General features: G+C 42.5%; 4 protein-coding genes across 8 annotated transcripts; 1 reads left to right on the top strand and 3 right to left on the bottom strand.

The window, feature by feature from the left end:
- The first annotated feature begins 11,485 nt into the window (after positions 1-11,485).
- LOC106560819 (N-terminal EF-hand calcium-binding protein 2) lies at positions 11,486-162,957 on the top strand. 2 transcript variants are annotated; one of them, XM_014124147.3, is made up of 13 exons: positions 11,486-11,845; positions 18,120-18,144; positions 71,958-72,066; positions 74,106-74,131; positions 74,483-74,580; positions 119,445-119,584; positions 120,045-120,172; positions 122,802-122,881; positions 139,946-140,002; positions 156,009-156,121; positions 159,534-159,611; positions 160,197-160,288; positions 160,677-162,957. In XM_014124147.3, exons 1-13 carry the CDS (start codon positions 11,528-11,530, stop codon positions 160,703-160,705), a joined length of 1,293 nt encoding a protein of 430 aa, XP_013979622.1. In that variant the 5' UTR covers positions 11,486-11,527; the 3' UTR covers positions 160,706-162,957. The 2 variants fall into 2 exon arrangements, with proteins under 2 accessions (XP_013979622.1, XP_013979623.1); XM_014124148.3 differs by lacking the exon at positions 139,946-140,002.
- An 85-nt stretch (positions 162,958-163,042) lies between these two features.
- On the bottom strand, positions 163,043-170,792 carry slc38a8a (solute carrier family 38 member 8a). The gene is made up of 10 exons (XM_014124145.3): positions 170,301-170,792; positions 166,836-167,034; positions 166,419-166,575; positions 166,168-166,272; positions 165,539-165,596; positions 164,678-164,792; positions 164,214-164,361; positions 163,848-164,047; positions 163,691-163,742; positions 163,043-163,572 (listed from the first exon to the last, which is right to left on the bottom strand). Exons 1-10 carry the CDS (start codon positions 170,487-170,489, stop codon positions 163,470-163,472), a joined length of 1,326 nt encoding a protein of 441 aa, XP_013979620.1. The 5' UTR covers positions 170,490-170,792; the 3' UTR covers positions 163,043-163,469.
- Positions 170,793-185,141: 14,349 nt separating this feature from the next.
- Positions 185,142-205,672, bottom strand: LOC106560820 (membrane-bound transcription factor site-1 protease). Of its 4 annotated transcripts, none has more exons than XM_014124150.3 (23): positions 205,336-205,668; positions 203,474-203,600; positions 198,963-199,510; positions 196,501-196,761; positions 194,847-195,101; positions 194,606-194,716; positions 194,266-194,492; positions 194,110-194,177; positions 193,870-193,972; positions 191,437-191,588; positions 190,204-190,365; positions 189,901-190,045; positions 189,585-189,773; positions 189,172-189,344; positions 188,847-188,962; positions 188,495-188,651; positions 187,605-187,729; positions 187,385-187,462; positions 187,122-187,262; positions 186,855-186,986; positions 186,646-186,772; positions 186,332-186,462; positions 185,142-186,152 (listed from the first exon to the last, which is right to left on the bottom strand). In XM_014124150.3, exons 3-23 carry the CDS (start codon positions 199,150-199,152, stop codon positions 185,935-185,937), a joined length of 3,261 nt encoding a protein of 1,086 aa, XP_013979625.3. In that variant the 5' UTR covers positions 199,153-199,510; positions 203,474-203,600; positions 205,336-205,668; the 3' UTR covers positions 185,142-185,934. The 4 variants fall into 4 exon arrangements, 3 of the variants coding, with proteins under 3 accessions (XP_013979625.3, XP_045544159.2, XP_013979624.3); XM_045688203.2 differs by having other exon boundaries at positions 194,892-195,101; positions 205,336-205,667; XR_006757021.2 differs by having other exon boundaries at positions 186,017-186,152; positions 186,646-186,746; positions 205,336-205,672.
- A 1,555-nt stretch (positions 205,673-207,227) lies between these two features.
- LOC106560821 (serine/threonine-protein kinase H1 homolog) lies at positions 207,228-228,988 on the bottom strand. The gene is made up of 3 exons (XM_014124153.3): positions 228,686-228,988; positions 226,626-227,779; positions 207,228-213,498 (listed from the first exon to the last, which is right to left on the bottom strand). The coding sequence occupies exons 2-3, from the start codon at positions 227,574-227,576 to the stop codon at positions 213,181-213,183; spliced, it is 1,269 nt and encodes a 422-aa protein (XP_013979628.1). The 5' UTR covers positions 227,577-227,779; positions 228,686-228,988; the 3' UTR covers positions 207,228-213,180.
- Positions 228,989-249,828: the final 20,840 nt, after the last annotated feature.

Below are 249,828 nucleotides of genomic sequence, written 5' to 3'. Positions count from 1 at the left end.
GCTGCTGGGTTGTTGCCCTCCTACGGCCTCCTCCACGTCTCCTGATGTACTGGCCTGTCTCCTGGTAGCGCCTCCATGCTCTGGACACTACGCTGACAGACACAGCAAACCTTCTTGCCACAGCTCGCATTGATGTGCCATCCTGGATGAGCTGCACTACCTGAGCCACTTGTGTGGGTTGTAGACTCCGTCTCATGCTACCACTAGAGTGAAAGCACCGCCAGCATTCAAAAGTGACCAAAACATCAGCTAGGAAGCATAGGAACTGAGAAGTGGTCTGTGGTCCCCACCTGCAGAACCACTCCTTTATTGGGGGTGTCTTGCTAATTGCCTATAATTTCCACCTGTTGCCTATTCCATTTGCACAACAGCATGTGAAATTTATTGTCAATCAGTGTTGCTTCCTAAGTGGACAGTTTGATTTCACAGAAGTGTGATTGACTTGGAGTTACATTGTGTTGTTTAAGTGTTCCCTTTATTTTTTTGAGCAGTGTATAATGACCTGCTCTACATACACCGTAGAGGGAGCCATCAAATTCACCCTGGCAGGCTCCTGAATCATGCCCCCCATCATTGACCTTGTCCTACCTCACAAATCAGCGCTGGACTCTGAAGCCTGTGATCGAGGGGGAACACTGGAGTGGCCCTCCTCCTTCATCATTGATCCCTACCAGCAGCACAAGGCTTATGAGATCACATACAAACCCATGGTCTTGACCCCCGATGGCAAGAAGCACCTGGGGAGAGACACTTTTACTGGAGAGCTGTCTTAGTAGTCTCGAAAACCAGACCCTAGGCAAGCCGGGAAATTAGATAATTGTGGGAGCCAACGCGGATGTCCAGAGGGATTACTGTCTTAGCTCTAGAACAGACTGAGTGTGTCTGTAGTGTGAAGAGCCTTGAATATGAGGACACATTCTTATTGTTGCTGACAATGAACGTCAAAGCCCTTTTAGATTAGTTATTTTGGTTTTGTCAAATAATATGTTTATATGATACAGTATATTATACCATTACATACTGTAGATGCATCCTGTTATTCATCTCAGTTGCTTGACCACACTGTCTTACTCTCCTCTTCCTCTTCCAGGGCTCCGTGTTCTTCTTCCCAGATGGGACAGGCATACTCTACACTCTGCATGGCACTTCTGAGGCCCCCAAGGCTGTGGTCGTACATTGAGACAGGGCCTGTCCACAACTGACACTCCAACCCTCAGCAGTACCACACTACTACTTTAGCAGGATGTTTATCAGCTGCTTAACACATTGTAATGCCACTGCTTTTACCTCTGTCACACTACATCACCACAACTTTGTCAGCTGCCAGTACTAAGATGTTCTGTGTGCAGGTTCCTTGCTGTGTTGGAGATCATCAAGCACTGTGTCCCTGAAGGGCCTGGACTATCTGGATGTACCAGCTCTGGCCAAGAGGAACTACACGGTCTTCTTCTTCACCTACAAGAAGGGCCAATGCAATGCAGACGTCAGTGGAGAGAATCTGCTCATGTAGATGTATATTAAAAAATGCATACTGACCATCTTCAGGTACTTATAGATTCCAAAACCCAGATCATTACTCCACCTTGCTACCTACCGATAGTTGAAGGCTGTAAATGCAGCTGTTTTCCAAGTTGATTTGTATTCAATCATATGTGTCCTGTCCTCCTCTAATGAGTCTACAGGGGAGTACCTGTTCTCCTACCTGAACTACAAGGCCACAGAGCCGGGTGTCATCAGCACAATAGATATGGTGACTCCGGTACGCCAGACAGCCTCTGCCTCTGTGAGGATGGAGAACCTCATTAGCCTGTACTTCAGTGCTGAGTGCCGCAGTCCAGATGTCACTGTCTCCACAACTATTGTGCCTGCATTCTCCAAGGTGGGTCGGCATGCATCTAACGTAATGACAAGATTGTTCTTTATCTTGGCATACACAGTGTATCATTCAAATGCATGACTGTTCTATTTTTGTTTGGTTTATTTCAATTGCAGGCTGCCCTGTCATTTGAGTACCAGCCTTTGTGAGCGGGCGAGTCCACCGCTCGTCCCATTCTTCATAATGGAGAGTTGGGCTACTTCCACTATGAACGTTTGCTGAAGGCTCTGCCAGCACCACATGAGAAATCGCTCTACTTCCGTGCTCCGCTGGGCATCGGACACTCTGTCTGTCAAGTTCACTACTCCCGTGTCAAGGCAGAGTATGCCTGCAAGGTTCTGGAGCCACCTGAAATCATTTACCCACATAGCCAGGCACACATGCTTCATGGCCACTGTTACCTGGAAACCTATTGGAGTCTCACTGCATTTCTCTAAAAATGTAGAGAATATCTTGTAGACATTGGACAATACCACCTTTAGCATTTCCATGATAGATTTAACACATACTATCAGGGAATGCACTATCATAAAATGATGTCCATGATAATATGACATACAGTTGAAGTCGAAAGTTTACATACACTTAGGTTGGAGTCATTGAAATTAGTTTTTCAAGTACATTTGTTTTGGCAAGTCGGTTAGGACATCTACTTTGTGCATGACACAAGTCATTTTTACAACAATTGTTTACAGACAGATTATATCACTTATAATTCACTGTATCACAATTCCAGTGGGTCAGAAGTTTACATACACAAACTTGACTGTGACTTTAAACAGCTTGGAAAATTCCAGAAAATGATGTAATGGCTTCAGAAGCTTCTGATAGGCTAATTGACATAATTTGAGTCAATTGGAGGTGTACCTGTGAATGTATTTCAAGGCCTACTTTCAAACTCAGTGCCTATTTGCTTGACATCATGGGAAAATCAAAAGAAATCAGCCAAGACCTCAGAAAAAACATTGTAGACCTCCACAAGTCGGGTTCATCCTTGGGAGCAATTTCCAAATGCCTGAAGGTACCACGTTCATCTGTACAAACAATAGTACGCACGTATAAACACCATGGGACCACGCAGCCGTCATACCACTAAGGAAGGAGATGCATTCTGTCTCTTAGAGATTAACTTACTTTGGTGCGAAAAGTGCAAATCAATCCCAGAACATCAGCAAAGGACCTTATGAAGATGCTGGAGGAAACAGGTACAAAAGTATCTATATCCACAGTAAAACGGGTCTCATATCGACATAACCTGAAAGGCTGCTTAGCAAGGAAGAAGCCACTGCTCCAAAACCGCCATAAAAAAGCCAGACTACGGTTTGCAACTGCACATGGGGACAGAGATCGTACTTTTTGGAGAAATGTCCTCTGGTCTGATGAAACAAAAATAGAACTGTTATGTTTGGAGGAAAAAGGGAGAGGCTTGCAAGCCGAAGAACACCATCCCAACCGTGAAGCACGGGGGTGGCAGCATCATGTTGTGGGTGTGCTTTGCTGCAAGATGGACTGGTGCACTTCACAAAATAGACGGCATCATGAGGGAGGAAAATGATGTTGATATATTGAAGCAACATCTCAAGGCATCAGTCAGGAAGTTAAAGCTTGGTCGCAAATTGGTCTTCCAAATGGACAATGACCCCAAGCATACTTCCAACGTTGTGGCAAAATGGCTTAAAGACAACCGAGTCAAGGTACTGGAGTGGCCATCACCAAAGCCCTGACCTCAATCCTATAGAAAATTTGTGGGCAAAACTGAAAAAGCGTATACGAGCAAGGAGCCCTACAAACCTGACTCAGTTACATCAGCCCTGTCAGGAGGAATGGGCCAAAATTCACCCAACTTATTGTGGGAAGCTTGTGGAAGGCTACCTGAAATGTTTGACCCAAGTTAAAGAATTTAAAGGCAATGCTACCAAAATACTAATTGAGTGTATGTAAACTTCTCACCCACTGGGAATGTGATGAAAGAAATAAAAGCTTAAATAAATCATTCTCTCTACTATTATTCTGACATTTCACATTCTTAAAATAAAGTGGTGATCCTAACTGACCTAAAACAAGGAATTTTTACTAGGATTAAATGTCAGGAATTGTGAAAAACTGAGTTTAAATGTATTTGGCTAAGATGTATGTAAACTTCGGACTTCAACTGTAATGCAATATCACGACTTCCGCCGAAGTCAGTCCCTCTCCTTGTTCGGGTGGCGTTCGGCGGTCGACGTCACCGGCCTTCTAGCCATCGCCGATCCACTTTTCATTTCCCATTTGTTTTGGTTTTTGTCATACACACGTGGTTTCAATCCCCCAATTACCTGTTCATTATTTAACCCTCTGTTCCCCCATGTTTGTTTGTGAGTGATTGTTTCTATGTAGGAAGGTCCGTTATTGTGGGCTCTGTTTTAGTATTGCATTTATTATATGTTGAGTAAAATACGGTTATTTACTCATATCTGCTGTCCTGCACCTGACTCCTATACACCAACTACACACAGACTTCCTTACATGCAAATGCAATGTTCTATGTGTATTGCTGCACCCCTCCCAAGCTCTGGACCCCTTCACTATCTGCGCTGGATCCAACATGTCCATTCCCTTTAAGAACGTGTTTGTCCAGACCACCACTTTCTCCTTCCAGGTGGACAACCCATTCATCACTGTGAAGGGTTTGGAGACCATCAGGCCCAAGAAGACCCACAACATCCTGGTGATGCTCGAGGGGTCTCCCCCTGGCTACCGGGGGCCCTATAGTGGGACGCTGACCATTTCCAGCCCATGCTCTGAGGGCCACAGCCAGAGCATCTCCTGGGTCTTCTACGTGAAGGGTTACTGTCCTGAGCTGGCCCAGAGGGACAAGACCTCCTAGAGGAGGGACAAGACCTCCTAGAGGAGGGACAAGACCTCCTAGAGGAGGGACAAGACCTCCTAGAGGAGGGACAAGACCTCCTAGAGGAGGGACAAGACCTCCTAGAGGAGGGACAAGACCTCCTAGAGGAGGGACAAGACCTCCTAGAGGAGGGACAAGACCTCCTAGAGGAGGGACAACCTACACATTGTCTACAGAACAATGCACATTGTGGTTGATACTACGTTTACTCCTCAATTTTATAGTTTTAAACAAATGTCAAGCTAATAATTTTAGCACTGAAATAACTTGAAATGTTTTAATATGTTTAATATTTGCATATTTAGACTATATACAGCAGGCTCCAGGAATTACATTTATTTACTGTATTTATTTTACAAATATTCATTTATTTGTCTTTGTCTTATTTATAAAGCCTTAGGATATTTATCCATTGTGAGATTAAAGAATAAATATATTTATAGCAGACATTTATAGCAGACATCTTATCATCTCTGTTGTTGGGTGTTATCTCTTCTCGTTTCTCTCGTCTAGATCCATGTGTTCTTCTCAGAGCCACTAGGGAGAGCACTTTCTCCTCTCCAAATAGCACTCATTTGGCATCAGCACCAGATACTGTACCTCCTGGGCTCATTTGTGGGAACAGGATGGGTGTTCAGAATGCATGAAATATATGTTTCCAATTAGCATAAACAGCAATTCAATAGTGTGTTTGTTGAATAGTTGGTGGAAGTGTGTGTGTGTGCGTGTGTGCGTGCGTGCGAGAGACAGAGAGCGAGCAGTTAGCAAGCAGTGAGCGAGCAGGATGAGTGCCTGTGTTTTGGGAAAGGTAACTATTAAAATGTTCCTTCATTCTCTCACAGTCAATGAGTTGTTAAATTCTTTCATATTTAAATATTGTGCAGGGGTTTGAAGTCTCCTGACAGAGCTTTTAATTTGGTGAGTAGGAGAGCTTTATAGAAGCTGTACAGAATTTCCTGATTTCTATGAAGTATGACCTAAATTTAATTACAATATACTGTAAGTGAAATAGTTTTCCTTCCAAAGTTTTTGAATTAAGTATGTTAAAAGCAAGTTTTTTTTTAAGGTGTGGGCATACCCCAACAACAGAATGGTGTGGGCATATACCGGTCATTAAAAATATTCACGCAAGTAGAACACTGATTGGCCAGGTCAGCCAATGAGCCAACATGACATAATGTTCTATGAGGAAATAGTAAGGATCTTTGAAACGGTCTGTTTGAGACACAAGTTTGAGCAGTGGCGGTCGTGCCATTTAAGATGAGGGAGGATGATTTTTACTTTTCATGAGCATGGCCTTATTTCTGTTACAGCATATTGGATGACTGTCATTCATATTCCATTCACCCATTTCAATGTAACAGCGATTACATGATTCTCAAATTTTCCCTATACCCATCATGGTTGCTACAACATAGCCTATTGAAAGTTTACAATGTAGGTGCACACAAGTTGAGAGAAAATTTTGAGGTGACAGACAGTGACACATGGACATACAGTGACACATTCAATACCGCCTTACACACTCTTGCCTGCATCAAGCTGATCTAGGGTGTAATCATTAGTCCAACAGCTGCAAAGGAGTAGGTTCTATTGGCCAAATGTAGGTATATTTATCCTAGTTTTGTTCCATTTGCTTCCGTTTAAGAAATGTTTTCTGCTATGAAAGTGAAACACGGTTCACTTTCATAGCAGCCACGTTGTATTCCTTCTCGCATCTATCCTCTCACCCTTTCCCTTCACTTGTGGACTTCAATGCACAACACATCAGCTATATGTGACCAGGTGAAAAAACCTTTTCAAGCCAAACCATATCATAACTACTACACACAGCCTTCATCGTTGTCACCATATTAGCTAAAGTAACGTCATAGTCAACATAGCTAATACAACTAACGCATTAGTAAAACCACTACAATCATGCAGTAAAGTTACAGTGCACAGTCAGTAAGCAGTTTAGCACTTACAAAAACCAAAAGCACTTAGCAAAACCAAAAGCTTACCTTGACATGGAAGAGTTACAGTGTTGTGTTGGATAGTCATGGCCAGCTAGCTAGCATAGCATCCCTCTCTTTAAGCAGTGTGTTTGAGTAGGCTAAACTAGCTAGCTGCATTTGCTTGCTAAGTAAGTGAAACTGAAAGGGAAAAAAATTACAATCTCTCTATCTCTCTCTTGCTTCTCCTTCATTTTGGAAGAAATTAATTTCTTCAAAACTGTTCAACTATTGTCGTTCTCTCTCTTTGAGTCAACTACTCACCACATTTTATGCACTGCAGTGCTAGCTAGCTGTAGCGTATGCTTTCAGAACTAGATTCATTCTCTGATCCTTTGATTGGGTGGACAACATGTCAGTTCATGCTGCAAGAGCTCTTATAGATTGGAGGATGTCCTCTGGAAGTTGTCATAATTACTATGTAAGTCTATGGAAGGGGTGAGAACCATGAGCCTACTAGGTTTTGTATTGAAGTCAATGTACCCAGAGGAGGACGGACGCTAGCTGTCCTCCGGCTACACCATGGTGCTACCCTTCAGAGCCCTGTTGAGGCTACTGTAGACCTTCATTGCAAAACAGTGTGTTTTAATCAATTATTTGGTGACGTAAATATATGTAGTATAGTTTTATCTAAAAAGGATAACTTTTTAAATGTTTTAAACATTTTATTTTTTGAAATTCACTGAGGAGGATGGTCCTCCCCTTCCTCCTCTGAGGAGCCTCCACTGAGTTTCAGGATAAAAAGAAACGGGATGGCGCTAAGCACATGCAAAATCCTAGAGGAAAACCTGCTTCAGTCTGCTTCACACCAGACACTGAGAAAGGAATTCACCTTTCAGCAGAACAATAACCTAAAACACAAGGCCAAATCTACACTGGAGTTGCTTACCAAGAAGACAGTGAATGTTCCTGAGCGGCCAAGTTACAGTTTTGACTTAAATCTGCTTTAAAGTCTATGGCAAAACTTAGAAATGGCTGTCTAGCCATGATCCCCAACACCTTGACAGAGCTTGAAGAATAATTTTAATAATGGGCAAATATTGCATAATCCAGGTGTGCAAAGCTCTTAGAGATTTACCCAAGAAGACACAGCTATAATTGCTGCCAAAGGTGTTTCTAACATGTATTCACTCAGGGGGGAATACTTATTTTATCAAGGTATATCAGTGATCTTTAAAAAAATATATAATTATTCTTCCACTTTGACAGTACAGAAAAGGTTGTGTAGATCATTGACAATTAAATCAATTGTAATCCCACTTTGTAACACAATAAAATGTGAAGAAATCCAAGGGGGATGAATACTCATGATACTTACATTAGAACTTTTTCCTAATCACAGAATTCTAATTGTTCTTATATTTTTTCACAGGATCAGTTGAATCCATTGTTTCTTTGCTACAGTGTAACCAGGACTAGCCTATATACACAGAACAGCCCACAGTACTATCAACTCAATAGGGATGGATGGCATTGCCATTTCCCAATGTCTCCTTCCCTCCCAGCCATTGCATACGCTGTGGGTTTATTTGATGGGCTTGTCAGTGCTTCCCCTTTATATACAGTATATTATTATTTTCTGCCAAGACACCCTTTTCAGATCAAAGTGACCAGTTACATATCTTCCTCAGATTCTCACATGATTGTCTGAGAATCCAAGCTAACTAGATAGCTTTTAATCATGTTTAGCCAACCCTATTAATAGATGTATGTAATAATAGTCAGCTAAAATACAGTAACGTTACGCTACCTAAATCATTTTTGGGGTTAATATAGAATTGGCTGGGGATGTCACTGAGATCAAGAGATAAAATGAAACTGTCCTCGATTTTCAGATGAGTTTCAAAGGAAGAGAACATAATTAAATTTTCTTGCATTTTGGAGTAGAATGTCCTTTTAAAAATTCACCAGAAGTCCCCTTCCCACAGTCGTTCAACAACAAAAATCTCCTGGGTGGGGGGGGGGGGGGGGGGCTACCTCTGCCACCGCTGTTGTAAAAAAAAGTATCTTAAAGGGATCCCTTAAAACGCCAATCCCTTTAGCGGGATCGATTTGACAACACCCGGTGAAATTGCAGAGCGCCAAATTCAAACTACAGAAATGTCAATATTCAACATTCATGAAAATATAAGTGTAATACATCAAAATAAAGCTTAACTTCTTGTTAATCCAGCCGCTTTGTCAGATTTCAAAAAGGCTTTATGGTGAAAGCACATCATGTGATTATCTGAGGACAGTGCACCGCATACAAACACATGAAAATCATTTTTCAACCAGGCAGGTGCGACACAAAAGTCAGAAATAACGATATAATAAATTCCTTACCTTTGAAGATCTTCTTCTTTTTGCAATCCCAAATGTCTCAGTGACACAATGAATGGTCGTTTTGTTCAATAAATTCCTTCTTTATATCCCCAAAATGTCAATTTATTTGGCGCGTTTGATTCAGAAATACACCGGTTCCAACTCGCCCAACATGACTACAAAGTATCTAATAAGTTACCTGTAAACTTGGTCCAAACATTTCAAACAACGTTCCTAATCCAACCTCAGGTATCCTAAAATGTAAATAATTGATCAAATTTAAGACGGGATAATCTGTTTCCAATACCGAAGAAAAATAACACGGAGCATGCTCCTGTTCACGCGCAACAAAAGACTAGGGACCTTCAGAGTGACACGTACAAAGAACAGCACTACTTCTTCATTTCTCAAAAGAAAAATATCAACCAATTTCTAAAGACTGTTGACATCTAGTGGAAGCCATAGAAACTGCAACCAGGTTCCTAATAAATAGGGTTTCCCATAGAAACCCATTGGAAAATCCTATGACCTCAATTTATTTTTCCTTGGATGGTTTGTCCTCAGGATTTCACCTGCCAAATCAGTTCTGTTATACTCACAGACATTATTTTTAACAGTTTTAGAAACGTTAGAGTGTTTTCTATCCAAATCTACCAATTATATGCATATCCTAGCTTCTGGGCCTGAGTAACAGGCAGTTTACTTTGGGCACACTTTTCATCCGGATATCAAAATACTGCCCCCTAGCCTTAAGAAGATTTATTAATTTGATCACTCTTTTATTGCTGTTAGTTTTCCTGCAAAATGCAAAAGTAGTGTATTTGAGGTTTAAAAAGGCTTCTAATGTTTGTAATTTCCACATGAATTATAATCCACATAATAATTCACATTTCCTGTTGCTGCAGGGTTATTTTCCTGCTGTAGAAAACTGCCTCAAATTAAGATCCTACATCTGTAGGGGAAACACTGGGGCTTGTTATATGGTCAGATTGTTCCTAATACCCCTATCTGGTATGGTCTCAAGAGAAGACAGTGACCAGAAGAGGATGAACAGTTCTGAAAGAAATGGTATGTGTTGTGTTTGTGATTGTCAGTTTGAAACTGAGTAGCAGTTGTGATGTAGTTGAACTGTAATCAGAGCAGACAGATAGATTCTCTAGTGAAAGAGCTCTCATTTCTCCTCTATATGGAAAGCTCATAGCCCTGTGCTAAGGGGCATCACATCCATCTGGGATTTACCACACGAGAAGCCTGTCTATGCTGGGCTGTCTGTAATGGGCTTGCTTTCCTGATCCATGTGGTGAAGCATGGGGCTGATGAGGCTCAAGTAACCGAAGTCCTATTGAACCCAACCAGGTCTAACTGGCTGTGCTCTGCTCCAGGCCTTCCTCTGTCAAAGACTGGAGGTGGATGGAAGCACTTCTAGTCACCTAGGCAAGTTGTCCTCTCAGAATGGGTTCTTCCTCAATAACTGCTGTGGACGATTACCATATGCAGAGTTTTTCGCTAGATAAAAATTTCAATAATTATATTTTCATCTTTCTAATGGCAGATAATTCCTCCAAATGATGCTAATACTCTGGGTAGGTTGGGCTAATATAAGGGAGAGACATCTAAACTATACTCACCTCGCTGAAAAGGGCAGGACCAGGGAGCCATTCAATTCACAAAGGTTATCCTGCATGGGCCTTTATAGTAGCACACATCACACAGTAGTAATGAGGGACTTTCCTCAAAATTGTGAGAGGCTCAGATGAAACATGTAGATGGGGCGTTCTGCGCTCTATGATGAAGCCCAACGTCTCTGATCATCATCATAGAAGTGTTTCATCTAGCAGAGATTATGAATGCAACAGGGGGCACAGTCAGTGCCTTAATGAACCTACACAGGGTGACATCACCCCACTCAACCAAGCCACTCAATCCCTCTATTCTAATGGAAAAGTAGTAGTGACTTGATCTTTCAATGAAAGTGAACATTTGGCCCATCTCATCTGAAAGCAAAAGCGTGCTTACTTTATTTAAGTGGAATGCTGAAGTATGTTAGAGTTAGAGTGTTAAAACGACATCAAATCAAACGTCAAATCAATGTCTATTCCACGTTGATTGAACGTAATTTAATTGAAATTACATGGAAACAACGTTGATTCAATCAGTGTGCCTAGTGTGGGATACTACTCCAAGGTGCTTAAATCCACCTTGTACAATGTCTCTCAACACTTTGTTACTTTAATGTCTTTACAATAACTTTTACATATACAATAACTTATAATATATTTATGGAAGTATATCAGACAATGTGCTAATCGAAAAGTGCCAAGGCACCAATAGACAGTCCGTAACCCTCTGAAAGTCATGTTGAAGAGAGGTGTGTTTTCGGGGACGTTCGGAGGGTCGATGATGATGTAAGAGGAGAGGGAGGGATTGCCCCCATAACGCTCAACATGAACGCTCCGCGGCAAAAGGATGTGTGAGCAAGCAGCGCGCTACTGCAGGGACGGTGTCCACAAACTGCTCCAAAAAGAACAACCGAAACTCCGGGCTCAGGACAGCAAAGAGCAACCAAAACCCGTGGCCGAGGAAAGCGAGTCAGCGACGGCTGCACAGTCTGGAAACAGCGGCGCCCAGCCCGGTGGAATTGACGGGCTCGTCCGCTGGATAGTCACCAAGATGAGCGACAACAAAAGCATCTCTACGCGGGAATACGCGAAGGAGGAGGCAGCAGTTGCCCAAGAGCAGTTCTTCGCACCAGAGCCACGGAAAGGCATCTCTGTAATATTGGATGTAGGTATCGCTTACTTACCTGTAGGATTATCAGATATTTTACCTGCAAATTATTCATTGGTATTGTGACAGAGGTGGAAGAAAGTCTCATTTTAATTCAGTGCACAATTACGCGTAAAGATCCCCAATGTTGTGCCAATACTGTTCTCATCATCAATTCGTTACATAGCCTCTCTGAATATACACGTATTCACTTTATATTACTTGAAAATAAAGTTTTTCTGTAATCTGTAGGCTATCTGAATCGTGTTTTCCTTAAACGGTGGATGAATTCAAAGCACCATAACCAAATCAAATAGGCTACTGAGAGTTTTTATGGAGTTGGCCGTAAAGGTAGACTCAGCGAAATTACTTTTCCACGAGCATCACCGCACATATTGGCCATGTTCGAGAGCATCAAAACCGTTATGTATCATGGGTAACTAGTGACCGATTGATTGATCTACAAATAATATTGAGTTGTTATTTATGATACAAGGTGATTCGTAGATTAGTCCGCCTTGCCTTTAAAGGCGGCTGCAATTTCGAATGTGCACATTGAAATCCATGAAATGCAAGACTTTGACACACATTATCTGCGCACAGCGGGTTCACTTCATGCTGTTACAGCGTGGGTTCGGGACATAAACAGCGGAACATTTAGTTGTTGCGGAAATTGACCCATTATGCTATTTACTTTCTGCATCTACCCCATATCGCTGAGTCTACCTGTAATTAAGTGCACCCCATATTGGATGTGGGTGGTGCGTATAGGCTATACATCCTAGATATAATATTCTCCATGCTCCAAATTGGTATCAATTGGTGTAAATGCTCCTAGATGTGTGCAGTTTGTTACATTGTAGTCTTACTGGTGTCATTTTATGCCACAGCATGCATATACAGTACAGTCCTTTAAATGTTGACATAATAAATAATCTTATACAGAGCTATAGATTAATATATGACTGATAGCCAGACATCTTGTCTTTATACCGCTAGTGCATCTTTGACAGGCATACCTTACTTTGAATAATTTATATATTTTTTGCAGAGTATCCAGCAATTACACTAGGGGTAGGTGGCTGAAGCTGGTCTCAGCAGTATTCATTTAGTAGGTCAAAGTGTTGCCGTAGGATTATTCATCATTGCTTCATAATTATGTGTGTCTGATGCTCCTTCTTCTAGGGATCTACATATTGCGTTTAGGGGTAAAACTAATCTGAGAGTCAGAGAAACTAGTTCACTTTTAGACCCAGACCCAGATAAGCTAGGTGATGAAGAAGTGGTGCATGGAAACTCATTAGAATTCTGAAATGAAGACCAGAGGGGTAGAAGTATCCTAGTGGGGGGGGGGGGGGGGGGGGGGGGCTTGTATTACTATCCTTGTGGATACCGGAAATCCCCCAAAGCTCCCACAAGATTAGTAAAACAAGAAAAATACTCCCTTGTAGGCACATTTTCCAGGTCCCCACAAGGACAGACTATTTTAGGCTTAGAGGTTAGGGTTATAATTAGGGTTACAATTAGGGTTAGGTATAAAGTTAGGGGTTAATGTTAGGGGTAAAGGTTAGGATTAAAGTTAGGGTAAGGGTTTGGTTTAGGGTTACGGTTAGGGGTTAACAAAAATAGGATTTTGAATGGAAATAAATTGTAGGTCCCCACAAGTATAGTAAAACATATGCTGTGTGTGTGTGTGTGTGTGTGGCAGAGAGAGAGAGATTACAGTGGAAATATAGTATTCAATAATATTATCTATTGCTTGGTGTGTCCAATTATATATCTGATATTAAATAGGATTCCAAGACCATTGTCTAAAGGTGTGTGAGTATTGAAAACCCATAGAATTAGAAGACAAACTTCACAGTGGCTGTTCTTTGTACTGTATTTTTATAGCCTCGTTTTTTCTCCTCTCTTCTCTCCTCAACACCCCTCCTCCACACAGCAGAGGCATAGATCCATCCATTTGTAATGAGGCAAAAAGATGCAGGAAGAACACTGCCTCCTCTCTCTTTTTTCTCTCTTTCTTTTTTTCTCTCTTTTTCTCTCTCTTTTTTTCTCTCTCCGTGCCTCTTTCTTTCTCACACATTTTTTTCCTTCTTGTTTCTCAGCCTCTCATTATTACCTGCTTCTTAATTCTTCCTTCTGCCTTGCATGCTATTCAAGTCTCCATCCATCCCCATGACACCTCCGTTCCATCTTTCTGTGCCACAGTGAGTGGCGTTGGCAAGACACCGCTCTCGTTCTCATGTAGTGTTCTCACATGACTTGTTTAGGCTAATGCCCTGCTGAACTGTCTTCCATTTACTGTAAACCAAGTCCATCTGTATTGTTTTCTACTGTATGAGGCCCTCTGTAAACTCCCTCTCTCAGGATCATGTGGATATTGAGCAAGTTGAGATGACTAAACTGCTTGGAGTAATCCTGGATTGTAAACTGTCATGGTCAAAACATATTGATACAACAGTAGCTAAGATGGGGAGAAGTCTGTCCATATTAAAGCGCTGGTCTACCTTCTTAACACTATCAACAAGACAGGTCCGATCCTAGTTTTGTCGCACCTGGTCTACTGTTCATTCGTGTGGTCAGGTGCCACAAAGAGGGACTTATGAAAATTACAATTGGCTCAGAACAGGGCAGCACGACCGGCCCTTAAAAGTACATGGGGAGCTAACATTAATGACATGCATGTCAATCGCTCATGGCTCAAAGTGGAAGAGAGATTGACTTCATCACTACTTGTTTTTGTAAGTAGTGTGTACCGAGCTGTCTGTTTAAACTACTAGCACACAGCTCGGACACCAATGCATACTCTACAAGACATACCACCAGACACACCTACTTATTCAAAGGTTTTTCTTTATTTTTACTATTTTCTACATTGTAGAATAATAGTGAAGACATCAAAACTATTAAATATCTCATATGGAATCATGTAGTAACCAAAAAAGTGTTAAACAAATCAAAATATATTTTATATTTGAGATTCTTCAAAGTAGCCACCCTTTGTCTTGATGACAGCTTTACACACTCTTGACATTATCTCAACCAGCTTCACCTGGAATGCTTTTCCAACAGTCTTGAAGGAGTTCCCACATATGCTGAGCACTTGTTGGCTGCTTTTTTCCGTCACTCTGCGGTCCAACTCATCCCAAACCATCTAAAAAACAAAAACAAATGTGACGCAGAGGTGAAACAGACACTACTCAAAACTAATCTCCCACAAACCCAGGTGGAAAAAAACCCTACTTAAGTATGATCTCCAATTAGAGACAATGAGGACCAGCTGCCTCTAATTGGAGATCATCCCAAACAAAACCAACATAGAAATACAAAACTAGAACATGAACATAGAACTACAAAACATAGAAAAACACCCCCTGTCACGCCCTGACCTACTCTACCATAGAATATAACATCTTACTATGGTCAGGACGTGACACTTACACAGCCTGGAGGTGTGTTTTGGGTCATTGTCCTGTTGAAAAACAAAGGATATGTCCCACTAAGCGCAAACCAGATGGGATGGCGTATCGCTGCAGAATGCTGTGGTAGCCATGCTGGTTAACTACTTTAAATATACATATAAGTGAATTTGTCCCAATACTTTTGGTGCCCTAAAATGGGGGGACTATGTACAAAAGTGCTGTCATTTCTAAACGGTTCACCATATGGATGAACATACCCTCAAATTAAAGCTGACAGTCTGCAATTTAACCTCATAGTCATTGTATCATTTCAAATCCAATGGGCTGGAGTACAGACCTAAAACAACCAAAATATTGTCACTGACCTAGTACTTCTGGAGCTCACTGTATGTTTTTCATCTGAAAAGCAGTGAAATTGGTTCACCTACATTATGTGACACTATGCTGTAAGGCCTGACAAATGGATTATCAGACAGGTCCCTTAACACTAGAATGGCGAATGTTATACACACATACCTCTGCCACTTTTATCATTAGTCATGCCCCACTTCTGTTGTTTTAATTGTGGTTTACATTTAGTATGATATGTAATATTTTAATGGTCCCTTTGTTTTATAATGTAAGTGAGAATGGGTCTTTATGGAGGATATGTACCTGTATTTCTTTACCTGTCCCGTCAATCATCTACATAATAATGAAAGCCATTGTGATGTATGGCATGCTCTCTGAGTCAGTGTCCATTGTCTTTCCCTCAATGGTTTTATATCTCTTTTGATGAGCTTTTCCCAATGTCCAATGGACAATTTCTTACCCCCGATATGTTTTATTAAAACTCTCAAGTGCTCATCAGTCTGGTGAAGAAAATAGATATCAATAATGGCCCAAAATACAAACACCTATACACAGTTGTTTATACTGTTAAATGGAAACTCCACTCAAAAACTTTATAAAATTAGTCCACTGTTGATACAGTCCCAAAATGGTTTGCATATCAGCAGTCAAGTTTTCAAGATATTGGATTATCAAGAAGAAAAGTGAAGTTCCCCTTTAACCTCGTTCATGCATGAAATGCACTTACCACTTTCAAAAGCATAGAAAGAAAGACATTAATATATATCCCCCACCAGATATAACAAGGATTTACAGATCATTTATTGGTGTTCTAAACTGGTGTGATTACTGCTTTCCCAGTGACACACCAAGGATAGGTGTCTTAAAACCTGTTGGGGCTACAGGTTAGCAATGAACCCCGAGCCGGGATTGCTAACAAGGCTGGAAATTCAAAACATCAAAAATCTAATAATTTCAATTTCTCAAACAATCAACTATTTTACACAATTTAAATGATAAACATCTCCTTAATCGAACCACATTGTTCAATTTTCAAAGAGGCTTTACGGCAAAGGCATAAAGTTAGATTATGTTAGGACAGTACATAGCCACAAAAGTACAAACATCCATTTTCAATTCAAGGTCAGGCATCACCAAAAGCAGAAACCAGCTTGAATTATGCACTAACTTTTGTCAATCTCCATCAGATGACACTCCTAGGACATTATGTTATACAATACATGCATTTTTTGTTCCATCAAGTTCATATTTATATCCAAAAACAGCATTTTACAGTAGCGTGAAATTCAGATTTTTTTCTTCTCTGAAATGCTTCCGGTGAACATAACAAAATTACTATTCGAAAACATTGGTAAATTATAATATTGTCATTCAAAGAATAATATATTATCATCTCGTAATTGCTACCGAATGGCCAGATCTCAAAATAACTTTACTGGGAAATCACATTTTGCAATAAACGGGGTGCTATGCTAAGAACAACAGGCTATGCTATACAGTTAGCATCATCTAAAATCGATAATAACATTGTAAATACCCCCTTACCTTTGATTATCTCCATCAGAAGGCAGGATCCCAGGTCCGGAAGGCATTCCAGGTCCGGAACAAATGTGGTTTCTTTTGACAAAGTTCATAATTTATGTCCAAATAACACCAAGTACTTAGCGTTCATTATGCTCCCACAAAACGTGGTGTGGGGCTGGTAAAATCACGCCGAAAAGCAAAAAAAAACCTAGTAAATAATCTATTTATGTTCGTTCAAACATGTCAAATGTTGTTTAGCATTAATCTTTTGGTCCATTTTTAACGTTAAACATCAGTAATATTTTCACACAACCTATCCTATGTCTAGATAAAAAATGATGACAAACTCACGTCTCTCAGATTTATGCGCAGGCCCAAAAAAATGAAGTGATGACATGTCAACTTCCTTGGATTCTAATTTGCTCTCTGTTTATCATAGACGCTTCAAACAACTTTATAAAGATCGTTGACATCTAGTGGAAGCCGTAGGTGTTGCGAAATGAATCCTTTCTCACTATGGTATCTATAAAACAATGACACTAAATAGTACAGTCACAAAATCCACATTTTTTTTGATCTATTTTTCACAGGTTTTTGCCTGCAATATGAGTTTTGTTATACTTACAGACACCATTCAAACTGTTTTAGAAAATTCAGAGTGTTTTCTATCCGAATGTGTTAATAATATGCATATCCTAGCTTCTGAGTTGGTGTAGGAGGCAGTTAAAAATGGGCACATATTTTTTTCAAAATGTCTCAATACTGCCCCCGAGCCCCAACAGGTTTTAACCGTGCTATTACACACAAGCGCACAATGTGGTTAGGCTTTTTAAACAAGATTATGCTGGATTTTCACTTAGTCTTACCTAGCTATTCAGGCAGGCTTATTTACTGTCTCTCATTGACCTTTTGCGGCATGTTTTATCATGTTTTTACACTGTTCACGTGACTAGTCTCTTCACTAATGCAGAGCTCATGTTTTGTCTTGACAGATTTTCCGTAGAGCTGATAAGGATGGTAAGTGTGTTTTGGTTTGTTAAACGTATTTGTTGTCATGTTGTCTGTGTCCTCTCAGTGAGGTAGCCACTCTGGCCAGTCTTGTGTGGAATTGTTAGTACATTGTTTAATTTCCAGGCTAGCACGCACAGTGTGGTGCAGTTCCAAAGCTTCCCTCATTCCCTCATTCCCTCTGGCACTTGTTTGTTCTGCTGTCGTGTCTTGGAGCCTTTGACAGTATAGAAGAAAACTAACAGGGAGACAACTTAGAAGGATGCATTTTTATGCCAACCAGATGGCCATTTTATTTTCTGATCTGTGTGGTTGCACTGTGTCTCTAACTACCTTGTGGAGTAGCAATGGTAATTTCACTGCTATATTTTTTAGTTATCTATTCTGTGTGGATGTTTCTTGGAGATACCGTAGATACACTACAAATATGTTATTAGCTCCTAGTTAAAGAGAATCCTTGTCATTTGATGTTTGGAACATGCTCAGTTTGTGCTATTTTTACCCTCCTCTCCTGGGAAATGTTCTGTGGCTGTTTCAATGAAAGAGAGATGCTAAACACGCTGTGCGAGAGGGCTGGGGAGGCTGAGAGAGAGAGAAGAGAGAGAGTAGCAAGAGAGACAGAAAGAGATTGAGATAGATAGGGGATAAGGGAGAAAAAGATCAGGGGTCCAACATCGCTCCTAAATTTGCTCTGGTCTTCACAATGGGATCCATGTATGGATCGACTAGGGTCAAGGTTTATTGCTTCTCCCTCTCTGCCCGCTTCCAAAAGGGCACCTGCTAAATAAGCCTATATGTCTCCTAGCGTTGATAACACAATTAGCAGTGAGAAGGGTAATCATTAGTGTGTGTTTTATAGCTGAGCTAACATGCTCCTTTGGCCCAGGAGCTTTTATCATTGCTGCCTCCAGGCGAGCGCTGCCTAACAGGCCCTGATTAGAGGTTCTGATCCTGCGGTGTTATGCTGTTGGGCCCACAGTCATAGAGAGGACCGCATCACAGCCCTTTAAATACGGACGTCCTGTAATGAAACTCTTTCCTGAGAGAAAGAGAGGTATCAGTAATTATAGACAAGTGTGTGCTAATGGAAATGTAATTGTCTTCTTTCTCCCACTCCCAATGGCATGATATGCTCCACTCCCGAAACTGCTCAGGGAGGGGGTGGGGGGTAGGTGGGGGGATGTTTCCCATCCAGCATTAATGGAGGTAGCTGTAACATCACACATGAAAAAAATACTACAGTTTGCTATAGACTACTACAGTACTTACTGTAGAATTCTGTTGTAAACTGTAGTACCTACCTACCTACAGATTATGGAAAATTTGCTCTTTGAGTAGTTTTTCCAGTAGGTTTCCTCAAGGAGAAAGCCCCCACTGCTATGTCAAAGATAATAAAGCCAAAACGCTATAGTAAATACTACAGTAATATCTGCAAAAAAACACTACAGTAAATTCTACAGTATAATACAGTCCGCAAAAATACTACAGTAATTACTACATTTTTTAAAATTATATATATACTATAGTAAACTATAAATACTACTATATACTACAGTCATTTCTGCAACACTACAGTGAATATTACATTAAAGTCTGCAAAAACACAACAGTGAATACTATAGTATTTATACCATAGTATACTATAGTTTTTTTCATTTTGGAGCACCGCTAGTTTGTATGAGAGAGTAAGCCTGTGTACCTGATTAGTGATTACCTTGCCTTGGTCGTTGTGGATCTATGACTCCGTTTTTGGAACTGGCTTGCAGAGAGTAATCCACCACCTATTGTATGATATGCTATTTTCATGACTGCTGAGGGTACAAGTTTTCAGAAATGTTACTTTATTGAAGCACAATGAGGAAATATTTGCAGATTTCAGCCTTTGTGAGTATGACCTTTAAACAGGTAAACATTCACAACGCCGTAGGGCTAGACTGATTACCAGGACGCATTCTCAGAGCATGCACTGACCAGCTAGCAGGTTTCTTCACTGACATTTTCAACCTCTCCCTGACCCAGTCTGTAATATCCATATGTTTCAAGCAGACAACCATAGTCCCTGTGCCTAAGAAAGCCAAAAAAGCCTCTCCCTCAATGTCAGCAAGACAAAGGAGCTGATCGTGGACTACAGAAAATGGAGGGCATAGCATGCCCCCATTCACATCGACAGGGCTGTAGTGGAGACGGATGAGAGCTTCAAGTTCCTGTATCCATATCACTAAGGACCTATCATGGTCAAACACACCAACATGGTTGTAAAGAGGGCACGACAATGCCTCTTCCCCCTCAGGGCTTCTATACCAGGCAGTGTCAGAGGAAGGCCACCCAAGTCACAGTCTGTTCTCTCTGCTACAGCAAGGCAAGCTGTACCACAGCACCAGGTCTGGGACCAAAAGGCTCCTGAACAGCTTCTACCCCAAAAGCCATAAGACTTCTGAACAGTTAATTAAATGGCTACCTGGACTTTCTTTTCACCCCTTACTATACCTACATGTGCATAGTACAATACTTCAATCAATCACCTAACCAAGCCTACATGTACATATTACCTCAATCAATCACCCCAACTACCTCGTACCTCAGTACACTGACTCAGTACAAGTACTCATTGTATATAACCTGTATGTAGCCTTGTTATTGTTATTTATTGTGTTATTTTATTGTTTTAATATTTCATTTTTATCTATTTGTTCATTTACATACTTTTTAACTGCATTGATGGGAAAGGGCACATAAATAAGCATTTCATGGTAAAAATCACATTTTTATTGGTCACATACACATATTTAGCAGATGTTATTGCACGTGTAGCGAAATGCTTGTGTTCCTAGCTCCAACAGTGCAGTAGTATCTAACAATTCACAAGAATACACACAAATCTAAAAGTAAAATAATTTAATTAAGAAATATAGGACGAGCAATGTCGGAGTGGCAATGACTAAAATACAGTAGAATAAAATACAGTATATACTGTACATACAGTTGAAGTCGTAAGTTTACATACACCTTACATTTAAACTCAGTTTTTCACAATTCCTGACATTTAATCCTAGTAAAAATTCCCTGTCTTTGGTCAGTTAGGATCACCACTTTATTTTAAGAATGTGAAATGTCAGAATAATAGCAGAGAGAATGATTTATTTCAGCTTTTATTTCTTTCATCACATTCCCAGTGGGTCAGAAGGTTACATACAAATAGTATTTGGTAGTATTGCCTTTAAATTGCTTAATTTGGGTCAAACGTTTTGGGTAACCTTCCACAATATTCCCACAATAAGTTGGGTGAATTTTGGCCCATTCCTCCTGACAGAGCTGGTGTAACTGAGTCAGGTTTGTAGGTTTCCTTGCTCGCAAACCCTTTTTCAGTTCGCACACGCTTTTTCAAATTTTCTATAGGATTGAGGTCAGGCCTTTGTGATGGCCACTCCAATACCTTGACTTTGTTGTCCTTATTAAGCCATGTTGCCACAACTTTGGAAGTATGCTTGGCGCCATTGTCCATTTGGAAGACCCATTTGCGACCAAGCTTTAACTTAATGACTGATGTCTTGAGACGTTGCTTCAATATATCCACATAATTTTTCTTCTCATGATGCCATCTATTTTGTGAAGTGCACCAGTCCCTCCTGCAGCAAATCACCCTCACAACATGATGCTGCCACCCCCGTGCTTCAAGGTTGGGATGGTGTTTTTCGGCTTGCAAGCCTCCACCTTCTTCCTCCAAACATAACGATGGTCATTATGGCCAAACAGTTCTATTTTTGTTTCATCAGACCAGAGGACATTTCTCCAAAAAATACAATCTCTGTCCCCATGTGCAATTGCAAACCATTGTCTGGCTTTTTTATGCCAGTTTTGGAGCAGTTGCTTCTTCCTTGCTGTGCGGCCCTTCAGGTTATGTCGATATAGGACTCGTTTTACTGTGGATAAAGATACTTTTGTTCCTGTTTCCTCCAGCATCTTCACAAGGTCCTTTGCTGTTGTTCTGGGATTGATTTTCACTTTTCGCACCAATATATGTTCATCTCTAGGAGACAGAACGCGTCTCCTTCCTGAGCGATATGACGGCTGTGTGGTCCCATGGTGTTTATACTTGCGTACTATTGTTTGTACAGATGAACGTGGTACCTTCAGGCGTTTGGAAATTGTTCCCAAGGATGAACCAGACTTGTGGAGGTCTCCAATTTTTTTCTGAGGTCTGAGATGATTTCTTTTGATTTTACCATGATGTCAAGCAAAGAGGCACTGAGTTTGAAGGTAGGCCTTGAAATACATCCACAGGTACACCTCCAATTGACTCAAATTATGTCAATTAGCCTATCAGAAGTTTCTAAAGCCGTAACAATTTTCTGTAATTTTCCAAGCTGTTTAAAGTCACAGTCAAATTTGTGTATGTAAACTTCTGACCCACTGGAATTGTGATACAGTGAATTATAAGTGAAATGATCTGTCTGTAAACAATAGTTGGAAAAATGACTTGTGTCATGCACAAAGTAGATGTCCTAACTGACTTGCCAAAACTATAGTCTGTTAACAAGAAATTTGTGGAGTGGTTAAACAAATAGTTTTAATGACTCCAACCTAAGTGTATGTACATTTCTGACTTCAACTGTATGAGATGAGTGAAGCAGTATGTTAACATTATTTAAGTGACTAGCGTAAAGTCTACACTTGTTTTATTCGGGGCATGTTACAAATACAATTTGATTTGAGTCACTAGATTTATTGTTGAAGTAATTATCTTTCTGAGAGGTTTAATCCTGGTGTAGCCTTAGGTTTCAGTTTGAGTGGAATGTTTGCACCATACTATAACAGGGTGAAAATGAGCTAAGTCATTGGCTAGTATAACTGCGTGTTGTTGTGTTTTGCCTCTCAGCTGTCTCCTCTTGCCTGGACAGATCTAGTGAGGCAGATCACTTTGCTGACGGAGTGGAGGCAAGTGGTCTGCCTCAAAGTGACAGGCGACTGACATTGTAATGAGAGAGCGATGGTGAGAGAGAGGATAGAGATGGAGAGGGGAAAAAGAAGAGAATGGGTGAGAGAAGGGAAGAGAGAGAGTGAGAAGGAAAATACATTGGAGAGGGGAGAGAAGCCTTGCGGGGAGGATTCGCATAAAGGTTTCAGCTTGCCCTATTTTCTTCTCCTTCTCTCTGTGGGTACACTGCAGGGAAAGTCCCTTTCACAACCCAACAGAGGGAAACATGAGTCTGACCCCTAATCCAACATTTTCTTCTCTGCTATAATGCTCTTTTTGTTCCCCTCTTTTTCCAGTATTTTGTGTCTAATGCCTGTGGTGAGCTCTCAGGAGTGTTGACCGTGTTGCTTAGATAACGGCAGTTGTTCTATTTCCTGCCTACTGATAGAAATGGGCCCATAGACTAAGTCCTCTATCGTCTATCCCAGCTGTAATGGAACCTGCACAGCGTGCTAACAGAGGTGACTTTGAAGTCTGCTCCATACGTGTCACCTCACTGCAGGGTAGGCTGATCCCTCTTGCCCCATCACAGCGCTGGATTTCCCTGGTTTTCCCTGACTTTCCCTGGCCACAGATAGGACAGGAGTCAGGACAGAGGCTGGGGAGCTTCACAGGGCAGCTGGAAGCTGATGAGGCGTGAACAGATATAACTGCTGGTGCTACTCTCCTCTCCGCCCTGTCCTGTCCTCTGTTCAGCATCATCTATTATTCAGGGGCCTCTGCCTTGGCATTTCTGACATTCTACTCAAAGTTGGAACATCATTTGAACCAGGGCAGTCGCCAATGTCAGGAAAGGACAGTGTACGTACACACACACCCATGCATTTCCACCTCATCCATTTTCCTCTTTCTCTCTCTGTCTATCTGACTCTCTCTCGCTCCCTTACTCACTCTGTCTGTTTCTCTCACTTTTTTCTCTCTCTCAGAGTAACCATATTGTGTACTGTATACATGAAGATATATATACACACACTATCTCTCTCTCTCTCTGTCGCTCTCTCTCTCCAAGTGACTTTCCCTTGTGTTTTTTCATCATCCCTGTGTGAATACCTGTCAGACATGTGTCCTCCCGGCAGGATCGTGCCTGTCTGTCTGATGCCTGGTGCCCTTGTTCCTTTCTTTTTGGGTTTAATTATCGTTTTTGATGCTCCATAGATTTCTGACTCATTTAGCTTGAAGTAATTATTGTCACTCACGGTGATAAGGAGACAACAGGCATTTAGGGATGTTTCTTTATCCAAGATTCTCTACAAATGCGTACACAGTGATTTTAGTGTTGGGCTAGGGTAAAGGGTAATGGCGTGGTAATGGTGATTGGTGGACCTAAATGAGCAGCATTACTGCCACAAACATTTGTAAACATGTGTTCCTCTAACTGCCCCCCAGAGTTTGTCAGCCAGTCCCAACCTTGCTAATTTATTTTTTAACCTGCAGCCAGGCCAGGGAGAGGAGAGGGCTGGGGAGAGGAGAGGGCTGGGGAGAGGAGAGGGCTGGGGAGAGGAGCAAGAGGAGACTGGAAGAGAAAGGTGCTCATGGTTTATTCAGCATCAACACCAGCATGATAGAACCTGCTCACTAACTTTAAGCCTCAGATAGGCTATTCTATTCCCCAGACCAGACCAGGCCAACAAGAAACACAGCTTTAATATATATATATATAAAAATACAGTTTTGGGAAACTACAGTGCCCTCCTGCCAGCAGGAGCCTGTAACACATTACTTTGAAAATGTTTTTTAAAAAGTTAAGCTTTACTGAAGCGACACAAAAGTGCATTAGTCACTCCCTACAGGCTGGCATGCTAGCTAGTACAGTACATATTCTCTGCAGGAGAGTACAGAGAGGGTAGGATAGGAGGTCTAATTAACTCCGAGCTGGCTGCTCTCGTAACAATTTTCTTATTTTATTAAGTACAGATACATTTAGTTATACCACTAGTCCTTGCTGTGTATTTCAGCAGTCTCATAATTACTGATATCCTCACTCAAAACTGTGACATCTGTATTTAATAACCAAAAGTGCTCAATTACAGTACCTGAATCCAAATGATACAGAATAGACCATCTGTCCCAACAAGCTCTCACAGTCTCACTGCAAAATTAAACGTTCATCCACGTTTTCCAAATGTCAAATTTCGACGTTGCTCCAAAAGTGTTTTTGTTGCTCCTGCTACTCTACAAACATCAAATTTCGAATTTAATAGTTAATAGTTAAGTTTAAGCACTCATTCTGAATAGTTAAGGTAAGGGTTAAGGTTTTGGGATAGGGTTAAAATGCTAAGTTAAGGGATGGATTCGAAAGTTACTGAATGGTTACCTGGATAAAATGGGGGAGGGTCATGCTTTTTCAATTTCATTCAAGGGGAGGGTTTAGCATTTTTTTATCTAGCAAAATTATATTTCTAAGATAGCTGCTGGGATGGTGTAAATAAAACTAGGCTGCATTACACACTGCATTGGATTTTCAACCCTGAGCCCCGGCCTGCCATGCTCTTGCTGATCAAAAACCTTTTTGTGTGCTGCCTAACCAATGGCTGTGAAGTGTAGGCCTACGGTGGCAGTTCAGGAGGAGAGTCAAAGGCTTCTTCCGAAAATATTTTTGGATTAGGCCAAGTCCAAAAAATGCACGTGGACTAGCCTATAGCCTATGTTCTGTTCAGTTTGAGAAGGAGAGTGCAAAGATGAGAAGGTGGACCGGAGGTAAACTTTGATAGCTTGCTACTACTGTAATATATTTTTTTTTAAACAATATGTTTCTCGCCAATTATGTATTATTGACCTCACAATAAGACAGAATCGAGTAACTTACATTGTCGTGACATTGGATTGATTAATGTGACGACTGCTGCTCATCGAATGATTAACGGTTTATAATTACGTGATTAAATGAATCAGGTAATTATTAACTCATTAACCTGGGGCACCATGGGAAAGTTTTAGCTTTATTGAGTTTCTATTTCCCAAATTAACTAAAAAGAATATCAGAATATCAATTTTACAACAGTCGCTAATTAATCAATTTCCTCTACAGTCCTCTACAGTCTCATAGGCCTTTTCTGTAGTCAAATGACTAGTGGCCTCATGGGTGGAATGTTATTCATATTTTTCATAATTTCATAATTAATAAACATGATTTTTTTTATGTCAAACGGTGTTGTTACATTTCAGTCTTCTGTGATGTATATAAAGTGTAATATTGGGATGCAAACTCAAAATGTAATACATTTCAACTCTATATCTGAAATGGTACATTTCTTTCTGGTTTTTTTTGCTCATAACCATGTGTGTGAGGTGTATACTTTGGTTTCAAAGCAGCTTTGTTTAAGACTACCAAGAAACACTCTATGTGACCCTGATTTAGCCCACTGCAGTAAATGGTTAAGAAATAAGAGGTAGGCCTACCTGTTTGACAGAAAAAAATTAGGCTATGGGCTGCTATAGGTATATATAGATGTGTCAGTCAATTCCTCCACCCACCATGCACTCTTTAAATTGCCGACCTCCGTGTCATCGAAGGGCTGTTAAGTTAAAACCAAAACTCAAATGGCAAAAAGCACAGGCCTACCTCTTGTTATCTTAAGATTTTGAAGAAAATAAACAGATCTGATTATATAAAGTGATCAATAACAGAGCTTTGGTCCACGATGCTTTATGCTTAGAAACAAGCTTTAAAATACCCGGGAAAGACGTGACTTGTTTCTTTGAAATTCAAAGGCTGAGCTACAACCTTCTATAGCCGAGGAGACAAAAAAAAATGTGCTTGTGAAGTAATCTAATTCTGTCACTATCAATTGATTAAGCTATTCACTTTCTGTCCAATATAAGATGTTTAAACCCAGACAGCTTTTAGGGTTAAGCCATGGAAGAAGAGTAGACAGAAGTTAAGCTTACATTGTTCTGCATCGGTAGGCCTACAGTACTCTGTCTGGGGTGGAAAGTGTCACGAGAATTTTCAATCCCAATGATGATAACAATCACTATAGCTTTGACCAATTCCCCCTAGGTTGTAAACTTAGGGTTAATAAGACTTAGGCAAAGACTCAGATTCTGCAAAAGGTTTGTTGTAGTTTATTCATGAGAGCTCTAAAATCAACCAAAATTTGAACAGTCTTTATAACCCCCTCTACGCACGCACACACACACACACACACACACACACACACACACACACACACACACACACACACACACACACACACACACACACACACACACACACACACACACACACACACACACACACACACACACACACACACACTTATCACTTTTCTACCAGCCTTGGCCATTTCTCGCCATTCCTTTCCTCCCCAGATAAGAGAGGCCTTGGAAGGGCCCTCCTGTTGTCAGCTTTTTCAGAGTTATCATGTGTAGTCTACCAGCCTCTGTTTTCTCCACATATTTCTCCCTCTTAACTTGTCCCACACATGTATTATTGGAATATATTCTTATACATTTCAGGGTGGAATTCTTTAGTCATTACTTTAAACATATAAATTCCCTTATCAGAAAGGTAGGCCTAACTTTTGAAAGTGCCATGCTCAGATTCCTAATTATTTGCAAACAGGGACAGTTTTGTTCCAAACAAGAAACATTGATTTGGCATTGGAGAAATATGATGAAATGAACACATAACACCTATCTCTCTGTCCATTCTTAGCCTGTAATTTCAGTCATTTGTGTGGTACTAAAAAAGATTCTGCTAATATGTAAAATGACGTAGAATTGCATGAAATGTTTTTAAAAGGCAATATTTTTCTCCGACCTGCAAATACGATGATAGATTCATGCAATACTTCTACTTTAAAGGAGATCGTTCCACCCCTACTCTTGTCCACGGTGGTCTGCAAATGCACAACCTTCTGGCCCGCAGCCCTGTGTGCTATCAAAATTCCTGCGTTGTCATGAGGAATAGCAGTTTCTTAAACGGCATATCTAAGGCTCTGGTCTGCCCAAAAAGTGAGGGTAAACGGTAGACATGTTCTCTGCTATCCACTTAGTTTTAATTATTATTTGGGGTATAGGGGAGGGTCACTTGTTTTTATTTTCAAGCGTTCCAGGAGGGTTTATGCATACTATACATACACATGGATTTAGTACTGTAGATATGTGGAAGTGGTGAAGTAGGGGCCTGAGGGCACACAGTGTGTTGTGAAATATGTGAATGTATTTTAATGTTTTTTAAATTGTATAAACTGCCTTAATTTTGCTGGACCTCAGGAAGAGGAGCTGCTGCTTTGGCAGCAGCTAATGGGGATCATTAATACATACAAATACAAATACAAAAGTGTTTGAAAATGGTTTGGGCACCTGCAGATCTGTCGCACTTCCTAATCCCAGGAGTCATTGGCTAATTAAAACACATTTTTGGCCTCAAGCAAAGAGCTTTGGGTTTGTTCCCATTTTCAATTGTTATGTCCCCCCCCGCCCACCCCACCCTCTCTCTCCTCAGTACTCTATCCAGATTAATTAGGTTTGGCCAAAAGTTAATAAAGAATTATGCCAATAATGGTTTTTTATCACTTCTCCCAGAATTAACAACGGAGTGATGCTGTTTTTGAATGTAGAGGTATCAAATAATGTAATCAGAATTGTTTGGGTGACAATGGTACTGAGCAAATAGAGGGTGTGTTTCTGACTTTCCTCCAAAGGTGTCTGCCTCAATAGTGTGTGATTGTGTACTGCAGTTCGAGGCGTTACTGCATGTGGGCAGTCCTCGAGCATCTCTGCATGTGGCTTGTGTTTAAGTAATGCTTTTGATATTCTGGATTTCCCCTGATTGTCTATGCAATTAAAATGTGGTAAAATAAAAGTATTATCAGAGTTTATTGTTTAAGATATGCCATTATTCTAGTATAATTAATGTGCAATGTTTTATCTTAAAATGTACACTACCGTTCAAAAGTTTGGGGTCACTTAGAAATGTCCTTGTTTTCCATGAAAACATACATGAAATTAGTTGCAAAATGAATAGGAAATATAGTCAAGCCGTTGACAAGGTTATAAATAATGATTTTTAATAGAAATAATAATTGTGTCCTTCAAACTTTGCTTTCGTCAAAGAATCCTCCATTTGCAGAAATTGCAGACCTTGCAGACCTTTGGAATTGTAGTTGTCAATTTGTTGAGGTAATCTGAAGAGATTTCTCCCCATGCTTCCTGAAGCACCTTCCACAAGTTGGATTAGCTTGATGGGCACTTCTTATGTACCATACAGTCAAGCTGCTCCCACAACAGCTCAATAGGGTTGAGATCCGGTGACTGTGCTGGCAACTACATTATAGACAGAATACCAGCTGACTGCTTCTTCCCTAAATAGTTCTTGCATAGTTTAGTGCTTTGGGTCATTGTCCTGTTGTAGAAGGAAATTGTCTCCAATTAAGCGCCGTCCACAGGGTATGGCATGGCGTCAAATGGAGTCATAGCCTTCCTTCTTCAAGATCCCTTTTACCCTGTACAAATCTTACACTTTACCACCACCAAAGCACCCCCAGACCATCACATTGCCTCCACCATGCTTGACAGATGGCATCAATTCTGATGCTCCAGGTTCTCAACTAGTCTAAAGAAGACCAGTTTTATTGCTTCTTTAATCAGAACAATAGTTTTAAGCTGTGCTAACATAATTGCAAAATGGTTTTCTATTGATCAATTAACCTTTTAAAATGATAAACTTCAATTAGCTTGAATTAGCTAACACAACGTGCCATTGGAACACAGGAGTGATGGTTGCTGATAATGGGCCTCTGTAGGTACGCCTATATACGCTTGTATTCCAGGTATTCCATAAAAAAAATCTGCCATTTCCAGCTACAATAGTCATTTACAACATTAACAATGTTTACACTGTATTTCTGATCAATTTGATGTTATTTTAATGGACAAAAAATGTGCTTTTCTTTCAAAAACAAGGAAATGTCTAAGTGACCCCAAACTTTTGAACGGTAGTATACATTTTAAGATAAAATGTGTAATCTGTTGATGCGTTGGATAGCAGATGTAACACATACAGCGCCTTCAGAAAGTATTCAGACCCCTTCACTTTTTCCACATTTGGTTACATTTGCCTCATTATGACAATGCAAAAAAAATTATCACATTTACATAAGTATTTAGACCCTTTACTCCTTTGCACCTTTGGCAGTGATTACAGCCATGAGTCTCCTTGGGTATGACGCTACAAGCTTGGCACGCCTGTATTTGGGGAGGTTCTCCTATTCTTCTCTGCAGATACTCTCAAGCTCTGTCAGGTAGACATTTTTTTCAGGTCTTTCCAAAGATGTTCAATCAGGTTCAAGTCCGGGCTCTGGCTGGGCCACTCAAGGACATTCAGAGACTTGTTCCAAAGCCACTCCTGAGTTGTCTTAGCTGTGTGCTTAGGGTCATTGTTCTGTTGGAAGGTGAACTTTCGCCCCAGTCACAAGTCCTGAGCGCACTGGAGCAGGTTTTCATCAAGGATCTTTCTGTACTTTGCTCCATTCATCTTTCCCTCGATCTTGACTAGTCTCCCAGTCCCTGCCACTGAAAAACATTCCCGCAGCATGATGTTGCCACCGCCATGCTTCACCGTAGGGATGGTATTGGCCTGGTGATGAGCGGTGTGTAGCAAATGCAAAACATTATAGCCTACACTCTTGTAGAACCCTCTATGTAAAGGGTATTCCTTGGAACCAAAAATGGTTATTCAAAGGGTTCTCACATGGGGACAGCCGAAAAACCATTTTAGGTTCTAGATAGCTAGATAATTTTCAGAGTGTATTGTTTATCGGTTTTTACTTTCCTAAAACAATAATTGTCCACCGCACAGTTCAGCTGTCAGAGATTTGATCACTATGACAATAGTGCACTTGTCACAGTGAGTGCTTCTGGTAGAAAAGTCAGGTGCAGGAGAGCAGAGAGCTGTGAACAGGCACACACTTTATTTGGGTAGAGGCAACCAAACAGACAGACGACACTGCGTCAAAACCTCCAGCCAAAGGATAAAGTGCAAGGCGCGAAACAGTCCCAACAAAATGAGCAAATGTTACAATAAACAACCTTCGTGAAATACCACGGAAAATACGGTGCTATGCCAGTGCCTACCACGTTTTCAGAATGTAGAATATATCATTGGGTAATAATAATTCTTATACAGTGCCTTCAGAAATATTCACACCCCTTGACTTTTTCCACATTTTGTTGTGTTACAGCCTGAATTTAAAATTGATTAAATTGTAATTGTGTGTCACTGATCTACACACAATACCCCATAATGTCAATTTGGAATTATGTTTTTAGAAATGTTTACAAATTCATTTAAAATGAAAAGCTGAAATGTCTTGAGTCAATAAGTATTCAACCCTTTTGTTATGACAAGCCTAAACAAGTTCAGGAGTAAAAATGTCCTTAACAAGTCACATAATAAGTTTCATGGACTTACTCTGTGTGCAATAACAGTGATTAACATGATTTTTTAATGACTACCCCATCTCTGTACCCCACACATACATTAATAATTATCTGTAAGGTCCCTGAGTCAAGCAGTGAATATCAAGCACAGATTCAACCACAAAGACCAGGGAGGTTTTCTAATAGTTCACAAAGAAGGGCACCTATTGGTAGATGGGTATAAAAAGGAACAAGACATTGAATATCCCTTTGAACATCATGAAGTTATTAATTACACGTTGGATGGCGTAGCAATATACCCAGTCACTACAAATAGACAAGTGCCCTATCTAACTCAGTTGCCAGAGCAGAAGGAAACTGCTTAGGGATTTCTTTGTGAGCTTAATGGCTGTGATAGATATAACTGAGAATGGATCAATAACATTGTAGTTACTCCAAAATACTAACATAAATGACAGAGTGAAAAGAAGAAATAATAAAAATTCCTTAAAACATGCGTCCTGTTTGCAACAAGTCACTAAAGTAATACTGCAAAAAATGTAGCAAAGAAATTAACTTTTTGTCCTGAATACAAGACCAAATATACACTGAAGTTGCTTACCAAGATGAAATTGAATGTTCCTGAGTGGCCTAGTTACAGTGTTGACTTAAATCAGCTAGAAAATCTATGTCAGGACTTGAAAATTGCTGTCTAGCATTGATCAACAAATAAGAATTTATTTTTATTATTTTATTTCACCTTTATTTAACCAGGTAGGCTAGTTGAGAACAAATTCTCATTTGCAACTGCAACCTGGCCAAGATAAAGCATAGCAATTCGACACATACAACAACACAGAGTTACACATGGAATAAACAAAACATACAGTCAATCATACAGTACAACAAAAGAAAACAAAAAGTCTATATACAGTGAGTGCAAATGAGGTAAGTTAAGGCAATAAATAGGCCATGGTGGCGAAGTAATTACAATATAGCAATTAAACTCTGGAATGGTAGATGTGCAGAAGATGAATGTGCAAGTAGAGATACTGGGGTGCAAAGGAGCAAGATAAATAAATAAATACAGTATGGGGGATGAGGTAGGTAGGTAGGTAGATGGGCTGGTTACAGATGGGCTATGTACAGGTGCAGTGATCTATGAGCTGCTCTGACAGCTGGTACTTAAAGCTAGTGAGGGAGATATGAGTCTCCAGCTTAAGAGATTTTCGCAGTTCGTTCCAGTCATTGGCAGCAGAGAACTGGAAGGAGAGGCGACCAAAGGAGGAATTGGCTTTGGGGGTGACCAGTGTGATATACCTGCTGGAGAGCGTGCTACGAGTGGGTGCTGCTATGGTGACCAGTGAGCTGAGATAAGGCGGGGCTTTTAACTAGCAGAGACTTGTAGATAACCTGTAGCCAGTGGGTTTGGTGATGAGTATGAAGCGAGGGCCAACCAACGAGAGCGTACAGGTTGCAATGGTGGGTAGTGTATGGGGCTTTGGTGACAAAACGGATGGCACTGTGATAGACTGCATCCAGTTTGTTGAGTAGAGTGTTGGAGGCTATTTTATAGATGACATCACCGAAGTCGAGGATCGGTAGGATGGTCAGTTTTACGAGGGTATGTTTGGCAGCATGGGTGAAGGATGCTTTGTTGTGAAATAGGAAGCTGATTCTTGATTTAATTTTGGATTGGAGATGCTTAATGTGAGTCTGGAAGGACAGTTTACAGTCTAACCAGACACCCAGGTATTTATAGTTGTCCACGTATTCTAAGTCAGAGCCGTCCAGAGTAGTGATGCTGGACGGGCGAGCAGGTGCGGGCAGTGATCGATTGAATAGCATGCATTTAGTTTTACTTGCGTTTAAGAGCAGTTGGAGGCCACGGAAGGAGAGTTGTATGGCATTGAAGCTTGTCTGGAGGTCAGTTAACACAGTGTCCAAAGAGGGGCCAGAAGTATACAGAATGGTGTCGTCTGCATAGAGGTGGATCAGAGAATCACCAGCAGCAAGAGCAACATCATTGATGTATACAGAGAAGAGAGTCGGCCCGAGAATTGAACCCTGTGGCACACCCATAGAGACTGCCAGAGGTCCGGACAACAGGCCCTCCGATTTGACACACTGAACTCTATCAGAGAAGTAGTTGGTAAACCAGGCGAGGCAATCATTTGAGAAACCAAGGCTGTCGAGTCTGCCAATAAGAATGTGGTGATTGACAGAGTCGAAAGCCTTGGCCAGGTCGATGAATACGGCATATCCATGGCGGTTATGATGACGTTTAGGACCTTGAGCATGGGTGAGGTGCACCCATGACCAGCTCTGAAACCAGATTGCAAAATGGTCCGTAATCTGTTTGTTAACCTGTTAGGGCTAGGGGGCAGCATTGACACGGCTGGATAAAAAACATACCCGATTTAATCTGGTTACCACTCCTACTCAGTAACTAGAATATGCATATACTTATTACATATGGATAGAAAACACCCTAAATTTTCTAAAACTGTTTGAATGGTGTCTGTGAGTATAACAGAACTCAAATGGCAGGTCAAAACCTGAGAGATTCCTTTACAGGAAGTGGCCTGTCTGACCATTTGTTGAACTTCTTTTCCATCTCTATCATTTACTAAGGATCTCTGCTCTAACGTGACACTTCCCACGTCGTCCATAGGCGCTCAGAGCCCGGGAAAAAACAGAATGTCGTCATTCCAGCCCCAGGCTGAAACACATTATCGCCTTTCTCAAGTGGCCGATCAAGAGACACTAGCTTATGCGCGTGACCCCGACCGCCCCCGCCTTTGGGATTTTTTCCTCTGTTTGCCGAAAAGGAGATTCCCTGTCGGAATATTATCGCTTTTCTACGAGAAAAATGTCGTAAAAATTGATTTTAAACAGCGGTTGACATGCTTCGAAGTACGGTAATGGAATACTTAGAATTTTATTGTCACGAATTGCGCCATGCGCGTGACACTTCTTTACTATTTCTGATAGTGTCTGGAACGCACGAACAAAACGCCGCTATTCGGATATAACGATGGATTATTTTGGACCAAACCAACATTTGTTATTGAAGTAGCAGTCCTGGGTGTGTATTCTGACGAAGACAACAAAAGGTAATGAAATTTTTATAATAGTAAATATGATTATGGTGAGTGCTAAACTTGCCGGGTGTCTAAATAGCGAGCCCGTGATGCCTGGGCTATGTACTTAGAATATTGCAAAATGTGCTTTCACCAAAAAGCTATTTTAAAATCGGACATATCGAGTGCATAGAGGAGGTCTGTATCTATAATTCTTAAAATAATTGTTATGCTTTTTGTGAACGTTTATCGTGAGTAATTTAGTAAAATGTTAGCGAATTCCCCGGAAGTTTGCGGGGGGTATGCTAGTTCTGAACGTCACATGCTAATGTAAAAAGCTGGTTTTTGATATAAATATGAACTTGATTGAACAAAACATGCATGTATTGTATAACATAATGTCCTAGGGTTGTCATCTGATGAAGATCATCAAAGGTGAGTGCTGCATTTAGCTGTCTTCTGGGTTTTGGTGACATTATATGCTGGCTTGAAAAATGGGTGTCTGATTATTTCTGGCTTGGTACTCTGCTGACATAATCTAATGTTTTGCTTTCGTTGTAAAGCCTTTTTGAAATCGGACAGTGTGGTTAGATTAACGAGAGTCTTATCTTTAAATGGCTGTAAAATAGTCATATGTTTGAGAAATTGAAGTAATAGGATTTTTAAGGTTTTGAAAATCGCGCCACAGGATAGCAGTGGCTGTTACGTAGGTGGGACGAATTCGTCCCGCCTAGCCTAGAGAGGTTTTAACTTGCCTTTGAAGACCTTAGAAAGACAGGGTAGGATAGATATAGGTCTGTAGCAGTTTGGGTCTAGAGTGTCACCCCCTTTGAAGAGGGGGATGACCGCAGCAGCTGTCCAATCTTTGGGAATCTCAGACTATACGAAAGAGAGATTGAACAGGCTAGTAATAGGGGTTGCAATAATTTCGGCAGATAATTTTAAAAAGAGAGGGTCCAGATTGTCTAGCCCGGCTGATTTGTATGGGTCCAGATTTTGCAGCTCTTTCAAAACATCAGCTATCTGGATTTGGGTGAAGGAGAAATGGTGGGGGCTTTGGCGGGTTGCTGTGGAGGGTGCCGGACAGTAGACCGGGGTAGGGGTAGCCAGGTGGAAAGCATGGCCAGACGTAGAGAAATGCTTATTGAAATTCTCAATTATAGTGGATTTATCAGTGGTAACAGTGTTTCCTAGCCTCAGAGCAGTGGACCGCTGGGAGGAGGTGCTCTTATTCTCCATGGACTTTACAGTGTCCCAGAACTTTTTTCAGTTAGTACTACAGGATGCAAATTTCTGTTTGAAAAAGCTAGCCATAGCTTTCATAACTGCCTGTGTATATTTGTTCCTAACTTCCCTGAAAAGTTGCATATCACGGGGGCTATTCGATGCTAATGCAGAACGCCACAGGATGTTTTTGTGCTGGTCAAGGGCAGACAGGTCTGGAGTGAACCAAGGACTATATCTATTCCTAGTTTTACATTTTTTGAGTGGGGAATACTTATTTAAGATGGTGAGGAAGGCACTTTTAAAGAATAGCCAGGCATCATCTACTGATGTATCTAAGAATGCTCTTAGATACTTACCCAGAAAGACTCACATCTGTAATTGCTGCCAAAAGTGATTCTAACATGTATAAGATATATTAGTGTTTTATTTTCAATTATTATTTTCCAAATGTTTGAATTTTTCTTCCACTTTGACATTACAGAGTATTTTGTGTAGATCTTTCGCAAAAAATAACAATTAAATCCATTTTAATCCAACTTTGTAACACCACAAAATGTGGAGAAAGTCAAGGGGTGTGAATACTTTCTGAAGGCACTGTATGTAGTTTATTGCAATAGCACTATGTGACTTTAAAGAATATTTATATCACGGCTCAGGAGAAGACCCAGATGCAGACAGTTCGAAGTAACAAAAGTTTATTACAAAAACAGGGGGCAGGTAAACGACAGATCAAGGACAGACAGAGGTCCGTAATCCATAGCAGAGTCCGAAAGGTACAGAACGGCAGGCAGGCTCAGGGTCAGGGCGGGCAGAATGGTTAAAACCTGAAAACTAGAATATAGGGACTAGAGAAAAACAGGAGTACGGGAAAAACCCTGGTAGGCTTGACGAGACAAGACGAACTGGCAACAGACAAACAGAGAACACAGGTATAAATACACAGGGGATAATGGGGAATATGGGCGACACCTGGAGTGAGTTGGAGACAAACACAAAGACAGGTGAAGCAGATTAGGGTGTGACAATTTATCTGAAAACTGTGATTCTTAAAAGATGTTTCCAGAGATTGGTCAACTCTGTCAGATTTGTCTAAAATGCTAAATTAATCAGGAATGAGCAGGGTCAGCTATACCATCAGGACCCTTTATTCATGTCCTCATTACGTGAAGTGCAACAAGACCACTCATGGTCTTTAAAGTTCTCCACTTTTGATAGATTCAAACAGACAATATTGGAATCACCATAAACTATAAACTCCATCTGCTTTATAGATTACGATAGAATATGAATTTTGATTGAAATATGTTACATTGAATTACGTTTTAGAGTCATAAGGCAACTGAGAAAAAACCAAATTGCTACTGTGTATACCACTTGAATGAAGAAAAGAAAATGTTGTCAACACCGTAAAACATAATCTCCGTCAGATTTGTGTCTCATGTCAACTCCATCAGAGTGCTGACAGATCTGATAGAACGGTTGTCTTTATTGGGGATTTTCAAAAGAATCAATATTCAGAAAAAATATTTTCTGTGCTAGACCTAAGTGATAATGTTTGCTTTATAAATGTTCAGAAATTTGAAAAACATGCCAAAATGCTAAATAAATTAGCCCTGGAGCATTTAATAGTGCTATAAAACAAATCAAAAAGGCGTTTGGATATTTGAATAACCTAATGTTAGAATTAAACAATAAAGACCTTTAAACACTTGTTGGACAATTACTGTAAAAATGAAATGCCTTTTATTGTGTCCAGTTAGTTGCATTTTATGAAGAAAAAATACATTGCTTTAAATGGTGTGATAGCTTATACTTTGATCCAGAGGTGGGACCAAGTCATTGTTTTACAAGTCACAAGTAAGTATCAAGTCTTAGCACTCAAGAACCAAGTCAAGTACCAAGTCAAGTCTCAAGTCAAGACCGTCAAGTATCAAGTCAAGTCTCAAGTCCTAAACTTTGAGCATAATGTGCTCTTCACCAAATGTAATACCATTTCCTATTTTTAACAAGAGTAATAGTTAGTATATTACATTTACGCAAATCATGGATGCTTTTAAAAATATCTATATACACTGCTCAAAAAAATAAAGGGAACGCTAAAATAACATATCCTAGATCTGAATGAATGAAATAATCGTATTAAATTATTTTTTCTTTACATAGTTGAATGTGCTGACAACAAAATCACACAAAAATAATCAATGGAAATCCAATTTATCAACCCATGGAGGTCTGGATTTGGGGTCACACTCAAAATGAAAGTGGAAAACCACACTACAGGCTGATCCAACTTTGATGTAATGTCCTTAAAACAAGTCAAAATGAGGCTCAGTAGTGTGTGTGGCCTCCACGTGCCTGTATGACCTCCCTACAATGCCTGGGCATGCTCCAGATGAGGTGGCGGATGGTCTCCTGAGGGATCTCCTCCCAGACCTGGACTAAAGCATCCGCCAACTCCTGGACAGTCTGTGGTGCAACGTGGCGTTGGTGGATGGAGCGAGACATGATGTCCCAGATGTGCTCAATTGGATTCAGGTCTGGGGAACGGGCGGGCCAGTCCATAGCATCAATGCCTTCCTCTTGCAGGAACTGCTGACACACTCCAGCCACATGAGGTCTAGCATTGTCTTGCATTAGGAGGAACCCAGGGCCAACCGCACCAGCATATGGTCTCACAAGGGGTCTGAGGATCTCATCTCGGTACCTAATGGCAGTCAGGCTACCTCTGGCGAGCACATGGAGGGCTCTGCGGCCCCCCAAAGAAATGCCACCCCACACCATGACTGACCCACCGCCATGCGGTCATGCTGGAGGATGTTGCAGGCAGCAGAACGTTCTCCACAGCGTCTCCAGACTCTGTCACGTCTGTCACGTGCTCAGTGTGAACCTGCTTTCATCCTTGAAGAGCACAGGGCGCCAGTGGCGAATTTGCCAATCTTGGTGTTCTCTGGCAAATGCCAAACCTCCTGCACGGTGTTGGGCTGTAAGCACAACCCCCACCTGTGGACGTCGGGCCCTCATACCACCCTCATGGAGTCTGTTTCTGACCGTTTGAGCAGACACATGCACATTTGTGGCCTGCTGGAGGTCATTTTGCAGGGCTCTGGCAGTGCTCCTCCTGCTCCTCCTTGCACAAAGGCGGAGTTAGCGTTCCTGCTGCTGGGTTGTTGCCCTCCTACGGCCTCCTCCACGTCTCCTGATGTACTGGCCTGTCTCCTGGTAGCGCCTCCATGCTCTGGACACTACGCTGACAGACCTTCTTGCCACAGCTCGCATTGATGTGCCATCCAGGATGAGCTGCACTACCTGAGCCACTTGTGTGGGTTGTAGACTCCGTCTCAGCATTCAAAAGTGACCAAAACATCAGCCAGGAAGCATAGGAACTGAGAAGTGTTCTGTGGTCACCACCTGCCGAACCACTCCTTTATTGGGGGTGTCTTGCTAATTGCCTATAATTTCCACTTGTTGTCTATTCCATTTGTACAGCAGCATGTGAAATGTATTGTCAATCAGTGTTGCTTCCTAAGTGGACAGTTTGATTTCACAGAAGTGTGATTGACTTGGAGTTATATTGTGTTTTTTAAGTGTTCCCTTTATTTTTTTGAGCAGTATATTTATTACTTTCCAAATAAACGTTATATTTCCATGGAAATACATGGGTAGCCACGAGAAAGACCCCCCCCCCCCCCATAGGGATCGACTATCGAGGATCGCTATGGGGCGCAATCGGCAATGTAGGCTTGTACACAATCGCCCAACCTTAACACACACACACACTCTCTCTCTGTGTGGTTTTAGGAACAGCAGTAACATCAGGCAGGATTTAGGCTACCAACTACCTAGCCAGTTGTAGCTCAATCTTGGGTGCAATGATCACGTTCCCGCACTGACTGACTGTGTGAAGGCTCATTGATTTAACATTACATTAGCCAACATGCTACACTAGTAAAGTAATAAAATATATAGCTGTCGGCTATATTAGCCACGACTTACCGTTCTTTGTGTAGCTTCAAATGTCGAACAAAGTTGGAAATTGTTGCGCCTCCGTCTGTAATTTTCTTCCCGCATGTTTTGCAAGTTGCAATCCATTTTTTGTTGATAAAGCGTCGTCTTTATATCCGTAAATAATAATTTTGGGTATCATCTTTCCAAGGGCTACATCTGAATTCACCCTCCGACGTTCCTCTGCACTGCCACGCACAACTTTTTCTCAGCTGACACAATTTGATTGGCTGCTGTCTGATTCAAACTGTAATCTGTTAAATGAAGAGTTGATGCTGCACACTTTTTTAATAGTATCATTTTTAATATTTGGGCTTGGGGACGGTATCACGTCAGGTTGAGTCATAAGGCTCAAGTCCAAGTCAAGTCACGAGTCATTGGTGTTAAAGTCAAAGTCGAGTTGCAAGTCATCATATTTGTGACTCGAGTCCAAGTCATGTGACTCGAGTCCACACCTCTGCTTTGATCTATCAAAATGTATATAACATTTTTTGCTAAGACCAATTTTTCCTGATTTTTTTTTTAGATTGTTCTGTCTTTCAAGAATCTCCGAGATCTAAAACAGCAACATTTTTACTCAGCCTTATAGCAAAATGTGTAAAATAGCATGAGATTACTGTACATTTTCCTCTCTACACCATGGCAACCCCCCTCCCCCCCACCCCACCCCTCATTTTGGAGGTGAGGTTGAGGTCGGGGCTATGCTCGAACCTTGCAAGCGGGCCGCATGAAACTGTTTTACGCCACTGTAGGCATTGATTGGAGTTAGGAGACAGACTATAAGAGAGTATGATTTTTTTCAGTAAGTGTCTTGATCTTGTGGATTTTAGATCAAAGGCTCAAAGTTAAGATGCCCCTTGAAGATTTTTTCTTTACCTGAACCTTTAAGGGGCTGAAAAGCTTAGCACTGTGATAAAGCCCCCCTCCCCTTCACTCTCTCTTCTAAACCCAGGTTTTGTTATCTTAGGTCATAAATTCCTGGCAGAGACTCTCTCCCCCTGGTCATGCAGAAAGAGAGGGAGAGAGCACAAAGAGAGACAAAAGGACTTCACTTGGCCAAACTCCTAAATCCCCAACATAGGAGAATTAAACATTCTTTCCACTTTTGAGAATGTGGGAATGATCTGTGTACACATAAGGGACAGTGATGTTGAGTGTGACAGGAAACACACATAACGATATCTCTTAAAGTGTACATTTCCCAGCTGTCAGGTTTACATCTAAATATTGGGAAAAGTATGTGATTAAACATGAAACTATTTGTGAAAAGATGTAAAGTGATGTTAACCTTCTAAATGAGAGTATGGGTTTTTCATATAAAGATGAACTACTCAGTGACCACGTACACATGAGCATAGACATTACGTCCACGTCATGGAACCGCCCTTTTCTACTGAAACGTATAAAACCCACTCCTGATGAAATTCACACCAGACCACGCAAACCCCGTGGTAAGATAAGGTTGAAAATGGTTGAATTTCTGAGACCAAAACATGCCGGGTGACGCTGGTGTGTGAAGTGGTTTGAACTACAACTCTACCAAAGGACAAGACTATACCAGGTGGAGCACTGGCTACACGGCTGGAAATGGTTCAACTCTGAGACTATCGATCCTTACAGAATAAGAGCAAATCTTAGACACAAATTACTAGTCGGGCTAGAAATTATGTAAACCTAGGATGAGAATACAGACAACCACCAAAGTACCTATTATATGAGAACATTTCTGAATAGTACTCTGAAGTAACCATTCTAACCACCTACAACCACAAAATATACTGCTCAAAAAAATAAAGGGAACACTTAAACAACACATTGTAACTCCAAGTCAATCACACTTCTGTGAAATCAAACTGTCCACTTAGGAAGCAACACTGATTGACAATAAATTTCACATGCTGTTGTGCAAATGGAATAGACAACAGGTGGAAATTATAGGCAATTAGCAAGACACCCCCAATAAAGGAGTGGTTCTGCAGGTGTTAACCACAGACCACTTCTCAGTTCCTATGCTTCCTGGCTGATGTTTTGGTCACTTTTGAATGCTGGTGTTGCTTTCACTCTAGTGGTAGCATGAGACGGAGTCTACAACCCACACAAGTGGCTCAGGTAGTGCAGCTCATCCAGGATGGCACATCAATGCAAGCTGTGGCAAGAAGGTTTGCTGTGTCTGTCAGCGTAGTGTCCAGAGCATGGAGGCGCTACCAGGAGTCAGGCCAGTACATCAGGAGACATGGAGGAGGCAGTAGGAGGGCAACAACACAGCAGCAGGACCGCTACCTCCGCCTTTGTGCAAGGAGGAGCACTGCCAGAGCCCTGCAAAATGACCTCCAGCAGGCCACAAATGTGCATGTGTCTGCTCAAACGGTCAGAAACAGACTCCATGAGGGTTGTATGAGGGCCCGATGTCCACAGGTGGGGGTTGTGCTTACAGCCCAACACCATGCAGGACGTTTGGCATTTGCCAGAGAACACCAAGATTGGCAAATTCGCCACTGGCGCCCTGTGCTCTTCACAGATGAAAGAAGGTTCACACTGAGCACGTGACAGATGTGACAGAGTCTGGAGACGCCGTGGAGAACATTCTGCTGCCTGCAACATCCTCCAGCATGACCGGTTTGGCGGTGGGTCAGTCATGGTGTGGGGTGGCATTTCTTTGGGGGGCCGCACAGCCCTCCATGTGCTCGCCAGAGGTAGCCTGACTGCCATTAGGTACCGAGATGAGATTCTCAGACCCCTTGTGAGACCATATGCTGGTGCGGTTGGCCCTGGGTTCCTCCTAATGCAAGACAATGCTAGACCTCATGTGGCTGGAGTGTGTCAGCAGTTCCTGCAAGAGGAAGCATTGATGCTATGGACTGGCCCGCCCGTTCCCCAGACCTGAAACCAATTGAGCACATCTGGGACATCATGTCTCGCTCCATCCACCAACGCCATGTTGCACCACAGACTGTCTAGGAGTTGGCGGGTGCTTTAGTCCAGGTCTGGGAGGAGATCCCTCAGGAGACCATCCGCCACCTCATCAGGAGCATGCCCAGGCGTTGTAGGGAGGTCATACAGGCACGTGGAGGCCACACACACTACTGAGCCTCATTTTGACTTGTTTTAAGGACATTACATCAAAGTTGGATCAGCCTGTAGTGTGGTTTTCCACTTTAATTTTGAGTGTGACTCCAAATCCAGACCTCCATGGGTTGATAAATTGGATTTCCATTAATTATTTTTGTGTGATTTTGTTGTCAGCACATTCAACTATGTAAAGATAAAAGTATTTAATAAGATTATTTCATTCATTCAGATCTTGTATGTGTTATTTTAGTGTTCCCTTTATTTTTTTGAGCAGTGTACTTTGTGACTTCAATGAAAGTTAACCAGAGACTCTGATGAACCCTACAGTATGATCAAGGATTCCAACAGAGAAGACATACAGGCATAAATATATATATATACATTGCAATTATTCTTGAATGATTAGGATTAACATTTCAATTAATATAATTATAGACTGTGTGTAATGAATCCATTTGTCTTTCCTGCTCTTTCTCAGTCCCACCCCTTTCCTTTTGTCTACCAAGCTGTAATATCGGCTTAGCCCACTAGGGACTTTTCTATCTTTGTTACTAACCAATATCGTCTGTTTGTTTGTTATGTATTTCTGTGATTATTTTGTTAGTTAGTAAATAAATAATTAAGGCAATTTGTATATTGCTGATTCATAATTTATGCTAGGGTTCGTGCAGATAACCAACAATTTTACAACGTTCAGATCAGACTGATAGAAGGTAGCAATTAATAATCATTAATGGAAGACTGTAATTGATAAGATATGAAAATATCTGAAGAGTCGATTCGGGAAATAGAGACTCTATAAATCAAATCAAAATCAAATCAAATGTATTTATATAGCCCTTCTTACATCAGCTGATATATCAAAGTGCTGTACAGAAACCCAGCCTAAAACCCCAAACAGCAAGCAATGCAGGTGTAGAAGCACGGTAGCTAGGAAAAACCCCCTAGAAAGGCCAAAACCTAGGAAGAAACCTAGAAAGGAACCAGGCTATGAGGGGTGGCCAGTCCTCTTCTGGCTGTGCCGGGTGGAGATTATAACAGAACATGGCCAAGATGTTCAAATGTTCATAAATGACCAGCATGGTCAAATAATAGTAATCACAGTGAACAGGTCAGGGTTCCATAGCCGCAGGCAGAACAGTTGAAACTGGAGCAGCAGCACGGCCAGGTGGACTGGGGACAACAAGGAGTCATCATGCCAGGTAGTCCTGAGGCATGGTCCTAGGGCTCAGGTCCTCCGAGAGAGAGAGAGAGAGAGAGAAAGAAAGAAAGAAAGAAAGAAAGAAAGAAAGAAAGAAAGAAAGAAAGAAAGAAAGAAAGAAAGAAAGAAAGAAAGAAAGAAAGAAAGAAAGAAAGAAAGAAAGAAAGAAAGAAAGAAAGAAAGAAAGAGAGAATTAGAGAGAGCATACTTAAATTCACACAGGACACCGGATAAGACAGGAGAAATACTCCAGATATAACAGACTTACCCTAGCCCCCCGACACATAAACTACTGCAGCATAAATACTGGTGGTTGAGACAGGAGGGGTCAGGAGACACTGTGGCCCCCTCCGATGATACCCCCGGACAGGGCCAAACAGGCAGGATATAACCCCACCCACTTTGCCAAAGCACAGCCCCCACACCACTAGAGGGATATCTTCAACCACCAACTTAACATCCTGAGACAAGGCCGAGTATAGCCCACAAAGATCTCCGCCACGGCACAACCCAAGGGGGGGCGCCAACCCAGACAGGAAGACCACGTCAGTGACTCAACCCACTCAAGTGACGCACCCCTCCTAGGGACGGCATGGAAGAGCACCAGTAAGCCAGTGACTCAGCCCCTGTAATAGGGTTAGAGGCAGAGAATCCCAGTGGAGAGAGGGGAGCCGGCCAGGCAGAGACAGCAAGGGCGGTTCGTTGCTCCAGTGCCTTTCCGTTCACCTTCACACCTCTGTTCCAGACTACACTCAATCATAGGACCTACTGAAGAAACGAGTCTTCAATAAAGACTTAAAGGTTGAGACCGAGTCTGCATCTCTCACATGGGTAGGCAGACCATTCCATAAAAATTGAGCTCTATAGGAGAAAGCCCTGCCTCCAGCTGTTTGCTTAGAAATTCTAGGGACAATTAGGAGGCCTGCATCTTGTGACCGTAGCGTACGTGTAGGTATGGACGGCAGGACCAAATTTGGAAAGATAGGTAGGAGCAAGCCCATGTAACGCTTTGTTGGTTAGCAGTAAAACCTTGAAATCAGCCCTTGCCTTAACAGGAAGCCAGTGTAATATGATCACATTTTTTGGTTCTAGTCAGGATTCTAGCAGCCGTATTTAGCACTAACTGAAGTTTATTTAGTGCTTTATCCAGGTAGCCGGAAGGTAGAGCATTGCAGTAGTCTAACCTAGAAGTAACAAAAGCATGGATACATTTTTGGACAGAAAGTTTCTGATTTCTGCAATGTTACGTAGATGGAAAAAAGCTGTCCTTGAAACAGTCTTGATATGTTCGTCAAAAGAGAGATCAGGGTCCAGAGCAACGCCGAGGTCCTTCACAGTTTTATTTGAGACGACTGTACAACCATTAAGATTAATTGTCAGATTCAACAGAAGATCTCTTTGTTTCTTGGGACCTAGAACAAGCATCTCTGTTTTGTCCTAGTTTAAAAGTAGAACGTTTGCAGCCATCCACTTCCATAAGTCTGAAACACAGGCTTCTAGCGAGGGCAATTTTGGGGCTTCACCATGTTTCATTGAAATGTACAGCTATGTGTCATCCGCATAGCAGTGAAAGGTAACATTATGTTTTCGAATGACATCCCCAAGAGGTTAAATATATAGTGAAAACAATAGTGGTCCTAAAACGGAACCTTGAGGAACACCGAAATGTACAGTTGATTTGTCAGAGGACAAACCATTCACAGAGACAAACTGATATCTTTCCGACAGATAAGATCTAAACCAGGCCAGAACTTGTCCGTGTAGACCGATTTGGGTTTCCAATCTCTCCAAAAGAATGTGGTGATTGATGGTATCAATAGCAGCACTAAGGTCTAGGAGCACGAGGACAAATGCAGAGCCTCGGTCTGATGCCATTAAAAGGTCATTTACCACCTTCACAAGTGCAGTCTCAGTGCTATGATGGGGTCTAAAACCAGACTGAAGCATTTCGTACATTGTTTGTCTTCAGGAAGGAAGTGAGTTGCTGCGCAACAGCTTTTTCAATTTTTTTTGAGAGGAATGGAAGATTCGATATAGGCCGATAGTTTTTTTATATTTTCTGGGTCAGGTTTGGCTTTTTCAAGAGAGGCTTTATTATTGCCACTTTTTGTGAGTTTGGTACACATCCAGTGGATAGAGAGCCATTTATTATGTTCAACATAGGAGGGCCAAGCACAGGAAGCAGCTCTTTCAGTAGTTTAGTTGGAATAGGGTCCAGTATGCAGCTTGAAGGTTTAGAGGCCATGATTATTTTCATAATTGTGTCAAGAGATATAGTACTAAAACACTTGGGTGTCTCCCTTGATCCTAGGTTCTGGCAGAGTTGTGCAGACTCAGGACAACTGAGCTTTGGAGGAATACGCAGATTTAAAGAGGAGTCCGTAATTTGCTTTCTAATGATCATGATCTTTTCCACAAAGTTCCTGAATTTATTACTGCTGAAGTGAAAGCCATCCTCTCTTGGGAAATGTTGCTTTTTAGTTAGCTTTGCGACAGTATCAAAAATACATTTCGGATTGTTCTTATTTTCCCCAATTAAGTTGGAAAAATAGGATGATCGAGTGAGGGCTCTTCGATACTGCATGGTACTGTCTTTCCAAGCTAGTCGGAAGACTTCCAGTTTGGTGTGGCGCCATTTCCGTTCCAATTTTCTGGAAGCTTGCTTCAGAGCTCGGGTATTTTCTGTATACCAGGGAGCTAGTTTCTTTTGACAAATGTTTTTAGTTTTTAGGGGTGCAACTGCATCTAGGGTATTGCACAAGGTTAAATTGAGTTCCTCAGTTAGGTGGTTAACTGATTTTTGTCCTCTGACGTCCTTGGGTAGGCAGAGGGAGTCTGGAAGGGCATCAAGGAATCTTTGGGTTGTCTGAGAATTTACAGCACGACTTTTGATGGTCCTTGGTTGGGGTCTGAGCAGATTATTTGTTGCGATTGTAAACGTAATAAATGGTCCGATAGTCCAGGATTATGAGGAAAAACATTAAGATCCACAACATTTATTCCATGGGACAAATCTAGGTCCAGAGTATGACTGTGGCAGTGAGTAGGTCCGGAGACATGTTGGACAAAACCCACTGAGTCGATGATGGCTCCGAAGGCCTTTTGGAGTGGGTCTATGGACTTTTCCATGTGAATATTAGTCACCAAAAATTTGAATATTATCTGCTAAGACTACAAGGTCCGATGGGAATTCAGGGAACTCAGTGAGGAACGCTGTATATGGCCCAGGAGGCCTTTAAACAGTAGCTATAAAAAGTGATTGAGTAGGCTGCATAGATTTCATGACTAGAAGCTCAAAAGAAGAAAACGTTGTTTTTCAATTTTTTTATTGAAATTTGCTATCGTAAATGTTAGCAACACATACGCCTTTGCGGGATACGCGGGGGATATGGTCACTAGTGTAACCAGGAGGTGAGGCCTCATTAAACACAGTAAATTCATCAGGCTTAAGCCATGTTTCAGTCAGGCCAATCACATCAAGATTATGATCAGTGATTAGTTCATTGACTATAACTGCCTTTGAAGTGAGGGATCTAACATTAAGTAGCCCTATTTTGAGATGTGAGGTATCACGATCTCTTTCAATAATGGCAGGAATGGAGTTCTTTATTCTAGTGAGATTGCTAAGGCGAACACCGCCATGTTTAGTTTTGCCCAACCTAGGTCGAGGTACAGACACGGTCTCAATGGGGATAGCTGAGCTGACTACACTGACTGTGCTAGTGGCAGACTCCACTAAGCTGGCAGGCTGGCTAACAGCCTGCTGCCTGGCCTGCACCCTATTTCATTGTGGAGCTAGGTGAGTTAGAGCCCTGTCTATGTTCGTAGATAAGATGAGAGCACCCCTCCAGCTAGGATGGAGTCCATCACTCCTCAACAGGCCAGGCTTGGTCCTGTTTGTGGGTGAGTCCCAGAAAGAGGGCCAATTATCTACAAATTCTATCTTTGGGAGGGGCAGAAAACAATTTTCAACCAACGATTGAGTTGTGAGACTCTGCTGTAGAGCTCATCACTCCCCCTAACTGGGAGGGGGCCAGAGACAATTACTCGATGCCGACACATCTTTCTAGCTGATTTACACGCTGAAGCTATGTTGCGCTTGGTGACCTCTGACTGTTTCATCCTAACATCGTTGGTGCCAACGTGGATAACAATATCTCTATACTCTCTACACTTGCCAGTTTTAGCTTTAGCCAGCACCATCTTCAGATTAGCCTTAATGACGGTAGCCCTGCCCCCTGGTAAGCAGTGTATGATCACTGGATGATTCGTTTTAAGTCTAATACTGTCTAATAAACATTTTTCCTGTGGTGCCCCTAGTTAATTAAAGTTTACATGATTAGCTTAATCACGTAATAATAATTACACATAGAGAATTGATTTGATAAAATTACAGTCTTCACATTTAAGGATAGTAAATACTTGACAAAAGCTTTGCCATCCACCCCCCTGTGAGCTGTAACATCCATGCTCTGAGCACTCATGCTGCATGTAGACAAAACAATCCACAAATATGACTCAACATTGGCTAGTCTTCGTATGTTTGTAAGCTCTCTATGCTTATAATACAATTGAAGCCTTATTCTGATTGCAGTGTTACATTATGTTAATGTTAAAGGCCCAATGCAGACATTTTTATATCAATATCAAATCATTACTGGGTAACAAGTAAGTACCACTAAGTATAGTTTGCCATTCAAATCTTAAAATATTTTTGCTATGACTGTCTGGGAGTGGTCTGAGTGGGGAGGGGAACACTGAAAACTAGCTGTTATTGGCAGTGAGGTTTGGAACTCTCTTTGTTATTGGTCTATTAACTAATTTACCACCTGGTGATGTCACCAAGCAAGCTGAAGGTCTGGTGTATATTGTATTTTCAACCAGCAACTATCAGGAAATAACACTGATCAAATTTTTACAGTGTTAGTTTCATCAGCTGTTACAAAATATGATACAAAACACAATATGAAACAAATTATTTGGACTGCACTGGGCCTTTAAAGGTATCACTTCTTTCCAGCTGTGTTGTCTCCTGCATTCACTAAAAGTTACTGACACCTGTCTAGTCAGGCGATCTATAGTGTCAGCTGGAAACACTATGACACTAACACAGACACTATGGAGACACTAGAGACTGGGGTAGAGTGTATCACCTGGAATACCATGGTGAGCTGCTGTATGACTTCAATACAAACTGCCCTGTCATACATGCAGGTGGAATATTTTAATTTGACCAGTTTTTCTCAGCAGGAAAATAATACTGCAGTAACAGGAAATGTGAATTATTATATGGATAATGGACATGGACATTTTTGGACATTTTTGTAGGTGTTGATACATTTTTTTGTTAGGATAAATCAAGTCTGACATTTTAAAGTGGTTATTACATACTTTATAAGCCTTTTTAAACCTTGAATATACTACAATTTGCATTTCCTGCCGCACAGGAAAATCGTCTGTGACAACAGAGCGATCAAATTAAAGGGGCAATAATTGACCTATAAATGAATGATAGGTACCCATCTTGAAATATATAACTTATACATGCCTTATGAGCTTAGTTCATCTGTCGTACCCCATCAGAACCCAAAATATAAGCTTGTTTTACTCAAGATGTCCTCAAGCTGCTATAAAGGTTATTTTCCTATCACAGTAGAAGGCCTGTGTCTCACCAGGAATCTCAGAATTTCTTCCTCTGACTCCTGCAGTGAGAGGTGCAGGCAGGATATATTTACGTTGCCTGTCTGGCACCACTATCATATGCCAACCTACTGGCAGTACTGTCATTGGAACAGTGGCAGTAGTGGAGCCGTGTAAGCCTGGGGGAGGCTGTGGGCAGATACCACACTCTCCAAACTCCTCTCCAGCGATGGCCCACAGCAAGGATCACAATTATCCATTTAATTCTGTGCTTATGTAACTAGAGTAGAGTGAGGACTGCCAGCAGGGGAGAACTTATGAAATAAGGAGATTTAGCAAAACTTTTGTTAAAACCATTTGGTTGTTGCTGAAGGGGGACTGAGGAGCTGAACACCGGTTCATGCAGCATTCACAGTCTCAGATTCATACTGTAGATACCTGTGCAGTACACACATACAGGGAATGCACACTGTCTATTAATTAGAACAATGCATACCAACAAAAGAAGTGCTTGCCTGTGGTATTATTATCTTGTGAATGATTTTACCATCATACTCAAATTAGGTGATATATCCCAGTTGTCCACCCAGTATCCTGTGAGGTGTGGGAATGAATCATTTTTACCTTTCTGCTCAAAGCCTTTTATAAACAGACAGACAGCCTCTCTGACCTTCTTACTAACCAGAACAAACAAACAACTCAATACGACAGGATCACAGCACTGCACTGTGTGTCCTGGCATAGATTACACTACCCAAATCGACCAAGGTTGTGTCAGGTAGCAGGATGGCAGAGACAGGCGACATGGTGGCTGAGTTAGACTGAAAGTGGAGATTAGAATCAGCCTCTTGTTAATGTTGTAGTGGAAGAATGAGAGAAGGTGATAGTTGTGACTAGCAACTGGCTGGAGTGGGAGCACAGCGTGATAACTCAATCACGATTTATGACATTGTTTGGATGGCCGACCATTTGTGGGCTACCACAGGGATCAAACACACCTTATCTGTGGTTATCTCGATGAAGAGTGCGTTCTCACAGAAGTCCTAGGGTCACTGAAGCCAGGAGAGGTGATGACTGATGAAACTTGAATCAACTAAATTAATGTTACTAGGTTGATTTAATTGTCATGTTTGGATTGTTACAAGAGTTCATGAAGAGCTATGAATTTTGATATGTTTCATTGTACTCTAAGTGCTATGGATGTATTGTTACAGAGAAACTGTTATTCTGTTTGTCGGACGGCGCACAGTTCAAAGAGGAGCAACACAGGGGTGTGCTCTTATCATACAGTGTTAAGGTGTGGTGATTTGATTAGATTTTTTGATTTGATTAGATTAGGGAATGTGTGTTGTTTTCATGCCTTTGTTTTAGTGTTTTTGGGCCATGCAAAGTTATGTTAGTTAGACGATAGGAGATTCTGGGAGTTTGCGTTTAAACGTCAATCATGCAGTCATTGGTAAACCGATCTCCTGATGTACGTTTGTATGTCATAGACGTGAATTTTCTTTGCTGTTAAGACTTAGGATATTTTGTATTATTTTTATTGTGAAGATTTCTGGTATGTACCATTTGGTAATTGTATTCTTATTGAGAAACTGCAATAAATCGGATTACTTCAAGCTAGAATCCAACACACAAGCACGAACCATATTCCTCACATTTCTGAGTAATATTCCTTGAATTATTATTTGGTGAAATGTTTATTGGGAAATGTTATTCACAAAGTATTCAGACCCCTTGACTTTTTCCACATTTTGTTACATTACAGCCTTATTCCAAAATGTATTAAATAGTTTTCCCCCTCATCAATCTTAACAACAACCTATAATGACAAAGCAAAAACAGGTTTTTAGACATTTTTGCTAATTTATAAAAAATATAACTTAAATATAACATTTACATAAGTACCCTTTACTCAGTACTTTGAAGCACCTTTGGCAGCGATTACAGCATCGAGTCTTCTCAGGTATGACACTACAAGCTTGGCACACCTGTATTTGGGGAGTTTCTCCCATTCTTCTCTGCAGATCCTCTCAAGCTCTGTCAAGTTGGATGGGGAGCGTTGCTGCACAGCTATTTTCAGGTCTCTCCGGAGATGTTCGATCGGGTTCAAGTCCGGGCTCTAGCTGGGCCACTCAAGCACATTCAGAGACTTGTCCCAAAGCCACTCCTGTGTTGTCTCAGCTGTGTGCTTAGGGTTGTTGTCCTGTTGGAAGGTGAACCTTCGCCCCAGTCTGAGGTCCTGAATGCTCTGGAGCAGGTTTTCGTCAACGATCTCCCAGTACTTTGCTCCGTTCATCTTTCCCTCGATCCTGACTAGTTTCCCAATCCCTGCCGCTGAAAAACATCCCCACAGCATGATGCTGCCACCACCATGCTTCACTGTAGGGATGGTGCCAAGTTTCCACCAGGCGTGACGCTTAGCATTCAGATCAAAGAGTTCAATCTTGCTTTCATCAGACAAGAGAATCTTGTTTCTCACGGTCTGTGAGTCTTTAGGTGCCCTTTGTCAAACTCCAAGTGGGCTGTCATGTGCCTTTTACTGAGGAGTGGCTTCCGTCTGGCCACTACCATAAAGGCCTGATTGGTGGAGAGCTCCAGAGATGGTTGTCCTTCTGGAAGGTTCTCCCATCTCCATAGAGGAACTCTAGAACTCTAGAACTCTGTCAGAGTGACCATCGGGTTCTAGGTCACCTCCCCGACCCAGGCCCTTCTCCCCCGATTGCTCAGTTTGGCCGGGCGGCAAGCTCTAGGAAGAGTCTTGGTGGTTCCAAACTTCATCCATGATTTCATTTGGAAAGGTGATGGAGTCCACTGTGTTCTTGGGGACCTTCAATGCTGCAGACATTATTTGGTACCCTTCCCCAGATCTGTGCCTCGACTCAATCCTGTCTCGGAGCTCTACGGACAATTCCTTTGACCTCATGGCTTGGTTTTTGCTCTGACATGCACTGTCAACTGTGTGCCTTTCCAAATCATGTCCAATCAATTAAATTTACCACTGGTGGACTCCAATCAAGTTGTAGAAACATGTCAAGGTTGATCAATGGAAATAGGATGCACCTGAGCTCAATTTCGAGTCTCATAGCAAAGGGTTTGAATACTTACAGTATGCAAATAAGGTATTTCAATTATTATAATTTTTTTTTATAAATGTGCAAATATTTCTAAAAACCTTTTTCTATAAGGGCACAAGGCGAGACCCAAATGCAGACACAGGAGGCAGATGGTAGAGCTTCGACATTTATTATAACAAAGGGAGTAGGCAAAGGTAGGTCGGGGACAGGCAAGAGTTCATAAACCAGGTCAGAGTCCAAACAGTACAAGACGATAAGCAGTCTCGAGGTCAGGGCAGGCAGGGGTCAGAAACCAGATCTGAGTCCAAAAACAGTACAAGGGGATAGGCGGGCTAGAGTTCATATATCAGGTCAGGGTCCAAACAGTACAACAGTACAAGACGATAGGCAGTCTCGAGGTCAGGGCAGGCAGGGGTCAGAAACCAGAGGTCAGGGCAGGCAGGGTCAGAAACCAGATCTGAGTCCAAAAACAGTACAAGGGGATAGGCGGGCTTGTAGTCAGAACAGGCAGAGTGGTCAGGCAGGCGGGTTCGGAGTCAGGACAAGCAAGGGTCGAAACCAGGAGGACTAGAAACAAACAGAGACTGGGAAAAATAGGAGCAAGGAAAAACGCTGGTTGACTTGGCAAACAAGACGAACTGGCACAGAGAGACAGGAAACACAGGGACATACAGTTGAAGTCGGAAGTTTACATACACCTTAGCCAACTACATTTAAACTCAGTTTTTCACAATTTCTGACATTTAATCCTAGTAAAAATTCCATGTTTTAGGTCAGTTAGGATCACCACTTTATTTTAAGAATGTGAAATGTCAGAATAATAGCAGAGAGAATGATTTATTTCAGCTTTTATTTCGTTCATCACATTCCCAGTGGGTCAGAAGTTTACATACACTCAATTAGTATTTGGTAGCATTGCCTTTACATTGTTTAACTTGGGTCAAGCGTTTCGGATAGCCTTTCACAAGCTTCCCACAATAAGTTGGGTGAATTTTGGCCCATTCCTCCTGACAGAGCTGGTGTAACTGAGTCAGGTTTGTAGGCCTCTTTTTCAGTTCTGCCCACAAATTTTCCATAGGATTGAGGTCTGGGCTTTGTGATGGCCACTCCAATACCTTGACGTGGTTGTCCTTAAGCCATTTTGCAACAACGTTGGAAGTATGCTTGGGGTCATTGTCCATTTGGAAGACCCATTTGCGACCAATCTTTAACTTCCTGACTGATGTCTTGAGATGTTGCTTCTATAAATCCACATAATTTTCCTCTCTCATTAATGCCATCTATTTTGTGAAGTGCACCAGTCCCTCCTGCAGCAAAGCACCCCCACAACATGATGCTGCCACCCCCGTGCTTCAAGGTTGGGATGGTGTTCTTCAGCTTGCAAGCCTCCCCCTTTTTCCTCCAAACATGACGATGGTCATTATGGCCAAACAGTTCTATTTTTGTTTCATCAGATCAGAGGACATTTCTCCAAAAAGTACGATCTTTGTCCCCATGTGCAGTTGCAAACCGTAGTCTGGCCTTTTTTATGGCAGTTTTGGAGCAGTTGCTTCTTCCTTGCTGAACGGCCTTTCAAGTTATACAGGACTCGTTTCACTGTGGATATAGATACTTTTGTACCCGTTTCCTCCAGCATCTTCACAAGGTCCTTTGCTGTTGTTCTGGGATTTACTTGCACTTTTCGCACCAAAGTACGTTCATCTCTAGGAGACAGAACGCGTCTCCTTACTGAGCGGTATGACGGCTGCGTGGTCCCATGGTGTTTATACTTGCGTACTATTGTTTATACAGATGAACGTGGTACCTTCAGGTATTTGGAAATTGCTCCCAAGGATGAACCAGACTTGTGGAGGTCTACAATTTTTTTTCTGAGTTCTTGGCTTCTTTTGATTATCCCATGATGTCAAGCATAGAGGCACTGAGTTTTAAGGTAGGCCTTGAAATACATCCACAGGTACACCTCCAATTGACTCAAATTATGTCAATTAGCCTATCAGAAGCTTCTAAAGCCATGACATAATTTTCTGGAATTTTCCAAGCTGTTTAAAGGCAGAGTCAACTTAGTGTATGTAAACCTCTGACCCACTGGAATTGTGATACAGTGAATTATAAGTGAAATGATCTGTCTGTAAACAATTTTTGGAAAAACAACTTGTGTCATGCACAAAGTAGATGTCCTAACCGACTTGCCAAAACTATAGGTTGTTAACAAGAAATTTGTGGAGTGGTTGAAAAACAAGTTTTAATGACTCCAACCTAAGTGTATGTAAACTTCCTACTTCAACTGTATACACCGGGGATAATAAGCGATACCTGGAGGGGGTGGAAACAGTCACAAGGACAGGTGAACCAGATCAGGGTGTGATATTTTTGCTTTGTCATTATGGAGTATTGTGTGTAGATTGCAGAGGATTTTATTCTATTTAATCCATTTTAGAATAAGGATGTATTTTAAGAACATTTTGAAAATGTCAAGTGGTCTGAATACTTTCCAAAAGCACATAGCATATATGCTTGGTATCTAACTGTGCATCTCTGAGGTTAACTGAATAATTGAATGCTAGACATCGATTGCAAAATATTAGCTCCTTGTTCCTCAGCCTCTTAATAATTGCATAACGGTAAACCTAGACACGTGCATTTTATAGTATTCCGAGTGGTGACGCAAGGCTTGCAACCTTGGCTATATTCCCTCTGGATACCATTCTGGGCCTATAGCATTCACATGATAATGTAGTCAGATTGACTAATGTAGTTTATTATTATTATATTCAAATAATGTTTGGATAATTTCCATCCACCTACATAATAGTGACTCATCCAATTGATGGGGATTTTCTGTATTACACTACAATGTCATCATCATCAGCTCTTTCTCTCTATTCTTCACATTCATTTTAGAGCACCGGGGTTGGTGACACAAAGGGTTAACATAGGAGGATGACATTAAGGAGGATTGTTTTAGAAGTAATATGATTGACAGGTCTGGTAAGTGGCCAGGGTGACGATATTATCTCTGTTTATTCTTGGCGAGGTATCAAATCAAGTAAACGTTTATTGGCGGCATACAGTACACAGTTTAGTAGATGTTATAGCGGTACAGCGAAATGCTTGTGTTACTAGCTCCTAGTGAGGTAAAATGTCGAACAAGTAAACAAATAATAAATAATAAAGAATATCAGAAAGAATCCATTTAAAAACCCAAATAACACTGTATGAGTAATCCAAATGCAATCTATGCGTACAGTGCCTTCAGAAAGTATACACACAATACCCCATAATGACAAAGTGAAAACATGTTTTTAGAATGTTTTGCTATTTTATTTTTGATTGAACATTAAATACAGAAATACTGTATCTCATTTACATAAGTATTCACACCCCTGAGTCAATACTTTGTAGAAGCACCTTTGGCAGCGATTAAAGCTGTGAGTCTTTCTGGGTAAGTCTCAAAGAGGTTTCCACATTACTCTTTTCAACATTCTTCAAGCTCTGTGAAATTGGTTGTTAATCATTTATAGACAACCATTTTTAGGTCTTGCCATAGATTTTCCAGTAGATTTAAGTCAAAACTGTAACTCGCCACTCATGAACATTCACTGTCTTCTTGGTAAGGAACTCCAGTGTAGATTTGGCATTGGGTTTTAGGTTATTGTCCTGCTGAAAGGTGAATTCATCTTCCAGTGTCTGGTGGAAAGTGGACAACCAGGTCTTCCTGTAGGATTTTGCCTGTGCGTAGCTCCATTCCGCTCCTTTTTTTATTCTGAAAAACTCCCAGGCCTTAACGATTTCTAGCATACCCATAACATGATGCAGCCACCACTATGCTTGAAAGTATGGAGTGGGGTACTTAGTAATGTATTGTATTGGATTTGCCCTAAACATAACACTTTGTATTCAGGAAAAAAAAAGTTAATTGCTTTGTCACATTTTTTGCAGTATTACTTTAGTGTTGTTGATCCATCCCCAGTTTTCGCCTATCAAAACCATTCAACTCCGTAACTGTTTTTAAGTTACCATTGGCCTCATGGTGAAATTCCTGAGCAGTTTCCTTCCTCTTTGGCAACTGAGTTAGGAAGGGCACCTGTATATTTGTAGTGACTGGGTGTATTGAGGTAGTCGTTAAAAAAATTCATGTTAAACACTATTATTGCACACAGAGTGAGTCCATGCAACTTATTATGTGGCTTGTTAAGCTCATTTTTACTCCTGAACTTGTTTAGGCTTGCCATAACAAAGGGGTTGAATAGTTATTGACTCAAGACATTTTTATTTGTTAATAATTTGTAATACATAAAGAAAATCCACTTTTACATTATGGGGTATTGTGTGTAGGCCAGTAACCAACATAAAAAAATGTAATCCATTTTAAATTCAGGCTGTAATGCAACAAAATTATGAAAAAGTCAAAGGGTGTGAATACTTTCTGAAGGCACTGTATATACACCAACAGATATAGTAAGAAAGATATGTACAGCAGTATGTGGACACCTACCCGTCGAACATCTCATTCCAAAATCATGGCCATTAATATGGAGTTGGTCCCCCCTTTGCTGCTACAACAGCCTCCACTCTTCTGGGAAGGCTTTCCACTAGATGTTGTAACATTGCTACGGGGACTTGCTTCCATTCAGCCACAAAAGCATTAGTGAGGTCGGGCACAGATGTTGGGCAATTAGGCCTGGCTCGCAGTCAGTGTTCCAATTCATCCCACAGGTGTTCGATGGGGTTGAGGTCAGAGCTCTGTTCAGGCCAGTCAAGTTCTCCCACACCAATCTCGACAAACCATTTCTGTATGGACCTAGCTTTGTGCACTGGGGCATTGTCATGCTGAAACAGGAATGGGCCTTCCCCAAACTTGTCACAAAGTTGGAAGCACAGAATCGTCTAGAATGTCATTGTATGCTATAGCATTAAGATTTCCCTTCACTGGAACTAAGGGGCCTAGCCCGAACCATGAAAAACAGCCTCAGACCATTATACCTCCTCCACCAAACTTTACAGTTGGCTCAATCCATTGGGCATGTAGCGTTCTCCTGGCATCCACCAAACCCAGATTTGTCAACTGCCAGATGGTGAAGCGTGATTCATGACTCCAGAGAACGGCGAGCTTTAAACCACTCCAGACGACGCTTGGCATTGCGCATGGTGATCTTAGGCTTGTATTCGGCTGCTCGGCCATGGAAACCAATTTCATGAAGCTCCCGACGAACAGTTATTTTGCTGAAGTTGCTCCCAGGGGCAGTTTGGAACTCAGTAGTGAACTGAGGACAGATTATTTCTACGTGCTACACGCTTCAACACTCAGCGGTCCCGTTCTGTGAGCTTGTGTGGCCTACCACTTCACGGTTGAGCCGTTGTTAATGTACTTGTCCTCTTCCTCAGTTGTGCACCGGGGCCTCCCACTCCTCTTTCTGTTCTGGTTAGACACAGTTTGCACTGTTCTGTGAGGGGAGTAGTTCACAGCGTTGTACCAGATCTTCAGTTTCTTTGCAATTTCTCACATGAAATACCCTTTATTTCTCAGAACAAGAATAGACTGATTAGTTTCGGAAGAAAGTTCTTTCTGGCCATTTTGAGCCTGTAATCGAACCCACAAATGCTGATGCTCCAGATACTCAACTAGTCTAAAGAAGGCCAGTTTTATTGCTTCTTTAATTAGCACAGCAGTTTTCAGCTGTGCTAACATCATTGCAAAAGGGTTTTCTAATGATCAATTAGCCTTTTAAAATGATAAACTTGGATTAGCTATTATTAGCTAATATATTAGCTATTAGCCAGTGGAACACAGGAGTGATGGTTGCTGATAATGGGCCTCTGTATGCCTATGTAGATATTCTATTAAAAATCAGCCGTTTCAAGCTACAACAGTCATTTACAACATTAGCAATCTCTACACTGTATTTCGGATCAATTTGATGTTATTTTAATGGTCAAAAAATTTGCTTTTCTTTCAAAAACAAGGACATTTGTAAGCACATTTCTAAGCACATTTCTAAAACAAGGACATTTTTCATGACCCCAAACTTTTGAACAATAGTGTAGTACCAGTCAAAAATGTCGACACACCTAGTAATTCCAGGGTTTTTCTTTATTTTTACTATTTTCACATTGTAGAATAATAGTGAAGACATCAAAACTATGAAAAACACATATGAAATCATGTAGTAACCAAAGAATGTATAAACAAATTTAAATATATTTTATATTTGAGATTCTTCAAAGTAACACCCTTTGCCTTGATGACAGCTTTGCACACTCTTGGCATTCGCTCAACCAGCTTCATGAGAAATGCTTTTCCAACAGTCTTGAAGGAGTTCCCACACATGCTGAGCACTTGTTGGCTGCTTTTCCTTCACTCTGCGGTCCAGTTCATCCCAAAACATCTCACCTTGTGTGTGTGTGTATTTTATGTGAGTGAGTCTATCTTTGTCTCTTACTACAAGAGTTGGCGTATAGTAGGGAATCTATCCTGAGGGTAATCTATCTTTGTCTTTCTGTTAATGCCTGCCCTTTCTGTGCTCTCACTAATGAGCTGCGGTCATGAAGGTGTCAATCACATGACATGGCTGGATGCAATGTGCTTCTCTGAGCCAGGGCTCAGTAGGGTCCCTGTCCAAATGACATTTAGATGCCTGGTAATTAACCAGGCTGCCTTTCTGTGTGTTTGTCTGTGTGCATGTGTGTCTGTGTGTGTGTGTGTGTGTGTGTGTGTGTGTGTGTGTGTGTGTGTGTGTGTGTGTGTGTGTGTGTGTGTGTGTGTGTGTGTGTGTGTGTGTGTGTGTGTGTGTGTGTGTGTGTGTGTGTGTTTGAGTCTCAGAACTCTGTGTGAAATCACAGAATTGTGTGTGTTTGTGTGTGTGTGTGTGTGTTTGTGTGTGTGTGTGTGTGTTTGAGTCTCAGAACTCTGTGTGATATCACATAATTCTATGTGTGTGTGTGTGTGTGTGTGTGTGTGTGTGTGTGTGTGTGTGTGTGTGTGTGTGTGGTGTGTGTGTGTGTGTGCATTAGTGCCTGAGCAATGGAGCAAACAGAGCAGCTGCACCCTCACTTTCAAAACTTTTTTACCAGAAAATGATCATGATCCATTGGGTAATTTGTAATTTTCAATGATTAGTGATGTTTTGAGATAGGTCTGTATTAAAATAGATACAGTTGAAGTTGGAAGTTTATGTACACCTTAGCCAAATACATTTAAACTCAGTTTTTCACAATTCCTGACATTTAATCCCAGTAACCAATCCCTGTCTTAGGTCAGTTAGGATCACCACTTAATTTTAAGAATGTGAAATGTATGAATAATAGTATAGAGAATGATTTATTTCAGCTTTTATTTCGTTCATCACATTCCCAGTGGATCAGAAGTTTACATACACTCAATTAGTATTTGGTAGCATTGCCTTTAAATTGTTTAACTTGGGTCAAACGTTTCAGGTAACCTTCCACTAGCTTCCCACAATAAATTGGGTGAATTTTGGCCCATTCCTCCTGACAGAGCTGGTGTAACTGAGTCAGGTTTGTAGGCCTCCTTGCTCGCACATGCTTTTTCAGTTCTGCCCACAAATTTTCTATAGGATTGAGGTCAGGGCTTTGTGATGGCCACTCCAACACCTTGGTCTTGGTTGTCCTTAAGCCATTTTGCCACAACTGTGGAAGTATGCTTGGGGTCATTGTCCATTTGGAAGACCCATTTGCGACCAATCTTTAACTTCCTGACTGATGTCTTGAGATGTTGCTTCAATATATCCACATAATCTTTCTTCTCATGATGCCATCTATTTTGTGAAGTGCACCAGTCCCTCCTGCTGCAAAGCACCCCCACAACATGATGTTGCCACCCCCATGCTTCACAGTTGGTATGGTGTTCTTCAGCTTGCAAGCCTCCCCCTTTTTCCTCCAAACATAATGATGGTCATTATGGCCAAACAGTTCTATTTTTGTTTCATCAGACCAGAGGACATTTCTCCAAAAAGTACGATCTTTGTCCCAATGTGCAGTTGCAAACCGTAGTCTGGCTTTTTTATGGCGGTTTGGGAGCAGTGGCTTCTTCCTTGCTGAGAAGCCTTTCAGGTTATGGTGATATGGGACTCGTTTTACTGTGGATATAGATACTTGTGTACCTGTTTCCTCCAGCATCTTCACAAGGTCCTTTGCTGTTGTTCTGGGATTGATTTGCACTTTTCGCACCAAAGTACGTTCATCTCTAGGAGACAGAACGCGTCTCCTTCCTGAGCGGTATGACGGCTGTGTGGTCCCATGGTGTTTGTACTTGCGTACTATTGTTTGTACAGATGAACGTGGTACCTTCAGGCATTTGTAAATTGCTCCAAAGGATGAACCAGACTTGTGGAGGTCTACAATTTTTATTCTGAGGTCTTGGCTGATTTCTTTTGATTTTCTCATGATGTCAAGCAAAGAGGCACTGAGTTTGAAGGTAGGCCTTGAAATACATCCACAGGTACACCTCCAATTGACTCAAATTATGTCAATTAGCCTATCAGAAGCTTCTAAAGCCATGACATAATTTTCTGGAATTTTCCAAGCTGTTTAAAGGCACAGTCAACTTACTGTATGCAAACTTCTGACCCACTGAATTGTGATACAGTGAATTATAACTTAAATAATCTGTCTGTAAACAATTTTTGTAAGAATTACTTGTGTCATGCATAAAGTAGATGTCCTCACCGACTTGCCAAAACTATAGTTTGTTAACAAGAAATTTGTGGAGTGTTTGAAAACGAGTTTTAATGACTCCAACCTTAGTGTATGTAAACTTCCAACTTCAACTGTATGTCCATAAGATTTGTTTTAGACATGTCTGCCTTAAGAATATTCAATAATTTTGCTTTGATCCCTCATGCCAATGTTTTGGTTCAGTGCAGTTAGAAAGTACTGGTCAATTTCTGTCAATCTATTTTGTTGTGCTGTTGTTACATTTGTATCGGTGCACTCAGGATGCAGTTACGTATAATTTGAGCGCCGTACAGCATGAGCAAATTCATTGTATCATTTCACTTCGCCTGCAATAACCAAGATTAGCATGGGAATGTCTGATTAGGCTTCGATGCAAATTTGATGATGATAATTATAAATTAATAATGTGTTTGCAATATAATGTAAACATAATCTATGACCAAATTTAAATACAAAACTCTAGTTTGCATTTTCAAGTTGACAGTTCTTGTTCAGTGACTTACCAGATAACACTGCCATATTGAGAAAGAAAATGGTTAAAAGATAAATTAAAGTTCACATTTGTAATTGTGCTAACATTATTGTTAGCGTATTATTATTTTTTTTATTAGACAAAAAGAAAATGAAAACTAAATGCAATTTAACAATATTTTTTCTTAACCAACCAACTACAAAATTCTAATTCAAATCCTTATTGGGTAAAACAATATTATTCCTCTCATTTTACATTTCATTTATTTATCATGCGGTGTCCTGGCCACATTCTTAACGGTTTGGCGTGTCTATCAATTACTGTGGGTGGGATTGTCAGGGGAGGAGCAGGATATTTGTGAGAGTCACAGAGTTGGTAGTGTTTCAGATCTGTCATTCAATCAATATCAGTGGGATTTTTAGGGAATGGGGCGGGGTGTTTGTGAGCCACAGGTTTGGGAGGGTTTCAAACCTGAAGGAATTATTGAGGGTGGGATTTACAGGGAAGGGGGTAGATTAGTAATCTAGTGATTAAAACAGATTTTCAATAAAAATGTATTGTGGCAAAACCTAATAATTTTTTTTTCTTTCTGATCATGAATTTGAATTCCCCCTGTAAAAAACAAACAGTGTAGAATTGCAAACAGTGTAGAGTTGCAAACATTTTCTGGGAGAGATCCGACAGAACAAGATGGCTGAGTGCTTTAATGAAATGGAAATCTAATCTCAGGTCAGATCATGGCCTCATCTTATCGCATGTGCTTCATATATCCAAAGAGGTTTGACTGATTGAGTAATTGAGTGGCACATCGTACATTGATTCAGAAAATGAGCCATGTAACCAGCCTTTCCTTTGCCCTTCCCTAATGGAAGGTGAAGACCTGCCATTGAACACTAGCCGGATTTAATTGAATCGTTCCTTCCATGGTTTTCCCTTCATGTCTGTTGGTTTCAAAGTGGATGTCCAGTCAGTTGTATTCAAATGCTTTCACTACCTTTTTCACCTTTAAATCCACACAGCATGAACATGTTTTTATATTGAAAATGTTTAATCCTCTGAGGAAATAAAAGAGTCTTATTAGATTAGTGGTCCTTTAAGAGTGAGTGGGAGTAGAATGTGGGATGTTATTATTGTCTATTGTAGAGTGTACTTCTGAGCTGACTTTCATTTTCTCTCCATTTACACCCCCCTCCTCCTTTTTTCTCTCTTATTTTCCTCTCTTTTACCCCTCTTTGGTATGTAATGTTCCAAGTGACATTTCTAGTACATTATTAGATACCCGGATAACACCAATTTTAAAGGCCATTTAGAGACTTGACCTACGTTGGAAAAAACACTTCTGGTTGTGAATTAAGGTGATTAATGGCCAAAGGACTATAAGGCAGCAAAACTACAACCATACGACCTCCTCTGTGCCCCTTATTCTATTGTCTATTATTAAGCAGAAAACATCATTATTCAACATAAAGCTGCAGTATTGACCATGAAACACTACAACTGACCATAATGACAATGAAACCCCATTAGTGATGAAATCCCCTTTGACCATGGTGTTAGTTACCATCAGAGGCCTTCTCACTGAATAAATCTTCATCAACATGACACATTGCTATTTTTGACTATAAAGCATAATTACCTAAACAGCATATCATTATGGATATTTGCATGTGCACACAGATACACACACACGTATGCATGTGCACACACACAAACACACACACACACACACACACACACACACACACACACACACACACACACACACACACACACACACACACACACACACACACACCACACACACACACACACACACACTGTACTGAGCACTGACTCTTGTTAATCTACTTGATGGATGAGGATTACATGACAGTCTGTCGTTGTACCATTTGAATCAACTCTTAGCCAAAGAGGAAAAGGTGATCATTTATTGGATCTTCTTCACCCATCATATCTCCATAAAAAGCCTTAATGTACTAGATTACAGTATTAGGTTCTGACTATGCTAAATAACCCTCAAGTACTTTGTGCACAGTCCTTTGTAATGATTAGGGGTAACTGATTTTGTACAGTTGAAGTCGGAAGTTTACATACACCTTAGCCAAATACATTTAAACTCAGTTTTTCACAATTCCTGACATTTAATCCTAGTAAAAATTCCCTGTCTTAGGTCAGTTAAGATCACCACTTTATTTTAAGAATGTGAAATGTCAGAATAATAGCAGAGAGAATGATTTATTTCAGCTTTTATTTCGTTCATCACATTCCCAGTGGGTCAGAAGTTTACATACACACAATTAGTATTTGGTAGCATTGCATTTAAATTGTTTAACTTGGGTCAAACGTTTCGGGTAACCTTCCACAAGCTTCCCACAATAAGTTGGGTGAATTTTGGCCCATTCCTCCTGATAGAGCTGGTGTAACTGAGTCAGGTTTGTAGGCCTCCTTGCTCGCACATGCTTTTTCAGTTCTGCCCACTATAGGATTGAGGTCAGGGCTTTGTGATGGCCACTCCAATACCTTGACTTTGTTGTCCTTAAGCCATTTTGCCACAACTGTGGAAGTATGCTTGGGGTCATTGTCCATTTGGAAGACCCATTTGCGACCAATCTTTAACTTCCTGACTGATGTCTTGAGATGTTGCTTCAATATATCCACATAATCTTTCTTCTCATGATGCCATCTATTTTGTGAAGTGCACCAGTCCCTCCTGCAGCAAAGCACCCCCACAACATGATGCTGCCACCCCCATGCTTCACAGTTGGGATGGTGTTCTTCAGCTTGCAAGCCTCCCCCTTTTTCCTCCAAACATAACGATGGTCATTATGGCCAAACAGTTCTATTTTTGTTTCATCAGACCAGAGGACATTTCTCCAAAAAGTACGATCTTTGTCCCATTGTGCAGTTGCAAACTGTAGTCTGGCCTTTTTTATGGTGGTTTTGGAGCAGTGGCTTCTTCCTTGCTGAGCGGCCTTTCAGGTTTTGTTGATATAGGACTCGTTTTACTGTGGATATAGATACTTGTGTACCTGTTTCCTCCAGCATCTTCACAAGGTCCTTTGCTGTTGTTCTGGGATTGATTTGCACTTTTCGCACCAAAGTACATTCATCTCTAGGAGACAGAACGCGTCTCCTTCCTGAGCGGTATGATGGCTGTGTGGTCCCATGGTGTTTATACTTGCGTACTATTGTTTGTACAGATGAACATGGTACCTTCAGGCGTTTCGAAATTGCTCCCAAGGATGAACCAGACTCGTGGAGGTCTACAATTATTTTTCCAAGGTCTTGGCTGATTTCTTTTGATTTTCCCATGATGTCAAGCAAAGAGGCACTGAGTTTGAAGGTAGGCCTTGAAATACATCCACAGGTACACCTCCAATTGACTCAAATGATGTCAATTAGCCTATCAGAAGCTTCTGAAGCCATGACATAATTTTCTGGAATTTTCCAAGCTGTTTAAAGGCACAGTCAACTTAGTGTATGTAAACTTCTGACCCACTGGACTTGTGATACAGTGAATTATAAGTGAATTAATCTGTCTGTAAACAATTGTTGGAAAAATTACTTGTGTCATGCACAAAGTAGATGTCCTAACCGACTTGCCAAAACTATAGTTTGTTAACAAGATATTGTGGAGTGGTTGAAAAACTAGTTTTAATGACTCCAACCTAAGTGTATGTAAACTTCCGACTTCAACTGTATGTTGCGATAAAAATAGTTTGACTTCTTAGTGAGTGTATTTTGAGCAGATTGGTTGGTAGTGCTGTGTTCACAGTCTGTGCTGAGCTGCTATTGCCTGGGCTCATGATCATTTTAAGTCACGGCTGTTCCCCAATATAGATACAACTAAACATCTCTATGTGTTCTCCAGTCCTGAACATCAAGCCTCACCAGGCCTCTGTCTCTGTGGCCATGTTCTGAGGGATGAGTAGTAGGAGTCGATTAAATCTTAATCACGTTGGGCTATTGTTCATTAATTGATCCTGTCAGTGAGGCTGAGGATCATAATGTTTAATGAGGGTAGAACTTCGTTAATGAGGGTTGAACCCCACTCTCATCATGACAGATGACAGCCACTCATTGAGGAGACACGGGATTTATAGATTACTCAATCTCTGTCTCTACCAAGCTCTGCACTTAATGTAATCACTAATGATACAGTATGTTGCTGTATGCTTTACACCTACGCTAAAGTCTGTTCATTTATGTGGTAACATCTGTTGGTATGCAGCTGGTGTGTGAGGAGTTGGGTGTGTTCCTTTATCCTGGCAGATAGGGCAGGTCTGGCTGTGCTGATGGATGGAGGGAGATAAGGATAGCTGACAGCCTTGTGTGAGCCACTTGTGTTCCTCATTTATCAGCCAAAACAGGCCTCTGTCTCTGGAACAGGCCCTGGCTGTGTGTGGGGCCGATCCTGTGTGTGTGGGGCCGATCCTGTGTGTGTGGGGCCGATCCTGTGTGTGTGGCCGATCCTGTGTGTGTGGGGCCGATCCTGTGTGTGTAGCCGATCCTGTGTGTGTGGGGCCGATCCTGTGTGTGTGGGCCGATCCTGTGTGTGGGGGGCCGATCCTGTGTGTGGGGGGCCGATCCTGTGTGTGTGGGGCCGATCCTGTGTGCGTGGGGCCGATTATGTGTGTGTGGGGCCGATCCTGTGTGCGTTGGGCCGATCCTGTGTGTGTGGAGCAGATCCTGTGTGTGTGTGGGGCCGATCCTGTGTGTGTGGGGCCGATCTTGTGTGTGTGGGGCCGATCCTGCGTATGTGTGGCCGATCCTGTGTGTGGGGGGCCGATCCTGTGTGTGTGGGGCCGATCCTGTGTGTGTGGGGGCCGATCCTGTGTGTGTGGGGCCGATCCTGTGTGTGTGGGGGCCGATCCTGTGTGTGTGGGGCCGATCCTGTGTGTGTGTGTGTCACAGGAGGTTGGTGGTTTCCATGTGTTTGATGCTATTTCATTCGCTCCGTTACAGCCATTATTATGAGCTGTCCTCCCCTCAGCAGCCTCCACTGGTGTGTGTTATCATTTTCAGACACTCACACACTCTCTCTCTCTTTCTCTCTCGCTCTCTCGCTCTCTTTCTCACTCAAACACACACACACACACACACAGACACATTATCACTTTCAGACACTCACAACCACAACTTGTTCTCTAATGAATCTTCCCTCAATCCATCATGGGAAGATATTCCTCTGTGTGTGCTAGTCTTGCTTTGTAGGGGGCTATTCTCCTGTTCTGAATGGATGGATCCCTGACATGGACCACATCAGACAGGAGATAATAACTGTAAAAAGGTCCTTTATTAATCCAGGAGATAAAAAAGAGAAAAGATGGGTCACTGGAAATGAATGAGTATATCTCTATACCCTTTACCTGGATCAGGTCATTTGAAATGAGGAGGATGGGGAATAGAGGAATTTTTATTTAACCTGGCAAGTTAGTTAAGAACAAATTCTTATTTACAATGACAGCCTAGGGCCAAATCCAGACAACGCTGGGCCAATTGTGCGCCGGCCTGTGGAACTCCCAATAACGGGCGGTTGTGATCCAGCCTGGAATCGAACCAGGGTGTCTGCAGTGATGCCTCTAGCACTGAGATGCAGTGCCTTAGACCACTGCGCCACCCAGGAGCCCGAGTGGTGAGGAGAGAGGAGAGAGATGTGCACAGAGTGAGATTGAGACATCCCAAGGAGGGTCAGCTCACTTTTTCTGGTTGCCATAACAACCAGGCAGCCCTGCGCCCCAAAAAAACAATGATTAAGGATAGACATGAAATACATAGTGTATGTCTCTTCTTCTTCTTAGAAGCGAGCAGGATGTGAGAGCCCTGCTGGAAGTTAAAAGTGCTAATTGCATCCCTTTTGTCCGTAGCAGCAAATTCTGCATAGCGTCGTCCCCATTCCCGTCTGCCCACTCAGACATATCAGCAGAACTGTTCCCATCTGTCTGATGTACCCCTATATGTCCTCACTTCAGATCCCTCCCCACATACACACACTTATAAATTGTTATCATAAAATAACACCACTGGCTTTGAGGTCTTTTCATTACTTTGAATGTTCCCTCTTATCTGGGCTCTTAATGTAATCTGAAAATCGTGGCCATCTGAGCAGAGCTTTTCATGCAGCTTGGCATTTACAGTCTGTTATTATCAGATCCTGATTCTAAGATATGAGTGATAGTCCACCCATTAACCTTGAACACAGAGAACGTTCTCTTCCCTGTTGGTGAATGGAGGCAGTGCTGGAACCTGTGATCTGCCCACATCAGAACCTATTCAGCCCTTATCCCACAGTACCCACTGAGCTTCAGCAAACTCTAATTTAGAGTAGAGGATGGCTGGGTTGGGCTGGCATGCTTTTTCATGCAATGGTATTCCTTAGTGGCGAGTAATGTGGTAAAGTGGGTCAGTGTTTAATTAACTAGTGGTACAGTTGTGTTGTTCTGAGGCTCTACCCCTCGCAGAAAATGGAGTAAGACAAGGGGACACAGAGGAGGGGTACCCTCTTAGAAAAAAAGGGATCCAAAGGGTTCTTCAGCTGTCCCCGTAGGAGAACCCTTTTTGGTTCCTGGTAGAACCCTTTTTGGTTTCAGGTAAACCCTTTCAGGTTCCATCCCTCTGTGGAAAGGGTTTTACATGGAACCCAAAAGTGTTCTACCTGGAACCAGAAAAGGTTCTTCAAAGGGTTCTCCTATGGGGACTGCCAAAGAACCCTTTTAGTTTGGAGATGAGCCTGTGTTCAGTAGAGAGATGGCTCTGCTCTCTATCCTTCCTCCTCTATTCCAGCAGTTCACTCAGCTTTTATGTGCCTATGCGTGTCTCTCAAAAGCAAACAAGAGACAAATGACAGTGACAATGGAGAGAAGAGAGAAAGGAGGGGTGATAGAAAGAGCAATGATAAAGGTAGAGAGAAGAGAATAAACAGGGGAGGGATATCAATAGGATAAAGAGGAGGACTGAAATAGAGAGAGAAGGATGGAGGGGGATGTGCTTCTGCAGCCAGTTGTCATTTCAATTCAAAGGACTGGATTCAAAAGATGTTCTCTTTAACCTCTTAAGGATTTTCGCCTAAAATGACATACCCAAATCTAACTGCCTGTAGCTCAGGCCCTGAAGCAAGGATATGCATACTCTTGGTACCATTTAAAAGGAAACACTTTTGAAGTTTGTGTAAATGTGAAATGAATGTAGTAGAATATAACACATTAGATCTGGTAAAATATAATGCAAAGAAAACCTTTTTACAAACCTTTTTTTGTATATTTATTTTGTACCATCTTTGAAATGCAAGAGAAAGACCATAATGTATTATTCCAGCCTAGGTGCAATTTAGATTTTTGCCAGTAGACAGCAGCAGTGTATGTGCAAAGTTTTAGTATTTATTTGTATTTCTGTTCAAAATGTTGTATCAAGACTGCCCAAATGTGCCTAATTTGTTTATTAATAACTTTTCATGTTCAAAACTGTGCACTCTCCTCAAACAGTAGCATGGTATTCTTTCACCGTAATATCTACTGTAAATTGGACAGTCCACTAATCCTAAAGAAGTCTCAATAGTTCTGGTTGGTGGCAATAACTAAAACCACTCGTTAATTTTAGGCTTGCGCTGCAGTCATTTTCATACACTGGAGTTTAGAGCCCACACTTTGTCCAATAGCCAAAAGTCCAGCTGAACAGCTTCAAGGGCAAACATAGTGGTATGAATATTTCATTTCCTTCCTATTCACATGGTGAGCCAGGGCACAGCACGGCTCCACAGGCTCCTGTAGTCCTTAAAAGCTGGCTGGAGTCCTCCTGGCTGGGACTGGGCTTGGAGTCTGGGGCTAAGGGTGGGGCTGGGGACTAAGTTTGGTACCGGGGCTTAGGTCTGTTTCTAGCCCTGTTTCAGTTGGAGTCTGCAGCAGACTCTCTCCCACCTCCAGCTGCCTGTAGCAGCCATGTACAGTTGAAGTCGGAAGTTTACATACACCTTAGCCAAATACATATCAACTCAGTTTTTCACAATTCCTGACATTTAATCCTCGTAATAATTCCCTGTCGTAGGTCAGTTAGGATCACCACTTTATTTTAAGAATGTAAAATGTCAGAATAATATCAGAGAGAATGATTTATTTCAGCTTTTATTTCTTTCATCACATTCCCTGTGGGTCAGAAGTTTAAATACACTCAATTAGTATTTGGTAGCATTGCCTTTAAATTGTTTAACTTGGGTCAAACATTTTGGGTAACCTTCCACAAGCTTCCCACAATAAGTTGGGTGAATTTTGGCCCATTCCTCCTGACAGAGCTGGTGTAACTGAGTCAGGTTTGTATGCCTCCTTGCTCGCACACGCTTTTTCAGTTCTGTCCACACATTTTCTATAGGATTGAGGTCAGGGCTTTGTGATGGCCACTCCAATACCTTGACTTGGTTGTCCTTAAGCCATTTTGCCACAACTTTGGAAGTATGCTTGGAGTCATTGTCCATTTGGAAGACCCATTTGCGACCAAACTTTAACTTCCTGACTGATGTCTTGAGATGTTGCTTCAATATAGCCACATCATTTTCCCTCCTTATGATGCCATCTATTTTGTGAAGTGCACCAGGTCCTCCTGCAGCAAAGCACCCCCACAACATGATGCTGCCACCCCCGTGCTTCACAGTTGGGATGGTGTTCTTCGGCTTGCAAGCCTCCCCCTCTCCAAACATAACGATGGTCATTATGGCCAAACAGTTCTATTTTTGTTTCATCAGACCAGAGGACATTTCTCCAAAAAGTACAATCTTTGTCACCATGTGCAGTTGCAAACCGTAGTCTGGCTTTTTTATGGAGCAGTGGCTTCTTCCTTGCTGAGCGGCCTTTCAGGTTATGTCGATATGGGACTCGTTTTACTGTGGATATAGATACTTTGTAGCTATTTCCTCCAACATCTTCACAAGGTCCATTGCTGTTGTTCTGGGATTGATTTGCACTTTCCGCACCAAAGTACGTTCATCTCTAGGAGACAGAACACATCTCCTTCCTGAGCGGTATGACGGCTGTGTGATCCCATGGCGTTTGTACTTGTGTACTATTGTTTGTACAGATGAACGTGGTACCTTCAGGCGTTTGGAAATTTCTCTCAAGAATGAACCAGACTTGTGGAGGTCTACAAAAAAATTTCTGAGGTCTTGGCTGATTTCTTTTGATTTACCCATGATATCAAGCAAAGAGGCACTGAGTTTGAAGGTAGGCCTTGAAATACATCCACAGGTACACCTCCAATTGACTCAAATGATGTCAATTAGCCTATCAGAAGCTTCTGAAGCCATGACATAATTTTCTGGAATTTTCCAAGCTCTTTAAAAGCACAGTCAACTTAGTGTATGTAAACTTCTGACCCACTGGACTTGTGATACAGTGAATTATAAGTGAAATAATCTGTCTCTAAACAATTGTTGGATAAATTACTTGTGTCAAGCACAAAGCAGATGTCCGAACCGACTTGCCAAAACTATAGTTTGTTAACAAAACATTTGTGGAGTGGTTGAAAAAAGTGAAAGTTTTAATGACTCCAACCTAAGTGTATGTAAAGTTCCGACTTCAACTGTACTTCACTCTAGAATCATTCTGAGATAAGGCCTATATCAAAAGCTCTGCAAGTGGTTTTCACTTCATTGATCTTACAGCTCGCAAATGCCCAAAGCATTGTATACATTCTTTATCATAATCAATAATGGTTCAGCATTGAGCCCGAAGATTGCAGGGAGATTTTTATAGATCGTGATGCGGATGATGAAGATGATGATGATGATTATTGTTATGACGATCATTATGCTGGTTTTGACATTGTTCGTGATGATAATGGCGATAATGATATAACGCTAAAGAGGATGTTTATTGATCACTGTGTGTATATGATTGTCACAATGAGCCCAGGGTGTAATGACAGTGATCACGGTGTGTGTAGTTGCATGGCTAATGGCAGCGTGGCTAAGGGCAGCTGTTAACCTGATGGATGTCTCCTCCTTTCCTCTCATCTGCTCCTCTTCTGCCTGCAGATGATGGGAAGCTATCTCTGGACGAGTTCCAGGCGTTCTTCTCCGACGGGACGCTGAACGAAGAAGAACTGGAGAAGCTGTTTCACACAATTGACTCTGATAACACCAGGTGAGACAGAGCATCACATCTCACTGCAACAGCAGAGCAGAGCTACTGATGGGCACAATGGGTCTGGACCTCAGTGTGGAGATATCATTGAAGCTATATGAAACTATCCTCTAGTTCTCTAGTCTACTTTTATCCATTGCTGGGCTATCCCAGAACCTCTATTCCCCTCTATTCATGCTAGTAGCCTGTTCACTAACATATAGGGCTGCAAAAGACTTGTGTGCGTGTCTGCATATGTAAATGGGCGTATCCTATAGGAATGTGTGTTTGTGCTGTGAAGTGCTATACAGGCAAGTTGATGTTTATTGTCATGAGTCTTGTCTTGGAGGCAGAACTGAGCGATTTCCCCTTAGATGAGCCAGCTGCAAAGACAAAATTGGCAATATTGTAAGAATTCATGAAAACTAAAATGTGCTTTTTGGTCTTAATTTAAGTTTAGGGTTAGGCATTAGGGTTAGCAGTGTGGTTAAGGTTAGGTTTAAGGTTAGGGTTAGGTTTAAAATCAGATTTGATGACTTTGTGGCTGTGCCATCTAGTGACCACTCTGCAGAGCTGCCTCCAGAACAAGATTAATGACTGAAACGCTAACCCGCACTATACAGTAGGCCAACTCTGCCTGTGTGTATTTTGATCTAGTGAACTAGATCTGTAATATGTAATTCATCATCTGGACTGTTCAAATAAAGTGTGTTACATTGAGGAGGAAATTTCACAAGTCTGAGCTACAATAAAAAACTGCCGTGTGTATGTGCGTGTGTGTGTTTGTGTGTGTGAGTGTGTGTGTGTGTGTGTGTGTGTGTGTGTGTGTGTGTGTGTGTGTGTGTGTGTGTGTGTGTGTGTGTGTGTGTGTGTGTGTGTGTGTGTGTGTGTGTGTGTGTGTGTGTGTGTGTGTGTGTGTGTGTGTGTGTGTGTGTGTGTGTTTGCAAAAGTATACAATTTATCTATACTCATAAATATCACATCCACTTTTTGAAGGTCTTTTGATGTGGAACTGGTGTAACCTTCAGCTGACAGGCCTTTGTTGATGACACCTTTAGATTAAAAAAAGAGAAAAGGAGAATGATGAAGAGAAAGATGAAGCATCAGGAAAAGAGATGGAGAATGATGAAAGAATTGCAGAGACTAAGGCCAGTCTTCCAGTTCCTGTGTTACCTGTGGTCTCTCCTCTTATCTCCTGCCACTCTTTCTGCCTTTTACCCGTGGCTATCCATGACATCAACCTTGTTATTTTCCGACACTAAATGCTTTCTCTCATTAGAATATCAATTGAAATAACTTTATGGTTCCCCTAAATTTCTCTTTAATCAGGACTTTATATTTTTTATCAAACACATCTTTAGATATTATCAGAAAGTTTCCTTCACCATTACTTGTTTTATTTATTTAACTAGGCAAGTCAGTTAAGAACAAAATTTTATTTACAATGATGGCCTAGGAACAGTGGGTTAACTGCCTTGTTCAGGGGCAGAACGACAAATGTTTACCTTGTCAGCTTGGGGATTCAATCTAGCAACTTTTCGGTTACTGGCCCAACTCTCTAACCACTAGGCTACCTGTCACCCCCATTACTCAACAGTATAACCAGTTACTGTTGGGGGGTAATTGATTGGCCTGTTTAGAATGTTAAATTACAATGTAAGCTTTTGCTATTTAATGGCAATCTAATTTATCAGCTGACTGGACCACAGCAAGCAAAGATGAACTGTTCTCCTTATTCCTGCTCCTCATCAATCTGGTTCCGGCAGATTGTAATTTGTAATCAGTGATATGTAGCAGTTTCATGCCAAAGAATAAGATTCAAAATTAATAACGATTTAGTGACCTGAAGCTGAATTCATGGGCACAGATATGCTTCTGATTCAAGTTCGGGTCTTGTAACCTGCTGGTCCCCCCTGATGGATAAGTATAGATATAGAGGGTTTATACTGTAGATCCATGTTGTGTCGCATGCCAGCCTTTCCTCTGTTTCTTACCCCATTCTCCCACTGCCTCTTCCTGCTCTCTCTCTCCCTATGCTGCTCTAACCTGTGGTGTGTTAGTAATGTTGACACTAAGGAACTCTGTGGTAAGTTTTAACAGATTCATCTGTGTGTGTGTATCTGTGAGCTTTACATGACGTTTGTTTGTGTCTTTGGATGTATTGGATATGTGAACGTATAACCAGATTGTTAATATGCCATGAGTAGTTTTTCATCCCAACCATCCCAGTAGAATATCTGCATTGATTAATCACGTAGCTAGTCCGTTATCCCATAGATCACATGAAGTGCCTGTGTGTGTGTGTGTGTGTGTGTGTGTGTGTGTGTGTGTGTGTGTGTGTGTGTGTGTGTGTGTGTGTGTGTGTGTGTGTGTGTGTGTTGTGCATGCCTGTGTGTGTTTGCCCCTCTTACCACTGTCCTCTTCCCTGTCCTTCCAGACTACTTTGCCAAACACATGGGTGACTATGAGGGTGTACTGGCCTCCCTGGAGACTCTCAACCTGTCCATCCTCAGAGCCATGGACTTCACCAAGAAGGTGAGTCTCAACCCGGTACACTACACTAATAGGTGCTATTAGATGTGTGTGTGCATGTCCGTCTGCCAGTTTGTCCTGTCTATACTACTGTATGTATTAATCATTTGCATGTGTTTTCAGGGCTGTGTTGGTCATGGAATTTTGAATGACGGTTATTACTCAGCCAAATGACCGCGGTCACAGTTATAACCGTTGGAATAGCAACGGCAAAAAAACATTTTTTTTATTAAATGTAAGACACACATGTTCTCCTCTCCCCCGCTCCTGACTGCATGTGTTGCCATAGAAATAGATTTCTATGGCAGCCCAGGTAACCGAAGACTTGTTTGCAACAAAGTTGCATCATGTTGTTAAGAATCCATGTTATCGTAGAAACCAGTGGCGTTCGGGTGTCGTTTAAGATGTGACAGGATCAATATATTTTGGGGGGAATATGGCCATATTTTATATTACAGCCTATTGGATGACTGTCATTCATATTCCATTCACCCAACTGAATGTAACGTCGATAGGTTTAGGCTACTACATGATACTCACATTTTCCCTATATCCATCATGAGGTTGCTACAACTTAGCCTATGAATGAAAGTTTACAACATATGTGGACAGAGAATTTTGAGTAATAAAGATGACAGACAGTGGTGACACATTCATATAATTCCTTCTCGCATCTATCTACACTCTTCCTTTCTCTCACATTTTCCCTTCGCTTGTAGACTTCAGTGCACAACACATCAGCTGTCTGTGGCCAGGTGAAGAAAACATATCATGACTGCTAACCACTAAACACAGCCTACATCACTGTCACGTCAGAGTCAACATAGCTACTAGAACTAACGTGTTAGTAAACCCGCAACAATCAGGCAGTACAGTGTACATTCAGCAGCAAGCAGTTTAGCAGGTCCTGGTGGCAATAAATTAATCAAACCAAAAGTTTACCTTGACTTGGAAGAGTTCCAGTGTTGGATAGTCATAGTCAGGTAACTCCCCTTCCCCTTCCTCTCTGTTTGAGCCAGGTGTATGAGTAGGCTACACTAGCTAGCTGCATTAGATATTAGCTAAGTAAGTGAAAGTAAAAAAAATAGGGCCTCCCGAGTAGCACAGTGGTCTAAGGCACTGCATCGTGCTAGCTGTGCCACTAAAGAACCTGGTTTAAGTCCAGGCTCTGTTGCAGCCGGCCGCGACCGAGAGACCCACGGCGCGGGGCACAATTGGCCCAGCGTCGTCCGGGTTAGGGGAGGGTTTGGCTGGCAGGGATGTTCCTGTCCCATTGTGCATTAGCGACTCCTGTGGCAGGCTGGGCGCAATGCACGCTGACACGGTCGCCAGGTGTATGGTGTTTCCTCCGACACATTGGTGCGGCTGGCTTCCGGGTTAAGTGGGTGTTGTGTCAAGAAGCACAGCTCTTTGCCTTTCTCTCCCGAGTCCGTACGGGAGTTGCAGCAATGGGACAGGTCTGTAACTACCAATTGGACAAAAATGTTATATTTATATATATTTATATATATATACACAATGAAATATAGCTAGCTCTCTCTATCACTCTCTTGCTTCTCCTTCACTTTGGAATAAATGTATTTGTTCAAAACTGTTCAACTATTGTCTTTCTCTCACTTTGAGTCAACTACTCACCACATTTAATGCACTGCAGTGCTAGCTAACTGTAGCTTATACTTTCAGTACTAGATTCATTCTCTGATCCGTTGATTGTATTTGTTAATTCTCCCCGCAACTAGCATAAAACAAATGTGCCTGATATGCAATGAGTCTGTAGCTCTCGTGAAAGCAGGCAATGTTAAGCGTCATTATAACACCAGGCACAGTAAATTCGATCAGATGTATCCCCTGAACACAGAGGTGAGAACAAACAAGATTAACCAACTCAAATCCCAATATGAGAAGTCTACCAAGGTCCTTGTCAATTCTCTGACAGCCTAACAACGTGCAATGGAGTGTTCACTGAGGATAGCTTGGGTTTTGGGAAAACACCCCAAAACAATTCAGACGCTGAGATGTTAGAAGAATGCATGTGTGAAGTTGCTGACACCTTGCTTGAGGGTTAAAAAAAGATGAGCTCAGGGAAAATATCAAACAGATCCCACTGTCAGATTCCACAGCAATGAGGAGAACTGAAATATTAGCTGAAGATTTAACTTCACAACTTGATGTATAAGGGCACAAGGCGAGACCCAGATGCAGACATGGGAGTTAGATGGTTTGAGTATTTATTAAACAATCCAAAAGGGGTAGGCAAGAGAATGGTTGTGGACAGGCAAAAGGTCAAAACCAGTTCAAAGTCCAGGAGGTACAGAGTGGCAGGCAGGCTCGAGGTCAGGGCAGGCAGAATGGTCAGGCAGGTGGGTACGGAGTCCAGAAAATAGGCAAGGGTCAAAAAAACGGGAGGACTAGCAAAAGAGAATGAAGCAGGAGTACAGGAAAACCGCTGGTTGACTTGAAAAGTATACAAGACGAACTGGCACAGAGAGACAGGAAACACAGGGATATATACAGCAGGGATAATAAGCGACATCTGGAAGGGGTGGAGACAATCATGTCAAGTGAAACAGATCAGGGTGTGACATGTTGAGGCTATTCAGAATGCAACATGTATTTCATTAGCTGTGGATAAATCAACAGATAACACTGATAATGCCCAGCTTCTGGTGTTTGTCAGATTTTATAACGAAACAAGGAATTCTGTGAGGAGCTGTTGGGCTTAACAAATCTAGAAGCACACACGCGAGGACAGGATATGCATGAGGCCATCAAAGGGATGCTGACAAAAGGGAGATAGATCTGAAGTCACCACAGATGAAGCTCCAGCCATGATAGGAAGAGGGAGGAGACTGGTTGCACATATAAAAGAGGACCACCCTGACCTGACATCTCACTGCATCATCCATCAATTTGTCCTGTGTGTCAGTCTGTGAAAATAGTATTCTGAGGTCATGACAACGATGATGAAACTTCTCAACTTTTTGAGAGCGACATCATCCCTACAACACCGCCTGCTACAAGGCATTCTGACAGAGGCCAATGCCAGTTTTGATTACTTACTACGGCACAACAATGTCAGATGACTGAGCAAAGGCAGGATTCTGGAAAATTTTGGGGCCATTCAGGAGGAAATCAAAGCTTTCTTATGAGAGCAAAATAGTGACAAGGCAACTCAATTTTCTGAGTTTTCAGAAGAGGAGAAGTTTCATTTTTGACAGACATTACATGGCACCTTAATCAACTGAATGTTAAGCTGCAGGGACGGGACAACACAGTGTGTGACATGATAACAGCAGACCGGGCTTTTCAGAAGAAATTGGCGCTTTTCTAGAATGATCTCCAGGGAGAATTTGTCCTCTTCCCCAATCTTTTGGTGCAAATGCAGGGAGACAAAGATGTTCCCAACAATGTTGATTTCACCCAGAAGCTGAAGGATAACTTCAAGGCTTGCTTTGATGACTTCACTGTTGGAAGATAACTGCTGCTGCTCATCCAGAACCCCATTCTTGGTCACAAATGTGACAAAGTTGTCAGAAGAAGCAAAACAGATCTTCAGATAGATAGATGTTGCATCACAACAAATGGAGTTGATTGAGCTGCAAGAAAATGTGGCTTTGAATGAGCAGGCTGGATATTGTGACCCTGATACTTTCTGGGAAAGATGGTGCCTGCAGCTGATGTCACTGTTCTCAAGAAACTAGCATTATACATCCTGACTATGGTTGGCTCCACATACAGCTGTGAATCAGCCTTCTCCACAATGAACTAAAAACAAATACTGTACCAGGCACACCAATGAACACCTGCACCATTGTCTCAGAGTTGCTCTCACACCATTTGTGCCAAAGTTCAAAGCATTGGCAGGAGACAGAAAGTGTAATTTCTCTCATTAATGCAAGGTAAGGCCCAGAGTGACTTATACATGAATATTGCATGGCCCACAATGACATTCTGCCCATTCAGATGATTATTTTTGTTAAACTCTCCTTTGTTCTCCAGAAAACATGCACTGTATTTTATTTAAATATATATATATTAATTCAAGGCCAATGTACAATGGTTCACAGTGCACATTTTGCATAGACAATTATGCAACCACTTTTGTTCTTCAGCAATGTTGATGCAATGTTGTACGTTTACATTCGAAAGAAGTTGTATTTAATTCATAGTCTCATTTAATGTATTTAATGTACATTTTATATAACAACATGTTTCCTAAGTCGTGGACGACTATGTTTGTTACTACGCTGTACCACTTTGCCACCTAGGAAATTTGTGTCTCTGGACCTTCTTAAATAGTAGTTGAGTACCCCTGGTCTAGGAACAAGAGGACAGATACAGAGCCTTGGTCTGACGCCATTAAAAGGTAATTTACCACCTTCACGAGTGCAGTCTCAGTACTATGATGTTGTCTAAAACCAGATTGGAGTGTTTTGTATTCATTATTTATCTTCAGGAAGGCAGTGAGTTGCTTTTTTTTTTTAGAAGAAGAAGAATGGCAGATTCGAAATAGGCCGATAATTTTTTTTGGGGGGGGGGGGATCAAGGTTTGGCTTTTTCAGGAGAGGCTTTATTGCTGCCACTTTTAGTGAGTTTGGTACACATCTGGAGGATAGGAAGCAGTTTATTATGTTCAACATAGGAGTTGAACTATTTCAGTAGTTTAGTTGGAATAGGGTTCAGTAGGCAGCTGGAAGGTTTAAAGGCCATGACTATTTTTGTGAATGTGTCGAGAGATACAGGATTGCAAAACTTGAGTGTCTCCATTGATTTTAGGTCCTGGCAGTTCTGTGCAGACTCTTTTCGTCAAAGAAGTTCATGAATTCATCACTGCTGAAGTGAAGGCCATCTTCTCTTGAGAATGCTGCTTTATAGTTAGCTTTGCGACAGTATCAAAAATACATTTGGTATTGTTTTTATTCTCAATTTGGTTGAAAAAGTAGGTTGATCGTGCAGCAGTGAGGGCTCTTCGAAATTCAGTACTGTCTTTCCAAGCTAGTCGGAAAACTTCCAGTTTGGTGGAGCGCCATTTCCATTTCATCATTCTGGAAGCTTGCTTCAAGGCTTTATTATTTTCTACATTGTAGAATAATAGTGAAGACATCAAAACTATGATATAACACATATGGAATCATATAGTAACCAAAAAAAGTGTTAAACAAATCAAAATATATGTTATATTTGAGATTCCTCAAAGTAGCCACCCTTGCCTTGATGACAGCTTTGCACACTCTTGGTATTCTCTCAACCAGCTTCACCTAGAATGCTTTTCCAACAGTCTTGAAGGAGTTCCCACACATTCTGAGCACTTGTTGGCTGCTTTTCCTTCACTCTGTGGTCCAACTCATCCCAAACCATCTCAACTGAGTTGAGGTCAGGTGATTGTGGAGGCCAGGTCATCTGATGCAGCACTCCATCACTCTCCTTATTGGTCAAATAGCCCTTACACAGCCTGGAAGTATGTTGGTTCATTGTCCTGTTGAAAAACAAATTATATGTCCCGTTAAGCGCAAACCAGATGTGATGGCGTATCACTGCAGAATGCTGTGGTAGCCATGCTGGTAAAGTGTGCCTTGAATTCTGAATAAATCACAGACAGTGTCACCAGCAAAGCACCTCCACACCATCACACCTCCTCCTCCATGCTTTACGGTGGGAACCATATATGTAGAGGTCATCCGTTCACCTACTCTGCGTCTCACAAAGACACGGACGTTGGAAACAAAAATTGCAAATTTGGACTCATCAGACCAAAGGAAAGATTTCCACCTGTCTAATGTCCATTGCTCGTGTTTCTTGGCCCAAGCAAGTCTCTTCATCTTATCAGTGTCCTTTAGTAGTGGTTTCTTTGCAGCAATTCGACCATGAAGACCTGATTCATACAGTCTCCTCTGAACAGTTGATGTTGTGATGTGTCTGTTACTTGAACTCTGTGAAGCATTTATTTGGGCTGCAATTTCTGAGGCTGATAACTCTAATGAGCTCATCCTCTGCAGCAGAGGTAACTCTGGGTCTTCCTTTCCTGTGGTGGTCATCATGGGAGCCAGTTTCATCATAGCTCTTGATGTTTTTTGCCACTGCACTTGAAGAAACTTCAAAGTCCGGATTGACTGACCTTCAGGTCTTAAAGTAATGATGGACTGTCATTTCTCTTTGCTTATTTGAGCTGTTCTTGCCATAATATGGACTTGGACTTTTACCAAACAGGGCTATCTTCTGTATACCACCCCTACCTTGTCATAACATAACTGATTGGCTCGAAAAAAAGGAAAACAATTCCACAAATTAACTTTTAACAAGGCACATTCATTGAAATGCATTCCAGGTGACTACCTAATGAAGCTGGTTCAGAGAATGCCAAGAGTGTGCAAAGCTGTCATCAAGGCAAAGGGTTGCTACTTTGAAGAATCTCAAATATAAAATATACTGCTCAAAAAAATAAAGGGAACACTTTAACAACACAATGTTAAAGACTGTCATTAGGTACCGAGATGAGATCCTCAGACCCCTTGTGAGACCATATGCTGGTGCGGTTGGCCCTGGGTTCCTCCTAATGCAAGACAATGCTAGACCTCATGTGGCTGGAGTGTGTCAGCAGTTCCTGCAAGAGGAAGGCATTGATGCTATGGACTGGCCCGCCCGTTCCCCAGACCTGAATCCAATTGAGCACATCTGGGACATCATGTCTCGCTCCATCCACCAACGCCGTGTTGCACCACAGACTGTCCAGGAGTTGACGAATGCTTTAGTCCAGGTCTGGGAGGAGATCCCTCAGGAGACCATCCGCCACCTCATCAGGAGCATGCCCAGGCGTTGTAGAGAGGTCATACAGGCACGTGAAGGCCACACACACTACTGAGCGTCATTTTGACTTGTTTTAAGGACATTACATCAAAGTTGGATCAGCCTGTTGTGTGGTTTTCCACTTTAATTTTGTGTGACTCCAAATCCAGACCTCCATGGGTTGATAAATTGGATTTCCATTGATTATTTTTGTGTGATTTTGTTGTCAGCACATTCAACTATGTAAAGAAAAAAGTATTTAATAAGATTATTTCTTTCATTCAGATCTAGGATGTGTTGTTTAAGTGTTCCCTTAATTTTTTTGAGCAGTGTATATTTTGATTTGTTTAACAATTTTTTGGTTACTACATGATTCCATATGTGTTATTTCATAGTTTTGATGCCTTCACTATTATTCTACAATGTAGAAAATAGTAAAAATAAAGAAAACCCCTGAAATGAGTAGGTGTGTCCAAACTTTTGACTGGTACTGTAGGTCAGGAGACATGTTGGACAAAACCCCCTGAGTCGATGATGATTCCGAAAACCTTTTGGAGTTGATCTGTGGACTTTTCCATGTGAAAATTGAAGTCACCAAAAAATGGAATATTATATGCTATGACTATCTACCGTGGTTCGATAGGAATTCAGGGAACTCAGTGAGGAACACTGTTATACGGCCCAGGAAGCCTGTAAACAGTAGCTATAAAAAGTGATCAAGTAAACTGCATAGATTTCATGACTAGAAGCTCAAAAGACAGACTGTTTTTTTAATTTGCTGTCATAAATGTTAGCAAAACCTCCGTCTTTGCGGGATGCGCAGGGGATATGGTCTTTATTGTAACCAGGAGGAGAGGCCTCATTTAACACAGTAAATTCATCAGGCTTGAGCCATGTTTCAGGCAGGCCAATCACATCAAGGTTATGATCAGTGATTAGTTCATTGACTATGACTGCCTTGGAAGTGAGGGATCTAACATTAAGTAGTCCTATTTTGAGATATAATCATAATCTCTTTCAATAATGAGAGGAATGGAGGAGGTCTTTATTCCAGTGAGATTGCTAAGGTGAACGCCGCCATGTTTAGTTTTGCCTGACCTACATCGAGGCACAGACACAGTCTAAATGGGAAAGCTGAGCTGACTATACTGACTGTGCTAGTGGCAGACTCCACTAAGCTGGCAGGCTGCTTAACAGCCTGCTACCTGGCCTGCACTCTATCTCATTGTGGAACTAGAGGAGTTAGAGCCCAGTCTATGTTGATGATAAGATGACAGCACCCCTCCAGCTTGGATGGAGTCCTTCACTCCTCAGTAGGCAACACTTGGTCCTGTTTGTTGGGGAGTCCCAGAAAGAGGGCCAGTCATCTACAAATTCTATCTTTTGGGAGGGGCAGAAAACAGTTTTCAGCCAGCGATTGAGTTGTTCGAGTCTGCTGTAGAGCTCATCACTCCCCCTAACTGGGAGGGGGCCAGAGACAATTCCTCGATGCCAACACATCTTTCTAGCTAGGTTACACACTGAAGTTATGTTGTGCTTGGTGACCTCTGACTGTTTCATCCTAACATCGCTGGTGCTGACGTGGATAACAATATCCCTATACCATCTACATTCGCCACTTTTAGTCTCAGCCTACACCATCTAAAGATTAGCCTTTACATCGGTAGCCCTGCCCCCTGGTAAACAATGATTGTTGGATGATTCTTTTTAAGTCTAATACTGCGGGTAATGGAGTCGCCAATGACTAGGGTTTTTCAATTTGTCAGAGCTAATGGTGGGAGGCCCCGGCGGCTCAGATCCCATAACGGGTGGAGGAGAGACCTGAGAAGGCTCGGGCTCTGACTTAGGCTCGTTGCTTAGTGGGGGAAACCAGTTGAAAGTTTCTATCGGCTGAATGAGCGATACCGGTTAAGCATGCCAAATGCATTTCTTTCCAGAAGCCATTAGAAAATTGTCCAGCTGCAGGGGCTGTACAGGAGGATTAACAATACTCCCTGTATTTACTGGTGGCACAGACGCTCTATCTTCCTTTCCTACACTTAAATTTCCCATGCCTAACGATTGCGTCTGAAGCTGAGCTTGCAACTCTGCTATCTTCACTCCTGCAGAGCTCCTGCAGATCTATGTCCAGATAAAGCGTACGGGGTGAGTAAATTTAATTTAAAAAGTTGTTGGAGGACAAAACTAAGACCTTAGTAAACTTATTAAATCCGTAGTTTGATTATATAGTTATTAAGAGTAAAAAGCGAAAAAGTTTGGCAGCTAGCCAAGTGGCAAGAAACAGTACAACAGTACGGAGACAAAGCGGAAATGCGTTGAACGACTGTGTTGAACAACTGCTGTTTTATGTATCAGTCTATCTCAGCCCTCACCATTGCTCTCTTTCTCCAGGCTGGATATCGGCATGCCGTGCAGTTTACAGTCCTGGTACTTGACGGAACCGAGCTATATATAAGTACTGCAGGTTAGAGTCCTTAGAGTTGGCTGAATGGCTGTTGTAAACTATCTAGGCGTACACTGTCTAGGAGTTCACTCTTTAAATATTGATGGTCCTTTTTACGGTGCTGCGCTAGGCAGTGCTGCAGCTACTGGTGCTGCTGTGTTCACATGGTTGGCTGTGCTGCAATGGCTTCCTCAGGACCTTGGGGAGGAGAGAGATGGCACTTCGGATGAAAACCATTTCTGTTTAAACACAGCTGAATGACTACAAACAAGAACACCTTCAATGATTTAGAAAAGCAATTTTTTTCCATCACTGTCATGTCCTCCTCCACTCTTTTCTCCATCACAAATCTCTTCTCGTTCTCTTCTTTTGTTATTTCTCCTTCTCTCACAGCATTTGTTCCTGTTCTTCTCTCTTCTCTTGCAGCACCGACTCTGCTGCTATGCTCTGATGTTTAAACTTAAACATTAAACGTCTCCTTTAACGTGAAGTGTGTTTACAGGGCGGCTGTTGAAACCTTTTACAGGTGGAAGGTCTCAGTATGTCTGAAACCTCTTGAAGAGTATCTTAAATAACTCTCACGGCGCCCCCTGTGAGAGTTATTTTCCTACTATGGCTGAAAAATCTTTGTTGAGGAAAATGTACTTGATACGATTGTGATGTATTGTTTATTAAGATGAATGCACTAATTGTACATCGCTCTGGATAAAAGCATTTGCTAAATGACTAAACTGTAAAATGTAGTTTCCCTCTGTACGGATTGTGAAATTCTCCCAGGCAAAGAGGGAGCATTAAAGAATGCTGCTTTCATGCTTCAAATTCCTGCCTTATGGTGTGCAGCACAATCCTCCTGCCTGCTGTTCTGCTTTCCACCTTTGAACTTTGACACAGTATTGAGTTGCGCATCCCTTGAGTTTGATTGCAATCATGTCCATTATGGCGTTTCCCCTGGTGAGTGTCTCAGGGGTTCTCTTTCGCGTAGCTGGAAAATAAAGCCCAGGAGATTGATGTCTATTTCATTTTGGATAATCTAACAACCCAGGCTCAACTCCATGTGATGTAAATGGGATATTTCCATTCACTTCATGAAATATTCATCCTGTGAAAGTCTGTGTCAACTAGAGGGACAGTTGTAACCCCTTTTTAGGATGAAAATTAAATATGCAGACCAATTCTCAAAAGTCATTAAGTAATTAATAAATCTCCATGTGATGTTTGCTTGAGGACCTGACTGGTTTACAGAAGAAGCTACTGATAACTTCTCTGTTTTTGAGATAGACTGTGAGTCTATCTTTCATGTCTCAGGGGACACACCACTAATAAGTCTGTGTCAACTAGAGGGACAGTTGTAACCCCTTTTTAGGATGGAAATTAAATATGCAGACCAATTCTCAAAAGTCATTAAGTAATTAATAAAAAGGAGCTTGAAATAATGCATCCTGAACTTTCACGCAAAGCTTTGGTAATTAAGAATAATTTGGGTGTCTATGTGAGTGATTTACATCTCTGCCTTCCTCTGGTAGTGCTAGCGCTACAGCCTTGTCTTTGTTAAGCTGCAGGATTACTCAGGTGGTTAAGAGCTGCATTCATTTGTAAAACTCCTGAATATCTTGGGTATTGCATACAAATCTTTATTGTTGTTGGTGTAATCCACTCCACAGAGACAGAAGGAAATGTCAGTGAAGCAGTTTGTGCCATACCTAAATCTAGCTGGTATACCTGTGTCCCTGCTTGCTTCTTGATCTTCCATAGTTGCCTGCGAACATGTCATTAGCATTGTGTGAAACTGTCACGCTATGGGATTCTACCTGCTGGGCTGAATTGTTTCTGATGACAGGCTGGTCACAATGATTGCACTCATACCTGTACAGCCAAACTACCAATGCGGTGATTTTGTTCTGGGTCTGTCTGTATCCCCCTAAGAGCAGGCTGTGTGTCAGTCAGGGGCTGTCATTAAGAGAAGATTGGCAGCTGACTCCCTAACAGTCATTTCTCACCCTTCAGCTGACATACTGACCCAGCACTGGACCACCAGGACTCACTGTGATTATCTGGATGGCAGGGACTGGATTTGATGCTAATGGAAAGAGATGTGAGCTATAGATCCAGTAAGTCCTTTGGGGGAAAAGGACTTTCCACATAACAGTCAGTTAGACTATATCAAAATAACCAAACAAACATAAATATGTACCCAAATAAATACACAAGTGTACAGGACATGTGTGTTGAATATTCCAACTACTGTACTTTAAAATCAGTTATGCTAATAAGGAAATCTGAAATGTTTCCAGAACGTTTTTAATTGGCTCTTTAGCAGGTGGAAATGATTAATGGACACTCCCATGGGGGGAGGATAGGAGTAAGAGAAAACATGAGAATTCATTAAACACATCTCATCTGCTTTTCGTCCTGCGCACACTGTTTAATGACCTACTCTCATTATCCTCTTATTTATTCAAGCCTGGACTCAGCACACACACACACACACACATTTTTTCTGAATCCACTCAGGACAAGTTATTTATTTTGCTAAGTGACCTTCCAAGTTTGCAACTTTTCCAATGTGACATTTCTTACGCTGGCCTGTTGTTTTCCTTTTTTTGATTTTCTGTCCTTTCTTTCTTTTTCGTGTGCACCACTTTCATTTTCTCTCTGTTCTCCTCTCCACACCTCCTCATCCCTGCTGCGCCCAAGAGTTAGCAAAACAATATATATATTTTCTTTTTACAAAGAAAATGTAGTAAGGAACTATATAGTGTATACAGTAAGTATTCAGACTCCTTCACTTTGTCCACATTTTGTTACGTTACAGCCTTATTCTAAAATGGATTAAAGAAAATCCTCATCAATCTACACACAATACCCTGTAATGACAAAGGGAAAACAGGTTTTTAGACATTTTTGCAAATGTATAAGCAAAAGAAAGAAATACTTTATTTACATAAGTATTCCCTTTGCTATGAGACGTGAAATTGAGCTCAGGTGCATCCTGTTTCCATTGATCATCCTTGAGGTGTTCCTACTGTCACGATTCCCACCGACGGTGGCGCCCCCTCCTGCTCGGGTGGCGCTCGGCGGTCGTCGTCACCGGCCTATTAGCTGCCACCGATTCCCTTTTGCTTTTCCCTTTTTTTATTTTGTGACACCTGTGGTCAATTAGCCATTAGAGGGGCTATTTAGTTTAGCTGGCCCGCTCCTGTTCGTGCGGGATTAATGATTGTTTCTTGTGTGACGGCTTGTGTTCATGTCGACGTTGTTGTACGCCGCATGTATTTTCTCCCCTGTGTGTGGGAACATTTGTTTTTTGTGAGTGTATATTAAAAACACCACTACCCTGTGTTCGCTGCTTCCTGCGCCTCATTCCTCCTCCACAATTACCAAGCCTTAACAGAATCCCGCACCCCGATAGAAGGCATGGAATCAGCGGGAGCAGCGGCCACTCCTCTGCCCTCGATTGAGGAACGCGTACTCCACCACACGACAGTCCTCCATCGCATCGGATCGGCAATGGACCAGATGATGGAGAGGATGGACAGATGGGAGAGAAGTGGTATCCTCTCTCCACCTCCACCTCCCCCGATACAGCCATCTTCGCCTCCCATGACGTCTGGCTCTGGCGCGCTTCGTCTGGCTCTCCCGAGGGAGTACGATGGGGAGGCGGCTGGGTGCCAGGGGTTTTTGCTCCAGCTTGAGCTGTACCTGGCCACCGTCAGACCTGCTCCCACGGGGGAGGAGAGCGTGAGTGCCCTCGTTTCCTGCCTGACGGGCAGAGCTCTGGAGTGGGCTAATGCGGTCTGGAACGGTCCAGACTCGGCGAGGGACCACTACCCGGAGTTCACCCGCCGCTTTCGGGCCGTGTTCGACCACCCTCCGGAAGGAAGAGCGGCGGGTGAACGGCTGTTCCACCTCAGGCAGGAGACGAGGAGTGCCCAGGAATTCGCGCTGGACTTCAGGACCTTGGCTGCTGGGGCGGGGTGGAACAACAGGGCCCTCATAGACCACTACCGCTGCAGTCTCCGGGCGGACGTCCGCAGGGAGCTGGCCTGTCGGGACACAGCTCTGTCCCTGGACGAACTGATAGATATGTCCATACGACTGGTCAACTTGCTGGCTGCCCGCGGGCGTTCGGAGAGGGTCCTGCCCGTTCCACCCTCGTGCACCCCCGCCCCTACCCCTATGGAGGTAGGGGGGGCCGTGCCAAGGGGCACCGGAGGAGGTGGCTCCTCCTGCACCAGCTGTGGTCGGAGAGGACACACGGCCGACCGGTGCCGGAGGAGCCAGTCTCGGAGTCGAGATGGTAGGCAGAACACTTCTCGGTTACCTCAGGTGAGTCAGCACCAGATTCACCCAGAACCCCCTGTTGGTCATGTGTTTTTACCTGTTTTGTTTACTAAATTTTTTCCCTCTTCCCAGCATAGGGCGCTAGTCGATTCAGGCGCAGCTGGGAATTTTATGGACCGTGGACTTGCCATTAAGCTGGGCATTCTGCGGGTGCCGATAGATTCTCCTTTCCCCGTGCACTCCCTAGATAGCCGACCATTAGGGTCAGGGCTAGTCAGGGAGTCTACGGTGCCACTGGACATGGTAACGCTGGGGAATCATAAGGAACGCATTCGTTTTTTCCTTATTGACTCGCCTGCGTTTCCGGTGGTGCTGGGGGTCCCCTGGCTGGCTGGTCACAATCCCCGTATTTCGTGGAAACAGGGGGTTCTCCAGGGGTCGACAGAGGAGTGTTCAGGTAGGTGTCTAGGAGTTTCCATAGGTGCCACGTCGGTGGAGAGTCCAGACCAGGTGTCCACCGTGCGCATTCCCCCCGAATACGCCGATTTGGCGATCGCTTTTTGTAAAAAGAGGGCGACTAAATTACCACCTCATCGACAGGGGGATTGTGCGATAGATCTCCAGGTTAACGCTGCGCTTCCCAGGAGTCACGTGTACCCCTTGTCACAGGAGGAGACGGCGGCTATGGAGACATATGTCATGGAATCTCTGGGACAGGGGTACATTCGGCCCTCCATCTCACCCGCTTCCTCGAGTTTCTTTTTTGTGAAGAAAAAGGAGGGAGGTCTGCGTCCGTGCATTGATTACCGAGGTCTAAACGCTATTACGGTGGGGTTTAGTTACCCACTACCTCTCATCGCTACGGCGGTGGAATCATTTCACGGAGCGCAGTTCTTCACAAAACTGGATCTCAGGAGCGCGTATAACCTGGTGCGTATCAAGAAGGGAGATGAGTGGAAAACCGCCTTTAGTACCACATCGGGCCATTATGAGTACCTGGTCATGCCGTATGGGTTGAAAAATGCTCCAGCCGTCTTTCAATCCTTTGTTGACGAGATTCTCAGGGACCTGCACGGGCAGGGCGTGATTGTATATATCGATGACATTCTGATATATTCCGCCACCCGCTCCGCGCATGTGTCCCTGGTGCGCAAGGTGCTTGGTAGACTGCTGAAGCATGACCTATACGTTAAGGCTGAGAAGTGTGAGTTTTCCAAACGAGCCGTCTCCTTTCTGGGTTATCGCATTTCCACCACGGGGGTGGTGATAGAGTGTGACCGCGTTAAGGCCGTGCGTAATTGGCCGACTCCAACCACGGTGAAGGAGGTGCAGCGGTTTTTAGGCTTTGCCAATTACTACCGGAGGTTTATCCGGGGTTTTGGCCAGGTAGCGGCTCCCATTACCTCACTGCTGAAGGGGGGGCCGGTGCGTTTGCGATGGTCGACGGAGGCGGACGGAGCCTTCAAGGAATTGAAGACGCTGTTCACCGACGCACCCGTGTTGGCGCACCCGGACCCGTCTTTAGCGTTCGTAGTGGAGGTGGACGCATCCGAGGCTGGGGTGGGTGCCGTGCTATCACAGCGCTCGGGTGCGCCATTGAAACTCCGCCCCTGCGCTTTCTTTTCGAAGAAGCTCAGTTCGGCGGAGCGTAACTACGATGTGGGGGACAGGGAGTTGCTAGCAGTGGTTAAAGCTTTGAGGGTGTGGCGGCACTGGCTTGAGGGGGCTAAACACCCCTTTCTCATCTGGACCGACCACCGAAACCTGGAGTACATCCGGGCAGCGAGGAGACTGAATCCACGTCAGGCGAGGTGGGCCATGTTCTTCGCCCGGGTTTAGGTTTACCATCTCCTATAGACCGGGTTCCCTAAATACTAAGGCCGACGCGCTGTCCCGTCTCTATGACACGGAGGACCGGCCCATCGATCCAACTCCCATCATTCCAGCGTCTAGGCTGGTGGCACCTGTGGTATGGGAGGTGGACGCGGACATCGAGCGGGCATTGGTGTTGGAACCTGCGCCTGCGCAGGTGCCCGTGGGGTGCATGTATGTGCCGCTCGGTGTTCGTGATCGTTTGATTCGGTGGGCGCACACGCTACCTACTGCGGGTCATCCTGGTGAGGCGAGGACAGTGGGGAGTCTAAGGGGGAAGTACTGGTGGCCCACCTTAGCTAAGGACGTGAGGTCCTATGTCTCTTCCTGTTCGGTGTGTGCCCAGAGTAAGGCTCCTAGGCATCTACCAAGAGGGAAGTTACAGCCCCTCCCCGTTCCACAACGACCATGGTCGCACCTGTCCATTGACTTCCTGACAGATCTTCCCCCCTCTCAGGGGAACACGGCGATTCTGGTGGTTGTGGATCGGTTCTCTAAGTCCTGCCGTCTCCTCCCATTGCCCGGTCTCCCTACGGCCCTGCAGACTGCGGAGGCCCTATTTACCCACGTCTTCCGGCACTACGGGGTGCCGGAGGACATTGTCTCTGATCGAGGTTCCCAGTTCACATCCAGGGTCTGGAGAGCGTTTATGGAGCGGCTGGGGGTCTCGGTCAGTTTGACCTCCGGTTATCACCCCGAGAGCAATGGGCAGGCGGAGAGGGTGAACCAGGAGGTGGGCAGGTTCCTGAGGTCGTATTGCCAGGACCGGCCAGGGGAGTGGGCGAGGTATATTCCCTGGGCTGAGTTAGCCCAGAACTCACTTCGCCACTCCTCTACTAACATATCACCCTTTCAGTGTGTGTTAGGTTACCAGCCGGTCCTGGCACCATGGCACCGGAGTCAGACCGAGGCTCCTGCGGTGGAGGACTGGGTCCAGCACTCCAAGGAGACCTGGAGAGCCGTCCAGGACTCACTAAAGGAGGCCAGTGCGCGGCAGAAGAGGAGTGCTGACCGCCACCGCAGTGAGGCGCCCATGTTCGCACCGGGAGACAGGGTCTGGCTCTCGACCCGGAACCTGCCCCTCCGCGTGCCCTGCCGGAAGCTGGGGCCGCAGTGTGTGGGGCCCTTCAAAGTCCTGAGGAGGATAAACGAGGTGTGTTATCGGTTGCAACTCCCTTCCTATTACCGTATTAACCCCTCGTTTCATGTGTCTCTCCTCAGGCCGGTGGTAGCTGGTCCCCTTCACGAAGATGAGGTGCCGGAGGTCCCTCCGCCCCCTCTGGACATCGGGGGGTCCCCGGCGTACAGCGTACGGGCCATTCTGGACTCGCGACGCCGGGCGAGGGGCCTACAGTACCTCGTGGACTGGGAGGGGTACGGCCCGGAGGAGAGGTGCTGGGTGCCGGCGGCGGACGTCCTGGACCCATCTATGTTGAGGGAGTTCCACCACCTCCGTCCGGATCGCCCTGCCCCTCGCCCTCCGGGTCGACCTCGAGGCCGGTGTCGGCGCGCTGCGGGAGCCGCGCGTCAGGAGGGGGGTACTGTCACGATTCCCACCGACGGTGGCGCCCCCTCCTGCTCGGGTGGCGCTCGGCGGTCGTCGTCACCGGCCTATTAGCTGCCACCGATTCCCTTTTGCTTTTCCCTTTTTTTATTTTGTGACACCTGTGGTCAATTAGCCATTAGAGGGGCTATTTAGTTTAGCTGGCCCGCTCCTGTTCGTGCGGGATTAATGATTGTTTCTTGTGTGACGGCTTGTGTTCATGTCGACGTTGTTGTACGCCGCATGTATTTTCTCCCCTGTGTGTGGGAACATTTGTTTTTTGTGAGTGTATATTAAAAACACCACTACCCTGTGTTCGCTGCTTCCTGCGCCTCATTCCTCCTCCACAATTACCAAGCCTTAACACCTACAAATTGATTGGAGTCCACCTGTGGAAAATACAATTGATTGGACATGATTTGAAAAGGCACACACCAGTCTATATAAGGTCCCACAGATGACAGTGCATGTCAGAGCAAAAACCAAGCCATGAGGTCGAAGGAATTGTCCATAGAGCTCCGAGACAGAATTGTGTCAAGGCACAGATCTGGAGAAAGGTACCAAAACATTTCTGCAGCATTGAAGGTCCCCAAGAACACAGTGGCCTCCATCATTCTTAAATGGAAGTTTGAAACCGAAACCACCAAGACTCTTCCTAGTGCTTGCTGTCTGGCCAAACTGAGCAATTGTGGGAGAGGGGCCTTGGTCAGGAAGGTGACCAAGAACCTGGTGGTCACTCTAACAGAGCTCCAGAGTTCCTCTGTGGAGATGGAAGAACCTTCCAGAAGGACAACCATCTCTGCAGCACTCCACCAATCAAGCCTTTTTGGTAGAGTGGCCAGGCAGAAGCCACTCCTCAGTAAAATACACATGACAGTTTTCCAAAAGGAACCTACAGGACTCTCAGACCATGAGAAACAAGATTCTCTGGTCAGATGAAACCAAGATTGACCTGAATGCCAAGTGTCACGTCTGGAGGAAACCTGCCACCATCCCTACGGTGAAGCATGGTGGTTACAGCATCATGCTGTGGGGATGTTTTTCAGCCGCAGGGACTGGGAGACTAGTCAGGATCGAGGCAAAGATGAACGGAGCACAGTACAAAGCGATCCTTGATGAAAACCTGCTCCAGAGAGCTCAGGACCTCAGACTGGGGTGAGGGTTCACATTCCAACAGGACAATGCACATCACCAATGAACTATCATGGTCCAAACATACCAAGACAGTCGTGAAGAGGGCACAACAAAACCTTTTCCCCCTCCGGAGACTGAAAAGATTTGGCATGGGTCCCCAGATCCTCAAACGGTTCTACAGCTGCACCATCGAGAGCATCCTGACCGGTTGCATCACCGCCTGGTATGGCAACTGCTCGGCATCTGACCGTAAAGCGCTACAGAAGGTAGTGCGAATGGCCCAGTACATCACTGGGGCCAAGCTTCCTGCCATCCAGGACCTATATACTAGGCAGTGTCACAGGAAAGCCCATAAAATTGTCAGAGACTCCAGTCACCCAAGTTATAGACTGTTTTCTCTGCTACCACACGGCAAGCGGTACCAGAGCGCCAAGTCTAGGACCAAAAGGCTCCTCAACAGCTTCTACCCCCAGGCCATAAGACTGCTGAACAATTAATAAAATCGCCACCGGACAATTTACATTGACCCCCCTCCCTTTTGTACACTGCTGCTACTCTTTGTTTATTATCTATGTATAGTCACTTCCCCCCACATACAGTGAGGGAAAAAAGTAATTGATCCCCGTGAAGGATTTCAGTCCTTCAGTCCCCAGGCCGAGGGAGATTGACAGTTCTTTTGTGTTTCTTCCATTTGCGAATAATCGCACCAACTGTTGTCACCTTCTCACCAATCTGCTTGGCGATGGTCTTGTAGCCCATTCCAGCCTTGTGTAGGTCTACAATCTTGTCCCTGACATCCTTGGAGAGCTCTTTGGTCTTGGCCATGGTGGAGAGTTTGGAATCTGATTGATGATTGCTTCTGTGGACAGGTGTCTTTTATACAGGTAACAAACTGAGATTAGGAGCACTCCCTTTAAGAGTGTGCTCCTAATCTCAGCTCCTTACCTGTATAAAAGACACCTGGGAGCCAGAAATCTTTCTGATTGAGAGGGGGTCAAATACTTATTTCCCTCATTAAAATGCAAATCAATTTATAACATTTTTGACACGCGTTTTTCTGGATTTTTTTGTTGTTATTCTGTCTCTCACTGTTCAAATAAACCTACCATTAAAATTATAGACTGATCATTTCTTTGTCAGTGGGCAAACGTACAAAATCAGCAGGGGATCAAATACTTTTTCCCCTCACTGTACATGTACAAATTACCTCAAATAACCTGTACCCCCACACACTGACTCTGTACCGGTGCCTCCTGTATATAGCCTGATTATTGTTATTCTTATTGTGTTACTTTTTATTATTACTTTTTATTTTAGTCTACTTGGTAAATATTTTCTTAACTCTTCTTGAACTGCGCTGTTGGTTAAGGGCAGTGCCCCTGTGACAACAATTTTGAACCCCCTTGTGTCCCACCTAAATGTGGAGTATGAAATCATTTTTACATAACTAATTTTTGCTATCGTTATTTTTTTACATCCGTTATTAGACAGTGGGAACGCGGAACATGGTCTTTTGCCTGCTAATGCCTGCAATGCAGTGAAGAAAACAATATGACAACAATAACGTCTAATGTAACTGGCCCATCTAACAGTACAACCGGCCCAAGCTTGGTCCCCCCAGTTGAAATGGTCTAGAACCGCCACTGTCAACTGGGAGACCATTTGTAAGGTGTGGGATACAGAAATGAGGTATTATTACACACATAGTGAGTCCATGCAACCTATTATGTGACTCAGTTGGTAGAGGGTGTGGCTCAGTTGGTAGAGCATGGTGTTGGCAATGTGTTTGCAACGCCAGGGTTGTGGTTTTGATTCCCACGGGGGACAAGTACGAAGAAAAAAAATGTATGAAATGTATGCAAGTCGCTCTGGATAAGAGCGTCTGCTAAATGACTAAAATGTAAAATTTAAACATTTAAATTCCTGGACTTATTTAGGATTGCCATAACAAAGAGGTTGAATACTTATTGTAGTGTTGAAAACATAATTCCACTTTGACATTATAGGATATAGTGTGTAGGCCAGTGACAAACAAATCTCAATATAATACATTTTAAATTCAGGTTGTAACACAATAAAATGTGAAAAAGGGCTGTGAGTCCTTTCTGAAGGCACTGTTGCTGATGCTGTATCGGTTGGATCATGTTCCATCCTTTCTTCAGTTGGGACAGAGGGACAGAGTATCTTCAACGTGTTTTCAATGCTGACACACAGTCCAAACCCAGAGACAAGTCCACTTAAGTGCTTCTGTTGTTTTGTACAGGACCAAGGTTTCATCCAACTACTTTTTCTTAGATGAGGTCATGAATAAGGTTTCCTGAAAATGAGATTCTCAATGGCTCCTTGCTTATTTTCTGTTTACTGCTGAAGTCACAGCATCTTTGTCTGTGTAGCAGTGAAGTTATATTAACCATGGCCCGGTGTGAACTCTAGTGGCACTTAATATCTATACCTCTCGCCTAATCAAACCTGGTGACTAGGGTTACTGGGTTACCACGGTAACAGAGGAGGCACTTATCAAGAAGCCCTCACCTGCTTTGCTGTAAACCAGAGGTGTTGGAGGGGAAAGCCAAGGGATTGATCCCTACTGTGCCTCTGTTTGTTCTGTTTCAGGGACATATTTCAACAGTCAGTGTTGATAATTTGATGAGAATGTGTAAATAATTTTTTCAGTAAAGAAATTTGATGGGTGTGTCATGCAACCAACTGTCACAATAACATCTGTTTGTCATCAAACATCCCAGTGTGTGGTCTGTCTAAAGGGATATATTTTGCATTGTTAGCCTGGCTCTCTGAGTAATAAAGTTCCACCCAGTTAATATATTTTTGGGGTGGAAAAAAGAGGGCGCAGAAAGAGGGGGAAGGAGTGAGGAAGCTAGCCTTCAAGGCATGGTTGCTGTGTTTCCCAGGGGAGGGCACATCCAGATGAAGCTCTCTCTCTCATTCGTTCTTTTTCCTCAGGAACATGCTCGTGCTGCTGCTGTGGCACACAGGGCTCTCACAGATCTGTCTACGTCTGAATAATCTAATCGGGGAGCTCATTTGAAATTCTATATATATAACAGGGTTAGTGGTGAGTGTTAGATTTGAATATAAGTCTGCAGATGACAGGTTACTGCTTAGCTAGGTATACTGTCGGCTTATTTATTTATGTACAGAATAGACCGAAGCTTTTGTTGTTCCCTTTACTATTGTGATAGGTGTTACCGCCAATAGTATGCGGTCATTGTTGCTTCCATTGTGATAACACATGGCACACTATGTCCCTTTTCCCTACCCCACAGTCTCCTTTCTCTTCTCCACTCAATGGAGGTTTTTGGTCTCGTTAGAGGGTATGAGATGTACCTCAGAGAGACAAATAATGCATGCATGAGTAATGTATCTCACTCCCAACTAGGACATGTTCAGGTCACCACTCCATGCTTTCACATTGTATTGATGGGGATGTCAGCTCCTTTGTCTTGCTGATGCTAAGGAAGGAAGAGGTTGTTGTCCTGCCACCACACTGACAGGTCACTGACCTCCTCCCTATAGGCTGACTCATCGTCGTCGGTGATCAGGTCTACCACCGTCGTGTCATCAGCAAACTTAATGATGGTGTTGGAGTCATGAGCGGCAATGCAGTTGTGGGTGAATAGGGAGTACAGGAATGGACCAAGCACACTCCCCTAAGGTGCCCCCGTGTTGAGGGTCAGCCTGGCAGATGTGTTGCTCCCTACCCTCACCACCTGGTGGCAGCCTGTCAGGAAGTTCAGGATCCAGTTGTATAGGAAGGTGTTCAATCCCACAGACCTGAGCTTAGAAGGCATTTAGCTCGTCTGGCAGGCTTGCGTCACTGGGCAGCTTGTGGATGGGTTTCCCTTTGTAGTCTGTGATAGTTTGGAGGCCCTGCTACATCCGATGAGCATCAGAGCCGGCGTAGTAGGATCCGATATTAGTCCTGTATTCACGCTTTGTCTGTTTGATAGCTCGTCAGAGGTCGTAGCGGGATTTCTTATGTGTCCGGGTTAGTGTCCCGCTTGAAAGTGGCAGCTCAAGACTTTCGCTCAGTGCGGATGTTGTTTGTAATCCATGGCTTCTGGTTGGGATATGTACGTACGGTCACTGTAAAAGACGACATCGTTGATGAACTTAATAATGAAGCCGGTGACTGATGTGGTGAACTCCTCAATGTTATCGAATGAATCCCGGAACATATTCCAATCTGTGCTAGCGAAACAGTTCTGTAGCATAGCATTCGCTTCATTGACCACTTCTGTATTGAGTGCATCACTGGTACTTCCTTTTTGAGGTCAGATTTGCCAAAGGGAGGGCGAAGGAGAGCCTTGTATGCATTTCTTTGTGTGGAGTAAAGGTGATCAAGAGTTTTTTCACCTCTAGTTGCACGGGTGACATGCTGGTAAAAATGAAGTAAAACGGAATTACATTTCCCTGCATTAAAATCACTGTTCACGAGAAGCGCCACCAATGGATGTGCATTTTCTTGTTTGCTTATGGCCCTACACAGCTCATTGAATGCGCTCTTATAGCCAGCATCGGTTTGTGGTGGTAAATAGACAGCTACGAAAAATATAGATGAAAACTCAACATTAATATTGCAGATAGATTCTAGCATATGTATTTGTTTTTGTAAATATACAGTACCAGTCAAGGGTGTGGACACGCCTACACATTCTAGGGTTGTTGTTTTTTTTTTAAACTATTTTCTACTTTGTAGAATAATAGTGAAGACATCAAAACTATGAAATAACACATATGAAATCATGTAGTAACCAAAAAAAGTGTTAAACAAATCAAAATATACACTCTTGGCATTCTCACAACCAGCTTCACCTGGAACGCTTTTCCAACAGTCTTGAAGGAGTTCCCACATATGTTGAGCACTTGTTGGCTGTTTTTCCTTCACTCTGCAGTCCAACTGATCCCAAACCATCTCAATTGGGTTGAGGTCGGGTGATATGCGTTATTTCATAGTTTTGATGTCTTCACTATTATTCTACAATGTAGAAAATAGTAAAAATAAAGAAAAACCCTTGAATGAGTAGGTGTGTCCAAACTTTTGATTGGTATGAATCATCAGCGCACAACGACTCTTTTATATTTAAGCCCTGGATTTCTAGCTCCTTGATATTATTGTTGGATCTGATTTTAATGGCTAACATTTTGATGGCCATTATAAATAGATATGCCGATAGTGGACAATCTTGTTTTACTCCTCTTGACAATTTAATACTTTCTGAGAAGTAGACATTATTTACTATTTTACACATGCGGTTACTAAACATAACTAACCCATTGTATAAGAGATTCTCCAAAGATAAAATAGTCCAGGCATTTATATATAAATTCCAGTCGTTCTTTATCAAAGGCTTTTCACCGTCAGCTATGATTACCAGATATAGTTTCACATAGGCTTTAATGTCATCTAGAAGTTCCTTCACATGAGTCTTTCTGTATAGCTGTCAATTTTTCCCAAAAATCCTGACAATTAACTTCAATTGGTGGAGATGGAGTAGACTGAAATGAAAACATATGCTTACAGTACTTTGCTTCTTCTTTCATGGATGACTCCATCATTTGTAACAAGTTTCTGTAAATTATTTTTGGTAGCATTTCTATGGTGAAGATGATAAAAAAATAATTTGGTGCATTTTCCCCCATATTCCATCTGGCTCGAGTCATACGTCCTCCAAAACATGACCCGCCAAACCACGCTTCTTAATACCTGCCCGCTTAACCCGGAAGCACCAATGTGTTGGAAGAAACACCATTCAACTGACGACCGGGGTCAGCCTGCAGGCTCCCAGCCCACCACAACAGGACAACTGTGCACTGCTCTAAGGGATTCCCAATCACAGCCAGGGGTGATACAGCCTGGGATTGAACCAGGGTATGTAGTGACGCCCCTAGCACTGCAGTGCTTTAGACTGCTGTGCCACTCGGGAGGCCCCTATTTCTCTAACTATTTTGACCTAAATTGTTTTTGTTTAAAAGATGAATATTGAATTGCATGGCCTCTAAAGGCACATTTTAAATGTGTCCCATACAATAAGAGGATCTGCTGTACCTATGTTATGTAGGTCAGTTATAAATTCTTCTGTCTTGGTTAAAAACAAGTTGTCATCCAGTAGGCTTTGATAAAATGTCCAATATCCTCGCCCTCGCTGAAATTCTGTAAGTGTAATGTGTTTACCAATTATTGGACGATCCGACCACATTCTGTCCCCTATCAACACTCTTTTAACTTTTGGTGCAGCGAAAATTACATAAGAATGTAGTCAAGACAACTAGCTTGATTGAGCTTCTGCCATGTATATATCACTAGGTCAGGATATTTAAGCCTCCGTATATCCACTAATTTGAATATATCCATAATATTCATATTTTCCTTAAGTACATGAGGGTGATCGTTCGTAGTCTGATTTCCTTTACGGTCCTTTGAGGTATTTAAAACCGTATTTTAATCTACCACCATAATAATTTAGTCATGTATTGCCTGTGAGATCGATAAATTATTATATATATATTTTCAAAGAAGAGTGGATCATCATTATTTGGACAATATAGATTAATGAGCCAAATATGTTTATGGTCCAATAGCATTTTTAAAAGGGCCCACTTTCCTTGTATATCTGTTTGAACAGTTTGCACATTTGGATTAAAATGATTGTTAATTAATATCATTACCCCTTTAGAGTTTCTTTGCCCATGGGAGAAATATATTTTGCCCCTCCCCAGACATTTTTCCATGCAACTTTGTCTTTCCTGTAAACAATAGATATTATATTCCTTCTCTTTTAGCCAGGTAAAGACTGATTTGTCTTGTCTTATTATCTGCTAAGCCATTACAATAATAACTAGCTATACTTATTTCACCATTTACCACAATGAGATACATGTTTCGATTATACTTACCATAATATATATTTGTAAACTTACCATTAAAAAGTACCATGATAATTGAGAGTCTATATAGCTGTACCATGATAATTGAGTGTCTATATAGCTGTACCATGATAATTGAGTGTCTATATAGCTGTACCATGATAATTGAGTGTCTATATTGCTGTACCATGATAATTGAGTGTCTATATAGCTGTACCATGATAATTGAGTGTCTATATAGCTGTACCATGATAATTGAGTGTCTATATAGCTGTACCATGATAATTGAGTGTCTATATAGCTGTACCATGATAATTGAGTGTCTATATAGCTGTACCATGATATTTGCACTGTTAAGCATACTGTAGCTGTGACTTAGTAAACCTCTAATTGCCCTCCAATATTCCACCCGCTAAAACCTCCCCCCATCCCAGGTTGGGTAGTCGTCTCAGTGACTGGCTGACCATCTCTGTACACGTGGTTCCTAGGGCCTTTAAGTGATAGGTCCCGTGTGGCTCAGTTGGTAGAGCATGGTGTTTGCAACACCAGGGTCGTGGGTTCAATTCCCATGGGGGACCAGTATGGAGAAGAGAAAAAAAAGATGTATGACATGTATGCATTCACTACTGTAAGTCGCTCTGGATAAGAGCGTCTGCTAAATGACTAAAATGTGAATGATATATATTGAAACATTTGCATATCTTAATTTATTCCCACAATTGACAAATAATATGCTTACTAATGTAAGCACTTCTACGAAAGATTGTTACATATAACAAGGGCTGGCAGAAGGAATTCTACATTTTTGTCAACAGATTTGGGATGCATGCACTCACTCACCTTATCCCTTCCAAACAAACACCTCTGCCCCTCTCTACCCTTCCACCCATAGATCGACCTACAACCCTCCCCCTCCCCCCAATTACATACGTAAGTAGTAAATATGACTAGCTTGATTGAGCCTCCGCCATTTATATCTCACTAGGTCAGGATACTTAAGCCTATATATATCCATTAATGTGAATAGGGCTGGCAGTAGGAATTCTACATTTTTGTCAACAGACGTGGGATTTAGTTTCGTTTATTAATTCGACCATTTAAAAAAAACAAGCACACATAAAACTTAAAAGCCATACATGAACATGAATAAAATCATCGAGGATAACACACAATAAAGTCTGAGACTTATTTCCGTTGTGGTCCTCTTGAGACAAGATGGCTAGACAAGATCGAACACAATATGGCAGTGAAATCATAAAACAAAAACATAAAAGAAGAACATCATTCCAGATACATCATAGGGGTTATTCATATGGGCACAGAGGACATCAAACATATTTTTACTTTATTTTTAAAGCTGTCCAGAGAGGACGTTGTTTTTATAGGCAGAGGCAACTCATTCCATTCTGAGGCTCCAGTATACAAGAAAGTACCTTTCCCAGCATTACTCCTGAACCTGTATAAGCATACATCAGCAACACCTGATCTGGTGCTGTGATTGTGTGCATCCCTAACACGAGGAAAGTAATCACTTAGATATCTGGGCACAGGACCATAAATACTCCTGTAAACTAAACCTAGTCTAATCTGGGACACCCTAGCCTCAACAGGCAGCCAGTTTAGTTCCTGAAAGCAGCTCCTGCCTATGTGAGTACGTGGACTCACCTTCAATACTACCCTGATCAACTTATTCTGGGCTATCTGGAGCTTCCCCTAAGTTTAGATAAGCCCCCAAACCAGGAAGTACTAGCATAGTCAAAATGGCATTGAATGAGGGCAGTAGCTAGCACTTTCATGGAGTCCTTATCAAGCAGCTTGGACTTTCTAGACAAAAACTTCAAAGATTCATACACTCGCTCACGCCACCACTCCCAAACTAACACCTCTGCCCTTCTCTCCCCTTCCACCCATAGATCGACCTACACCACGTTCACCTTTCTGTCATGGCTGCGTAGGCTACTTGCAGAAGACCTATAAAACAAGGACTCCTCCTTAGTGGGTGGGTCGCTCAGGTGGGTGTCTAGGATATAGGGTTGGCACCGTTCCATCATGATAGGAAAAAAAATGAACAAGCTATATTTTAAAATGTAAATCCCATATCTGCACAAAAGTAAAGACTCACACTCTGTCACAAGTCCTACTCGCAAACACACATGGTGTCCGACATTTGTAACCATTTTCCTTACTCACTCACTTATCTCAATCACACAAAACACACAGGCACTCCATCTTCCTACACACCCGCACTCCCCTCACATATACACCCATACATACCCACATACTGTGCATTTTATGTCGTGTTTTTATTTGTAGCTTGTTGATTCATGCCTAATTTCGAGCTTTGGGTACTTTTGTGTTCTAGTTCTTTGTAATTGGGGATTTATTATTTCATGAATTGTCCTATCTTTTATCTATTTATAAATACTATACATAAAAAATTGAATACAAAATAATTGTATAACATTTCCTAACTTCAATAATAGATCCTTTTTAAAAAAAAGAAGTTTTTATTACAATCCCTATCATTAATAGTGTTGGATTTTGTCTAGAATAGCCATGGAGTAGTCTTGGTGTCTTGGAACAGTTGGTTATCAATGTATAGCTTATCAACTACAAGAGCTACACATCTCCCTTTTAGTCTATTGTTTTTGAAAAGTGGATACAGTACTTTGCGTCTTTCTACGATTTTTGCGCATTGATCTAGTCTGTATATCTATATATATAGGGATTCTCTTAACAACTTGTTCTCTCTTTTAAGTTCATTAACGTCAGCTTCGATGACATTGACTGTACCCTTCAGCTTTTTAGTTTCTTTTTCCAGTGTCGCAGCTTTCTCATCATTCATTTCAAGGCTCGCCTTCGTCTCTTGTATATCTTTACGGACTAACTCAAGGTCGCCTAATTTATCATTTATAGATTTTAGCAATTTCTTTTCCACGCTTATCGTACAGGGTGGTGAAAGAAGGTAATTCGTGTCAGTAGAAGAGTCTCCGCCATGTTTTTATTTTGACTGCATTGGTAGTGTTTGTCTATAAAATTCTCTAGCCTTACAAGTTAGTGTGAGTTATTTTCCAATTTGGATGTTGTTGCCCACGAGTGAGCAGATCAGCGTAAAAGTACTATTATTTGGTCTTTTTTAGGGACATATATTTCTAAACTTTTTCAATAGGCATTTATGAGGCATTCACGAGGCATTCTGCACCGCCATCTTCAGTCCGCCATATCAGCCTTTGCAAACTCTCTTGGTAAATACTATAGTGTGGTCTGCAGCTTATCATGAGGTATTCTAACTCACGAAAGCAAAAATTTGAGCCTTCCTTAACATTAGTGATTGCACACCAGACCCCTCCATCCCTCGCCTTACTGCTGCTGCTGTCCGGTCTAGGCAATGTATTGAAAAACCAGCGAGATGTACTGTACATTATAGTGCATGTTTGATGGCACTCTCAGACCCTCAACGTTCTCCTTGCAGAATCATTCATGTGTTGTTCACTGATGATCCAGGAATACTAGATATGGTTTCATGTAATTCTCCATGCCAAGAGCTCAAAGTCATATCAGATGCTGAATGTATATTACAATTCAATGGTTGCTAATTGGTTAAGTTCTGAATCTGGGTATAGATGGACCATATTTTGATCCAAAATTGAATGGAATCTATCCATAAGGTCTGTAGAAACAGATTTGTTTAAGGTGTGATGATACGATGGCAGTCTAAAGCACCTTTAGATATGATGTCAGGTTTATTCGAACCAAACATAGCTTCTATACTGTAGTAGTCAGTGGCAACAGTCAATATGAATTTCATGCTGGTCAGATGGCGCTGCAGTGGATAGCAGCCGTTTTACAGGCTCCTGACCATTTCTGCTATTTTGCATTTTTGTTTTACGCTGGTCTTAACTTTTTTGTACATAACGTCTCCGCCATCATTTCCTATGACTGAAAACAGCTTCTGGACATCAGAACATCTATCACTAACCTAGATTTGGATTACAATTTCTACTTCAATGAGTCGGCAGCTCTGGACGTTCTGCTTACTCCGGACCAGGCCCTAATCCCTGGGAATCGAAAGAGGAAGTGACGGCGCAAGAGAGGCAAACGTGCTGGTATCCTGATGAGACTACGTTGGCAAGCAAATAAGCCGCCTCTGCACTCCATTCTATTGGAGTACGTACAATCACTCGATTGTACAGTCGCTCGAGACTATCCTATCAATGGGACCAGAATTGTAATATTCTATGTTTCTTGGAAACGTGGCTGAACATGGATATGGATCAGACACACTGTATGTGTCTCAGATGTATGTGTCTCAATTTGCCTTCTTTATATAATTTCTCCTTCTCCTAACTTCCCTGACAGAATTGATGAAAGCCAAATGGAGAACATTCTACCTTTCCTAAAGATGCATGTAGTCATCCATCTTGTTCTGTCTGATCACAGAGCATGGGGAGATAGGACACAGGAAATCAAAGACAAAGGTTGATTTATTTATCATTTATCAAGTTCATTGTATAGTATGTTTTATTTACAAACCTTACTACAGTGGGTCACACCAAATTTAGCAACAGCTGCACAGCATTCATTAGTTATGTGCCGATTTCAAGTAGAGTTCGCTTTAAAGTTGGATGCGGAGGTCAGGTTTTATAACTTAGCTTTCTTCAGTCCTGCATATGTTTTTTTGACCTTATTGATATAGTGTATCCAGTGTTAATGTAAAAATAAAACCATACACGACAACACAGAATCACACCAGCAACCTTAATAAAGAATTCTGTTTGAATTCCCTCTCCAGCCTAGCCATAAATCAATGGGATGTAATGTATTTGGTTAGGGGCACCACAGTTATTCTATCTCCTTCTCTCTCTTACTCACTGCAGCAGCAGTTTCTATCATATCCCCCTACACAAGAGAGAGACCCCATTTACTTTTGGGAATAGAAACTAAAAAAGATTGAATCCTGTAATCTATAATTCATTGAGGTCAGGGACCTCTAGAGAGACTGCCCCCTCTATCTGGAAGGTTGATTTGGTTTGTTTTCATCTAACGCTTCACCTTCTGTTGTGGTTTTGTTGTGGTTGTGTTGTGGTTGGGCTGTGGTGCTGCTAACACATGACACCCTAGAAGCTATCATTTTTTGTTTGAATCTACTTGATTCTAATTTCCATACATATGCATCAATGCAGTATCAGCAATGCCCATCAGGTACTAGACCAGCCAGCCAATCCTACTGCTTTACAAACTGACTTATGATCAGATTTCCCCCCCGATAATATCTTTAACTTTCATTCAGTCCAATTACAGCCCAACATAATGATGACTGAATTGTTAGTGCCTGATGAATAGTACCAGTGAATTGAATGTTGAGATTAGAAGAATCTTTGCTCTTGTCTCAACTCTTTTCTTCACCAGAGTGGAGGGAAGTGAGAGAATATGACATGCTGTCACTTTGTGTGTTTATAATCAGTGCTTGACTTGGACTGAAATAGGTGCCGGTGCTCATTTTGGGTGCGGTACTGTTTACATTTGGGTGCAGGAGTGCCACTATACTTTAGAGCTAATATTCTTTAAGAGGAACAGGAACTCAAACAGTAGAACATTTGAGGTGCTGGTACTCAGCTCCGGTAAACTCCTGCCCAAGTCAAGCACAGTTTAAAATGACATCTTATCAGTTTGAAATAGGTCAGGCTTTCAAGGATTCTCTCTCTGTCTCTTCATAACTCGTTGTTCTCACGTTTATTTTGAGTTTGAGTCTCCCTTATCCATTAAGAGAGTGCTGTAGTAGCTTGTTTTGAAGTATCAACGTGGATGGGACAATAGGGTAGAGGGGTGTGGAGGACGGGACAATAGGGTAGAGGGGTGTAGGAAGGATGGGAGAGAGAGGTAGAGGGTGTGGGAAGGATGGCAGAGAGGGGTAGAGGTGTGTAGGGAGGATGGGAGAGTGTGATTTAGGGGCATAGGGAGGCTAGAAGAGAGGGGGGTTGGGAGAGTGGAGGTCTGGGGTATAGGGAGGTTGGGAGAGTGGGGGTGAGGGGTGTAGGGAGGTTGGGAATGTGAAGCAGAGAGATGTAGGTAGCATGGGAGAGTGTGGGAGAGAGATATGGTTTGGGCGGCAGCAGGGTCTGGGGTGTGGAGGAGGAGGATATATATGGTGGAGCAGCAGCACTATGTGGGCCGGCCCATCCCTGGCTAATAGAGGGAATGTGCTCTTTCGTTAAGCCTGGGAGCCTCCTGCTCTACAGTAAACCTCTCTGGGGGTTTTCTGTGTGGCTCAAGGCACCAGTCAGCGAGACAGACTCCACAGCCTCCCTCTCTCTCTCCACCCATTTTGTCTTCAGTGATGCTCCAGGAGCGTGTTTGCCGTGCTGCAGACTCGTAGTTAGTTGTCTGAAATGTGGCAGTTATATCCCAGAAGTGATCCCTGTCTGGAATATAAGCGCCATGTGAATTGAAACAGACTTTCGGGGGAGTTTGGCTATTGACTTTCTTTCTTTTCTTTTCTTACCGCACTGCAGTGGAGAACTCCTTTCATGCAATAATATAATATTTCTCGTTACTCCCTTTTGAAGAGGCAGGTTGTCAGTTCAGTGGTTTTACTGTATGCAGTTCTTCTGCATCATTAAACTAAATCACTGAGCGGGGACAGTATGACTCCTCAGTAACCTTCCTCTGTAGCAGGGAGTACAGTAGGCACAGGGAACCCGAGACACAGCCGCGCTGCATCATGTCTTAATCAAAGACGATAGAAAAAAGCCCTCGTTGAAAAGTATTTATTGTACAGCCTTCTCCACCGTCCAAACAAAAGCCTTATCATCATTTCAGAATGCCAGGCCTTCTCCAATCACCCTTCCTGATTACAATTGCCTGGAAAATGGCGGTGAGCAGCAATTATAATTAGGCACTAGATGGGACTCATTTGGTGGTATTTGGGGGCATTGTATGTCGTTACCTTCCTGCTGACCTGATGGTGTGGAGAGAGGTGTCCACTGGGAGAGAAGTACACCTAGGGCTGTGGCGGTCTCGAAATTTCGTCAGCCGGTGATTGTCAAACAAATAACTGTAATTCTCACGGTAATTGACCGTTAATTAACATAAACACATTTAGCATCTCCTGGCTTCCACACACAGCCTACAAGCCACTTTAAAAAGTCAAATAAATCCATGACATATAGCCTACACCTTCACAATAAATCCATTATTTATTTTAGACAGGTCTAAAGAAGCATGATATGAAGAAAATGTAGTCTATTTCAGAAGAAAATAATACTCTGAGTTGTCCTGATGTTAGGCCCTGATGTAGCTGTGCCAAATGACTGTGGGCTACGCTAGTTCATTTAGCAGACAAGATTGGCTTATAATTCCGTGGCATTATTTTATATTATTTTATAGTATGAAGAATACAATTGAACAAAGCTGAATAAAATATAAACATTTTCTCCAATCGATTTGAGGGAGTGCGCACTATTCTGTGTTAAGCAGTTAACAAAAAAAATAGGTACACATATGCTTAATTTAGAGTTATTAATGTAACTTTAGCTGTTCGACAAACGTTGTGCTATATGTTTAGAATTGTAATACATTGTAAGGCTGCATGATGAGACTCTAATGATGATTTGAAAACAGTCGCTCGAAAGGTATGAGGTCTGCTTTGTTTTTTGCGCAGGCTGTACACACTTCGTCAGTCTCTCATTCACAATTTGACAAGCACTTGATAATGCCTTGAATTTCACGGCGGCATCCCCGTTGTGGCCGCAATGCACCCTAAAAAATCCATGCCTTTTGCGGCCCGGAGTGCTGTGTTGTGCCCTTCTCCCTGAGTGTGCTGCGCAGTCAGAAGTGTGTCTCACTCACACACGGCTCTAAGTCATGTGATTGAGTCTTTCTCACAGGCTACAAGTTAGGACAGACAGATCAGGGACGCGTCCTTATCCAATTTCGAGGTGCATATTGAAGATATTGGATGAACTGTCCACATTTACTTTTCGTCAGCCAACAAGATGAGTAGGCCTAAAGAACACTAAAAGCACTAGCCTATGTCAATCCACTATCCCCCATAGTACAAAAGTCGACCTATTCTTTGCGAGAAATACATTTTCCAGTCTGGGACAGTTGTGGGATGCGATAGATCCCAAATTAATACAACCACTAGCATCAAAATAACTTTTTTATGCAATGTGGTTGACGCAACAGATCAGAACCTTTAGCTTAAAATGTTGATAAACTCTTAGACTATTTCTTCACATTATAAGCGCAGCAATGCGCACATGGTAGTAGGCTATAAGCTCGAATGTTCCATTAGTGGAAAACACCATTATCAAAAGTGACCGCATGTAATGCTTTTATTATAAAGGTGCATTTTTATGGTGAAAATTATTATTCCTGAACTTGAAACTCACACACTGTTTATATATGCCAGTTAGACTACATCCCTTGTAAAGCGGATTAATGTGCTTAATTTTAGGAAGTTATTTGGCCAAAACCTATTAAAATATATAGGCCTATGGGCTAGGCTACATGAGGTGTGCGACTATGATTCTAACAAGTCGCAAAAAAAGGCATTGTTTCTTATGCTGGACATCATTCACAAGTGATAATATATAAAATCAAATCAAAGTTTATTTGTCAGTGCGCTGAATACAACAGGTACCTTACAGTGAAATGCTTACTTACAGGCTCTAACCAATAGTGCAAAAAAAAAAAGGTATTAGGTGAACAATAGATAGGTAAAGAAATAAAACAACAGTAAAAAGACAGGCTATATACAGTAGCGAGGCTACATACAGACACCAGGTTAGTCAGGCTGATTGAGGTAGTATGTACATGTAGATATGGTTAAAGTGACTATGCATATATGATGAACAGAGAAAGGCAGTAGCGTAAAAGAGGGGTTGAGTGGGACACAATGCAGATAGCCCGGTTAGCCAATGTGCGGGAGCACTGGTTGGTCGGCCCAATTGAGGTAGTATGTACATGAATGTATAGTTAAAGTGACTATGCATATATGATAAACAGAGAGTAGCAGCAGCGTAAAAAGAGGGGTTGGGGGGGCACACAATGCAAACAATCCGGGTAGCCATTTGATTACCTGTTCAGGAGTCTAATAAGTCAAATAAGTGATAGGCTGATATTGTCACCCATCAGACTATTCTTAATTTAATCTTGTCTTTACATTTACTAAATAATATATGTGTGACATTTGTTATGATTTAAAATTGACCATTATCCTGCACCTGTATTGAAACAGGGGCTGTGGGAAAAAATACATGTGATCTATGCACTTAAATAGCGAAAGGAGGACACTTTCCCTATGGTTTATTTTCATGCCAGCCAGGTAGGTTATACTCCTGTTGTAAATATAAGCAATGTGGTTAATATTAAGAAAGTTGAGAAATAAATATAGTAGGCCTAGCCTATAAAAAGCTCATGGGATCCTCCTCTTTTTATTAGCGGCCATCACTCTGTTTTCCCCCACAATTGCATAGCCTATGTAAATGTTGCGCAACATGAGCTCATGGGCTGCCATGAAGTGTTTGATTAGATTTTCGAATACATTTGAATTGATGTCAGAGTGATTAGAGAGACACTAAACGGTCATTTGTAATTTGACTGCCTTCATGACTCGTGACTGCCGGTTTGGCGGTAATACGGTCATCTCAACAGCACAAGGTACACCCTGCTGGAGATCACTCTGCACCCGCTAAACTATTGCTAGCGCTATCCTGTATCCTTGGAACGTCTCTACCCTAAACTCTAACTCTAACATTAACCCCTACCCTTACCCTAACCATAACTCTTACATAACCCTAACATTAACCCTTACCTTAACCATTTTAAATGTCAACTTTAATGGGGTGACGTCAGAGGTGGGACATCCCAAGGATCCCGTTTAGACATTTCTGCTAAACTATCACTGCCAACTTCACACAGAGATAACTGCAGAACTCCCATTTCCTGTCTCTCTTCTGTTTTTAGTACTACTTTTACTACTACTGCTTTCACTGTTTTTACTGTGGCTTGACTGACAGGTGGATATTGATGTATTTAAGTCATGCTTGAGCAGTTCTGTACTGATTGTGTGTATTCATCAGAATCCAGTTACCTCTGTCAGGCTTCCACCTGTCACCAGAGGGTGGCAGAGACCGTCCTAGAGACATTAAGGACACTTAGGTCTGTCCAATTTAGTCATTTTGATTTCCCTGTTAAAAGAGGTGTGTTTTCTGTTGTCCTTTACAGAAGCTTGAATTGTTTACTGTGTGCGCGTGCGCTTGTTTCCTGAGTGAGTTTTCAATACTTTTTTCAAGTGTACTGTGTAGCTACCGTTTCTAAGTAAACTATTATGTTCATACTTAAACTTCTTATGTATACGTGGGACGGTAGCGTCCCAACTGGCCAACATCCGGTGAAATGGCAGAGTGCCAAATTCAAATTAAATTACTATAAATATTCAACTTTCATGAAATTACAAGTGCAATACATCAAAATAAAGCTTAACTTGTTGTTAATCCAGCCAAGGTGTCAGATTTCAAAAAGGCTTTACGGCGAAAGCAAACCATGCGATTATCTGAGGACAGCGTCCAGCACACAAATGCATAACAAATCATTTTCAACCAGGGAGTTGCGACATGAAAGTCAGAAATAGCGATCTAATATATGCCTTACCTTTGAAGATCTTCTTCTGTTGGCACTCCAAAAGGCCCCAGTTACATTACAAATGGTCCTTTTGTTCGATAAAGTCCTTGTTTATATCCATAAAAACTCAGTTTAGTTGGCGCGCTTCAGTCAACAATCCAAACGTTACCAATAAACTTATCCAAACAAGTCAATCAACATTTATAATCAAACATTAGGTACCCTAATAGGCAAATAAACAATACAATTTAAGACGGAGAATCGTTATTGTCTTTACCGGAGATAAACAAAAAGAACGCGCTCTCTCGGCCATGCGCTTGGAAACACTACAGCCAAAATGGGAGCCACTTAGAAAAACTACAACTTCTCCCTCATTTTTCCAAAAACCAGCCTGAAACTCTTTCTAAAGACTGTTGACATCTAGTGGAACCCCTAGGAACTGCAATCGGAGACGATTTCGCCCCCTATTATAAAAGTGCCAGGCATTGAAATCAGTGGTATGCTGAATGTTTTTATTTTTTGATGGTTTGTCCTTGGGATTTCGCCTGCCATTTCAGTTCTGTTATACTCACAGACATTATTTTAACAGTCTTCGAAACTTTAGAGTGTTTTCTATCCAAATCAACAATTATATGCATATCCAAGCTTCTGGGCCTGAGTAGCAGGCAGTTTACTTTGGGCACGCTTTTCATCCGGACGTCAAAATACCACCCCCTATCCCAAAGAAGTTAACCACTGATTCCTCGTCTGGTCTCTTCTCTGCACCTGGGTCCAACCTTACCATGTCACAGCAAGCTTCTGCCCAAACATGGACCCAGCAGAGATCACCCAGATCAAGAATGTAATTTGATAATTTGGTCATTTGTACGTGTAGGTAGGGTTGAACCACAGTCCAACCTCAAACCAGGAGGAGCCAATGTCCAAGTCTCATCGCCCAGTGCTACAGGCGTCCCCGTAGTTCCTCCAGGGAACCTGCACCGGGAACCCAAGATCCCAACCCCTGAGCGGTATGACGGCCACCCGGGAGGATGCAAGGGGTTTCTCACTCAGGGTTCTCTGGTGTTTGAACTACAGTCCACCTCATTCCACACCGATCGAGCCATGATTGAGCTACATCACCTCTCTATTCTCGCACAAGGCCCTGGCGTGGGCAACGGCGGTGTGAGAACAGCAGCCACTATCCTGCAGCTCCATATTAGCCTTCATTGTCGAGCTGTCATGAGTCTTTGACCAACCAGTCAGCGGACGAGAAGCAGCCAGCCGACTGTTCAACATCCTCCAAGGGGCCAGACCTGTGGCTGACTTCGCCATTGAGTTCCGCAGCCTCGCCGCTAAGAATGGGTGGAATACAGAGGCCCTGGTCACTGCTTTCCACCAAGGTTTGTCTAACTCCATCAATGATGAACTGGCCCCTTGGGAACTGGGAGAGGACCTTGAGTCCCTGATAACGCAGGAAATCAGGATCGACAACCTCCTCTGAGAACGCGTGAGACAGCGCCTTTTTGACACCACCCCAGTATCCCGGTTTCCTGAGCACCCCAAGCCCCCCGAACACAGCACTGAGGAGCCCATGCAGCTGGGACGTACACGTCTGAGCCGACAGGTGCATGACAGGCTCATGCACGAAGGCTGCTGCCTCTACTGCGGAGGTCTCGGCCATCTCCGTGCTACATGCCCAGAGCTGACGGGAAATGCCAAGGCTTGCCAGAACAAGGGGAGACCCTGACAGGCTGTGCAGTTACCTCCCAGCTACCCTGTCACCATCAGTCACTACCCCGCAACCTTCCACTGGGACAACCGTCAGCACCAGATTCAAGCCTTCGTGGACTCCGGGCCGCAGACAATTTCATTGACCAGAGAATTACAAATCCCCTGCGTGAAGTGTCCCATCCCTCTGCAGATTCAAGCCCTTGATGGATGACCCATTGGCTCTGGTCAGGTGGAATATCAGACCAAACCCATTCTACTGCAGGTTGGGGTGAACCACTCAGACTCTTACTTTTTGTTTTGATCACTGCTCCCGAGAACCCCCTTATCCTAGAGTACCTCTGGCTAGCACTACATAACCCACTATTCTCCTGTTCTATGGGACACCTACTAGACTGGGGTAAGGACTGCCAGACTAACTGTCTAAGACCCCCACCAAGAGCCTCGCCGTGTCCTCCTGCATCCATTGAAGACCAAGACTTCTCCGCTCTCCCTGCCGAATACTTCGACCTCCGGGAGGCCTTCAGTAAGAGGCAAGCCACCCCCCCCCCATTGGCCATACGACTGTGCCATAGAACTCCTACCAGGCTCTACACCTCCCCGGGGCCGTTTGTACTCCCGCCCATCCCCAGCCGACTCTGGTCCCACCTGTCCGTATACTTTATCACAGTGTTACCACCATTCCAAGGGCTTACCACTATCCTGGTGGTATCCTGGTGGTCGTTGATCGGTTCTCCAAGGCAGCCCATTTCATTACCTTCCCCAAGTTGCCCTCAGCGAAGGAGACTGCTAATCTCATGATTACCCATGTCTTTCAACTACACGGACTTCCCCAGGACTTTGTCTTGGATTGTGGGCCCCATTTCGTCGCACGGTATTGGAAAGCCTTCAGCTCCCTGTTGGGGGCCTCGGTGAGTCTCTCCTCGGGATTCCACCCACAGCAGAATGGGCAAACGGAGCAGGCCAACCAGGAGTTGAAGATGTTCCCCCGCTGTTTCGTCTCCACCCAGGCCAGCAACTGGAGCAAGTTCCTCGTCTGGGCGGAGTATGCTCACAACACACTGCCGAACTCGTCCACTGGACTACCTTAGTTCGAGTGTTAGTTTGGGTTCTTTATCCTTAACCACTGATTCCTCATCTGGTCTCTTCTCTGCACCTGGGTCCAACCTTATCACGTCACAACCTCTCCAGTCTCATGGTATGGATGTGGAGATATTGTCAAGAGAGCCTCTGGTGTACCTAAAGGGTTTTTCTAGGCCTGGGTTGTACATCATTGAAATACCTCTCTGGTGAATTGATGGTCTTCCTACTTTAATCCACACCTTTACAGTATGTCATTTTCCCATATTGACAGTCAAAGGTTGAACCTTTTCTTATTGAAGACTTCATTTGGAAAATACACTTTGCATTCAATCTATATGACTCTATCCTAGAGAGACAATATTGGAATACCAATATCTACATTGCTTAAAATATTTATATAATTTCTGGCAGATTAATCAGCTAATAGCCTTTCAGTTTATTTGTAGAACCATTTTAAATAATTTAATCCGCTAACCATGGAACATGAAGGTGGACCTTAACAGGTTTTTATCTTCGCTGAAGGGGTGAGAAATGACATTGTAAGAAATGTCCTTTCTGGTAGAACTGCTGCAGAGCAGTATCATCCCCTTCTACTGTAGATTAGAAGGGGATGATACAAGCTTCTGTAAGGTTCCTCTCAGCATTCTGAACTCACTGAGGCTCAAGAAACTCACACAGCCATGGAATGTGCACAGAGGACAAAGAAAAGCAGAGACTTCATTTCACAGTGTATGGATTCCCCTGACTTACCTTACACACACACACACACACACACACACACACACACACACACACACACACACACACACACACACACAATGGAAGAGATACAGCTCAATCATTGGCTCCTTTGAGAGGAGGGTCCTCGTCTCCTCCATTAATTTTCTCCAGCAGTAGATCTAATCCCAGTCTTGTAAAGTCTCTGCAACATAGCAGCCGCTGAATGGCTGTATCCATGACTGAAAAACTGCCTCATGTTCTGACTGCTTTCAAGCCTCACTAATGCGAATGAGATTCAATCTTTTCTTTCATTTTCTCTGACGCTCTGTCTAACTGGGTCAGGAGCAGGACCAAAGGAGTTCTACTGATGCAGGCAGCACATTGCCTTTACCTGTCTGTCACTGTTCAGACTCCATCATGCAGGGGATGAGTTTAAAAATCCCAAACCTTTCTTCAGCCACTCTAATGTGCTAGTGACAGTGTAACACTGTGAACTGTCTCTTATAATACAGTTGAGGTAATACAAGTCAAACTTGTGTAACAAGTCAAACTTCATGTTTGTCTAACTTCCTATATCCCATACCTCTGTCAATTCCAGGGTATGATAGTGATGTATTACAATGACTAAGTACATACACAACAGATGTCAGGTTGTCATGAAATATTATTTGATATTTGTGAACTATGTGAACTGTGGTTTTTATGGAATTGACAGTGTAACATTATCCTTATAGACAGGAAATGGGCATTATAGTAGGCTCAAGTGGAATTATTGATTTTGCTTAGAATGTTCAGTCTTTCGCAGGGCCTATTCTACAGTAAAGCGTTCCTCGGTGTCACTGTCTCTGTTGTCCAGCTGGAATGCAATCCTGCCAACAAAGGTGTGATCTGTTTGAAAACAAATATGCCAAGATAACTCATGTTTTTATCTATATTAAAATATAAACATTCAAAGCTACACATTCTAAAGTGGTTGTTGGCTGACTTGAACCAATTTATAGTATCCTAGCAACAGCAGTCAATATGTTTCTTAGCAACACCATTTGGATATGCATAAATTATATTTAATTCAAAACGGCTGTCACGCCCTGGCCATAGAGAGGTTTTTTTTCTCTATTTTGGTTAGGCCAGGGTGTGACTAGGGTGGGCATTCTATGTATTTTTTTTCTATGTTTTGTATTTCTTTGTTTTGGCCGGGTATGGTTCTCAATCAGGGACAGCTGTATATCGTTGTCTCTGATTGGGAGCCTTTGGGTTTTGTGGGTGGTTACTTTCTGTTTAGTTCATGTTCCTGACATAACTGTTTAGCTGTCGTTTGTTTTCTTGTTTTGTTGAAAGTGTTCTATTAAAAGTTAATGATCAGCACTCACCACGCTGCGCCTTGCTCTACTCCTTTCGACGGCCGTTACAACGGGTTGGTCTAAACAAGCATTTTTTTTTTATTTTAACTTTTATTTAACCTTTTTAACTAGGCAAGTTAGTTAAGAACAAATTCTTATTTACAATGATGGCCTAGGAACAGTGGGTTAACTGCCTTGTGATTGGTTGAGAGCGTTCTAAGCCATACTAATAAACCTGTTTAGCATTGGTAAGCCTATGTTGGGCATCTTGTTTTCAGATCCATCTGAGAAATGCCAGCAGATCCACTGTCCCATCAGCCCAGCCAGCCAATCCATTAACTTCATCTCCATTGCAAAAAAGCATAGAGACATTATTTATCCTTGCTTCTAGTCTAACATATGGTATGCAACAACAGGGTTTGTACAAATATTGCTGTCTGTCTCTCGACGTTTGCAACATTGTTTCAATATTGAAATTTGATCTCCACTGTCCTATTGAAGATTAACGTGTCAGGACGAGGCAGACGTATTTTCTCAACCAGTCGAAGTCATGAATCAGCATCATTTTTATGGATATACTAATAGAAAGAAATGTGAATAAAAAAGCAGGTCAAACGAAATGAAATGCAGCTAGATTGCTGTCTTACCAGCAACAGTTATTTTTATTTTTTTACCTTTATTATGTAAGTCAGTTAAGAACAAATTATTATTTACATTGACAGCCTAGGAACAGTGGGTTAACTGCCTTGTTCAGGGGCAGAATGACAGATCTTTACCTTGTCAGCTCAGGGATTCAATCTAGCAACCTTCCAGTTACTGGCCCAATGCTCTAACCACTAGGCTGCCTGCCGCCCCAAGATGAATGAAGTGATTGTTAGCCTTAGTAGGCTAGCTGGCATGCAAAAGATAAGAGCGTTGCCAGCCAGCATGGCAACCTGACCGATTGAATGAATGGCCAGCCGGCTTGGCAAGCAACCATAGATGTCGGGACTAGGCCTATATTTTTGTTAAGGGATGAAATAGTTGCCTATGAATACATTTATCAAAAGAATGTTTTTTATTTAATTGGTAACCCCTTGTCGAAAAGCAATAGTCTGTAGTCGGCTCCGCCTCGTACCTATGACTGCAGCACATCCGTGCTAAAAAAGTAGTTTAGCACGCCCTCTTGTGTATAATTGCTTTAGCAGGGCCTTTGAATAAAGCATTTGAGGAAGCCAAGGCTCACACATTATCAATAAGGAATCATCAGGCACCGTCATCTTAGAAGTCATAAAAATATGAGCTTCCAGGAGGTTACTGTATGTCTAGATTTTGCATAATCTTATCGGAGCCTACTCTGAAAGGGATACAAGTGGCAGATATCACTCAACTCAATTCAGGTATCTCTCTGTCTCACACTGCATTCAACCCTCATTATGTCTCATTTTCTGACTGACTGTCGGGCTGACTGACTGCTGAAAGCCTTTATCACACAATGCCTCTCTCTTGAGACCCTTCCTGTGTGTGTCTGTCCCTGGAGGTAGACCCTGTTAATGAAGAGATCATAGTCCTCTTTATCATCAGGCCCTTCAGCTCACACACACAGAGCAGCAATTAGACCTCTATCGCTCGTCTTCTGTAATCAGCCCACAGCAGCCAGGCTTAATGTTATCTATTAATGCTTTCTCTCTCCCTATGTAATGACCAGTGGAGGCTGCTGAGGGGAGGACGGCTCATAATAATGGCTGAAACGGAGTAAATGGAATGGCGTTAAACACATGGAAACCATGTGTCTGATGTTTTTGATAAGATTCCACTTATTCCACTCCAGCCATTACCACAAGCCCATCCTCCCCAATTAACCTCTTGAGGATACCCTAGGATAGGGGGCGCCACAGCGCATTTTGAAAAAAAATCGTTCCCATTTTCAACGGCCTACTAATCAAACTCAGAAGCTAGGGCATGCATATACTTATTATATATGGATAGAAAACAGCCTAAAGTTTCTAAAACTGTTTGAATGGTGTCTGTGAGTATAACAGAACTCATATGGCAGGGTGGGTAATCTAGGTTGTCCTATTTCTATGTTGGCCTGGTATGGTTCCCAATCAGAGGCAGCTGTTTATCGTTGTCTCTGATTTGGGATCATATTTAGGCAGCCATTTCCCCACTGTGTTTTGTGGGTTTTTGTTTATGTGTAGTTGCCTGTGAGCACTACATAACGTCACGTTTCGTTTGTTCTTTATTGTTTTGTTTGTGCTGAAGTTTCACTTTATAATAAAGATGTGGAACGCTACGTACACTGCGCCTTGGTCCCGTTCTTACGACAGCCGTGACATCAGGACACTAATATTTGATATTTAACAAGCCCATTAGTTAACAAAACACCTTTTCTGATTTTCCCACCTCTGAATTGTCACTCATATTACAGGTACATCTGAGACAAGATACACCTTATTCAGCCGCCATTTAATATGGATGGCTCTGAATTGAATTACAGATTTTGAGAAATGAGCTCTATTCACATGCATTTCGAGGTTGTGGCTATTTCTCTGGGCCAGCCATTTGATAATCAGTTTTCCAAATTCATGTAATTTTCCTCAACCCCTCATCTGGAGCTGGGAATCCTGTAACTTGTCAATGATGCAGGGCTTTGAACCCACAACCTTTTAACGGGCTGCACTCTGCGCACAGACCCTATCCTGGCGACCTCAGCGTAATAAAATATGGACCTGTGAGCCAACACTGTAGTATTCACCCTGCCTGTGTTACTATCACACTACTAATAGACCTCTCTGTTGGTCTCCCCTTTAGGACCGTTCAGCGGGCGGACCATTAGTGCAGTACACAAGGCCAACCACAGGCTTCATGTATCATATGTTGCTCTACTTGTGTGTCATATGCTCACAAAACATGACTGACGTAATATCAAATTATCTGAAGCAAATTTGTATACTAAGATCAATCAAATAGTCTCTGTTTGTGCAAACAATCTTAAAGGGCAATTACAACACTTTTCAAACTCATTTTCATTATCTCCAGCACAATGACCAGTGTCTACAAAACTGTGCATGCAATATATTTTCAATCCATTGCATAAACCATGATCTCTTGCTGTTACTGTCTCTAAATTACACCCTGTACTTGTAAACAACATTGTATCACTGTTTTGATGTTTTTAAATGAAAATACTGCCATGCTTGATTGCTGTATGGTCTACTATATTAATTATCTCAGTATTACTTTGGTGCAGACTGCAGTATAGTCCTTTACATAATCCATCATCTCCTCTCTGCAGAGACAGGGTCAGAGCCAGAGACAGGGTCAGAGACAGAGCCAGAGCAAGTGTCAGAGCCAGTGTCAAGAGACTCTTAAACCTCCTCCTTCCTGCTGTCACACTATAACCTGAACTCTACAACCTCGAGAAAAAAAATCTAATGCTGATGAAACATGGCCATGGCACCAACCCCAGATTCCATTCCATTCCATTCTGTCTGCATCTTTACTATACCAGTTCAGCAATGTCCATAGTGTGCAATTTGAGAACAAAGTTATAACTCTTCTAAAGTATCAGACAGCCTCTTCATAGATTCTCTAAAGTCACACAGTAGGCTATATTTCATATTATCAAGCAATGATGAGACTTAGATTAATGTTTATTATTTGGTATGCAATCACCAGAAATGCCAATACAAAGTCTTAGATTCAGCACATTATCTCATTTGTTCTTATCAGACCAGTATGCAAACTGTTTCTGAACCTACAGCCGACATTGGCTGAGATAATGGAATTCGATATTCACTTTCTACTTTCTTGGCCTGTTTACATTTTTCTGTGATAATTAATTATAAGGCTGATGTAACAAAGTGTTCCCTGTGGCTCAGTTGGTAGAGCATGGTGTTTGCAACACCAGGGTTGTGGGTTTGATTCCCACGGGGGGCCAGTACGGAGAAAAAAAAAAAAATGTATGAAATGATATGTATGCATTCACTACTGTAAGTCGCTCTGGATAAGAGCGTCTGCTAAATGACTAAAATGTAAATGTAATTATCTCAGAAATCTTATTGTGTGTCTGTTTACAAGAGCTGACAATTAAGTTTATCCAAAAGAACATAAAGCATGTTTGACAGCACAAACCATTTCCCCACAATGGCAAAGCAGGAAGAATATTGTCTATTTCAACCAGTGAAATTAAACTGACTATAGATGAGTATGGCCAAGGCTGCATCCTAGCTGACTACTGCCTATATTTCATTTGTTCTCTTATTAAGCTTAGAGAAAGTGCCTGTCTTCAACCTTGGGGGGAAAAATGTTGTTCTAAAAGCACTGCAGGAAGGAAGCTTTCACAGGCAGTGAAAGACATGCAGAGAGGGACTTATCTGATGTGTTCAGATGGGCAGAAGGGTGCTAAGGCTTCTCTCATCCTCTATCTCCTCCCCCCTACGCCTCTCTCTATCTCTCCTCTCGCCAGGTGTACGAACGAGGGACCAACGTGGAGCAATTTGTTACTCGCTTCCTGTTAAAGGAATCAGCCAATCAGATCCATTCTCTGCTCAACTCGGTGGAGAGTGCTGTGGGCGCTATTGACGAGCAGCACTGTAGTCAGTCAGGGTGAGTTGTGGAGTGAGGAGGACACCACTGCTGTGTCATGTCCATCACTTGTCCATCACATATGTGTGAAATTTAGCCTGGAAGTCCCCCAAATGAAAATCACTCAGGTTCCTAGTAATGTGCCTTCTCTGGCTACTGTGATCCACCCTCATCCTCTCTCTCTCTCATCTCTCATCCCTCTCTGGGGCAGCCGGTAGCCTAGTGGTTAGAGCATTGGGCCAGTAATCTAAAGGTTGCTGGATTAAATCCCCGAGCTGACAAGGTAAACATTTGTTGTTCTGCCCCTGAGCAAGGCAGTTAACCCACTGTTCCCCAGGTGCCGAAGACATGGATGTTGATTATGGCAGCCCCCACACCTCTCTGATTCAGAGGGGTTGGGTTAAATGTGGAAGATGCATTCAGTTGTACAACTGACTAGGTATCTCCCTTTGTCTGTCTGTCTTTCACTCCCTTTGTATAGGTACCCTACTAAGGTCAGTCAACAGGTTCCAGAGAAATGTTATGAGAACCCAGTGCCTGACAACCCTCCTAACAACAGAGTCAGTGCTGCCAAGGATGCTTCCCCAAGGAACATCAACACTGCTACAGGTGAGGCCTCTATGCCTGTGTCACACACAGCATACTGTACACTGGCATAGGCCTACAGTATGGAGTCTCTCACTGAAGATGGATTGGAGTCAATTATCCAGCCCCTTCTACAATCCGCTGATTCATTTAAGTGATGTACTTTACCTTCTGTCTCCCTCTCTCTCCCCTAAGAACACCAAACACCCTCTCTCTCCCCTTAAAACACATCACGTTTAAGCAGAATGTAGACGTGTGTCACCTGAACCAAATGCAATGTAATAAACAATAATCTGAATGAAGTCTGACATACCTTAGTGATTAGCTTGGAGACAAGCCTGGTAGAATGAATCAAGCAGAATGGAAGTCAAAAGCACTGTTCTCTTCAGGCAGAGTGTTTTATTTCCCATTTTCTACATTCTCAATCAATCATCTACAGGAACATGGAGATGTGACTAGTGGCTCCAGCTCTCCCACAGAGAGGATGAGGATGAGGGAGGGAGGGAGGAAGGAGCGGCTGTAACAATGACACAGATATGCATATCAAAAAGTCAAATACATTATACTCTGCATGCAGCCATCACTTCAGTTGGAGTTGGTTCTGCAGTGAGCCGCTGTAAAACAGCACATGTAGGCCTATGGGTTTGAGTAGCAATATCAGTCTACCGAAACCAGTGTGCATATGCCAGACACCCTCATTTGTAGATTTCTTAATTCATTCAGAACCACAACGACATTTCAGCTATTTCATGCTTCTGTCTCAAAGATAATTCTGGAATGTATCAATTTAAAGCAGCTTGCATAACGTACAGCATTCAAAGCAATTACAGAATAAACAAAGAGTGCACAATCAGCATGCATCATGCATGCAGTAGATAAGCATTATGTACTGTGGTGTACAATGGTTTGGGAGTAGACCAAGTGCTTGAAAACTAACTTTTCAATGGGGATAAATAATCCCTTTTCCCCTGAATCCATTCCTGAATTTCAATTAGAGAGTGGCTCCACTGAAAAGCAGAGTTAGAGCTTCTGGCTATGGCCTCACAAATTAATTCCAGTCCAAACTGCTCTCATTTATTAACAGGCTTTATTGAATTACATTAGAATGACATGGAAACCATAGAAACTGTCTATAGAAAGGGGCAATTTTGAGTCCATTACTAAAGCCTGACACCAGTTAAACATTTCCCACAGACACTCATAAACCTGACAGTTTGGGCAATAAAAGCCAGTATTACAGCTGTCAGCGGCTGGAAATAGGGCCTTGACTGGGGCCAGCTTGGTCTGGCCTGTCATTTATTTTATCAGGAAGATATTGATCTATACTTCCCTGTGCCCCCTCCCCCTCTCTCTGTCTCTCACTCTTAGACTCACTCGTTCTTTCCTGACTATCCCCCACACTTTTATCAAATATATTTATAAATATATATATTTTTTTCCGACAGTTGTTCCTGCTATTTTGCAATATCCCTCTTTTTTAACCATGGCAGACAATACATTCTCGTTGCAGAATCTGTCTGTGCTCTCTCTTCACTGAACAGGGAATACCTTGCCAGTGAAAGTGCTAAATGTTAACATTCATGCTGATCATATTTGTGGAACTGCCTCCTTGCAGGACTATATGACACTATGGGAGAAATGTTGTTTTTAAATGAGCCATTGTTCATTGTTCAATGTTACCTGAGGCAAGCCACACTCCTCCATGCATTTTGACAAGGGTGTACTTGTGCTTGTGTGTGGAATGAAAACGCAGGCACCAGTGTGTGGAATGAAAACGTTCCTGCGAAAATGTTCCTGCGAACATCTGCGACTGTCATATGTGTGACAGTATGCTAAGCCAGCTGCACATGGAGATGGCTGTCTGTTGTTAGCATGGCCAGTCAGGAATAATGACTGCTCTCCTGTGTATGACAGAGAGCATACTCAAACAGTATGGACAGCCATTCAGCCCCAACTGACCAAATGTGCCTGCTATGTGCATGCTTCAAACGTCTCTATGGTTATGGATGGTAGGTTCCAAAATGCCACAGCCCCTCTAGGCTCTGTGCTTCTGTGGTAAGCTCATCAACACAGGGGGAAGTGTCATCCTCTAATTGGCTTGGCACCTTGAGAGGTGATGATTTTAAAGAGCAGAAAGCCCTTTTCCACCACTAATTGGTTATGTTGCATCACATAGAGAGGAGAAGAATGGAAGGATTAATATTATTGGCCTTCCTATTCATTTCTGCCTCACTGAGGCCTCTTATCACAGGGCCTCTCAGTGTGTTTCATTCTATTGTCATTGTGGTCCTGGCTGGGCCTTTACTGCACACACTATTATCCAGGGTGACTCACAAAGGCAAAGCTAATCAGAAGGGCCAAGTACGTTAGGATAGAATGTGTTATTGCTTTCTACACAGAGCTGAAAAGCAATAAAAGCCTCTTCTCTGCTGAGGCACTAGGTATATATTTCAATGTCAAACCTTGAATAGTCATGATTTTTCCTGATTAACACATTTATTCCCTATTTATCAGACCTGGTTGTAACTCTTTAATTGCCTCAAATATTCATAGACTCTGGGGGAAAGATCTGTACCATAAAATGTGTTGGATGCTGAGAGTGTGTTGGCTTCAGGTGTTGAATGCTGGGAGTGTGTTGGCTCTGTTCTATCAGGGGTGGTGGAGGTGAGGAAAGAGACGCTGGAGGCACAGATCAACCGACTAGCTGAGCTGATTGGACGCCTTGAGAACAAGGTAAGAACACCCACCCTGCTCAAAAAAAAGTATTGTAATAAAATACAAAAATTACACTAAACAAAAATACAAATGCAACATATAAAGTGTTGGTCCTATGTTTCATGAGCTGAAATAAAATATCCCAGAAATGTTCCATTCACATAAAAAGCTTATTTCTATCAAATTGTGTGCACAATTGTGTTTACATCCCTGTTAGTGAGCATTTCTCCTTTGCCAAGATAATCCATCCACCTGACAGGTGTGGGTTATCAAGAAGCTGATTAAACAGCATGGTCATTACACAGGTCCACCTTGTGCTGGGAACAACAGCAGGCCACTCTAAAATGTGCAGTTTTGTCACACAACACAATGCCACCAATATTGCAAGTTTTGCGGGAGCGTACAATTGGAATACTGACTGCAGGAATGTCCACCAGTGCTGTTGCCAGAGAATTTAATGTTCATTTCTCTACCGTACATCGTTTGAGAAAATTTGACAGTACGTCCAACAGGCCTCACAACCACAGACCATGTGTAACCACGCCAGCCCAGGACCTCCACAACCCTGCTTCTTCACCTGCGGGATCGTCTGAGACCAGCCACACAGACTGCTGATGAAACTGTGGGTTTTCACAACCAAAGAATTTCTGCACAAACTGTCAGAAACCATCTCAGGGAAGCTCATCTGTGTGCTCATCATCCGCACAAGGGTCTTGACCTGACTGCAGTTTGGCATCGTAACCAACTTCAGTGAGTAAATGCTCACCTTCAATGGCCACTGTCACGATGAATCCCGGTTTTAACTGTACCGGGCAGATGGCAGACAGCGTGTATGGCGTCGTGTGGGTGAGCGGTTTGCTGATGTCAACGTTGTGAACAGAGTGCCCCATGGTGGTGGTGGGGTTATGGTATGGGCAGGCATAAGTTACTGACAGCTAACACAATTGCATTTTATCAATGGAAATTTGAATGCACAGAGATACTGTGACAAGATCCTGAGGCCCATTGTCGTGCCATTCATCTGCCGCCATCACCTCATGTTTCAGCATGGTAATGCACGGCCCCATGTCGCAAGGATCTGTACACAATTCCTGGAAGCTGAAAATGTCCCAGATCTTCTATGGCCTGCACACTCAACAGACATGTCACCCATTGAGCATGTTTGGGATGCTCTGCATCGACATGTACAACAGCGTGTTCCAGTTCCCACCAATATCCAGCAATTTTGCATAGCCATCGAAGAAGAGTGGGACAACATTCCACAGGCCACAATCAACAGCCTGATCAACTCTATGTGAAGAAGATGTGTCTCGCTGCATGAGGCAAATGGTGGTCACACCAGATACCGGCTGGTTTTCTGATCCATGCCCCTACCTTTGTTTTTAATCCATAGATTAAGGCCTAATGAATGTATTTCAATTGACTGATTTCCTTATATGAACTGTACCTCAGTAAAATCTTTGAAATTGTTGCATGTTGTGTTATCTTGGAAAATGCAGTTTGTATTTTCTATTTCGGCATGATCAGCTCAGAAATTGATGACTACAAACTTGAAATCACTGATTATCATGACAATTTAGCCCACCCCAGTCATAGACTGTTCTCTCTACTACCGCATGGCAAGCGGTACCGGAGTGCCAAGTCTAGGACAATAAGGCTTCTCAACAGTTTTTAAGACTCCTGAACAGGTAATCAAATGGCTACCCGGACTATTTGCATTGTGTGCCCCCCCCAACCCCTCTTTTTACGCTGCTGCTACTCTCTGTTTATCATATATGCATAGTCACTTTAACTATACATTCATGTACATACTACCTCAATTGGGCCGACCAACCAGTGCTCCCGCACATTGGCTAACCGGGCTATGTGCATTGTGTCCCGCCACCCACCACCCGCCAACCCCTCTTTTACGCTACTGCTACTCTCTGTTCATCATATATGCATAGTCACTTTAACCATATCTACATGTACATGCTACCTCAATCAGCCTGACTAACCTGGTGTCTGTATGTAGCCTCGCTACTTTTATAGCCTCGCTACTGTATATAGCCTGTCTTTTTACTGTTGTTTTATTTCTTTACCTACCTATTGTTCACCTAATACCTTTTTTGCACTATTGGTTAGAGCCTGTAAGTAAGCATTTCACCGTAAGGTCTGTAGTATTCGGCGCACGTGACAAATAAACTTTGATTTGATTTGACTGAAACTCCTGGACAGCAGTCGTGAGTAGCCTGATTTCATTCCATTGGCTATTGTCCATTTTACTTTGACCTGTCCTGTTTATAGTATATGGTGTGTTTGTTAACATGGTCATTCATATTCACACTGAAGCACATTTTTATTTGATAGGACGCCATTTAGGCTATTTAATCAGAAACACTCATGATGTAAAAAGTGTTTCATGACATTATCATAAATTTGGTCGTCCTGCAGGCTACAGAAAAGGCCACAGAGGCTATATAGTATTTCTACTGTATAGGCTGCTACATGATTTATGTTAGATGACTTTGACGGAGCGTTGGTGGAGTGCCACAGCTCTGCGTCTCTCCAACAGTACCATGGAGAGGTGCACTGGGCATGGACAAGATAAATGTTTCGTGCCCCTGCCTTTGGCAAAGTGGACACTGCTTATCATGGGGCAGCATCACCACTCACCTTAATAGCCCATATGCCACTGGGTGAATAATGTTTTCATTGTTTTGGGCAGAATTATGTGAGGTGATATGTGTTGTTGGAGGTGCGTCTTAGTCAATTTAGCTTGTTAAATGCCACCCTCGTCAATCTGCTGCCCTAAGAGGCTGCCTAATCATGCCTAATGGGCGGGCCGTCCCTGATAGAACCAATCTCTAGCACATCCCATGGTGGCTCGTTAGCGCATCTCCAACCACACATCCAATCTGTGCTGCACCTCCCAGGCATCTCTAGCACTGGTGCTCCCTACTTGACACACTGCTCGCTTAACCTGGAAGCCAGCCACACCAATGTGTCGGAGGAAACATTGTACAGCTGGCGACCGTGTCAGCGTGCATGTGCCCTGCCCGCCACAAGGAGTCGCTAGAGCGCGATGGGACAAGGACATCCTTGTCGGCCAAACCCTTCCCTAACCCGGACGATGGATGGACAATTGTGCGCTGCCTCATGGGTCTCCCAGTCGCACCCAGCTGCGACACAGCCCGGGATGGAACCCGGGTCTGTAGTGACGCCTTAGAACGCTGCGCCACTCGGGAGGCCCAGTGCTCCCTACTTTAAAAAGCTAGGAGCACAACATCACATTTTGGAGTGCCAGAAAAAATGTATTGTACATGTTAAATTTTGGTCCTTACTGAACACTTCTGTTTTTTGATTCTACCTGTTGTTTTTGCACTCACCTGGTTTCCCAGGTCCCAGTTCTTCGGCCCTCAAGTCAAATTAAATCAAATCCAATTTTATTGGTCACATACACATATTTAGGAGATCAGGGTTGGAGAGTAACGTATTATGTAAGGGATTAAAAAAACTGTAATCCATTACATTACCAGCAAAAAAAATATTGTAATCAGACACGACCCTGAGCCTAGTCACAGAGCTATCACAACAACCCTGAGCCTAGTCACAGAGCTATCACAACAACAATCCTGAGCCTAGTCATAGAGCTATCACAACAACAACCCTTAGTCTAGTCACAGAGCTATCACAACAACAATCCTGAGCCTAGTCACAGAGCTATCACAACAACCCTGAGCCTAGTCACAGAGCTATCACAACAACAACCCTGAGCCTAGTCATAGAGCTATCACAACAACAATCCTGAGCCTAGTCACAGAGCTATCACAACAACCCTGAGCCTAGTCACAGAGCTATCACAGCAACAACCCTTAGTCTAGTCACAGAGCTATCACAACAACAATCCTGAGCCTAGTCACAGAGCTATCACAACAACCCTGAGCATAGTCACAGAGCTATCACAGCAACAACCCTTAGTCTAGTCACAGAGCTATCACAACAACAACCTTGAGTCTAGTCACAGAGCTATCACAACAACAACCCTGAGTCTAGTCACAGAGCTATCACAACAACCCTGAGCCTAGTCATAGAGCTATCACAACAACAACCCTGAGCCTAGTCACAGAGCTATCACAACAACAACCCTGAGCCTAGTCACAGAGCTATCACAGCAACCCTGAGCCTAGTCACAGAGCTATCACAACAACCCTGAGCCTAGTCATAGAGCTATCACAACAACAACCCTGAGTCTAGTCACAGAGCTATCACAACAACAACCCTGAGTCTAGTCACAGAGCTATCACAACAACAACCCTGAGCCTAGTCACAGAGCTATCACAACAACAACCCTGAGTCTAGTCACAGAGCTATCACAACAACAACCTTGAGTCTAGTCATAGAGCTAACCAACTGTGCCACACAGGAACATAATCTACATTGCATTCTGGATGGAATGTTACTGATCTGGAAGTTTTGGTGTCAAAATGACGCTTGTTGATATTCTGAATCTCAGACTGAGGTATCTATGGCTGTAGTCAGATAGCACGGTAGGTTTTGAAAAAGCAGAAAGGGTGCCAGTGAGTGCTGGGGTAAGAATGATGGTAATTATATAACCTGAAATTAGGACACAGACTGTTTATAGTGTAAACATCTGCTCTAATAACTTTCTGTTTCTAGACACTTTCCTCTCCAAATTTATCAGATTACAGATACTTTTGAAAAACTAGATGATTACTTTGAGGATTACTTTTAAATTCAGAAAGGATGTTTGTGAAAAAAAATCTTTGACACTTCTCTGTTTCTCAATGACATTCAAATCAGCATTGAAAAAGGCACAAATTTAAGTTTGTTCCACCGGAGCGAGTCTGACCAGAAGTCAGAGACCACTATGATGACACACCAAATGTGTTTGATGGATCGCGGGAAAAGAACAGGAATAGGCTTTTATAGGCTACAGTCCAAACTATGTCTTCCAATGGTGCAACTGCTGTCGGCATCCAAAGATTATCCAATTTGAATAAACACTTGGAGGTAAGGATGACAGCAGTGGTGTAGTCTACGGCGATACGGATATCACTTATTATGGATATCTCCATAGCTCATTGATGTGAATCACACTGCTGCTCTCTCATTTAGCTATTTACGCCTTTACGGATTGTGGTTGTTGTGGATGGCTGTTCACAAATCTAAATGTGTATTTGAACCCAATAATGGTTGAATTCAAGAAGTTTAAGCTGACTATCAATCATTGTTTTTGAAACCAGTGGACTGCCAGTGAAAATGCGCTCTTGCAAAAGCTACATAGTGCAGATCCCAGCCTATGGAATAAAAGTGGGGCTTTTATTGCTCAATCTAATTCATAATGAATATTTTCTTTTTTAAGGCTGTCAAAAGTGTGCGAGTTTGAGCATGTGGCCTATAGACACATACTCAAACTCGCACAGTTTTGACAGACTTAAAGGGGCAATCTGTAGTTGCTACATCCATTTTTGGACTTATAAATTATATATATATATTCTTCAAGAATCAATGGATATATGGATATATAATGGGTATATATATATTATCAACATCCTTGAAGAATATAACTTAGAAATGCCTCATGAGCTAAGTTCAACTGTTACACTCCATGAGAACCAAAAAATAAGCTTGTTTTCCCCCAATGTTTGTAAACATTGTACATTTATAGCTTATGGCATAGTTAAAACAATCATTTTGATATCACGGATGGTCCGTCCTTGCATCCATAGCTCTGTCTATCAATCTGAGCGTGGTTACATTTCTCCAGGCCCATCTCTCAGCGTTTTACTAAAACAGATGCGGGGCGTCCATTTTGTTATTGTTTCATCTGTGGATGTGCCCTTTAAACAGCTGTATATTACCAAGATATCAAAGTGTCATCAACAAAAAGGTGAACAGGAGGCCAATAGCAAATGCAGAATATGACGTTCATTTTCACATGGAAATAGCACTTTTCAGTAGCACTCAAAGCATTTATTTTTCATCTCGAATCAATGAGCCCAATCAGTCCTCCAAGACAACAAAATCATAAACAACAGAGTTGTTCTGGCTAATAAGTCCTTAGATTTGGGGTTATGCTCAGGTAAAACAATATTATTGAAGCTCAAGGGGTATAACATTTATTGGAAGGACTGGAATTCTAATAGACTTTGGTTTTTAATGTAAATATATAATTTAATCGTATTATTACAGTACCAGTCAAAAGTTTGGACACACCTACTCATTCCAATTACATTGTAGAATAATAGTGAATGCATCAAAACTATGAAATAACACATATGGAATCATTTTTAACCAGAAAAGTGTTAAACAAATCAAAATATATTTTATATTTGTGATTGTCACAACACAACACAATTCTTCAAAGTGGCCACCCTTTGCCTTCATGACAGATTTGCACACTCTTGGCATTCTCTCAACCAGCTTCATGGAATGCATTTCAATTAACAGTTGTCCCTTGTTAAAAGTTCATTTGTGGAATTTCTTTCCTTCTTAATGAGTTTGAGCCAATCAGTTGTGTTGTGACAAGGTAGCGGTGGTATACAGAAGATAGCCCTATTTGGTAAAAGATCAAGTCCATATTATGGCAATAACAGCTCAAATAAGCAAAGAGAAACGACAGTCTAATAATTTCTTTAAGACATGAAGGTCAGTCAATCCGAAAAATTTCAAGAACTTTGAAAGTTTCTTCAAGTGCAGTCGCAAAAACCATCAAGAGCTATGATGAAACTGGCTCTCATGAGGATTGCCACAGGAAAGGAAGACTCAGAGTTACCTCTGCAGCAGAGGATAAGTTCATTTCGAATTACCAGCCTCAGAAATTGCAGCCAGAAATAAATGCTTCACAGAGTTCAAGTAACAGACACATCTCAACATCAACTGTTCAGGGGTGACTACTTGAATCAGGCCTTCATGGTCGAATTGTTGCAAAGAAACCACTACTAAAGGACACCAATAAGAAGAGACTTGCTTGGGCCAAGAAACACGAGCAATGGACATTAGACCGGTGGAAATCTGTCCTTTGATCTGATGAGTCCAAATTTGAGATTTTTGGTTTCAACCGCCGTGTCTTTGTGAGATGCAGAGTAGTTTAATGGATGATCTCTGCATGTGTGGTTCCCACCGTGAAGCATGGAGGAGTAGGTGTGATGGTGTGGGGGTGCTTTGCTGGTGACACTGTCTGTGATTTATTTAGAATTCAAGGCACACTTAACCAGCATGACTACCACAGCATTCTGCAGCGATACACCATCCCATCTGGTTTGCGCTTAGTGGGACTATCATTTGTTTTTCAACAGGACAATGACCCAACACTCCTCCAGGCTGTGTAAGAGCTATTTGATGGTTTGGGATTAGTTGCACCACAGAGAGAAGGAAAAGCATCCAACAAGTGCTCAGCATATGTCGGAACTACTTCAAGACTGTTGGGAAAGCATTCCAGGTGAAGCTGGTTGAGAGAATACCAAGCGTGTGCAAAGCTGTCATCAAGGCAAAGGGTGGCTACTTTGAAGAATCTTAAATCTAAAATATATTTTGATTTGTTTAACACTTTTTTGGTTACTACATGATTCCATATGTTATTTCATAGAAATTATTCTACAATGTAGAAAATAGTAAAAATAAAGAAAAACCTTGAATAAGTAGGTGTGTCCAAACTTTTGACTGGTACTCTATATGTAGTAGAAAGTGATGGGTTGAAAGAAGCCTACATAACCAAACCATAAAGTAAAATGTAACATCCATATATGGCAAGCTATGTAAACTTTAACATTGATTTATCCTGCAATAGATGTTGTTCAATTGGTAATATACATTGTTGTCTTCTCTTGAGGGGAATGTAATCTAAAAGTAACTGAATGTAATCATATTACATTACTGAGTTTGGATAATCCAAAAGTTACATTACTGATTACAATTTTGGACAGGTAACTGTGACGGATTACATTTAGAAAGTAACCTACCCAACCCTGTAGCAGATGTTATTGCGGGTGTAGCGAAATGCTTGTGTTCCAAGCTCCAACAGTGCAGAAATATGTAACTATTCTCAACAATACACACAAATATAAAAGCAAAATAAGTCGGAAGTTTACATGCACTTAGGTTGGAGTCATTAAAACTCGTTTGTCAACCACTCCACAAATTTCTTGTTAACAAACTATAGTTTTGGCAAGTCGGTGAGGACATCTACTTTGTGCATGACACAAGTAATTTTTCCAACAATTGTTTACAGACAGATTATTTCACTTATAATTCACTGTATCGCAATTCCAGTGGGTCAGAAGTTTACATACAGTAAGTTAACTGTGCCTTTAAACAGGTTGGAAAATTCCAGAAAATTATGTCATGGCTTTAGAAGCTTCTGATAGGCTTATTTCCATCATTTGAGTGAAGTGGAGGTGTACCTGTGGATGTATTTCAAGGCCTACCTTAAAACTCAGTGCCTCTATGCTTGACATCATGTGAAAATCAAAAGAAATCAGCCAAGAACTCAGAAAAACAATTGTAGACCTCCACAAGTCTGGTTCATCCTTGGGAGCAATTTCCAAACGCCTGAAGGTACCACATTCATCTGTACAAATAATAGTACACAAGTATAAACACCATGGGACCACACAGCCGTCATACCGCTCAGGAAGGAGACGCGTTCTGTCTCCTAGAGATGAATGTACTTTGGTGCGAAAAGTGCAAATCAATCCCAGAAGAACAGCAAAAGAGATGCTGGAGGAAACGGGTACAAAAGTATCTATATCCACAGATATATCGACATCACCTGAAAGGCCTCTCAGCAAGGAAGATTCCACTGCTCCAAAACAGCCATAAAAAAGCCAGACTATGGTTTGCAACTGCACATGAGGACAAAGATTGTAGTTTTTGGAGAAAAATCCTCTGGTCTGATGAAACAAAAATAGAACTGTTTGACAATAATGACCATTGTTATGTTTGGAGGAAAAAGGGTGAGGCTTGCAAGCTGAAGAACACCATCCCAACTGTGAAGCACGGGGGTGGTAGCTTCATGTTGTTGGGGTGCTTTGCTGCAGAAGGGACTGGTGCACTTCACAAAATAGATGGCATCATGAGGTAGGACAATTATGTAGATATATTGAAGCAACATCTCAAGACATAAGTCAAGAAGTTAAAGCTTGCTCGCAAATGGGTCTTCCAAATGGACAATGACCCCAAGCATACTTCCAAAGTTGTGGCAAAATGGCTTAAAGACAACAAAGTCAAGGTATTGGAGTGGCCATCACAAAGCCTTGACCTCAATCCTATAGAACATTTGTGTGCAGAACTGAAAAAGCGTGTGCGAGCAAGGAGGCCTACAAACCTGACTCAGTTACATCAGCTCTGTCAGGAGGAATGGGCCACAATTCACCCAACTTATTGTGGGAAGCTTGAGGAAGGCTACCCAAAACGTTTGACCCAAGTTAAACAATTTAAAGGCAATGCTACCAAATACTAATTGAGTGTATGTAAACTTCTGACCCACTGGGAATGTGATGAAAGACATAAAGGCTGAAATAAATCATTCTCTCTACTATTATTCTGACATTTCACATTCTTAAAATAAAGTGGTGATCCTAACTGACCTAAAACAGGGAATTTTTACTGAGATTAAATCTCAGGAATTGTGAAAAACTGAATTGAAATGTATTTGGCTAAGGTGTTCTGACTTCAACTGTAAATATTAGGACAAGCAATGTCGGAGTGTCATTGACATAAATACAGTAGAATAGAATACAGTATGTACCAATGAAATGAGTAAAGCAGTTTGTAAACATTGTTAAAGTGACTAGTGTTCCATTATTAAAGTGACCAGTGATTCCATGTCTATGTATATAGGGCAGCAGCCTCTAAGGTGCAGGATTGAGTAACCGGGTGGTAGACAGCTAGTGATGGCTATTTAACAGTCTGATGGCCTTGAAATAAAATCTGTTTTTCATTCTCTCGGTCCCAGCTTTAATGCACCTGTACTGACCTCGCCTTCTGGATGATAGCGGGGTGAACAGGCCGTGGCTCGGGTGGTTGATGTCCTTGATGATCTTTTTGGCCTTCCTGTGACATCGGAGGCCGTAGGTGTCCTGGAGGGCAGGCAGTGTACCCCCGGTGATGCCTTTAGCAGAACACACCACCCTCTGGAGAGCCCTGCGGTTGCAGGTGGTGCAGTTGCCGTACCAGGCCGACAGGATGTGCTCAATTGTGCATCTGTAAAAGTTTGTGAAGGTCATAGTAGCCAAGCCAAATTTCTTCAGCCTCCTGAGGTTGTTGCACCTTCTATACCACACTGTCTGTGTATGGGGACAATTTCAGATCGTCAGTGATGTGTACGCTGAGGAACTTGAAGCTTTTCACTTTCTCCACTGTGGTCCCGTCAATGTGGATGGGGGCGTGCTCCCTATGCTGTCTCCTGAAGTCCACGATCAGCTCCTTCGTTTTGTTGATGTTGAGGAAGAGGTTATTTTCCTGGCACCTCTCTGCCAGGGCCTTCTTTTCTTCATTGTTGGTAATCAGGCCTACTATGATTGTGTCATCTGCAAACTTGATGATTGAGTTGGATGCGTGTGTGGCCAGTCATGGGTGAACAGGGAGTACAAGAGGGGGCTGAGCACGCACCCTTGTGGGGCCCCTGTGTTGAGAATCAGTGAAGTGGAGGTGTTGTTTCCTACCTTCACCACCTGGGGGCGGCCCGTCAGGAAGTCCAGGATCCAGTTTCATTCAGTTACCTTTGCTTTCTTGGGTACAGGAACAATGGTGGACATATTGAACCAAGTGGGGACAGCAGACTGGGATAGAGAAAGATTGAAAAATGGAGTCATGATCTGATTTTCCAAAGGGAGGGCGGTGGAGAGCCTTGTAGGCATCCCGGAAGAGAGAATAGCACTGGTCGAGTTTCTTCCAGCGTTAGTACTACAGTCAATGTGTTGATAGAACTTCGGTAGCGTTTTCCTCAAATTTGTGCATATCCTTTAATTCTCAGCTACAATAAATGTGGCCTTAGGATATGTGGTTTGCATAATCTCCAGTGTAGTTCCTTGAGGGCCGTCATGGTATCGGCTTGAGGGGGAATATACACAGCTGTGACAAAACCAATGAGAATTCTCTTTGGAGGTAATACGGTCGGCATTTGATTGTAAGGTATTCTAGGTCGGGTGAACAAAAGGACTTGAGTTTCTGTACGTTATCAGAATCACACCATGAGTTGTTAATCATGAAACATACACCACCGCCCTTCTTCTTCCCCGGGAGTTCTTTATTCTTGTCTGCACGATGTACTGAGAACCCAGCTGGCTGTCTGGACAGGTGACAGTATATCTGGAGAGAGCCATGATTCTGTGAAACAGAGTATGTTAGTCCCTGATGTCTGTCTGGATGTAGACCCTCGCCCTGAGCTTGTCTACTTTATTGTCCAGGGACTGAACATTAGCGAGTAATATACTCGGAAGCGGTGGATGGTGTGCCCGCCTCCTGAGTCGGATTAGAAGTCCACTCCGAATACCTCTTCTCCGCCGGCGGCGTCTTGGAGCAGACTCTGGAATAAGTTAAATTGCTCTGGGGGGTGCGAACAAAGAATCCAATTCGGGAAAACTTATTCATGGTCGTAATGCTGGTGAGTTACCACCACTCTGATATCCAAATGTTATTTCCGGCTGTATGTAATAACACAAAAAAAAAACGTTCTGGGCTAATAATGTAAGAAATAACACACACAAAAAATGAAATACTGCAAAGTTGCTTAGGAGCTAGAAACAGAGCTGTTATGTCTGTCGGCACCATCTATTACCCACCAGCACTGACATTGAACAGCCCAGGCCTATATGAATTCTAGCTACTTCTGAAGCACATGTTGTGCCCTCGAAACTCATTTGTAACTCTGTAAATACATTTGTTTATTATAAAAAATTTAAAAATCTTCATAAAAATACTTATCATTGAAATTAAAAAGACATTTGTGGAAAATTAGGTTTCTACATTATGTAAAAGCACAAATTTGAGATGCATTACATTAAACATTGTACACTGCCTTTTTAAGAGTGTCAAGTTTGTGACTACAACATGCAAGTGATCAGTCATTCATTTATTCATTGCTATGACCATTGATCTCCTGAAGAAGCTATCCCTTTTCCATTCTTACTGTGTCCCCAAATGTTCGGATATACTACTGGTAAAGTTATCAGGTTGCTAGCTGGCTAGCTAATGAGGTAGTTAACTTGACTGAAGAAGATGTAAAAAAAAAGGTTTTTAAAAAAAGGTCAAGGGCCATAAAGTCCAAATTGTCTATATTGTAAAAATTCATGAAAATTCTTAATTTAAGGTTAGATTTAGGCTTAATGTTTGCAGTGTGGTTAAGGTTTAAAAAAATCTGATTTTAAGAAGATTAATTGTATAAATAAGTGGAGTTTATGACTTTGTGGCTGTGGGAATTAGTGACGACCTTTTAGAACGCAATCCGCAATAGGAAGATGGTGGAAAGGGAAGGGATGAGAGAAGAGAGTGAGGGAGAGCAAAAGAAAGAGACAAAGAAAGCAATTATAGAGCCCTGACATCCAAACTATTGCAATTCTTGCTATTTCTTTCTCATCCCTCCCTCTCTCCCTTGCACTCTTCTTCTCCCTCATGCCCTCTCCCCTTCTCCACGCTGTCTTCCCTCACTCATTCCCTCAGGCTTTATCTGTGTGTCTCTCTCTCTTTCATTCTCTCTCCTCTCTCACTCGCTCCGCTCTTTGTCTCTCTCCGTTGCCCATGTCTTGTATGCAGTGAGCATGGTAGACTAATGGAGTCTCCAGTTAATTCTGTTGTATCTGGCAGGCAGGCAAGTTCTTATTGCAGCAGCTAAGAATAGCTGAACAGTTTTATTCCACGCTCGATGAAGCGCCCCTGAGAGAACAAGGAAGGTACTGTCAGATCCCAGTGAAGATTCCTAAAAGGAGGATTTTTAGGTCTTCCTAGGGAGACCTTCTGTGTCACAGGGCTAGTCAACTGTACTGCACGTCTGGCGGGATGGATTTGGTGGAATCAGACAAACGTTCCCTCACAGAAAATATGTATTCGCAGCGGGCTGCGCTGTTTGCCACAAGTGCTTATTATCCATGTTATGGGAGAGGGGCTGTACAAATTTATGGATGTGGAAAAAATGTATCACAAAAGTGTTTCGAATAGAGTGAGAATCTTGTTTACTGGATGCCGGTATGACTAACATGCATTGCACAAATTGAGTTGTCTTCTGTCTCACGAGATCAAAGTAGTAGTCCCCTCAGCTATGTCCATGCTATCTCCGTCTGTGATTGTAGTCATGAATGTACTTTTCTGGATTTCTCCTTCAAACCAGGCATATGCTTTAAATTTGTTAGTCCCATACATTGTGACTTATTTGCACACACTGAATGCCCTGATTGCTATAGTTATGTCTGTGTCACGAGCGGAATGAACAGTTTAAGGAGTGAGTCAAACGCAGGAGACTGAGGTCCGTTGGAACAATTTTAATTTAATAAATCTACGGGTAACCTTCACCACGCTGGGAGCATAACAGTCCGAAAAATGGACAAAAAGAAGCTCCGTTCAAAAGGCAGACGGGGCGCAGCCCGGCAACCCTAATGCCTAGATAATAAAAGTAACACCACACGTAACAACGAACAATCCCGCACAAAATCCTAGCTAAACACAGACAGACTAAATAACCCCCCCACTAATGACAAAACACAAAACAGGTGCAAACAAAAACCAGACATAACTAATAGACACTGAAACACAGATCGGTGGCAGCTAGTAGGCCGGCGACGACGACCGCCGAGCGCCGCTCGACCGAGGAGAGGCGCCCCCTTCTGTGGATGTTGTGACAGTCTGATCTAGTCATTGTATATTTTTAGCGGGATGATTTTAACCAGAGGTGATATTGCTACAGATGAAGGATCCTAATTTGATCACTATTTTGTTGCTGAGAATTTTCCTGCACAGCAGGAAAATACAAACTTGTAGTGTATTTTCAATAACCAAAAATATAGTATTTTCACCTTTTTGAAACTGGTGTATAAAACCGGAAGTAAAAGATACAAAGAAGAAACTTAATATCGAGAAGCATAGAAATAGCGCACAAAGAACAGATCTTCCGCTTCTAAGACTAGCTTTCAACGAGAATGAAAGATCTATAACTCACATGTCTATGTGAATTTGGTCGGGTCATTACATATTGCAGCCTTAATTATAATCCACATCATAATTCACACTTCCTGTTGCTGCAGGATTATTTTTCTGCTGTAATTTAGCAGACTGGCTCAAATTAAGATCCTACATGTCACGGTTGTCTTCGTCCTCTGATGATATAACGAAATCGTCATCGGAAAATGTGGACCAATACGCAGCAGGTACGTGTATGCTCATCTTGAGAATTTATTTACTTCAAAAAATGAACGTACAAAAATCACAAAACAAAAGAACGAACGAACAACTACAAACAGTCTGGCTAGCATAGGCTCAACACAGAACAATCACCCACAAATCACAAACACAAACACACCCTAATATATGGGACTCTCAATCAAAGGCAGATAGACAACACCTGCCTTCAACTGAGAGTCCCAACCTCAATTAACCAAACATAGACATACACTCACTAGACTCCACATAGAACTACCTAGACATAAACCAAAACCCGGAAATACTAAACCAAACACCCTTTTAACAAACACACCACCCCGAACCACATAAAACAAATACCCTCTGCCACGCCCTGACCAAACTACAAAACAATTAACTTTATATACTGGCCAGGACGTGACACTACATCTGTACAGTATCTGGTGCTGTATGAAAGATAATCCAGGGTCTCAACCCACATTCAGACACATCTGCGTTAAGTCTGTTCATCATTATGCACCAATGTACACTCAGTAAGACATTTGTCAGAAGGAAACTGCTTTACAATACAGTGTTTCACTCCACTCCCATCGGATAGATGAGAGTAGCTTCAGAAACACCACAGAATGTGAATTTTACATGAGTTTTCAATAGTTGCAGTCCATAACTTACTCATCACAGTTTGTCTCATGTAATGTATTGGTTCTGTCTTATGTGGCCTCCTGTAAACTAGATTTCAGATGAATAGGCCACAGAATGCCTGCATTGCTAATGCCATTGTAACTTTACTCAGTTGATCCAGGCCACTTTCTCCTATCACTGCTTTAAATTCTGCTTTAAATTCTCAGCAACAAAATAGTGATCAAATTAAGATCCTTCATCTGTAGCAATTTGAGGGCTGCTGGAGAAAGAACGCATGCTGGTGCTCCAGTTGCCACGGTGATTGAGGCACTTATAATGACACAACGGGGAAAGGAAATGATGCTTCCTGCACCAGCAGGCGAGCACTCTACAGAATTCCACAGCATTCTACAGACAACAAGAGCTCTGATGACAAGGATCCTACACACATCTGGAATGGGCTTGAGGTCACCTCTGGTTAAAATCATCCTGCAGATGACATACAATGACTAGATCAGACATAACTATAGAAATCAGGGCATTCAGTGTGTGCAACTGAACCCAAAAACGATATTTTGGTTTTGGTTTCATTAGTCCGTTGTTGATATAGTCCCAAAATGTTTTCTATGTCATCAAGTTTTCAAGATATATAACTTTCTAAGTACAGAAATACAGCCGGTAGGATGCTGTCTTTCCGTATTTTGAAAGTTATACATTTTGAAAACTTGATTGCTGACATTCAACACATTTTTGGGACTATGTTATCAATGGACTAATGAAACAAATACCAAAATATTGTTTTGGGGTGTTATTTTCCTTTATTATGTGATTGGAAATATAGCTCTGTAATACAGTGATGGGTTTTTCTGGGCTTGACATTTTCCTGCAGTCGGAGATGCTCATCTCTGATTAAGATCTCTGTGATTCTATATTAAATGGTTTATAAGGCCGTTCCACATTATACTATATGATAGCTACCCTCTCTGCAGTGTAACATTTTCCTCAACAGATCTGTGAGTATATTAGCTAGCTAAGCGATATAGCGTGTCACAGTATCCAAGACAGATTTCTGCTCAAATAGAAAGCAAACATTTCCTTCATTTATTGCCTACCTCATGCCTTTTGCACACACTGTATATAGACTTTCTTTTTTTCTACTGTGTCATTGACTTGTTTATTGTGTTATTGGCTTGTTTATTGTTTACTCCATGTGTAACTCTGTTGTTGTCTGTGTCACACTGCTTTGCTTTATCTTGGCCAGGTCGCAGTTGTAAATGAGAACTTGTTCTCAACTAGCCTACCTGGTTAAATAAAGATGAAATAAAAGATTAACAAATTACATAAAAAATCTGTTCTAGAAACAAATAGGGGGATAGTTTGACAGTTTGAAGGGAACTCCATTGTTAACTGTAATAAAGAGGTAATAAAGCAGCAATAAAAGTATAATTCATGACCACCTTAGTTACTGCAGTTTTTATTAACTTCTCAACTAATAGCTAACTACTGGAACTACACACTACTTTTTTAGAAAAAATTAAATACAGATGAAGTAAGCAAGAGTTTCCTTTATTTTTCGGCATTAGACCTGCCTAATTCTAACTTTTTGTGTTTTATAGGCTAAATTACACATTCTGTTAACATCTGACTCCAGAGTGAACTGTTCTTGCAATTTGTAGTCTATGACATTTTAGATAATATGATCATTTTTCACTAAGTAGTTTGGATGTAGTTAACAACTTTTTCAAAGTAAGTTTAGTTAAGTAAAGTGTATTTTTATTAAGGGTAGCTGTAGTGTAGCTTAACTTATTTCAGTGTGAAGTCATTGGTAGCTTGGTAAACTACATTTTCAGAGTAGCTTCCCCAACACTGATATTCATTCAGCTTAGTGATCAATTGTCATCAGAACAGTATCAAGGCAAGTCTTGAGTCGGATTAAAAGAAACATGCATTATTTCTGTACAATTGCAAATAAGAAATATGAGGTGGAAAAAAACCTGCCCACCTGGGTGTGTGCAGTGCAGAGTAGGGTGCCTCTGTTCCACTGTTCCAGTGCAGTTTAGGCTTAACACTAATCCACTTGTGGTTCTTGTGTTTTGGTTCTTGTTGCAGACAGTTTGGTTTGACCTGCATCAGAGGCTAACAGACACTGATGGCACAGCCAGCGCAGTAAGTAGCATATTTATGCCTGAGAGCCTAGTAGGGGGGCACAGTTTGGCTGTGGCACTGCGGGGGGTTTGCTGCTCCACCCCTAGCTACCCCTCACTACCCCTCACGACCCCCAAGCTGGGAGCTCCATTCTGAAGCTCCCAGCTTGCACAGAGAATCATTGGCATCTCATATCCACCTCCTTTCAAGCAGAAAGCAGCCAAGAAGATGACTTATCTCCCTGCATGAAAAGCATGAGTGCATGTTATTTATCTTTTCTTATCAAAGTGGTCAGACTCAGTGCTTGAGTTCAAATTAAGTATTTTAAGTGCCTCCCATGGGTGGTTATTTGACCCTGAAACCTCTGGGCAAGCATACATTCTGTTCATATTGTTGTTATGGCCTCATGCTTCCATATTAACAATTGTTAAACAGTTTGAACAGTTTCCTACAGTATAGCTAAGTTATTTATCTTTCAATCCGAAACATGCTTAACAAAAAAACAAAATACTCATATGTCGCTATACAGTTTGTGTAGTCTGCAACAAGCATACTCTCCAAATGCCAAAATGGTATTATGCTCTTATGACCCTTTCATTATTATTTTTTACTGAAGAGACAAAAGTTTCTCCATCTGGTTCTTGAAATATATATCCCTCCGTCAGCATGCCTGTATGAGATGTGGATGCAGTGGCCTGTAGAACTGTCACTATGAGTAAGACGGAGAGATGGCAGTTCACACAGGGACAATCAGAGGTCTGATGGATCTGAGGAATAATATAGGGACTGGTGTCTTTATCTGAGCATCAGTGCAGTTCCCCTGCTCACTCCTAGGGTCCTACTGCAGCAGTCCACTGGCAGCACCTGCTCTGAATCTGAACCAAGCCGCCCGGAACCTGCCTCTGATTGACTTCTGCCTTATTGATGCTTGAGGGATCCAAGCAAATTGAATCATTCCTTTTCTCCCATGAATCATTGTCAGCGTCTAGAGCTATCATTTGCTCTCACAAATAGGATTAGAGCAGGCTTCACCTGTCAGCTGGGCCAGTCTGATTGGTGTGGAGCTGCATGTGCGCTTGTGTGCCCAACGCTCAATGGGGGCACATTAGTAGGCCCGACGGGTATTCTTAAAGTGGGAGAGAAGATTGAACCTTTTGACCCACCATACTCTCAGCAGGGTTTTCTTAGTGCTGTGAGCACTACTGCAAGTGATTCACTCAGCATACAATCAAGAATAGAAAGATTGAATCTAAAGTCATGTTTTCTACAACAGCACGCACAGTAGAGGTGCCAGAGTTCACCATCCACATTTGAAATGCCTTGAAATAGCTTACTGAGTATCCTTGCTTGCAATTGCTCTTAGAAAGCATTTTGTATGGCATTTTGATATTAATGCGGTACCATTGCTGTATGTGTATTATGCAGTGTTCCTTAATGTAAATGCCTGACTCGTTCCAGTAATTTCCCCGTCCTCTCCAGCACCCAGGTCACACATACACTACTGTTCAAAAGTTTGGGGTCACTTAGACATTTCCTTGTTTTTGAAAGAAAAGCACATTTTTGGTCCATTAAAATAACATCAAATTGGTCAGAAATACAGTGTAGACATTGTTAATGTTGTAAATGACTGTTGTAGCTGGAAACGGCTGACTTTTAATGGAATATCTACATAGGCGTACAGAGGCCCATTATCAGCAGCCATCACTCCTATGTTCAAATGGCATGTTGTGTTAGCTAATCCAGGTTTATCATTTTAAAAGGCTAATTGATCATTAGAAAACCCTTTTGCAATTATGTTAGCACAGCTGAAAACTGTTGTTATGATTAAAGAAGCAATAAAACTGGCCTTCTTTAGACTAGTTGAGTATCTGGAGCATCAGAATTTGTGGGCTCGATTACAGGCTCAAAATGGCCAGAAACAAAGAACTTTCTTCTGAAACTCGTCAGTCTATTCTTGTTCTGAGAAATTAATGCTATTCCATGTGAGAAATTGCCAAGAAACTGAAGATCTGGCACAGCGCTGTGTACTACCCCCTTCACAGAACAGCACAAACTGTCTCTAACCAGAATAGAAAGAGGAGTGGGAGGCCCCGGTGCACAACTGAACAAGAGGACAAGTACATTAGAGGGTCTAGTGGCAGCTGGCAGCTTCATTAAATAGTACCCGCAAAACACCAGTCTCAACATCAACAGTGAAAAGGCAACTCCGGGATGCTGGCCTTCTGATCAATTTGATGTCATTTTAGTGGACAAAAACAAATGCTTTTCTTTAAAGAACAAGGACATTTATAAGTGACCCCAAACTTTTGAACGGTAGTGTAGATGTGAGTAGGGTCTGATTATTAGCTCTTTGATATCCCTTAGTCTCTATTTAATGACATGATTCCAATGTATTGTGCCACAGCTAATGATGCTCAGGCTTCTGTTTTCTTGCTGTATTGTGATTTTCAATAGTCAAGCATTTCCATTTTACATATTGATTGCCTGCTTAGAAATTGCAATGTTTTGTACATGTTTGCCTAGAGGGGGTGGCAATGTTGGAAAATATTTGTTATTTACTTTTATTTACATAAAATGGGGGTGTGATGCATGCCCTCAAGAAGCACTCGGTATGCAGCAACCCCATTATTGACACTGATTTATCTGGTTTGACTGTGAGGAAAACAAAAGGCCAGTCTGCCTTACCTGAAAGACCACACTGTATTTCTCCTTCCATTATCCAGTTCAGAATGATATACTGTACCTGGGACAGAGCAGTGCTGCAGACCTGTTATCTGACCTAACTTCAGCCAGTACAGCGGATACTGTGTATAGCACTGACCACAGTGGTACTTCTGACTGACCTTTTTCTCCCTTGGTGCAGCCTGGGTAGTACATATACTCTCCAATTGTTTGTTCCATAATGTGAAACTCAACAGCTATGTGGTGACGAAGCGGAGCGTTAGAGGGACTGAGCAGTAGTTTTTGCTCACTGTAGCCTTGTGGGAGTGACCAGTGCTCAAACATGCACTGTCTCCATCGGGAGAGAGTCAGTGTGTGAACGCATCATTGCTCTTGTACATCACACCACAGTGTATCTATTGTGTCAGCAGTTTCTTTAAGGGTTTCAAATGCATCTTCACAGTTGTTAATAGTCTCCTAGACCACACACAGCTTTATTTTATATTGGCAGAACTGAAATCACTGGCCCTTGTCGAAACAACCACTGTGCCATGAGGGATGGGGAGAAAGGCACAAGGAGAGAGAATCATTGGAGAAAGATATGCAGCATTGCTCATTTGGAGGGTGTTATGGTGCGAAGGGATGCACCACTGCAGAAAGAGAATTGTCTCTCTAGGACAGGGATCCCCAACTGGCAGCTTATGGGCCGAATTTGGCCCACGGATGGTTTTATTTGGCTCTCCAATATGTTTTTCTTTTTATATTTATTTTTATTTCATTAATGGACATAACATATTGTAAAAACACCAGGAAATCAGCTCCAAGTGATTTTAACTTTGGAAATCTGTTCCCATTTATTCCCATGCATGATATAGACATACAGTGCATTTAGAAAGTATTCACACCACTTGACTTTTCCAACATTTTGTTGAGTTACAGCCTGAATTTAAAATGGATTACATTTTGTTTTGTTTTTTTGTCACTGACCTACACACAATACCCCATAATGTCAAACTGCAATAATAGTGTTTTACATGATTTCTGAATGACTGCCTCTGTACTCCTCAGTCGAGCAGTGAATTTCAAACACAGATTCAACCACAAAGACCAGGGAGGTTTTCCAACGCCTCGCAAACAAGGGCAGCTATTGGTAGATGGGTAAAAAAAAAGTTAAGTTATTGATTATACTTTGGATGGTTTATCAATTCACCCCTTTCCAATACAAAGATACAGGTGTCCTTCCTAACTCAGTTGCCGGAGAGGATAGAAACCGCTCTGGGATTTTACCATGAGGCCAATGGTGACTTTAGAAAAAACAGTTACAGAGTTTAATAGCTGTGATAGGAGAAAACTGAGGATGGATTAATAACGTTGTTGTTACTCCACAATACTAACCTAATTGACAGAGTGAAAAGAAGGAAAATCGGCCAACGGCTGAATCCCGAGTGGCGCAGCGGTCTAAGGCACAGCATCTCAGTGCAAGAGGCGTCACTACAGTCCCTGATTTGAATCCAGGCTGTATCACATCCGGCCATGATTGGGAGTCCCATAGGGCGGCGCACAATTGGCCCAGCGTCATCCGGGTTTGGCCGGGGTAGGCCGTCATTGTAAATAAGAATTTGTTCTTAACTGACTTGCCTAGTTAAATAAAGGGGGGGGGGGGGGGGGGGGGGGTATTCTCCAGTTTCCATGTTAACGGTGCAATTCTGTGATTCCCCTCTGAGTTCTCCCCCAACTTCTTCCATACCCCAACATTCCCGTACATACATTCAAATTCTCTTTCACACACACCCTCATATACACAGCCATGCACTATTATCTCATGATATATTCAATTCCTTACTGCCTTCATTATTCCATGTATGCCTGCATGTGTTCGTGTGCACACATATGCCTACATATAGATATTGCCCTGAGCCATACGCACACACAAACCCTTGTACAATCACACACAAACCCACAGACAGACAGACAGACACAATAATGTAGGTAATAAAGAGAGAGAAGGGGGATGAATGGATGGATTTTAATACTGCCATTGATAAGGCCTCTTGTATCTTTATTGCAGTGGTGGTCAAAATATTTCCTATCAAACTAGCTTATAGAGTCAATAACCATTTGTGAAATGTCCCCATTTTCACATCCAGTAATGACACTTTATAGATCTCCCCACAGACAATTACTATTTTATGGAAACTCATGCTGAGATACACAGTTACAAGGATTTCTAGTTTTGTTTGAGTTTTTGTCTGTGCCACACGCCGTCTTGTTAAAACCAGCCTAGATGACAAATGAAAGGCACAAAATTGAATCAACTTTAATTTAGCATGATGGGCCTAGCCCTTATTTTAGGCAGCCTGGTAAATGCTGCATGTGTCTTGGTAATAGTTGATTTATTCTCCAAGTGGAATGGAAGAGGAAATGTAATAATATTGCTCTGGTTTGAGGTAAGATGGGTAATTTACTGTTTCTGATTGAGTTTTGAGTTTATCCGTTTTTTGCCCATTTATTGCCTTGGCCCAGAGGGGATGATAACTGTGGTTTGGAATGGTCCTGTCAGACAGGAGTTTCTAATGGCTTCAATTAGTTTTTATCTTTCCCACCTGCTGAAGCACCACATGTTGGACTCAGCTGCTAGCTAAATAATGAAGAAAAACAACCAACTGTAGATTTAAGCAGTTTGATTGTGTTGTCACAGTCTCTATGTCACATATCAGAATAATGTTAGGCATCATTTAAATTCATGTATTGTATAGCAATCACCGAATCAGTGACATAAATACATACAGTATATTATATAAATTATACATTTTTCAAACAGAAAGAACATGATTTAATGACAGGAGTTGGCGCAGGACTTAGGGTTGTGGTTGAGGCTAGGGTTAGTGTTGAACCAGGATGTGGACATGAAGTTAAGGTTAGGGTTGTGATTGAGGGTTAGGGTTGAACAGGGAAGTGGACATGAAGCTAGAGTTAGGGTTATGCCAAGATTAGGATTAGGGTTATGCAAAATTAGGATTTAGGGTTAAGGCTTGGTTCTAACTAACAACTGCTGCATCCAAAATAATTATTTTGCAAAGATCACAACCAAATGTTATCTTAGCGACTGTTCAAGCAAGAATCAAAATATCCTTTTATGCATATGAAAACCCAAAAAAGTGGTTTTCACAGATGGCGATGGCTTTCTTACTGCCGCCAAGAGTCGCACGCATCTGTGCGTGACGTCAATGTGTCACGTACTGAAAAAGGGTCTATACCATGGCTATACAGGACACTGCAAGCACTCCGTAGAGCAGGGTTCCCCAACTGGTGGCTCGTGGAAGGAATTTGGCCCACTGGGGGGTTTTATTTGGCCCCCCAAGTTTTCAGAGTGAAAAAATAATAATATATTGTTTTTAAAATGTATTTTCATTGTTAGATGGGAAATACTGTAAAAACACCAGAGAATGAGCTCCAAATGATTTACATTTTGGAAATCTGTTCCCAAGTATTCCCACACATAATAGGGAGATGTGAATATATAAATGTAAGCAAGGTTTGAAATTACTATGTTTTAGTCAAATATTATATGTGTAACGGTTGTCGTTGGGAATAGAGGACCAAAACGCAGCAGGAATGTGGATGCTCATCTTGTATTTATTTAAAAATAAAGAACACCAAAATAACAAACCGAAAAACGCACGAACAACAAAACAGTCTTGTCAGGCTCACACAGGCAAAACAAGAAACAATCTTCCACAAACACTTAACCAAACACATACCCATATATAGGACTCTCAATCAGAGGCAACTAGAAAACACCTGCCTCCAATTGAGAATCCAACCCCAATAAACTAGACAAAGAAATACAAAAGACTAGAGACCACATAGAAATACAAACCTAGAACATAACCCCCAAAACCCGGAAATAATAAATCAAACACCCTACTACATAAAACACCACCCCGAACCACAAACAAAATACCCTCTGCCACGTCCTGACCAAACTACAATAACAAATAACCCTTATACTGGTCAGGACGTGACAGTACCCCCCCTAAAGGTGCAGACCCCGGATGCACCTCATAAATAAAACATTTTTAAAAAACAACAAAATATCCCCCTAAACTAAAGGGAGGGAAGGGAGGGTGGCTGCCGTCACTTGTGCTACACCCCCCGTCCCCAACCCACCTATACAGGAGGTGGTTCTGGCTCCGGCCTACTGTCCTCCAGAATGCAGACAGACTTGATCAGTTTCGGGCCGTAGGCAGACTCCCCTCGTTCCGGATCGTAGGCAGACCTCTTCCGTTCCACACTGTAGGCAGACTCATTTGATACAGTTACTCATATTTAGTTCCGGATCGTCCACAGACTTACTCAGTTCCGGGTTGCTGATAGACTCCCTTGGTTCCGGGTCATAGGCAGACTCACCTGGTTCTGGGTCGCAGGCAGACTCCCTCGGTCCCGGGTCGCAGGCAGTCTCCCTTGGTTCCGGGTCGCAGGCAGTCTCCCTCGGTTCCGGACTAGACACTGTTGCCGGATACTCTGTACTGCACACTGGTGCCGGATACTCTGGACTGCACACTGGTGCCGGATACTCTGGACTGCACACTGGTGCCGGATACTCTGGACTGCACACTGGTGCCAGATACTCTGGACTGCACACTATTGCCAAACTCTCGAGGCTGGGCTGACGCACTGGAAGCCTGATGCGTGGTACTGGTACTGGATGTGCCAGTCTGGGGACACGCACCTCAGGGCTAGTGCGGGGAGTGGGAACAGGCCGAGTTGGACTGGGTTGACGCACTGGAAGCCTGATGCGTGGTGCTGGTACTGGAGGTATCAGCCTGGGAACACGCACCTCAGGGCTAGTGCGGGGAGCGGGAACAGGACGAGTCGGACTGGGCTGACACACTGGAAGCCTGATGCGTGGTGCTGGTACTGGAGGTATCAGCCTGGGAACACGCACCTCAAGGCTAGTGCGGGGAGCGGGAACAGGACGAGTCGGACAGGGCTGACTCACTGGACCGTAGAGGCGTACTGGCGGTCTCGAGCGCAGAACTGGCGTCACTCTTACTGGCTGGATGCCCACTTCCCCCTGGCAAATGCGGGGCGCTGGTATTGCGTGTACCGGCCTAAAAATACTTGGCCTCGCCACAGTACCCATTACCCCGAAGCACGGGACCTGTCCAGTCACTGGTTGCCCAGAAAAGGTACGGGGATTTGGCCTGGGGCTCAATCCTCGCCCAGCCAAACTACCCATGTGCCCCCCAAAAAAACATTATTGGGGCTGCCTCTCGGGCTTAAACGCCAGTCGTGTTCCCCTGTAGCGTTCCCTGTCTTCACTCCACTTCCTCCATGGACCTTCTCCGGCCATAATCTCCTCCCACATCCACTTTTCACGATCGTCCATATCAAAGTCCATTTTCTCAGGGTTCCTCCTCTCCTTCTTCCGCTGCTTGGTCTTGTCGTGGAAGAGAGAATGGGACCAAAACGCAGTGGGTTGCGTGCTCAACATATTTATTATAAAAAATGCGAACACCACGGAAAAACAAAAAACAAACTAACGACAGGAACAGAGAAGCAGGCTCAACAAAAGCAGTGCTCTCAAACAACTACCCACCAGTGACAAACAAAACACACTCCTATTTATAGGACTCTCAATCAGAGGCAACTAGAAAACACCTGCCTCCAATTGAGAGTCCAACCCCAATAAACTAGACAAAGAAATACAAAAGACTACAGACCACACAGAAATACAAACCTAGAACATAACCCCCAAAACCCGGAAATAATAAATCAAACACCCTACTACATAAAACACCACCCCGAACCACATAAACAAAATACCCTCTGCCATGTCCTGACTAAACTACAATAACAAATAACCATTATACTGGTCAGGACGTGACAATATGTTTGGGCTTCTTGCTGTCAAATTGCAGTCTACAAATTACTAGTAATTATGTTCCGGCCCCCCGTTCAAGAAAAAATCGTCGCCACGGCTGAGTCTAGTTGATGATCCCTGCCATAGTGTCACAGCTGTTGTTGTAAGAATTGGACCAAAATGCAGCATGGTTTGGGTTCATCAGCTTTATTACGTGAACCTGCAAAAAACAATACAGAACAAAAACGAACGTGACGCTATGCAGTGCTCAAGGCCACAATACACAAACAAGATCCCACAAAACATAGTGGGGAAATGGCTGCCTAAATATGATCCCCAATCAGAGACAACGGTAAACAGCTGCCTCTGATTGGGAACCATACCAGGCCAACATAGAAACAGAACGTCTAGATAGAAACACCCCCCCCCCCCCCAGTCACACCCCGACCTAACCAAAATAGAGAATAAAAAGGCTCTCTATGGTCAGGGCGTGACACATAGTGTCGTTGGTAATGGAGGACCAAAACGCAGCAGGTGTGTGTAAGCTCATCTTGACATTTATTAACTCAGAATGAACATACAAAAATAACAAACAAGAGAATGAACGATTAACAGACAGTCTGGCAAGGCACAAGGCTAAACACAGAACAATCTCCCACAAATACACAGACAAACACACCCAACTAATATAGGACTTCCAATCAAAGGCAACACCACACAGCTGCCTTCAATTGGAAGTCCACCCCAATTAACTCAACATAGAAATAGATCAACCAGACTACACATAGAAATACATCAACATAGACCATAACTCAAAACCCGGAAATAATAAATCAAACGCCCTCCTAACTAACACACCACCCTGAACCACATAAAACAAATACCCTCTGCCACGTCCTGACCAAACAAAAATGACAATTAACCCTTATACTGGCCAGGACGTGACACATAGAGCATTCCCATCACATTGTATTTTTTTTTATATATATTTTTTTATTCAAGTTTTACAAAATGTACACCAAAGATTTTACCATATTCCAGCAACCCTCTCTTCCTCCCTCCACACAACACATCCACCCCCAACCACCCAAGTCCCTTCCCTACCTATCCACGCTACCTCAGTCCACCCACCTCGATTCCCTGTGATAGATGTCATGGTGAGACATGACATCTATCACACTCATCATTTACATTTGGATATATTTCAGACGATCTGGATTTTGAAAAATGCACTCTATGTAAAACCTTAAATTGTTTGAGACCAAGATTAGCACAAGATGTAGTGGAGCGTACTCTATCAATCGTCTCATCCCACCACTCCTGTGTAATTCCAACACCCATTTCCCATTCCCAAGCAGTTTTAGTTTTGTTGGTGGAGTGTTTGTCCAATGACATAATACACAGATAGATCTGAGAAATTACTGCTTTCTGTCGAGGTAATAGAGTCAATATTTCATCCCAGGGTTGGCAAGGGGTTGGAGCAGGGAAGCCAGAAAATTGGGAGGAGACACAATGCCTAATTTGAAGGTAACGGAAAAAGTGAGATGGAGGCAAAGAGTATTTAGAGACCAGGTTGGGAAAACTAGAAAAATCTATTTACGATGAGTCTTGGAAGGACTTAATGCTTTCTCTCACTGGACAAGTAAAGGTATTATCTATTAGGGAAGCGGGGAATAAGTGATTCTTATCAATAGGATCCATGGTAGACGCAGAGGAGAATTTAAAATGCCGTCGAAACTGGTACCAAATCTTAATTGTGGAAAGTACTGCAGTATTGCCAGTATAGCGAGAAGGGGATGCTGGGAGAGAAGAGCATGCTGGGAGAGAAGAGCAGAGAAAAGCATGAAGAGAAGCAGAAATACAAGAATGTGCCTCTAGGTGGCACCATGGGGTATCTGGAGCATGTAACCAGAATAGCCATTTCTGAAAGTTGGCTACCCAGTAATAGTATAAAAAGTTGGGTAGTGCAAGCCCTCCACTAAACTTGCATCTCTGAAGCAAAAATCTCCTGACTCTGGGTACCTTTCCTCCCCAGATAAATGTGGTAACTAAATGTGGTAAACTTTAAAAAAAACTTTGATAAAAACAATGGAATCGATTGAAATACACTGCTCAAAAAAATAAAGGGAACACTTAAACAACACAATGTAACTCCAAGTCAATCACACTTCTGTGAAATCAAACTATCCACTTAGGAAGCAACACTGATTGACAATACATTTCACATGCTGTTGTGCAAATGGAATAGACAACAGGTGGAAATTATAGGCAATTAGCAAGACACCCCCAATAAAGGAGTGGTTCTGCAGGTGGTGACCACAGACCACTTCTCAGTTCCTATGCTTCCTGGCTGATGTTTTGGTCACTTTTGAATGCTGGCGGTGCTTTCACTCTAGTGGTAGCATGAGACGGAGCCTACAACCCACACAAGTGGCTCAGGTAGTGCAGCTCATCCAGGATGGCACATCAATGCGAGCTGTGGCAAGAAGGTTTGCTGTGTCTGTCAGCGTAGTGTCCAGAGCATGGAGGCGCTACCAGGAGACAGGCCAGTACATCAGGAGACGTGGAGGAGGCCGTAGGAGGGCATCAACCCAGCAGCAGGACCGCTACCTCCGCCTTTGTGCAAGGAGGAGCAGGAGGAGCACTGCCAGAGCCCTGCAAAATGACCTCCAGCAGGCCACAAATGTGCATGTGTCTGCTCAAACGGTCAGAAACAGACTCCATGAGGGTGGTATGAGGGCCCGACGTCCACAGGTGGGGGTTGTGCTTACAGCCCAACACCGTGCAGAACGTTTGGCATTTGCCAGAGAACACCAAGATTGGCAAATTCGCCACTGGCGCCCTGTGCTTTTCACAGATGAAAGCAGGTTCACACTGAGCACATGTGACAGACGTGACAGAGTCTGGAGACGCCGTGGAGAACGTTCTGCTGCCTGCAACATCCTCCAGCATGACCGGTTTGGCGGTGGGTCAGTCATGGTGTGGGGTGGCATTTCTTTGGGGGGCCGCACAGCCCTCCATGTGCCATTAGGTACCGAGATGAGATCCTCAGACCCCTTGTGAGACCATATGCTGGTGCGGTTGGCCCTGGGTTCCTCCTAATGCAAGACAATGCTAGACCTCATGTGGCTGGAGTGTGTCAGCAGTTCCTGCAACAGGAAGGCATTGATGCTATGGACTGGCCCGCCCGTTCCCCAGACCTGAATCCAATTGAGCACATCTGGGACATCATGTCTCGCTCCATCCACCAACGCCACATTGCACCACAGACTGTCCAGGAGTTGGCAGATGCTTTAGTCCAGTTCTGGGAGGAGATCCCTCAGGAGACCATCCGCATGCCCAGGCGTTGTAGGGAGGTCATACAGGCACGTGGAGGCCACACACAGGAGCGTGCCCAGGCGTTGTAGGGAGGTCATACAGGCACGTGGAGGCCACACACACTACTGAGCCTCATTTTGACTTGTTTTAAGGACATTACATCAAAGTTGGATCAGCCTGTTTTCCACTTTAATTTTGAGTGTGACTCCAAATCCAGACCTCCATGGGTTGATAAATTGGATTTCCATTGATTATTTTTGTGTGATTTTGTTGTCAGCACATTCAACTATGTAAAGAAAAAAGTATTTAATAAGATTATTTCATTCATTCAGATCTAGGATGTGTTATTTTAGTGTTCCCTTAATTTTTTGGAGCAGTGTAGGAATTTGGGAATTTGGGTAAATGGTTCCTTTTTACAGCATCCTTCCTATAAGTGATAGTGGTAAGCTACCCCATCTCTGAAAATCAGATTTCATTTGCGTAAGGAAGGGGGCAAGGTTTGCAGAAAAAAGAGCATGTAATGAATGAGTTACGTTCACTCTAAGGTACTTGAAACCAGAGTGGCTAAGCTGAAAAGCAAGTCTTTCTGCTGGAGCTGTAGCGCTGCTGGATTGATTTGAAAGCACTCACTTTTCTGGAGATTCAGCTTGTAACCGGAGAAAGAGACAAAGTTCTCCAGAATAGAAAGGATAGAAGGTAAACAGGTTACAGGGTTATTTACATAGAGAAACAAATCATCTGCATATAATGTTAACCTATGTTCAACTCCTTCCTGTGTTACATATTGGAAAGAGGTGGATGCCCGTAAAGCTACTGAAAGGGGCTCAATGGCGACAGCAAATAACTAAGAGGAAGATGGGCAGCCTTGGCATGTCCCATGTTCCAGGGAAAAATAATCAGAACAGGTGTCATTGGTACAGACAAGAGATGGATCCATGAGCTAATTTTGTCCCCAAATACAATTTTTTTAAGAAAGCAAATAGGTACTATAATTAAATTCTGTCGAATGCCTTCTCTGCGTCTAGGGAGTTTGCCACCTCAGGGGAGTTGAAAAATTGTTTAGAATAAATTATGTTAAACAGCGTCCGAATATAAAAAAAATGAATATCTGTCCTTTATAAACTGGTTTGTTCCTGTGATATGAGTCCTGGTAAGACTACTTCCAGACGCCTCGCTTTCACCTTCTCAAGCACCTTTACATCCACATTAAGGAGGCTTATGAGCCTAAATGAAGAACAGGAAGTGGGGTCTTTCCCCTTCTTAAGGAGAAGCGCTATTGAAGCCTGTGTTAGGGTAGGTGGCAGTGAGCCACGTTCAAGTGACTCGTTATACATAGATAAAAGTAAAGGGGCTAACTTGGTATGGAATTTCTTAAAGAACTCGGTTGGAAACCCATCAGTTCCTGAAGTTTTGCTGCTCTGCATTGACTTGATAGACTAAATAACTTCTTCAAGGCTGAGAGGAGAATCAAGGTCATCTGCAGTTTCAGCCTCAACTGTGGGAGTCTCCAGTTCACCCAAAAATGTAGTCATATTGGCAGTATCTGATGGAAATTCAGAGTATACTCAGACGTATACAGGGAGGAGTAGAAATATTTGAAGGTGTCATTTATCCCCGTAAGGTCAGAAATCAAGTTATGAGAGGAATCATTCATTTGGTGAATCAGACGGGTAGTAGCGAGCAGACGGCTTGCCCTGTCGCCATGTTCATAGTAGATACCACGTGAATGCAATAGTAACCGTTCTGCATCTGTAGGACTATGTCGAGGGCTAAAGGTCTATGGTCAGAAATTACAATGGATAAATATTCAGAAGGGGTGACATTTGGAAGTAACTTATGATCAATAAAGAAATAGTCAATATGACAAAAAGAATGGTGTACATGTGAAAAGAAAGAATAATCTCTTGCCTGGGGATTTTGAAATCTCCAGGGATCTGTACACCCATTCTGAACCATAAACTCTGAGAAGGACTTTGACATGGCAGAAGGAGACATAGTTCTGGGGTTTGCACGCTCTAAAGCCAGTCTAATAACACAATTCAGATCCCCGCCAAATATCAAAAGATGGGTGGTCAGAGAAGAGATTTTCCCCAGCAACCCATTGGCAAATTCAACATCATCAAAACTGGGAGCATATATATTGACCAATACTACAGGTGTGTGCCAAATGGTGCCAGTTATGATCTCCCATTACTGTCTGAAATAACATTAGTAGTAGAGAAATTTATTATTTTACTAACCAAAATTGCAACACCTCTGGCTTTGGAGTTAAAGTCTGAGTGGAAAACCTGACTGAACCTGGAGTTTTGTAGCCTTGAATGATCTTTAATGCATAAATGGGTCTCTTGTAAAAAAATACCTTTTAGCTTTTTCAAATGGGAGAAGACTCTTGACAGGATTGACAGGATTGTTCTTAGTATTCCAGGATGAAAACGTTCTCGGATTAGGTCTACCTATAGTTCTATTATTAGCATTGTTAACCATCTACAATATTGAAAGGAAAAAGGTGTGAAAACAAACCAAGTATTTGCAAAAATAACAGAGAAAACTGATGAAAAAAGCTAATATTTAAAACAATTTCTTTAAATAGGACCAAAGAAGGTCACTCCCCCTCCCACCCAAATCCAAAGTCTCCTTCCCCAGCGAATGGAGACAGCAGGTTGACGTTTGCGCAGCTTCGGTACATATAAACAGAAACCCTTCCTTTCCTAACGCGGAGAGGCTCCATAGCATGAGTAGTGAAATACATTTGAAAAGGCATTCACAAAATGGTAAAGTAGGTCAACAGATGACCAAAACAAAGTCAGAAAACCCCATAACAGTAAAACGAAACTGTCCTGACTGAGGGAGTCTTCAATCAGTGCAACATGTGCAATGTGTCTTAAGGAGGGCCAAATAAGTGTCCCGCAGTATGTTACCCTGTTACAAAAAAAGAAAAGGGGCAGAATGTCTGTACATGTACGAATGATCAATGCGGTGTAATAATGTGGTGAAAAGTCCTTCAGTAAGTATCTAGATCAAAAATCTAGGAAAGCTCTGCAAAAGCCTGGAATTGTAGCCATGCATTGCTACGCTAGCCATCTAGACAAATAAAAAGGACCTCCCAAACGTGTAGCTTAAATAACAACCACACAAGACAGTATTAGTCATTTTTATCAGAGTTCAATAGTGTTTCTGCGAGTAGAAAAGGAATGGCAACAGGGGGAAAAAGTCCCTGCCATAAAAATCAAAACATACCTTCGACTTGGAGGGTAGGCTAGGTTATGCAAGCTAACTGGAAAAGAGTAGGACATAGATCCAAGAAACGGCTCAGAAGTGACTGTCGAACCAACGCTGGGCATCCTCGTGGGAGTCGAACTGTAGCTTGTCGTCTCCGCCCGCTGGGGAGGGGCCAATGGGCTCTGTCCAGCTTCGGGGGTGATGGAACTCTGGCAGGACCCAGCACCTCCGCGAAGAAGTCTGACATGAACTTAACTGAGTCCCCTCCTTCAAGTTTCTCTGGTATACCAACAACCCAAAGATTGCAATGGCGAGAAAGGGATTCCAGGTCATCGGTCTTGTCAATCAGCTTTTGGTTTTCGGAGCTCAGACGGGTGACCGTTTTCTCAAGGGCTACTATGCGGTCACTGTAGTCACACAGGTCATGTTCAAAGCCGCCAAGTCGTTCATCTGCAGTGGCGCGGACACCATCCAGGACGGCGGAGAAGGGTGGCCAGAGCAGCATCAATGGCAGTTTTGAGCTGGGTGGCAATGGTAGCTGTAATATCCGAGACCAGAACCGTACGGAGGTTCTGACGATCTGTGTGGAGTGTGACCACATGAGAATCCGTAACGTTTGGACTGGAGTTGGCGCCATTACCATTCACGTTTGCCATCACGGTTGAAATGTTAGTTACAGGTCTTCTGCTCCTCAGATTGTGTGACATTTGAATCAAAAAGGTAACTTACGAAATTATCAATCAAATCTGATATGTAAGAAAGTGGAATGCAAAGTAAAAATGTGGAAAATTTAACTAATGCGTACAAGCCTCGTCCACAAGCTTCTTCTCCACTCACATGCTAAACCAGGAGCCCCCATTACATGATCAAATGGATTTCATTACCTATTTTTCTGCTTTTATCTCACTCTTTTTCTCAACCCCTCACTTTTTTTTTTTTACTTCTGTATTTCTTTCTGTCCAGTCCCTGTACCTGATTCGCCAAGAGATGACGGTATCCCAGAAGCAGCTGGGAGAATTCTGTGAGGCCCTGAAGCAGTACCTGAAGAATGTCTCTGCTGAAAGAGACTGCTTCCAGTGAGTCCACCTATTTAACTTTATCTGTGTATCTTTTATTGTCCATCTCACACAATACCTTTCGTGACCATTTGTCCACTGTGTGTGTTTTTCTACCTGGCTGATGTATTCACAACCTAACTGGTTATCTACCAGTGGAGGCTCTTCAGAGGAGGAAGGGGAGGACCAACCTCCTCAGTGAATTTCATTTAAAAAAAAGTAAAACATTGAAAAAGTTATCCTTTTTAGATTAAACTATACTAAATATATTCACGGCACCAAATAATTGATTAAAACACACTGTTTTGCAATGAAGGTCTTCAGTAGCCTCAACAGCACTCTGTCGGGTAGCACCATGGTGTAGCCGGAGGACAGCAAGTTTCCTTCCTCTTCTTGGTACATTGACTTCAATACAAAACCTAGGAGGCTCTTGGTTCTCACCCCCTTCCATAGACTTACACAGTAATTATGACAACTTCCGGAAGACGTCCTCCAACCTTTCAGAGCTCTTGCAGCATGAACTGACATGTTGTCCACCCAATCAAAGGATCAGAGAATGAATCTAGTACTGAAAGCACAGCTAGCTAGCACTGCTGTGCATACAATGTGGTGAGTAGTTGACTCAAAGACAATAGTTGAATAAATTAGTTTATTCAAAAATGAAGGAGAAGCAAGAGGGAGAGATTTTGTCATTTTTTTTTCACTTTCAGTTTCACTTACTTAGCTAGCAAATGCAGCTGGCAAGTTTAGTTACTCAAACACCCGGCTCAAACAGAGGGATGCTATGTTAGCTAGATGGCTGTGACTATCCAACACAACACTGGAACTCTTCCAAGTCAAGGTAAGCTTTTGGATGTTTTAATTTATTGCCGGTGTAACTGCTTACTGACTATACACTGTAACGTTATTGCATGATTGTAGCGGGTTTACTAACACATTAGTTCTATTAGCTATGTTGACTAGGACGTTACTTTAGATAATATGTAGGCTGTGTGTAGCGGTTATGACATGGTTTGGCTAGAAACATTTTATTCGCCTGGTCACAAACAGATGATGTGTTGTTCATTGAAGTCCACAAACAAAGGGAAAAGGTGAATTTGTCCAATAGAAACTCTTGTTTGCAACTGACGAATGATTACACCCTAGATAAATTAGATGCAGGCAAGAGTGTGCAAGGCGGTACTGAATGTGTCACTGTCTGTCCATGTGTCACTGTCATCACATTTTTCTCTCGACCCTACGTTGTAAACTTCATTCTTAGGCTAGGTTGTAGCAACCTCATGATGGGTACAGGGACTATTGTAGTATCATGACGTAGCCTAAACCTATCGATGTTACATTGAACTGGGTGAATGGAATATGAATGACAGTCATCCAATATGCTGTAATAGAAATAAGGTCATGCTCATGAAAAACAAATGGTCCTCCCTCATCATAAACAGCACTGATTGCCAATGTTATCTACAATATACAACTTAATATTGTGAGACAGATGCCCTGACACATTTCTTTGTTAACCCTGTTGTGATTGTGTCATGCCTTTACAAATCCTCACATTTGTCTCTGGCATGATGGGCCATGCCTTCATACAGATGGAGGATCTTAATTTGATACAGCAGGAAAATAATCCTGAAGCAACAAGAAATGTGAATTATTATGTGGATTATAATACATTTTTGTAGGGGTTGATTCATTTTTCGAAAGGGAAAATAAAGTCTGTAATTTCAAAGTGGAAATTACAAACTTCAGAAGCCTTTTTAAAACTCAAATACACTACAAGTTTTAAAAGTAAAGTACTCCTGCAACAGGGTGATCAAATTAAGATCCTACATCTGTAATGCTTATTTTGTCACTATTTTGTCTGTAATGCTTATTAGTACCTTTGCTCCGCAAGGTACTAATCTCATCTCAAGTATAATGGCAGGAAGGCTTGGGGAGGAAACTCAGAGAGAGCATGAATAGATATTAGAAAATAATGGACGAATAAGTCAACATTACAGATAGGGAGAGACAGAGCGCCTCTGAGTACTGGTGTGTACAGGTTATGGATGGTTGAGGGAGCATCTGGCAGAGAAAGGATGTGCTGGCGACTGAAGAGGCAATCAGACTGGATAAACCTGTTTAACACACTGTTGTCCTCTGCCTCTCCACAACCATCATCAACCAGGAGGAATCTCCATGTGACAAGGGATGATGAAATGGAAAATAGGGCTGAGCAGATTAGAGAAACCTGGATTTAGGTGGACAGAGCCTCTCAGATCTTCTTGCTCTGAGCTGAGGTAATGTGCGGCAGCCTACTGCACAACCTTCAAACATGCTTTAGAGCACTGCTGTCATAGCAAGGAAAGAGCTGATTTGTAGAGAAGATGACATGTATATCCACTATTACTGCTGCTGCCTGTAGCACTAATGTATCTTCTTTCCTATCAATGTAGCAGCAGATTCTCATGCCGAGGGTGTTTAAGATTCAGTTCAAAAGGACAAGTTCCTCTACAGTCGGTTTCAGAGCGACTCCCTGGAGCCAAGTCCAGAAAATAGGCTGGATGCTGTCATCAACATTTTGTAGTCTCATCATAATAGACATAGGGATGGTGAATAATTGATCACTGAGGAATTGGGCTCTGACTCTGTACTGTGAATAGACTGTTTTCTTTCTCTCTTTCTTTCTCACATTACCACTATTTAAGTCTGAAACTTTATGTTCCTCCCTCATGTCTCTACTATTGGTTCCTTTAAGTGCTTCTACATGGTACTAACACATCCTGCAAATTATGCCATAAGAATACATCCTCCTTTTTATGGGAAGGAAGCACACGTGTGGATGCACAGACACACACTCAAACACCCTCCCCTTGTGCACATCTTTCTTTTAGATGGACACACATTGACTTGGACATGTTTATTTTCGGTTTGAAGAATGTGATTGTGGAGCCTCGCACAGCAGCGGCCCGTCAAATGAAACAACGCAGTGGTGGTCTGATCTAGATGTAACCTCAGACAGAGAGCTGTCAGCTGTAATGGAAGCATTCAGCAGGTCAATAAGATGTGTCATGAGTCTCTCCGGTTGCGAGCTCCACTGTGATGGAAGGAAACATAAAACCCAGCTCATACAGTAGAACTCTTCTACTGCACTAAACCCCTGAGACACAGGTCAGCCATCTGAACCACTACTGCCCTCCAGTGGAGGATTACGCATGGGAGTGAATGGAGCTGAAGTCAAGTGACTATGGGCTTCTATTATTATGGTTTATGTGGTGTGAAAGTGTTTCTGTGCTTAACTGCCACACATCACTCTCTGACATCTGTCTGAGTAAGCTTATTGGCAATTCACTGTTTTTATTCAAATATTTTATAGTTCTCCAATGTCCACTGGCCATTATTGACTTGCCAGTGTCTTACTCTCTCTCTCTTTTTGTATTCCTTTCTTCTTCAGTGTGACTGCAGTGAGGCTGCCAGATGGGCTCTCCTTCGTGGTGTATGAGTTCTGGGATGGAGAGGAGGAGTGGAAAAAGTAAGTTCTAGAATTGTGCCTCATTTGACTTCTCACCTACGGATCCCTCCCTCCCCCACACCCCCTTCACCCCTTGGTCTTCTTATAATCCCCATAGGTACAATTTCCAGCAAATATGGAATCAATAATGCACAATAATTTGATATGTTGGTGTCTACTATTTTGTAAGCACAGGTCTCATATGAGATATGTGTATTTCTTTACACAATTGGGTAGATGATTACAGAAGAGCTGTCATTGCTTAGTGTTTTTTTTAATGTTCATACAAAGCTAACATCTGGAACCAGACTTTGGTTAAGCAGACTCCAGAGGTACAGAGCTCTATCACGGCAGGAACCTATCTAAAGCTATAGTCACTGAATAAGGCTGACATACTATAATGACTTATTGATGTTTTGGGGGATGTGCTGAGGCTGTAACGAGTCTCTATCTTTCAAGTTCTCGATTCATATTTTACTGTTCACAATCACAATATCATCTGTGGGGCGTAGGAGAACTGAAGGAGTGAGCGTGTGTGCGTCTGCATGCATGGGTGTGCGAGTCTGTATTTATATGTGATCTCATGCCCTTCACCTCTGTCCTCAGGCACCTCCAGGCTGCATCCTTCAAGGCCTTTCAACATGTTAAAGTTGACACTCTGTGCCAGCCTGAGGCTGTGTCCACTGTTGCTGTGCCAGGTTAGTCTCCTGAGAGAGAGCTGGCATAGAGCACAATCCCCTGTGTAATGCTGGCATAGTGCCGTGTATCTGGGATGGGGAGCCCTGATGGCGATGGAACCTACTGGGGGAGAGAAATGTTTGAAGTAGAGCAGTCAGGGAAAACACATACCCTGATATTTATTATATTTACTTATTGTTATTGGTATAAATGTATGTCATAGACTTACCTCAGGCAAACCTGAAAATGTATGACATTCAATTTGAATTATATTATGCAGTGTATCATCATTGTATTATCACATTGAGCAGAGAAACACTAGACCTGAATGTGAAAGTGTTGTAAATGATTTATCTATTCCTGAGCTGCATGTCTAACTGAACTCCCCCTCGCTCTCTCTCCCTGCAGCCGCCTGGTGCAGCCTGAGCAGAGACTGATGGGGATGGGGACGCATCGCCTAAGTCCACAACACCCCCATCCTTAGCTCCCACATACACCCTTTACCTCACTCTCACCCCCACAATCCCTCTTTCTCTCTTTTGTAAGTACATGTTTACACAGTGTCTGTTTGATATTGAGACAAAATGGAAGGCATCAATTGCAGTGAATATTAAACAGTGCATTAAAGCGAGATTACCGCCATCCAATGCATTTGTTTATTGTATCGTTCACCCTCAAGTCATTGTAGAAATGAGGTGAACAGTTAACCTGCTTTTGAGGCTCTAGTGCATGTCATCAATTTTGACTAAAAGACATGAACCTGCTGCTGCTGCTAATGACAGAGTAATAGAGCCCTCAACATTCATCTCTATCAAGCTGTGAAGGTTTTTTTTGTGTTAAGAGTACTTGTATGAATCAGCAATGGATATATTAGCTGTTAAAGTCTAGTAAAATTATATGAAAACATGTTCTATTATAATTATATTTGTATTGACGTCTTTAGTGGTACAGTGCAAAATTCTTCAGAAGAAGCGGTTACAACAAAAGCAGCAAAACTTATGGTTTGCTGCAGACAGTTTCCCTTTTGAACAACTAATCTCAAGCCTTAAACATCAGCATATGGTTGAGGTTGTAGGATTTCCAATAACGGAGTGGCTGCAGATCCGACTTTTCACAGGATCTTTTTTCTCTCTCAGGACCTTTAGTTCCGAAGCTTCTGGGCGTGTGTTTCTTTACCTCTAGTTCACGCACTCATTTTTGTGATCTTGAGTTATAGTGTTGTTATGAATGACATACAGTGAGCAAATTTTAGAGCAGATGGTGTTAACTGTAGCATAGCCTACAGAGACTGTGCATAAAGTAGAGAATACACACATGCACAGAATCTTTAGAACCTTTCGTCGAGGGAATAAAGATCTGGGATAAGTCGGATCCGCAGCCACGGCCCTCCCATAAACACAGAGTAATTTGATTTTAAACATCTAACGCACAGCCACATATTACAATCACAATGTTCATTGCAATAGAGCAAAAAGGAGATGTTTCACATGCCCATCAAGCAAATGGTAGTAACAGAAAATATATCAGAATGTTCACCCACCAACCCAGTTGAAGAACCTCTTGTGCACATCTAGGAGCATGACCAGTTTGTCCAACTCCAACAACCTGAAATCAACATGATCCAACAGACCCAGTCGAAAAGCACAATGTAAATTAATGAAATATAGCAATTACATATATTTAAAGTATGAGTGTATTACAAATGATCTCAATAAAAGTGTTTTATCTATAAACAATAATGTATGAATCACTCATCTTGATCTACATTTAGAGGGTGGAATCTTTCACCCACTTCTCCATTGAATTTCTTAGTTTGTCCTGTAAGCACATGGTGGTGGCAAGCTTGTCCTTAACCAATTGGGGGATATCAAACCCTCACTCCCCAGGATAAGATTATCATCTCAGATAATTAAAGTAATAACAAAGACCGTCCTTGTTCACTGTAAAAATGTAAACTTTGTTTACTTGGCTTTGATCATAACTAGGACCACTGAAATGAACACATGTCCAGTCCCATCTCTGGTGCTAAGCCATATTGCACTTTTCTTTGAGAGAACCCTGGACTTCTCCATGTTAATACACCCGTGATATTAATAAATAGCACACCTTGGGCTTCATATTAGCCTCAGCATCAGTATTACAGAGCAAGAGCATGGCTCCCTTGTTGACATAGACTTATGTGGGGAAATTCTACTGGAATGGTTTTCTATCCGTAACTTCCGTTGGGTTCTGTATTAACAGGTCAGAGCCAGTCAGAAAATGCCAATTCTATTTCTGTAACATTCCTGGCTGTTCCCTAAACTGTGCAACCAAATTTTTTCTCCCCATCTCTTGAGTGCATGTTAAAATGAATGTCCAGTAACTTATTTGCTTTAGTATTTAGCCATGCTACTTTCACTGGGTTTTGTGGATTTCTTATTTTTCTTTTATAGTATTCCTATAAAAAAGGACAGACAAAACAAATATATATATATGAATAGAAAATGGCATAGAGAATGAACATTCACTTTTATGGCAGTGTTTAAAGAAATACTAATTCTTATACTTATGTATGTTTCAGTAAAATGGCTTTCTCTCTGAGTGTAGAGACTTATTGCAGGGATGCAAGTACTATATTTAGTCTTAAAACTGTAGAAATTCTAGATAATGTAGAATGATAAAACTCAATAAAATGGAAATACACCATGAATCTGTTGCTTCATTGCTTTACATTTCTGGGAAAGCATGCACACAACATGTAGTATGACGACTAATGAAAAACAAATGCCAGTGCATATTTCCTATAAAACATTTTACTTCTGATAAACATGTCAATACAATGAAAAACATCGACATACTGTACACAAAAGGAAGAATCGTAACTTGAGACAGCAACCTACGTGAGAATACACTGTTTATGTTCATTCAAAATATCACAGCAAACACACACACACACATTTACAAAAAGTGAAAATAACTCACTTTCTCCCCCACCCCCATATGAAATGTTCACTCTATGGCCATCCTTTCATTATGGCTGTAAATACTTTTTTTAACCTATTATGTAAACTTCCATTCCGATTTCCTTCAGTGTATCAGACAGTGAGCAGAACACATTGTGCAAATGAAATAATACAAAAGTAAGAAGAATAAGAATAGAAAAGTCCCCTATTCCTACCCAGTCAACAAATCTCACACAATGAAGACATGTACCAGTTAGGGTTAGATCTTATTGAGGAGCTGTATGATGGCGATGGTGGTGCTCTGTCCAAAGATGAAGGCCCCACAGATCAGAGTGATCATCCCCCATGTTGTTAGGACCACTCTGAGAGGGAATGGGGGAGGGGGAGGGAGAAAATAAAGGAGAAACATGGTGTCAATGAAAAGAAGGATTTGGATGGATGAATGGTTTGAGTGAGTGACCATGATTGGTTCAAACTCACCGTGTTTTGAAAGATACTTGCTCTGACTGCATGGCAAATACTAGACATAGCCCTGCACACAAGCAGATAAAGCAAACATACATTATCTCTGCTAGTTCGATTCACATACAACTGTGTGGGAGAGAGTGAAGGTGTGAAAGGGGGATAATTTTCCCACCTGGGAAGATGAAAATGAAAAATGCGCTGATTCCCCCAATGATACTGATAACCTTGCTGATGTCTGGGATGAACATGGCAATGAGCAGGGTGATGGTGATCCAGGCTACAGTCAGCCCCACACGGCTACAGTTCTCATACGACTCGGTCACAACGTGGAAGCGCCGACGGAAACTCAGCAGTGGGTCCTGAATCACGGACCTGAGTGCAGAACGTTAGAGACACTGCAATGAGACTCACTGGGTCAAACAGACAAATTTACTAACAAGTTCTTTATTTCGACTTAAAAATGTTCTGATTTAAATGGCCAATGAATGCTATTTCTATGTAATGCCCATTATTAAATGCTCTCCAGCCATCATGTTACCTTCCTAGCAGGAGGATGATGGGGAAGATGGTAATGATAGAGATCCCAAAGAGCAGTCTTGCAATGATCATGAGGACATCGTCCCCTGTGTATGACATCAGAATATCAGCTGCAACATCCTTGCCAAATGTCAGGTATCCGTAAACACCTGAACCAGAAAGGGAGGGGAAACACATTCAAACACCAACTTGACCTAAAAGGTTCTTCAGCTGTCCCCATAGGAGAACCCTTTGAAGAACCCTTTTAGGTTTCAGGTAGAACCCTTTATGGTTCCATGTAGAACCCTTTCCACAGAGGAAACCTAAAAGGGTTCTACCTGAAACTTAAAAGGGTTCTCCTGTGGGGACAGCCGAAGAACTCCTTTGGAACCTTTTTTTTTTCTAAGAGTCTACAATAGTATAGTCCCTGTGTTCACTACAATCACTCGGTGCTATGAGCCGGAGTATTGAAGGGATGAGTCTCACCGGTTAGGGAGTAAATGACCAGGCAGAAGAACATGGACACCACAGAGATGAACACCCAATGGGACAGGCTTTTGTTCTCCATGCTGCTGTAGATGGCTATGCAGGCCTCGTGACACTGGAGCACAGAATGATACAGAACATGGCAGGCTCAGAATGCAAAGCTCAAAGAAACATGACTACATAGACCTGTGACAGGCTTGAGTCCCAACACTTAGTGTAATTCTTTGAATCGTTCTGGTGGCCAGTTAGCTCTGGCCCTTACATTGAGACTATGTATAGCATGGGGCTCCACAGCTCTTAATGCTCCCAATCATAGAACATCAGATCCTTTGTCACAAGCTGACAATTCAACTATATACATTACACTAGCAAGGTTCTTCCAGGTTTTCTCGATCAAATTTTACTCAACATTCCTCCATCCACCTTCCTTCAGGATTCCCATCCTTCCTTTTTTTTTCACCAGCTCAGTAATCAATCAGCCCGGGGGTGCAGGGGCTCAGGGAGCTGGGCTTTGTCTGCGCCTCTCCCCACTTCCCTTTTATTACGTTTCTGACAATCCCCCTGTGTTTCCTTGGTTACTCAGCAGATTACAAACAATATCTCTGAAAATGAGTAATATTTTCCAATTTTCCTCCAATCTTACACAAGTTAAAATATTGAACAGAGAAACAGCTCTCCTCTGCCAGATAGCCTGAGGCTCTGTTGGACTATGATGACTGACCACTCCTCAATAGACAGCTCCTCAATTGACCAGAATTTGGGGTAAATGCCAGACTTTTAACCATTGGCTTCATAAAGAAAATGAATCTAACCTCACAAGTGACCACTTTGAAAAACAAACATGTTTGAAGCCGTACTCACCTGAAAGCCAAAGCAGATGGTCGGGATAACGCTGAACATCGAAGCCCAAGAGCTTATTCTACAGAGAGACGACAAGAAAACTTCAGAGTGACTCTTAAAAGGGCCTTTTCAACAAGACCTAATCTGACCTGAGGCAATTTCAGTCTTTTACAGTTTCTGTCAATCACACCGACACATTACAATGTGTGGGCTGAGGGCTCGGACTCCACTCCCAGACAGTCAAAATGTAGCTCAAAATGAAAATACCTTTAACAAGGACTAAAATCTCCTAATATTATAGGGCATCTTACATCCTGATCTCACAGACTTCTTTACAGGTTACATTTAACTTGACAGCATTTTCCAACTATATCGATATGATTTTATGATAGGCCTATGTGGTGGTCTTTAGCATAGGCCTATTTGGTGGCCTTTAGCATAGGCCTATATGATGGCATTCAGCATAGGCCTATATGATGGCATTCAGCATAGGCCTATATGATGGCATTCAGCGTAGGCCTATGCTGAAGGCCATCACATAGAGCTATCATAAAATCATATCGATATTGTTCACGTCACTCAGACTATGTAACAAGGACAGAAATTGCTCAAAGGTCAAACTAATATGAATTGGGATTACAAGCACTCACCCACTTGTGTACAAGGGGGGTATGTGCACCTCACTGTCCTCTAGTGTGTGATATTTCACAATGATGGCCACTGTTAGGTATGTAGCCGCCAGAGTACCTAAAACACTTCAAAAAGAGGGAAAGGGTTGAGAATAACATGAGATTGAATATGGCAGTAACAGCCACACAAATGTTGCAATGTTCTGCACCAAGTAGCCTGGGTTTAAATCTTTGCAATGCTGTAGTACACTGCCCATAAATGACTCACTCACCTGATGTACTTCTGAATACTGATCTCTTTAGGGATGGAGAGAGGGAGGATGAGAAAGACACACAGGAGGATGAGGGCGAAATGTGGGTGTGTGTACCAGTGGTATGGCATGTCTGTCTCGGGCAATCCAGTGATCAACTCATAAAGGGAGATGCATACTGCAACACAAAAATTACATAAAGAAACATGTATCAGATACTGTATATGAAGTTGAAAATCTATATCATTAACCTATTTCCAATTATCATCAATACATAATGAGAAGTGGGAACAGGAAAATCTGATGATTTCAAAGACTCCAGAAGAAATAGTTCAGGAAGGAATGATTTTATTATGAAACGGTAACATAATCCAGTAAGAGATAGTTAGGGAGTCATGCAGGAGTCATGCAGTCGGGGAGAAGCATGAAGATACTCACGTTTCTCCAGCTGGTCCGACACTATGACCAGGAAGGCCACAGAGATCATGAAGAGGTTGAAGACGAAGACGACCTCACAGAGCTGCCCGATGGCAGGCCCACACACATCCTTCACCACGGCCTGGTATGTGTTCTGACCACTGATGGAGGAGGAGTAGCCCAGAATTACCAGGCCACTGATGAGGAACACCAGGGACACCTGGGGCGGAGGAGAGATGAAGAAACAATCAAGAGGTTGCTGAGTGGGAGAAGAGAGATGTGATTGAGCAAATAATAAGAGAGTAGGTCTATAACGGATTGGTCTGGCTGACACCAAACTCGAAGTCTTCGTGATTCATGTCAGCCAGGCTAATAAAGGATAACATGGATGAGGGGAAGGGATAACCAGAGTGTACAACTGCTGAGAATGATGTGCTTGACTGCGGTGCTTTATATTGATTATATACAAAATGAAAAAAATTGAAATTGTCAACATTGATGCTATTATTTGATTAAGAATATGTAGGCTACCCAAAATGTATCAATTACGCAAGCTATCCGGCTCTTGGCATGTTAGCCCCTCCTCGGCGACACTACGGTGGTAGGCCTGATCACCGACAACGATGAGACAGCCTATAGGGAGGAGGGCAGGGAACTGGCAGTGTGGTGCCAGGACAACAACCTCTCCCTCAACGTCAGCAAGACAAAGTAGCTGATTGTGGACTACAGGAAACGAAGGGCCGAGCACGCCCCTAATTCACATTGACGAGGCTGTAGTGGAGCGGGTTGAGACCTTCAAGTTCCTCGGTGTCCACATCACTAAGGATATATTATGGTCCAAACACACCAACACAGCTGTGAAGATGACACAACAATGCCTCTTCCCCCTCAGGAGGCTGAAAAGATTTGGCTGGATGGGCCCTCAGATTTTCAAACATTTCTGCAGCTGCATCATTGAGAGCATCTTGACTGGCTGCATCACCGCTTGGTATGACAACCGCTTGGCATCCGACCGCAAGACGCTACAAAGGGTAGTGCGTAAGGCCCAGTACATCACTGGGGCCGAGCTCCCTGCCATCCAGGACCTCTATACCAGGTGGTGTCAGAGAAAAGTCCTAAAAATTGTCAAAGACTCCAGCCACCCAAGTCATAGACTATTCTCTCAGCTTCCGCACGGCAAGTGGTACCAATGCACAAAGTCTGGAACCAACAGGACCCTGAACAGCTTCTACCCCCAAGCCAAAAGACTGCTAAATAGTTAGTGAAATAGTTAAGCAAATAGCTACCCAGACTATCTGCATTGACCCTTTTTGCACAAACTTTTTTGACTCATCACATACGCTGCTGCTACTGTTTACTATCTACACTATTTGTCAATTTATTCCTAGTTATATGTACATATCTACCTCAATTACCTCGTACCCCTGCACATCGACTAGGTTCTGGTCCCCAATGTTCCCTCTAAGCTACGCATGTGTCTGGGAGCGCAGCCCGTGCAGAGAATCACAAGATTGAACCTCAATCAACCTTCTAGAGTTTTCCCTGTTAGTTAACACTATCAACGTTTTCCTTTACTGTGGCAATTGTGATCAAATCAATGCAATATTAGCCACTTTCAATGTAACATACTGAAACAAAACTAACTATGCAAGACTTAGTATGCAAAACTATGCAAGAGATTTTGTTGTAGGTAGAACGCATCGGAATAGGATTCTTTTGCATTGACAGGCATGACGCAGGCCCATACTCTACACAGACCGGTGCGCCATAACCAATCAGAGCTGCAGTAGGCCTATACGCAAATAGACCATTGCCATATATGGATATGTAAAATTCACTTTGAACTGGACTATTTTACAGCATGAGCGGTTGCGATTATTATGCACCTGTTTTGAGATCAAAGCGAGAGCTGCATGTAGCCACGTGTGCAAATTTGTTCATATTCTTTGCTAGTGAGTCATTAGCCCAGTTATAGCTAATGTGTAGTCAGCAATGAGGGAGTGATTGCTTCCTACAAGAGCGCAAAACCTGTACATTTCTAGCCATCTTTAAAATGCAGTCAGGTAAAGAGCTTTTTTTTATGTCTTGAAAGGCACAGTGTTGTATTTTAAAACAGGCTTGAATAAGCTAAGTACATTTACATTTTAGTCATTTAGCAGAAGCTCTCATCCAGAGCAACTTACAGTAGTGAATGCATACATTTGATACATTTTTTTTTCATACTGGTCCCCCGTGGGAATCGAACCCACAACCCTGGCGTTGCAAACACCATGCTCTACCAACTGAGCCACACGGGACCGAGTAGCCAATAGGCAGAGGGTAACATAATTCTCTGTAATAATGGTATGGAATAATAATAAATTGTATTTTGTAAAGTGGTTTCTTGCATCAAACAAAAGTATTGTGGAATGTAGGCTGTTAGGGTTGAACTGGATATTTGTATGCATAACATTTATAATATACCGGGGAAGCTATGCTACAATATTAAGTATATAAACTACGGGTAAATTAAATGTTGAAGACAAGAACTACAACCGCCAACAGGAAGTGCGTCACGAGGCTGGGACCAGCCTGCACGCCGACGATAGGAGGAGCAAGTTTAAACCACGCTCCTCCTGCTCTGACAGGCCAGCATTGAGCAGGAACTAATTCTGTCAGAGAATAAAAGAGAGAACGAAGGAGGAGTCGTTCTCTTTCCTGTTTGCCCTGCGTGGTGTCACAGAGACCGTATACGAACGACATATTTACCATACACGTGTTTGCATTAATTAAAGTACAGATAAATTATAAGTTAATATGTACTGACTATTTTGTTCTGATACCAGAAAAGAACTGTCGCAACATTAACAAGGCCTACATTGAACACCACATGTTGGCTGCTACTGTAGGCTGAATGATAATACCCATTTCCATGTTAAAATGTTGTGATGCATTTTCTCCATCGTTTTTTATGGAAGGCCTACAATATGATCAAATAGTCACAGTAGCCTACTTGGACACTTAAAACAGTAAATTAATGGGGGTATAAGCCCAATATTCACAGTAAATGTGTGCTGGAAGTTGCACAGAATTTTCACAACCTGAAGTTTACTCAATGCCCAAAAAAACGAGGGAACATTGCTGGTACCCCTATCATTACTCTTGTGTATCTGTTATCACGTGTTTTACTGTTCGATATTTTATTTCTCTCTGCATTGTTGAGAAAGCCAATAAGTAGACTTGGCATTTCACTGTTCTTCCACAACATTTGTTCACGAAGCACGTGACGAATACAATTTTACTTGATTTGATTCCCAAAACGAATCACCAACCAATTCTAGATGGTTCTCCTACACAGTAAATGGCAAGACTAAATCAATAGGTTTGGAGAAGGCCTATATTGATCGTTTAAATTACGTATTAAATCAGGTGGTTAAAATGACGTTTAATAACAAGAATGCATCAAATAAAGTACATTGTGTTACTGGGGTCAGTAAAGTCACTTACCATCTCCACTGCAACCGCCGAGTGAATTCCACCGGCTTTCTCGAAAGCCCATGGGAAGTTGAGAAGTCCCGCACCAAGCGCAGATTTGAGCATGATGAAAATTGCTCCCAAAGATCCAAGTCTTGGGCCATCTGTATCGAGTGTGGGCTTGGCCAGCAAGCTGATGCTTTCTCTCGCCAACTCTTCCATGCTTTGTCAGACTTGCTCCAAACTCTCCGAAAAACCTCTGCGACTCGTGCCAGGCGATGTGTTCACAGGAATCTGCTCAAGAAATAAAGGTGAACTAGAAAGGAGGCTGGAGCAAGGATTGGGTTGGGAAGGTCCGTGTACTTTTCTTATTTTGATTTCCTAGTCAAAAAGTAGACTGGAAAAACAGAAAACGGCTAGTTTTTTGTTTCTGAATTTGAGAAACGAAAATTGTAACTCAACTTGTTCTCTAATTTCTCTCATTGATTGTTTCAAAGTTGGACATGGAATAACGTAAAACAAATAACATTTATGACATTTTGGGATTTTAGTTTTTCATTTTGTCCATACCTGGAAGTACACTCCCCCTCATAGAATATTCATGAGTCTTAGGGGTGTGGCAGCACAAAGAAAGGCTTAGCCTGTGTGTGCCATGAAGATAAAAATACTCATGTTAACTAAGATGCAGAACTTATTATGAAGTTAGCATGCCAATAGAACAAACTCAACAAATTTCAGCTGACTAGCTAGCCCTGCCTGGTTACTGGCAATAGTCATGCTAGCTTGTAGTAGCTAGTGGAAGTAAGTTAGTCCCTCAACCTGCAACAAGATGAAGCTGCCCGGCCAAAGCTGTTGACAAAATTCTAATTAAAGGTCCACTGTATTTAAAGGGATGGCTTAATTTAAATGTGCTGAAAACCCCGGGAAGCTGCTGAAGGGAGGACAACTCATAACAATGGCTGGAATGGAGTAAATGAAATGGTATCAAAGACATGGAAACCATGTGTTTAATGAGTTTGATTACCATTCCAAATAGACTGTTCCAGCCATTACTATGAGCCAATCCTTCCCAGTTAAGGTGCCTCAAACTCCTGTGCTGAAACCCCTATTGAATGAAAACTCCATGAGAAAATCTGTTGGCCAGCAAGTGGGAGGGTTTTCAGCAGTTTAATTAAATGTATTCAGTGCGTGCAAAGGAGCCACGCAAAAGGTAAGTCTGAATACCAACTTCTGAGAAGTGTGTAGGAAAGGCATACATTTCCTAATTAGGAATTGGCCCATAAGTGAATACAGACTTAGATCTTCCTTGAATGTGTGTAAGTAGGTGGGGGCGGGGAGAGGAGTCTACTGCAGGTGTGTGTGGTGGCCTGGCTGGTCATTTGTTAGTGGGCTGTAGCCTCAGGAGCTTTGCCTCTTAATTCTCTGACCCCTCACCTACAGTGCTAGTCATAAAAAAAAGCGAGCTAGCTCATGGATGCAAACAATGTTCTTCCCCAGAAACATAGCAAAATGACATCTGTTTCAGTAGATATAGTTAGCTAGCTAACTATATAGCTCGGTGTCATCATCTAAAATAACCCTAATTAATAAGACAGTTCTTATTAATGGTTGGACCCATCTATGTGAAGCTAACCTCAAGAATTTGTTAATTTGACAAAAATCGGAAATCACACTGGATGTATTATAGTTTAGAATTGCATTTGTGGCATACTTATTTCACTGTACAACCTTACCTGTGGATCCATGACATGGGGTATCAGTCTACTCAGTGACACCCAGAATACATTAGCGTCATAGCTCTTATTGCGGGACTCTGAAACAACTGTGAATTGGGCCACATTTATTGTCAACCTATGTGTGTTGAACACTATTCCTGCAGAAAAACAATACTGCTTAGATGTTTTGTAGTCTGATAATTCTGAGGAGGACGTTGGGAAAAAATATCTTGGGTATTGAGTAGACTGATACCCCATTTCATTGATCCCCAATCCTTAGGTAAAGCTGTACAATGCAATATGAATGTCAATACATATAATAGGCTGACTGGGGAGGTGATTTCTCACAGTCCCGCGATAAGAGCTACAACACTAATATTTGCATAAACACTATACAGTGTGTTCTGTGGGTGTCACCGAGTAGACTGATTCCCCATTTCATTGCTTCACATTCCAACCTTGTTTAACATTATCTAGTCTAAATATGACATGATTCCACCAATTGTAACCTTCTGCATCACTTTCAAAGAGGTACTTTTATTTTGAAGGCAAACAGCAAATTTCACTATTGTGCCCAATCCTTATTGTGGCTAGCTTCAACACACATAACCCGTTTCGGTCGAGCCTCACTAGCCAGATTAAGTTAGCTTTGGGCAACAGGGTTAAGTAGCTGGCTAGCTATTTATTTTCATGAACTGAAGTTCAATTTCAATAGGCAAACAACAAGTGGCTACCTAGCTAATACTTACTTACAAGGTGTTTGCATTTTGTTTGATATTTTTTTTTGTGCAGCTTTGACAGTGCTACTGTGCTACAGTGCTACTGATAGTAGTGGTGGCGCTTGGCTTGCACGTGCAAATTCAGAACACACAACATTCTATAATAGAACTGTGTTGTTTGACGTATCTTTTTTGACACGCAAAAACCCAAATGGCATTCCATAGTATGTTGTGAAGCTAATAGCAGTGACGCTATTACTGTGTAACTCCGGTAGGGCAACATCTGAAAAATAGTGCACTCGGTATTGTGTCCTGGTGCTCGACCAGTCGCGAAAGCCAACATCACCACGACATAGAACGATTGATTGTCAAGGACAATGAATTCCATTATCTTGCCGTTAATGGATTTCACCTTTGCGTTGTCTCGCTGAAATGTTCTTACTCTTTCAAATGACTGCTTGATCCATACAGCAGACATTGTGGGCTAAATTTTACGTGGCATCATTACGTCATGTACCTACGTTACGTAGGTATGCACGTCAGCTTTGACATCGGTTTTGCACATCGGCGTTAACCTAGACATCAGGCCGATGTTGGCATTTTTAGCTAATATCGGCTGATTCCGATATGTTCACCGATAGATCGTGCATCCCTAATTGTAATGTTTTTAAAATTGTATAAACTGCATTATTTTTCCTGGACCCCAGGAAGAGTAGCTGGGGTCCATCAAAATAAATACAAATTATATCTCATTTAGTCTTAGCTTGTAACTTATACAATTATTTGATTTTGGATCACAGGTAAAATGCAGCAATTACATTCAATTGTATTACTTATCAAGAGAAGGAGGGGAGGTAGAAGGACAGGTTTCTTCAACCAAACCCATCGACACCCATCTATCCACTCTCTCCCCCCACACCCGCATCCCCCTTACAAGTGCCATCTGTCAGCTTTCAGTAAAAACCACACATGAAGCAAATTTAAACATTGAAATAAACCGATTTAATCAAAGGGCAGTAGAACAAGAGTGAGCAAAGTTTAGTATGAGGGGGATTAAGTAGTTGATTTGGCAACCTGACAACATGGCATTGGTGCCAACAGCAAAACAACTTACCCCAATGTATCCTGGAGAGAAGAGAGAAAGCAAGGGGCAGTAGAGGAATCATTTGAATTCTGTGAGATGGATGCAATATTTAAACAATAATTAGTCTGATGTGGACAACCAATTTGAAAGTGTCTAGGGGTGTTCTCTCGGTAATACCACACAACATGCGAGAAATTGAGAAACACATCTTGAGAGCATCATGCCTAACAGGAAGTGTAAATAAGGGACTTTCCTTGAAGGATGGGGAAGGAGAAGAGGGTCTCCGCTGAAGTCCAAGAATTCTGATATGTTCTGTCCAATTGTCCCTCAAACAGACCTGCAGGTGTAATCAACCAGCCTACATACCATCTGTGAGTGAACTGTGAGGATTGTCAAGACAGAGAAATAGATAGAGGGAGAGTTAACTGTTCATTTGAGTTTATTTATTCCACTTGCTTTGGCAATATTATCATATGTTTCCCGTACCAATAAAGCCCCATTGAATTGAGATGGATAATCATTTACATTTTACATTTAAGTCATTTAGCCGACGCTCTTATCCAGAGCGACTTACAAATTGGTACATTCACCTTATGATATCCAGTGGAACAACCACTTTACAATAGTGCATCTAAATCTTTTAAGGGGGGGGGGGGGGGTTAGAAGGATTACTTTATGCTATCCTAGGTATTCCTTGAAGAGGTGGGGTTTCAGGTGTCTCCGGAAGGTGGTGATTGACTCTGCTGTCCTGGCGTCGTGAAGGAGCTTGTTCCACCATTGGGGTGCCAGAGCAGCGAACAGTTTTGACTGGGCTGAGCGGGAACTGTGCTTCCTCAGAGGTAGGGGGGCCAGAAGGCCAGAGGTGGATGAACGCAGTGCCCTTGTTTGGGTGTAGGGCCTGATCAGAGCCTGAAGGTACGGAGGTGCCGTTCCCCTCACAGCTCCGTAGGCAAGCACCATGGTCTTGTAGCGGATGCGAGCTTCAACTGGAAGCCAGTGGAGAGAGCGGAGGAGCGGGGTGACGTGAGAGAACTTGGGAAGGTTGAACACCAGACGGGCTGCGGCGTTCTGGATGAGTTGTAGGGGTTTAATGGCACAGGCAGGGAGCCCAGCCAACAGCGAGTTGCAGTAATCCAGACGGGAGATGACAAGTGCAACTTCTACAACTGTTTGAGTGTGTGAAGCCCCACTCCCCACCCCCCTGGTCACAACAGTCTGAAAATGTTACACTTGTAGTATCTAAGATGTTGAACTACTGCTTTCTGTAGTATCATGGACATGACTGTATATTTTCACTTTAGAGGAAAAGTCTTCACAATCACTCACTCACCTGTAGATCAACACTGCTGCTGCTCATGCCTGCACTGACTTCACTCTCCTCACTGTCACTTTTTTGTATTTTTATTTTTTTTTACCTTTATTTAACTAGGCAACTCAGTTAAGAACAAATTCTTATTTACAATGACGACCTACCAAAAGGCAAAATGCCTCCTGCGGGGATGGGGGCTGGGTTTAAAAATAAAGACAACATAGCATGGCAGCAACACCACATAACAACAACATGGTAGCAACACAACATGACAACAACATGGTAGCAACACAACATGACAACAACATGGTAGCAACACAACATAACAACAACATGGTAGCAACACAACATGACAACAACATGGTAGCAACACAACATGACAACAACATGGTAGCATCACAACATGGCAACAACATGGTAGCATCACAACATGGCAACAACATGGCAGCAACACAACATGACAACAACATGGTAGCAACACAACATAACAACAACATGGTAGAAACACAACATGACAACAACATGGTAGCAACACAACACAACACAACATGGTAGCAACACCACATAACAACAACATGGTAGCAACACAACATGGTAGCAGCATAAAACATGGTACAAACATTATTGGGCACAGACAACAGCACAAAGGTCAAGAAGGTAGAGACAACAATACATCACACAAAGCAGTAACAACTGTCAGTAAGAGTGTCCATGATTGAGTCTTTGAATGAAGAGATGGCGATAAAACTGTCCAGTTTGAGTGTTTTTGCAGCCCGTTCCAGTCGCTAGCTGCAGCGAACTGAAATGAAAAGCGACCCAGGAATATGTGCGCTTTGGGTAACTTTAACAGCATGTGACTAGCAGAAAGGTGTTGTATGTGGAGGAGTGAGGCCTAAGAGGGTTTTATAAATAGGCATCAACCACTGGGTCTTGCGATGGGTATACAGAGATGACCAGTTTACAGAGGAGTATAGAGTGCAGTGATGTATCCTATAAGGAGCATTGGTGGCAAATCTGATGGTCGAATGGTAAAGAACATCTAGCACCCTTACCTGCCAATCTATAAATTAAGTCTTCGTAATCTAGCATGGGTAGGATGGTCATCTGAATTTTTCCTCATATTCCATCCAGTTTGCTTTATTTTTATAATATATTTGTCATAGGGGTCGTGAAATGGAGACCAAGACGCAGCGTGGATAGTGCTCATTTTCAATACTTTAATGAAGACACTTGGAAAAAAACAAACGATCAACACAGTCCCGTCAAGTACACTTAGACTAGAACGGAAAACAACTACCCACAACCCCAAAGGAAAAACAGGCTGCCTAAGTATGGCTTCCAATCAGAGACAACGAAAGACACCTGCCTCTGATTGAAAACCATACCCGGCCGAACATGAAAACCAACACATAGAAATAGATAACTAGAACAAACCTACATAGAAACAGAAAACCCAAAATACATACAAAACAAACCCCCCTGCCACGCCCTGACCATACTACTATGGCAAATGACCTCTTTCACTGGTCAGGACGTGACAATATTACACTGGATCTTTCTTGAATAAGTTCCTCCATTTCTTTTTGTTTTTCCTCTAACTTATTCTGTGCCTCTATGGTACAGTTTTTATTGCTATCTAACTGTACTGTTAGTCCTTCAATTTCCTTTGTTAATATGGACTCTTTTGATCTAAATTGCTTTTGTTTTATAGATGAGTACTGAATTGCATGGCCTCTAAAGGCACATTTAAAAGTGTCCCATACAATAAGGGGATCTGCTGTACCTATCTTATGTCTGAAAAAGTCAGTTATAAATGATTCTGTCTTAGTTCTAAACAATTTATCATACAGTAGGGTTTGATTAGATTTCCAATAACCACATGGAAATTCTGTAAGAGTAATATATATGCCAATTATGTGATGATCCGACCACATTCTGTCCACTATCAACACTTTTTAAACTTTTGGTGCTAGAGAGAATGACATAAGAAAGTAATCAAGACAACTAGCTTGGTTAAGCCTCTGCCATGTATATCTCACTAGGTCAGGATATTAAACCTCCTCTATGTATATCTCACTAGGTCAGGATATTAAACCTCCTCCATGTATATGTCACTAGGTCAGGGTATTAAACCTCCTCCATGTATATCTCACTAGGTCAGGATATTAAACCTCCTCCATGTATATGTCACTAGGTCAGGGTATTAAACCTCCTCCATGTATATCTCACTAGGTCAGGATAATAAACCTCCTCCATGTATATCTCACTAGGTCAGGATATTAAACCTCCTCCATGTATATCTCACTAGGTCAGGGTATTAAACCTCCATGTATATCTCACTAGGTCAGGATATTAAACCTCCTCCATGTATATCTCACTATGTCAGGGTATTAAACCTCCTCCATGTAGATCTCACTAGGTCAGGATATTAAACCTCCTCCATGTATATGTCACTAGGTCAGGGTATTAAACCTCCTCCATGTATATCTCACTAGGTCAGGGTATTAAACCTCCTCCATGTAGATCTCACTAGGTCAGGATATTAAACCTCCTCCATGTATATCTCACTACATCAGGATATTAAACCTCCTCCATGTATATCTCACTAGGTCAGGATATTAAACCTCCTCCATGTATATCTCACTAGGTCAGGATATTAAACCTCCTCCATGTATATGTCACTAGGTCAGGGTATTAAACCTCCTCCATGTATATCTCACTAGGTCAGGATATTAAACCTCCTCCATGTATATCTCACTAGGTCAGGGTATTAAACCTCCTCCATGTATATCTCACTAGGTCAGGATAATAAACCTCCTCCATGTATATCTCACTAGATCAGGATATTAATCCTCCATGTATATCTCACTAGGTCAGGGTGTTAAACCTCCTCCATGTATATCTCACTAGGTCAGGGTATTAAACCTCCTCCATGTATATCTCACTATGTCAGGGTATTAAACCTCCTCCATGTATATCTCACTATGTCAGGGTATTAAACCTCCTCCATGTATATCTCACTAGGTCAGGGTATTAAACCTCCTCCATGTATATCTCACTAGGTCAGGGTATTAAACCTCCTCCATGTATATCTCACTACATCAGGATATTAAACCTCCGCCATGTATATCTCACTAGGTCAGGGTATTTAAGTCTCCATATATCCACTAATTCCAATATTTCCATGACATTCCTGATTTCCTTAAGTGCCTGAGGGTGATTGATTGTAGTGTGATTTCCTTTACGGTCCATAGAGGTATTTAAGACTGTATTAAAATCTCCCACCATAATAATAGAGTCTAATGTTGCTTGTAGAGTTGATCAATTCTTATATATATTTTCAAAGAAGCTTGGATCATCATTATTTTGACCGTATAGGTTAATATGCCATATCTGTTTATTGTTCCAATAACATATTTAAAATAATCCATCTACCTTGATGATCTGTTCGGACAATTTGCACATTTGGATCAAAATTACTGTTAATTAAAACCATCACCCCTTTTGAATTTCTTTGCCCATGGGAGAAATATATTTTGCCCCCCAGTCCTTTTTCCACAAAACTTCATCTAAAATTGTTGAATGAGTTTCCTGTAAACAATATGAGTTATATAGGGCCATGGTCTTTGAATTATGTTTTCATGTTGTTTAAAGGAAACTACGATGGTAGTATGAAGGAGATCCATTTAGTTTATTTACTGTTTATAATAACACAGATGTAACGTGACTGTAAGTACTTGAATGGAGAAATGTATCATGTTAGTCACAGTGCAAGGGTACCATATAAGTGTAGGTGCTTACTGTGCACATATTGATTGATGCTTTTTAACAATAAACAATATAAACAATACATTCCTTCTCTTTTAGCCAGTTAAATACTGATCGTCTTTTCTTATTATCTGCTAAGCCATTACGATTATAACTGTTGTGGTGGCTAATTTCTGCATTACAAAATGAGGAGAGTTACAAACACACCAGTCCGAGTTAAACCATTGAATAAGGTGATTACACAATGGCTACTGAGATATTTTATAGCAAATATCCCACCCTTCAACGTACATGACAAACCACAGATACATAGAATGGGTCACAAGGTCAAGTTTTGTATGACAGATATCCATAAAATACAGCAGGCAGTAACTATATAATAATAATAATAATAATAATATATAATAATAATCACTGTTGAGCATTCCATTTAAAATATTGTAAAACTGTTCTAGAGTCATATTGTCTCAGCACAGTAGGGTACAGCATCAGGGTGTTGTAAGAGGTGGTAGTACAGGACCTTGAGAGCATCATGTCCACTGGATAGGGCTGAGTGACTGAACTGTATGTGTGCGTTTGATCGAGAGATACTCAGTGGACAGTTTATTCTGTTCACGAAAATGGTTTGCTTCCTCAGATAGCGAGTCAAGTGGCTTGCTATATAAAGCAGGCAGACTGTCATCAAGGCAACTGAACGTTAGAATGGGCAAAATGAGTGACCTGAGCAACTTTGAGCGTGGTGGATCGCACAACTCATCGGTCCTTGTCACGGATGGGCTATTGCAGCAGACAACCACACCGGGTCCACTCAGCTGGTTGGTGTGTTTATGGACCTATTCAATCACTCCCTATCCTAGTCTACTATCCCCACAAGCTTCAAGATGGCCAACATTGTTCCTGTACGCAAGAAGGCAAAGATAACTATCGCCCCGTAGCACTCACTTCTGTCATCATGAAGAGCTTTGAGAGACTAGTCAACGATCATATCACCTTACCTGCCACCCTAGACCTAAATCAGTTTGCATACCACCCCAACAGGTCCACAGATGATGCAATCGCCATCACACTGCCTTATCCCATCTGGACAAGAGGAATACCTATATAAGAATGCTGTTCATTGACTACAGCTCAGCATTAAACACCATAGTTCCCTCCAACCTAATCATTAAGCTTGAGGCCCTGGGTCTCAACCACGCCCTGTGCAATTGGGTCTTGAACTTTGACTGGCCGCCCCCAGGTGGTGAAGGTAGAAAACAACTCCACTTCGCTGATCCTCAACACTGGGGCCCCACAAGGGTGCGTGCTCAGCCCCCTCCTGTACTCCCTGTTCAACCATGACTGCGTGGCCATGCACGCCTCCAACTCAATCATCAAGTTTGCAGACGACACAACAGTGGTGGGCATGATTACCAACAATGACGAGACAGCCTACAGGGAGGAGGTGTGGGCACTTGGAGTGTGGTGTCAGGAGAACAACCTCACTCAACGTCAACAAAACAATGGTGAGGATCTTGGACTTCAGGAAACAGCAGAGGGAGCACCACTCTATCCATATCGAAGGGACAGTAGTGCAGGTTGAAAGTTAAGTTCCTCTGCTTACATATCACGGACCAACTGAAATGGTCCACCCACACAGAAAGTGTGGTGAACAAGGCGCAACAGTGCACAAACTTTTACAGATACACAATTGAGAGCATCCTGTCGGGCTGGATCACCGCCTGGTACGGCAACTACACTGCCCTCAACCGCAAGGCTCTCCAGAAGGGGGTGTGGTCTGCACAACGCATCACCGGGGGCAAACTACCTGCCCTCCAGGACACCTACAGGACCCAATGTCACAGGAAGGCCAAAAAGATAATCAAGGGCAACCACCACCTGAGCCACTGCCTGTTCACCCCTCTACCATCTAGAAGGTGAGGTCAGTACAGGTGCATCAAAGCTGGGACCGAGAGACTGAAAAACAGCTTATATCTCATGGCCATCAGACAGAGAGGCTGCTGCCTACATACAGATTTGAATCATTGGCCACTTTAATAAATGGATCACTAGTCACTTTAAATAATGCTACTTTAATAATGTTTACGTCTCATGTATGTACATCTCATATACAGTCGTGGCCAAAAGTTGAGAATGACACATTAATTTTCAAAGTCTGCTGCCTCAGTTTGTATGATGGCAATTTGCATATACTCCAGAATGTTACAAAGAGTGATCAGATGAATTGCAATTAATTGCAAAGTCCCTCTTTGCCATGCAAATGAACTGAATCCCCCCAAAATATTTCCACTGCATATCAGCCCTGCCACAAAGGGACCAGCTGACATCATGTCAGTGATTCTCTTGTTAACACAGGTGTGAGTGTTGACGAGGACCAGGCTGGAGATCACTCTGTCATGCTGATTGGGTTCGAATAACAGACTGGAAGCTTCAAAAGGAGGGTGGTGCTTTGAATCATTGTTCTTCCTCTGTCAACCATGGTTACCTGCAAGGCAACACGTGCCGTCTTCATTTCTATGCACAAAAAAGGGCTTCACAGGCAAAGATATTGCTGCCAGTAAGATTGCACCTAAATCAACCATTTATCGGATCATCAAGAACTTCAAGAAGAGTGGTTCAATTGTTGTGAAGAAGGCTTCAGGGTGCCCAAGAAAGTCCAGCAAGCGCCAGGACTGTCTTCTAAAGTTGATTCAGCTGCGGGATCGGGACACCACCAGTACAGAGCTTGCTCAGAAATGACAGCAGGCAGGTATGAGTGCATCTGCACGCAGGGTGAGGCGAAGACTTTTGGAGGATGGCCTGGTGTCAAGAAGGGCAGCAAAGAAGCCACTTCTCTCCAGGAAAAACATCAGGGACAGACTGATATTCTGCAAAAGGTACAGGGATTGGCCTGCTGAGGACTGGGGTAAAGTCATTTTCTCTGATGAATCCTCTTTCCGATTGTTTGGGGCATCCGGAAAAAAGCTTGTCCAGAGAAGACAAGGTGAGCGCTACCATCAGTCCTGTGTCATGCCAACAGTAAAGCATGCTAAGACCATTCATGTGTGGGGTTGCTTCTCAGCCAAGGGAGTAGGTTCACTCACAATTTTGCCTAAGAACACAGCCATGAATAAAGAATGGTACCAACACATCCTCCGAGAGCAACTTCTCCCAACCATTCAGCAACAGTTTGGTGACGAACAATGCCTTTTCCAGCATGATAGTTATCACTTTTGCCTTATGGCAAGGTGCTCCAAGTGGCTCGGGGAACAAAACATCAATATTTTGGGTCCATGGACAGGAAACTCCCCAGACCTTAATCCCATTGAGAACTTGTGGTCAATCTTCTTCAAGAGGCAGGTGGACAAACAAAAAATCAGTGTACAAATAATATTAAACTGGTTTCATATCATTGATCATCAACCCCCCCTCCCCCAATTCCTGCAGGAACTGTTTACTGTGTGGATTATAATTATATTTTTTTGTAAAGTTTGATACATTTTTTGTTAGGGGAAATCAAGTCTTACATTTTAAAGTGGAGGAAATGTCCAGCAACAACAGGGTGATCAAATTACAGATCCTACAACTGTATACATTCAGAGAAGTATAGCCTACATCTGTCTTTCAGTGAACAGGAAAGGATTTTGGTTAAGTATACCCATAACAATAAAAAGGCTGATATTAACTTACTGTTTTGGCTGATGTAACTACATGAAGTTCATGATGATCAGCTGAGATGCCATACTGTGGTTTTCTCCTGCAGGAACACTCAGCACACACACACACACATCAGCACTGACTAGCTTAATTGGATATTGTTGTATGTGTAAGAAATAGCTAAGTTAGCTATGCAAAGTGCTAGATAGTTTCTGTAAATAGTTACCTGCTGTTCATTATTACTCAGTCAATAAACACCATCACCCGGCAGAAGAGCTAGCTACTGTAAGTTAGCTACATAAAGTAATGGAGAAATCTGACCTTTCTGCAGCAGGTAGCTCTGGTAAGGCAGCTTCACTACCAGCTAGCATGACTGTAGCCAGTAATCAAGCCATTTTTCCACTCTCCGTTTTGACTTGGAAATCAAAATAACAAAACGTACATGGACCGGGTCAGAGGTCAATGAGAGTTTAATTTGGTCAGCCAGTCAAAAAAATTTAATTGATCATTTGCTATGTGAGGCTTATGAGGTAATAGAAGTTTTGTAATGGTTAGGTTGTTACGAATGCATTGATATAAGTGGATGCACGTGGCAAATTTGAAGAGAGATGACAGAGTTGTGTCTTGTTCACACCTGTATCTGCCCTCTCCCACCCGCCTTCCATCTTTGAGGACATGTACTGTATTTCCATTGTTAGAGCGGTCACTCGACTATCTTGTCAATATAATACATAATCTTTGCCTTTATGAATTACCACATGTACAAACTGTTAGTGCCCAATATTAATTACTAAACTAGAATCCTTAATTGAAACAATAACAAAGCACCCTTGGGGCTAGAGAAATGTAACCACTCAAATTCATAGAGCTATGGATGCAAGCACTGACCATCCATGATATCAAATGTATAATTTTAACCATGTCTTGAGGCTATACAGTATACATTTACGTTGTTTAAAAACATTGACGTAACACATGAGGCATTTATAAGTGGGTATATATATCATAAGGACTTAATTAACATGATCCACACATCCTTGAAGAGTGCACGACAGTGTCTTTTCCCCCTCAGGAGGCTGAAAAGATTTGGGATGGGCCCTCAGAACCTCAAAGTTCTACAGCTGCACCATTGAGAGCATCTTGACTGGCTGCATCACCGCTTGTTATGGCAACTGCACTGCTCATGACCGCAAAGCGATTCCAGAGGTTGGTACGGAGAGCGGAAGGCCCAATACATCACTAGGGCCGAGGTCCCTGCCATCCAGAGGGGTATACTTCGATTGAAGCTAGATCTACTCAAGCTTTTATAAATTTAGCAAGCTTTAGTGATCTTCACCCATACTACGAAGGTGAATATTGATCGTGCAGCTGCCACTAACTCAAGCAAGGTTAACTGCAGCACTTCTAATAGCCTTTTTCACACCATAGCCTGCTGAATTTGCAAGATAATTTTTCATTTTGGCAATAATGAAAATGCGGCACTGCCTCAGTGCCCCTGGGTTGATGTTTCAGCATTGTCTCAATGAAGAGTTCGGCGTTCGACATACACGCAGTTACAAGCTTGCTAGAGTTAGCGGCAGTCGTACGAGCAATATCCACCGTCATAGAACAGATGAAGCCGGAGCTAGAATGTGAAGATAACTGAAGCTGACTAGCTTTAGAAAACCCGGAGTATATCTAGCTTCAATCGTAGAATACCCTTCAGGTCTGTGGTGGTGAAGCCTGTAGGTATGAATTTGCTGACTGTCATATTCGGAGATGTCAGCAGGGGAAATCGTTGGCTACTTTTCCTGGCTGCTGGGAACCTTCCAAGGGAAAAGAGGGCATGTGATTTCACGCCACAAGATTTTAAAAATCCATTCACCACAGATCACAGGGTCAGTTCCCATGTTCTCCAGGTAATTAGCATCCATTGTGGGCTGTCATCCGAGAGGGACCAGTGACATTTTCACAGGCTATTCTCCCCCATTAAAAGTGGATCAAGCTGGGGATTTAGCAGGACCGCCCAGCCCCCATCACCTTTAATGGAATTAGTCTACTTCACAACCAAGGACGCGACTGAATGGGCGACAAGGCGACTGATCCTCAAGACAGCTCTGATGGAAGTTGAGGCAGGCTATAGTGGGATGGGGAGTTTTAGCATCTCTGGTATGGGATTACACTACAGAGATCATTTGTACACAGTTATTCTGATATGTGAACCACTTATCAAAATGCAGCTCTGTAGAAAATCCCAACCGGTGCATTCACACTTTTCATATATAACAATGACGCTGTGTGGGACACTAGAGTTTCAAACACCAAAGTACATGAATGCAAGAGTTGTCCTTTGAAAACTATTTGACCATGACTTTGAGGTAAAATATTTGATCATTGATCAAGAATGTAGCCACATAGGAAGACAGCTATTTTACCAAGAGGGATTGTATACCACTCACTCACGCTGACAGATCATGACAAGGCCATTCATCTTGTTTTAGCTGAAGATTACATTTCAGATGCTGTTGTTGAAACTGATCTTCAGTTGCCACATATGTTGATAGCACACTTAAACCACTTTCAGACCTCAAGTGGTTTATTGTGAAGATGGGTCCATGCCCATCTGTTGTGTAGATCCATCGAGGCACCCAGCTACATGGCTCAATGTCAAATGAATGGGAAAGATAAACACAATATAATTTAATCAATTCAGATGCTGCCTATCATTCCCATGCCATTTGGGATGGGGCAGTATATAGATGACAGAGGCGTGGGTCATCTTTGACATTAGAACACCTTTGAAAGCTTAAACTTCGGATAAGTTTAGATTAAGGTCTTGCACGTCGTAGCTTTCCTCAACATAGTTTAACACAGATTTCCCAACTGTTAATTTTCTGAATGACAAACATTACAAAAATAAACAAGGGACCCAAGGCTTTCACTTTATAATTAATTTGAAAAGTTTGCCAATGCTACTCCATTAACAGTTAAATCATGATGGATATGAGAATGCCTCACCAGAGCTCATTATACAGAATATTAAAACAAACAAGACAAGCAATTAAGCAACTCATAATCGCCTGAACAAAAAGTACTAAATAAGGATATCAGTACATCAATTGTCCAGTTAATCTGACTTTAAAAGAACACAGGGAAGATGAGGCCAATCGGGGACGATGCAAATTCAAATACAAAAAGTGGACAGACATTTCAATCAAACTCCATTTGGTCAATGGAAAGAAAAGCTCCTTTGAAGAGTGGAGGCAGGATCCTGTGGAAAACATTGACTGGGTTTGTAGGCTGCATATTTCAAAGTCAAACAAACTGCCTATGAATCTTCATCCAACAGCCCCAACTCAAAGGCAGAAGCACACACGGTCTCAACATCTCAGCAATAGTCTTCCAGAGTTCAGGGCCTTGTGTACTTTGGCTTAATAGTCTGGTGGTTGGAAAGGCAGCCTCACACTGTGGGGTTCTTGCCTGTTGGTGCCAGTTGTTGCTGCTGCTGCTGCTGTTGAAAGTAAATTGGACGTTTGACTCTGGGTTTCCGTTGTTTGGGCTTGCTTTTGGATTTGGTGAGCTGCACCACAAAGAAGGACAGCACAACCATGGCTCCCAGTAAGGCAAACATGGGGATGGTCTGGCCCACTTCCTGGTTGTAGCATCCTGGCATTATACCTGGGGAGATGACATGGGTGTCAGCGGTCACTTAGTAACTCTGGAGGCAGGAAGCAACACATATTAGCATTGTCAAAATGGACAGTGCCCAGACAGTTTTACAAACGGACTCAGAACACAGTACCTCTGAAACATGTGCTGTTGAGCAGGTGATAATGCTACTCGGTATGTATGCTCACCTCCAGGGATGTCCCAGGCTCCACTCTCCCCAGGAGACAGAGGCCGGACCTGAGGTCTGTAGTTTCTGATGTTGGGCAGCACCACTTTGTCCATGTCAATAGATAGCAGCTTCTGGTGCTTCCATAGGTTACTGTGTAACAAAGGCATGGATGCACGTTACGACACTTACTTATCAATATGGAGGAGATTAACAGTTGAGTGTATTCAAAATAATCTCCCCATATGTTTGATAGAAAATGGATGGAAATGAACAAAGGAAAAACACTTCAGGGGGTAGGGACATTGTTACATGGCTTAGAGAATCGGCACACACCTGGGTGCCGTTTCGTTAAGTGGCTGTGGCTTGGACCATGACAGGTGAGGGCAGGCAGGGAGTGGGCGTGGCTTTGGGTCTCCCAGGTGAGCCTCCAATACCTTTGAATACCGATATAGATGATTACCTGGAGGAGGAGGTGGATAGCTACTAAGTGTGTAAAGCTGAAACAAGTGCTGAGCTGGATATGTTTGAAGGCTTTGTCTTACCCTCCAGTCTCTCTGGCTGGGGGCGGTCGGAGCCAGGGGGAGGAGCCACCCTGCTTTTGGAGTGGGTGAGACTGGGAGGTGTCAAGCTGTAGGAGGTGTACTGCAGGAGAGCATCCAGTAGCCAGAAACAATCTATGGGGGAGGGAGACAACGGTCAAAACCACACCAACTGATCATTTCAGATAAGTTTAAATCTTTACATTTTCAATAACTGACAGTTTCTCAGATATGGTTTTAGATATCTGAAAATGCAGGTGGGGTCTCTACCTTTCTGCCTGTGACTGTCATCTATACAGTTTGAGTCTCCGTAAAGGGCTATCCGACCTCCCCCTTCAGACGGTGTTTGGTACATTCCCAGTATGGGAACACCCTCCACAATCGCAGTCTCCTGCTTCAAGACTTCCAGCCCTTAGGAAGAAAAAGAAAGGGGGGGGGATATGTGAGAAAGACAAGAGAAAGGAGAGAAACAAGAATATACAGCAACATTTCCATGGTAACAGCTGTCAGGTGGAAGTGGGTGTTTGCAATACCTTGATCCTTTAGGGTCATGGCAATCACAATCCCATCTTCTGGAAACTTTGCAATACTGCAGCCTGATGCATAGTACACTGAGGAGACAGATGAGTTTAAACATTACACTAAATAATATAACATTTATTAATCCATCTCACCTTGATTCATTTTCTAGATTTATCCACAAATGAGTGACACAGCGAGTGAATGAGGGTGTGTGAGCGCGTGTGTTCTTACTGTCGTGGTCTGCCATGGTGAAGTCTCCCTCATAGAGCCCATCACTGAAGGCCATCCCCCATACAGAGATCAGATCATTCAGAGCTGGCACGTTGGCGCCCCCTGTGTCTGGCATCCACCATTGCCTGAGGAGAACATATTCAACCCATGAGAAGGGATACAAATGAAAGGCCAATTCTAAAACAGATGGGTTAGCTGACGTCACGAAAACGATGTGCACGTATCGATGGGGCAGTGTGTTGCTATAATTCTAGATGGTCAGATAGCTAGCAACAATGACAAGAAGCTGCCATGGGGGAATCGTAGATGGCTCATTTCAGCTCGTCTCGTTATTGATACCATGTCTTGTTTTGACTGACGTCATGTCTATGCTAATATGCTGGGCATCGGCATACATTTCAGCAAATAAACACCTGTTTCAAATAAACGCTGCGTCTAAATTAATTGTTTATGAGGTTACCATAGACATAGCTCTGAAGCGAGAAATCTGGGGTATATGATAAGGCAGCCTAGTCTTTGCAAGTCAGATCTGCGATGGATTTCTTATCTTTATACTGGTCCTACTAAATCACAATAGTGTGGTAGTCTAACATTTTTATTAAGCAAAAACTGTGTGCATTAAGGAAATGGACGCCTGGTTTAGTTCCTCGGCATTAGGTGACTCCTGAGATTGACGGCTTTCTCGTGCCTGATTTTACACCCCATCAGCACTGGCATTCGAACCGGCAACCCTCTGGTTGATGTCCCACTCTTCTAATCTCGAAGCTACCGCCATCCCCTATTGACACAGGCTATGCTGAGGCTTGACGCCCTGTCTGTCCTTTGATGTTTTAATGAGGTCTTTAGGAGAGAGATTCAGAGAAGATACAAAGTGGGGTTATAATACCTACCTGGTGTTTTCATCGTAGAACTTGACTTTCCTCATGACAGAAATGTTGTACCAGTCACTGAAGACGATGAGAGACAGTCCCTTATCAATGTCTCGCCGCAGCTTGGTTATCTCCTCTGGAAAGTACTCCTCTTCACTGTCCACCATCATCAATGTCCCTAAACACACACAGGAAATGTCAGCCCGAGACCAGATACAGAAAAACAAGCTCTGCTATGCATGCGGAGGCACTGGAACTATTGCTGTAAGCAATGACAGCATGATAAGCCATTCATTCATGTGCTGCTCCCCCATATCCCGCTCTAAAATATGTTAGATCACAATCAACTGACAAAGATTTCAAACATTCTCACCATATTGACTAGCATCAAAGCAGGTGATGGGTGCACCCAGAACCTCCACAAAATAACCCATACTCCTCAGGTGCTGGTACATGTCCCTGAAGTTGGTGTGAATGTGATCTCCATTCCTACAAATTATTCAGACAAAGCCAATATCAAGACACCAATCACAAAAAAAAGCAATGATTGTAAAGGGGAAAAAGGTCTGGCTTGCTCTGAAATGGCACCCTCTATAGGCACGTTTTAAGAATTGCACTGCAATGACCCCAAACAGCCTAATCTTCTCTCTTAAAACTAAACAGTGATACAGAGCTAAATAGTTGTCCAAAGAACTCACCAGTCCAGTGGGTCATTCTTCATGCGCAGGTTATCTCGAGGGAAGTAGCCAGGCGGATAGCGCAGGTTGTGGTACTGGTCCCACAGAACCCTCTTACTACGAGGAGGAGTGGCCACTATCTTCACCTTGACTGGCAATTTAACCGTAGAGGTCATCTCCCCATCCACCTCAGACTGAGGAATTAGACAACAATGAGGGTCAGAACATTGAACCATTGACCCAGGATACAGCAAGCTACTTTGCTAGTAGGTAGCTTGCTAACTAACCCTAACAGTAGTATCTAAATATTGTGCTCTCTGGTTATAAATCTACATTAGAGGATGGCAGTGTGAGATTACAGAAATAACATAAAAATAAAAAAGTGAATGGTGAGATATGGTAACTATGCAAAACATATCCTGGTTATTACTCACATTATTCCCAACAGGCGAAGACACGGTCACCATCACATGACCCTGGGCAATCCGCTCCCATGATGCAGATTTCTTGGCGACAGAGATGGAGACTGCCAGGTATCCAGCCCAGGGCCAGAGGACTGGCGAATAGGAGACTGCCACATCAATGTGGTCACCATTCTGTGGTAGGTAAGGCTGCCAGATGGGCTGGAGAGCACAAGAAAGGAGAATGTCAACAAATGGGAGGATGACACAAAAATAACACAGCATGTCAGATCAATTTATATTATTTATGTTTTGACATGCGACCTAAAGCCTTCAATACAAAATAAACCTTGTCCAAAATCCTGCCAGTCACACCCATGCCATTGAGGATGGTGACGTTGACGATGGTGGGCATGCCACCGTAGTAGATGGGCTGGGAGCAGTAAGGCCACATGTAGGGACACTCAGTCAGGTCGATGTAGCTGGGACTGAGACTAAAGACAAACAATATCAACATGATCAGGTCAGAGTTATGAAAGTGGACCGCTGGACATTGCTAGAACCTTTCAAGAAGTTAAAAGAGTGAACATATAACAAAGTGAATACTATGTAAAACAAAGTGTATGATGAGTGTGCAGTGTGTGTGCAGTACCTGGCCTGGGGTTTGTAGCTGTTGAGGATCTGGTAGGCTCTGATGAGGTCCAGTTTTCCATGGCCCTGTTCAAACATGTTGACTCCAGGAAGCCTCCGTGCTGAGGAGATCAGAGCCTGCTTCATACTGGCTGGGTTCACCAACTCCCTGTTCAACACCGTGCTGTAGGAGGGACACAGCTGGGTTATTAACAACTATTACATTAACTTTGCATTATGTTTCAATGATCAATAAAGATGAGGAATAAAAAGCAGAGCTTCCATCGGACTCAACAGCTTGCTATGAGAAAGAGAGGGATGAGGTTTTAGAAACAGACAGAAGGAGAGATGGAGGTGCAATAAACCCATTTGTAAGAGACGTGAGAATTAAACTCAGTCTGTATCTTAAGAGACAACCATAAGTTGAGATAAAAGTGAAAGTGTGTCAGCTCCTTCCCTGGATGGAAAGTAGATTGATACTGCTAAATGTCTGTGTCCTTGTTGTTTTGAAGTGAAGGATATCTATCGATTTCATTTATCCCAAACGGTCCACAGGAAAAAACAGCATCATCAGACCACTGACACAGTCTTTCTGTTAAATTTTAACTGCATCTTGAACCTGAAAACAATTGTTGCAATTCAGCCGATAACACTTAGTCTGTCACTAACACTGCGAATGAGGTGTTCATGGTCTCTTAAAGAAATACTGCTGAGTAAGGTGTCTCCTTCAGAAACTGCCTCCTTCAGAAACTGCAGGACAAGTAGACTAACTTATCAAATGTTTTAATGCTACTAGGCCTATACATCAGACTGTAGCATAATGTTTACAGACACAAGATGTATGACGACCCATTGAGATGTGTTGTAATGGTAATTATTGAACCAAATAAATTGAGAGTGAACTGCTGGCAGACTATAGAAGAATGTTCACCATTAGCCATGTTTCAGCAGAAACGAATAATGCCTCTGGTAGGGAATGCAGCAGCCACTCCTTGTTAGAGTATGTTCTGAAGTTATTCTGCTCACAGACAAAAAGCAACAACGTCTCTCTCACAAAGCAAAGTTTGACCATGAATAATATATTGTGTATGCGTGTTGTGGAGAAAGTGGGGGAGTGCTAAGAGCATGCGGGAGGGAGGGGCCAGGGGAAAAAGGTGTAGACAGCCAGGCAAGGAACAAGCCACAGACTTTTTCATACACACACACACACATGAACATACAATCTGTACCTTAACAGGTGAATTTAAGAACTCACCTCACCAGTAGGGTCACAGCGCCTGCCACCACAGGTGATGCTACGCTGGTTCCTGAGAGAGAGCGGCAGCCCTCCTTCATCCCTGAGCCCCTCACCCCAGAGCCATAGGTCACAATGTCAGGCTTCACTCTGCCATACCCCCCGGGCAGCTCCTAAAACAGCAGGCAGAGAGAATCATGTTGAATAAATAGTGAGTATAGGGGGAAGAGGGAACATGGGAGAAAAAAAAAGACACTTGCAGCGAAGCCGCTCAACATTTCCATTACATTCAGTCATCTAACAGACTCCCATCCAGAGCGACCCACAGAAGCAACGCCCTGCTTAAGGGCACGTCAACAAATCTCCCACAAGATCAAAAACCTTGCCCCCCGAAAAAAAAAACATAATAAAATACAAATAATTCCTGTGCACGTGTGAATGCATGTGTACACGCGTACAAACACTTGCGCGGCATCAGCCTCAGGCATACAGGCATTAGATTAGTGTCATTCAAACAAACGTATCACTATTTCTTTTCTTACTTATCTTTGACCGTCATTCTATTCCCCGCCCAGCAACTCCACATCCCAACCCTCAGCTTCCCTCAGCCCATCCCACCGATCTCTGCTGGCCACCCTCTTCAGATTTTCATACATCTTTCAACTATGCTGTGATGTTTAGCATACAATTTGAATCTATCGAATAGTATCCACAAATTGAGAGTTGAAGAAAAATACTTTTACTTAGACCGCAGCAGTCTAAGGTACTGCAGACCCGTGTTCGATCCCAGACTGTGTCACAGCTGACCGTGACCGGGAGACCCATGAGGCGGTGCACAAGTGGTCCAGCGTCATCTGGGTTAGGCCGACCGGGATGTCCTTGTCCCATCACGCTCTAGCAACTCCTTTTGGCGGGCCAGGCGCATGCACGCTGAACTCGGTCACCAGTTGTACGGTGTTTCCTCCGACACATTGGTGCGGCTGGCTTCTGGGTTAAGTGAGCAGTGTGTCAAGAAGCAGTGCAGCTCGGCAGGGTCGTGTTTCGGAGGACGCCTGGCTTTCGTCCTTCACCTCTCCCGAGTCCGTACGGGAGTTGCAGCAATGGGACAAGACTACCTACCAATTTGGATATCACAAAATTGGGGAGAAAAAATGACTAAAATTAAATAGAGTATTAGTATATTGGTAAATGACTGACCAGGTCTCCCAACAAAGCTATTTCTACGGTCAATTTTAGATGAATGCTTTTTCAGTCATTCCTGAACCTGAGACCAGAAACATTCTACCTGAGGGCAAGACCAAAACAAATCTATTGATTCTGTATCCGCACAACAAAATCTGCAGAACTGCGATGATATGCCCCAAATGTTCAACATTTTGTTGGTAGCAAGAATTCTGTACAATCATTTTAGCTGAAAAGCACAAAGTCTTGAATCTTACATTGTTTTATATATCAACTCATACACCCTGTACAATGGAATAGGTACATCAAAAATCTCTTCCCAACTATTTTGCAATCTGTATGGCACAGCTGTCAACATCCTAGTCCTCAAATGAAATTGGTACACTTTCCTATTTGTATTCCTCCGCCAGTTGATCCTTTATATTGGACAGACCAGGTCCCTACCAGGTAATGCTGTCATCAATTTGTTGTAATCTTGAGCAGATAACTCCATAAAAGACATAACTCCACCATCCCAACTTACAATATCATTTTTTTTTTTTTAAATAGCTTTTAAAACATATTTTCCATAAATACAGCTCTTATCAACCAGCACATTTGAGTTCAACCATACATTTGTTGTAATATTTGTTCTATCTTTTCAGGGAGATGAAATTGAAACCAGCTCTGCAATGCTTGTTTGAAAAAGGTTTAATTTTCAATTAATGAGACATGGCAATCTGCACAAAGGCATAAAGGCCATTTTTAAACAATGGATAAGCTTTTCTTAGTAATCTACTTGAGAACCATTTAGGATTCATGCAAAACTTTTGTATAAGTGAAACTTTTAGATTAAGGTTTAGTGCTTTTATATTTAATAATCTCAACCCACCCAATTCATATTCTCTTTATCTTGTCTGGTTTAGCGTCCCAGACAAAGCAAAATACCTTTTGCTCATATTATTTGAAAAACAAATGATCAGGAGTAGGCAGTGCCGTAAGTAAGTAAACTGAGATATAAATGAGGAATGCAAACATTGTCATATGTCCCACAAAAAAAAGGCTATGAAGTGCCATATGCTGCCATACGGTCCGAAAACATCCAATTCCTCCATCTCAGTGTTTTCTTATGGCTGAGTGTCAGAGACGGGGGCTGCAGATCACAGGGTTAGATGTCTAGTGTGGAACTGATAACAGGTAAGCTGGGGAACAGAGTTCAGTTTACTATTACTGTGAAAGGTAAGAGTACACTGAGATAAACATTTGAGAGGTTATGCTGTTAGTGGGACGTACCCATGTAGTCATCCCCCGTGAGGAGAACCTGGCAATGTTGTCCTCAAAATCTATCCCACGGACCCCAATCACATCCATCTGATCCGCTGGATTGTTCAGGGTACTAGGATACATATGGAGTTGTAATTATTATTTTACATATATTTTCATCTTGGCTTTCCTTTAAACGAATCTGTATCTTGTAATAATCAACGCTACGCCCTTTTGGCCACCACACCTCCTCTCGGTGTCAGAACACACCCATATAGTGGTCCATCGTTCCCAATGGCAGAGACCATGATCACTCTGTTAGCAGTCAGCTCCCAAACCTGGCACACACAAACACACATTTTCAGTAAAAAAAACTTTTAGAAAAGTAAATCAGTTTAAATGCTTTTGGGATTCTTTATTATTCACCTTATCAACAAAGGGGTGGTCCATGAAGTCTAGACCGCCGATGCTGAGGTTTAAGACATCAATCTTCTTCAAAATGGCATAGTTAAAGGCATCCAGGAACCAAGAGGTGTAGGAGACCTGATTGTTGGTGAACACTCTGAAGATGTGAAGCTCAGAGTCAGGGGCAAAGCCCTGGCACTCTCGCATGCTGGCAATGACCCCTGCCACAAAAGTACCATGTCCCAGCCCTGGAGAGAGAAGGACGAGACCAACCTTAGTGTCAATGGCCACAGCACAGAAACAGATCACATTCCTAAAACACAAGGAGAGGAGAGGGTTAACTTAGTACCCATGATCTTACCATCATCAAGTGTATTTTCATTGGTCCAATTGGTTCTCTCCTTCACGTTTTTAAAATGTGGATGTTTTTCGATGAGTCCTGTGTCAAAAACAGCCACCTTCACTCCGGAACCTACACAGAGAATACGGACAGTTAGAATCAAACAGCAAATAAATGTACACAAACTACAACTGCAAGATGTACACAAGACACGTTAATGTAAACAACCACAAACACACTCATTCAACTGTTTACACACAACCTGTTATTAACCAGACAGACAGTGTCCCCTGCTGTCTGTCCTCACCGGTGTGTCCCAACTGCCAGAGGACATCAGCCTGCAGTATCTGGGCCACGTGTCGAGGGATGGCTCTCAGTAGCCTCCGGCTGGAGTGGCGGCCCGTGGCGTGCCAGAAGCCCAAGGCCAGAGACAGGCTAGTCCGGCGCAGCGGCCGGGACGACTGCCACTTCTGGGTCCAGCGGGTGTTGTTGTTGCAGGGTGCCCCGGAGTCCGGCGCTGATGGGCAGGGATGACAAGAGGAAAACGTCAAGAACAATCGTTGCTGAAAAAGGCCAAGAGTGAAAAACAAACATTCAGTCATACATTGGTAGTGTTTGCACAATATTGAGAGAAATTGATAGCTCCCCAATGTGATAGGAAATCTCTCTATTCTGCATACAGTGAAGTAACCTCTTTTGTTCTCATTTAAAATAATCTGCATGTTAACGAGCTACTGAATTTAGTTAATCATGAAGAATACATGAGCTCGTTGAACTTGATTGGGTTCCAAATGAAACAGCACTCCGTGACCAGACCATTACAATATTCAGAGACAAGATATAGGAGATGGTGGTGGGTGACTAACAAGCACAACTGATCGAATCATGTGAAATGGCCCTATTGCACTAACAGTCTTCAGTGACACTGACAGAGCTGCTGATGTCTCCACTATGAAGTGTAATTATATTACACTCTATTCTCCTACAGTCACTCCAACAGATGATGATACCGCCACTGCCTACTCATAATTATTACCACCTCTAAATGGATCCAGGAGGTCAACATGTGGAGATAACTTTAGTCTGATTAATGTCAATGGAATAAAACATCACTGAAAACGATGAAAAGGTTCATCAACTCACATCACGAAAGGAGAGCACTGTGATTTTAAGTGCACTCCCCTTCCATCAAGTTCATTTTAAATGTCCCCTTTCAATTAAATCATGTTTAAATTGGTGGCAGTTAGTGGTACTGGTGTTGGTTTGTAGTGCAGCATGGTCATTGTGGTTGTGAGTGGATCCAGGAGATGCACTACAGATGCAGACTAGGTGGTGGGAGGAGGACTATTTAGGGCTCTGGGGTGGAGGAGGCTCCAATGTGCCCAGACACAGCACTCTCATTCCAACCCAGATCCTGAGAGGAGTTTCTACCAATCCCCGGGCACAAACAGTGCTCTGGAGCTGCCCCACTGTTGGTTAGGAGGTAGGTGCTGCATGATATATGATCCCTGCTAAACGTCTAACATGTCCAAACACAGTGACAGAACAGAGCACTGAAACTGCCTGGAGCACTGAAACAAAAGCACACTGACCAAACTAAAGCTACTGTGTAGAAGAGATAAAATAAGCACCAACTGACTGAAAGGAGGCTGTGTGTATGGAAGCAGTTTGGTGAGTGGACATGTGAGATCGAACAGTTTCATGACACGGTTTCAAGTGAGGGACAATAACATGGTGAGTTTACCAGGGGGAAAGACTTGGGGGGGGGGGTGATCAAACACAGAAAAACAGGACCGGAGGGCAGCTATACAACTTGACACACACGTGGGATATGGGGACAGTCCATATGACAAAGCGTAAAGTATATGGATCAGTTAAAACAAGAAAAGCAGGGCTGAGTGGAGATGGAGACTCACAGTCAGGCATATACTTGAGTGTGCGGAACACCTTGCGCTGGGGCGTGACCCTCTTTATGTAGGGGTGGTCCTCCAGGGTGAGCAGGCTGCTGTGAGAGGCCTGGCGGATCTGCACCACTTCAAAGTCACTGGGGAAGTCACTGGCTGGGTTCTCCCGGAGCACGATGCCCCAGTCCAGGGCCTCGGCGCTCCGCAGAGCACTACTGATGAAGTGACTGCGTGCCTTGGCTGTAAAATAGCCATTAAATGCCACAATGTACTCTGGAAAAAGAGAGAACAGGGTAATCATTAAACATCTCCAGGGTAGTTGTGCTTCGGCTGTGGGACATTCCAATGTCAACGGATTTATATGTGGCATTGCCATTTGGGGAGAGAGATATAGGTAAAACGAATTACTCCATTGGTTTAAGTTGTCCATAAACCTCAGGGTTTGCCATTACAGTCACTGTAATATTCTCGTTTCTAGAAAGAAAATTGCCCGGTTACATCTCTGGGCTGGTACAGTGATACCCTTCAAGTCTGCACTTCCCTTGGATTAAAGGACACAATAGTGCAGCGTTATACTAGCAGTTCCTCTGCTGTCACTTAATTGCAATAGGGAAATATAAAGCCCCATTACGTTTGACTGACAAACAACTTCAATAACATCTAACTAGATGACTACACAGTTCTTGAGAATTAACACTAACCATTGAGCAAACGAAAATAACCAAAACAGTGAAATAAAAGCCCATAAGAACAGCAATGGATGACAAAAGGAGGTCTAGAATGAAATCATACTGAATAACTTTCAGTTAGCTACATTGTGCCATTGTACAATTGCACAGACCCCTGGGGCGTGGTACCAATGCAGCTTAACTTTCATGAATTTAGTACGAATGTGTTGGCAGAGACAAAACTACAAGCCAATTCTTTATTAACTCTGCACAAGGCCCGTCACATGATCTTGACCGCTTAGCCCAACCACTCTGTCATGATGACCCCTCGCCCTGCTTCACAATGCACTGCTCTCATTGGGTCAGTAGGAATTCATTGAAAAATAGGCCTGCGGAATATAAATACCATGTTATATTCAGGCATGGTGCTCAGCCAGCAGGGCTGCACAGACATGCACCCCAGACAGACTACCCTGACTCAAGCACTGCACATTTAAGTGGAAGGAGTGTGGTATGTACGCTCTGGGACAACAGCCAATGAATACTCCACAGAACAATGAAGGATCCAACAACAGTTTAGCTAAAGCCCTCAAACTCAACTCTGGCCGTGTCTAGACTTGACAGTTCATGCAGCTTTAGTATTCTGACCATGGAATTCCGAACATGTCATGCATCTACACCTACATTTAAATGAGTCTACCGGCGCCATATTCAAATAGCAGCATGCATTCTACAAACGGTGGAATAGGTGAAATATGACAATACCACAACAACTGATGGCAGTAGCTAACTACTGTAGCTAACTACTGTAGCTAGCCAGCAAGCATGCTAGCCAGCTAGCATGCTAGCCAGCTAGCAAGCAAGCCAGCAAGCAAGCCAGCAAGCAAGGCTAAAGGGATTGCAAACAGGTTAGCATAACTCCAGCCAAACAATCTTTTTCTAAATATTAGCTAGACGACTAGCATTTATGAGTCCAGCAAACACGTTCATCACACACTAGGAAAATATTTCCTCCAAGTTATAATTAAAAGGTGCCTCTTGGTCCCAAAACACACCTTTGAGACTTGTGGGAGTAGTGCTGATGACGTCGCCCACTGTACGAGCTTTCGGTAGCCTGATTGCATCCGGACTAAGGAGAAATCCGCAAGATCTGTACACAATCCGACCACAAATCGACTTGTGCGTCTAGACCAGTCTTTTCAATGCGATCTTCGATTCTGATTGAAGAAGTCGCATGTAAGTGTCAAGTGTAAACATGACCTCCGGATCTCGAAGCCAGTTCCACTGCTTTTTTTTTTTTATTCCCCTCTAATCAGGAACTGATTTAGTGGATGCAATAAATTATCAGATAGAACAGAAAACCAGCAGGCTCCAGACGTTGAGGCTATGAGTTGAATAACCCTGGGATAAAGTCTGCCAAGCCATATGGGAACCTCCAGCCAGAGAGTAGAGAAGCTTGACAGTGATAGTCCTGCCATGTGCACGTTGTGATATCAGTCTGTGGTCAATGAGTGACAATTCATTGAACAAACACCATAAAACAGAAAGATAAACTTGACTTACATGTCGTAAATGGCAATCACCGTAAAGAGAATGTGGCCTGAATATATCTCACAAACATGATCTGGCTTTGACCCAAATAATGACAAGACAAGGTGTTGTTAGGGAATGGTGAGTATGGACTAAGGACCTTGTATGTCACTCAAGATTTTTCAGAAGTTCCATAGTAGTAGCCAAGAGGCAGCCCTCAGTATTAGCTGCCTGGCATTGGTGTTCTAGTATGTAAACTACAGTAACATAGCTTACCATGTTCGACTACTTTGGTGGAAAACTTCAGTTTCACAGTGAGACTTGAGCAGTTGGAACTGTGGGTCTCATCAGGGTTGGAAGAGTAGATGGAGGATGCAGCCTCATCCCCTTCCTCTATCCCCGCTAGAATGAACCTGCCACATAGCAGAATCACTAGTATGGAGAAACATATAGGCACCAGGGTCATGGTCCAAGCTTTCCTTTTCTGTTCACTAGAAATAGTCTGTATCCCTCCAAGCCCAGAGCAGGTCTCCTAGCAGCCAGGGGAGATTTTTTTAACATATGACAAGACAAAAATATGGCTATGGCAATCATCAACAACATAGTTCATGTCCAGCGCTCATCGGTGCCCTTCTTGCACACGGCCTGAGCATCTTTCATTTCTTTCTGCGTTTCCTCTCCATCTTTAAAGTCCAGTGTGTTGATCTTTCAGCCAGGCAACTATCAGGGATCCATTTTCACACACAGAGGAGATCCACAGAGGCAGATGAGGACGGTGGTTGTGTAGTCTAGAGAGTTCCCCTGCAGATCTTTTCCTCAAATACCTGGAATGAAATGGAAGACACATTGTCATATTAACAGAACATAATAAAATCTAATGCACACATATGCATCAGCAACTTCATGCTTTCCATTCCCCAATCAAATCAATCAATACTGAACAAAAATATAAAACACAACATGTAAAGTGTTGGTCTCATGTTTCATGAGCTGACATAAAAGATCCCAGAAATTGTCCATACTCACAAAAACACTTATTTCTCTCAAATTTTGGGCACAAATTTGTTAGCATCCCTGTTGGTGAGCATTTTTCCTTTGCCAGAATAATCCATCCACCTGACAGGTGTGGCATGTCAAGAAGCTGATTAAACAGCATTGTCATTACACAGGTACACCTTGTGCTGGGAACAATAAAAGACCACTCTAAAATGTACAATTGTCACACAATGCCACAGATGTCTCAAGTTGAGGGAGCGTGCAATTGTTCTGCTAACTGCAAGAACGTCCACCAGAGCTGTTCCCAGAGAATTGAATGTTAATTTCTCTACCATAAGCTGCCTCCAACATCATTTTAGCAGTACACCCAACCTGCCTCGCAACCACAGACCACGTGCAACCACGCCAGCCCAGAACCTCCACATCCGGCGTCTTCACCTGCGGGATCGTCTGAGGGGAGGGAGAATTTCTGTCTGTAATAAAGCCCTTTTGTGGAGAAAAAAAACTCATTCTGATTGGCTGGGCCTGGCTCCCCAGTGGGTGGTCCTATGCCCTCCCAGGCCCAACCATGGCTGCACTCCTGCCCAGTCATGTGAAATCCATAGACTAGGGCTTTATTTATTTCAAATGACTGATCTCCTTATATGAACTAACTCAGTAAAATCTTTGAAATTGTTGCATGTTGCATTTTTATTCAGTATACTTAGATTCTATGTAGCCTAGTTTTGGAAGGGTAAACTATTGTACAATGTAATTTCAGTAGTTACAAGGCGACATAAAATCGGAATGGGGTGGTCAAAGGGACCTCTAAGCATTGGTAACGCTCTTTTGACGTAATTGACTTCCACTCTTGCAAGGAAATCCGGGGAAATGCCAAAACTCAGCCACAAAGGCTTGGCCCTAAGGGGGAAAAAAAATCCCTCATCATTGGGATAGGTCAGGAGCCTTAAAACCCCACCCTCTAAATCACAGACCCTGGACAGGTGGGGTTTAATTTCCCTTCGGCATCCTGAGGTATAGACCCTTCCAAAGACATTATACCACTAAGGCAGTCTTTTCCTGGAATATATGGACAGCTCTCTCCCTCCCATTGTGCACACCAGATGGGGCTTTCTGAGACCCAAACTAGTTCAGGCTCCGGCTGGGAACAGTCTGCTGGGTTAAAAATAGGGCTGTAAAGGCTTGGACACACTGGTAGCATTAGTCGTCCCGAGAGTACTTAGCACATCTGAACTGAGTGCCAAACGTAATTAGTCAGACATCCACCAGTGAGTGGTCCCTAAAACACACCGTGCCGAACAAACGGCAGATCAACAGTCGGTGTGGTGTGTGTGTGGTCCATTAAGTCAGATTAGACTAGAGCCACGTGTTAACATGAGCTGACATGAGAAAACAACATCAAACCTCTGGGTACGTCATCCCCTCTTGGAACAATTTTCCTCAAAAATAAAGATGAATCAGAACCATGTGGGTCAAAACTTTATTTTGCAAATGAACTGGGACAAGAGTCATGTTTTCAAGTTGTTAGAAGTTACATCCCAAAACATATACAACACAAATGTCTCCTAGCCTCCCACACATAGGCTACTTTCTGTTCCTAACACGAAAACTGAAACTAAATAATATAAAAACGAAATAGAAATGTTTTTCTAAAACATTAAATAAAAACAAGTAAAATGGATCTGAAAACTAAACTGAAACTAATAGAAATAAAAACTAATATATAAACAAAACTATAAATGGAGTGGCTGCGGTTCCGTATTTTCTGGAAACTCAATTTGCCTGGCTAAAGAGAAAGATCTCTGTGCATGTGCAGGATATTTTTTTCCCGTAGCTGCTGCCCAATCCGCTGCCTACGTAGCTGGTGCTCAGTACTCAGCTGCTGCTTTGCCCTCCTTGATCGGTGATGAATGCCTTTGTCTGGTGTAGCCTACAAATGTAATGTTATACACAAAAGGACATGGTCGACATGTTCGAACTATTGCATTCCATGCCTCAGTAGGCTTTTAAGCAGAAGCGTGATTTCATGTTCTTTGATCAGGTGGAGAGTTGAGGCGTCCGCATGCTTCCCAGCCGAAAACATTTGGTAGAGTTTGTGAATATATGACATTTACATTTTAGTCATTTAGCAGACGCTCTTATCCAGAGCGACTTACAGTAGTGAATGCATACATTTCATTTCATGCATTTTTTTATTATTTAAAAAATAAAAAATAATTGTTGTACTGGTCCCCCGTGGGAATCGAGCCCACAACCCTGGCGTTGCACACACCATGCTGGCGTTGCAAACACCATGCTCTACCAACTGAGCCACAGGGAACTGTGACAATATTTTGTGGTGTTTTGTTAGTTTTGGACTAAATTGTTTATCCCATCCCTAAAAACCTACTGTTTTTCTGCAAACGCACAGGTCCTGTGAGTAGTGGTGGGGAGTCGACTCCAAAATAATAGATTCCTCTATTCCTTGCCCGTCGACTCCCATTTCTGGATGTCAAGATAGCGGAATCGAATCCGACTCTTAAGAATTTGTATTTTTGCAACGGCGGAAACTATTCTCCGTAGACTACTTGAAGAAAACAAACTCTTGCGTCTTTCACAGCAAAGAGCAAGCGAGCGAGCTACAAAAAAATAATAAAAAAACTGCACAAACTAGAATGCTATTTGGCCCTAAACAGAGAGTACACAGTGGCAGAATACCTGACCACTGACTGAACCAAAATTACTTTATTTGCACATCGTTACAACACTGTATACAGACAAAGTAACATTTGAAATGTCTATTCCTTTGGAACATTTGTGAGTGTAATGTTTACTGTTCATTTATATTGTTTATTATCCATTTCACTTGCTTTGGCAACATAAACATATGTTTCCTATGCCAATAAAGCCCCTTAAATTTAAATTGCGATGGGAGGGGCACAGCCAAGCATACTGTAGGTAGGCATGTCGGCAGACAGAACTGTGCATCGGTAATCAAAAGACGTAGGCTATCGCAATGCTGTATTTAGCCATTTCTTGGCTTGCAATGTCACTAAAGTAGGGGCTATCAATTAGTAGGCTGAGCTATTCTACACAACAGACCAAAGACCAAAACACACTAGCGTTTTTTCACAGCGAAGAGAAAGAGGAGCAGGCGAGGGAGAGAGGATCGGGGCAGGTAGAGAGACAGTCAGAACCCGTGCGCATAGGCTTTATTTTTGTAATCTGTATCTAGCAATGCCTTGTAAATTCACCAAAAGTATATATTAGTCTAACAATGAGTATGGCTGCTATTCTTCATAGTGCCAGTAAATTGAAGTTGAACATAGCCAAAGCATAATTTTTATTAAGCCTAAATGTGCAATAAAAAGTATTGCCTATAACTTATTTAACAAAACCCTGGCTGGCTGTTGACGAGCGGATAAGAGGCGAAACGTAATTTAGATTAAGACATTAATGAGCGAGCTAGGACGGAGTCAATATAACTATTTGTTCAGCACTTTTGAAATGTACAGCGACAGAATTCAGAACATGGGCCGTTCTTACAGTATTCTCCCTGTACACCAACTCAGAACCGTAGGAAAAAATAAAGGGGCATATAAGCAGACAATGAAAGCTCTTACAATATTCAATGATTACATTTCTCTAAAACAGGTTATGTGACAAAATGATTAAGGTGATGCACATGGGCTACTAACAGCTTACTACACAACATACACTTAGTATTACTTTCTTATCTACAGACAGTATACATATCTCCCGGGCATATTACATAATTTATGCAGCAGCATACAAGGCATTTTTGGACTCACCTTGTTGTGATGTGCTCACTTGAACAGGAAGGTGGCGTGGAGGTCCTCCGGGGGCAAATTTTGTCATCAAACTTGGTCAAAGTCGGCATTCTCTAGATTTATTGTGCTTTCAAAACAACTGGGAACTCTGAAAAAAACAAGGTCGAATCATGATGATGGAGCTCTAGAAAGAGGCCAGAGTTCCTGACTTGCAATTCCTAGTTGGATGACCGTTCAAAACTTCTTTTCCCAGTCGGAGCTCTTTTTTTTTCCTGGGTTCCCAGTTGTTTTGAACTCACTAAAATCAGATTTCCCAGTTCGTGGTTTCCAGTTGTTTTGAGCGCAGCATGCTGGATTGACAGCATGGTCAATGTTGAATATTTATCCTTTTAATCTTGGAAAAGAGACCCTTAAACTGAGACTTGGGACCACACCCACTCCACTGAATAGCAGGCTAGTGATTGCTTTGCTATGCTTGCAGTTAGCCACTGATTCCTTCCAAACTACTCATTGTTGAATTTGCAATTTCCAACTTGTGTAATGTTTATGTCCAATGGCCGATGAGCACCGATACGTTTTATCTATAATTCCTCTTAATTATTTATCTTCATATGACAAGGATTGTAAAGGATTTTTCAGTAGATTGTCGACTTGATTCATGATAATGACTGCTAGCTTGCTAGCTAATATTTTGAAAGCGTGATGTTGACAATCAAAGCTACTGTAGATAACGTGATGACGTCACTTTACCTGTGGCCAATTACCTTGAGCCTTCTTGGATGGGCACTTCTAATGTAACTATTTGGCAGCACCCAAGGGGCTTGAATTTTCTAGCTCTCCCGATAGATTTTGCACTGTCCCCATGAGTGAGAACACTGAGCCAATCACGGCGCAACTAGAGAACATGACCACCCTTACGCTCCTTATTTTCCGCTGGCTGGCTAGGCTGAAACACCTGCATTTTGGAGTTACTCAAGAAAGCAAAAAAGAGATCATGTTTGTATGCAGCTTTATTAACTCAACGAATTGTTTTATTCGGTCTTGTGTGTAGAATAACTCAGCATACTCATTAATAGCCCCTACTTTACTGAATTTGCGCGAGTCATTAAAATACCAGAAATTGCGAAATACAGCATTGCGATAGACTACATATTTTTGATTACCGATGCACGGTTCTGACTGTCTGCCTGGTGGCCGATATGCCTACCTATGCCTGGCTGTGACCTTCCCATCTCTCTCCCCCCTAGCCCGGTCTTTCTTTGCTGTGAAATACGCAATACTTTGTGTTCTTGAAGTAGGCTACAGAAAATAGTTTCCTCCGTTGCAAAAAAAATACTGAATCTTAGGAGTCGACACCGTGATTCGACGGGTAAGGAATCGATTTGAGTCGACTCCCCATCACTAATTATACTTCACTCCAGCAGCAATATTTTTCGTAAGGGGACAGGGTAGTGGGCTTGATTCTCGGGACCATCCAGAAAATGTATGCACGTATGACTTAAGTCGTTTTTAATAAAAGGGTCTGCTAAATTAGATATTATTGTTGTGATTATATTATCTACATAGCATACCGCTACCACAGCTGCGTTTGCTAAAACGCACTGAAGTTCCCAACAATACGCTGTTTGCGAAGCTGCACAGCTCACGGTTGCCAGTCAACTAACTAACAAATGAAGCATTTCGATAAAATACATTCCATTGGCTAGCTAGCCCGCTATTAGATAGCTAGTTATCTAGCCCATAGTAGCCGACAGTGTCAACATATCAATGTTTCTCTCGTCGCGTGAAACGCAGCTAGCTAGCTAACACACATAAGCTAGCTTGCAAGTATTCTGCTATCATAGCTAACGTTATCATTTTACCTGGTTGAAAGATATACTCACCTTTAATTTGCCAGCGTGAATAATGTAATATCATATTGTATGGTATTGGCTAGTGAGATTGGTAGCTGGCTTGGTCTCAATCAAAAACAATAACTTCACAGCCGCAGAACACTGACGTTCAGATAGCTTAACCATCATCATTCAGCAGCAACAGAGACGCCTCTACGCCAGGCTACGACATTAGCTATCTAGCCATGCCTGCTGGATGGGATGGAGATTGCACTTCTTCTTTATGGGGTTTAACGGCGGTTGGCATCCGATGTGTTGCAACTCCCTTATACTTTACTTGAAATAGAAAAATGTACTAAATAAATACCCTACCATCTAACACTATACTCACTAATTTCAAAATTATATAAAATAAATGAACACCCCCCTAATCCACTAATTAAATGTATTTATTCCAACCTCATGCCATCACCCTAAAGGGATTGGACATCACCACTCAACACATACTGTACCTCTGCTGCTGTCAAGTCCTGCACACCCAAATACATCTCTGCATCTGCCACCACAAACTCAATTTCCTGAGACTTCCGATCCATCCCTGCAGTACAATTAATAACCATTGCTATAAATGCTAAAAATCCAATCTTACTGAAACTTATTTCACTTTTTGGCCAATCGCTCTGTACTGGTATATCTCTACTACTCTCACCACTCCTCCCCCTTAACCCATCTTCCTCTACTTTCTTCACTGCCTCAGCATGACAACTTCTGCTCTACTCTAACCCTAGAAACCTCAACCTGCCTCTCCCGCACGGGACATTTCTGATCCCCAGCTCTATGGGCACCCCTACAATTAAAACACATTCCACTACTTTCCCCAATACTACACATTCCTTTGTCTCATGCTCTTTTGCACATTTCTCACACCTTGGACCCTCCCTCCTACATACTGCTGCCACATGCCCATAAGCTTGACACCTGTAACATCTTAACGTATTCGGCACATACGCTCGTACAGGATAAATTATATATCCAAAATTAACTTTATCAGGCAAAGACTCAGCTTCAAAACTCAAAAGAACAGACAATGACTCTTCTGTTTCCCACATCCAGCCACCTTGTCTACGTTGCATCAAACGCCAAGCATCACATACACCGGGAATCTTTGCCTTCAACTGGTCAACGTTTATATCAACTGTTACCCCAGTTATCACGCATTTCATTGGTGCCTTTTTCTTACTTACCCCCATTTGTTTTACTTTAAGCGCATTCTTCCTCTGCCCAACAGAAACACAAACAATGATCACTAGACCACTTCTAGATACCCTCACCGATTCCATATGACCCACCTCCTTTTTCACCCACAGTGAAACCACAAATGAATCAGCCAAAAGGCAAGAATCCACTTTCTCCATAAACTTCAACCCTGTCACAGACTCTTCTTCATCCTGATCCTCTGTGCATACCTCGATCTCCGATGAGTTTACCGCACCTACCACCTCCGATACTTTACCGTCATTCACTTCCATTTCTCCTCCTGACTTCAGATCCCTCTGCTTACACTTTCTACCATTCTTCTTTGACAAACCATCTCCATTTTTTCCACAATTTTTATCCGATTCAAGCTCACGTTCCTTTTCCCTCACTCTCTTAGACCTCTTCTCCCTCATTCCTCCTCCGTTTGTCTCGGCATTGCTTTCCACATGCGAATAATGTGCGAATACCCCATTAGGGGCGCCAGCTTCCCGTCGTCCTGCTTTGCTAAATGAACAAACACTGCACTATAAGTGTGGTAAGAAGTGCTGTATGTATGTATATGTGAATAAGGGTGCGTTTCTTCACTTTGGTATGAACATGTGGCTGATACTTGCTTAGATTGTTGCAAGGAACTATCACGAAGACTGATCATTGCTGAAAACTGATTTAAATTACTATAAAAAAAGGGTAGTCAGGTTCGAGTTTATTTGGCACATTTGTATAAAACATGACTCATTGAACCAGTTCACCATTAGTTAATGTAGAATAATCAACATGTTATCACTCATTTAAACACACAAATGAACAAGAATATTCAAAATCATAAAAACAATTGTACTCAGAAGACAGTGTTGAATTGGCTACTTCAGAAAACGGTCAACAACATTTATACATGTATAGTACATATAGAAAAGGTGAAAGGAAACGCTTTAGGAAAATGTTCACATTCTGCAAAATCGCTTGCAAATACTAGTTAGTTATTCATTGACCTGGCACACATTGCACACTTTACAATTAAGTGTTTTATTTTTAAACCTTTGCTTAATTTCAACATGTTTTTTAAATTCTCTTCTGTTCCAGCAATTGTGTTTTTATGATGTACAGGGAATTTAGAATCTCAAATGTGCAGACAGTGGTGTTCCAAAAAACGAATCAACAAGTGACTGAAACCATTGCATTATTAGTTATGTGGGGTGGAAATGCATGTTACAGATGTACAGTGCATTCGGAAAGTATTCAGACCCCTTGACTTTTTTCACATTTTGTTACATTACAGCCTTATTCTAAAATTGATTAAATCGGGTTTTTTTTCTTCATTTACACACAATACCCCATAATGACAAAGAAAAAACCGTTTTTTTTTTTTAAATGTTAGCAAAACAGAAATATTACATTTACATAACTATTCAGACCCGTTATTTTGTTGAAGCACTTTTGGCAGCAATTACAGCCTTGAGTATGACGCTACACGCTTGGCACACCTGTATTTGAAGAGATTCTCCCATTCTTATCTGCAGAGCCTCTCAAGCCCTGTGAGGTTGGATGGGGAACGTTGCTGCACAGATATTTTCAGGTCTCTACAAAGGTGTTCAATCGGGTTCAAGTCTGGGCTCTGGCTGGGCCACTCAAGGACATTCAGAGACTTGTCCCGAAGCCACTCTTGCGTTGTCCTGTTGGAAGGTTAACCTTAGCCCCAGTATGAGGTCCTGAGCACTCTGGAGCAGGTTTTCATCAAGGCTCTCTCTGTCCTTTGCGATGTTCATCTTTCCCTCGATCCTGACTAGTCTCCCAGTCCCTGCCGCTGAAAAACATCCCCCACAGCATGATGCTGCCACCATGCTTCACTGTAGGGGTGGTGCCAGGTTTACTCCAGACTTGACGCTTGGCATTCAGGCGAAAGAGTTCCATCTTGGTTTCATCAGACCAGAGAATCTTGTTTCTCATGGTCTGAGAGTCCTTTAGGTGCCTTTTGGCAAACTCCAAGCAGGCTGTCATGTGCCTTTTACTGAGGAGTGGCTTCAGTCTGGACACTCTACCATAAAGGCCTGATTGGTGGAGTGCTGCAGATTTGGTTTGTCCTTTTGGAAGGTTCTCCCATCTCCAGAGAGGAACTCTGGAGCTCTGTCAGAGTAACCATCAGGTTCTTGGTCACCTCCCTGACCAAGGCCTTTCTCCCCTGATTGCTCAGTTTGGCCGGGCGGCCAGCTCTAGGAAGTCTTGGTGGTTCCAAATTTCTTCCATTTAAGAATGATGGAGGCCACTGTGTTCTTGGGGACCTTCAATGCTGCAGACATTTTTTGGTACCCTTCCCCAGATCTGTGCCTCAACACAATCCTGTCTCGGAGCTCTAGGGACAATTCCTTCGATCTCAGGGCTTGGTTTTTGCTCTGACATGCACTGTCAATTGTGGGACCTTATGTAGACAGGTGTGTGCCTTTGCAAATCATGTCTAATCAATTGAATTTACCACAGATGGATTCTAATCAAGTTGTAGAAACATCAAGGATGATTAATGGAAACAGGATGCACCTGAGCTCAATTTCAAGTCTCAAAGCAAAAGTTCTGAAACCTTATTTTCATAAGTAATCTGTTTTTTACTTTTCATACATTTGCAAACATTTCTAAAAAAAACGTTTCACTGTCATTATGGGGTATTGTGTGTAGAGTGATGAGGGATCTTTTATTTTTTTTAATCCATTTTAGAATAAGGCCGTAACATAAAAAGTCAACGGGTCTGCAAACTTTCCAAATGCACTGCATGCTGCATGACACACAGAGTTGAACAAAAAAAAGTGTCTACTTACAGAAACATGCACATAAATGACAACAATACAAATGTCATTAATAGGCACTTCATGTGACGAAGTGATGCTATTAAAATTGAGTTACCATTATGTCAACAGGTGACCAAGTGAACTATGTGTGGGGGTGGGGGCACCACTGCACTTGACTGTGTGCAACGATTTGCAAAACAAATAAACAGCAGTAGGACAGACAGAGCATAATGTAACATAGAAATACCAAAAGAAAGACTGAGGTCAGCTGATACGGCTCTGTTGAATTTCCAGTATCTTAAAAAAAAAAAAACCTCAAAATAACAGCAATTCTCACTGCATATTACTTAAAAGTACATATGACCACATCATACCAATTGCTTACAATGGTTGTTCTGGTTGGGGAGTACAAAAAGGTAAACACAAAAGTATCTAACAAGAGCAGTTTTAATGAAGACATAAAACCTACAGCCTGTCAACATAAAACCAAAAAGAGGTATAATTATTTCTTTTTTTAACACATAATTGCTTTTTGAAGCCCTTCAAAACTCTTGAATGACCCCTCCAAATGAAGTGCTAGAAACCAGAAACAATCAGTTAAATGTGATCAGGTTCTTGATCCATCCCTTGAATATAATTAAAATAAGTGCATTCACAGGCTATAACAAGGTACACTAAAAATAAAACTTTGAAGTATTGAAGATAATTATTTGAAAGAACAATGTAAAATATGTCATCACAACACTCCAGATTTGTTTTTAAGCATATTTTATGGCAATTATTCTTGATTTTTAAAAGACTTGACAATCGAGAACAAGTGGCAGATTTAAATTGGTCTCTCCCAATAGCGGTCTGTGAGCTCTGACTGGCAAAGCATCCACAATATCACAAATGTTGTCAATCTACTAACTATACGGTTTGTTCAATGACAATTATGGAAGAAAAATACAATAAAAACATGACATGCCTAAATTACTCAGAACAAATTGGAAAGACATTTGATAGAACAAACTAAATTAATACTGAGCCATCAACCAGTGTTCTCCATCAGTTAGCAATCTATTGGATCGATTCTCCATCAGTTTGTTAAATTACACATCCCTTGACGTGTATCCTTCATTACAACAGGGCTGTCCATCTCAGACTGTGTAGCAGGACCAGGAAAGTGCAGAGACAGGACAGGGCTCAATCCGAGTAAGTCCCCAGTCCCCACAATGACAACTATGCAAAAGCGCTGGCTCATCTTTCCTTATTTAGAGTTTCCAGTCAACCTCCCATAGTCTTTCAAGATCACAGTTAAAAAAGAATCCCAAAATGAATAGAAACAACTCCTACATTAACAGGTTATAAAAACTGAATCCTGGCAAGAAAAATACTTAATTTTCAAATCATGAAAGCAACTGGTCAGAATACAATAATATTGGATATACTAGACTTCTAAACCAAAATTAAATGAATAAATGTTTTTTTTTGGCCTTCATTAACCAGGTTTCCATCCAACCTGCTATTTTTTCAATTTATAAAAGTTACGACGGGCCCGATGGAAACAGCACATTTTTCAGTAAACTTTCCAAATGTTGACAAAACAATATATGCTACACAAGGTGGGATCTTTTTGTGTCAGTAAAATTAATTATCTGAGAAATGTAGGTGGAAATGCTTATGCGCAAATAGTGATAGAATAACCATCATATCGAAGTAAACTTGGAGTCACGTGATGACATGTATGGTCCTCCCACTACAACTCGGGAAAGCATGCAGTTTATTAGGCTACAGATGAAATAAATTATGATGAACTTCACAGGGTGGTGAAAGTGCACAGTGATGAGCTTGATGCTCCTTTACAATAAATATTGAGGGTCTTATTCTGGTGACATGATGGCCATAATAATCTCATCATGTAGGCTATACCTGCACTGTATCTGCGAGCTGTTGGCTAGAGCATAAGGGTCAGTACCAGAGTGGGCACATCCGCTATATAACGCAAAATGTTTTTGTGACAAAACAATCGGAGTTGAAAATGCGATGGAAACCCATTTAACTTATATTCTTTTATATGGGAATTTAACCGCAAAAGTTATTTTTATGTACACTACGTCATCAAGCAAAGCCTTTCATCCGCAACAAGTCAATTTCCCGGAAACACATCTCTGAAAATGTGCATATTGTTTTTATTCACTTTTTTTGAATATTCACAAGAAAATCTGTAGTCAATTGGATGGAAACCTAGCTTCTGACATACTTGTGTTTTAGCACAAAGTATACATTTTTTCTTCCGTATCTCAGGATATATTCACCACATGACCAAAAGTATGTGGACACCCCTTCAAATTAGTGTATTTCGGCCATTTCAGCCACACCCATTGCTGACAGGTGTATAAAATCAAGCACACAGACATTTCATCTCCATACACAAACATTGGGAGTAGAATGGCCCGTACTGAAGCGCTAAATTACTTTCAATGTGGCACTGTCATAAGATGCCACCTTTCCAACAAGTCAGTACATCAAATTTCTGCTCTGCTAGAGCTGCCCCGGTCAACTGTAAGTGCTGCTATTGTGAAGTGAAAACTTCTAGATGCAACAACGGCTCAGCTGCGAAGTGGTAGGCCACACAAGCTTACAGGACGGGACCGCATAGCGCGTAAAAATCGTCTGTCCTCAGTTGCAACACTCACTAGAGTTCCAAACTGCCTCTGGAAGCAACGTTAGCACAAGAACTGTTAGTCAGGAGCCTCATGAAATGGGTTTCCATGGCCGAGCAGCCACACAAGCCTAAGATCACCATGCGCAATGCCAAGCGTTGGCTGGAGTGGTGTAAAGCTCGCCGCAATTGGACTCTGGAGCAATGGAACCACATTCTCTGGAGTGATGAATCATGCTTCACCATCTCGCAGTCTAACAGACAAATCTGGGTTTGGTGGATGCCAGGAGAACACTAGCTGCCCCAATGCATAGTGCCAACTGTAAAGTTTGGTGGAGGAGGAATAATGGTCTGGGATGTTTTTCATGGTTTGGGCTAGGCCTCTTAGTTCCAGTGAAGGGAAATCTTAACGCTACAGCATACAATGCCATTCCAGACAATTCGGTGCTTCCAACTTTGTGGCAACAGTTTGGGGAAGGCCCTTTCCTGTTTCAGCATGACAATGCCCCAGTGCACAAAGCGAGGTCCATACAGAAATGGTTTGTCAAGAAAGGCGTGGAAGAACTTGACTGGCCTGCACAAAGTCCTGACCTCAACCCCATCGAACACCTTTCAGATTAATTGGAACGCCGACAGTACCCGACCTCACTAATGCCCTTGTGGCTGAATGGATCAAGTGGATCTAATGGAAAGCCTACACAGAAGAGCAGTTATAGCAGGAAAGGGGGACCAACTCCATATTAATGCCCATGATTTTGGAATGAGATGTTCGACGAGCAGGTGTCCACATACTAATGGTCATGTAGTGCATCTCCACCAAAGCAAGTGACCCACTGTTCTTGTAACATGAATTCACAGCAAATAATCAAGAACGGGTGCAGGAACAGCATTTTAACACCCCTTCCTAAAACTTAATTCCTAGAATTGTGTTCAACAGATCCGTTTAGATGGGCAGCTTCAAGTGACCATTTCTACAGAAACAATATAATCATGACAACAATAAATAAATGTAAGACACACAAGGACAGGAAAGAAACATTAGGGAATAGGAATCTAGGAAAAAAGGGTGAAATATGAGGATGTTTTTCTTGCTGCCTCAGTGGCACTATGGCCTAGGAGCTGAATTTCTGTTCCAGGCAGCTGCTGGTAAGTCCCTGCTTGTGGTCTCAATGAGACACACAACATTATGAGTTTCAACATTGCAACCCACGTAACTATTACTCAGCCATTGTATTGTTGTTGGTAGCGGCGGTTGAGCTCACGCAGCTCTTTCTCCCGAGCACGACGGGCCTTGTTGGACTTGGTGGAGCGGCTGGAGCGTGTGGACTGGGCAGACTTGGTGCTGTGACAGCGTGATGAGGCCCTCTTCAGGAGGTTTTGGGAGATAGAGCGCTGCAGGTTCTTCATGGAAGATGATGCGGCCATGCTGATGATCCAGGGGTGCTTCAGAGCCTGGCCTGCTGTTAACCTCTCACTGGGGTCAACAGTCAGCACACGGTCGATGAAGTCCTTTGCCAGGTTGGACACACTGGGCCATGGCTGAGCAGGGAGAAAGAAAGAGGTTTAAATGTTGAGAAACTGCACATTTCTATGCACTGGGGGGGTGGTCGAATCAAAGTAATTAATTAGCAGAGAGTCAATTTCTCTAGCACACTGGTTGATACCAGTTCAATTTTGGGGCATGGCTATATTGAACAATACACATAAGAGGGCAGCAGAGTAGAGCAGCTACAGTTTAATATTGCTGTACTGTAAGGCTCTGTAAACCTACAGGCTACATGTTAATAGCACAGTAGTAACTTCACAATGTGAACTTAAACGCCAATTCTTTTTTTGTAGTGTAACATACGGCAACGAGATATTGAGTACAATTTCTGAACCCTAGGATCCAAGGAAAAAGACAAGGCCAAGCATGTCTTTCGCTCCTTCAAAGTGCTGTCCAATGATAAAGGACAGGTGGTGATTTGCCCTTAGACTACAGCATAAACATTAGGCCTTTATAAAGGAAGAATAGCCTCACCCATGTATGTTACCCCAACTGAGAAGCTGAGCCTGTCTGATTCAGAGTATAAGAAAGGCCCCAACGCTCGCACACATTAAGCATACTGCGGTTGCTTCCAGGAACTCCAGCCTTAAGCTACGTCACAAAGTCACGTAGGGGGGGGGGGGGTCGTGTTGAAAGTTCAGAGATGACATGAGCATTACGCGCAGATGAGAAACACAGACACATGTTTTTTATTAAAATGAAACCTAACACATAAGCAACTGTCTGCAATGCATCCAGAATGAATTTAACATTAAAAAAAAAAAAATTAAACTAAAAAGAAGTCTAACTTTTGTTTTGATTCTCTGCTGGGATTCAGGTGTTCAACTCTTTTGGCATGATTGGGTAGCTTTCTAACTGTGAGGAATCTGTCTTTACTACAGCGGAGTCACTAAGTACACTCAAGTGCCCTACTGTACTCTTGTTCCTACCTCAGTCAGATGTTACTAGGGCTGTTGCAGTGACCAAATTACTCCTACACAAGTCACAAAAGCAGTCCATGTGACTGTTGAGTCACGGTAATCTCCTTTTATGCACTCTGGACATGCGTTGGTAGTACTCAACTCACTAACAATCATCAGGATGCTAATGGCCTGGTACTCAGGACTCTATTGTCCCTTTAACCACTATGACATCAATGCAAATTCAATCAAAAATCACATCAAACAGTATGTGGTTCTGAAACTTACCTAACTGTGACTGATCAATTTGAAGAAAGTTCAACAAATCGGTTGAAACAGTAGAAAACATGGTCTTTGTGGATGTTTCAAAGCCCAACAGAACACTTTCTAAGGTGAGGATTAATTCAAAAACATCCATATGCATATTAGAGCGTATTTGAGCATATGTTATTTCAGTATGTTATTTCAGTATTTGAGCATATGCATAAGTCTATATATGAGCCCAAGCCCCCCCCCCAAAAAACGGAATTTAAAATAATGATCGTGCCTATACAATACATAGCCTAGCGCATATTATACATTGCAGAAAAACCACACACAAAAAAAAACCGAATTTACGATGTCTTTGGTACATAATTACAATTAGTGTCCAATTAGTGAATTTTTACTTGGTTTTGAATAGCCTAGTAATGAGGATTGTTTTTACATTTTCATAATTAATAGGCTGACGTTACCTTTAGCTACAGAAACTCTCACCACGGTGCGTTTCCATCTCCTCCCCTCTCTCCTTCATTCCTTTCTCGAGCACGCAGTGAGAGGGGCTGTCAACAGTTAATTAAATGTTTCGTTGTGAAAACATGTTACTATTGATGTGCCCGAACAGACTTCACTTGGTTTCCCAAATTAAGCATCGGGTAGCTGCAGGAACAGGGTTGTTGAGCTCATGGTATAGAGTTTGGGAAGAACGTCACCTTTCACGTAGTGAGAGGCTGCATGCTCCTCAAATAGTGGTTAATGTGTGGAGTGAAATAATCCGAGTAGCCTACCCCGGCACATCAGTGAAAAACCAACCTGCGGGTAAGTGGCCTCCATTCGAGTGCATACAGACATCTTTTTTCCCATGCCCATTTGATAAAGGACCATTATAAATCAAAACAAATTGTACATATTAGTAAAAACAGATTAAATTGAGAATAGTCTGATGGGTGAAAATATGATCAATCACTTGATGAGATTAGCGTGTGCAGCCTGAAGCAAGGACCAGTAAAAAAAAAAAAAAATGTTTTTACTTTCTCAAATCAATAGCCACATCATGCAGCCCATATACACTGCTCAAAAAAATAAAGGGAACACTTAAACACAATGTAACTCCAAGTCAATCACACTTCTGTGAAATCAAACTGTCCACTTAGGAAGCAACACTGATTGACAATACATTTCACATGCTGTTGTGCAAATGGAATAGACAACAGGTGGAAATTATAGGCAATTAGCAAGACACCACCAATAAAGGAGTGGTTCTGCAGGTGGGGACCACAGACCACTTCTCAGTTCCTATGCTTCCTGGCTGATGTTTTGGTCACTTTTGAATGCTGCCGGTGCTTTCACTCTAGTGGTAGCATGAGACGGAGTCTACAACCCACACAAGTGGCTCAGGTAGTGCAGCTCATCCAGGATGGCACATCCAGGAGAGCTGTGGCAAGAAGGTTTGCTGTCTCTGTCAGCGTAGTGTCCAGAGCATGGAGGTGCTACCAGGAGACAGGCCAGTACATCAGGAGACGTGGAGGAGGCCGTAGGAGGGCAACAACCCAGCAGCAGGACCGCTACCTCCGCCTTTGTGCAAGGAGGAGCAGGAGGAGCACTGCCAGAGCCCTGCAAAATGACCTCCAGCAGGCCACAAATGTGCATGTGTCTGCTCAAACGGTCAGAAACAGACTCCATGAGGGTGGTATGAGGGCCCGACGTCCACAGGTGGGGGTTGTGCTTACAGCCCAACACCGTGCAGGACATTTGGCATTTGCCAGAGAACACCAAGATTGGCAAATTCGCCACTGGTGCCCTGTGCTCTTCACAGATGAAAGCAGGTTCACGCTGAGCACATGTGACAGAGTCTGGAGACGCCGTGGAGAACCTTCTGCTGCCTGCAACATCCTCCAGCATGACCGGTTTGGCGGTGGGTCAGTCATGGGGTGGCATTTCTTTGGGGGGGCCGCACAGCCCTCCATGTGCTCGCCAGAGGTAGCCTGACTGCCATTAGGTACCGAGATGAGATCCTCAGATCCCTTGTGAGACCATATGCTGGTGCGGTTGGCCCTGGGTTCCTCCTAATGCAAGACAATGCTAGACCTCATGTGGCTGGAGTGTGTCAGCAGTTCCTGCAACAGGAAGGCATTGATGCTATGGACTGGCCCGCCCGTTCCCCAGACCTGAATCCAATTGAGCACATCTGGGACATCATGTCTCGCTCCACAGACTGTCCAGGAGTTGGCGGATGCTTTAGTCCAGGTCTGGGAGGAGATCCCTCAGGAGACCATCCGCCACCTCATCAGGAGCATGCCCAGGCGTTGTAGGGAGGTCATACAGGCACGTGGAGGCCACACACACTACTGAGCCTCATTTTGACTTGTTTTAAGGACATTACATCAAAGTTGGATCAGCCTGTAGTGTGGTTTTCCACTTTAATTTTGAGTGTGACTCCAAATCCAGACCTCCATGGGTTGATAAATTGGATTTCCATTGATTATTTTTGTGTGATTTTGTTGTCAGCACATTCAACTATGTAAAGAAAAAAGTATTTAATAAGATTATTTCATTCATTCAGACCTAGGATGTGTTATTTTAGTGTTCCCTTCATTTTTTTGAGCAGTGTATTTTGATTTAAAAGACATTAAGTTTTGTACCATTCACAACTAAAGTTGCCAAACAGATTTAGAGTTAACATATAGGACCTGTTTCAAATGATCACTTTTACGGTCAACATAGTCACCTAATAAGCGCACTCGTTCCGGAATTGGGAAAAATATCCCTTCCATTTTATTTAGCTAAGTTATATACTTCTTATTATAATGGTGTGGGACTTAAAGCATATATTGTCTGCAAAATGAAGTAGCCTACAGCATGGCACATAGCCAAATAACATACATTAGGCAAAATGTTCTTCTGAAATACATTTTGTAATGTTTCTTTAAATGGATTTGAATGTATTCTAAAATAAATGGATTTATTGTGATGGTGTATATTCAATTGATTAATTCTACTTTTTTTTTAAGCGTAGATGTTCCAAAGGCTCACATCAGCAGCTTGTATGCGTGGGGGCCTGGAGATGCTAAACGTGTTTGTTAATTACCAGAAGACCGGCAGTCTTTTGCATGACAATAACCAGCTAAGACAATGTCATGACCGCCACAGCCCTAGATGTTACACCTCCTGAACTGTAAACTGCTGCATTTCCAAATCACCCAGCAGACACCCAATATACATATTTTTAGACCCACAGAAATCTCATGAGCTTAATATGCATGACACATATACATCCCCAAACCGGCATGAGGCTGAAGGCATTTCTGATAATTACCACTATGTCCACTACTCCAAAACAATCTACTCAAATATTTCTTTTAAAATCTACAGTGCCTTGAGAAAGTATTCATACTCCTTGACTTATTCCAAATTTTGTTGCGTTACAGCCTGAATATAAAATGGTTTAAATATATTTTATTCTTGCCCATCTACAAACAATACTCATAATGGCAAATTAAAAACATGTTTTTAGAAATGTTTGTAAATCTACTGAAAATTAAATAGAGAAATCTCATTTACATACAGTACTAGTCAAAAGTTGACAAGCCAACTCATTATCAGCGTTTTTCTTTATTTGTACTATTTTCTACATTGTAGAATAATGAAGACATCAAAACTCTGAAATAACATATTTAGAATCATTTAGTAAACAAAAAAGTGTTAAATGAAAATAAATGTTATATTTGAGATTCTTCAAAGTAGCCACCATTTGCCTTGATGACAGCTTTGCACACTCTTGGCATTCTCTCAACCAGCTTCATAAGATAGTCACCTGGAATGCATTTCAAGGTGTGCCTTGTTAAAAGTTAATTTGGGGAATTTCTTTCCTTCTTAATGCGTTTGAGCCAATCAGTTGTGTTGTGACAAGGTAGGGGTGGTATACAGAAGATGGTCTTTTATCAAATAGGGTTAAGTCCATATTATGGCAAGAACAGCTCAAATAAGCAAAGACAAACAACAGTCCATCATTACTTTAAAACATGAAGGTCATTCGATGCGGAAAATCAAGAACTTTGAAAGTTTCTTCAAGTGCAGTCGCAAAAATCATCAAGGACTATGATGAAACTGGCTCTCATGAGGACCGTGACAGGAAAGGAAGACCCAGAGTTAACTCTGCTGCAGAGGATAAGTTCATTAGAGTTAACTGCACCTCAGATTGCAGCCCAAATAAATGCTTCACAGAGTTCAAGTACCAAACACATTTCAACATGAACTGTTCAGAGGAGACTGTGTGAGTCAGGCCTTCATGATCGAATTTCTGCAAAGAAACCACAACTAAAGAACACCAAGAAGAAGAGACTTGCTTGGGCCAAGAAACACGAGAAATGGACATTAGACCGGTGGAAATCTGTCCTTTGGTCTGATGAGTTCAAATTTGAGATTTTTGGTTCCAACCGCCGTGTCTTTGTGAGACGCAGAGTAGGTGAACGGATGATCTCCGCATGTGTGGTTCCCACCGTGAAGCACGGAGGTGGTGTGATGGCGTGTAAGGGCTATTTGACCAATAAAGAGAGGGATGGAGTGCTGCATCAGATGACCTGGCCTCCAATCAGGCCTCCAATCACCCGACCTCAACCCAATTGAGATGGTTTGGGATGAGTTGAACTGCAGTGAAGGAAAAGCAGCCAAGTGCTCAGCATATGTGGGAACTCCTTCAAGACTGTTGGAAAAGCATTCCTCATGAAACTGGTTGAGAGAATGCCAAGAGTGTGCAAAGCCGTAATCAAGGCAAAGGGTGGCTACTTTCAAGAATTTCAAATATATTTTGATTTGTTTAACACTTTCTTTGGTTACTACATGATTCCATATGTGTTATTTCATAATTTTGATGTCTTCACTATTATTCTACAATGCAGAAAATAGTAAAAATAAAGAAAAACCCTTGAATGAGTAGGTGTGTCCAAACTTTTTACTTGTACTGTAAGTATTCACACCCCTGAGTCAATACTAGAGGTCGACCGATTAATCGGAGTGGCCGATTAATTAGGGCCGATAACAAATCAGTAATCGGCATTTTTGGACACCGATTTGCCGATTTAAAAATAAATAAATAAATAAATGTCACAGGCCGGCTCATAGCCTGTGGCAAAAATGAGAGGACATCGACAACTGGTATAGGCCAATTCAAAATGTTCTTTATTATAAAACAAAACTATTAACTATAAACAAAGAAAAAAAGGAATGAGGTGTGGAAATGTCATAATGTAAGGTGCATGGATGCGTGAATATGTATGTGTAAACATGACTGAGTGGAAACTAAATACAGCTACAAAGGAACAAACAAAACCGGATCATACCTGGAGGAGCAGGGAGAAAGAGAGCAAGCCCAGCGAGCCAGAAGCTCAGCGAGGAGCCAGACCAGGCAGACCCGAGAGAGGTTAGTGGAGCAGTTGGTTAAATACCCTGAGCCCAGGTGGCTCCAATCACACCAGCTGCAATCACTAACGACCCTCCTCTGCCTGCAGGGGGAACTACCCCTGCACTGCAGAGGAGGAGCCGTGACTATCTATCTATCTATATTTATTTATTTATTTATTTATTTATACACCTTTATTTAACTAGGCAAATCAGTTAAGAACACATTGTTATTTTCAATGACGGCCTAGGAACGGTGGGTTAACTGCCTTGTTCAGGGGCAGAACGACAGCTTTTTACCTTTTACCTCGTTTTTGCAACCTTCCGGTTACTAGTCCAATGCTCTAACCACCTGCCTTACATTGCACTCCACGAGGAGCCTACGTGGCAGGCTGACTACCTGTTACGCGAGGGCAGCAAGAAGCCAAGGTAAGTTGCTAGCTAGTATTAAACTTATCTTATAAAAAAACAATCAAATCTTAACATAATCACTAGTTAACTACACATGGTTGATGATATTACTAGTTTATCTAGCGTGTCCTGCGTTGCATATAATCGATGCGGTGCCTGTTCATTTCTCATTGAATCACAGCCTACTTCGACAAATGGGTGATGATTTAACAAGCGCATTTGCGAAAAAAGCACTGTCGTTGCACCAATGTACCCAACCATAAACATCAATGCCTTTCTTTAAAATCAATACACAAGTATATATTTTTAAACCTGCATATTTAGTTAATATTGCCTGCTAACATGAATTTCTTATAACTAGGGAAATTATGTCACTTCTCTTGCGTTCCGTGAAAGCAGTCAGGGTATATGCAGCAGTTTGGGCCGCCTGGCTCATTGTGAACTGTGTGAAGTCCATTTATTCCTAACAAAGGCCGTAATTAATTATGACATAACATTGAAGGTTGTGCAATGTAACAGCAATATTTAGACTTAGGGATGCCATCCATTAGATAAAATACGGAATGGTTCCGTATTTCACTGAAAGAATAAACGTTTTGTTTTCGAAATGATAGTTGGAGCCATTTTAATGACCAAAGGCTCGTATTTCTGTGTGTTATGTTATAATTAAGTCTATGATTTGATAGAGCAGTCTGACTGAGCGATGGTAGGCACCAGCAGGCTCGTAAGTATTCATTCAAACAGCACTTTCGTGCGTTTGCCAGCAGCTCTTCGCAATGCTTCAAGCATTGTGCTGTTTATGACTTCAAGCCTATCAACTCCCGAGATTAGGCTGGTGTAACCGATGTGAAATGGCTAGCTAGTTAGCCGGGTGCGCGCTAATAGCGTTTCAAACGTCACTCGCTCTGAGACTTGGAGTAGTTGTTCCCCTTGCTCTGCATGGGTAACACTGCTTCGAGGGTGGCTGTTGTCGATGTGTTCCTGGTTCGAGCGAGGAGAGGGACGGAAGCTATACTGTTACACTGGCAATACTAAAGTGCCTATAAGAACATCCAATAGTCAAAGGTATATGAAATACAAATCGTAGAGAGAGAAATAGTCCTATAATTCCTATAATAACTACAACCTAAATTTTTTTTACCTGGGAATACTGAAGACTCATGTTAAAAGGAACCACCAGCTTTCATATGTTCCCATGTTCTGAGCAAGGAATATAAACCTTAGTTTTTTTACACGGCACATATTGCACTTTTACTTTCTTCTCCAACACTTTGTTTTTGCATTATTTAAGCCAAATTGAACATGTTTCATTATTTATTTGAGGGCAAATTGATTATTGAGTCCGTATTTTATCTAACGGGTGGCATCCCTAAGTCTAAATATTCCTGTTACATTGCACAACCTTCAATGTTATGTCATAATTACGTAAAATTCTGGCAAATTAGTTCGCAACGAGCCAGGCAATGAATGCAAGAGCAGTGACACAATTTCATGTTAGCAGGCAATATTAACCTGTTGGGGATAGGGGGCAGTATTTGCACGGCCGGATAAAAAACGTACCCGATTTAATCTGGTTACTACTCCTGCCCAGTAACTAGAATATGCATATAATTGTTTGATTTGGATAGAAAACACCCTAAAGTTTCTAAAACTGTTTGAATGGTGTCTGTGAGTATAACAGAACTCATTTGGCAGGCCAAAACCTGAGAAGATTCCAAACAGGAAGCGCCCTCTCTGACCATTTCTTGGCCTTCTTTGACATCTCTATCCTAAACAAAGGATCTCTGCTGTAACGTGACATTTTCTAACGCTCCCATAGGCTCTCAGAAGGCGCCAGAACGTTGAATGATGACTTTGCAGGCCATGGCTGAAAAACAGTAGCGCATTTGGTAAGTGGTCGATCTGAGAACAATGAGACTGGCGCACACGTGCACGAGACGACTCCATGTTTACATTTTCAGTCTTTGAACGAAAACAACGACTCCCGGTCGGAATATTATCGCTTTTTTACGAGAAAAATCGCATAAAAATTGATTTTAAAAAGCGTTTGACATGCTTTGAAGTACGGTAATGCAATATTTTGAATTTTTTTGTCACGAAACGCGCCGGGTGCGTCACCCTTCTTTACCCTTCGGATAGTGTCTTGAACGCACGAACAAAACGCCGCTATTTGGATATAACTATGGATTATTTGGAACCAAACCAATATTTGTTATTGAAGTAGAAGTCCTGGGAGTGCATTCTGACGAAGAACAGCAAAGGTAATCCAATTTTTCTTATAGTAAATCTGAGTTTGGTGAGTACCAAACTTGGTGGGTGTCAAAATAGCTAGCCTGTGATGGCCGGGCTATCTACTCAGAATATTGCAAAATGTGCTTTCACCGAAAAGCTATTTTAAAATCGGACACCGCGATTGCATAAAGGAGTTCTGTATCTATAATTCTTAAAATAATTGTTATGTTTTTTGTGAAAGTTTATCGTGAGTAATTTAGTAAATTCACCGGAAGTGTTCGGTGGGAATGCTAGTCACATGCTAGTCACATGCTAATGTAAAAAGCTGGTTTTTGATATATATTGCTCAAAAAAATAAAGGGAACACTAAAATAACACATCCTAGATCTGAATGAATGAAATAATCTTATTAAATACTTTTTTCTTTACATAGTTGAATGTGCTGACAACAAAATCACACAAAAATAATCAATGGAAATCCAATTTATCAACCCATGGAGATCTGGATTTGGAGTCACACTCAAAATTAAAGTGAAAAACCACACTACAGGCTGATCCAACTTTGATGTAATGTCCTTAAAACAAGTCAAAATGAGGCTCAGTAGTGTGTGTGGCCTCCACGTGCCTGTATGACCTCCCTACAACGCCTGGGCATGCTCCTGATGAGGTGGCGGATGGTCTCCTGAGGGATCTCCTCCCAGACCTGGACTAAAGCATCCGCCAACTCCTGGACAGTCTGTGGTGCAACGTGGCGTTGGTGGATGGAGCGAGACATGATGTCCCAGATGTGCTCAATTGGATTCAGGTCTGGGGAACGGGCGGGCCAGTCCATAGCATCAATGCCTTCCTGTTGCAGGAACTGCTGACACACTCCAGCCACATGAGGTCTAGCATTGTCTTGCATTAGGAGGAACCCAGGGCCAACCGCACCAGCATATGGTCTCACAAGGGATCTGAGGATTTCATCTCGGTACCTAATGGCAGTCAGGCTACCTCTGGCGAGCACATGGAGGGCTGTGCGGCCCCCCAAAGAAATGCCACCCCACACCATGACTGACCCACCGCCAAACCAGTCATGCTGGAGGATGTTGCAGGCAGCAGAAGGTTCTCCACAGCGTCTCCAGACTCTGTCACGTCTGTCACATGTGCTCAGCGTGAACCTGCTTTCATCTGTGAAGAGCACAGGGCACCAGTGGCGAATTTGCCAATCTTGGTGTTCTCTGGCAAATGCCAAATGTCCTGCACGGTGTTGGGCTGTAAGCACAACCCCCACCTGTGGACGTCGGGCCCTCATACCACCCTCATGGAGTCTGTTTCTGACCGTTTGAGCAGACACATGCACATTTGTGGCCTGCTGGAGGTCATTTTGCAGGGCTCTGGCAGTGCCCCTCCTGCTCCTCCTTGCACAAAGGCGGAGGTAGCGGTCCTGCTGCTGGGTTGTTGCCCTCCTACGGCCTCCTCCACGTCTCCTGATGTACTGGCCTGTTTCCTGGTAGCGCCTCCATGCTCTGGACACTACGCTGACAGACACAGCAAACCTTCTTGCCACAGCTCGCATTGATGTGCCATCCTGGATGAGCTGCACTACCTGAGCCACTTGTGTGGGTTGTAGACTCCGTCTCATGCTACCACTAGAGTGAAAGCACCACCAGCATTCAAAAGTGACCAAAACATCAGCCAGGAAGCTTAGGAACTGAGAAGTGGTCTGTGGTCCCCACCTGCAGAACCACTCCTTTATTGGGGGTGTCTTGCTAATTGCCTATAATTTCCACCTGTTGTCTATTCCATTTGCACAACAGCATGTGAAATGTATTGTCAATCAGTGTTGCTTCCTAAGTGGACAGTTTGATTTCACAGAAGTGTGATTGACTTGGAGTTACATTGTGTTGTTTAAGTGTTCCCTTTATTTTTTTGAGCAGTGTAAATATGAACTTGATTGAACAAAACATGCATGTATTGTATAACATAATGTCCTAGGATTGTCATCTGATGAAGATCATCAAAGGTTAGTGCTACATTTAGCTGTGGTTTGGGTTTATGTGACATTATATGCTAGCTTGAAAAATGGGTGTCTGATTATTTCTGGCTGGGTACTCTGCTGACATAATCTAATGTTTTGCTTTCGTTGTAAAGCCTTTTTGAAATCGGACAGTGTGGTTAGATTAACGAGAGTCTTGTCTTTAAAATGGTGTAAAATAGTCATATGTTTGAGAAATTGAAGTAATAGCATTTCTAAGGTATTTGAATATCGCGCCACGGGATTCCACTGGCTGTTGACTAGGGTGGGACGCAAACGTCCCACCTAGCCCAGAGAGGTTAACTCAATATGCAGGTTTAAAAATATATACTTGTGTATTGATTTTAAAGAAAGGTATTGATGTTTATGGTTAGGTACATTGGTGCAACGACAATGCTTTTTTCAGTGCTTTTTTCGCAAATGTGCTTGTTAAATCATCACCCATTTGTCGAAGTAGGCTGTGATTCAATGAGAAATTAACAGGCACCGCATCGATTATATGCAACGCAGGACACGTTAGATAAACTAGTAATATCAACCATGTGTAGTTAACTAGTGATTATGTTAAGATTGATAGTTTTTTTTATAAGATAAGTTTAATGCTAGCTAGCAACTTACCTTGGCTTCTTGCTGCCCTCGCGTAACAGGTAGTCAGCCTGCCATGCAGGCTCCTCGTGGAGTGCAATGTAAGGCAGGTGGTAAGACCGTTGGACTAGTAACCAGAAGGTTGCAAAAATGAATCCCCGAATACCCCCTGAACAAGGCAGTTAACCCCCGTTTCTAGGCCATCATTGAAAATAAGAATGTGTTCTTAATCTGACTTGCCTAGTTAAATAAAGATGTAAAAAAAAAAAAAAAATTTAAAAAAAAAATATTTATATATAATATATATATATAAAAAATTAATAATTTACAAAAAATCGGAGGCCAAAAATACCGATTGTTATGAAAACTTGAAATCGGCCCTAATTAAAATCGGCCATTCCGATTAAATCGGTCGACCTCTAGTTGTGTTTGCCCCAAACATAACGCTTTGTATTCAGGACAAAGTTAAGTTCTTTGCCACATTTTTTGCAGTTTTACTTTAGTGCCTTATTGCAAACAGGATGCATGTTTTGGAATATGTTTTATTTTGTACAGGCTTCCTTCTTTTCACTCGGTCAATTAAGTATGTATTGGGGAGTAACTACAATGTTGTTGATCCATCCTCAATTTTCTCCCATCACAGCCATTAATAAACTCTGCAACAGTTTTAAAGTCACCATTGGCCTCATGATGAAATCCCTGAGCGCTTTCCTTTCTCTTAGGCAACGGAGTTAGGAAGGACCCCTGTATCTTTGGGGTGAATGGGTGTAATGATACACCGTCCGAAGTGTAATTAATAACTTCATCATGCTCAAAAGGATATTCAATGTCTGCTTTTTTTTTTACCCATCTACCAATAGGTGACCTTTCCGAGGCATTGGAAAACCTTTGTATTTTGAATGAATTTGTAAACATTTCTAAAAACATAATTCCACTTTGACATTATGGGGTACTGTGTGTAGGCCAGTGACACAAAATCTCAATTTAATCCATTTTAAATTCAGTCTGTAACACAACAAAATATGGAAAAAGTCAAGGGGTGTGAATACCTTCTAACGGCCATGTATGTACCAGTACATAGACTGGTATTGGTACCCTCTTCATCACTCAATAATATGTGGTGTGTGTCAGTGTATGTACTGTCCAAGTAAAATTGTCCAAGTAAAATTTCCCCATGAGTATATCATATAACGTTATCAACACGTCAAATGAGGACTGCTCAATAGGGGATTGTAGAATTATTAAGAAGTAGAGAAGACAACAAATTAGTAAGAAACAGAAAATAAATGGATGAGGAGGGTGTAACGTTATAGGTGCTTACCTCCCCAGAAAAGCTGTACTTCCCCTTGAGGATCTGACGGTAGAGGCGCATGCGGTTGTCATCCTCAAAGGGCATGGTTCCACTCAGCAGAATGTAGGAGATGACCCCTAGAGCCCACATGTCCACAGCATTGGTGTATGGCTTTCGTACCAGGATCTCTGGGGCAATGTACTCTGGTGTCCCACAAGTGGTCTTCATCAAGCACTCATCACCCTTCTTACGAGTGCTGGCCAGCCCAAAGTCAGTGACCATAATCTTAGAGTCCGCACCGGGGTGATAGTAGAGCAGGTTCTCAGGCTTGAGGTCACGGTGGGTGATGCCAAGTGTATGTAGATACTTGACCCCGTCCAGTACCATCTGTAGGACACGTGTAGCATCACGCTCTGTGAAAGAGCCACGGGCAATGATACGGTCAAAAAGCTCTCCCCCTGTAGCCAGCTCCATCACCATGTACACTCTCTCAGCTGTCTCAAACACCTCCATCAGCTGGATAATGTTGGTGTGGCGTACACGCCGCAGGACACACAGCTCTGACTCACATACCTCACGTCCCTCTCTGTAGCGCGTCTCTATCATCTTGATGGCGTAGGGCTGCCGTGTGCTCTTATGCTCCACTCGCACCACCCGGCTGAAGCTACCTCGGCCTATCAGCGCCTTAATGTCATATTTGGCTGTGACCCGTGGGTCAAACTTAGCTCTGTACTTGGCTACCTTGTTTCTGCGTGGGTCAGAGGCTTCTGGTTGGCCTGTGTTTGTGGGTGCCTGGGCGGCTGAGAAAGCTGCCTGGGGCGGGGGAGAGCCTGTTTTCTCCCCTCTCATTTTACTCCCACTGCCGTCGCCTCGGATGAAATGTTTGTAGATGTCGGTCTGGAGGGGATCCACCTTTTTGACCAAGTCGAGCTGGACATCTCCAGGTGGCTCAGGGAGGACCTTACTCGTCCTGCACCCCATCACATCACAATCCTGTCCCACTGGGACCAGCAGGACATCCTCATCGCCCACACAACATCCAAGCACTGAAAAGCATCAAGCCACAGGAGGCAGCCAATGTTCTTGAAGAAATGCTGCAGTGGCCCACTGAACCAATCACTGTGGCAGACCACTCAGAAAACAGACTTCACTACACTGAAGTAGACTGATGAAATGGGGCAATTCTGAAAGAAAGAATACAGAGCAAACAATTATACATTTGAAATAAATGATTGTCCAATACCAAGTTCAACAGCAAAAAAAATTGCATCCTGAAAGATTAGATCCATTGACTGATTTGACAAACATTGCCCAGTAGCATTTAGGCCTATTTGCTGTGGCAATGTATCACGTTCTACCTAAACTGACAACCGTTGACTACACAAAATAAAATCCTGATTTATGTTAGTAGAATCAACACTGGGCTGTCTGGTAAACGTTCTAGAATCTGGCCTACCAAGATTGCCTATAAAAAATAAAATCGGCATGTGTTGACATACCGCTAAATAACGGTTCACCCATCCCACCAACTACCCCCCCAGATCCATATCCATTTACGCTTTAGGCCTGGATACATCGTATACTGACCTTGTAAACGAGGAAAATAGCGGTGTTGGCAACAGCTGCCATGTATCAAATATATAATGTATCCACAAATGAGAAAATTATACAATGTTGTCATAAACTGCAGAATGTATCATTTGGTGGATGTAACCAGCAAAATGACTTTGTCGGCCATGATGATTGTAACAAACCTAAATGCCGATAGTAGCCTAGCATTCCTCTATAGCATGAACTAAAAGTATAGGCCTAAAAGTTGTTTGAATGTTTATGGTTGGGATTTGAAACAATTTGCCAGATAAAGATAGTGAAGTTCCAAGCCATTATAGTACATTTATATTGATCGAATGTTACAAAAAATACATGTAAACATTGTATGAGTACATTTAATCGTATTATATACTCTGAAGCATCAAAACATAAAATCTCACTTTATATCAAAGTTAGCTAATTAGCAAGTTAGCTAGCAACATACGACAGCGGGAGTAATAAGGCAGAAGTCCACAACTTGCCAAAGCCAACCTCCTCACCCCACTCTCAGCTGTTGTCTCAATTTTTTTGGTTCGGATTTTTCAAAGTTGAATCCAGATGATAAAACGGCACACTGCTCCCTTATGGCTCTGATAACGTTTCAAGTAAATTGCAACAAGTTGATGGCTTCATTTTGCGCGTAAAGTAACAACGCCATGGCAAAAAAAGCAGATAGAAGCGCTCGGTCGTTCGCTTCATAAAACGGTGTTCTTGAGTGGGACCACCTTTTTTCCTGCAAACTTCTTTGTTGGAACAACCTCCTCGTCGGCTTCTTTCTACCCCAGAAAATCCTCACGAGTACGTCGTGAGGTCACTTCCTGGATACAAAGAAAAGTACCGTACCAACGCATATATTTAGTTTAACTAAAAGATTACAAGAATAACTGCCAAAAGTGTGGAAAATACATGAAACGTTGAAATCGCTCTTGAATTACAGTGTAGGGCAGACCTACCTGAAGTTATTATCCTGCTAACTAACTCTGTCATAATATTTTTTCATTATTAGGCTAATAAATTAAGTGTTGAAGTGGGTAATTCTATGTATTTCAGAATTTTGTTTTCTCTTGATGCTGCAAGATCTATATCAAATGTAGGCTACTTGAAATGTGATCTGGTGTAAAGACCTAAAGCCTAAACCTCCGAATGTTGCTCAATAAAACCCGTTTGGTTAGCTACATTTTGATTTGGCATATAAATGGCAATTGTAAACTAATAAACGTTACTCTGCTTTTTAATTTTACCATACAGATCCACAGGATGGCGCTATATGCATGTGATATAGGTTAGACCAGTGGTTGCCAAACTGTGGGGCGCAAGGGGCGGGGGGGGGGGGGGGCGCATTTTTTTGTTTGTTGAAGGAACTCAGGGTGGCTTGAAACATACTTTTGAAAAGTTGTGTAAAATGTTTACAAGTCCAGGAAATAAGCTTATACCTGCAAAACAAGATGGGTGTGAACAATTTGTGTCATGAACAGCGCTTGAGCCCATAGAAATAGACGTGGGTATGCTCAGGGGTGCACAAGATGTTCCCCAAGACTGGAAGGGGGCCCCAAGTTAAAATGTTTGGGAACTCCTGGATAAGACCACTATCTCTCACCATTTTCCTTATGATTTTGGCAGCTACCCCTTTATCTGTTGTATTCCTATTACATTTTTGGGCGGAAATTCACATTTTTCATACTTCACGCTTCTTGCTGAGCTTGTGCTCAGCTGGCTACATGGGTGACTTTTGATTTAGAATGTTCAGATAAACAATTCCACCAAACAGGGGAAGGCAATGAAAAGCCTGTGTTTTTTAGGGTCAATGAATGTTATGAAATGTGTTGGATTAGTTGTAAACGATTGCCACTGACATGCCTCCCGCCCCTGCAGCGGGGACCTCAACATGACAGCTGCACATATACACAGGCAATGAGCAGAGCAACAGGCCCAACCCCCGCTAATACACCCACCCAAGTCCCATCCTGCGACCTAAGACGTCTGTATCAGGTGCTCAACATGCTCTGCTCACACCTACTATAATGGTCTGAGCCTAAACCACACGAAAACAACACTATGGAACACAAATCTTTTCCTATCTCACCCTGGAATATACAAGGTCTGAGGTCATCTGCCTTTGGCCTAAAGAGCAGGAACCTAGACTTCATCAAATAAATTGGAAATACAGACATTGTCAACCTACAAAAAATATGGTATGGAGGAGACAGATCCACGGGTTGCCGTCTAGTTTACAGAGTGCTGGTAGTCCCATCCACGAAACTACCAGGTGTGAAACAGGGAAGAGACTCAGGGGTATGCTAATTTGATATAGAGCAGACCTAACCCACTCTATTAAATTATTCAAAAAAGGAACATTTTACATCTGTTTAGAAATTAATAAGGACATTATAGAGAAAAATGTCCTCGTGTGCTACCCACAGTGCATTCAGAAAGTATTCAAACCCCTTGATTTGTTACATTACAGCCTTATTCTAAAAGTGATTAAATACACGTTTTCCCTCATCAATCTACACACAATACCCCATAATGACAAAGCGAAAAAAAATGTTTTGCTAATCTATAAAAAAAATTAAAACAGAAATACCTTGTTTACATAAGTATTCAGGCCCTTTGCTGTGAGACTTGAAATTGAGCTCAGGTGCATCCTGTTTTTATTGATCATCCTTGAGATGTTTCTACAACTTGATTGGAGTCCACCTGTGGTAAATTCAATTGATTGGACATCCTTTGGAAAGGCACACACCTGTCTATATAAGGCCCCACAGTTGACAGTGCATGTCAGAGCAAAAACCAAGCCATGAGGTCGAAGGAATTGTCCGTAGAGCTCCGAGACAGGATTGTGTTGAGGCACAGATCTGGGGAAGGGTACCAAAATTGTCTGCAGCATTGAAGGTCCAAGAACATATTGGTCTCCATCATTCTTAAATGGAAGAAGTTTGGAACCACCAAGACCCTTCTAGAGCTGGACGCCCGGCCAAACTGAGCAATCTGGGGAGAATGGCCTTGTTCAGGGAGCTGACCAAGAACCCGATGGTCACTCTGACAGGGTTCCTCTGTGGAGATGGGAAAACCTTCCAGAAGGACAACCATCTCTGCAGCACTTCACCAATCAGGCCTTTATGGTAGGGTGGCCAGACGGAATCCTTCCAACGGGACAACAACCCTAAGCACAGAGCCAAGACAACGCAGGAATGGCTTCAGAACAAGTCTCTGAATGTTCTTGAGTGGCCCAGCTAGAGCCCGGACTTGAACCTGATCGAACATCTCTGGAACGACCTGAAAATAGCTGTGCAGTGACGCTCCCCATCCAACCTGACAGAGCTTGAGAGGATCTGCAGAGAAACTCCCCAAATACAGGAGCACCAAGCTTGTAGCGTCAACCTAAGGAAACTCGAGGCTGTAATCGCTGCCAAAGGTGCTTCAACAAAGTACTGAGTGAAGGGTCTGAATTCTTATGGAAACGTAATACTTGTTATTTGTAATAATTTTGCAACAATTTCTAAAAACCTGTTTTTGCTTTGTCATTATTGGGTATTGTGTGTAGTTTGGTGATGGGGAAAAACGATTTAATCAATTATAGATAAAGGCTGTAACGTAACAAAATGTGAAAAAGTCAAGGGGTCTGAATACTTTCTGAATGCATTGTATATCCCCCCAATATAATCCCGTACTTTTTACTTTTATGACCGCTTCTCCATCCTAGAGGGAGAGATCAACCATTTCCAGGCCCAGGGACATGTACTTGTCTGAGGCGGCATAAATGCCAGAACTGGACAAGAACCTGACACTCTCAGCACACAGGGGGACAAACTCCTGGAGGTGACAGCATTCCATCCCAAATATGCCGCCCTAGACACAACTATGACAAAACAACCAACAAAAACGGGTCACAACTCCTGCAGCGCTGTACACAGTCAATGGTAGGCTTCAAGGGGACTCTTACGGTAGGTACACCTACAGCTCATGCCTTGGCAGTAGTACCATAGATCACTTTAGTCTCTCGGAGCGTTCAGTCAGCCCACTGACAGCCCTATCAGATCACAGACTACTTGAATGGAGCAATAATCAGGCATCAAAGCCAAAGGAAATGCATAATATTATGCAATGTTATAGATGGAAGGAAAGTAGTGTAGAAAACTACACAAAAAAAAACAATTAGGAAACAAATTCAATCCCCTTTAGACAACTTGCTGGACAAAACATTTCACTGTAATAGTGAAGGTTTAAACTTGTCAGTAGAAAACCTTAACAGTATATTTGACCTCTCAGCTTCCCTATCAAATCTAAACAACCTAAGAAAATTAACAACATTGACAAATGGTTTAAAGAATGCAAAAACCTAAGAAAGAAATTGAGAAACCTACCCATGTAACGTAGACGCTGGGAGTCGAGAAGCAGGTGGTAAGTTTAATATAACAACGAACATGGAATGATTTAACGTAGGAGTAGCGTCTAGACATGAACAAACAGAAACAATACTGCCTGGGGAAGGAACCTAAGGAAGTGCCAGATAAAGGGGAAGTAATGGAGAACAGATGTGCTTGATGAAGTGCAGGTGTGCATAATGATGAATGCCAGGTGCGCGTAAGGACTATTCCCAGGACCGGTGGTTAGGAAACCGGCGACTGTGAACGCCGGAGGTGAGGAGCGGGAGTAGATGTGACAGTACACCCCCCCCCCCCCCCCCGAGGACGAGGAGGGACGGCCCCGAGGACGAGGAGTAGGTCGGTCCGGGCTGTGAAGATGGAAATCAGAGATGATGTTGGGAGCTAGAATGTTGTCCACCGGAACACAACACCGCTCCTCTGGGCCATACCCCTCCCAGTCCACCAGGTCCACCCACGACGTCAGGAGTCCAGTAGGGCTCTGACGGCATAGGCGGGAGTTCCATCTACTTCAAGGGAGGGCAGAGGGGTGTCATGGGGGACAGCATCAGCCAGGGGAACAGGAACCGCCGGCCTGAGAAGGGAGCCATGAAAAGAAGGTGAGATGCGGTAATCACTGGGAAGCTGTAACCTATAAGTCACCTCATTGACCCACCGGAGAACCTTGAACGGCCCCACAAACGGAGTGAGAGATTCCCGTTAGAGAGCCAGATGCGATCCCCAGGATAGAACACTGGAGTCTCACTGCGGTGGTGGTCTGCCTGCTCCTTCTGATGGTGGACAATGCGCTGGAGTCTGACCTGAGCCCCGCTCCACACTTCTGCGTGCCTGAACCACTCATAAACTGCAGGAGCATCGGTCTGGCCCGGGGTCCACAGAGCCAGAGCCGGCTGAAAACCCAGAACACACTGGAAGGGAGTCAGCCCGGTGGAGGAGTGACATAACAAATTCTGGGCGTACTCTGCCCATGGAAGGAATCAGGCCCACTTTCCCTGCCAGTCCTAGCAGTGACTCCTCAGGAACCTCTCCAGCTCCTGGTTCATCCTCTCCACCTGCCCGTTGGACTGAGGCCTATACCCGGAAGTGAGGCTGACGTGACCCCAAGCTTTTCCATAAAGGCTCTCCATACCCGTGATGTGAATTGGGGCCCACGGTCGGAGACGATGTTCTCCGGAAGGCCATAATGCCAAAAGACCTGCTGGAATAGTGCCTCAGCGACCTGGAGAGCAGTAGGGAGACAAGAGAGAGGAATAAAATGACAGGGATTTAGAAAATCTATCCTCAACCACCAAAATGGTGGTGAACCATCAGAGGGGAGATCAGTGACAAAGTCAATGGATAGATGAGACCAGGGACACTGAGGCATGGGAAGGGAAAGGAGTTTCCCTGCTGGAGCGTGTATGGGGAGACTTAGTTTGGGCACACACAGAACAAGAGTTGACGTAGCAAGTAACATCCTGCGCCAAGGTGGGCCACCAATACTTCTTGGAGAGTGATTGTATAGTACGGGTGATCCCAGGATGTCCAGCAACAACAGCTGAGTGTGCCCAGGTCAACAGGCACTCCCTTATCGCCATGGGAATGTAGATGCGCTTAGAAGGACAGGTAGTGGGAGCGGGTTCCCTCTTCAGAGCCTGGCAAATGTCCACATCTACATCCCAGACCACAGGGGCTACAACATGAGAGGGAACAGGAAAACATGTCCTCCGGGCATTCGGGTGACCAAGACCGTGATCCTCATCCTCGACCATGAGATGGTGGGGTTATGCGTTGGAGCCATGGGAGGCCGAGGATGATCTTATGAACTGGTGATGAAGAAGGGGATGTTTTCCTGATGTCTGGATTCCACGGTGAGGGTGAGTGGTATGGTGATGTGTGTGATGGTTCCGGATCCTAGTGGCCGATTGTCAAGGGCTTGCACCAGAAAACGGAGAGGAGAGCAGGTATGAGGGGATGTTCAGAGAAGCGGCAAGGGTCTGGTCAATAAAGTACCCCGCAGCACCTGAATCCACTAGCACTGTAGAAACAGGACGAGGGACAGCCAGCTAGTGTGATCGACACTAAAAGGCAGAAACTGATGAAGATGGGACACTCATACGTGTCCCAGGCGGTGGAAGATCACGTGACCATCCCTCTGCTCAAACTCGCATATCTATTGGGTGAAATGCCACAGTGTGCCATCACAGCAGCAAGAATTGTGACCTGTTGCCACAAGAAAAGGCAACCAGTGAAGAACAAACACCATTGTAAATACAACCCATATTTATGTTTATTTATTTTCCCTTTTGTACTTTAACTATTTGCACATCATTACAACACTGCACATAGCCATAATATGGCATTTGAAATGTCTCTATTCCTTTGGAACATTTGTGAGTGTAATGTTTATTGTTGATTTTTTGTTTATTTCACTTTTGTTTATTATATATTTCACTTGCTTTGGCACTGTAAACATATGTTTCCCATGCCAATAAAGCCCTTTGAATTGAAGAGAGAAGAGAGAGAGGAGATTTACCAGACCACACGTGTGCCTAATAGTTTACCCTGTTTTTACCCTGCTGTTCCTCAGGTTGACAGCTGTATTTTAGGCCTGGTCCTGCAGTGCAGACGTGGTCAGAGACCTGAATAATAGATGGGAGGTTAACAGTTAAACATTTCTGATCGAGTGCTCTTCTGTCCCCCTGATAAAGATTCTTTGCTCAATCCCTTCAAAATTATTGACACTCATGTTCTCTCTCCTGCATAGTAATGTCCACCACATTCTCCCCTGTCTTAGTCTGTCTATACCCTCCCTCTTCAAACTCCAAAAAGGTAAATATCATCTGTTAAATCCGAATTTGCTGACTGCTGTGAATTATTTATCAACATGGAGAGAAGCGGCTCTATTAAAAGATCTACTGACTGTTTCTCTCTCGCTCAATTATTCTCATGATGATCATTCTTACTCTGTGTATCTATCTGTCTCGTGGCAGATGGACAGCACTACAAACATAATGAGTCAGAGTTGGTAGATTTGGTACACTGACTTTTGTCAGATCCCCTAAACTCATTGTGGTTTCTGTGGTTCTATTCCTGCTCGACAATCTCATTTCCTGTCCCGTCCAATGGCACTGGGGACTTCCCTAGCAAAGCAGGCTGAAGAACAGAGGAACATTATTTGGCTGATTGCTCTTCTGCCCTGATTTAAACTTCCATAACGATCAAGGACACAGAACTGAGATTGAATGGAAACCATTCTCTTTGAATGTTTTAGTTCATTCCTGTCATTTCCCTCTCTCAGCAATAGTAGGGATCCAAGGCAGAACACTAAAAAAACAGTAGTATATTTTAACATAATTTCAAGAAATAATGTTAAGAATTGAATGCCTGTTGTGCATTTTTTTGATTACCACTTCAGGAGCTATTTCTCCACTACCCACTGCTCATTTTGAGTTCCAGCATAAACACTTAAAGATAGTTCTTAGCTTGCAAAGTGCTACTTGAACCGTTATGTAATATTGTGAACAATCCTTTTCTAAGCCATTCTCTGTAAGTACCTTATCTTTTGAGAAGTTCTCTTTATACAAATATTAAACCTATTAAAGCAGAACAAATGTCCCTGAAGACAGGCTGTTAAACATAAAAAATCTATCATCCAAATTTGTCCAAGTACATGCATTCAACGTTGTATATCTCGTGGAAGGATGAATTAGTATGAATAAATGTAAAATGTTTCAATCATTATTTGAATATGTTGGTAACCCGTTGTATAAAAGTGATAATGCCTTCGAAGGCGGTGTTTGGAGGATATATTAGCATGGTTTCATCTCAGGCCTAACAACACTGATGACAATATATCCTCCAAACATTAGCTTCTCAGGCATTATCACTTATGTGACCATGTTAAAAATGTATACTAGATATAAGTATGGTATAATGCTCTGTAACTGTTATTCTGTGTCCCACTGAGTGTATACGCTTTACAGAGTATAAAAATACATTTTCTCTGTAGAATTGTCAATATTAAAGTTTTCAGATGAACAACTTTGTAATCGTTGCTAAAGAGCTGACCAATTTTTGTTTATGTAGAGATCATAATACAGTGAGCCAAATAAACAAACACAATAACAGTAACACAATAGTCGTCAGGTACAGATTTGGAGAAAAACATTGCCACAGAGGAAGAAATCTAATCAAATCAAATTGTATTGGTCGTATACACATATTTAGCAGATGTTATTGCGGGTGTAGCGAAATGAGTGTGTACAGGCAATGGTTTTTCCATGTCATAGACATTGTGTATATGACTCTGTGCATTCCTATCATCCCTCCTCAGCACCCTCCTCCACACACACCTCTCTGTTCGATCGATTATTAATCACTGTTTCTCCGAGTGCAGAGCAATTGCAAGCACACTGCTGCCTAGCATGATTTCCACTGGGACTCTTTCAGGGACCATTCCCATCTCAGTTGGAAATTAGAATATGATTACAGAGAGAAATTAATCACAGCTTTATACTTGCTACACACACACGCACACACAAAGACAAGCACGCATGCAGGGGCACCCACACACATAGCATCCTATAGGGCAGGCAGTGTAACCCCTCATGGGCTCTTGTGATTGGTGTTTTATGACGATCAGAAAAACACCGCTACAAATCCCTCTGGACATTATGCAGTGGAATAAGTTACATACATTGACTCATGCTAATCTATACTCAGATATCAAGAACAATTCAGAATCCTTAAATAATTACTAAGACTCAAATGCTCTTTTACTGTCATGTTGTTTTTTATATTTCAACTTCCATTAAAGATAGATATATGGAGAGAACGTAAGATGGGAAAAACAAGAAAAGTCAAACTGCTCATCCAGTCACTGGCTCCTCCAGGGAACCAATCTCATGGTGAAATGTCATGTTTCAAGTGCACCATGCCATGCAATGGTCTTATGACATTTTGAAGAGACAATATCATAACATGCAGAAACAGGGGGAGGGTGAGCAGAAAATAGGATGAACGGGACTTCCAGCCCCTACATACCCCTGTTTTTTGTGTGTCTGAATCCAACAGAGAAAGAAGTCCCTAGGGAGGAAGTGAGGCCATAGGGTTAGAGAATATTGATTTGAATAGAGTGGCACCCTACATGCGGACCAGAGGGAAGGAGAACGTAACAAACAACTCTTCTGCTTCAATTCAATGTAAGGGCAGTCAGTGTTTTGTTGGGGGAAAGATATGGGCAGGGTCAAAACGCTCAATAACCAACTACATTATGTTTTCTGTGGCTGACACAACAAGGATTTATGCTGCACATTGCCCTTTGCAGGTACAAACAGACAAGATAAATGTGTAGACTGCCTCTTGTAGACTGTAAATCTCTGGTGTTGTTATTGGAGAGTTTGAGAGATTGATTGATTTGAAACAATTAGTTAAAGGTCAAACAATCACTCGACCAATACCCTTTCTATCAAATTTATATTCAACACAATTACTGGCAGAACAAAAACAAAAATCTCTTGACTTGTTCATTGGATCAATTCACCACAGGTGACTGGGACATGTGAAAGCATAGCATCCAGACTGTTTACCAGCCCATCCAACCCTGTGTTTTAGTGTCGGATCAGGATGTATTCTAATATGGGAGAGAGGACAAAGATTGAATAGTGTTTGTGTGTTATGTATCATTGTGCGCAGTACTGTACAATGGCCCAGTAATCATCTCAAATACATCCCTATTGAGCACACAATAGGAATCATTTCATCTCAATACTCCAAGGCTATGCCGCTTGTATCAGCAATGCTTTTCCTGTCTTTTCAAGGTCAGTCCATACACTGAGCAGCCCATCTCCTTCTCCTTCTCTTTTATTACTTAGCCATCTGTCCTCTTGACACGTACACAATATATACAAAAGTATGTGGACACCCCTTCAAATTAGTGGATTCGGCTATTTCAGCCACACCAGTTGCTGACAGGTGTATAAAATAAAGCACACAGCCATGCAATCTCCATAGACAAACATTGGCAGTAGAATGGCTTTACTGAAGAGCTCAGTGACTTTCAACATGGCACCGTCATAGGAAGTGTAAGTGTTGTTATTGTGAAGTGGAAACATCTAGGAACAACAACAGCTCAGCCACGAAGTGTTAGGCCACACAAGCTCACAGAAAGGGACCGCCAAGTGCTGAAGTGCGTAGTGCATAAAAATCATCTGTCCTTGGTTGCAACACTCACTACCAAGTTCCAAACTGCCTCTGGAAGCAAAGTTTGTCGGGAGCTTCATGAAATGGGTGAGCAGCCGCACACAAGCTTAAGATCACCATGCGCAATGTCAAGCGTCAGCTAGAGTGGGGTGAAGCTCACCGCCATTGGACTCTGGAGCAGTAGAAATGCAATCTCTGGAGTGATGAATCACGCTTCACCATCTGGCAGTCTGACGGACGAAAATTTGTTTGGCAGATGCCGGGAGGACGCTACCTGCCCGAATGCATAGTGCCAAGTGTAAAGTTTGGTGGAGGAGAACTAATGGTCTGGGGCTGTTTTTCATGGGTTGGGCTAGGCCTCTTAGTTCCAGTGAAGGGAAATCTTAACGCTACAGCATACAATGACATTCGAGACGATTCTGTGCTTCCAACTTTGTGGCAACAGTTTGGGGAAGGCCCTTTCCTGTTTCAGCCTGACAATGCCCCCCGTGCACAAAGCCAGGTCCATACAGAAATGGTTTGTTGAGATCAGTGTGGAAGAACTTGACTGGCCTGCACAGAGCTGTCATGACTGTCCACGAGAATCCAAATAGGTCAGATCAGGTTTGTAATGAATAACTTCAATCAAACCCCCTCTCACCCGCAGAGGGGTTGAGGAAAGAACTAGTGTGGATTAACAACTCACGTCCTGTTGTAAATGAAAGGAAAAGGAGATTCACGTCTCCCTCTCCAAGATTCACCAAAGGAATGTTCTTTGTTGCAATATACTTTTCCCCACAAAACTCTAACACGTTCAAAAGCAAATACTGCAAAAAGATTTCTATCATAGAACGTTGGGAATGGTTAGAGGTAATCTATAGAACACTAATGTCATTTTGTTTGTTATTTTGTGAAGTCATAAAAAATGTTACAAAGGAAATATTGTAACTTGAAAAGTATACCCACCATGTGTTGTGCATGTAATATGACAAATGATACAAGTGTTTTGGTTAAGAGAGGGATGTGATTTGAGAAGCAAAAAGAGATAGTTGTTTTACATAGCTTTGCACAGTGACAAGTCACACCCCCGAGTGAGGTCAGAGAGCGGGTCAGCCTGACGGAACCGCCCCTTTCGAACAAACTGTATAAATGATGGGTTAAGAAATTAACATACCAGACCAGAAAGACGTGAAGCTGCAGCTGCACGTTTAAAGTGGTTTGAACTTTGAATCTCAACACGAGGTAGAGATGATAAACTCACCTCCCGGACAATCACTGGTACGGTTGATTAGCTGTCCAAATTAAAGTATTTTCGAAAGCTCATTTAAATAGGACCATTCTGTTACTCTGCTCAAACCATCGTATTACACTACTCTCATCACTCCACTGGGAACCATCGACACGGCTGGCAAGCCTATCTTCAAAGAAGCATCTTCAAGAGTGAATAGAAGGAAAGTCAACTCTGTAGTTCAATTCAGGGCTACACGACAAGTCACCGGATACCGGACAACTACAGAGAAGGACAACAGTAGAAGAATTGTCGGAACCATTTCGGACAATCAGAGCCCTACAAGCGTGCTGCGAAAAGGCCCAAAGCCCTTTCCTAGGTTGCCCTGTCCACCGAGAGAGATCCCCGGCGAACCCAGTCATTTCACGTAAATACATTCATGATTTCTTACTCAAAACGGGCGGCGGTTCGTGTGCAAAGTATATGGTTACTGCAAGTGAGAGTAGTTCCTGAATGTACCCATGTTAAGTGTCTCCGTCCCTTTCTCCCTCCCTCTCCATCTCTTTTGTAACAAGCAGCCATGTTGTTGTCATTTCGCTAGGGACTGTTTTTAACATATTAAGTCTCCAGTCAATAACTGGTGCAGAGTGTGTATGTATCCTGTGTTCCCATTTAATTAGCTAGTAAATAAATAATTAAACCAATATGTGAAGTACTGATTCATAAGTAAGGCTCAGGTTTTTGCAAATGCAAGGTTACAACTGTTCAGAATGGTGATATGATATGAGGTTATGATTAATAAATTGACTGTTTATAGATGTGATAGGTAAAGACCTTTTAGAGTTTAATTCGGGAGATGGTAACTCTTTAAAGAACCGCTCTCATGGTGCCCCAGATCCTAATGAGCTACTTGTTACATGATTAATCTAGTTGATTAGATAAATAACAGTCTTCAGATTAATGTTAAAGACAAGTCATGACAGAGCCCTGACTTCAACCCCATTGAACACCTTTTGGATGAATTGGAACGCCGACTGCGAGCCAGGCCTAATCGCCCAACATCAGTGACCAACTTCACTAATGCTATTGTGGTTGAATGGAAGCAAGTCCCCACAGCAACGTTCCAACATCTAGTGGAAAGCATTCCCAGAAGAGTGGAGGCTGTTAGAGTAGCAAAGGGGGGGACTTAATGTTAGATGAGCAGGTGTCCACACACTTTTGGTCATGTAGTGTACCTTCTGTTCTCTCTCTTTCTGCCCCCCAACCTCTCTCTGCTTTGCATTCTCCATTCCCCTTCTCAATCTCCATCTGCATGATCTCTCCTTTCCTGTCCCCTCTCCTTTCAGACAATGACTTGAGACCTTGTATACAAAGGGGAGAGGAAAGGAAAAATTAATCAAAATTCTCTCTGTGTTGCTCTCAGACTTACAGACTGCTGAAATGAGGGAAATGCTAAAAGTAAACTCCAGTCAGCCCCTTGGGCACAGTTTTAATAAGCAAGTGTGTGCTTGTTTTCTTTGGAGCTGGTAGGGGCAATATCAGGATTTCCTGAGTGATAAATCACCTATTGTCTTCCTGAATTTATTAAGTGAACATTGAGAGGGATTTTCAAGCAGCAGTAATCCATCATGGGGGATTACCTCTTGGAGAATGCAATAGACCTGCTTTACATGGTGTGAAAACTACAGTTACAGTATAGCAAATCCTTGACAATGTGTGCAAAAATGAGCTTTGTCGAGAGAACATACATCTCTCCTGTTTGGGTGGGTCCGTGTTACTCTGTCTGAATTGATTTGAAAAACAAACACATCTTTAACAACAGTTATTTCAATGCCATTTTCATAGAATGGGTATATTTCAGGCAGACACAGCACCCACATAAGAGCTATACTGTACACCACATTAAATGAATATTGGTGGCACCACAGCTAGCTAATTTAGACAGGGTTGCTACTTCTCCAGATAAACGTTATACATTTGTAATGACATGGTGGGTCTAATCAGTTGCTATGGATTCAAATGCAATTTTAACATAAGTGACATACAGTAAGAGAAAGTATTCACGCCCCTTTACTTTTTCCACATTTTGTTGTGTTACATCCTTAATTTAAAATTGATTAAATTGAGATTTTGTGTCACTGATCTACACACAATACCCCATAATGTCAAAGTGGAATTTTCTTTGTAGAAATGTTTGAAAATAATAACAAATACAAGTTGAAATGTCTTGAGTCAATAAGTATCCATCCTCTTTGTTATGGCAAGACTAAATAAGTTAATGAGTAAACATGTGGTTATCAAATCTCATAATAAGTTGCATGGACTCATTCCTTGTTCAATAATAGTGGTTAGCATGATTTTTGAATGACTACCCCATCTCTGTAACCCACACATACAATTATCTGTCAGGTCCCTCAAATGAGTACTGAATTTCAAGCACAGATTCAACCACAAGGACCAGGGAGGTATTTCAATGCCTCGCAAAGAAGGGCACCTATTGGTAGATGTGTAAAAAATGTAAAATAATAAAAAGCAGACACTGAATATCCATTTCAGCATGGTGAAGTTATAAATTACACTTTGGATGATGTATCAAATGTTTTTATATATATATTTGTTTACCTTTATGTAGCTAGGCAAGTCAGTTAAGAACAAATTCTTATTTACACAGACGGCCTACACCGACCAAACCCGGATGATGCTGGGCCAATTGTGCGCCGCCCTATGGGACTTCCAATCATGGCTGGTTGTGATACAGCCTGGATACGAACCAGGGTGTCTGTAGTGACGCCTCTAGCACTGAGATGCAGTGCCGTAGAACCACTGCACCACTCGGGAGCCCCAAAACAAATGAATACACCCAGTCAGTACAAATATAGAGTAGTCCTTCCAAACTCAGTTGCCGGAAAGGAAGGAAACATGAGGCCAATTGTGATTTTAAAACAGTTACAGAGTTGAATGGTTGTGATATGAGAAAACTGAAGATGGATCAACAATATTGTAGTTACTCCACAATACTAACCTAAATTACAGAGTGAAAAGAAGGAAGCCTGTAAAGAATAAAACATATTCCAAAACATGCATCCTGTTTACAACAAGGCACTTTTTAATTTTTTGTATTTTTTAACTTTATTTAACTAGGCAAGTCAGTTAAGAACAAATTCTTATTTAAAATGACGGCCTACCCCGGCCAAACCCAAAACCGGACGACGCTGAGCCAATTGTTCCGCCGCCCTATGGGACTCCCAATCACGTCCGGTTGTGATACAGCCTGGAATCGAACCACGGTCTGTAGTGACTCTAGCACTAAGATGCAGTGACTCAGACCGCTGCGCCACTCAGACAAAACTGCAAAAAATGTGGCAAAGAAATGTTATTTTTCTCCAGAATACAAAGCGTTATTTTTGGGGCACATCCAACACAACACATCACTGAGTATCGCTCTTCACATTTTCAAGCATGGTTGTGGCTGCATCATGTTATGGGTATGCTTGACATCGGCAAGGACTAGGGAGTTTTTCAGAATAAAAAAAATGTAATGCAGCTATAAGCACAGGCAAAATCCTAGAGGAACCTTGGTTCAGTCTGCCTTCCAACAGACACTGAGAGACAAATTCACCTTTCAGCAGGATAAGAACAAAAAACACAAGACCAAAACTACACTGGAGTTGCTTACCAAGATGACATTGAATGTTCCTGAGTGGCATAGTTACAGTTTGACTTAAATCCGCTTGAAAATATATGGCAAGACTTGAAAATGGCTGTCTAGCAATGATCAGCATAAACTTGACAGAACTTGGAGAAGTCAACAAATTATTGGCAAATATTTTACATTCCAGGTGTGCAAAGCTCTTAGAAACTTACCCCAAAAACTCACAGCTGTAATTGTCGGCAGTGGTGCTTTTACAAAGTTTTGACTCAGTGGTGTGAATACTTACAGTTGAAGTCAGAAGTTTACATACACCTTAGCCAAATACATTTAAACTCAGTTTTTCACAATTCCTGACATTTAATCCTAGGAAAAATCCCCTGTCTTAGGTCAGTTAGGATCACCACTTTATTTTAAGAATGTGAAATGTCAGAATATTAGGGAAGACAATTATTTATTTCAGCTTTTATTTCTTTCATCACATTCCCAGTGGGTCAGATGTTTACATACACCCAATTAGTATTTGGTAGCATTGCCTTTAAATTGTTTAACTTGGGTCAAACGTTTCGGGTAGCCTTCCACAAGCTTCCCACATTAAGTTGGGTGAATTTTGGCCCATTCCTCCTGACAGAGCTGGTGTAACTGAGTCAGGTTTGTAGGCCTCCTTGCTCGCACACGCTTTTTCAGTTCTGCCCACACGTTTTCTATAGGATTGAGGTCAGGGCTTTGTGATGGCCACTCCAATACCTTGAGTTTGTTGTCCTTAAGCCATTTTGCCACAACTTTGGAAGTATACTTGGGGTCATTGTTCATTTCGAAGACCCATTTGCGAGCAAGCTTTAACTTCCTGACTGATGTCTTGAGATGTTGCTTCAATATATCCACATAATTTTCCCTGCTCATGATGCCATCTATTTTGTGAAGTGCACCAGTCCCTCCTGCAGCAAAGCACCCCCACAACATGATGCTGCCACCCCTGTGCTTCAAGAATGGGATGGTGTTCTTCGGCTTGCAAGCATCCCCCTGTTTCCTCCAAACATAACAATGGTCATTATGGCCAAACAGTTCTATTTTTGTTTCATCAGACCAGAGGATATTTCTCCAAAAAGTACGATCTTTGTCCCCGTGTGCAGTTGCAAACCATAGTCTGTCTTTTTTATGCCGTTTTTGGAGCAGTGGCTTCCTCCTTGCTGAGCGGCCTTTCAGGTTATGTCGATATAGGACTCGTTTTACTGTGGATATAGATACCTTTGTACCTGTTTCCTCCAGCATCTTCACAAGGTCCTTTGCTGTTGTCCTGGGATGATTTGCACTTTTCGCACCAAAGTACGTTCATCTCTAGGAGACAGAACGCGTCTCCTTTCTGAGCGGTAGGACGGCTGCGTGGTCCCATGATGTTTATACTTGCGTACTATTGTTTGTACAGATGAAGGTGGTACCTTCAGGTGTTTGGAAATTGCTCCCAAGGATGAACCAGACTTGTGGAGGTCTACAATTTATTTTCTGAGTTCTTGGCTGATTTCTTTTGATTTTCCCATGATGTCAAGCAAAGAGGCACTGAGTTTGAAGGTAGGCCTTGAAATACATCCACAGGTACACCGCCATTTGACTCAAATGATGTCAATTAGCCTATCAGAAGCTTCTAAAGTCATGACATCATTTTCTGGAATTTTACAAGCTGTTTAGAGGCACAGTCAACTTAATGAATGTAAACTTGTGACCCACTAATCTGTCTGTAAACAATTGTTTTAAAAATTACCTGTGTCATGCACAAAGTAGATGTCCTAACCGACTTGCCAAAACTATAGTTTGTTAACAAGAAATTTGTGGAGTGGTTGAAAAACAAGTTTTAATGACTCCAACCTAAGTGTATGTAAACTTCCGACTTCAACTGTATGTAAGTTAGATATTTCTGTATTTCATTTTCAATGAATTTTCACCAAAAAATCACTTTGGAATTATGGGGTATTGTGTGTAAATGGGTGACAAAGAAAATATTTGTAATCCATTTTGAATTCAGGATGTAACACAAGAAAATAATACTTTCTGAAGGCATGTAATTGTAAAATACCACTTGTTATGTAAAAGAGTAGAAATTAGCAATTATTTGTTTTAGGGTATGGTTATCAGGACTAAGGATATGACCCAGATGGTAGACACTGGAGGCGGATAGTACAGTTCTCAATAATTTATTATTCACCACGTGAAGGGAATCTTGGGAGAGGTGAGTGCAGAGGGGGGGAAGCCAGGATGCTGTAACCCCGGAAATGAGCAAACCCCAGGAAACGTTGCAGCTGCACTCTGGATGTGGGTTGAGGCCAATCCACAACTGCTCTCACCTTGTCTGGATCTATCTGTATATGTCCTGCAGCGATGACTTATCCTAGGAAGGAGATGGTGGAGCAATGGAATTCATACTTCTCCGCTTTAACGAAAAGCTGGTCTCGGACGTGGAGGACGTGTTCTTGAGCTGAACGGGAAAAGACAAGCTTCTGGTGTTCAGTCTGGGTAAACGTTCATCCGGAGACAATCAAGCCCTTCCCAGTAGCTTGTGCTCTGGAGGTGGCGAGTTGACCACCCTCGTGATTCCCATGAGCACTTGGGTGACATTGGATTCTCTTTGAAATTACTTTGGGGTTTTCCGGGAATCCTCAGAGGCAAGGTGGGAATCGAGGGCGAGCGACGTCGGGAACAGATTTCCTCTCCATCCTACGTTCTCGTAGCCGCCCATCGATCCGGATGGTCAAGGCTATGAGGGAGTCGAGGTCCATAGGCAGCTCCCGGTCTGCAAGCTCATCTTTGATCACCTTCGATAATCCATGAAGGAACATGTCGAACAACGCTTCTGGGTTCCAGGCACTCTCAGCCACCAACGTGTGGAAATCCACAGTGTAGTCTGCCACACTATGGGAGTCTTGATGTAGCTGGAGCAGTTTATGAGCAGCCTCTCTCCCGGACAACGGAGAATTGAACACCTTCCGTTCTTCCACCACAAACCCCTCCAGACTGAGGCAGACGGCGGACTGTTGCTCCCTCACCGCCATAGCCAAGGCCGGTGCCCTCCCGGACATCAGCATTATGAGGTATGCTATCCTCGAGGGGTCCGAGGGGAACGACAAAGGCTGCAGCTCGAAGATGACGGTGTCACGTCTGCTCCCGCTCTTCCCCCCCTGGCGCTTGAGGGCGCCAGGCTGCCCTGCATCATGCACTCATTCCATCCATTATGCACACCTGCCTTCCCTCGTCAAGCGCATCAGCGATATTGGACTCACATGGACTCACTCATCACCTGTTTATTATCTCCTCTATATTTGTCAGTTCCCCTGCTCTGTTCCCTGCTGATGCATTAATTGTTTTTTGTCTTTGTTACCCTTGTGCTGACGCTGTTCCTGTCTCACTCCATGTCCGTTCTTTATTAAATGTTTGACTCCCCGTACCTGCTTCGCCTCTCCAGCGTCAATTCATGTGACAGAGGGAGCACTGGGAGAGAAATGGCCCGGCAGTTTCCAGAATCTCCAGCGTAGCGCTCCCGAGGAGGTAAGCGGGGTTCTCGGGACACTGGTGGCGGGGTTGCTGAGAGTCCGGGGAATTACCGGTGTGGGTGCTGCCTTGTAGGGAATCCGTGGAATTGCTCCAGCAATGTATCGAACGCATAGTCATGGCGTTCTTCCAGGGTATGGAGTCCCTCCATAAGGCAATGCAGTAACTCCTCGTGTCTTCCAATGGTGGTTCCTTACTGGGAGACAGCATAGTGGAGCTAGTCTGAGTCTGCTGGGTCAGTCATGGCCAGTTCGTACTATCACTACTCAGGATATGTCCCAGATGCAGACATAGGAGGCAGATAGTACAGTTCTCAATAATTTATTATAACACAGGGCAAAGGGCAGGTTGTGGACAGGCAGAGGTTTGTAATCAGGTCAGAGTCAGGCAGGTACAGGACGGCAGGCAGGTACAGGATGGCAGGCAGGCTCGGGGTCAGGGCAGGCAGAGGTTAGTTATCCGGTCAGAGTCAGACAGGTACAGGACGGCAGGCAGGCTCGGGGTCAGGGCAGGCAGAGGTTAGTTATCCGGTCAGAGTCAGACAGGTACAGGACGGCAGGCAGGCTCGGGGTCAGGGCAGGCAGAAATGGTCAGAACCGGGAAAACTAGGAAAGAAACACTTGAGAAACAGGAAAACGGGAAAGCATGCTGGTAAGACCTGACAAGACAAGACGAACTGGCAACAGACAAACAGAGAACACAGGTATGAATGCTCAGGGGATAATGGGGAAGATGGGCAACACCTGGAGATGGGTGGAGACAAGCACAAAGACAGGTGAAACCGATCAGGGTATTAAAATGGTTTCATTTTGTGGACGGAGTTGGCCATTCTACTTCAAACTTTCAGGCTTAAAGAGAATAAAACTCTCATTATTCAGTAGGTCAGCTTGCTCCCAAAGCCCAAATCCCAAGTTACACACTTGATGTTGTTCACTGAGGCTGAAGCCAAGGTTTCCAAAATACCCCTAGCTGAAAACAGAATCACTCTCATCTTCAGCCAGTGGCTTCATAAAACATAACCTTAATTGAACCTCTTGTCGATGGGTGGGGTTTTCTGATAGATCAGAACAGCAAAGCCACAGAGAGGAGGGTAGCAAGAGCCAGAGTTTTGATCAAACACCCTTGGTTGTCCACGATCAATCAGTCTGTGTTAGGATTACTGCATGCAGTGGTTTTTGCAGGGGAGCACTGGCCGTGGGTGGGCAGGGTGTGTAAAGAACTACTGATCTACAGAGTTGATCTCTTACATTTCTTAACAGCATAATTTGATCCATAACTGCAATAAACAGATCAGAGAGATAGAGGTTCCAGATTTGAAGCCTGATATACATTTGAACCTTGAGGGAGGGATGTGGGGATGTTGCATTTTTTATGTGTCAAACATAACATCTCCTTTTCTAGTATGATCTGCACATGAACTACAGTGCTCTATGTTTACATTCTGTACATGTCAGCATTTGTCACATCATTAATTAATAATCTGTCTGTACTTACAGTCAGTCTATGGTATAGGAATATGGTGCGTGCTGGGACAAAGTTTCCACCATTCATTTAACTGGATATGTTTTTCTGTTTACTGAGGCAGCTGGGAGGCATGAAATATTAATATATAAAGTCTTCCAAATAACCAGGAGCAAGTTTTGCATACCTCCCATATTTACACCAAATCTCAATCTGAAGTCCTGTAGTTGTGCAGGAAGGTACCGTATCTGTCCAAATCTCAGTCACTGAACACAAGACAACACTCAGTGTACTAAAGCCATCAACTAACTCGCAACACCAACATTTCCGTTTGATATTTCATCAAAACTAAAGGACATCTTTGAAGCCGTCATTAGTTGGCTGGCTTAAGTACACTGAGTAGAACATGTAAAACCCACTGAAAGTAAATGCAGATTCAGCATCAGTCATCACCATTTTATTGATTATTTATAAATGTAGCAAAACATACTTCATACAGACAGACACATAGTGAAAGTGAAAAGAATTTGAACCAATGTTGAAAACTCAGTCCAATAAGACCGGAACACCCTGTGGAGATACATGGCTTTCTGTACAAAAGATAAGCTTCTACTGAAGATTATCAATACACACTATTGAACTGAATGACATATATCGGTATGTTGTTCTCCCAAGCCCAGTATCTCTGAACTAGGTCCAGTGTGTGGTCTGTCCACAGTGGAAAAACCCCATAGATGAATGTCCCTCAGAGGCTTATTCATCCCCGGGGCTCTAAATAAGCATTCCGTTTGATGGGCCGCCTTTAAGATGACAGTATCACGTATTTAAAGGGAGGAATATATAATCTGTTGAATTTGCACCCTTCGTCTCATCTGCTTCATCTGCTTCTTCTTCACGCCCGCACGCAAACACACAATTTTGAAATAGAGAGTTTTCCAACAGCCTAAAATGTGTTATCCACTAACCTAAAATGTTGCAGTGTTAGCTGATGTTATAGCCAGACAATATTCTTTAAATATTTACATTTAGTTAATGATCAACTGAATACACTTGATATATTTTACAATGCAGATGAAAAAAGATTTCCTTCAGGTTCTCACTCCAGTTTACTACTGTTTCCCTTACCATCCCACATAATTTTGCTGCATTAGCAAACAAGATTAATTGCCAATAAAAAATGCAAATCCACTGCAAATCCAAATTGACCTCTAAAGCTGT

This window comes from Salmo salar, chromosome 10 (genome assembly GCF_965601325.2).
Source record: "Salmo salar chromosome 10, fSalSal1, whole genome shotgun sequence".
Lineage (NCBI taxonomy): Eukaryota > Metazoa > Chordata > Actinopteri > Salmoniformes > Salmonidae > Salmo > Salmo salar.
The sequence above is the reverse complement of the archived record's forward strand: the minus strand, read 5'-3'. Positions and strand labels throughout refer to the sequence as shown.

Excerpts from the sequence above, each read along its gene's own strand:
- LOC106560819 (XM_014124147.3), top strand. The coding sequence starts at position 11,528 with ATGTGTGAGCAAGCAGCGCGCTACTGCAGGGACGGTGTCCACAAACTG. Across the intron at positions 120,173-122,801 it reads GAACATCAACACTGCTACAG|GGGTGGTGGAGGTGAGGAAA; the intron begins GTGAGGCCTCTA and ends CTGTTCTATCAG. Across the intron at positions 160,289-160,676 it reads GTCCACTGTTGCTGTGCCAG|CCGCCTGGTGCAGCCTGAGC; the intron begins GTTAGTCTCCTG and ends CTCTCCCTGCAG.
- slc38a8a (XM_014124145.3), bottom strand. The coding sequence starts at position 170,489 with ATGGAAGAGTTGGCGAGAGAAAGCATCAGCTTGCTGGCCAAGCCCACA. Across the intron at positions 167,035-170,300 it reads CGGCGGTTGCAGTGGAGATG|GTGTCCCTGGTGTTCCTCAT; the intron begins GTAAGTGACTTT and ends CCTCCGCCCCAG. Across the intron at positions 164,362-164,677 it reads GGTCATTTACTCCCTAACCG|GTGTTTACGGATACCTGACA; the intron begins GTGAGACTCATC and ends TTTCTGGTTCAG.
- LOC106560820 (XM_014124150.3), bottom strand. The coding sequence starts at position 199,152 with ATGACCCTGGTGCCTATATGTTTCTCCATACTAGTGATTCTGCTATGT. Across the intron at positions 191,589-193,869 it reads CACGGGGGATGACTACATGG|GAGCTGCCCGGGGGGTATGG; the intron begins GTACGTCCCACT and ends CTGCTGTTTTAG. Across the intron at positions 186,153-186,331 it reads AGCCTGGGACATCCCTGGAG|GTATAATGCCAGGATGCTAC; the intron begins GTGAGCATACAT and ends TCATCTCCCCAG.
- LOC106560821 (XM_014124153.3), bottom strand. The coding sequence starts at position 227,576 with ATGGGGTGCAGGACGAGTAAGGTCCTCCCTGAGCCACCTGGAGATGTC. Across the intron at positions 213,499-226,625 it reads AGTACAGCTTTTCTGGGGAG|CCATGGCCCAGTGTGTCCAA; the intron begins GTAAGCACCTAT and ends CTCCCTGCTCAG.